Source organism: Theropithecus gelada, chromosome 18 (genome assembly GCF_003255815.1).
Source record: "Theropithecus gelada isolate Dixy chromosome 18, Tgel_1.0, whole genome shotgun sequence".
In the NCBI taxonomy this organism is placed as follows: domain Eukaryota; kingdom Metazoa; phylum Chordata; class Mammalia; order Primates; family Cercopithecidae; genus Theropithecus; species Theropithecus gelada.
In genome coordinates, this window is record NC_037686.1 from 38,057,067 (window position 1) to 38,279,207 (window position 222,141).

General features: G+C 43.3%; 4 protein-coding genes, 1 non-coding gene and 1 pseudogene across 8 annotated transcripts in view; 2 read left to right on the plus strand and 4 right to left on the minus strand.

Moving 5' to 3' along the window:
- The window catches only part of EPG5 (ectopic P-granules autophagy protein 5 homolog), a 131,137-nt gene extending 112,995 nt beyond the window's left edge, over nt 1–18,142 (minus strand). The window contains exons 1-5 of the mRNA XM_025365545.1: nt 17,978–18,142; nt 5,552–6,496; nt 3,540–3,783; nt 2,221–2,357; nt 627–734 (exon numbers count right to left, since the gene is read on the minus strand). Coding sequence (XP_025221330.1) covers nt 627–734; nt 2,221–2,357; nt 3,540–3,783; nt 5,552–6,496; nt 17,978–18,040 — 1,497 coding nt within the window. The 5' untranslated portion in view covers nt 18,041–18,142. The remainder of the gene's footprint in view (nt 1–626; nt 735–2,220; nt 2,358–3,539; nt 3,784–5,551; nt 6,497–17,977) is intronic.
- A 14,843-nt stretch (nt 18,143–32,985) lies between these two features.
- Nucleotides 32,986–128,057, minus strand: PSTPIP2 (proline-serine-threonine phosphatase interacting protein 2). Its single transcript, XM_025365116.1, has 15 exons — nt 127,935–128,057; nt 87,396–87,496; nt 74,477–74,554; nt 65,008–65,042; nt 60,302–60,408; nt 54,943–55,005; nt 48,569–48,667; nt 47,930–47,975; nt 46,901–46,980; nt 42,769–42,867; nt 40,577–40,673; nt 40,373–40,454; nt 39,153–39,187; nt 37,086–37,143; nt 32,986–33,839 (listed from the first exon to the last, which is right to left on the minus strand). The coding sequence occupies exons 1-14, from the start codon at nt 127,965–127,967 to the stop codon at nt 37,094–37,096; spliced, it is 1,005 nt and encodes a 334-aa protein (XP_025220901.1). The 5' UTR covers nt 127,968–128,057; the 3' UTR covers nt 32,986–33,839; nt 37,086–37,093.
- LOC112611387 lies at nt 75,892–78,052 on the plus strand (annotated as a pseudogene).
- Nucleotides 128,058–145,569: 17,512 nt separating the features above from the next.
- Nucleotides 145,570–162,830, minus strand: ATP5F1A (ATP synthase F1 subunit alpha). 4 transcript variants are annotated; one of them, XM_025364977.1, is made up of 13 exons: nt 162,733–162,830; nt 157,985–158,092; nt 154,718–154,796; nt 152,688–152,857; nt 150,531–150,704; nt 150,273–150,439; nt 149,945–150,093; nt 149,162–149,313; nt 148,829–149,053; nt 148,210–148,317; nt 147,937–148,081; nt 145,930–146,080; nt 145,573–145,789 (listed from the first exon to the last, which is right to left on the minus strand). In XM_025364977.1, exons 2-13 carry the CDS (start codon nt 158,042–158,044, stop codon nt 145,708–145,710), a joined length of 1,662 nt encoding a protein of 553 aa, XP_025220762.1. In that variant the 5' UTR covers nt 158,045–158,092; nt 162,733–162,830; the 3' UTR covers nt 145,573–145,707. The 4 variants fall into 4 exon arrangements, with proteins under 4 accessions (XP_025220760.1, XP_025220762.1, XP_025220763.1 ...); XM_025364978.1 differs by lacking the exon at nt 162,733–162,830 and having other exon boundaries at nt 150,597–150,704; nt 157,985–158,160; XM_025364976.1 differs by lacking the exon at nt 162,733–162,830 and having other exon boundaries at nt 157,985–158,160.
- Nucleotides 162,831–162,933: 103 nt separating this feature from the next.
- HAUS1 (HAUS augmin like complex subunit 1) lies at nt 162,934–187,535 on the plus strand. Its single transcript, XM_025364979.1, has 9 exons — nt 162,934–163,015; nt 163,763–163,937; nt 177,552–177,687; nt 179,300–179,434; nt 181,869–181,992; nt 182,388–182,453; nt 184,334–184,405; nt 184,970–185,017; nt 187,277–187,535. The coding sequence occupies exons 1-9, from the start codon at nt 162,986–162,988 to the stop codon at nt 187,325–187,327; spliced, it is 837 nt and encodes a 278-aa protein (XP_025220764.1). The 5' UTR covers nt 162,934–162,985; the 3' UTR covers nt 187,328–187,535.
- Nucleotides 181,017–181,123, minus strand: LOC112611808. The gene has a single exon (XR_003116769.1). It is a non-coding gene; the product is annotated as a U6 spliceosomal RNA (small nuclear RNA).
- Nucleotides 187,536–222,141: the final 34,606 nt, after the last annotated feature.

Sequence of the window (222,141 nt, forward strand, 5' to 3'; positions counted from 1 at the left end):
CAAAAACAAAAAAATCCTCCTTCTACCTAATAAGATTCAGACTTCTTGCCACCAGAAATGCTAAAGCAAAGGAGATGTGGAGAAGCTGAACTTGGCAAACATTTTGGCTCCTGCCCATTCTAAGTGGTTGCTATGAGTAACTTAATGACCCAAAGGCAACAGCAGAGAGGAGAATCTAAAAACCACATAGTCAACTCCTAAGTATACAAGAGTTGATCCCACAGACCTAAGATCTTTGCTAGTATTAAAGAACTTTGAGATGTGGTGGCTTCTGTTTGACCTGTACCAACTGTGGTGTGAGACAGATTGACTTAGGAAGCTGTATTGAGTACCACAGGAAAAATGTCCTGGTAAGCCTTCCTGCACAGAAATTGTGTAGAGTTAAATATGACTGAACCTACCCAGCCAGACCACAAGCAAACTTAGTACAGTTCTATCAGTTATGGGTGGCCCAACAAGTTTCAGCCTAAGAACTTTTATAAATGTATACTGGATATATTTTAAGATTTTTATTTTAAATATTACTATTTTTTAAATAGTCTTTTTTTTCCAGCAATTTCTTTAGGAAATATGTCTAATAAAACCTCTCCCCCAACCCCTCAGAATGAGGTAACCATTCATCATACCTGGATGAAAGGAACAGCCCATTTACTAACACCAGCGGGGCATCGAAGAATATGGTTTAGAAGGAAGAGGTGATCTCCAGGACAGCCAACTCTTTGTAGCACGGACACCTAAACAATAAAGGTCATATGATCTCACTATTTTTTTAAAAAAGAATAATTTATCTAGGGGTCTAGTAAAGTCATTTATCCAATGCTTCAATACATACAATCTTTCAAAAGAGTAACCAGACACAAGACATACTATTCACTGGCTTAGTTTCTACCACAGAGGCACACCAGAGGCCTATGAATCTATAGTACTATGATGAAATCACAAGCAGATTCTCTACAAATCTAGTTTTTACTTCTCTGGCAAATTACAAGTCACTGATGTTCCTGGCCACAAGTGAATAAATGTAAGTCAAGTAGTTTAATCTATAAACATAACCAATAAACAAATACCCCTCTTCTTATAACACACCTAACATCTTTCCTAAGTTTTTCAAATCCTTATACCTTTCTTCTTTCTCTTAAAAGAAACTGTTTTAAGCATGACATTAAATATCACAAGACAGAAAGAATGAGATATAGAAAATTTTTTGATCCATACCTTATCTAAAATGCACAAGACCAGAAGCATTTCAGATTTCAGACATTTTTGGATTCTGGAATATTTGCATAAACGTAAGATATCTTGGTGATATGGTTTGGCTGTGTCCCCACCCAAATATCAACTTGAATTCTATCTCCCAGAAGAAGATAGAATATTCTTCTTCTTCTTTGTTGCGGGAGAGACCCAGTGGGAGGTAACTGAATCATGGGGGCCGGTCTTTCCCATGCTATTCTCATGATAGTGAATAAGTCTCACATGATCTGATGGGTTTATCAGGGGTTTCTGCTTTTGCTTCTTCCTCATTCTCTCTTGCCACCACCGTGTACGAAGTGCCTTTTGCCCTCTGCCATGATTCTGAGACCTCCTCAGCCATATGGAACTGTAAGTCAAACTAAACCTCCTTTTCTTCCCAGTCTCAGATATGTCTTTATCAGCAGCGTGAAAAAGGACTAATACATCTAATACATTTGGGGCTGAAACATAAGTCTAAACACAATATTCATTTGTTTCATATACACCTTACATAGAGCCTGAAGTTTGGTCTATACAAAATTTTTTGTAATTCTGTACATGAGACAAAGTTTCTATTAAGTACTTAGGTGTGGAATTTTCCACTTGTGGCATCATATCAGCACTCAAAAAGTTTGGAATTTTGGATCGTTTCAGATTTCTGAATTAGGAACGCTCAACCTGTACCTATATGCTGAATATACATCTAGTCTTCAATTTAGCATACTTCCTGCATTTTCATTTCTTTCAAAGTTGAAGTCCAGAGTTCATTCAGCACAATCTTTATCAGAGAGAAACATACTTTGTGCTTAATAATGCACTAGATAAATAACTTATTACCATGTATCATGATCAAAGAAAAGTCATTAATAAACTCATGAAATAAATTAGCTGAAAAAGTTGTTGAAGACCAAATGTAATGAAATAACAGATAATTCCTAAATTATGAGAGAAATAAAACAAAGACTACAGTGTCTATTTTTGTCCCCTTACCAATTTCTGCAGCCAGAGAAGAATATCATCATGAAACTGAGTATCTTCATTAACCCTCCTGGTGAACATGAATAAGACACTAATGCATTCCTTTAGTTGGCACAGATCGGAGGGAATGCTTTCTGTCTGCTTAGACACTGTAAATGAGAGAGATTAAATGAGTCTCTCATAAATGGTGTTTTGGGGGGAATTTTTAGTGTCTTCACTTAAACCAACAACAATAAAAAATCTTTAAAATATTTAGTGCAGATTAAAAAAAAAGGAGAAAAGTTACATAAAAATATTTAAATTTTTATAAACAGACAAGCCAAAATGTGTTTAACTTTGAAGTATTTCAAAATAATGGAAAAACCAACCTCATCATAATTCCTCTTTTTTTTTTTTTTTTTTTTTGAGACAGTCTCACTCTGTCGCCCAGACTGGAGTGCAGTGGTGCGATCTTGACTCACTGCAACCTCCGCCTCCTGTGTTCATGCCATTCTCCTGCCTCAGCCTCTTGAGTAGCTGAGACTACTGGTGCCCGCCAATACGCCCAGCTAGTTTTTGTATTTTTAGTAAAGAAGGGGTTTCACCATGTTGGCCAGGCTGGTCTTGAACTCCTGACCTCAAGTGATCCGCCCACCTCAGCTTCCCAAATTGCTGGGATTACAGGTGTGAGCCACCGCACCTGGCCATAATCCACTATTTTTTATTTGAAAATCAGTACATCTCTGATCTACCCCCAGTTATTTGATTAGTTAAGAAAATAGGGGAGGGGGACTTTTACTTGAAAGTATCCTAATGTATCCCCCAGAAATAAAAATTGCATAATTCAATAAGCATACTTAATATTCATGTCATAAAGACTAATTTCTTAAAATCCAAAATAAGACGAAAAATTCAGAACATTATTAATCCTCTGTTGGAAAATTAAACAAAACAGTCCTACAAACAAAGCAGCCCAAGCAAACCACAAGAGATAAAGGGTGAAGAAGTATTCCGATGATTACTTTTATAATCAAAAACTATATTTGGACTCAACTTGGTAACAAGCACATTAACTAGGACAGCAAAGGACATTAATGATAGATAGTGAGCTTTCTGGCATCCTACAGAAGCAGAGAAAGACAGCCACAGAGAAAGGAGACCTGGCAATGCTCCCAAGAAATGTCATTAATGCCAACCTCAATCCTACACTTGGGGAGGCCTGGTAAAACTGCAAGCACAAATGGTATCTTGTAAGACCAATTACTATACAGTCAATTCAACCAGACTATAGCCCTCAATTTTTTATTTATTTCAAAATGCAAGAAAGAGTGAGAGCTTCATTACTTACACACCTTGGCCTTGCTGGTGAATTACTAAAGATCTCAGAACAGCTGAACTACTGAGCAATGCATAGATGTAAGACTCCACTTGCAACCTTGAGAGCACAGAAGTATAAGAATGAAGGGCCAGGGTCTGGTGGAGGTGTTCAGCTTTGGCATCGAATAGCTTCTTTAGCTCCATCAGTGCGTTTTCATTCATTTCTACTCTTTGGTAGCGATGATAGCTGGAAACTTTCACTTGATCTGCACAGATACCCTACCAGAGGACAAAAAGGTACAATATGAAACCAGTTACTCTTTCCATTTGAAGTAAGCAGGCAGCAAGTATAAGATACATAGGCTTCAGTACCATCTTCAAAGAGCTTCTAATCATGGTGAGGAGACGTATTACTGTGTAGAGAACATTACCAGCAAATATATGATCAGGTGCAAAGGAACATAAAGCCAATCACAAATACATCGCAAGTTCAGAGAAGGGAAGAGTAACTCTAACAAGCAGTCAGCAGTGGGCCAGGCGCGGTGGCTCACGCTTGTAATCCCAGCACTTTGGGAGGCTGAGGCAGGTGGATCACGAGGTCAGGCGTTCAAGACCAGCCTGGCCAACACAGTGAAACCCCATCTCTACTAAAAATACAAAAATTAGCTGGGCATGGTGGTGGCGCTATAATCCCAGCTACTCAGGAGGCTGAGGCAGGAGAATTGCTTGAACCTGGGAGGCGGAGGTTGCAGTGAGCCAAGATTGCGCCACTGCACTCCAGCCTGGGCAACAGAGCTAGACTCCATCTCAAAAAAAAAAAAAAAAAAAAAAAGGAGTAGTCAGCAGTGAAAGCTGCAAGAAAATAACAGAACTTGTCCCTAAGACTCTCATGATTGATGATCTTACCTTCTATTTTATGAACATGAAGCCAATGTGATATCCCCTAAACTTCAAGGTACCTTAAAACATCTCTGGATCTACCCTCATCATTCTTTGTAGTTCTACTCAAGAGAATACACACTCCACCAGCTGTGTTCTTGATTCTATCCCCCCTTCTTCAATGCAGTATTTCCAAATGTTTCCCTCCTTCCTATCTACAGAGATATACAGGCCTGCCAATGAATGAGGATTAGGGATAAGGGAATCACGTTTCTCTCCGATATCTCCTCCAGCTTCCCTTCACTGCTAAACTAGTCAAGAGTAACCTCTTCCTCCTTGCCGTCTCTCCTAAGCCACTATGAAATGGCTTATGATCACTTTGGCCTCCATAGGGTTGCATCTAATGGTTTTCCCCGTCCCCTCTCAACCTTGAGAGGACGTCTTCCCCTTTCTTTGGGGCCTCTATGTTACACGTCAGGGACGCTCCATTGCTTATAGTTAAGAAGGTGAGTTTCACTCTCATTTTGTCCACTGGCATCATCCTGGAGCTAGGAATCGGTTGCTACCTTCAGATTCCTCATCCACACTCAATGGGGAAGACCATCAGATACAACCCTATGGAGGCCAAAGTGATCATAACACCTTCAGTTTCCTCATGCCTTCTTCTCAACCTTGACACTCTCTACCCATCAGATGTTGGTAGCATTATGCCCAAGGTCACAAACTAATGACCCATGGGCTGAATTTCAGCTGGAGACATGATTTGCTTGGCCTACACTGTGTGTGTATGTGTCTGATTAGTTGCTAACATTTGCAAATTAGGATTCCTCACACAAAAATCTAGATTTCTAGTTTTTCTTGGAAAATCATAAGATGTGGCAATGCTGAACCATCACAATCTCACAACAACCATCGACTAGAACTCAAGAGCGGCTGTCCCCCCTACACCAGGCACAGGCTGACCCAGTGACCGTTGTCCCACTCAGCCTGCTTCACTCCTCCAGGTTATACATCTGGCTCCTGCAGGCATTTGACTTTGTGATCCCTGCACTCTACTACTCTAGGCTGAGGCAGGGGCAGTGTGGGTGTAAGGAACAGATTCCAGACCTGGACGGCATCCCAGGAATGCAGTTCTGCTGCAAATTTCCCAGGCTTCTGATCAAAATACCTGTACAGACATTTGTTCCTCCTTAAACTGCCACAGCCGACTTTTAGCATTCTGGCAATCAGATGTCAGAGTAAGCAGCTCAGCTTTGGCCAGTAGCAGTTGCTTCCTACATCGTGAGTAGTTCAAAAGCAACTCATAAAATTCATGCCTGTCTTGATGAGCCATGCTGTCAAATTCTTCTAAATATGACTCGACATTTTCCAGCCATGAACCAGGCTCCAAGATTTTTAGCTGTTCTTTAGTAAATGGTACTAGTTCTGGTTGAGATGGGAGTTCTGGGTAGAGTCGCTCACTACGAAGCAAGGGTTTCACTGCCACCAAAGCTGGTGCTTCTCTAGCAATTTCAGCTGGCAACTGGGGATACAGTTTCTTCACTCTAGGTGTCTGAAAAACATGTTTGGCTTCGCAAGAACTCTGCAAGCCAACATTCTGTGGCACCTCTGAAGAACAAACCAGGCCTTCTTTGTCTTCTTTACTATTCTGAGTTTCTCTGACTTGTATATTTTCCATTTCTGGCTGAGTATAAGAAAAATTAGATTGGGGTACACTTTCTGAAAGTCCACCTTGTACTGACGTATTTTCCTCTACCTCTGTGAAGTTCTTGGGGGTTTCTACTATAGTTCCAACACTGTCTCCAGGCTGGACCTTTGGCGTGACTGCACTGTCCCCCACACAGGGTCTGGCCTCTCCCGCTTCCTTTGGAGGCTCTGTGTTACACGTCAGGGACTCTTCATTGCTTATAGTTAAGGAGGTGAGTGGTATATCAAACATTTCACTCTCATTTTGTCCACTGGCATCATCCTGGAGCTGGGAATCAGTTACCACCTTCAGATGGTCTCCTTTGAATTCACAGGCTAGAGAAGGGATTTCCTGCTCTCTGGAGGTTTTTGGAAGGGAGACTTCATCGGACTCTTCCCTCTGAAGGGTTTCATATTTCTTCTTTTCCTAAAAACAACAGACATAATGTGAAATAATTTATCACAATAATTGATGGTTTCAGCAGGAGGAATTTTAAAGCTGCCCATAAAATCTAAATTTCATCATTAAACAAATGAAACCTAACTTCGCTTTATCAGCAATGTGTTTCGTATTTTGTATTATCCAATATTGAGTGTGCTAAATTTGGAGATTCACTAGTCTGATCGTAATAGAAAAAGACATCCCAGTAAGCAGCAAATTCTGATTCAAAAAATAGAAGGGGAAAGTTAATTAGATTGTACACCATTTTGCCAGAGGTTAAGTGAAATAGATCAGTCTCTACGTATCTTCAGCCACAACAGGTTTGTCTTCACCTTGACAAACAAATTCACTCAAAACTCAGGGAGGAAAGGACAGAACAACTTGAGCAACAGAACAACTGTAGTACTGGAACAAAATAAACATCCAGGAGCCCATACTGACATAATTACCTGAATGAATAAATACGTAAATAAAATGGGTAAGAAGTGACAATTCTTCCATGCAGGAGAATTCCGATTAATAGAATTAACAGAAGGAATGAGAAAAACAGAAAATTTTCCATAAGAACACCATGGTTAACTGTCACAGGTAAGATCTACCCATGGATGCTAAAGTGAGTGAGTGAAGAGTTTAAGAGAAACAGAGTATCTGCATAGTCTCAAAGTATCTCCTCCCAAATGCTTAATAACAACAAACAGGAAAATAGTAAGTTTCAGTGGAGAATCCTGGAAGATAATGCTTTAACCAAGTGATCAAGGTTACGTCACCAGTAATAGTGACATCGGATACCCCAATAGGATATTCCCAATAATGTGTAACCTGAATCTAATCATGAGAAAACATCAGACAAAAACCCAAACTAAGGCGCAGTCTACAAGATAACTAAAGGAATGTGGTCATGAAAGACAAGACTGAGAAACTGGTAGAGACTGGAGGGAACTACAGAGACCTGACAACTAAAGTGTATTGCGGGACCTGGATTAGAAAAAGGACATTAATGGAAAAACTGGTGAAGTCCAAATAAGTTCTACATCTTAATATTGCACCAACATTAATTCCGTGGGGGGTTTTTTTGTGTGTTTTTTTCTTTTTTGAGACAGAATCTTGCTCTGTCACCCAGGCTGGAGTACAGTGGCGCAATCTCGGCTCACCGCAACCTCCACTTCCCAGGTTCAAGCAATTCTCCTGCCTCGGCCTCCTGAGTAGCTGAGACTACAGGCGCCCGGCTAATTTTCTGTATTTTTTAGTAAAGACAGGGTTTCACCATGTTAGCCAACCTCCTGACCTCGTGATCCGCCCGCCTCGGCCTCCCAAAGTACTGGGATTACAGGCGTGAGCCACCGCACCCGGCCAATTTCTTAGTTTTAATCATTGTTCCATGCCATAGAATGTACAGTTATATAAGATGATGACACAAGAGGATGCTAGGTGAAGGGTACATGGGAAGTCTCTGTATTATATTTGCACCTTTTCACTAAGTACAAAATTATCTCCATCATCATAAAAAAGTTATTCATTAAAAATAAACGTATGGTTTCAAAAAAACCTTCAGGCATTAATACACAAACTAGATAACATAGGAAGTTAGGCTGAAAAAGGAAGAAAAAATTATTTAAATGACATTAAATAAAGTTTCATTCAAACAGACTAAAAACCTCATTGAAATCACTCAAATACTTCCTTTCACAAAGAAATTTTAAGGTAGGCAAACATGAGTTATACGAGCTCTTGGTTATTTTGGATTATTCTGCTCTGAAGGTCCAGCAGACTAACAGCCAAAAAAGTGGGGCCTTTATATATTAAAAAGAAAGAAAAGATGAATGTTTTTGACATGGAATTTGAGGTCAGCTTGTTGAAATGAACCTGACTGCCAAATATTTACAAATGGTAATGATTCAAGAAGCAAAATGCCCCTCCAAATAACTTCGCCCCCACTGTGAACGGTGGACATTAGATCCAGAAGTCAGCCACCCAATGCACATCTCATACAAACTAGTTTATTAAACTGCCTAAAATCATGAATAACAGAAAAACATTATATGAGTGTTAATAAAACAAAAAAGCAAGCCCAAACTATGCTGCAATGATGTTTAGCAAACTTGCTGTAATAAACAGGGTTCTCAGACAGGGAAGTCAGAAAGAAAAAATTAAGAGGGAAAATGGTTACCACAGCAAGAGGAATGTTAGTGGACACATCAGGGACTCCTCATTGCTTACAGTTAAGGAGGTGAGTGGTACATCAAACATTTCACTCTCACTTTGTTCACTGGCATCATCCTTAAACATCATCCTTAAAAACACATATGATTTGCTTGGCCTGTATTGTGTATGTATGTGTGTCTGTATGTGTCTGCTTAGTTGCTAACTTGCAAATTAGGATTTCTCACACAAAAATCCAGATTTCTAGTTTTTTTTTGGAAAATCATAAGATGTGGCAACGCCGAACCATCACAACCTCACAGCAACCATCAACTAGAACTCGAGAGCAGCTGTCCCCTCTAAACCAGGCACAGCCTGACCCAGTGACCACTGTCCCACTCAGCCTGCTTCACTCCTCCAGGTTATATACCTGGCTCCTGCAGGCACTTGACTTTATGATCCCTACACTCTACTAGTCTACGCTGAGGCAAGGTCAGTGTGGCAGAGGCCAAATTTTAGTGAGTTGACAATCAAAAAATGAAATTAGTAAAACAATTTCATTTACAATAGCATAAAAAGAACAAAGTATTTAGGGATAAATTGAGAGAAAAAAGCATAATACTTGTACTCTGAAACTTATAAAACATTATTTAAAGAAATTAAATTGCATTTAATTTCTTTAAATGGAAAGACATTCTATGTCTTTTGCAATATCATTAAGATGAAAATATTCCTCAAATGGACCCACACACTCTACACAATCCCTTGCAAAATCCTAGCTACCTTTTTTTGCAGAAGTTGTCAAACTGATATTTAAATTGCATACAGAAATGCAAGTGACCCACAACAGACAGAAAATCTTGAAAAAGAACAAAGTTGGAGAACTCGCACTTGGCAATTTCAAAACCTACTACAAAGCTATAGTAATAAAGACAGTATTGGCACACGGACAGACAAATAGATGAAAGGAACAGAAGTGAGAATCCAGAAATAAACCCTTACATATATGGCAAATTGATTTTGACAAGAATGTCAAAACAATGGGGAAATTTGAACCAATGGAGCTAGAACAACTGGATATCCTCAAGTGAAAGAATAAACTGGATCCCTACCTTATATCATATACAAAAATTAACGCAAAAAGGATCATATACCTAATGTGAGAGGTAAAACTTTTAAACTGTTAGAAGAAAACAAAAAAATCTTTATAACCTTGGGTAGGCAAAGTCTTCTTAGATATGACACCAAAAGCACAAGTAACAAAAGAAAAAGATCAGTTGGACTTCATCAAAATTACAAACTTTGGTGCTGCAAGTACCATCAAGCTCACGCCTGGTCTGGCACCAGCTGATCAATAAACTGGCTCATCTGATCTTGTGGCCCCAATCCAGGGACTGACTCAGCGCAAGAAGACACCTCCAACTCCCTGTGATTTCATCTCTGACCAATTAGCACTCCTGGCTCACTGGCTTCCCCCCACCCACCAAGTTATCCTTAAAAACTCTCCTCCCCAGATGCTGGGGAGACTGATTTGAGTAATAATAAAATTCCAGTCTCCCACACAGCTGGTTCTGTGTGAATTACTCTTTCTCTATTGCAGTTCCCCTGTCTTGATGAATCGGCTCTGTCTAGGCAGTGGGCAAGGTGAACCCCTTGGGCAGTTACAAAATTAGCCAGGCATGGTGGCTGGCGCATGTAAACCCAGCTACTCAGGAGGCTGAGGCAGGAGAATTGCTTGAACCCGGTAGGTTGAGGTTGCAGTGAGCCAAGATCAGGCCACTGCATTCCAGCCTGGGTGACACAGTGAGACTGTGTCTCAAAAAATACATAAACAGGGGACAGGCATGGACAGCTCACACCTGTAATCTCGGTACTTTGGGAGGCCAAGGCGGGTGGATCACAAGGTCAGGAGATCAAGACCATCCTGGCCAACACAGTGAAACCCCGTCTCTACTAAAAATACAAAAAAATTAGCCAGGCGTGGGTGGCAGGCGCCTGTAGTCCCAGCTACTCAGGAAGCTGAGGCAGGAGAATCACTTGAACCTGGGGGGCAGAGGCTGCAGTGAGCCAAGATCGCACCACTGCACTCCAGTCTGGGCAACACAGTGATACTCTGTCTCTAAATAAATAAATATGGCCAGGTGTGGTGGCTCATGCCTGTAATACCAGCACTTTGGGAGGCCAAGGTGGGTGGATCACCTGAGGTGAGGAGTTTGAGACCAACCTGACTAACATGGTGAAGCCCCATCTTTACTAAATACAAAAAATTAGTTAGGCACGGTGGTGGGTGCCTATAAATCCAGCTACTTGGGGGGCTGCGGCAGGAGAATCACTTGAACCCGGGAGGTGGAGGTTGCAGTGAGCTGAGATCGCGCCACTGCACTCCAGCCTGAGCAACAAGAGCAACTGCCTTCAACTACCTACTTCAGTTAAAAAAAAATAAAGGTCAGGTGCAGTGGCTCACACCTGTAATCCCAGCACTTTGGAGGCCAAAGCAGGAGGATCCCTTGAGCTCAAGAGTTTGAGACCAACCTGGGTAACACAGGGAGATCCCATCTCTACCTTTATAAAAATAAATAAATAAAGACACAGAAGGAAGACATAATGTACATATAATAATCATTATAGATCACAAAATAAAATTCAAACAACTCTGTGTATATCAATTCCATGTGTATCAAGTAACATAATTTAAGCAAAAGGTACTTCCTTTTTTTAAAAAAAAAAAATCAGAGACACCGTCTCACTGTGTTGCCCAAGCTAGAGTGCACTGGCTATTTGCAGGCACAATGATAGCACACTGCAGCCCTGAACTCCTGCGCTCAAACAGTCCTGCCTAGCCTCCCTCCTAATTGAAACTACAGGCTGGTACCATCAAGCCAACAAAAGATATTTCTTACAACTAAAAATGCCACGCACATTAAGAAAAATCTATTTCTTTATATTTAATCTCCACATAAGTTACATACAGGTAAAAAATCAATTTTAAAGTTATTCAAATGGAGAAACAATAACCAACTATAAAGAAAGAGTTGATAAACACAGAAAAACATACTTAACTATACATTACAGTAAATATGCTCTGGAGTGTGGGTATATGGGAAAAAAAACCTAAAGAAAAATACAACAAACCATTATCAACAGTTATTTCCAGAAGATGGAATTCTGGGCATTTCATTTCTGGGTTGTACAGTGTGTGAGAGTGTGTATATGTGTACACTCATACACACTTTAAGCAATGAGGAATCAGAAAGTAAGTAATTGTTTAAAACTGAAGTTTTTTTTTTTTTAAGTTTTAGGAAATAAATGGGAAGTTTCTATTCATCACTTGAAATAAACATGTAGAGATATGGAGTAGGCTTGGAGTCACACGTCCTAGCCTACTCCGCATTGCTACATGTTTATTTCAAAATTAATATACCTAAAACCAAACTCCTGATCTTCCCCCTAAAACCTGTTCCACCCACAGCTTTCTCCTTCTCAGGGTCTTCCTTGACTGTTTTCTCTTACATCCCACATCCCAACCTCAGCAAACCCTCTTGGCTCTCAGACTTCAAACACTCCTCACCACCTTCTCTCTGACGATCCTGGCCCAAGCCACCATTACCTCTTGCCTGGGTGACTGCAATAGTCTCAGATGGTCTCTGCTTCTACCCTTGCCCCCTTACAGTCTATTCTCCAAAAAGCAGGCACAGTGATCCTTTAAAGCACAAGTGGAATCATGTCATTCCTCTCCTCAAAACACTGTGTTGATTCCATGTCACTCAGAGTAAAAGCTCATGCAAGGCCCGACGTGACTGGGCTCTGCTACCTTTCTGACTTCATCTCCTACTGTTTTCCCCTCACTCACTCCGCGCTAACCACACTGCCTCCTTGCAGTTCCTAGGACAGGTCTGGCACGCCACCGCCAGACAGCCTTTTCCTGGCTAGTCCCTCTGCCTGAAACACTTCTCCCCCAATATCCACATAGTGAACTATCTCTTCCCTTTCATGTCTTTACTTAAATGTCACCCTCAATAAGAACGAGCCAGGCCGCGCGTGGTGGCTCATGCCTGTAATCCCAGCACTATGGGAGGCTGAGGTGGGCAGATTACCTGAGGTCAGGAGTTCGAGACCAGCCTGGCCAACATGGCAAAACCTTTACTAAAAGTAAAAAAATTAGCCGGGCGTGGTGGTGGGTGCCTGTAATCCCAGCTACTCAGGAGGCTAAGGCAGGAGAATTGCTTGAACCTGGGAGGCAAAGGTTACAGTCAGCCAAGATCACGCCACTGCACTCCAGCCTGGGTGACGAGAGTAAGACTCTGTCCCCCCCCCAAAAAAAAACAACTATCCAGACCACCCATCCTAACCTCTAACCAGTACTCCCCAACTCTTCAACCTGTTCTTTTTCTTTTTTTCCATAGCACTTATAAAGCATGATATATTTTCTTCTTCATGGATTTTTGTTTGTTTAGCTTGCTTGTTTTTTGTCTTCTCCCTCTAGAATGTTAAGTTCCACTAAAGCCAAGTTCTTTGGGCTTTTTTCTCTTTTACATCCCAAGAGCCTAGAATAGTTTTTGGAACATAACTGGTGATCAATGAGTGTTTGTTTAATAAATGAATGGCTTTTAGGAGACACAAAAGAAGCTAAATAATACTATGCAGCATCCCTCAACTTCACGCCAATAACCACTCCTGGTAGAAAGGGACTAGAGGTGGAAATCAATCATCTAGGCATGGCACAAGGGAGACAGGGATTTAAAGGTTTTTCCTGGGACCTTCTGGGACACATCTGTCTGTCCTTAGCAATTACTGGATGCTCTCACTATTAATAAGTTGTTGGCATTCAGAATTTAATATTAACTGGTAAAAAAAAAAAAAAAACCTATAAAATGCACTACTTCTGCAGAGTAAGTCCAAATCTAAGAATCTACTGTACTTAACTTGTAATTTATCAAGAGTTGGGGGATTTTATAGCAGAGAATGATAATAAAGAAATGAAAACATTATTGGGTCTATCTCTTAGGCATCAGGCAATAAGCACCACATACCTAACCATAACCTATCAGCAGAGGTTAGCTACCAGATGATTAACATTGAGGAATGTAGGTCAGCTGCTGGGTAAAATCCAGAAGCCACTCAAACTGTCTAAAGGCAACAGCACATGACACTATCCACTTCCTGAACTGAGACTTTGAACCAGTTTGTGCTTCCCAAAATAGTTGCCAAATTATACTACAGATGGTAAAGGTTTCATTAATGCAGGACTTTATAACCATAATTGAACTATAACCAGCACTAACAAGTGCATCAATTTACTCCAAAAAAAATAATAACTTTCTAGATTGTTTTATTCTAAAAGAATTAACTTTCTAGATTGGCAAAGATAGGGGCTTTGCTGGTGTCATGGACATTTTTCATCCGTTTTCTCATACTAGTCAGAGGAAATTTATTAAATTCTTCTGAGTGACCATGCTTGGAAATATTCTTCATTACTGGCATTTATTTCATCATTCGATGAACATTATCAAGTGACAAAGAGGCTGTGAAGGGTACTGAGAACAAGACAGGTCCCTCCCTCAGTGAGTTCAAAATCTAAGGGAGAAGAGAAATGTGGACAAAGTAACCACAAATGAGATGAGTGGCACAAAGGGCAGAAGAGTGCTATTGGAGAGGCAGTGACACCAGGGAGATGAGAAAAAGCTTCTCTGCCAAAGTACTGTTTAGCTGACACCTCATAAATGAGTAGTGGGCTAGGTAAAGAGGGACAGGAAGGGGTGTCAGAGGAAACAACACAGGCAAAGGCCCTGAAGCAGGAAAGGACATAAAGGTTAAGAATCAAAAGACAACTTTGGGAGGCCGAGGCGGGTAGATCACCCGAGGCCAGGAGTTTGAGAAGAGTCTGGCCAACGTGGTGAAACCCTGTCTCTACTAAAAACACAAAAATTAGCCCGGCATGGTGGCAGGCACCATAATCCCAGCTACTCAGGAGGCTGAGGCAGGAGAATTGTTTGAACCAAGAAACGGAGGTTGCAGTGAGCCAAGATCACACCACTGCACTCCAGCCTGGGCGACAGAGTGAGACTCGGTCTCAAAAAGGAAAGAAAAGGGAGAATGGTGGGAGTGGTGGTAGAACTGAGGCTGAGGAGGAAGACAGAGGCAAGATCATACAGAGCCCTTAGTCTATGCTTTGGACTCTAGTCTCTGAGTGATGGGAAACCTTTGAAAGATTTTGAGGAGAGTAACATGATCAGTTTTGTTTTGAAAAATATATATCCAGCTCAGTTTAGAGAATGGGCAGCAAGAATGAATGTAAAGAGGCCAGTTTAGAAGCAATCCTCCTTGGAGTAAGGTCATAGTAGTTAGGATGGAGAGGAAATGCACAGAATCAAAAGAATATTTAGAAAATGCAATTGGCAAGGCTTAGTGAATGATTAGATTTAGAGTGTGGGCAAAAGCAGATGTCAAGGATTTTTGGTTTGACAAAATGCCTCTGAACTAAAGGCCTCTTCATAAACTTTAACAACAAAAAAAAATTAACGTACGTTTGTATAGGAAAGTTGCCTAAGATGGATAAAAAAATATAATCAATTGGTTTTTCATGATGGATCTAAAAGCTTAAGATTTTTAACTTTTTAATTTAGAAATTCTGTTTTAAACAAAATAACTTATGAGGGAATCCCCTTAACAGACTCTTTTTAAAGTATTTGCAACATTCTATCTATGGAAAGACAAAAGACATATGAAATATGAAATAACTATTAAGCTCCTGGATTGAGAGTCAGGATTTCTGGCTTTAACCTGAGTTCTCTCACTAACTGCATGACACTGAGCAATAATTTCACCCCTGGAGGCTTTAGTTTCATCAATATATTGGGGAAAAAAACTAGAGATTAAGACTTAAGATTCCGCTCTCATAGATAACTAACATTTCTGTGTTATGCACTACTGCATTCTAGGTTCGGGGATTTTTTTTTTCTTCACTGGATAGGTATAATTTTTTTTTTTTTTTTTTGGTAGTCTCATTGTTAAGCAGGTTTAGGGATCTTATGCATAGCTGGCCAATGGCTTTTTCCTTCCTCCTGGACCTGGATAGTTCTTTACCAACCCAATACAATGCAAAAGCATTTCTCTTAAAAATATTTCTGAGCGGGGTGTGGTGGCTCATGCCTGTAATCCCATCACTGTGGGAGACCGAGGTGGGCAGATCACCTGGGGTCCGGAGTTGGGGACCAGCCTGACCAACATGGAGAAACCCCGTCTCTACTAAAAATACAAAATTAGCCAGGCATGGTGGGGCATGCCTGTAATCCCAGCTACTCAGGAGGCTGAAGCAGGAGAATTGCTTGAACCCAGGAGGCAGAGGTTGTGGTAAGCACAGATCACGCCACTGCACTCCAGACTGGGCAACAAAAGTGAAACTCTGACTCAAAAAAAACAAACAAAATTCCTGAAAGTCAGTACCAAAATGACTTTCTCCCCAGAATAACTCCTCACAGACATGGCTACACCAATGTGTCTAACTCCACTACAGCCTTTTAAAAAGTCATATCAAGAAAATGTGGTAAATACTCAGCATGGAATACTACGCAGACATAAAAAAGAACAAAATTTTGTCCTCAAGAGCAACATGGATGCAGTTAGAGGCAATTATCCTAAGCAAATTAATGCAGAAACAGAAAATCAAATACCACATGTTCTCATTTATAAGTGGGAGCTAAACATTAAGTACACACGGACACAAAGAAGGGAATAATAGATACCAGGGCCTACTTGAGGGTGGAAGGAGGGAAGACGGTAAGGATAAAAAAAAACCACCTGTCAAGCACTATACTCATTACCTGGGTGATAAAATAATCTGCACATTAAACCACCAAGACGTGCAATTTGCCCATGTAGCAAACCTCCACATGTACCCTCTAAACCTAAAATAAAAGTTAGAAAGAAAAAAAAGAGTATCATAATGAAAGAAATCCACATAAGTCATTTACAGTCTATTAGGTATGGTACCTATGAACACTAGCCTCCTGTTAAAACCTTGTTCCCATGAGAAAATCGGATTACAGTATCATGTTTAAATTACACCTGCTTTGGAACACCACCCACTTCTGGGGAAAAAAATGTCCTGCACTTGCAATACCATCCTCCTTATTTCCCAAATGTAAACTCTGTTTCAGGTAAGCCAAAATTATGAGGTCTGGCCATCCGGGAGCACCATTTGATCTGATCATCTTAGAAAATACATATAAACAGGCCGGGCGAGGAGGCGCACGCCTGTAATCCGGGCACTTTGGGAGGCTAAGGGGGCGGATCACCTGAGGTCAGGAGTTTGAGGCCTGACCAACAAGGAGAAACTCCGTCTCTACTAAAAATACAAAATTAGCCGAGTGTGGTCGCGCATGTCTGTAATCCCAGTTACTCCGGAAGCTGAGGCAGGAGAATCGCTTCCCAAGTAACTCCGACCCAGGAGGCGGAGGTTGCGGTGAGCCGAGATTACACTCCAGCCTGGGCGACAGAGCGAGACTCCGCCTAAAAAATATATGTATATAATATATATATATCATATATATAATACATATCATATATATAAAATACATATATATCATATATATATAATACATATATATATCATATATATCTCACACACATATGTATAAACAAAATGAAAATCCAGACTGCACTTACAGACAAATCAACTTAAAATCACTCTAATACCACATGTAGTCTAATACAGGAAACCCAGAAAATCCAAATACTTCCCTATTGTGTGAGTCCCGCCCTGGGTTAATTTCTAGCCATTCGTGCCCCTTATAAACAATCAAGATAATAAGAAATAAACAGAGGCAGCATCAATGTCATCTTGAACTTTCAAAGTGATGAGAAATGGCACATCACTAGTCTACTTATAAAGTTCTGCCAAAGGTACCTTCTCCGCGTGGAGGAGAGGAACCTTCCCTCTTTACGCATGGCAGTGACTGAAAATGTTCTAGGATATAAAGGAGTAAAGAGAGAGTCAACGATGGGGCTGGAAAGAGAAAAATTATTTCACAGCAGGAAACCAGACCCAGGTGAGGAAAGCCAAGAAGAGAGGTGAAAAAGAAGAGGCCAGTGAAGTCACAGGAGGGAGAAGGAAAAATGGGGTCCTGACAGAGTGTGGCACGGGGGTGTGGAGAAGGAATGGAGGAGAAGGGCGGATGTCAACGGGTGGTGGGATCAAATATTGAAAGGTGGAGGCAGAGGATGCAGACGGCTCAGGGAACGGGAGTAGATTTGGCTGGGGAGGCCGAAGAGAGGAGCAGGGAGACACAGCACACTGCCAGAGCCTCGGGAGGGTGGGGAGATCCTCACCTTTGTTTTAGTCCGGCTGGCCTTGGCCTTGGCCCGGCGCTGGGGCTTCACCGCCTCGGCCATAGATAGACCCTGCCGCGGCGCCGTCACCGTTTGTTTTTGTGAAACCCCTGCGCTTCACGCAACCTGCCCGGTTCTGGCCTCCGGACTGTCACATGATCGAATGTCCGCCACTCCCGGAGAAGAGGCGGTGACTCGGAGCCTCTACGGGCCGCAACGTAGGACAAACCACTCCGGGACGCATTTGCACTGGAGGACGGCGGGCCCGCCCCCTCCCCGGAGCCCAGGCCCCACCCCTAACCCTGGCTCCACCCGGCGCACAGGTGTCTTGGGTTACGTTGGACTAGGGGGTCGACCCAGGCTGACCGACCGACCTACCCCGTCTCCCGGCTCTGCAGAATGGCACTCAGTGTGGACCCCGGGCGCGCTCGCACACCTCAGCCGCGTCGGCTTGAAGAAATCCGGGAAGTGGATTTGCCAGTCTTTTTTTCATCTTCAGATAACCAGATCCAGTCGGTTAGCCTAAATCCGCACTGCGCGCAAGGAAGAAACCCTGACGCCCATTGGGGTGTGCACTGCAGTGTCCTCTTTTGTAAAGGGGAATGATCATACCTGCCTTTTCGGATGTCATGAGGCTCTGCAAGAAAACTGCTGGTAGCAGCAGGCATGTCGGTACATGGTAGTTATTATCATTACTGTACAAATTCCTAGACTGGAAAAGAGACATGTGTTCCTAAAAGGACAGGCAAACAGGTAACAAGACAAATAAGACCCGTAAAAGTATTCTTAGTATACGTTTTACACAGTGTGCTTCATCTGAAATTTCCAGATGTGAAAAACTTGTCCACATCTTCCCTTCCGAGCTCTAGGATTTCTGCAATTTGCTTGTATCCTTATTGTTAGTGTCTGTCAGTCCTCCCAGAATGTAAGATTCTCAATGGCAGGATTCTTGATTTTGTTGTCTGATGTATCCAAGGGTCTCTAGAACACTGCACATAGTAGCACATAGTAGATACTAAATAAATATTTCGTGAATCACACAAATGAATATGAGTTTTGTCTGGCGGTGGGGTAAGATAGTTGAAATGGAGTGGGCCAGGCGCAGTGGTTCACGCCTGTAACCCGGCACTCTGGGAGGCTTAGGCGGGTGGATCACCTTAGGTCAGGAGTTCGAGACCAGCCTGGGCAATATGGTGAAACCCCCAACTCTACTAAAAATACAAAAAAAAAAAAAAAATCACCTGGCGTGGTGGTGGATGCCGGTAATTCCAGCTACTCGGGAGGCTGAGGAAGGAGAATCTCTTGAACCCGGGAGGCGGAGGTTGCAGTGAGCCAAGATCACACCATTGCACTCAAGCCTGGGCAACAAGAGCAAAACTCTGTCAAAAATAAATAAATAAATAAATAAAAGAGAAATGGAGTGTATGGGAGGGAGGAAAAAGACCATCCACCCACCTGTAGCATACCCTAGAATGAAAAATCCAGGAATATGGCATGAAAAATGGAAAAGACTTCAGAGATGCAGTTTGCTTGTTTATGATCATATTTTAATTGAGTATATAATACAATTTCATGTATTTTATTCCCAAATCCTCAACAACAAAAATTATTAAGCTACTCAGAATGTACACGTACTTTGTATGTTCTGGTGTGTGTGTGTGTGTGTGTGTACATGTATATAAAGTTATCACCTGCAAAGAGTTGGCAAATATGAACCAAATCTTTTTACCACCATTACTATCCATAACTTTTGCTGATATTTCTCCCAGTATGGAATACCCTTGCTCTCTGACCTCTCCCAGTTTAAGTCATTCATGACATTTAAAGTTCTCTACGTGCCACCCACTACTTGATCAGCAAAACACAACTGACCCTACTCTCAATTTGCATGTTTTACAGTTTGGTTAGCAAGCAGACACAACACATAGATACATTGTGATATGTGTATCATCGCCTAAAGGGGAAAAGAGGCATACATTGGAAAGACTGAATGAAGGGGTGACACCCCTGGTGAGTTCCACACAAAAAGAGGTTAATCAGGGAGGATGGGAGAAAGAGGAGGAGAAGGAAAGAAATGAAGTTTCTTTAAAAAGTAACTCAGCCAGGCACAGTGGCTCACACCTATAATCCTTAGCACTTTGGGAGGCCGAGGCAGGCGGATTGCCTGAGTTCAGGAGTTCAAGACCAGCCTGGGCAACACAGTAAAACCCCATTCTCTACTAAAATACAAAAAGGCCAGGCGTGGCGGCGTGCGCCTGTAGTCCCAGCTACTTGGGAGGCTGAGGCGGAGAATTGCTTGAACCCGGAAGGCAGAGGTTGCAATGAGCCAAGATCGTGCGACTGCACTCCAGCCTGGGCTACAGAGTGAGACTCCGTCTCCAAAACTAAAAAAAAAATTTTTAAAAAACAACTCAAAACCACAAACTCCCAGGACTGCATAAGGTACTTCTGCTGCATTTATGTGGCTTACTGCACTTGTCAAGATGGTGAATGTGAGTATGATGACCGGAGAGGCCAGAGAGAGCCAAATTGCTCTGTATAAAAAGATATTTAGAGAATTAGAGAGGAAGGAGCAACCAGATATAAGGGGAGGCAGAAACCAAGTCACCTGGCAGAGGGCTAACTACTAAGGAGACCTACATTTTCCATCACAAAGTTATCTGTCACTGGATTAATTTCAGAAAGTGGGGTCAGCAGCCAGACAATTCAAGTTCAGTAGAATCCAAACAAATTGTAAAGCAACTATCAGTTAGGTAATGATATAATTTGAACCCAGAAGGTGGTTTTGAAACTACTCCTTTTGAAGGATATAGACTTGAAGTCTCTGTTGCCACAGCAACAATTTTAAAAGGGAGAATGGGAATAGGGACTCAGAAAAGTTCCTGTACATATGCAGTCGAGGATTTCATGTCCCAGTCAGAAAACTGACTCATAAGCAACCTGAGTTCCCAGGGCTGCTAACCCCAACTTGTTGAGACAATAGCTTGAAAAAGTAAACTGGCCGGCAGTGGTGGCTCACACCTGTTATCCCAGCACTTTGGGAGGCAGAGCAGGGCAGATCACTTGAGGTCAGGAGACCAGCCTGGCCAAGATGGTAAAACCCCATCTCCACTAAAAAAAATACCAAAATTAGCCGGGCGTCATGGCACACCCCTGGAATCCCAGCTACTTGGGAGGCTGAGGCAGGAGAATCGCTTGAACTCAGGAGGCAGAGGTTGCAGTGAACCAAAATGGCACCACTGCACTCCAGCCTGGGTGACAGAGCGAGACGCCATCTCAGGAAAAAAAAAAAAAAGAGTAAACCAATTCCTGGAAGTAAGGGATCATCTCAGGAAAGTCAAATACAAAGCAGATAAAGTAATTCAAGCCGACAGCATAATCCTTTTGTGTTAAATTAGGAATAAACGATATCTTTTTGTATTTAAAGTGCTTGTACTGGTTAAGATAATTTGGCAAATTAAAAGTTACAGACCTTGTGATTCCAAATTATGTATTTTACTACCGGATTTTAGATTACATATATTTTAGTTAAAAAATAAGATAATTCTACACTGCTTACATAATCGTGGAACATCTCTGAGAAATTGAGATCTATCATATCTATAAACTGAATTTGTGGCTGGGTGCAGTGGCTCATGCCTGTAATCCCAGGACTTTGGTAGGCTGAGGCGGGCGGATCACAAGGTCAAGAGATCGAGACCATCCTGGCCAACATGGTGAAACCCCATCTCTACTAAAAATGTAAAAATTAGCTGGGTGCACACCTGTAGTCCCAGCTACTCGGGAGGCTGAGGCAGGAGAATCGCTTGAACCCAGGAGGCGGAAGCTGCAGTGAGCCAAGATCATGCCACTGTACTCCAGCCTGGTGACAGAGTGAGACTCCGTCTCAAAAAAAAAAAAGAATTTGTTAGACTTTAGTAGAATGGTTTAAATAATTAGCTTGAACCCAGGAGGTGGAGGTTGCAGTGAGCCAAGATAGCGCCACTGCACTCCAGCCTGGGCAACAGAGACTCCATCTCAAAAAAAAAACAAAAAAAACTAGTGCTTATACATGACCACTGATATATTTTTATGCATGTTTTTTCTATAAAATCAATTTCTAGATGTACAATTGCTGATCAGAGAGGCATTCTCATGTTTAATTTTGATAAATATTTACCAGATTTCCCTTCAGTAGGCTGTATTAATTTTCACTGTGGCTTTAAGAATTTATAATACTTTTTAATCTCATGATTAAAATCCTGATCAATTAAAAACAAGAACAAGGCAGTCGGGGGTGGTGGGTCACCCTTGTAATCCCAGCAGTTTGGGAGGCTGAGGTGGGCAGATCACCTGAGGTCAGGAGTTTGAGACCAGCCTGACCAACATGGAGAAACCCTGTCTCTACTAAAAATACAAAATGAGGCAGACACAGTGGCCCATGCCTGTAATCCCAGCTACTCGGGAGGCTGAGGCAGGAGAATCACTTGAACCCGGGAGGCAGAGGTTGCGGTGACCTGAGATCATGCCATTGAACTCCAGCCTGGGTGACAACAGCGAAACTCTCGATCTCAAAAAAAAGAACAAGGCATTCATAAAAAGACTGTAACTCACATATTATGTTATGGCATTCCATAACAGAGTAAAACCAGGGTTCAGTGAAAGCTGCTGAACTCTAGAAGGTATGCTGGGTGACCTTTCTTAAATTCACGTACAAAATTCCATTCCAGAGTCTCTGTTGCCATCTGGTGGCAATGCCTGCTTGGCGAAACCTCTTACATATGATTTCCGAGAAGTCATTCATGTTGCTTTCTGTACACCCTAACTGCACGAGGCATTATTTCATCATTCTTCATTACTAAATGCATTTTGTAAAATTGCGAAAGAATCAGGTTACTTCTAAATTATTTCAGTTTCTTGAGACAATTAGCTCCCACAGCAAGTAAGTACCAAAAATATACAACCTATGTTTTTCTAACAAACTGTCTTCCCTAGGTGGACCCTTTTCCATTAACAGACTTTTGCTTCCATAGGCAGCAAAGCATATAAAATTTGTCCTTTTTTTCCTCTTATAATCTCTAAACATTAAATGAGTCATACAAGTACAGTTGACCCTTCAACAATGCAGGAGTCAGGGTCACTGATCCTCCACGCAGTAGAAATCTGCATATAACTTTTGACTCCCCCAAAGCTTTATTTTATTTTATTTTATTTTATTGAGATGGAGTTTCCCTCTTGTTGGCCAAACTGGAGTACAATGGCACGATCTCGGCTCACTGTAACCTCCGCTTCCCAGGTTCAAGCGATTCTCCTGCCTCAGCCTCCTAAGTAGCTGGGATTACAGGCATGCGCCACCATACCCGGCTAATTTTGTATTTTTAATGGAGACAGGGTTTCACCATGTTGGTCGGCTGGTCTTGAACTCCTGACCTCAGGTGATCCACCCGCCTTGGCCTCCCAAAGTGCTGGGATTACAGCTGAGAACCAGATATTTAAGGCCATGAAATTTAAATGTATTTGGCACTCAGATGGAAATTTCTGGCAATAGCTGAAACAAATAGCTTCCACCTAAAACAATAGCTTCAACCTAAAACTAAACTAAACTATACTAAAAGACACAAACAAAAATATAAGCCAGGGCTGGGTGCAGTAGCTCATGCCTGTAATCCCTGCACTTTGGGAGGCTGAGGCGGGAGGATCACCTGAGGTCAGGAGTTAGAGACCAGCCTGGCCAATATGGTGAAACCCCCGTCTCTACTAAAAATACAGAAACTAGCCGGGCGTGGTGGCGGGTGTCTGTAATCCCAGCTTCTCCAGACGCTAAGGCAGGAGAATCGCTTGAACCCAGAAGGCAGAGGTTGCGGTGAGCTGAGATCATGCCAAAAAGAATTCCAGCCCCTCTCATCTTGACTTGGTGGCTGGTCCCCTTTTATTTGTTTTACAAAAACAATTTAGCCTTTTGGGAAGGGCTATTAAATAAACTATACACTAAATTCCTTCCCTAAGCTAGTTCAGCGTACGCCCAGGAATCAACAAGGACGGTTTAGAGGTTAGAAGCAAGATGGGGTCAGTTAGGTCTGATATCTTTCACTGTCATAATCTTCTCAGTTAATATTTCTGCAAAGGCGGTCTCAATCAGGATGAAATGAAATGGTGATAACATCTGTGCTGCACCACAAAAAAGAACGAGATCAGGTCCCTTCTGGGAACATGGATGGAGCTGGAGGCCGTTATCCTTAGCAAACTAATGCAGGAACGGAAAACCAAATACCACATGTTCTCACTTGTAAGTGGGAGCTTAATGATGAGAACACATGGACACAAACAGGAGAACAACAGACATTGGGGCCTATTTGAGGGTGGAGGGTGGAGGGTGGAAGAAGTGAGAGGATCAGAAAAGATAACTATTGGGGTCAGGCATGGAGGCTCACACCTGTAATCCCAGCACTTTGGGAGGTTGAGGGCTGGAGGATCGCTTGAGCCCAGGAGTCCAAGACCAGCCTAGGCAACATGACAAAACCCGGTCTCTACAAAAAACACAAAACTTAGCCAGGAGTAGTGGCACATGCCTATAGTCCCAGCTGCTCAGGATGCTGAGGTGGGAGGATCACTTGAGCCTGGGAGGTGGAGGTTCGGTGAACCGAGATCATGCCACTGCGCAACAGCCTGGGCAACAGAGCAAGACTCTGTCTCAAAAAATAACGATTGGGTACTAAGCTTAGTATCTGGGTGACGAAATAATCTGTACAGCAAACCCCTGTGATACCAGTTATCAATATTGAAATGCTTCATTCTCTTTGACCCATTCATGAGAAATAATTATTTCTCCCTTGAACCTTACAGGTCTTTGTAAATGCCTCTATTACCACATTGCATTTCAGTTATGTTCATATATAATGCAAGTCGTTGGAATGCCAAACCCGTGTGGTTCAGTCTTGATGTGATGTAATGATTAAAGAGGCACAGGCAGACAAAAACAAACAAACAAACAAACAAAAAAAACACTATGCTGCAGAATCACAGTTACTGAGGCCTCACCTGTGGTGAATTTGGGTGAAACCGGTGGAGGAGCTCATGCAACATTACTAACATTTGAAAGATGTGGGGCAAAGGTAGTTCTAAGGACTATCAAGTAGGTTGGTTTTTATCAACTGCTGTTGATACACTGCGGAAATCATAAGCTCAGGTCATTCAGGGAATAGTAGGAAAGCCAGAAAGCCCTTGTGGCGTCATTTAAAGAGATGCGTTTTACAAAATTATAAAGGTAATGTGAATATAAAAAGAAATGATGTTACTTCCAAATTACTTTATCTTTCTTCAGATCCCGAGTCACAGATCAGGAGGGCACATCAGTAATCCTTCCTGCAGTGGAAATGGTACATTCTGGTTTCTTTGTTGTTGTTGTTCATAGAGATGGCATCTCCCTATGTTGCCCAGGCTGGTCTCAAACTCCTGGGCTCAAGGGATCCTCCCACCTCAGCCTCACAAGTAGCTGGGACTGCAGGTGTGTATGACTGCACAGGGTAGGAATGGTACATTCTGGATCAGGCCTAAGCAAATCCAGGGAGCACAAGTACATTGCCCCAAAAGGTGATGCAGACTTATCAATTACCTTTCTCTGTTGTACCTGTGCCTCTCCCTGACCTCATACCTATGGCCTCAGAGAAGGCATCCTTCAACCCAGTTGATGGAGAAAAACTCAGGCCCGGTCAAGAATAGGGCAGGTCTGTATGTTAATTGTTGCTCTGAACCTATATGGACTGCTGCCACATGACAGTCCCATGCAGGAGGACTGTGGAAAACAGCAGCAAAGAGGAATACTCCCAAAGCGCAGGAGTCAAGCAGTCCAGCTGCTCATCAGCTTGCTGTGAAGGGAGACGTTGCCCACGGTAAATATATATATAGATTCCTGGACTGTGGCACGCGACCTGACTGATTGGCAAGGGAGGCATTAGAAGACTGAAGACAGGCTGGGCATGGTAGTTCATGCCTGTAATCCCAGCACTTTGGAGGCTGAGGCGGGCAGATCAGTTGAGGTCAGGAGTTCGAGACCACCCTGGCCAACATGATAAAACCCTGTCTCTACTAAAAATACAAAAATTAGCCAGGCGTGGTGGTGTGTGCCTGTAATCCCAGCTACTAAGGAGGTTGAGGCAGGAGAATTGCTTGAACCCAGGGGACAGAGGCTGCAGTGAGCCGAGATCACACCACTGCACTCCAGCCTGGGCGACACGGTAAGACTGTCTTAAAAACAAATAAAAATAAAAAATAAATAGAAGACTGAAGACAAAGAGTCCTAGGGAAGAAGCAGGCGAGTGGCCTCTGGGATTAGGCAACAAAACGTGCAATTCTTTGTGTCTCATATCAAGGCCTGTGAGAGAATATCCATCACAGAGCAGGTGCAGAGCAACCAGGTGGTGGGGGTGACGCATCCAGTGCGGTAAGCAGGCCTCTGTCCTTGGCCACTCTGGTGCTTGCTCAATGGGCCCATTAACAGAGTAGCCATGGTGGCAGGAATGGAGCTATGGGGACTTCCCTGATCACCAACCCTGATGTAGCAACTACCACTGAATGCCTGACCCATTAGCCTAAAGACTGAGGCTGAGCTCTAAAAATGTTACCAGTCCTCAAGGAGACCAACCAGCCATTTGGTGGCAAATTGATTCTATCAAACCCGTTCTACCCTGGAAGCTTTTCTCTCTACTAGCATTGCCTCCGCCAGCACCACAATCCAGGAGCTTATAGAGTGTCTAATGTAACATTATGGTTTCCAATAACATCATCTTAAACCAGTGTTTCTCAATTTTTTCTTTCTATTATTATTATTATTATTATATTATTATTATTATTATTTTGAAACGGAGTCTTGCTCTCTCTCCCAGACTGGGGTGCAGTGGCGCAATCACAGCTCACTACAACCTCTGCCTCTCAGGTTCAAGCGATTCTCCTGCCTCCCTGAGTAGTTGGTATTACAGGCACGTGCCACTGGGCCTGGCTAATTTTTGTATTTTTAGTAGAGACAGGGTTTCACCATGTTGGCCGGGCTGGTCTTGAACTCCTGATCTCAAGTGATCTGCCTGCCTCGGCCTCCCAAAGTGCTGGGATTACAGGCATAAGCCACCGCACCCGGTCTTCAATTTTTTTTTCATTATCACTCCCTTAAGAGACTTTTTAGACATTTTTTTCCTAATTGTCACCCTATGAAACTTCTTTTTTTTATTCTTTTCTTTTTTTTTTTTTTTAACATGCCTTCTGAATTCAAAAACTCCCATGAAATTTTAATACCACAGATATACTGTATTTCTTCTTCTCCTTTTTTTTTTTTTTTTTTTTTTTTTTTTGAGACAGAGTCTCACTCTATTGCCAGGGTTGGAGTGCAGCGGCACAATCTCGGCTCACTGCAACCTCCACCTCCTGGGTTCAAGCGATTCTCCTGCCTCAGCCGTCTGAGCAGCTGGGATTACAGGCACCTGCCACTACGCACAGCTAATTGGTTGTATTTTAATAGAGACGGGGTTTCACCCTGTTGGCCAGGCTGGTCTTGAACCCCTGACCTCGTGATCTGCCCGCCTTGGCCTCCCAAATTGCTGGAATTACAGGCGTGAGCCAGCGTGCACAGCTGTATTTCTTTTTATGCAATGTGTGTTTATCTATGCTTTATACATAAAAATTGTAAGGTTTGTTTTGTCTATCAATAACCAATTTTCACCCCCCTGGTGGCAATACTGCCCCCGTTGAGAAAGCAAATCTTTTTTTTTTTTTTTCTTTTTTTTTTTGAGACAGAGTCTCGCTCTGTCGCCCAGGCTGGAGTGCAGTGGTGTGATCTCGACTCACTGCAACCTCTGCCTCCTGGGTTCAAGCGATTCTCCTGCCTCAGCCTCCTGAGTAGCTGGGATTACAGATGCATGCCACCACGCCCAGCTAATTTTTTGTATTTTTAGTAGAGATAGGGTTTCACCATGTTGATCAGGCTGGTCTCAAACTCCTGATCTTGTGATCCACCTGCCTTGGCCTCCCAAAGTGCTGGGATTACAGGCATGAGCCACCACAGCTGGCTGAGAACGCAAATCTTACACTAAGAGATATTCGCTTTACGGCAAAGGTGGTACAACAATGGACAAATGCCCATCAATTCCCCTTTGTCTACTGTGTACCGCATCACCTAGAAGCTGCTGTCCTGACAGAATCACTGGAATGTCCTCTTAAAGGTGCAACAGCTTGAGAATAATACCTTGCAAAGTAGGGGTGCTGGCCCTGATGATGAGGTATTGGTGTTTATATGGCCACAAACTGGTACTGCATGTTATGACTCCAATAGGTGGAAAACAGTCTGGGAACTGAAGAAAATTATGTATACAGTGGTCCATTTCCAAGACAAAGGGCCTTGAACTGGCTTAGATCAACAAACTACAAAAGAAACAGGATATGTGAGGCCTCTGCTTGGATAGCCAACGCCTGCTTGTTGGCCTCTGCCTTCCCCATAACTTAGTTGCCCTCAGCTGAACCAAAGCAGTTTAATCTAGGATGAAAGTTTACCAACCTGCACAATAGTTCATTTTGTCTGTTCTTGTCAGCCTGCCCGGCTATTTAGGTTATAAGTCCAATACTTGAACAGCGCCTGAGCTAGGACTGCAATGCATTGTGGGCTGCAACAAGATGCAGCAAGACAACCCTAAAAAAAATACCTAAAACCTTTACCCAACAATCAACTGGCGATGTCCAGGAAGATTGTGACCCCATAATACTCAGCCTGTGAGGAACCAGGGGACGGACCTGTGCACTAGGGGATAAATTGCCTGTTGAAACTGTGCTGGGTGTGCCTGCCCATCAGACACCTGATCTTGCAAGACCGTCATTAAAAGTCTCACTTGTGATGTTCTCCAGGTCTCTGAGACCATTCTTTGGGTTTGGATGGGTGAATTTGTTTCTCACAGACACCAAGAGGTAAGAGTGGTGTCTGTCACTATAGCTCCCACTGACCCACAGGGGCAATTTGTGCTTCCCATCCCTTCAACTTTAGGCTCTGCCAGACAAAAACTCCTGACTTTAGGAGGTTGGCAGGGGATACCTATACCAGGGTATATAGAAAGGGTTCCATAAAACTATAGCCAATGCCTGGGCTATTGGGATTCCTCATACCAACACACCAGCAGATAAAGAGAGGCATACCAATCCCAACAGGAGTTAGTGAGTATCATGAGAAAAAGGGGGCAAGGATGAATATATCTGGAATGCAGGAGTTTCCCTGGGGTGCTTCCTTGTGTTCCCATGCCTGGTAATTAACATAAACTGGCAATTTCAGCAAACAGGACAAAAGCCTGATAACCAGGGCTAAGACCACCTCCCCCACCACTGCCGCCAGGGAGGAAGATGCAGGTTATCCCACCAGTCAAGCAACCTAGGCAAGCAGACGAACTAGCCAAGTTTAAGAGGATTCTAGAATGTCTGTGCATTAGTTCACTAAGGGTGCCATAAAACACACACACACACACACACACACACACACACAGATTGGGTGGTTTAGACAACCAAAATTTATTTTCTCTCTGTTCCAGAGGCTGGAAGTCCAAGAGCAAGGAGAGCAAGGTGCAGAGTTGGTTTCCTCTGAGGCCCCTTTCCTGGGCTTGTCACTGGCAGATGGCCACCCTCTTGCTGCCTCTTCACACGCTCATTCCTTTGTAAACATGTGCTCCTGTTGTCTCTTCCTCTTCTTTTTTTTGGTTTTGTTTTGTTTTTTTTTTTTTTTGAGACAGAGTCTCCCTCTGTCACCTAGGCTGGAGTGTAGTAGCATGATCTTGGCTCACTGCTGCAACCTCCGCTACTGGGGTTCAAGTGATTCTCCTGCCTTAGCCTCTTAGGTAGCTGGGATTACAGGTGCCTGCCACCACACCCGGCTAATTTTTGTATTTTAGTAGAGATGGGGCTTCACCATGTTGGCCGGGCTGGTCTCAAACTCCTGACCTCAAGTGATCTGCCAGCCATGGCCTCCCAAAGTGCTGAGATTACAGGCGTGAGCCACCGCACCTGGCCTCTTCTTCGTCTTAGAAGAACACCAGTCACTAGGATTAGGGCCCCACCTCAATGGCCTCCCTTCAACTTAATCACCTCTTTAAAGGCTCTATCTCCAAACATGGTCAAATTCTGAAGTACTGGCTAGCAGTTGGGACTTCAACATATGAATTGTGTGTGACGGTGGGGTGCACGATTCATCCATAACAGGGGGTGGAGGAAGGAGATGATGAATATCAATTATGGATTTAGGATTATCTCTAAGACCAGGAAATATAGCTGGTCCTGCTAACTGTTTCATTTATATGTATGTGTGTTGGCTTTTGGAAGTTGGGACTTGAAGAAGTAGTGCTAGGATGGAGTAAAATGTGGGGTATAGATGCGTCTGAACCATGTGGGGGTCAGATGCTGTCAACGTTCCATCCACATCCTCTCAGTACCTCTCAATTCCTTAAACACACAGTTCCAACTGTCAGGAACTGTGTCCCTGCCTAAGGACCCTCTCAGACCATTCTCCAGCATTGGAGACAGTCCAGAAGTGCCAGGAAATTAATGCCTCCTGGGAGTATTCGCAACCAGTGACTGACAAGAGTTGGTGAATAAATACTCCAGCTCCCTTGCGGCTTAGGTCAATATCTCCTAAGTGTGTGTGTGTTCTTTTGGGGTTTTTTGTTTTTGTTTTAGCTTTTCTGTTGCCCGTGCTGGAGTGCAGTGGTGTGATCTTGGCTTACTGCAACCTCCACCTCCCGGGTTCAAGCGATTCTTCTGCCTCAGTCTCTTGAGTAGCCAGGATTACAGGCACGTGCCACCATGCCCGGCTAATTTTTTATTTTTAGTAGAGACAGGATTTCACCATGTTGGCCATGCCGGTCTGGAACTCTTGACCTCGGGTGATCAGCCCACTCGGCCCCCCAAAGTGCTGGGATTACAGGCATGAGCCACCGTGCCTGGCCCCAATTTTGTGTTCTGCACTGTTTCCCGGGAGTCTTCAACAAGAGTAAGCTCCAGCTGCCTGCCATGTAGCTTACTTCATAATGCATGCTTTCTTTGCCTTTCTTCTTTTCCCTATCTCATGTCCTCACTTCCATACTGGTACTTTTTGGAAAAAGTACTTGCACACAAATCCTTATCTCAGGGTCTGCTTCTCATGGAACCCAAATTAATATACCAACAGTCTATAGAATAGCTCACATTTACTAAATTTAACACATGTACTCATTTGACTGGCTTCACTCACTTTGTACTTCTTATTTCTCTTTCAAGTGGTTGTTTCTCTAGCTATGTTTTCTTATAGGCCACTAATTCTTTCATTGTCACTACTACGTGCCAGGTGCTGGAGATACAGCAGGAAAAAGAATAGACAACGGCCCTGCTACCATTGGGGTTCCAGTCTAAAAAGGCAGACAGACTTTGAACAATTAATTTCAAAGGTGAATCATATCATAACAAGGAAAATGGAGGGGCAGGAGAGATACAGTAGTTGGATCCAACCTAGTCTGAAGGCAGAAGCGGTGTCTCCCAGAGGAAGTAACACTGCAACTGACCTCTGAAGGATTAGTGCAAAGTAGTTCGGTACCATCTCCATTTGGCTTCCCTGACCAGGAGTTTGTCTTTTTGAAGCCTAACAATCACAAATGTGGCAAGGGGTCAAATAAAGCTTGGAAGAGCAATATGGTCAACACAAAAATACGAAACAAATCCCAAATTACCAAGAACCTTTATTTAACCTACCAAACTAAAAGAGCAATAAAATAAAAATATTTTCCATCCACAAAACAGTTTTACATCAACTACACTGACCAATACAGAGAAAAGGGAAATCCCTGAGGAACTGCCAATAATAAATAATGTACTTAAAAATAGAATGTTCTGAGTGTGAAGGAACATTTCCTGAGCCCGTTCAGTTTGGAGAAGTTTGGCCCTTTGCAAAATTCAGTTTCTCAAAAGGATATCCAACTGATGCAAGTTTCCTGCCATGAGAAGAAGCTGTCATGTTCAGTGGCACCTTACATGAAAGGTGGGGAAATAGGCCGGGCGCAGTGGCTCATGCCTGTAATCCCAGTACTTTGGGAGGCTGAGGCAGGTGGATCACCTGAGGTCAGGAGTTCGAGACCAATCTGGCCAATATGGTGAAATCCCATCTCTACTAAAAATACAAAAAAATTAGCCAGGTGTGGTGGCAGGTGCCTGTAATCCCACCTACTCAGGAGGCTGAGGCAGTAGAATCACTTGAACCCGGGAGGCAGAGGTTGCAGTGAGCGAAGATTGCGCCACTGCACTCCAGCCTGGGGGACAGAGCGAGACTCTGACTCAAAGAAAGAAGGAAAGAAGGAAAGAAAGAAAGAAAGAGAGAGAGAAAGAGAGAAAGAAAGAAAGAAAGAAAGAAAGAAAGAAAGAAAGAAAGAAAGAAAGAAAGAAAGAAAGAAAGAAAGAAAGAAAGAAAAAGGGGGGAGAGAGAGAGAGAGAAAGAAAGAGAAAGAAAGAAAGAAGGGAGGGAGGGAGGGAAGGAAGGAAGGAAAGAAGGAAGGAAGGAAGGAAGGAAGGAAGGAAGGAAGGAAGGAAAGAAAGAAAGGAAAGAAAAGAAAAGATGGGGAAATAATCAGTCTTCTTTCAATCAATTTGTCCATAGTTCTGGAAAAGCTACTGCACAGAGCTGGAGAGGAAACTATTTGCTCTCTGTAATACTGAAAAACTGAGAGAGCTATTTTAACTTGTCAATAACCAAAGAGTACCATTTTCTCACAGTGCACAGATGTTGTACAAAAAGTACATGACTTCCCTGCTGTTTGTGAGTGAAAAAGGAAAACCCAAATATTTGTGAAAGTGTAAGACGGATGCATTTAAAATTCTGGGGTCTAGCAAGGGAAAGATTCTCTGTGAAGACCCAAAACTGAGGACTGGTTTTGTAACTCTAAAATGATCTTGAGGAATGGAATCAAAATATGGTACTTCATTGATTCCAGGATGTATTTTTTTTCATACTTTAGCATCTTAAATTCAAATGGGCTTGGCCACCAATGGTCTGTCACAAGTTTATTGGCAACTCCTCGACCCCACCTTCTTAGTGCAACATAAAATAATGGCATGTTTTACAATCAGTGGCTCCTTAGATTAGATTAAATATCATGCTGTGTAGTTCAGTACACACAGTGATCCACATAAAAATAAATCTGACATTTAAACCCTGGTGATTTTCCCAATTGAAAAAGTGCTGGCAAAAATATTTGGCATCTTAAGTTTCAGCATAAGCATCACAACTTCAGGAAGGGTTAGAGGAATAGTGATGTGGGTTGGACTTGGGCTCTAGTTCTGGTTCTGTCCCTAATCAGCTAGGAAAACTGTAAGGAAATTAATTTCACACTTGTAGGCTTTGTTTCCTCATCTGTAAAATGAGAAAGTGTGATCAGGTGGCTTCTAAGTCTTCCAGCCAAAAAGGAAGGTAATTTTAAACCTTGCACCACTGAGGCTGTGTGTCGCCGTGGAAACTCCACAGCCAGGCTGCCCAAAGCCAAAGGAGCTACTACTGCAGCTGGTGGCTCGGAATCCTCTGCTGCCACCTCTGCTCCTCAAGTGGACACTCCAAATCCAGAAGTGGATTTCATGCTTCCCATGTTGAAAACCTAATTCATTCACAACCTGAGTAACTGGGAAAGAATAATTCTTCAGAATGGGGCAATATGTAAACTTCAAAAAACTGCAGAACTCTACTTGCTTATGTTGTCCTAAATGTCTACCATAAATTTTAAATCTCTAAAAAATTATAGCAAGGGTTCACTTCAAAGTCGTCATGACTGACATAACGTGGCTATAGGTCCTGCTGCTCTGGGTGCCCTTTCCATGTCATAGAAGCACTTGCCGGAAAAAGCTCTGGTTTCTGAAAGAAAATAACAAAGAAATTTCATATGAATGAACAGTGCTTGTCAACACTCTCTCCTACCTCGAGAGTATATTCAACAAGAATAAGGGTGCAGGCCAAAGAAAACAAATAGTGAGGAATGGGTATTCCAAGCAATGAGAAATGGAATGTGATGATACCAGCATTGCTTTGTGGTAAATAATGCATACATTTACATTTTTATACATATTTTAAATTTGAAATTTTCAATCTATCTTTACCTACACATGTTAGAATTAACAACAGGAATAGCAGCTAAAATCAGCAACTACAAAACAAATCACAAATTCCTAACTTTTCCTGTTTAAATTATTTTTTTCTTTTTTTGAGAGAGAGTCTTGCTGTGTTACCCAGGCTGGAGTACAGTGGCGCAACCTCAGCTCACTGCAACCTCCACCTCCCGACTTCAAGTGATTCTCCTGCCTCAGCCTCCCAATTGGCTGAGATTATAGGCACCCGCCACTGCGCCTGGCTAGTTTTTGTATTTTTAGTAGAGATAGGGTTTCACCGTGTTGACCAGGCTGGTCTCAAACTCCTGACCTCAGGTGATCCACCCATCTTGGCCTCCCAAAGTGCTAGAATTACAGGCATGAGCCACCGTGCTGGGACCCTGTTTAAACTTATTTTCCAAAAGTTCACTCAAACTATTTTAATTGTTGTGATAAGTTGCTTAGTAAGTTACTCACCAAATTAGACTCCCTTCTTTAAAATTTTCTGAAATTCAGTATATGTTGTATATTGAATATGAATGTGTTATATACTCCCTTTTCTAAAATTTTCTGAAATTGATGTATATGTTGAACCCCAACTCATTGAATGGGCACAGATTCCAGTGAACTCCAGTGAAATGATATAACTCAAGTAAATGTGTTGGCACTAGCATCTTGCATTCAAACATCACACTCTTCGACTCTGAGGAACTATAGTTGTTGGGTCAAGTGGTACTATTAAGCTACCAGAATATATTCTTTACCCAAACAAGTAAGGACAGAAAAGAAAGAGGTAAAAAATAAAAAGAAACACTTAGGACTGCCAATGGCCTGCCCATTATCTACACAGTGCTCCAGAGAGCAGGCGCCACCTCTGAATTCCAAGTCGTTGATTTACCAGGTTTCCACTCTACCTTCACTAGGGCCTTGCCCCTTTCCATGAGAAAGAGGGAGGCTTATGAAACGAAGAAGAAATGATGACTGTAAAGACTAGAATTTATTTGTAGATTTGTAGGTCCGAAGTTATATACAGTTAGAGAACAGGGTACTTTATGTCTTCAAGTTCCATATATTTTATAGCAAAGTTGCTTAAATATTAAATATATTAAGCAATTATGTTAAGCAATTTAAGGACTTATGTTTAAATATAATAGAAACTAGTTGGGTTTTTTTCTTTTTTTTTTTGACTGAGTCTTGCTCTGTTGCCCAGGCTGGAGTGCAGTGGCGCGATCTCAGCTTACTACAACCTCCACCTCCCGGGTTCAAGTGATTCTCCTGCCTCAGGGTCCTGAGTAGCTGGGGCTACAGGTGCCCACCACCATGCCTGGCTAATTTTTTGTAGTTTTTTGTTTTAGTAGAGATGGGGTTTCACCATGTTGACTAGGCTGGTCTCAAGTGATCCACCTGCCTCGGCCTCCCAAAGTGCTGGGATTACAGGTGTGAGCCACTGTGCCCGGTCATTAGCTGATTATTTTTATGTAATTAGGACAAGTTGGCATCTGTCCTAGATAGCCAGTTGGCTATAAGTCACAAAGTAGGTGTTTTTAGAGGACTGGAGACAAACAATGTTTGATGTGCTCACTTTGGTGGTACAGAACACTATAGAAAATCACCCTGGAGCACTGTTAAAATCTGTTTAGGTTCATAAAGGACAGTATATGTAACCAACACCAAATCAGGAAGCGTGAGAGAGGGGCTGCTGCCTTTCTCAGTTGACTTCTGGCATCCCACCCACCCACTGCCTGCCACTTTGTCTTCTGACACTGTTATCCAGGGCATAAAGTAACAAGAAATGCAAAGACATGTAGTTCAAACGTGTAGCTCAGTCCACACTGAGATCAGGAATATGTAAGTGGACCAACTCTTTAAAACAGTTTTTAGTCAAAGTAGTAACACATTTCCATTGCAGACAAATTCAAAAACAGAAAGGAAAAACATTACCTGTTTAGGAATATATCTCTTCAGACCTTTTCTTTGCTCGTGTGTACCTACATAATTCTTTTACCCCAAGATAAGCCCATTGGGGTAAAAGAATGATACTTTATGAAGAGTTTCTTTTAGTATCGCTACTTTGGCTTCTGAGGCATTTCTTCACATCTGTGAAGAATGATTTTGACTTGGAGAACGTTCCAAGCACCTCAGTGCCTAAGAAAAAGAGTCACCATGCAGTATATCTTTGCAGGTGCAGTTGGCTTAGCAGTGTTCAGTCCTTTTCTAAGAAAAGCTCGTTCAGAGCATTAATACTCTGCAGGATGACCTCTGTGATGACCTTGTGTGTACAGTGAGTGTGATATCATTTGCACTTCTTTTTATTTGACTTTTCCTCTTTTAGATGGTGGACAAGTAAACTAAAATCTAAATTACTTTAACAGTGAGGATGATGTGTGTTTTGTTGATGAGCACTGCCTTAAATCCAGGTATGTAATAACTATAAAAGAGCTTAATAAGAGCAGATAAAGAGGGCCGGCGATGGTGGCTCATGCCTGTAATCCCAGCACTTTGGGAGGCTGAGGCGGGTAGATCACTTGAGGTCAGGAGTTCAAGACCAGCCTGGCCAACATGGTGAAGCCCTGTCTCTACTAAAAATACAAAAAAAATATTAGCTGGGTGTGGTGGTGTGCACCTGTAATCCTAGCTACTCAAGAGGCTGAGGTGGGAGGATCACTTGAACCCAGGACGTGGAGATTGCAGTGAGCTGAGATTGCACCACTGCACTCCAGCCTGGTGACAGAGCGAGACTCTGTCTTGAAACAAACAAACAAAAAAAGCAGATAAAGAGTTACTACGGAATAATCAACGAAGGAAAAATAGCCTCATTTAAATAGGTATGGAGGGGTCTCCAGTCTGCTTCCAACTGTGGGATCCAGAGAGGCATCCTGAAGGGACAGCATGCTGGCCAGTGTGCCTGCCTGATGCAAGGCCTTGCTAGTTTGTGGTGGTGTTATAAAGAAACTTCAAAGGCCTCAATAGCACAATTACCAGTCTACACGCGACTCAATTCAATAAAGGTTCTTACCATTGATGTTACTGATAGAGCAAACTGTAGTCATCAACCAAAGAGTAATCAGGATCATCTGCAAAAGGCAGAATACAGAAAACAACAGTAACATCAATTTTTCGTAAGAAGATCTCAGCCCTTCTCAAGCCAGGGCATCTCCCTTAGAGATTCTGGTGACTACCATTTTGTATGGAGAAAATAGATCTGCCAACAAAAACTATAAATGGTAGTCACTACTCCAAACCAGAGGACATTCTGGAAATCACTATGCTGACTTCTTTGCCCTCTTTCATCCATGCTCAGGTACAGTACCCACAGTAAAATCATATTTAAAAATGGACAGAAATAGCATCCTACATTACCAAAGGGTAATTCTAAAGCAATAAGAAATAAAAATCTTAAATCTTCATATTGTTCAAAGATAGAATTTCAGCCACTACTTAAGAAATAAAAATCTTAAATCTTCATATTGTTCAAAGATAGAATTTCAGCCACTACATTTTTTTTCCATCACTAAATTTTTAGTGAACTGTTAAGTACAGCATAAGCTGAACTCCTCCCTTATTGATAGGTTTTGGCTCTGTGTCCCCACCCAAATCTCATCTTGAATTGTATCTCCCATAATTTCCACCTGTTGTGGGAAGGACCCAGTGAGAGATAATTTGAATCATGGGGGCAGTTTCCCCCACAATGTTGTCGTGGTAGTGAATAAGTCTCACAAGATCTGACGGTTTTATCAATGGTTTCTGCTTTTGCATCTTCTTCATTTTCTCTTGCCACCACTATGTAAGAAGTGCCTTTCACCTCCCATGATTCTGAGGCTTCCCCAGCCATGTGGAGCTGTGAGTCCAATTAAGCCTCTTTTTCTTCCCAGTCTCAGGTACGTCTTTATCAGCAGCATGTAAACAGATTAATACACTCATTCTCTTGAATATGGATAGGTATATCTTTTCTTTACTCAAATAATACATATATGTTGAACACCTACTATGTACTCAGAACCGTGTCAAGTGTTGTGAGTAATACAGAAGACAAAGTTGTACCTGACCTCGGGATCTTATTAATATTCAAGGCATACAACTAACGAGAGCTTGTTTGGAGTAGCTGCAGGGGAATGCAGCTATTTGTATACTCTTGACCAAAGACTGACCCTCCTCTATCAGGAATGGTCATGCTCTTTGAGCACGTAGCTTCGGCAGGGACGCACATGGACTGGTGAGGGAGGAAGTGGACACCCGCCTAGCCAGCCAGATGTGCCAAATCAACCCTAGCAAATAGGCTGACAGATGTTGCAGCCAGACTGCCCTCACATCCCATAAAACTAATAAGAAGTGCTAAGATGTGTACTTCTATCCCAGAGGTATCATAGGAGTTCAAAGAAAGAAAGAGACTACTGTGATTAGTGAAAGTTCTCATTAAAGATAACATTAAGTGACATGTTTCCTGACGTCCATGCCTTCTATAAATTGTATTTCTATGTAACCCAAGGGGAACTACATCTCAGTTCTGCTGTTCTCACAGTCCAAGTTGAAATAATCTTTTAGGTAAAATTTGCTTGCAATAAGTTTATTTTGGTATTTCAGTAACACAATTATCTTGGATAAGCTATAAAATAGACCACCAGTTATCATATTCCACTCTGTGACAAGTAGTATTATAGTAAGATTCTAATAGAGGCTCATTCCCTTGGGAATTTGATTCTATTTAATCCTTTCATTCCCTTTATTTCAAAGTTCTAGCTATTTAATTTTAAAGAAAACCCAATATAAGAATTTTATTGTTGTTTTTTGTTTGTTTTGTTTTGTTTTGTTTTTGACACAGTTTGACTGTGTCACCCAGGCTGGAGCGCAGTGGTGCAATCTCGGCTCACTGCATCCTCCACCTCCCAGGTTCAAACAATTCTCATGCCTCAGTCTCCTGAGTAGCTGAGATTACAGGCACGCGCCACCACACCCAGCTAATTTTTGTATTTTTAGGGAGATAAGGTTTCACCATGTTGTCCAGGCTGGTCTCGAACTCCTGACCTCAAGTGATCCGCCTGCCTTGCAATATAAGAATTTCAAAAGACCTTTTTTAGTGGCATACCTGGTGAGGTTTTAGGAATTGGGAGGGGTCCTCTCCTGTAAGAAATGAAAACCAAAGTATTTTAGATAAGTTCTTGTTATTTTTATAATTTTTTTACTTCTTGCTACAAGCCTATTGTACTCTAATCAGATCTGGTTTCTGCACTGGAGGGTCAAGAAAGCTCACCTAAAGCAAATGATCTGTAGCACTGACCTACGGAAATCTACGTTGCAGACGTTCTATTATGGCAAGAGGCAGCATGCACAGTGATTAGTAGCACAGAGCCTTATCCCCACAGCCTAGACTGGCAGGATTAAAATCTTAGCTGTGTGGGAAAGACTCCCTGAGTGCCTTGAACATCCACATCCTCATACGTAAAATAGGACGTATAAACAGCTCCTACCTCACTGTGGGGATTAAATCAGCTAATTCACACTAACGGTTTTAAACAGTGCCTGACATGCTTAAATACTGATAATGATCATGCAATCCTTCCCAGGCACTCCTCATCTTTAATAAAACTGGAGTGAAAATTCAAAAGCTTAGACTGCAAGCTGACTATGTCAAACAGAAGTTTCTCTTCCCGCAGGATCCTTTACGTGAACGGCAGCGAACTTTTTGAGTAAAGGGCCAAGTAGTAAATGATTTAGACTTTGCTAGCCACATACCGTCTCTCTTGCAACTCTACTCATCTCTAGGAAGGCAGCTATGCTAACCACTATACCACCAACGCCACGGTTCTACTCATCTCTAGTGGCAAAGCAGCCATAGACAAAACCTCAGTGAGTGAGGGTGCTTGTGTGCCCATAAAACTTGATAGAGCAACACTGAAATTTGAAATTCAAATAATTCTCACATGTCACAAAATAGGATCGTCTTGACTTCTTTCCAGCCATTTAAAAATGTAAAGACTATTCTTAACTCACAGGCCCTACAAAAATGAATTTAACTCTCAGGGGCCATAGTTTGCTGACCCCTGCTTTCTACAGGCTGTAAGAGAAGTATAGGATTCATACATGAACAGTAATGATCAAGTTCAAGCATGATATACTCCTCCCTAAACTATGACTATTAAAATCCACTTAATATTTGTCCTAAAAATACTATTTCCAAAAAGCAAGCAGCCTTATTAAGCAGATGCAGTAGTAGATATATTCCAATTCTAGCAAGTCTTAGAACATTCATGATAACAATGTCTGCTAAAAGTAATTTTCTTCATGTGAAAAGCAGCTGGTTATTACCTTGCCAAATTAGGCGCTGTAGCCTTTCCTGGTGGGACTGCATTCTTCTGGGGGGAGTAGAAATTCTCATACATGATGGGTGCTAGGAGAGTCACCAAGAAACAGGACATGAAGAGGCAGGCGTCTTTCATCCTTAATGACATCTAACAAGAAAGGCTAATAGAATTGTGTAAATAACACTCCCCACCCCACCACCCCATTCACCTGGTGGAATCTGTCCAGTTTTGCGTTGATTCACAAAGTATTCAATGTCCTTCTGAATGCTGCACATTTCTAAACTCTTTCGGACTTGTTCGTACATCTAATAAAAAGGAAGGTCAATTAATAGGTAGAAGTATGTTGAGATAATTGTGACACAGCTCCTTAAAGACATGGGTTTGAGGCAGGGCGTGGTGGCTCATGTCTGTAATCCCAGCATTTTGGGAGGCTGAGGTGGGCGGATCACAAGGTCAGGAGTTCGAGACCAGCCTGGCCAACATAGTGAAACCCCATCTCTGTTTAAAATACAAAAAATTAGCCAGGTGTGGTGGCGGGCGCCTGTGATCCTAGTTACTTGGGAGGCTAAGGCAGGAGAATTGCTTGAACCCAGGAGGCAGAGGTTGCAGTGATTCAAGATCGTGCCACTGCACTCCAACCCCAGGCAACAGTGCGAGACTCCATCTCAAAAAAAAAAAAAGAACAACAACAACAACAACAAAAACATGGGTTTGATAGAGAGCTGACTCTTCCAAATTTTCTTGTTTTGAAAAAAGAACACATTCCAAAGTCCCAGATTCATATTAGAGCTTTTCTCTGATGCACATCTGCTATTAATTTATTTTATTTTATTATTTCTTTTTTTTTAAGACAGAGTCTCGCTCTGTCACCCAGGCTGGAGTGCAGTGACACAATCTCGGCTCACTGCAACCCCCACCTCCCTGGTTGAAGCAATTCCCCTACCTCAGCCTCCCAAGTAGCTGGGATTACAGACGCATGCCACCACGTCCGGCTAATTTTTTTTGTATTTTTACTAGAAATGGGTTTCACCATGTTGGTCAGACTGGTCTCGAGCTCCTGACCACAGGCAATCTGCCTGCCTTGGCCTCCCAAAGTGCTGGGATTACAGGTGTGAGCCACCGTGCCTCACCTACATCTGCTATTAATATTTTAAAGATGACAGAAAATGTATCTTTGTGGCAGGACAGAAGCCTTGGCTGAATTATTATTATTATTACTATTTTTGAGACGGAGTCTCGCTGTGTCACCCAGGCTGGAGTGCAGTGGCACAATCTTGGCTCACTGCAACCTCTGCCTCCTGGGTTCAAGCAATTCTCCTGTCTCAGCCCCCCAAGTAGCTGGCACTATGCACCACCATGCCTGCTAATTTTTGTATTTTTAGTAGAGACGGGGTTTCACCATGTTGGCTAGGCTGGCTCAAACTCCCAACCTCAGGTGATCCGCCCACCTTGGCCTCCTAAAGTGCTGGGATTACAAGCGTGAGCCACCGCACCCAGCCTTGGATAAAATGTAAAAATACTGATGGAACCAAAAAGTAGATATCAAATCCTATGGCACAAAACCAATGCCACACACAAATGCAAAGACAATTACTTAAAGAAGAGTTTTCCATTCAATCCTATCGGTTTTCTGGGTGTTTAGTTGTTCTTCTAAGGTGAATGTCTCATCTAAGTGAGAGTGGCTACTCCTTAGCAAAGAAGGTTGTGATAACTTGATTTGACGCCTCTGAGATGTGGGGAGCCCATTACTATTGCTGTGTACAGGTTAAGCCTGGACAATGGACCAGCGAATACTGTTGAGGTAAGTCTGAGCCCTGGAGCAACCATTAGCCTGGGAAAGGGTCAGTGTCCTAGTACTCGGTGCTGTCCTGGAGCGACCCCATTCCAGAATGGAGCCGTGTCTGGGATGCACATACATGCTGTGACATCTGTCTTCCGTACATGAAACTATATTCGGATTCTATCTGTTCTCCTGCCCTAACTCTGAATTTACTTTGTGCCCTAACTATGAATTTCTTTTATATATATATATATATAAAGCCACCATGCCCAGCTAATTTTTGCATTTTTAGTAGAGACAGGGTTTCACCACGTTGGCCAAGCTGGTCTCAAACTCCTGACCTTGGGTGATCCACCCGCCTCAGCCTCCCAAAGTTCTGGGATCACAGGTGTGAACCACCGTTCCCAGTGGTGAATCTCTTAATGAGAAAATCATGGTGGCAAAAGAGCCAGGAGTCAGGTTACATGTTATCTGGATCCTTCTATGAACTCACTGTATGGCCTTAGGCAAGTCACCTTACCTCACCAGGGGCGAAGTGAACCAATCAGTATCTATAGTTCCTTCTACTCTAATGTATCCAACATGCACAGGACAATCCTCAGTGGATGCCTCTGACTTACTTCATCACTGGTGACACATTGTTGTGACAGCTGATTCACATGTAACCACAATGCATTCCGGAAGAAGTTTATTCGTTCACATTCTTGAGCCTCAAATGCCTACAGAAAAATAGCTACATGTACATAAATATGCAAGGAAAAGGGCCGTTCATTTTGGCTGACTGTGACTTAAGAAACAGTGTCAACCTTTAGTTATCTGTAAACTTATTGTCCAATTTAGAATACTTCTCCACCACCACTCAGGATGCTCATAAACTCATACCACAAAGAATGCAAACAAATCCTAATATAATAACACAAACAGGCTTGGAAATAGTTCTGAGGATAAAAAGTAATGATGATCCCAGACACCAATGTTCTAACTGAGTTCCTACTGACATTTCCAAATATCTAACATCATCTCCACCTGGGCAGCCTGCCAGAGCCTCAGATTCAACATGCTGCCCCTCCCACCCTGGAATGAATGAGTTTAACTGGCAAGATGGTCATAACTGTTGATGCTGGTTGATGAATACATGGGAGGCCATGTACTTGTCTTCTACCTTTGTGTATGTTTAATTGTTTTTCCTTAATAAAAGGGTTAAAATAAAAGTCATTGCCTGAGATAGTTTTTTGGATATAAACAAATACCACCTTTTAGAAAAATCAAGCTATTCTACAAAGCAGATGGCATTCTATTCAACAGTGGATGTGATATATCAGTGTATTTTAAAAATATTGAATACCATAGCTATTTTTAACATGAATGAATTTTATATTCCATAGCTTTTATATACCACAGCCCCTTTGCCACTCTATGAGGAGAAAAGGATGGGGACAGGCGTGGCTATAAGTGGTTCTCATACTTGAATTCACATCAGAATCACTTGCAAGGTTTATTAGCATAGAGATTGCTGGGCTCTACCTCCATAGTTTCTGATTCAATTTCATATCTCATACTATAGGTTTTATTCAAAACCATAAAATTTTGAATGCCTTTTAAATTTTGCTACATTTTGAAACTTATTATAAAATAAAACAAAACTTCAAACATATACAAGCGTAGAGAGGTACAGATAGTATGATGAATCCCTACGTACTCATCACCAGCTTAAACATTTATCAACTCACAACCAATTCTGTTTTATCTATATCTCTACCAATTACCCTACTGTCTGGAGTATTTTGAAACAAATGCATTATTTCACCTCTAAATATTTTTATGTCTATATAACATAGTATAATAATTTATTAATATTACATTAGTTTTGTTATGGGATATTTCACATAGAATCAGATAGCAGTATCATAAATACCTATATACCAACTACCCAGCTTTGTCAAAAACTTCAGCCATATTTGTTTCAGATTCTGTAAAAGCCCCTGTGTGATTTACCCAGTTTCTATCGCCTTCTTCCTTCCCCAGATAGCCATTATCCTGAATTGTATCATTCTTATGCAAGTGTTTTGTTTTGTTTTGTTTTATGGGGAAGGGGTTGTTTTGTTGTTTGGTTTTGGGGGGTTTTATTTTGTTTTGTTTTGAGACAGGGTCTCACTTCGTCACCCAGGCTGGAGAGCAGTGGTATGCTCATGGCTCACTGCACCTTCAAACTCACGGGCTCAAGCAATTCTCCCGCCCAGGTTCCCAAGTAGCCTCTGCCACCATGCCTGACTAATTTTTATATGTCTTTGTAGAGACAAAATTTCACTGTGTTGCCCAGGCTGGTCTTGAACTCCTGGGCTCAAACAATCCACCCGTGTCATCCTCTGAAAGTGCTGGGATTACAGGCGTGAGCCACTGTGCCTGGCCTTTATGCAGGTTTTTACATTATATATGTATCCATAAAATGTATATGATACTGCTTTACATGTTTTTAAACCTTATTTTAAAATGGCCTCATTCTAGGCTTTTCCTTAAGAGTGTGGAGTTACTAAAGTAAAGCAGAAAACAGTGTTTTAGGAGAAGCATAATGACCCACAGTATCAGATGGCAAAGAGAGGTCAAATAAGATTAGAAACTGCAAAGGCCCACTGGCCCTCATGCCAAGGGATTGCTGGTGCCCTCCAAGACAGCAGCTGCAAGGAAGCAAATCCCAGATGCTGTAGGCTGGGACAGACAGGACAACAAGGACTTGGAGACAGCTCCTTCAAAAAGCGTGGCTGTGAAGAAGGGTGGGGGTAGTAGCGGTCGTAGATAGGAAAGCAAGAACTACTGGGGTTTTTTTTTTTTAATTTTGGGGTTTTTTTTTGAGATGGAATCTAACTCTGTTGCCCAGGCTAGAGTGTAGTGGCATGATCTCGGCTCACTGCAACCTCCACCTCCCGGGCTCAAGTGATTTTCCCACCTCAGCCTCCCAAGTAGCTAGGATTACAGGTGCTTGCCACCACACCCAGTTAATTTTTGTATTTTCAGTAGAGACTGGTTTCACTATGTTGGCCAGGCTGGTCTTGAACTCTTGACCTCAGGTGATCTGCCTGCCTTGGCCTCCCAAAGTGCTGGGATTATAGGCATGAGCCACCATGCCTGGCCGAACTGGTGGGTCTTAAAGCTAGGAAAGAGCTGAGTCTGTGTGTAAGATAACAGAAGTTGACAAATTCTCTATGTCCAAGAAGGTGGGGAAAGGCAAGATGGATGAAAAAAGATCTTGAACGAGGAAGGAATAGCCCCTTTTCCATGCTAAGAAGAAAAAAGGAGTGGGGCAGGCATGTCTGCCAACGATTCTCATACTTGAATTCACATCAGAATCACTTGGAAGGCTTATTAGCACAGACATTGCTGTGCTCTACCCCCAGAGTTTCTGATTCTGTAGGTCTGAGGTGGGTCTGAGAACCTGCATTTCTAACAAGTTCCCAGGTGATGCTGATGCTACCGGTCCTAGGACCTCACGTTGAGAACCACTGGAAGAAAATGTGCAGGCAGGGTGACAGAAAATTAAGGAAGCTTCCAAGTTACGCTTTTTATTTTCTCTTGGAAATTGTGAGGTCATTTGCAGCAAAAGAAGGGGAGCAGCGATGAAACTGAAGGTATGAGGAGAGTAAAAAAATGAAAAAAACAAAACCCTCCAGCCTTGCGTGGTGGCTCACGCCTGTAACCCCGACAACTCAGGAGGCCAAGGTGGAAGGATTGCTTGAGACTCAGGAGCGCAAGACCAGCCTGGGCAACATAGCAAGACCCTGTCTCTTTAAAAATAAAATAAATAATAAATAATTAACAAGGCATGGTGGTGCATGCCTGTAGTCCCACCTACTTCACTTGAGCTCAGGAGTTTGAGACTGCAGTGAGCTCTGATCGTGCCACTGCACTCCAGCCTGGGTGACAGAGTGAGACCCCGACTCAAAACAAACAAAAAGCAAACAAACCAACCTCCAAAGCCTGCTCACTTGCTGTCGGTGTTCCCTTTAGAGCGTATTGAGTACAGGCCAGGCTCTCTGAAGGTAATTATGTAATCGACCATTAACTGATGCAGCTATTCTATGCCTGTGCTAACCCAACATGAGACTAAAGCTTTGAATAGTTGGACAGCAGGGTCAGGATGGGAATGAGGCAGACAAGGTTTGGGGAAAACTATTCCAGTTCCTTCCATTCTTCACTTAAATTTCTGATTTCTTTTGTTGTTTGTTTGTTTTTTTGGAGAGAAGTCTTGTTCTGTCGCCCAGGCTGGAGTGCAATGGCGCGATCTTGGCTCACTGCAACCTCCACCTCCCAAGTTCAAGTTATTCTCCTGCCTCAGCCTCTAGAGTAGCTGGGACTACAGGCGTGTGCCACCACACCCGGCTAATTTTTGTATTTTTAGTAGAGATGGGGTTTCACCGTGTTGACCAGTGGTCTTGAACTCCTGACCTCAGGTGATTCACCTGCCTCAGCCTCCCAAAGTGCTGGGATTACAGGCATGGGCCACCGTGCCCCACCAAATGTCTGATTTCTAATTTGCCCTCAAGCTCTGTAACTCTATGAGAATCAGGGCAGATCATTTCTACAAAAGTAGACTCTCCAGGTTCTGGGCAGAAGACGGGCCCCTGCCCCCCCATCTCCCCCTCCCCGCTCCCCCCCTCCATTCCCCGCCCAGTTCCCCCCACCCCATCCTGAGCAGCTTCCTGTTATACCCCCCGCACCCCCGCACCCCAGTCCTGAGCAGCTTCCCGTTACGGGTACCTCACAGGCCTTGATGTGCTCACTCTGCCACTCTTCTCGGACCTTATCCAGGGTGCTGATGTGCAGCATGTATGCTTTGTCTGCAACAGAAGGGAGAGACCTGGATCAGAAACTAGACAGGAAGATGGCTCGCAGATACCCCCACAGGCTCATCTCAGATGGCAAAAGAAACTCATCCGAGTTGTGCTCAGCTCACAAGGCCCCCAGGACTCTGAGCACTGGGAGTTATTCCATCTCTCACCCTCATCATATTTGGTGAAGCAGGTGAAGCAGAGTATCACTGTCTTTTTAAACATTGGACCAAACATTGAGAAAGAAATGTTCTAAGGAAGGAGAAGTGAAAGCTGATAAGAAACCTCAGCCAAGTTTTCTTTGTCTAATTCCACCTCAATACTTCCCATCACTTTTCATTTTCAGAATTGTCTGATGAAGGGTGCAGAGAAGAGAACTACCTTGAGCCCTAAAGGGGCACCAAGTTACTTTCGTTTCAAATGTAAAGATTAAGATCTTACATGACCACAGTTATGAGGGATATTTCCGGCAGGATATTCTGGGAATTAGGAGCTTTTGCAAACGCCTGGTTTGGGTCTTAGATTTCAGTGATAACAAGGCCTTGCAGCTTGGCTGTTTCACAGCAGATAAGGGCTACCAATACATCAGAGGAAGCACCTTATTGCAAAGCCGCTACCACATGACTGCACCATCACCACTCACTCCCATGTAAGGCAGCAAGATCTAAGCAGACAGCGGCCAGAAACGGCTGCCTCATAGCCTCCTCCCACCTTCCGGGATTCTAATACACCCTCCCTTCCTCTCTCCTCTTCTTTCCTTTCCTCCCTTCTTTCCTCCCTGCCTTCCTTACTCTCTCCCTTCCTTCCTCCCTTTTTCCCTTCTGATATCTCACTAATCCTGCTGAATATCCTTATATTCTCTCTTTAAGGTATATAAAACTCCCTTTCTCAGGGACACATTTAGGATAACATAGACCCCACTAGCAACCCTCCCCCATTCATAGGAACTGCCCCTCACCGGAGTCCTCTACTGCAGTCTTTGAAGTTGCCAGTTTCACAAAGAGCTGTGAAAACAAACAGAAAAAAAAACATAGCAAGCATTGGGAATGCTGGACAAGGCTTCCATAGGCAAAACAGATTGAAAAGCAGTAACTATGAAGAGACCAGGTCTAGTGCAAGTCCTATGTACATCTCCCTCATGAGCAAATAATTCAACGTGCCCTGCAATCTTATCAGTCTTGAAAAATATCCATAAAGCATCTTACCCAGTGTCTTTCTAAAGACACATCCAGTCCTCTCATTGCAGAAATCTTGTATCTAGATTTTACAAAGTTAAATTTGTAGTCCACCCAAGCAAAAAGCAACCTGACTACAAAGAATACATAAGCTGAGTATTTAAGAAAAATGAAAACAACTGGGAAACCCCTCCAACCTCTTATCACCCCAACTCCCTCCCTCATAGCCGTGCTTCTATCACTCTTCCCCCAACCCCCAAAAATGTGGCAGTGGTTTTTCAGGTTCAGAAGACCCCAATACGTGAAGGAAGATATTGCCAGGAGTTTAGGGTACAGGTTCATTTCTTATGAATATTCATAACTGGCTTTAGCCTGATATTGGTCAATCTCAGATTTTTTGGGTTGTCAGCCCTCCTGGGTACCTTTTCTTGTTGCTTCGGGTTCACCAGGTTGGCACTCCGGCTGACAGCCTGTTCTGCCTCATCTTTGTCCCGGCATTTCTGCTCATAGTTCTTCTTTGCCTTTGTCATTATGAACAGAGAGAAGCAAAACAAATGAACAGAGTGTAACCCTGAAATGCAGCCCCCTTGGCCCAGGAAGTCCAGCATGGACAGGGCCCTCTGATTGTCTCTAAGCCTTGGGCTCCCAGAGGGCAGATGCTTTTTTTTCTAAGTCTTTGAAAGCTCACTCTCTCTCTCTAGCCCTTTTTCAAATTATGTAATAGCGGCAACCTGATCAAGGAAGTAATAACTCCTATTTGGCAACATAAAGTACATGAGCTTAAAAAATGGACTGAAATGAGGTCGGGCACGGTGGCTCATGTCTGTAATCCCAGCACTTTGGGAGGCCAAGGCGGGTGGATCACAAGGTCAGGAGATCAAGACCATCCTGGCTAACACGGTGAAACCCTGTCTCTACTAAAAATACAAAAAAAATTAGCCGGGCTTGGTGGCGGGCGCCTGTAGTCCCAGCTACTCAGGAGGCTGAGGCGAGACAATGGCGTGAATCCGGGAGGCGGAGCTTGCAGTGAGCTGAGATCCAGCCACTGCACTCCAGCCTGGGCAACAGAGTGAGACTCTGTCTCAAAAAAAAAAAAAAAAAAAAAAGGACTGAAACAAAAGATGGAATTTGAAATAGACAAAATTAAGGCCAGGCACCACGGCTCAGGCCTGTAATCCCAACACTTTGACAGGCTTAAGTGGGGTGGATTGCTTGAGCACAGAAGTTCAAGACAAACCTGGGCAAAGTGGGTGAAACCCCATCTCTACAAAAAACACAAAACTTAGCTAGGCATGGTGGCACACACCTGGGGTCCCAGCTACTTGGGAGGCTGAGCTGGGAGGGTCGCTTGTGCCCAGGAGTTCAAGGCTGCAGTGAGTTATGATCATGCCACTGCACTTCAGCCTGGGCAAAAGGGTGAGACTCTATCTCAAAATAACAATAATAACAACAACAATTAAAATATTTATGTAACTCTAAAACGTGTGGTCTAAAATTTATAAAACATTCATAATCCTCAGAACGCATGTACAATCCCTTGGTTATTTGGTACCAACTCACTCTAATTCTAATGAAGCCTCTATATTCACCACAGCATGTGAACAGTGGGCAGGGTACCAATGCCATCATTTATTTTGCTTAAAGATAGTCGTTTTCCTTATTTATTTACTTATTTATTTAGACAGAGTCTAGCTTTGTCACACAAGCGGGAGTGCAGTGGTGCGATCTCGGCTCACTATACCCTCTGACTCCCAGGTTCAAGTGATTCTCCTGCCTCAGTCTCCCTAGTAGCCAGGACTACAGGCAAGCACCATCATGCCCCTCTAATTTTTGTGTTTTTAGTAGAGACAGGATTTCACTATTTTGGCCAGGCTGGTCTCAAACTCCTGACCTCAGGTGATCCACCCGCCTCGGCCTCCCAAAGTGCTGGATTACAGGTGTGAGCCACTGCGCCCAGCCAGTGTTCCTTTTTTATTTAAAGAATTCTGTTTTATGTAGTTTAAACGTAGCCCATGGTCTATCATGTGCTACCATTACCACCAGTATTATGGAAACAGTTCACAAACTATATTCATTAGTGGATCATAAAAATAATTTTCTGTTTCAACTATGAAAGCAAAGACTTTTTTAAACACCAAAGCTGCTTTATCTTAATTCCAGGAAGTAGGAAGAAAACCAACAAAGCTGTGAATCAAACAGTTAGCTAATAAATAAAAATGATGAGAAAGAATGGTTGACTAAGATAAATAAAGAAAATATGGCACATACACACAATGGAACACTATTCCACTATAAAAAGAATGAAATCCTGTCATCAGTGGCCACACGGATAAGCCTGGAGGACATTATGTTAAGCAAAATAAACCCTTTGATATACCGATTTCCTTTCCTTTGGATAAATACCTGATAGTGGGACTGCTAGATCATATAGTAATTCTATTTGTAGTTTTTTCGAGAAATCTCCATACTGCTCTCCCTAGTGGCTATGCTAGTTTACATTCCCACCAACAGTGTGTAAGAGTTCCTTTTTCTCTAAATCCTTGTCAGCATTTGTTATTTTTTGTCTTTTTGATAACAGCCATCCTAACTGGGGTGAGATGGTACCTCATTGTGGTTTTGAGTTATAGTTTTCTGATGATTAGTGATGTTGAGCATTACAAAATATATTTGCTTGCCATTTGTATGTCTTCTTTTGAGAAATGTCTACTCAGATCCGTTGCCCATTTTTTAATCCAATTGTTTGTTTTTTTCTTTGCTGCTGAGTTGTTTGAGTTCTTTGCATATATTCTGGATATTAGTCTCTTGTCAGATGAATAATTTGCATATTTTCTCCCATTGTAACCACTGTAAGTGTTCAATTCAGTGGTATTAGATACATTTATAAAGTTATGTAACCATCACCACAATCCATCTTCAAAATTATCTTTACCTTATAAAACTGAAATTCTATGCCCATTAAACAATAACATCTCAACTTCTTCTTTCCCCAGCCCTTAGCAGCCCTTTCCCTATTCTATTTTCTGTCTCCCTTTCATTATTTTTTTAATTTAAAAACATTTTTGCGGGTACATAGCAGGTTTATATACTTATGGGGTATATGAAATATTTTGATACAGGCATGCAATGTGAAATAAGCACATCATGGAGAATGGGGCATCTATCCCCTCAAGCATTTATCCTTTTAGTTACAAACAATCCAATTACATTCTTTATTTAAAAATATGCAATTAAGTGATTATTGACTATAGTCACCATATCATGCTATCATCCCCTTCATTTTAGAAGATATTTTCACTGGATATAGGGTTATGTCTTAACAGTTCTTTTCTTTCAGCATATGCGATATGTTGGGCCACTTCTTCATGGTCTCCATGGTTTCTAATAGGAAATCTGCTGTCATTGGTTTTCCCTTTTAGGTTTTCCCTTTTAGTTAAGGTGTCATTTCTCTCTCATTTAGTTTTCAGAAGTTCGACTATATGTCTTGGTATGGATTTCTTTGGGTTTATCTTGTTTACAGTTTAATCAGCCTCTTGGATATGTAGGTTTATGTCTTTTGCTAAATTTGGAAATTTTTCAGCCATTATTTCTTCAAATAATGACTTAAAGCTGGGCTTTTTCAGCCCACCTTCCTTCTCCTCGCCTTCTAGCATCACAGACACATTAGTGTTAGATCTTTTCTTATAGTGCAAAAAGTCCCTGAGGCTCTGTTAATTTTTTCAGCTTATTTTCTCTCTTTTGTTCATGTCGGGTAATTTCTATTATTCTGTCTTCCAGTTAACCAACTCTTTCTTCTGTCTCTTCCATTCTCTTCTTAAGCCCATATAATGAGTTTTCTAAAATTTTGATTATTTTATTTTTCAGTTCTAAAATTTCCATTTGGTTCTTCTTTATATCTTCTATTTCTTTGCTGCGCTTTTCTATTTCTTTGCCAGTCCTTTCTTTGTTTCTTTCATTTGTTTCAAGTGTGAATCAGGTGTAGTGGCACATGCCTGTAATTCCAGCTACTCAGAAGGCTGAGGTGGGAGAATCACTTGAGTCCAGAAATTGAAGGCCAGCCTGGGCAACACTGTGAGACTCCCCATCTCAAAAAAAGTGTCTTTGTAATTGCTTGCTGAATATTTTTATAATGAATGCTGTAAAATCTTCGTCGCATAATTCCAACATCTCTGTTATCTAGATCTTGGCATCTATTGATTGTCTTTTTTTTTTCAGCAGTTTCGTATCTTTCTGGTATGAAGAGTGATATTCGATTGATTTGGGGGAATTTTTGGTATTACGTTACAACACTGTGGGTTTTATTTAAGGCTTCTGTTTTAGCTAGCTTCCTCTGCACACCACTCCAGCAGGGGAAGGTGAGACATCATCTCATTACTGCCATGTGAGTGTGAAAGTCCAGGTTTCCCCTCCTTGGTCTCCACTGACACCACAGAGTGTGTGTGACCTAGTTACTGCTGGAAAGTGGTTAAAGTTCTCACTCTCCATTAGACCTCCTTGGACAACATCCCAGCAGGGAGAGGGTGTACGTCATTATTTCCTGGTGCAGGTGGAATCAGGGTTCCCCACATGGTTCCCACTGACACTGTGTAGAGGAGGCTCTGTTACCTCCTGGTGGGAGTGAAAGTCCTGGTTCCCTATTTGTTCTCTGATGCCACCTTGGCAGGGGAGTTGGGTGCTCTCTACAGCCTGGTGTGGTGGAAGTTTAGACTCTCCACTTGGCCTTTGCTGATGTGTGGAGGTGGGGCCCCCGTTTTTTTTATGTGGTGTTTGGCTGCAGTACAATGGTTATTTTCTAAAGTTTCTGTCCTGCTAGGCTGCCCCTTTTCTGGTCTTTTGGCTGGAGAGAACAGGCTTTTCTTGGAGCTTTTAAAAAATAATAATAATAATTATTATTATTATTATTATTATTATTTTGTGTATGATCGTTGGCATTTCTGGGATGCCTGCTTCTTTGGCACTCAGCCTGCGACAAATGAGGCAAAAAGAAAGCCCAGGGAACTCTTTGTCAGGTTGCTATTTGAGTCCAAGGTCACTAGCCAGTGTGCCTTCTTCTCTCCACCTTTCAGAGCTGTTTTTGTTTTGTTTTGTTTTGTTTTTTGAAACAGAGTTTCACTCTTATTGCCCAGGCTGGAGTGTGCAATGGTGTGATCTTGGCTCACCACAACCTCCGCCTCCTGGGTTCAAGCAATTCTCCTGCCTCAACCTCCCAAGTAGCTGGGATTACAGGCACACACCACCACGCCTGGTTAATTTTTTTTTTTTTTTTTTTTTTTGGTATTTTTAGTAGAGTTGGGGTTTTGCCATGTTGGCCAGGCTGGTCTTGAACTCCTGACCTCAGGTGATCCACCTACCTCGGCCTCCCAAAGTGCTGGGATTACAGGCGTGAGCCACTGTACCTAACCAGAAAGTTATATTTGGATAAGCCTTTCTTTTTAATTATAAAAAAGCTTGCCCCAGATTGCTTAAAATATAAAGGTCTGGGAAAAATCATCTATCAACCAACACTATTTCTGTATTACACTGACATCATTCCCTATTTATCAATTGTTTTTGAGGGATTTCTGCATCAAAGAGAAAAAGAATGCAGCAAAACAGATTGCATATGTTATCAACCTGGTAACACTTCCCTGTTATGTCCTACTCATAGAGTATCATGATGATACTTCTGTATCAAGATGGAGTCATACATGTTCTAATAACAGAGTTTGTTGTATCCAGAGTCAATAGATTCATAAAAGCTAGAGACAGATTTCTAGCAACTTGTCCAATCTCTATCTTACAAGCAGTTTTTAAACAAATTACTTCAAGGAAAGGTTTTTATAATTTTCAGATACCTTAAAACAGAAAGGGATCACTCAATAAAATAGGTAACCAATCAAGATTCAAAATAGTAACAGGGTAAAATTGCAAATTCAACAAGATAAAGGTATTGTACACTATATATGTTTTTATATATTTGCCTAAAATATTTGAACTGACTTGCTATATTTTCTCGGGTTACCAGAAAGATAACCCCGTTGCATTTCCACTATCAGTGTCACTTTCAATCTTTCCAAGGCCTTAAAAAAACAAAAACATATACACTGTTGGTGGGAGTATAAATTAGTTCAACCATTGTGGAAAGCAGTATGGAGATTCCTCAAAGAACTAAAAGCAGAACTACCATTTGACCCAGCAATCCCATTACTCGGTATATACCCAGAGGAATAGAAAGCATTCTACCCTAAAGACACACGCACGTGAATGTTCACTGCAGCAAGACTCATAATAGCAAAGACACGGAATCAACCTAAATGCCCATCAATGACAGACTGGATAAAGAATATGTGGTACATACACACCATGTAATACTATGCAACCATAAAAAAGAATGAAATCATGTCTTTTGAGGAAACATGGATAGAACCAGATGCTATCGTCCTTAGCAAACTAATGCAGGAACAGAAAACCAAATACCACATGTTCTCACTTATAAGTGGGAGCTAAATGATAAGAACTTTGAATATAAAGAAGGAAATAACAGACACTGGGGTCTATTTGAGAGGGAGGGTGAGAGGAGGGAGAGGAGCAGAAAAGATAACTATTGGGTACTGAGCTTAATCTATGGGTAACGTAATAATATGTACAACAACAACAAAAAAGAAAACCCAAAGCATTTAAGGTTGTTTTCCCTAAAACACTGCGCTAATAAATAATAACATTTTTGAAACATTATTTGAGTAGGAATATGTTCATACACAGCACAGGATTTCAGAAAATGTCACCATTATCCCAAAAAAGACAATAAAATGTGACTCACATCCATGGTTTTCTTGAATTGTAAGCTCTTTTGTTTATGGATGGCATCCATTACAAGCTCTGTCTGTAAAGAGATCATAAGCACTATTAATAAAAACAGAAATCATTAATAAAAACAGAAATCATTATCAATAGCAGTTTATCTGGAGGGTTAAGTGTTCAAAATGATTACCCACATTTCACAATCTTCAGAAAAGAGAGACCAAACATTTTGCCCAAGGTCTTATTCCTAGCTAATAATGGGGCCCATCTTTGAACTTGTACAGGCAAACACCAAAGCCTGAACTCTCAGACACCGTGGAGAGTCACTGATCAATTCAGAGCAGTCTCTTGGGTAAAATCTGGAATCAAGGAACTTTGGTTTCAAAAAGGAATTTTAAAACTTTTCTTAAAGTGCCATTTATGTTTTAAAGGAGGTCTTTATTCTTTAAGTATACATCAGCACAGTTAAATTCGGTACTTGTATCACTTCTGCAGCCCATCAGTGACACATCCATGACCATCAGGGCGCCTGGTCAGTATGAAGGAAAAAAGAGTTTGTCAGACAACTAAAAGAAACTGTTCTGTTACTCTTTTATTTTTTTATTTTTTAAGACAGAGTCTTGCTCTGTCACCCAGGCTGGAGTGCAGTGGCATGATTTCATCTGACTGCAACCTCTGCCTCCTGGGTTCAAGCAATTCTCCTGCCTCAGCCTCCAGAGTAGCTCAGATTACAGGCCTGCACCACCACACCCGGCTAATTTTTGTACTTTTAGTAGAGATGGGATTTCACCATGTTGGCCAGGCTGGTCTCGAATTCCTGACCTCAAGTGATCCACCCGGCTCGGCCTCCCGAAGTGCTGGGATTACAGGCGTGAGCCACCGCACCCACCCCTGCTACTTTTTATACCCCATCCAAGTGAGGTAAATGCCTTGCTGGGAGTAAATCTTTTATTGTGGCTGTGCTGTTAATACTTGTTATCAAAAATAATGGTGTTAATAATAAAGATGTACCTCCCAGACATAATCGTAGTAGCTTCCATTTATCAAGCACTTACATGCTAAGCAGTTTTCATGCATCACAGCTATGTGAGTACTCTCTCTCCCATTTTCCTGATGGTACTGAAGTTAATTAACATACCCCAAAGTAACACAGTCAGCAAGTAACAGAATTGAAATTTGAACCCAGGAGCCCTGACCCCAGTACCCTTGTTTCTCACTGTTACCCTAGACTATCATTATCCTTATGATAGCTCTGTAAAACCAAGCTGTAAACAACGAAAAGACACAATAATTCAAAATGAGCAATGACACTAACACTGTGCCAAAATAATATTGAAAATACAATCCAAATGTAGTTCCTTTCAGACACACAAAACTTAAGTTTTTGTCTGCTACTATAACACAGAAACATCGTTTAAGAATTTTGAAGATATCTGAATGGAATATTGGGAATGGTCTCACTTCAAATATGAGCTTTGTGGAGTACATGAAATTCCCTTGGAGGAGCTTCAGATGAGCCCTCAGAGAATCCAGCAGTCATCTTCCAGCCCACGTGAAAGTCAGCTGCCAGGTGCTGGCCATTCGCCTGCGAATGGCGAAGACAGCAGAGACAGAGAGAATAGACAAGGTTCCAAGAGGAGCCCGGCATGAAAAGTCACATGGCAGATCCCTGCCACTGCGGTCAGGAACCTGCAGTCCACATGCATGACTGTGTCCCTCTGCCAGGAGGAGAAGCTGGGTTTATTTATTTCATAATCTTTACCGATTTTCCCAGGCTACACAGAGCAGATCAGTTAGTAACGCTGGTCTGTTCCAAGGTCTTTTCTAGTCTAAATACACATATGGCCACTGTTACAGTTGGGAGCTGCTACTGTATTATATTTTGTGGCCCCACCTAGGCCACCTTACCTGTAAGTTCTACATAACACTTGCTTCAAACACCTCTCAGGTGGCTGCAACATTCCACCAGCAGCCAAGTCTGTTCACCTCCTATCACTCCTCTCTCTGCCGTCATGGATTCCTGGCCTCTGAAACTTGGCAGGAATCTAGAAAGCATGCCTCCACCTCCCTAACCTAACAGGCGTGGGCCCTGGAGCCCAAGAGGTGAGATGCTTTGCTCAAGGTCACTCGTGAGTTAGTGTCAGAGACATCAGGTCCAGCTCTGTCTGCTACACTACCTGGATTTACGTGTCCTTACGTCCATATTCACTTATAGGGTGACTTATTTGTGGTGACCCCAGTAAGACAAAGGTGCCCTTTCAGAGCTCCTCAGTGTCTCTTCTGAGACTCAGACTTTCTGCTCAGACCAAATCCAGTGGAAATATGATTGGGTTTTATTACTGACAACACAAAGGAATGCAAAAACACAACAAACTCTGTCATAGGATGGGGAAAAGCAAGAGCGGGGAAAGGAAGAAGAGATTTGCAAGTGGCCCTATAACCCTGAGAGCAACTATTGGAATAGCTGCTTCATGGCCCATTTTTCTCTCTACTCACACTCAAGCTGTATTCTATTTTTCATTTTTATTTTTTGTTTTTTTGAGACAGAGTGTCACTCTGTTGCCCAGGCTGGAGTGCAGTGGCATGATCTCTGCTCACCCCCCACCCCAGTTTCAAGCGATTCTCCTGCCTCAGCTTCCCGAGTAGCTGGGATTACAGGCATGAGCCACCACACCTGGCTAATTTTCGTATTTTTAGTAGACACGGGGTTTTGCCATGTTGGCCAGGCTGGTTTCAAACTTCTGACCTCAAGTGATCCGCCCACCTTGGCAAAGTGCTGGGATTACAGTCATGAGCCACCGTGCTCAGCCTTAAGCTGTATTCTAGAAACTGGAAGCATCGTCTCTGTAACCACAGAGGTTCCTTTCTTTGGAGATGGCTCTCCACACAGGCAGCACGAAACTCTCCCATGACCATCCCAATTTCAACTGAGGGGATAAAACCATGTGGGCACCAGAGGACAGAGTGTCTGATCATGTGTTGTCATTGTCATGCTACAGACAGTTATGGACTGGGGGAGAAACCTCATGACCCTCAAGTGTCAAGACCGCTGAGAATGGCTCCTACCCTGCCAACCCCCTGGGGTGAGTGTCTCACTCCTCTGTACAGCCTTTCACCCCAGTGGTTTTAGCATCAATGTCCTTCTTCCAGGAGGCCTTCCCAAGCCTCCAGATGACATTACGTGTTCCCACTGTGTGTTCAGATGGCGTCTTCCTCCTTCCCTGCATCATGTAAGGCATATCAGGCTTTACCATGATTCCTGGGTCACATCCACCTGTCTGGCCCTGCTCTCATGCTTAGTGAGAGAAGGATGACCGTGTACGTCTTGGTCACCACCTTCATAAAACATTAGCTGCGAGGGAGCACACCACGAACTTCTGGCCAGCCCTTCCAGGACCTGCACCTCCTGTGCCCTCATTTACTGAAAGAAACCAACTGATGGCTTTCCTTAAGTGGAAATGGCTTAATTTCCAAGAAGTGAAAGACCAAAGCGTGCGTCCGACCAGTGAAAAATGAGAAGTTAGCGTTGGCACATTTTCTCCCAAAGTTTTATGTTAAAAAAAAAAAAAAAAAAAAAAAAACTAGCTAAATACGGAAGTGGTAAAACCCAGAGTTCATTTTGACAGAAGTAATTACAATTTTATTAATAAAATTTGGACTTCTCAAAGAAAGCTAGCTTTGAAGGCATTTTCCCACTGTAGAGAGCACACAGAATAAAGGGAACTTAGAGGGTGGCAGGGGACTGAGCACAGGTGACTTACACAATTGCTTAACATAGTTCACAGCAGAGTTCATGTCTAGCTTAAAATAATTTGGTCTGTGTAGCTTATTAGGATGAGGAAGTTTCAGAAACCTTGCAAAATTAACAAAACTCTCCCTGAAAGGACTAGGGCTACCAAGGGCACTGAAAACATGCAAGGAAATGATTCTCCTCTCCTCTGAGGGCAAATCAAGCGTGCACAGATTCTGGTTGTCTAAGGCATTTTTGATTCTGAAAAATTGTAATTCCCCTAGAGGGGTGAGCAGTCCTGGCTATGTCAGCCAAAAGGGTCTGACCATCCAATGGGTTTAATACACATGCTAGTTCTGCTCTGAAAAAGGCTTCAGAGCCTTTTTTTCAGAGGCACTCCTCAAACCTGATACATCAAGCTTGAGAGAATATGTCAAAGCACCTGACAGAGTGTTCCCATGTTCATTTCTACCCTCCCTTCCTGGTAAAAGGCACAGCACAAGTACAGGTGTGAGATGGAAGAGGCAGTAGTGTGCTAAAGGCAGTTGGTGAAACAGCAATAGGGGTAAGGCAGGCAGGTTCTCAGAATGCTGCCTCGCATAATAGAGGCCAGTGGCCGCCAGGGAAGCTAGACCTAGACTCCAACTTAGAGCCGCAGGCAAAGTTGCTGAGACTGAGGTCAGGGTAGAATCAGCCTTAACAGCTGGCTATTTATCGGATATGCTCATTGTAGACAGCAAGCTTAGGCCCAGGATAAGAAAAGGTTTTCAAAGGGACTCCCAGAAAGGGTGAAAGAGGTCACCAAAAGTCACGCAGAGCTGTGCCGGGAGACCTGGGTAGACATTTTTGGGTGCCAGATAGAGGAGAGCTTGTCTCCCATGTGAGGCCCAGGTTCCAGTCTTGAAAACTAGACACAGAAAAAAATTCTATAAGGACCCTACATGGCTGCAGGATCAGCCTGAATATCCAGTTTTTCAGGAACAAAATAGAAAAGAATAGAGTTGTGGCTGGTCTAGTCTAACTAACACTTTGATATAAACCTGGACTTCTTTTCTTGATCCCAAACATTTGTCAGTTTTGTTAACTCTTGTTCACCCTTGTCTTCTTCCATGTAGTTGGTTAGAGTAAATCTCATGAATGAAAAAGAGCCTATGTAAAGCTGCTTTGAAGACAAAAGGACTTGGAGTTCCCAGGCCTTCCGTTTTCCCATTTGTACAGTAGAGTAGTTGGACTACATTATGGTCTTCAGGGGGAGCGGGACTCTTCCACTACTTCTCCCTTCCCCTATTGCCTTGTCCAGGATGAGGAGTGTGGTTTGGGAGCCCTCCAGCTGGGATGTGCTAGATTCTACTGAAGTCAGAGGGTTTCCCCTTTCCATTCATAGTCTGAATAGTGGCAGTAGACCTGAAAAGAAGAGGAATGCAAGCTGGACCCCTGAATCCTACATGAACTTTAAAAAAGGACAACTGGCCTGGGGTATAGAAATGCATATACCCATCTGGATTGAGTCCCCACGTGGGGACTCCAATAAGTAACGTCTCAGGTCATGATTGCATGATGGTAGGAGCTGAGCTGAGGAGTATAACGAACAAGCCTGTAGTTTTCTACAGGAGCAAAGGAAACACCTTAACACATATGCAAATCCAACCTTTTTCCGTTGTAGTTTTTGCTTTTCCCTGAATTCTTCCATCTTCCTGGCCTCTTCTCTTAAACTCTGTGCAAGCTGAATGTGACATTGTGCCACACTGTCTACTTCTGCAAAAAAGAATTTTAAAAAGTCAAGGTCTACATATGTCTGAATTAAAATACATAAAATCATACAAAATAAATATGTATATACAAAATACTGGAGTAAGTGGTAAAATCAACATCACTTCATTTGGTCACCAACATTTATTGAACCTCTCCATACGTCCAGCATTGCCCTGGCCACCAAGGTCAGAGCTAGAAAATCTTTGGCTTTGCCTCCTACCGCTAACTGTTACTAACCTAGGGTGCCCAGGACTAGGGAGAAAAGCAGCCAAAATCCCATTTCATGAAGGTTACATCCTAGGAGACATTACCAACGCCACCACAATTTCAAACCTGATTCTTCATTCTCTGTAGATGACCTCTAAGGTTCCTTCTATCTCTAATGTCTCATAAGCCTGAACATTTATAAGAAAGGTCATATGCCAAAATGTTGGTTACCAATAGTTATCTCTGGGTAGAAAGATTATTTGTGATTTTTCCCCTTATTTTTTAAGATCTTTTCAAGGAGCATGGCCTGCCTTTGTAATAGAAAAGAATAAATTCTTGTTCTAAGAAAACAAATCAAAGCATGGCATTAAAGCTAAAAAGACTGACGATAAAGCTAGAAAGACTGAAAGATGGTCAGATTGATCGAAGAAAAAAATTTAAACTTGTGGGTATCAAAACAACCTTGAAGAAGGTTAAAAGATATATGACAAACTGGAAACATATTTGCAATTTTCATAACAAAGAGCAAATAGTTATATCCAAAGAGCTTCCACAAATCAAAAGAAAAATACATATTCCAGTATTTAAAAACCAGTTAAAGAACATGAAATTCAAAAAAGAGTGGCTAAATGGCCAATAAACATTTGGAAATATACCCAACCTTAAAACTATTGAAAAAAAAAAATGCAGAACTTTAAAATGCAAACCTTTCAATTGGGCAACATTTTTAAAGCACAAAAATTCTTGATATTGGCAAGCATGGAACAAAACATCATTGTTGGAAAAAAAAAAAAAACAGCGCAACCTTTCTGGAGGAAATTTGGCATTTTTTAGAAACAAAATTTTTTAAATGTAAAAGAATGAGGCAGATCTATATGAATTGAAATGAAAAGTTGTCTACGATATATTGTTAAGTAAAAAAGCAAACTATAGAGAGATATGTATAGTATAACAGCATAAAAACTCATTCATGTCTATATATATATGTGCATCTACAATTAAAGGAGAGAGAGTTGGCCGGGCACGGTGGCTCACACCTGTAATCCCAGCACTTTTGGGAGGCCAATGTGGGCAGATCACGAGGTCAAATGATTGAGACCATCCTGGCCAACATGGTGAAACCCCGTCTCTACTAAAAATACAAAAAATCAGCCAGGCATGGTGATGGGCGCCTGTAGTCCCAGGTACTCAGGAGGCTGATGCAGGAGAATGGCATGAACCCGGAAGGCAGAGGTTGCAGTGAGATGAGATCGCGCCACTGCACTCCAGCCTGGTGACAGAGCGAGACTCCATCCCAAAAAAAAAAAGAGAGAGAGTTGTAAATGCACAGAGAAAGGTCTGGAAAGATATACACCAAACTACTAGCATGATTTTAAAATGATCGTTTTCATTTTAAAAACAATATAAAAACATATCTGGCCCCATCCCAGAAATTGCGGATCACTGCCATGGTATAATACTATTTATGTATATGAATAAATACATATATACTATACATATATGTATTTAATTGCATTAAACTGTCTGGAGACAATCACTGAGAAGTGAAAATTCCAGTGCTTACTATCTTCTTTGCAGCTAGTTGTCTCGTTTGAATTTTTAAGATAAATATATATATTATTTTAATAAGAAAATAAAACTTATTTTTTTCAGAAAAAGAAAACAAGTAAAGGAAAGGCAAAAAAAAATTTTAGGAGACCCAGCCTAGGCTGAGGTTTGACCTTGGGCCACACCATACTTGGCCTTACAGTGCATATAAGGGACATGAAAAGATACTGTCTCTACCTTGAGAAATGTATTCACTGACAAGTTACAGAGGGAAGAAGACACCTTCTATGAAAACGTTAAAATGAATATTGAGCTAACATTTGCAAACGTCTAGAACTACTCAGTGAGCTACAGAAACACTTTAGGCACGCGTTAAACATACTATGCTGTGTTAAAATCCTTAGCTTGGAAGGGCCAGGTATTCTGGAAAACAGAAAGCTTTAGAGGCAGGTTCTGAGTAACAGGCCTGAAGAATATTAGAACTGGATAGGACCCCTTGAAAACCACAGTGCCGGCCGGGCACGGTGGCTCAAGCCTGTAATCCCAGCACTTTGGGAGGCCGAGACGGGCGGATCACGAGGTCGGGAGATCGAGACCATCCTGGCTAACAGGGTGAAACCCCATCTCTACTAAAAAAATACAAAAAACTAGCCGGGCGAGGTGGCGGGCGCCTGTAGTCCCAGCTACTTGGGAGGCTGAGACAGGAGAATGGCGTGAACCCAGAAGGCGGAGCTTGCAGTGAGCTGAGATCCGGCCACTGCACTCCAGCCTGGGCGACAGAGCGAGACTCCGTCTCAAAAAAAAAAAAAAAAAAAAACCACAGTGCCAGGGTCTCACCCTGGATCGCCCAACTTCTGCTTGTCATCACATTAGAATAATAGGAACTAAATAAAAATCTGTTGACTGAATTCCAAGTTGCAGTTATAACCAAAGGCCACCAAGTGCAAATGAGAACTGAGAAATTAAGAAAGGATGCTGAGGACACTATGACTTACGTCTTCCATTTCCCCTCCAGACTCATACCAATAAATAAAAATTTCTCATACCAAGAAAAGCAAAGACGACCAACACAGGAAGTAAATGACTCCTTAGCCTCAAAAAGATGAAGGGAAATAGAACTTCACCCCAACAGAGATGAACTCTGACAATTGTGACATTGGTGTTTCCAAAGACTTTCTATTTCCTTTCTAAATTAGCCTTTACCACTCTCAAGAAGTATGATAAAATTAGAATGCCCCATTCCAAACAAGAAAATAAATCCAAACATGAGGGAACTTCCCACTGGGTTCTCCTCTTAAGACGCTGAAGGAGAGGCTGAAGAAGGGATTTTTTTTTTTTAAACAGTCTCACTCTGTCGCCCATGCTGGGGTGCAGTGGCAAGATCTCTGCTCACTACAACCTCTGCCTCCCAGGTTCAAGTGATTCTCGTGCCTCAGCCTCTGGAGTAGCTGGGACTACAGGCACATGCCAACATGCCTGGCTAACTTTTGTATTTTTAGTAGAGATGGGGTTTTGCCATGTTGGCCAGGCTAGTCTTGAACTCCTGACCTCAGGTGATCTGCCGGCCTTGGCCTCCCAAAGCGCTAAGATTACAGGTGTGAGCCACCGCACTGGGCCAAAAGAGATCATTTTTAGGACATAGCATCCTGACCCTGGGAAGAAAACAATAAATAAATAAGAATTCTTAAGGAAACAACAGGATGTGGTTCTAAAAACACAGATCTCAATGGCTGAGTACAGTGTCTGGTCCTGAGTAAGTTCTGGTCCTTAGAGAGTTCAGGACTGAAAATATAGAACTGTACATTCTTTATGAAAAGATGATAGCTGGTGTCAGGGATGAGGATGTTTATCTAGGCAGACTGAGAAGAGAAGGGCTAGGACCAAGTTCTGAGGACCTGCAATATAGAAAGGGATAGAGAAGTAGCCAGAGAAGCAGGAAAAATCCAAGGGGGTCAGAGGGATGCTGGTTTCCAGAAGCAAGAAATGCACAACAGTGCTGAATGCTGTTGAAGAGTCAAGCTAGAAGAGGCCCAAAATTGTCCCCTAAACTTAGTGACCCAAAGGTTGCTGGTGTCCTTGGAGAGGGCAGTGCCAGGTGAGTGGTGGGGTCACAGGCAGATTAGAGTAAGAGGTGAGGGAATAGTGACAATACTTCCTTCGATGCTTACTGTAGTTCACTTTATTCCGGATACAAATGTCTGGTGATCTGGGAGAAATGGCAAGACACGCACAACACAGTCCCAAAGTCTGAAGCCCTGCAGAGATGGCTCTGGGAGAAGGAAGCCAGACTGAGCATAAGAACATACCAGGGGTTAGGTTGCTAGACAGTCTGGCAGGTGTGGGTGTGGAGGAGCACTTGGATGACAGTGTCTCCGTCTTAGAACCAAGAAGTATAGACAATTCTCTGAGGCAACCATTCTCCCAGCATGGTCCCTGGACCAGTGGCCTCAGCAACACTTGGGAACACGAGAGACACGCAGACTCCCAGGCCCCACTCCAGACTTCCTGAATCAGAAACCCTGGGGATGGGTCTCAGCAATCCGTGTCAATAACAAGCCCTCCAGGTGATTCTGATGCTAATGCAAGTGTGAGAAGCACGGCTCTGAGTAAGGCAAACACACATCAAGATGTGCAGGTGTGCAGGTTCTCCAGTTCATTTCAAGCCTGCAGCGCTTTGTCTCACTTTAGGAGTTGCTCTAATTTTTTTTGAGCCACTATGAAACTGCTGTTCAAATTAGAACACACCTTTGACAACAGACATAGGGTTTGTCAAGGGCGGTGAATATATATTTTTTAAAAAGGGGTTGTCAAGGGCAGTGAATATATATATTTTTTTAAATCACTTACGCTGTTTGAAGACTTCAAGGGCCCGCTTCAGGGTGCTAAAAAGACAAGTACATATATAATTTCAGTTCTGGAAATTCTCTGCACAATCTTTTTTTTTTTTTTTTTTTTTTTTTTTGAGACGGAGTCTCGCGCTGTGTCACCCAGGCTGGAGTGCAGTGGCGCGATCTCGGCTCACTGCAAGCTCCGCCTCCCAGGTTCACGCCATTCTCCTGCCTCAGCCTCCGAGTAGCTGGGACTACAGGCGCCCGCCACCACGCCCGGCTAGTTTTTTGTATTTTTAGTAGAGACGGGGTTTCACCATGTTAGCCAGGATGGTCTCGATCTCCTGACCTCGTGATCCACCCGCCTCGGCCTCCCAAAGTGCTGGGATTACAGGCTTGAGCCACCGCGCCCGGCCTGCACAATCTTATTATAATGCCTTTGCATGCTTCTCTCTGCCTATATCTTAACTTAGGACCTACAGACCAATTTTTGCCCATGAGCTAGAGCGACAGCAAAAGACCGAGACTTCTTAAGTCCAGTTTCCTCAATCCCAGGCACAAGAAATTCTTCAGCTGTTCACTTGGGGAGAGCAATATGCCAAAACTCTTTGTGTTTCATTGTCTCCGATGATAGTATAGGAGTTATGACCCTTTCTCATAAGAATACCAGTGATTCTTTAAAGTATGACAAGGAGGCTGAGGCAGGAAAATCACTTGAACCCGTGAGGTGGAGGCTGCAGTGAGCCAAGATCGCACCACTGCACTCCAGCCTGGGCAACACAGCAACACTCCATCTCAAAATCAATCAATCAATAAATAAATAAATAGTACAGCAATTCAAAATATGAATACAAGGCAACAAAGGAAGGGTTCAAACCTAGTCCTGATTGCCTCCTTTTTCATTAATTTACATTCATTTAATCAATCATCATATATTTATTGACCATAAACCAGGGGCCAGGCATTGTGTCAGATGTTAGTAAATCAATTGTACAAGACAGACCTCATCCCAGACCTCAGAGTCTAATGGAGGAGACAGACATTAAACAAATTGTATCCATTTTTTTATTGCTGCATGACAAACTTAGCAGCATAAAACAACACATATTTATTATCTCACAGTTCTGTGGATTGCCAGTCTGAATATGGTTTAGCTGGATCCTGTGCTTAGAGTATCACAGGCAGCAATCAAGGTATTGGCCAGGCTGCATTCTCATCTGGTGGCTTGACAGGGGAAGAATCTGCTTACTCAAGGTTAATATTTTACTTACCCTCAGCAATAAAATACCTAAGAATGTTTTAACTCTGATTATCCTTCCTAACAAGTTATAAGCTTTTAATGTCCAATATTTTGGCTCCATCTTGTTTTTTAAATCACCCAAGTTGACATTAATACCATTTACTTATAAACTGTTTAGATTTATCCATATGTGCCATATTCTTTGCTCACTATTCCTTCTTGCACTCCAGACCTTTTGTCCCAGATTCTTTTCCTTCTTCCTGAAGTATATTTTTTAGAAATTCCTTTATTGAAGATCTGCTCATAGTTAACTCTAATTTTTTGTTGGATAACATCTTTATTTTTCCTTCCTTCTTGAAAAATAATTTATCCAAGAAAAATAATTTTTCCAGGTTGATAGTTATTTCCTCTCAGTACTTTAAAGACATAATTCTGCAGTCTCTCGCTTCATCATTGCTGTTGAAAAATCAGCTGTTGCTCTAATAAATGTTCCTTAGTAGGTAATCATTCTTTCTGAATGCCTTTAGGACTTTTTCATTAACTTGGATCTTACTCAGTTTGACTGTTCTTGTGTACTTGTGAATTTCCTTTTAATTTATCATTCTTGGGATTTATTTTGCTTCCTGAATCTGAAGATTCATGGTTCCTATCAATTATAGAAAATTGTTAAGCTCTGTTGCTTTAGAAGTTTTTTCTCATTGTTTCTGTTCTCTCTTCTGGAACTCTAGTTAGGTTTGCATTGAACTTCTCATCCTATTCTCCACGTCTCTTAATTTTTCTTTACTTTTAACTTCTGATTTTTTTCTGTGATTAATTCCAGATAATTTCTTTTCTTTTTTGAAATGTATTTACTTACTTGACAAATAAAAATTGTATGTGTTTATCATGTACAAAATGATGTTTTAAAATATGTACATTGTAGAATGGTTCAATAGAGCTAAGTTACATATGTATTACCTCATGTACTTACACTTTTTGTGGTGAGAACACTTAAAATCTACTCTCTTAGTGGTTTTCAAGAATATAATATATTGTTATTATTATAGTCATTGTGTTGTACAATAGATCTCCTGAACTTATTCCTCCTAATTGAAATTTTGTATCCTTTGATCAACATTTCCCCAAACCTTGTCCTCAGTCTCTCCTGAGTTTTTCATTTCTAATTTTTGAATTCCCTCTTCAATTATAGTTAATGTGTTACTTAATGCATCTCATATACTGAATTTTTATTTTAAGTATTTTCTATTTTATTTATATAAGTTCTATCTGAATCCCTTTCAAAATTTCTTGGATACCTCTGAAAGTCACCCTACTCATGCTCTTAATTCACTCTTTTATTTTCTTTAAACATACTATATATACTTGTTTTTTAGATCTGTTAGTTCTAGTATCTATAATCTTTGCATGTCTAATTCTGCTATTTGTTGCTTCTGTTGACACCCAGGACCACTGTAAACTAAATTTTTAGCTTAGGATTCTTCAGACCACTCTGATGAAATTTGGTAATTTGGAGCTCCAAATCTGCAAGATAACTGGCTTGTAATTACAGATTCTCAGGAGATACAACCTCTTCCATCATTCATAATCAAGGCTTAGAGAGGTATCTTTCCTTGTTATCTTTTTTTTTTTCTGCAACAGAGTCTCACTCGGTCACACAGGCACCCAGCCTCTGCCTCCTGGGTTCGAGCAATTCTCCTGCCTCAGTCTCCTAAGTAGCTGGGATTACAGATGCCCACCAGAACACCCAGCTAATTTTTGTATTTTTAGGAGAGACAGGGTTTTACCATGTTGACCAGGCTGGTATCAAACTTCTGACCTCAAGTGATCTGCCCTCCTGGGCCTCCCAAAGTGCTGGGATTACAGGCATGACTTGATATCTTTTATTGAGATTTTTTTCTCTAGTTTAGCCTTTCATTAAGACATTATTTCTCTTCCGGTTTCTAGGCTTTCTCTGGGATTTAGGAGATGAAGAAAAGCTTGAATCCAGAGAGCTAAGTGAGCACTGAAAGACATCTCTGATTCATCTTTGGCCTGGAAGGATTTTCCTTACTTTCTTGACAGCATAGTCATATATTTATCTTAAGTCATTAAAATATATTTTAAACTAGCATTTTAAGTGTTTTATGATGGGAGGGCTTTCCCAATATCTAGTCTACCATGTTGTGGATATGGAAGACCGTGATTCATTTTTCATACCTTCTCTCAATCTCCCCCATCCTCTCCCTTATAATCAACTTCCTTTTGCCCATTATTGCAGTTCTCCCCCAACCTACACTTCCTTAAGTGAACCCCCTCAGAGGTGCCTTGGCCCAGATAATTTTCTTGCTCACTGCTACTCTCACGGAGGCTGATCTCATGGAACTGTGGACTGTGCTCGCTCAACCCACCCAAACAGGGTTGGGATTTTGTTAACTCATAGTCCCCTACCATAGCAGCATAAGATCATGCATCATTTTAGATATGTGTGTGTGTGTGTGTGTATATATATACACATACATATGGCAAATTCTATTATTTTAGAAATTAAAGGCCCTGCATTTTCCAACTGGCCCCTTCTTTCAACTACCTCACTTTCCCCCTTCTATCTCAAAACAAAAGTTCTTCTTTCTCTCTGCCTTTTCTCACATGAACACTTGCACCAGCTATTACAAATACACTAAGCAGGACAGTCTAAGTGCACATTCTCCATTCACTTTACCCATCTTATGATACAATTTTTCAAGGTGTACAATGCATTATAATAGTGTCCATATTGAGGCCGGGTGCAGTGGCTCACCCCTGTAATCCCAGCACGCTGGAAGGCCAAGGCGGGAGGATCACTTGAGGTCAGGAGTTCAAGACCAGCCAGGCCAACATGGTTTAACCCCTTCTCCACTAAAAATACAAAAATTACCCAGGTGTGGTGGCACATGCCTGTAATCCCAGCTACTTGGGAAGCTGAAGCACAAGAATCATTTGAACCCTGGAAGCAAAGGTTGCCCTGAGCCAAGATTATACCACTGCACTCCAGCCTAGGCGACAGAGTGAGACTCCAGTTCAAAAACAAAAATAAAAATAAAAGTGTCCATATCCAAACAAATGCACCAATGGTCAACTGGAACTAATAAACCCACTCTTCAGTGATGCTCATTTGTCTTCAAAGTATGGAAAAAAAAAGACGGATATTATAGGAGATACAACTGGAATTATTTCCCTATAGTGAGTCACAGGGTTGAAAGGCCAGCCTTCCAGCAAAATTGTCTGTCCCAAGTTTAAAACTTTTCTCCCACCACAGTGACTGACTGAAGGGCTCCTAAAGAGCAGCCCCATTTTCATTTCCTTTGTCATCGCTTTGTTGTCTCCCATCATCACTTCATTGTCATTCCTCATATTCAGGACAAAATGACATTCCAGGAATGGAATCTGAACCATGGGAATGGTGGCCTAGCAACATTCACCCTCTCTTCTCCACGGTGTTCTCCCTGACTGTGGAAAAGGAAACTATTCTACAACTCTTTTAAAAAGGACGTTGGCCTTAAGCCCTAACAGGTCCCGTCACAGGCTTGAGTCTCTCAGGGTAGCCAATGAGGTGGAAGATCCTAGCTAGTCCCTGGATAAGCAAAATCATCCAGCTGGGCGTGATGACTCACGCCTGTAATCCCAGCACTTTGGGAGACTGAGGCGGGTGGATCATGAGGTCAGGAGTTCAAGATCAGCCTGGCTAAGATGGTGAAAGCCCGTCTCTACTAAAAATACAAAAATTAGCTGGGCGTGGTGGTGAGCGCCTGTAATCCCAGCTACTCAGGAGACTGAGGCAGAGAACTGCTTGAACCCCAGAGGCAGAGGTTGCAGTGAGCTAAGATCATGCCACTGCACTCCAGCCTGGGTGACAGAGTGAGACTCCAGCTCAGAAAAAAAAAAAAAAAAAAAAAATCATCTGCTGTCATCTAGAACATCTTCCTAAAGATCATGTCATGAGGTGACAAAAACAAGTCACCTAAACAGCGTTTCACTTCAGCCTTGGAAACTATCCCAGTTCTCCTATCTTATTACTACTTCCTCTCTGAGGTATACTCTTAGAAGGAAAACTGACTGGCTTTTATCAAGCAACAGAAAAGAACTGTGTTACAGTCTCTCTGAATTTACCAAATAACAAGGCAAATGTCAAATATGTAAGGATATAAGAAATATCATTTCGGGTCAGATTCATTCCGCTAAGTATATTCTGCAGGAAGTAGTAGAGAGAATATGCCCATTTTCCATCACATCACCTCAAAAGTTTCTGGGTATATTGCCAACAGCTTATGCTTTCATTAGAAACAAAAAAGTTTTTTTGGTCAACTGACCCACTTATCTTCCATGAAATGTTCTAAACCATTCTTTAATTACAGTGAAACTTGTCTAAGTTGACGTAGTTTGGACCCTTGGACATGCAAATGTTTTACATATTCAAAAAATAAAACTAAATCAAACAGGAAAAAGAAAACAATCCCTATAATTTAAAATAAACTGAAACAAATAAACTTAACTATAAGTAAAATTGGTTACATAATCACACAGAGAAAGTAAATGTTTAAGTGACCTACATGGTCTAAGATCAAAAAGAACTGCAAAGAAATGTTAAGCTTTATTCAGGAGTTTTATTGTTAGTAGCAATATTGTATTATCTTAAAATAATTTTTATATATATAAAAAAATAAAGCAAATAATTATACTAATATTGTCAGGTCTTCAATATAAGATGAAAGAAATACAAACATAAAATTTTAAACATTACGTAAAGCCCTATAAAGTTAAATTAGAATTGGAAATATCAGTATGAACTCATACTTTTAAAATCCGTTCCCTGCCAGGGCCTACATACAATGATGCCTCTGTGACAATGATCAACATTAAAACTGAAAATTTGGGCCAGGCACGGTGGCTCATGCCTGTAATCACAGCACTTTGGGAGGCCAAGGCAGGCAGATCACTTGAGGTCAGGAGTTCGAGACCAACCTGACCAACGTGGTAAAATCCTGCCTCTACTAAAAATACAAAAAATTAGCTGGGCGTGGTGGCAGGTGCTTGTAATCCCAGCTATTCGGGAGACTGGGGCAGCAGAATTGCTTAAACCCGGGAGGTGGAGGTTGCAGTGAGCCAAGACAGCACCATTGCACTCCAGCCTGGGTGACAGAGCGAGACTCTGACTCAAAAAAAAAAAAAAAGAACTGAAAATTTGATCTCTAAATATAATTAATCACTAAAAGGAATGGAACCAAGTATTCTTGGAGAAAGAGCTGATTCCAGATTTAAATTTAAAGCATTTACATTGTTAATAATTGTAAAATCTTGGTGACAAATATGAGTAACTGCAAAATCTAGGTGATAGGTATATAGCTATATAGCTACTTACTATGCTCATTTTTTAACTTTTCTGTGATTTTTAAATTTTCTTTTCTCTCTCTCTCTTTTTTTTTTCTTTTGAGATGGAGTCTTGCTTTGTCGCCCAGGCTGGAGTGCAGTGGCGTGATCTCGGCTCACTGCAAGCTCCGCCTCCGGGACTCACGCCATTCTCCTGCCTCAGCCTCCTGAGTAGCTGGGACTACAGGCACCCACCACCACGCCCGGCTAATTTTGTTTTGTATTTTTTAGTAGAGACGGGGTTTCACCATGTTAACCAGGATGGTCTCGTCTCCCGATCTCACGATCCACCCACCTCGACCTCCCAAAGTGCTGGGATTACAGGTGTAAGCCACCGTGCCCGGCTGATTCTTAAATTTTCATTTAAAACATCAAAAATATATAATTAACCAATGAAAAAATAAACCTTCCTTGTGCTAATTTCCTATGTCTGAGGGTATCAAGATTTTTAGGTTTATGTAACTATTAATATTTTCAATATCTCCCAATGTTTTCCTCCTCAGTAGTTCAATACCTTTCTTTGTGGTCTAGGATGAGTGTGTGTGTGTGTGTGTGTGTGTGTGTGTGTGTGTATGTATCTGTGTTGTATGTGTGTTTGTTTTAGAAGCAAGAGAAGACAAGAGCAAGGGCAATGTCCTATTTGTCCCTATTAGGGCCTCTGAGGGGACACAGATCTCTGGGCATCTGTGTTGATAGCACAGCCAGAGCAGGATATAGGAAAGTATGTTATGTGGTTAGGTCTGCAGAGAGAAAGCCTGACTTCCTTCTCCAAATCCTCCCTCAACATATTGGGGAAGGAATCTAGAACTTTTCAAATGAGTCGGACTGGCTACATAATTTGTGAGTCCTACTGCAAAATGAAAATGTGAGACCCCTTGTTTATAAATTATTAAACATTTCAGAATGGTGATAGCAGGGCATTAAACCAATTATGAAACCCTTCTAAGTGTGAGTTGCCATAGGATACCAAGGAAACCAGCCTTGTATAAGAGGGAGTGTATTCCTAACGTAGGCACCGTGTCCTGGTCATTTCTGTATCCTCAAAGTATTAAATGAATGACTGAAAAATAAAAATTATGGTACAGAAATCTCACATGGGTGGTGACAACTATAAAATGATGCAAGGAAGACATGAAATTGACCTAAATGCCCACCAATGATAGACTGAATAAAGAAAATGTGGTACATATACACCACGGAATACTAGGAAGCCATAAAAAAGAATGAGATCACGTCCTTTGCAGGGACATGGATGGAGCTGGAGACCATTATCCTCAGCAAACTAAAATAGAACAGAAAACCAAATACCACATGTTCTCACTTATAAGTGGGAGCTAAATGATGAGACCACATGGACACGTGGAAGGGAACGACACACACTGGTGCCTATCAGACGGTGGAGGGTGGGAAGAGGAAGAGGATCAGGAAAAATAACTAATGCGTACTGGGCTTAATACCTGGGAGATGAAATAATATGTACAACAAACCCCCATAACACGTTTACCTATGTAACAAACCTGCACATGTGCCCCTAAACTTAAAAGTATTTTTGCCAGGCGCGGTGGCTCACGCCTGCAATCCCAGCACTTTGGGAGGCCAAGGCAGGCGGATCACCTGAGGTTGGGAGTTCGAGACCAGCCTGACCAACATGGAGAAACCCCATCTCTACTAAAAACACAAAACTAGTCAGGCATGGAGGCGCATGCCTATAATCCCAACTACTCGGGAGTCTGAGGCAGGAGAATTGCTTGAACCCAGGAGGCGGAGGTTGTGGTGAGCCAAGATCGCACCACTGCACTCCAGCCTAGGCAACAAGAGCAAAACTCCACCTCAAAAAAAAAAAAAAAGTTTTTTTTAAATGGTGCAAAATCTCCTATAGTTATCACAAACCAAAAAATACATGTGCAATTTTATATTTTATATATAATTTTACAGGTATTTTACTTAGGATAGACATTATAAAATAATATCAACACAGCCCTCTGGGCACCTCTGCTATCAACACTTGCACAGACGCCCAGAAGTCTGTGTCCCCTCAGAGGTCCTAATGGGGACAAATAGGACATTGCCCTTCCTCTTTTCTTCTTTTGCTTCTAAAACACACACACATACAGTACACACACATACATACACACACACAAGAAGCCCTTCTATTAAATTTCTAGTATAAATATATATAATATAACTCTATCATTGAAAAAGTATACATATAAAAAGACTTCAAGAAAAACTTAGACGGTATTAATAACAGGTTGTGGCTTCATAGTCCACTTTAGCCATTTTTCTGCTTGTCTTGATTTTTCACAATTGAACATAAGAAAAAAAAATTGCAATTTTTTTAGGCCAAGTACAGAGACACGTGCCTGTAGTCCCAAGGACTTGGACAGCTGGCGGGTAAGGATCGTTTTTTTAAAAATCTTTTGAGACAGAGTCTTGCTCTGACACCCAGGCTGTAATGCAGTGGCGCGATCTCAGCTCACTGCAACCTCTACCTTCTGAGCTCAAACCATCCTCCCACCTCAGTCTCCCAAGTAGCTAGGATGACAGGCATGGGCCACCACGCCCGGCTAATTTTTCTATTTTTAGTAGGGATGGGGTTTTGCGAAGTTGCCTAGGCTGTTCTTGAATTCCTGGGCCCAAGCGATCCACCCGCCTCGGCCTCCCAGAGTGCTGGGGCTACAGGCATAAGCAACTGTGCCTGACTGAGGATCTTGAGTTTGAGTCCAGCCTGGACAAAATAGTGAGACCCCATCTCCAAAAAAACAAAATTTTTTTTTCAACCTCCTGGTAACTCTGTCTGCTGAAGCGAAGGGGCTCCCGGGCATTATTAACCAACCTGGAAACCAGAAAAAAACTTGGTACATACTTGGTTTCAGACTGTCCACATGGCTTCTTCCTAGAGAGGCTGAGCAGATCTTTGCCATATCTCTCTTCAACTGCTGCCCTACGGGAACAGAAGAGAAGGTTATGGGTCCTTCTCAGAGTTGACTCTTTGTTAAGACACAATGACCCTCCCCTGGAAAGCAAAACTGCACTTGTGACCGCAGAAGCTCAGATACAACACCATTCTCTAAAATGCAAGACTCCCTCTATATGATGGGGAACAACTGTGAAAAGATCAATGGCCCTCATCTCTCTGGTGGTCTTCTCCAGTTAGAAGTCCCTAACATGAACATTATGTGAACATTACAGTAAAACTGAACATTTGTTTAAGTGGAATAAGAAATGCTCAACCCTCCTCCATCTTTTCTGAGAGTGCCCTTTACCACGCTATAGAGCCCTTCATTCACAAGCAATTCAAATACGTCACTAAACTGTACCAAAGGAAGGGGAATTTCAGGAAAGAAACTCTGTAGTCAGCGTACCCTATAAAAACACTGATTGTTACTCGGCATTGCAGGGTCAGTCCCAGTACTAAACATCCTCCTTCCTCTTCCCCTCTCCCGGATGCTTTTTGTCACCATCTCCATTTCTTGTCCCAGCCCAGCCTTATCTAAACCATACGGTTAGGACAGAGTGATTTAGGCTCATCTACCCTACTTTTTTCTTCAGATTTAAAAAAAAATATGTAAGCAATAAACGAACATATCCTCACGGTAAAAGACTGCAACATCACAAAGGTAGACAGTCTAAAACATGCCAGCACCTTCCCACTCTCTTCCAGCTCCACTGCTCTCCCCAGGGGCAGCCACTGCCAAGGTTGGTAGTTAGCTTTCTAGTCCCTTTTCTCTGCATTGACATGCCCGTATCTCACATATACACATATATGTAACTTTCATATTTACATAATTGAGATCATTCTATTACTAAAACTAATTGGTAATAATATTTGATGATGATTGTAACGGTGATTTCTTTCTGCAGGTATACAAATAGGAAGGATGAACAGATGCATGCAACAAATAATTTTTAAAGAATAAGACCATATGACCGGGTGCAATGGCTAACACCTGTAATCCCAATACTTTGGGAGGCCAAGGCGGGTGGATCACCTGAGATCAGGAGTTCGAGACCAGCCTGGCCAACATGGTGAAACCCCGCCTCTACCAAAAATACAAAACATTAGCCAGGCATGGTGGCCCATGCCTGTAATCCCAGCTACTTGGGAGGCTGTGGCAGGAGAATCGCTTGAACCCGGGAGGCGGAGGTTGCAGTGAGCCGAGATTGCGCCATTGCACTCCAGCCTGGGCCACGCAGCGAGACACTGCCTTAAAAAGAAAAGAGGCGCCCAGGCGCAGCGAGGTTCCACGTGAGCACTTGCGTCTCTCCTCAAACCTAACGATGCCGCAGGAACCGAGGAGCCAAATGAAACTGGACGGGAGAACCGAAGCGAAGCCGAAGCGTTAGCCCAGAGCGAGGGCGGACTGGAAAGCCGGAGCGGGGCCGGGCGCGCCGCCCGAAAAGGCTGCCCCTTCATCCCAGCGGTAACCGCCGCGGAAGAGGAGAGATGGCTCCGGCTCCGCCAGCGGCACCGCCTCACGCTGGAGGAGGGCAAACTGGGCGTGGAGCGGTGCCTGGAGGCGCTGGTCTCCGGCGACATCGAAGACGACGAGATCGGGCGGCTGCGGCCTCTGCGGGGCCCGCGGGTTCAAGGATATGAAGACTTGGGTGACTCAGAAGCGGAGAATGAAGCAAAAGGTAATTTTGCACCTCAAAAGAAGCCAGTTTGGGTGGATGAAGAAGATGAAGATGAGGAAATGGTTGACATGATGAACAATCGGTTTCGGAAAGATAATGATGAAAAATGCTAGTGAAAGTAAACTTTAGAAAGACAACCTTAAGAAGAGACTTTAAGAATTCCAGCATGCCGTGGGAGGAGTACCTGCCTGGGCAGAGACTAATAGGCGGAAAACATCTTCAGATGATGAAAGTGAAGAGCATGAAGATGCTTTGTTGCAAAGGACAGGGAATTTCATAACCACAATAACTTCTCTGCCAAGAGGAATCCTGAAGATGAGGAACTGCCAGCGTTCCTCATCTGAACGTCCTACTGCGAGGAATCCTGAAGATGAGGAACTGCCAGCGTTCCTCATCTGAACGTCCTACTGCTGCTCAGATCTCATCTGTGCAGTTCCATCCGTGTGCACAGATTGTGATTGTCGCTGGATTAGATAACCTGTATCACTATTTCAGGTTGATGGAAGAACAAATCCTAAAATCCAAAGCACCTATTTGGAAAGGTTTCCAATCCTTAAGGCTTGTCTTAGTGCTAATGGGGAAGAAGTTTTAGCCACGAGTACCCACAGCAAGGTTTTTTATGTCTATGACATGCTAGCTGGAAAATTAATTCCTGTGCATCCAGTGAGAGGTTTGAAAGAAGATGGTGAGGAGCTCTGAAGTCTCCCCAGATGGGTCCTTCTTGCTCATAAATGGCACTGCCAGGTATTTGCATTTGCTGTCAATGAAGACCAAAGAACTGATTGGAAGCATGAAAATTAATGGAAGGGTTGCAGCATCCACGTTCTCTTCAGATAGTAAGAAAGTATATGCCTCTTCGGAGGATGGAGAAGTTTATGTTTGGGATGTGAACTCAAGGAGGTGCCTTAACAGATTTGTTGATTAAGGCAGTTTATATAGATGAAGCATTGCCACATCTAGGAATGGATAGTATGTTGCTTGTGGTTCTAATTGTGGAGTAGTAAATATAAACAGTCAAGATTCTTGTCGCCGAGAAACAAACCCAAAGCCAATAAAAGCTATAATGAACTTGGTTACAGGTGTTACTTCTCTGACATTCAATCCTACTACAGAAATATTGGCAGTTGCTTCAGAAAAAATGAAAGAAGCAGTCAGATTGGTTCATCTTCCTTCCTGTACAGTATTTCAAACTTCCCAGTCATTAAAAAGAAGAATATTTCTCATGTTTATACCATGGAATTTTCTCTCAGAGGTGGATACTTTGCCTTGGGGAATGAAAAGGGCAAGGCCGACCGGGCGTGGTGGCTCACATCTGTAATCCCAGCACTTTGGGAGACCAAGGCGGGTGGATCACCTGAGTTCAAGACCAGCCTGACCAACATGGAGAAACCCCGTCTCTACTAAAAATACAAAATTAGCCGGGTGTGGCGGCAGGTGCCTGTAATCCCAGCTACTTGGGAGGCTGAGACAGGAGAATCACCTGAACCCAGGAGGCGGAGGGTATGGTGAGCTGAGATCGCGCCATTGCACTCCAGCCTCGGCGACAAGAGCAAGACTCCGACTCAAAAAAAAAAAAAAAAAGAAAGAAAGAAAGAAAGAAAAGGGCAAGGCCCTGATGTATAGGTTGCATCATTACTCAGACTTCTAAACAGACTATTTGAAGTCCAGTTGAGTCACAAGAGAAGCCTGTCTTGATATATCATCTCAGAAAATTTCCCAAATGTGTGATAATATGTGGAAAATGGTTTATAAAGCCAGCTATGCTTAAGAGCCAGTAATGTCTTAATAAACATGTGGCAGCTTTTGTTTGAAAAAAAAAAAGTAAGAGGATGGAGATATTCAAACATTTTAACAATTTATTTCTATTTTTGACCATTGTAGATGTTTGACAGCATGCTGGAAGTGTTAGATAATAAGCACTGTTGTACTTCCACCTCCTCAATACTGTTTACATTTTGTTTCATTTGTGTATAACATATTCTGTTCTCCAATCATATTTCCCCCAGTTGTTTAGTCTGAACTATTTATTGAAATGAATTTGAAGCTCAATAATTGTCCTGTTATCATAATTATTCATCTCAAAGATTTTAATTTGGATTCATTTCTTGCTTGACTAAATTTTATCACTACATAATCTTTTGTCAAAATAGCTCAAGGTAGGAAAGGGGTCAGTATTCCCTGAGTTCTTTCATATTTGAGACTATTTACCTGTGGCCTTTATATTGGACTGACAACCTCACTGGTGTAATGACTGTTCTTAAGTGTTCCCTCAGAACTTGGCTGAACTTGTTCCACTGGCTTCTGTCATTGTATAGAAGCCTGGGGCCGTCCCAAATTTCCCCTGATTATTTCTGTATAGACAACTTGTTTTTTCCTTCCTGCATACTTGAAGAATTCTTTATTTAGTTCAATAACTTAGCCAGGATGTGTGTTAACATTGGTCCTTATGTAATCATAATCAGTATTGATTACTGTGTATCAGAGTTTCCTGGTTCATAGTGTGCCCTTCAGATCTATTTAGTCCTTCCTTTCATGACATTTTTCCTGTATTATATCTCGGAATACTTCCACTATTCTTTTGGGTAAATTTTCTACTTGGGTCAGTTATCCAGATGTTGGATTGGCTTTGTCTGTTCTTGAGTTATGGGCTCTGGTTCTTTGGTTGCTTTTGCCTTGATATCTTTCTTCCTTCCTTCCCTCCTTCTTTGGTGGAGGTGCATTTACATGGCTGTTTTGGGATTTGGCTTCATCTTGCTCCTGGTACTGTGGGCAGCCCTATCTACTTGTCTGAGACTATGCAAGTGATTTCTCCTTCTGGTCTTAGACAGTACTCAGTACTACAGTTTTAGCAATAACCCTGTTTCTTCTCAGGACTCCATTCTTCAACTTTACTTCTAAAGTTTTTCTAGCTCCTGACAATGTAAAGTACACCTGAAGCTGACTCTAGTTACAGAAAAAGATGCATCTTAACTCCCTAGTAACCATTTCTAACTTTCTGAATCTCTGTTCACTATATCTATATAAAAATTTATTAACATGCTACAATGACATTTAATATTTTTACAGGTAAAAAGACATTCAGGCCATTTTCATTTTTTAAAATATATAATATACAGGCATTTTATCCTCAGAATCATATCCATTAAGATTTCTTTAGAATCTTTTGTTGTTTCCAGGACAAGAAACCACTCACTCAGTCTCCTTCTTGTAAGAGGAAGGCATCATGAATCTAAACATACCATAGGCAACATCTTGTTCCCCATGAAACAAGATGTTCTCCTAGAACCTGGGAAGTAATGAGTTCCAGCAAGCATCATGGTGTGCTTTTTGGAGAAAAGAAGGAGCTTTAATAGAAGTGAAACTAGAATCTCAGCCTCATAAAACCAGGGAACAACCACTGAGGTTGAGAGGGTATTTCCCTAGTAAATGGGAAGCAATGGGTCCAGGCAGGCAATGAAGGAATTACTAGAACATCACAGAAATCATGCTTGAATAAGTAGGCCTTTATCTAGATCACCCTCCTACCACCTATCCGATTTTTTCTGTCTCATCTGATCATCAATTTGTCATTTATTGAACATCCACAATGTGCCAGGCATCACACCAGGTGCTAAGAACACAGAGATGGCTGAAATATGAGACCTGCCTAGTGGAGCTCATAATCTAGCAGAAGAGAGAGATGTAAACCAATATTTTAGTTTACTATCATGTAACAAGGGCCAGATGAAAATGTACAAAATAGTACAGGAAACAGAAGAGGCAATACCATACCTCTGAGCACTTAGCTGGCTACACTTCACAAAGCTCTCCTTAAAAACCCCAACTCTCTTTGACCTCGCTTCTCTCCAAATTCCCAGACCAGGAATAATCCATGTGCCATTTTCCCTTCAGCAACCCATGACAGGCTGGGTGCTGTGCCTCACACCTGTAATCCCAGCACTTTGGGAGGCTGAGGCGGGCAGATCACCTGAGGTCAGGAGTTCGAGACTACCCTGGCTAACATGGTGAAACCCTGTTTCTTCTAAAAATACAAAAAAATTAGCTAGGTGTGGTGGTGTGCACCTGTAATCCCAGCTACTCAGGAGGCTGAAGCAGGAGAATCGCTTGAACCCAGGAGGCAGAGGTTGCAGTGAGCCGAGATCATGCCATTGCACTCTAGCTTAGGCAGTAAGAGCGAAACTCCGTCTCAAAAAAAAAAAGAAAAAGAAAAAGAAAACAGGAAAGAAAGAAAGGAAAAACAACCCAAGACAAACATCATCAGATACTGCCTTTTCCATCAGGTCTGAAAGCAGCCTCAGAATGATTCTCAATCTAGTGCTCCAGGTTGCCCCAAAATCAGAGTGAACAGATAAGATGAAATCCTTTTGCCATAAAACCTGACACTTAAATATTTTTCTCAATTTTACTGTATATGCTATTCACAGCACCTCAACTGAATAAGTTCCTTGGGAAGAATTAGATCCAAGGGGCTCTCACAGAACATCTCGTACAATCCAAATTTTACAGCTAAGGAAACTGGAACCTAGAAAAGTCTAGGGCCTTGAATCATATCAGCGCTGGCTAGTGAGGAAGCCAGGATTAGAAGGCCGCCCAGGTGTCTAAACTCCCATCCCAATACTCTATTTCCCATGTTGCTCTCAGCTTCCAGTACATTCTTTTGGGCACAGGTGTTCCTCCCACAAAATAGGTTGCAGTCTCAACCCCCAGCATCTTAGACTATGACCTTATTTGGAAATAGGGTCCTTGCAGACGTAATCATTGAGATAAGGTCATACTGGAGTAGGGTGGCCTCTTAATCCAGTATGACTAGTGTCCTCACAAGAAGACAATGGGCTGGGTGTGGTGGCTCACACCTATAATCCCAGCACTTTGGGAAGCCAAGGCAGGTGGATCACCTGAGGTCAGGAGTTCAAGAACAGCCTGGCCAACATGGTGAAACCCCATCTCTACTAAACACAAAAATTAGCAGGGTGTAGTTTTGCACATCTGTAGTCGCAGCTACTCAGGAGGCGAAGGCAGGAGAATCGCTTGAACCTGGGAAGCGGAGGTTGCAGTCCGCTAAGATCATGCCGCTGAACTCTAGCCTGGGGGACAGAGTGAGACGCCATCTCAAAAAAAAAAAAAAAGACATTGTGAAGACACAGGGGAAGAACACCACAGGATGATAGAGGAAGAGATGGGAGTTATGCAGCTGCAAGCCAGGATATGCCAAGGATTACTGATGACACCAAAAACCAAGAGAAAGGAATGGGACACCTTCTCCAATAAAGCCTTCAAGACAGCAAGATTCTGCCAACATCTTGATTTTGGACTACTGGCCTATGGACTTGTGAGAGAATAAATTCTGTTATTTAAAGCCATTCAGTTAGAGGCAATTTGTCCCAACAGCCCTAAAAAACTAATATGGTACATAATGGCTTCACAACTTTACCAGCTAATGCATGAAGGAATCTGTCATTCCCATCCTGGCAATCTGTCCTCCTTAAGGCTGTCCTGAGACATAGCCGACACAGTGAGGGTCCCGGAAACAGAGCTGTAGCCAGGGCAGGTTGACCATGGGACGTACAGGAGCTTATGGGGAAGAGTACAGAGTCCCAAGGCACCGGGGCTGTGGATCCCCAAGAGCATAGGTATAGCTGCTAATCTACAAATGGTAAAGAATTCTGGACATAAAGGCGTTCCACAAGCATGCTTCCCTCCTCCCTACTCAGGATCCTATCGCAGCACACAATTAAGAGAACTGACTTGGCTGCCAAGTTCCTGTTCTCCTTCAGAGAATACACCCAACTTTCTCAAGAGACCATTAAGTAAAGTGGAAAAACCACCAGACATGAAGTCAATAGGAATCCCAGCTTTACTACTTACTGATATTATAATCTTGGGCAAGTCATTTAAATCCACTAAACTTCAGTGTTCTTGTCTGTAAAAGGAAGCTAATGATATATTCCCTACTTGGCTTCTACACTTAATATAACAATATTAGTAAAGGTTATGGAACTTGCCTAAGATCAGTGGGTACCATTTACTCACTATGTATTGTGTACCAGCTACTCTACTGGGCACAGTGTACTGGTTAATAGCAGATTCCAGGGCCCAAATTTTCTAGGTTTGAAACCGTATCTACAGCTAATTAGCTGTCTGACCTAAGGCAAGTTCCGTAGCCTCTCTGAACCTCAATTTCTTCAATTATAACATAAGGATGAGAAAACTTACCATACAGAGTTTTTATGAGAATTAAATAATACATACAAAACACATTGTAGCTTCCATAGAGTAAGCTTTCAATAAACAGAAGCTATTAATATAATCTCATTTAATCATCCCTAGCTACCCTCTAAGGTATGATTAACCTTATTTTTATAGTTCTCATTTTCTGCTCATATCAGGAGCTCATTATATAATATTTCGCCACATCTGGGCATCTGAGAGTGGGAGAGTCCATGGGCTTGGGCTACCAGTGACAGGATGGCTTCATTTTAATTGTTAACCAGCTGAAAGAGTTCAGACTAAAGTCCTATGTAGAATGTTTCCTTTAAAGAGAAATAAGGTCGGGTTGCTCACGCCTATAATCCCAGCACTTTGGGAGGCTGAGGCAGGCCAGATCACTTGAGACCAAAAGTTCAAGATCAGCCTGGCCAATAGGGAGAAACCCCATCTCTACTAAAAATACAAAAATTAGCTGGGTGTGGCGGTGCACACCTGTAATCCCAGCTACTCGGGAGGCTGAGGTGCAAGAATTGTCTGAACCCGAGAGGCGGAGGTTGAAGTGAGCCGAGATTGCACCACTGTACCCTAGCCTGGATGACAGAGCGAGACTCTGTCTTTAAAAAAAAAAAAAAGGGAGAGAAATGAAAGAAGAGGAAAATTTGACCTGGACTTGGAAGGATGGGGAGAATTTACTTAGGCATCAAGGAAAAAGGAGGACTTTCCAGGTGGGGAAATACTGAAGTAAAGAGGTACAGGCAGAGACATCCAAAGCATGCTCACCAATAAACCCATCTGGCTGAAATAGACAGAATGGGTATAATGAGTGAGACTGTATAAACAGAAAAGAGAGGGAGAGTGTGTCTGTGCTGGGAACTAGCCCATCTCCTCAGATCGCCACCAGCCCTTTTGCCGGTGTTGATGAATCATAAACACAGGGGTTGTATGAGACCCCCGTCCTCACTGCCCCTCCGGACCATTCTGGGTTCTGTCACTTTCTAGATTCCCCTGGTAAATTACTTAAACCTCATCTACAAAGCTACACTTCTGTTCCAAGAAACCTTATGCAGCCAATATAAGTACCAAAGGGATGTGTAAGCCTCAATGTTATGGTTATATTACGTAACTATTCAGATGTTGGCTGTGGTTGCCAGCATCACCTCTATTATTGTTGTGCTTTTCCAGCTGAGAGAAGGGTAAACCAGATAAATTTACAATTCACTGATGGAGTGTTTGTTACTGTGTTTTGTTACTTATAGTATTATTTAATTATATATTAATTTAATTAATATCAATTTTGATTTAATATGATTACAATATTGTTAATATGTTACAATATTAATTGTATGAATTTTAGTAGTTATTAACAATTATTATAACAATGTAGTAGTTATAAACAATTATTGTAACAATTGTTAACAATTATTAATTATTAACAATTATTGTAACAGTTGTTACAATAACCCTGTATGTTAACTGTTCTCATCCTTATGTTACAATTGAAGGAACTGAGGTTCAGAGAGATTATGGCATTTGCCTAAGGTCAGACAGCTAATAAGGGGTAATATGGTTTCAAACCTAGGAAAGTTGGGCTTTGGAATCTGCCCTATGCATCTAGCAAGCCTTCAATAAACAGCAGTTATTATATAATCTCATTTAATCACCTGTATCTACCCTCTGAGCTAACTTTATTTTTATATGTCTACCCTGGATGCAAGAATCTGCCCTATGGGTGGCAAGAAAGGCAGCCTCCCTGTCCCTCCAGAGCAGCACATGAGCGGCTCCTTGCACTGGGGTGATTGTTCTGTCCAACCTCACGGAGTGCAGATGAATTTACTGCAATCTGTCTGGGTACAACGAACGAAAAGGGTATTTCCTAGTTCCCGTAATGGAGGTAAAATGTGGCACGGAGGGGTGCAGTGCTGGGTTCCATCCAGGGAAGAGAAGGGCGTGGGAGCTCACAGGGAAGTATAGTATCTCCCCCTTCCCCTTGCCACTAAACTGCCAGAAATTCGAGAGGCCCATGGTAGGACTTTGACACTTTTGGAAAGTCTTAAAAGTACCCCATTAGATATAGGGCATGTTTAGCCATGTACCATATAAAAGTGTTATAAATGTATGTGTATTAAATTTGATGAACTCAAAATAATAAATAACGTATGACATTGGACAAGAGGTGGTTGTTCAAAAATAACTATTACATATAACAGTCTGTTATCTTTGCCCCTGTATTGGTGTGTGTTTGCCTCTTGTCTCTAAGAACCACAAATATCCCAGGGTTCTACATGTAATTTTTGTTTGTTTGTTTTTTGTTTTTGTTTTGAGATGGAGTTTCACTCCTGTTACCCAGGCTGGAGTGCAATGGCGAGATCTCAGCTCACTGCAACCTCCACCTCCTAGGTTCAAGTAATTCTCCTGCCTCAGCCTCCCAAGTAGCTGGGATTACAGGCATGCGCCAGCACGCCCAGCTAATTTTGTATTTTTAGTAGAGATGGGGTTTCTCCATGTTGGTCAGGCTGGTCTCGAACTCTCAACCTCAGGTGATCCACCTGCCTCGGCCTCCCAAAGTGCTGGGATTACAGGTGTGAGCTACCACGCCCGGCCTCTACATGTAATTTATGACAGCTCAGTCATATAATGTTTAAGACTCAAGGAGGATGTTTCAGTCATATTAGATTATGGCACAAATGCAGCCGACTGAGTCTCAGTTCCCACAAGCATCCTGCACCCACCTGAACAAGAGGAAAGCTGGACCCCCACGCCTGGAGGACTGTCCTTCTGCACATGAATTACCCTTGAACAGGACACAGTGGAGGAACAAACACACAGCCTCAATGACAGCAGCTTCCTTCCTGCAAGCGTGCCACAGGAACAGAGGCCCAAAGCCAAGCAGACCACACACTCAGGGGCTGCATCTCCACGCCCAGGGCATGCCTATCTGACACACTGATCTAATGCCTGCAGATTCTTCCCCAGAATTGGAAAGCACAAGACTGACTTCTTTTTGCTATAAAACCCATGGGGGGAGAGAGAACATATACTAGAAATACAATATAAATAATAATTTTTATTCTCCATATATTTCCTACTCTTACGTATTTTTGTGAATCGTTTTTAAAAGTGAGACCTTAGCTTTGGGGTCCTATTTGGACTAGTGTTTTTCAACTGTGGGTCACGACCCATTTGTGAGTCATAAATCAATTCAATGGATTATGACCAGCAATTTTTTTTTGAAAGACAGGATCTCACTCTGTCACCCAGGCTAGAGTGCAGTGATGCAATCAGAGCTCACTGCAACCTTGAACTCCTGGGCTAAGTGATCCCCCGACCTCAGCCTCCTGAATAGCTGGAAGACTAGCATTTCAAAATTAAATACAACCGGATAAATTGACAGGGTAGTCCTGTTTCATTGTTTTGTTTATGCATGTGTGTACTGGGTGGCTGTGTAAAATATATTTTTTTGAGGGTCACGTTCAAAAAAGTATGGAAGTCACTGATTTAGACAAACCTCTCTGTATCAGGGGACCCTTGGATGGTCTTGCCAGGCAGTCAGTGCCTGGGGTCCTGAGCCAACAGATACTTCCTTCCTCTGCAGATGTATTCCAAGGCCATTTCATTCCCAGGAGGACATTTATAGAAGTCATAAATGGAGGAGGAACAGAAAAAAGCAGAGTCCTCTGCAATCTCTAGATCCTTCATGCTCATGAAACTCTGTCCTAGCACTGTTGAAGGAAGGAGGAAGCCCACCGCCAGTGTTTGTAAAAAGAAAGAAACACTTTTTAACTGGGTGTCAACACTGTCAACCATCTTGGGTAGAAAAGAAGGGAACTGCTCCCTTAAAGGGGGAGGAGCAGCGGCCAGCTCCACAGCGCTGACAGTAGCCGAGCCTCTCTTGGTTCACCCCTCCTCAGGCCTCCAGGTCCTCCAGACCTTTGGGATGGCTCAAGGAGACAGGCCTCACCACCCAAGGGCTGGGCAACCAGTGTGAGTAAGTTTGATCGTTACCAAATTTTCTCTTGAGTAGAAAGTGAGAGAGTTGACCAAAAACACTTTGATGTCTGTATCTCTGGGTTCTGAGCCTTTCACTTACTGCCTTACAAATAGAACTTGTTCATTGATTTGAATCTTGGCAAGGATCCTGATCTTTGGCCCCAAATCCTCTTAACATATTCTTTCATCCAGAACCTCTGTAAAATGGAATATTCTAGATGAGTAAGTTTCCACAAAACTAAGTTTTGTGTTTTTTTTTATCTTATCCATTTTTAAAAAGAAGAAGATAAGAAAATCCTCTAAACCATGGCAGTTCCCCATGGACCACCATGCCCTGCCACCCCCAGGAGCGTCGTGATCGGCTTCACCGCTTTCCCACATCTCTTCATCCTGCTGGTCTCTGAGCTGCGCTCTGCCTCCCACTAACCACGTGGGCCATCTCATTCCCACCTCGAGCGTGCTGTTCTCCCAGATATTCAGGTACTTCTTCACCTGTCAAATCCACCTCACCCTCTGAGGGCCACCAGAAGGACCTACTCCTCCGTGAAGCCACCCCGTCCTCTATTTTATTTCCTCCTTTCTTTACCTCCCTCCCTCCCTCTCTCCTTCCTTTTTCCTTTCCTCTCCTTTCCTACTTTGCCAATCTTCAGCGGTCTCCTCCTCAGTAGTCTAAAAGCTACATCATGGGGTCTTTCAGTGTTATTTGTAACACAGTATTAAGTATGTTTTGTTTCTTATTATAATTCGTTCACAGTTTCATCATAAATCTTATGTGTCAAACTTGTTTCTAAGAACTTTAGGACAGAAGTATCATGTACTTCTCAGGTATCATCCCATAACCTAGAGCAGAGGGTCTTCAGAACCATTAAACACAAATGAAAAATAGGAAATTGTTCCTTGTCGGTGTGGAGACATCTTGGCCCACCCTCTTCAGAGAGGACAGGGCATCGTACCTTTCTTTTAGAAACTCTTCAAACTCTTTGCAGTTCTTGCGGCCGTTGTTCAGATGCTGGATAATGCTGTCGTAGCCGACGGTGCTGAGGATGTCTGCACTCTGGGGGAAAGACAACATAGCATCAGACCAGGAATGGAAGGCAGCCCCGAGGCCGGAGAGAAGATGGGGCAAAAGAGGTGAGAAGCTGGCCATAGAACGTTGCTGACTCACTTTGAGATGGTGCAGGGACCCCCTTAGGAGCCTGTCAGGCTTCTCCACCCTCACCCTGGAGATGAAGGAACATGTTTCAGTTCCTTCAAGGAAAATTCCAGGTATCTAGCTAGCCCTGCAACCAGAAATTAGGGAAGTGAATGAATAATCCACCAAACAAGCCACCCAAGTAAGTCAGGATCACAAGATATTTGGTTGCCTATAGAAACAAAGATAACATCTTTACATACATCCTTGAGTTGTTTTTCAGAAACCAGGACTCTCACCCGATGACAAATGCTGATCACAGTCATGTTGACCTTCGACAGACTGGAACCAGGAAACGGATAAAGAAGTTGCAGAAATTCCTCAGCCCCTAACTTACTTTGGAAACCCCCTCACTCCTGCCTTTAAAAACCCTTGCTTATAAGCCATCATGCCCCTTTTCCTTGCTTGGTGCCCTGCAATAAATGCCTTTCTTCCTGTAACTGCAAACCTTTGTGTCAGTGTTGGGCTTTGCTGTGCCCAGTGAGCAGATTCAAGTTTAGTTCAGTAACGCTTTACCTCCAAGACACCTCCAAGCCGAGAAGAACAATGCAAGAAGTAAGAACACATGTTGTGTGAAACAGTTTTTTAACTGATGAGACTGAAGGGCCACAAAACAGGAAGTGACAGACGAATCACAGGCACATGGGTGAGGGAGCTGGCTAGGCTGAGGTCCCTCTGTGGATCCTCTACTCAAGCCCAAAGTCAGGCAAGGAGAGGGAGAAGGAGCTGGGCACCCACGCCAGCCTTCTGTCATGTGCTTCCTTATACTGCCGGATGGAAACTGACCTACGCTACAGGACCATGTAACCTGGTGCTATACAATTTTTCTCTGTCCTTAAACTTGCCACTGAACTTCACCCTGATAGCTCTTCCTACCACCAGTTAGCACTACTGAGGGTCAAGGGTATCTCTGCAAAAGACAAGCAGCTCTAAGCCAGGAGCCAGGAACCAGGACTCAGGAGTGGGAGAATAGGGCTGTCTGTCCACTGGGAAGCATGAAGCATGCTCTCCGTGGTCATTGGCCCCAATTAGGGGAGAAGGACTATATATGTGTGTATAAATATATATATATATATTTTTGTTTTGTTTTGTTTTGTTTTTGTTTTTGTTTTAAATACAGAGTCTCACTCTGTTGCCCAGGCTGGAGTGCAGTGGCACGATCTTGGCTCACTGCAACCCTCGCTTCCTGGGCTCAAGTAATCCTCCTGCCTCAGCCTCCTGAATAGCGGGGACTACAGGATGTGCCACCATATCCAGCTATTTTTTGTAGTTTTAGTAAAGTCAAGGGTCTCGCCATGTTGCCCAGACCGGTCTCAAACTCTTGACCTCAAGCAATCTGCCCGTCTTGGCCTCCCAAAGTGCTAAGCATGAGCCACCATGCCTGGCCAAATTTTTAAATTAGCAACTTATTTATATTTTATTCTACTGTGCTCTCCAAGGTTGAAGGGACCAGGCTAAGTCCCCCAACCAGCAGCCTCAGATGCAGCACATTTTAAAAATCAAGCCAAGTCCCCAAACCAACAAATCAGTACATTAAATAACACTCCAAAGTGTTCCCTAAGGAGGCTGGTTCCCTAGTTTCCACCCCCAAATGCATACAATGGGTTGTCTGATTCAGACCATAGACCCTAAGAGGTTGGTTAGCTGGCCTCTGAATGTGCCCTGGGGAGTTTTGAACTCATCCACCCCATCCCAGCCAAGGCAAACCAATCCTTCCCAGTCCCAGTTTGCAGAAGGAAGTGTGGTTCCGTATGGGATAAGGGTCTATATATATATATATATATATATATATATATATATATATACACACACACACTTTAAGTTCTAGGGTACATGTGCACAACTTGCAGGTTTGTTACATATGTATACATGTGCCATGTTGGTGTACTGCACCATTAACTCATCATTTACATTAGGTATATCTCCTAATGCTATCCCTCCCCGCTCACCCCACCCCATGACAGGTCCTGGTGTGTGATGTTCCCCACCCTGTGTCCAAGTGTTCTCATTGTTCAATTCCCACCTATGAGTGAGAACATGTGGTGTTTGGTTTTCTTTCCTTGCGATAGTTTGCTCAGAATGATGGTTTCCAGCTTCATCCATGTTCTTACAAAGGTCATGAACTCATCCTTTTTTATGGCTGCATAGTATTCCATGGTGTATATGTGCCACATTTTCTTAATCCAATCTATCATTGATAAACATTTGGGTTGGTTCCAAGTCTTTGCTATTGTGAATAGTGCTGCAATAAACATACGTGTGCATGTGTCTTTATAGCAGCATGATTTATAATCCTTTGGGTATATACCCACAGACACTTCTCAAAAGAAGACATTTATGCAGCCAACAGACACATGAAAAAATGCTCATCATCACTGGCCATCAGAGAAATGCAAATCAAAACCACAATGAGATACCACCTCACACCAGTTAGAATGGCGATCATTAAAAAGTCAGGAAACAATAGGTGCTGGAGAGGATGTGGAGAAATAGGAACACTTTTACACTGTTGGTGGGACTGTAAACTAGTTCAACCATTGTGGAAGACTGTGTGGCGATTCCTCAAGGACCTAGAACTAAGGATAAGGGGTTTCTAAAGATACCTCCCTACCCAGCCCTGGACACTAGAGAAGCAGAATTTCTCTCTTCCATTTGCTGCCACTTATGATGGCCTCGTTGAGCAGACAGCAGTCCCAGAAAGACCCAGTGGGACCCAGGCCTGGGGCTGATTTCAACTTGGCACCCTAACAAGCCATTTTGCCTTGCACTTTTTAAATGGATGTATAAAATCATCAAAACTTTTATAGATTATGAATCTAAGTTAGAAATGTTTAATTCTATGCTTTGTAACTGCTGTTTGAGCACAAATTTAGACCTTAGAAAGCCCAAAAAACAGCTTCCACCAAAGCCTCATTTGTCCACTGGCCTCCTCCATACATGCCCCTCTGTCTTAGCCAGGAAGGCATCTAACTGCCCCTGAAATACAGCACTCAGCAGCGGCTCTAAGATGATGCTAACATTATCCTCTCCTGAATTCAGATATAGCCCCTCAATTCCCAGGTTTTCCCGAAGACTTCTCTGAGTAGCCCCATTACTCCCTTCTCTAGGTTCTCAGAGTCCCCAGCATCTGAATTTGTTGTTTGCTATCATGCCTGTGAATACCTTTCTGTCCCAACTCTACTGCAAGTGCTTGCAGCTTCTTTCAAGTTTTGAACTACCCCTGCACCCCCTCCCAAAAAATCTGTCTTAATATTATTCACATCAAAGGCCTACAGTAAAATTCTGGAGAATGAAAAGGCCTATTGTGCTTGCTGCCAGATGCATTAGAAGAGAACAATGAAAACAGATTCCTGAGTGATGAATGAATGGGTACCAAATGGTCAGTGTCAAAACCGGTTTGTAGACAGGAGTCTTTGCTCTTCCCAGAGAAAGACACTAGCTTCCTCTTTTCTTTTCTTTTTTTTTTCATTTTGAGACTGGGTCTCACTCTCTCACCCAGGCTGGAGTGCACTGGCTTGAACATGACTCACTGCAGCCTCGATCTCCCAGGCTCAAGCAATCCTTCCACTTTAGCCTCCCAAGTAGCTGGGACTACAGGCACACTACCATACTTGGCTAATTTTTTTTTCTTTAGTAGAGGTGAGGTCTCACTATGTTACCCAGGCTGATCTTGAACTTCTGAGCTCAAGCGATCCTCCCGCCTTGGCCTCCCAAAGTGCTGGAATTGCAGGCATGAGCCACCAAACCTGGCCCCTTTTTCTTAATTAAGGATGTGGAAACTCTTTGAGTGGGATTGCGCGAGTGGAACTAGGCCAGAGTTTCCTGGAAACACAAACCAAAACCACAGACCTCCCAGCTGCCAGCCTTTAAAAAAATCAGAATTGCTGCTTCAGAGGAGTGGCTGGACTACAGAGGAAGGAAATCCCCAGGAGAAAAGAAAGAGTGCTGAAGGCCAAGTTAAAGTGGTGGAGGACTTGGTCTGGAAACTCCTGCCTATGTTACTCAGAGAACACAGGTGGTAAGTTGATTGACAAAAATAAGCATAGAAGGGCCAAGAAAAAGGGCAAGACATCCTCTAGCATATACTATTTGGTATCATGAGTTAACATCTTTTTAAAAAATCATTTAACTCCTTGAAGGGCATCTGGATTATGCCGAAACTATCATCCACAGTAGTTTCCATATTAATACTGTTTGAGAAATGTCTGTTAATTACATATCAACTAATATGAAGTACTAAAAAGTTTACAAAGCCAGCATAAGATAGAGTTCCTGCAATCAGTTCCTACCATTCATTTAGAGAGTTAGTAAAAGACATGTACATAAAATAAACATGTGTGCACAAGGAAAATTAGAGACTAGTATATAAGACTATACAAAGAAAATATATAATGGATGCAGTAGACAGGAAAGGACAGGATAGGGTCATCAGAGAAGAGAATAAATAAAATTTAAATTGAGCCTTTTAAAACTGCTAGCACTGGCCAGGCACAGTGGCTTATGCCTATAATCTCAGTACTTTAGGAGGCCAAGGCAGGCGGACCACTTGAGGCCAGGAATTCAAGACCAGCCAGGTCAATATGGTGAAACCCCATCTCTGCTAAAATACAAAAATTAGCTGGGCGTGGTGGCGCATGCCTGTAGTCCCAGCTACTCAGGAGGCTGAGGCAGGAAAATCTCTTGAACCCGGGAGGCAAAGGTTGTGGTGAGCCGAGATTGTGCCACTGCACTCCAGCCTGGGCGACAGACAGAGACTCCATCTCCAAAAAAAAAAAAGAAAATAAAATAAACAGATATCTGAAAAGCTCTATATGTTTAAGGAAATCGAATACGTAATTTGACACTTTCCCACAAAGAAAACATTAGACCCAGATGAATTCACTGTTGAATTCTATCAAACATTTAAGGAAAAAAGTAACACTAATTACATTCAAACTCTTTCAGCAAATAGAAAAATACTTCTCAACTTGTTTTATGAGACTTGCAAAACCCCGTTACCAAAAAAAGACAAGCGCATTATTTTTTAAAATAATAGAGAATATTACAGAAAAATATCTCTCATAAACAGAGACGTAAAAACCTTTGCCAAAAAGTATAACACATTATGATCAAGTGGTAGCTCAATAACACAAGTTAAACTTTTTTTTTTTTTTTGAGACAGAGTCTCCGTCTGTCGCCCAGGCTGGAATGCAGTGGCACGATCTCGCTCACTACAACTTCTCCCTCCTGGGTTCAAGCCATTCTCCATCCTCAGCCTCCCAAGTAGCTGGGGTTACAGGCACGTGCCACCACACCCAGCTAATTTTTGTATTTTTTTTAGTAGAGACAAGGTTTCACCACGTTGGCCAGGCTGGTCTCAAACTCCTGACCTCAAGTGATCCACCTACCTCGGCCTCCCAAAGTTCTGGGATTACAGGCTTGAGCCACCATGCCTGGCGTAGTTTAACTTTTGAACGTCAATTAATATAACTCACTATATTAACAGAAAAATATAAGAAAAGTCATATAATCATTTTACAAGATGCAGAAAAAGGATTTGAAAAACTTCAACACCACCTCACAATAGAAAATCAACAAATCATTAAGAGAATGGAATGTCCTCAATCTGACAAATAGTATCTACAAAAAGCCTATAGCTAACAGCCTACTTAAGGTGAAAGACGGAATACTTTCTTCCTAAGATTAGGAAGGATGTCTGCTCTCACTACTTCTATTCAACACACTGAATGTCCTAGCCAGTGCTAGGCAAGTAAAATAAATAAAGAACATACATATTGGAAAGGAAAAAGTAAAACTTCCTTATTTGTAGACAACATGACTATGGACAGAAAATTCTAAGAAGTTTACAAAAAAGTTACTAAACCTAGTAAGTTTAACAAGGTTGCAGGACACAAGGTCAATACACAAAAATCTCTTGTGTTTCTATATACCAGTGGCAAAAAAGGAAAGAAAAAAAATGTAAACATTTATTTATAATGGCATAATAAAGATAAAGTATACAGGGATAACACAAGAAGTTTTACAAGATTTCTTCACTGAAAATTACAAAAGGTACAGCTAAAAGAAATGGAAGAAGACCTAAATAAAGGTAGATGTATACCATGTTTGTGGATTGAAAGAGTGAATATTGTTAAAATACCAATTTCCCCAAATTGATCTATAGATCCAACACAATCCCAACAAAATCCCGAAAGTCTTCTCTGTAGAAATTTGCAAGTCAAGACTAAAATTTATAAAGAATTACCAAGGACTAGAATAGGCAAAAGAAGAAAACAATTTTTAAGAAGAACAAAGTTGGAGGACTGATACCACCTGACTTTGAAACTTTTTTTGACCCGGGTGTGGTGGTGCACACCCCCACCTGTAGTCCCAGCTCCTCAGGAGGCTGAAGGAGGAGACTCGCTTGAGCCCAGGAGGTTGAGTCTGCAGTGAGCTTTGCACCACTGAACTCCAACGTGGACGACAGAGCAAGAGCCTGCCTCAACAACAACCGAAAACCAACTTTTTTTGAAGCTATGGTAATCGAAACAGTATGTACCTTTCAGAGGACAGACAAAGAGACCAATGGAACAGAATAGAATGCAGAAATAGTTTTTTTTTTAAAAAGTTTAACCTGTGTATTTCCTTTATATATGGTCAACTGGCTTTCAACAAAGTTGCCAAAGCTATTCAATGGGAAAATGGTAGTCTTTTCAACAAAGGCTCTGGAATATGCAGGCTCTGGAGTAGCAGGCTCTGGAATAACTGCATAAACTTGCTGGGGGGAAAAGCCTCTACTCATTCCATGCTACAGGGCCTCTGATAACTTATTTCTATGCTCCTTTTCACCTCTTCTATCCTCCCATGGCCTCCGGGCAGAAGGGTAAGGAGTAGAGGGGAAGCAAACAGCACCTGCAGTCTCCAAAGCCACCGTCAGGGTTACAGGTCTTGCTGCTGAGCATCCGCACATCTAGTTCTGTGCTGCTTCCCCAGCCCACTCCTCTTATGATGTCTGCTATACAACCTCTATAGACATGGGCTCCAGGGATTAGCAGGCTAGAATCACTCAGGCAGCTTGTTAAACATGCAGACGCCTCAGTCCCACCCCAGCCCTGCTAATTCTGAACCTGGGGCGGGGCACGGCAGTCTCTACCTTTCTATACACCTTCCAAGTGACTTGGAATGCAGTTTGACAACTGTGGCCATTCAAAATACAAAAGACTAAAAGAACCATCATGGTTCCTGCCGAGAGGAGCTGATAAGAAGAAGAAAGCAGGATGCAAGCCTGTGAAAATAAAGAAGACTACAGAATGGGGAGGTGACAGAATGACTGTCAGAAATACAAAGAAGAGGCCAGAGAAGACCCTCCGTGGTTTGCATTTCATTTTTTAAAAAACCTCCAATCTTGAGTAAAACATGCAAGTTGGCAATGATGGCTTTTGGAAGCCCAGAGAGCCCCACTAGAACAGGGAGGAGGCCAGTTACTTTGCATCTCATACAAAGGCTGCAGTTTATTTGGTGCCTGGGCATAGGGTGCATAAGTGCGCTGCACTTTGCATTAAAGAACCACATGTTCCACAAGCACAGTGAGACAGGAGCTCTTTCTATGTTTTACAGATGGAGGAAACAAAGCACTAGGAAGCTTTCCTTATTCGCTTTCCTTATCACTGCTTCCAGCCACTATGAAAAATTTTAATTCTTAACTAACAATATTATCCAAATCTCTCAGTTATTTATTAAGAGCTATAAAACAGTAGACTTGGGATAAAGACCACAAAGTTCATTTTACCTCCCTATGCTGTCAACCTTGATCTTTCTTTCCTGTTTATTTACCACTCTATGAGGTAAAACCAAATGGATCAAATTCTGCATATATGGATTATCATTAATTAATATTAATAATTATGTCTAGGGCCAGGCACTGTGGCTCATGCCTATAATCTCAGCACTTTGGGAGGCCAAGGTGGGCAGATCATGAGGTCAGGAGTTCGAGACCAGCCTGGCCAACATAGTGAAACCTTGTCTTTACTACAATACAAAAATTAGCCAGGCATGGTGGCGCGCACCTGTAGTCCCACATACTCAGGAGGCTGAGGCAGGAGAATCGCTTAAACTCGGGAGGTGGAGGTTGTGGTGAGCCAAGATCATGCCACTGCACTCCAGCCTGGACGACAGAGTGAGACTCTGCCTTAAAATAAAAAACAAAAATATGTCTAATATACATTGAGTACTTGCTGTGTGCCAAATAGCATATCAAGTATTTTGCATGGAATATCTTGTTGAATCCTTACCACAATGCTATTACATAGGTATCGTTATTAAATATCTTGCTATAAAGGACAGGCCATTGAGGCTCAAAATCTATATTTTGAAACAGACTATAGTCTGAATTTTTAAACCACTCAACTACATAGCTTCCCTTATTTGAGGAACAAGGACCATATCTAACTCTTTGTTCATTAGTCCATTTCCTTGCAATTCTAGATGCAACACACCCAGGCTTTCGTGCTACACTTCGGTTTGCGTGGCAATTCTACCATTCACACACTATGTGACGTTGAGCTAAAGACTCAATCTCTCTCACTGCTAATTTACTAGACTGTAAAATGGGGAATATTGGAAGGATTAAAGGAGGTCACATGCTTTGAGTTTGTCAACTGCTTCAAGAATTAAAAGAATGAAGAAGATAAATTTGGATTTTTCAAGACCAGGCAGGTTAGCAAAAAAGAATGTGTTTGGATCCTGTGAATTTTTTCACTGAAAGCAAACAATGGTGAAATAAACGTAGTCTGTTAGATATTCAAAAATGTGTGTATTGTCATCTGGGAAGGAGTTGGAGACGTGTCAGATATACTTTAGCAAAGGATATGAAGATGACTGTTAGCACCTCAGTATGTTCAGCCATGTTCTCCCAAGCCTAAGGTCAAAGTCACTATAATGGTTGTGTCCCTCAACCTTCTTAAATAATGGTAGTGGACAGTGCAGATGAGCATGAAATTCCGCCCCAGTTCCTGCTTTAGTGTTATTCCACAAACCCACAATCTGCCCACCTCGCCTCCTACAACCCTCAAAAATCCTTGGCGTCATCTAGGCTAGATCCACACTTGACATTTTCACATGTCTAAATGTCCCTACCCTCAAGTCAGCAGGTCATTTAAAAAGGCAACTTCACTCGATTCAAAATAAGTTAAGTGAAAGTAGAACCTCAGAAAACATGCAACCCAAGAACACATTAGAAAAAAAAAAAAAAATAGAAGAATATGTACAACCCAAACACTGAAAGTAATTTTCTTCTTAGCACTTTTCTACATTTTCTAAACTTTCTACAATATACTTACACTGTGTTTATAATCTGAAGTCTTTCTCCCTACCTCCATCCCTTAATGGCAAATCGAACTTTTTTGTTTATCGCACATCTGTTCCCAAGCCACACTGAAATAACACATGATCCACAGCAACAACAGAAAACAGGGAGGGGCCCAATGAGGAAACTGGAGATTTGTAAGAATTTCTGTACCAGAAAAAGTAAATGGGACTAGATAGACAGAGGTCGGAAGACAGTATTCCAACCCAGACAAGACAGAGAAGGAAGTACACAAACTTTTCCAACACAATCCTAGAACTGAAGCCCCACGCTCTCCATCAGCAGGGGCTGAAATTGGAGCTGCCTCAGAGAAATCGGCAGGGTGTTTGGAGGTCACTGGGAACCCAGCCAGTGACCTGCCCCACTCCAGGAGGAAGCAGAGCAGCTGGTTCTGACATTTGTGCCAAGGTTGCAGTTGGTCCGAGGACTCCACCCCGCAACAGGCGCCTAACGTGGGCATGAAAACCAGAACAGCAAAGGTGCTGTCCCCAGCAGTCTTCAAAACTTCCCCAGTAAAAAGTTACAGAAAAAAAGGATAAGCACAGCTCTGAGGCCCTCTCAATGCCCTCCACTTCCTGGGCAATGCCTTTCCCAACTTCTCACTACAGACAGACATAAAAATATCAGAAATTGTTAATACAAGTATCTACTTAGAAAACCAGAGATTAAAGTGAAAAACTGGGAACAAAATATAAATATACAAAAAAGCAACAGCCTTCTTATATGTCAACAATAACCTTTTAAAATGTAATTTAAGGGAGGCCAAGATGAGTGGATCACAAGGTCAGGAGATCGAGACCATCCTGGCTAACATGGTGAAACCCTGTCGCTACTAAAAATACAAAAAATTAGCTGGGCGTGGTGGCAGGTGCCTGTAGTCCCAGCTACTCAGGAGGCTGAGGCAGGAGAATGGTGTGAACCCGGGAGGCGGAGCTTGCAGTGAGCCGAGATCGCACCACTGCACTCCAGCTTGGGCAACAGAGCCAGACTCCGTCTCAAAAAATAAAAAATAAAAAAAAAAAGGGTAATTTAAAATACAAAGATCCTATTCAAAATGCCAACAAAATCTTTAAAATGCCTAGAAATAAGTCTTTTTTTTTAAGTGAAAACAAGTTCATTAGAAAAGTAAAGGAATAAAAGAATGGCTACTCCATAGGCAGAGCAGCCTAGAAATAAGTCTTTTTGAAGCAATACTACCAAACATTGCCAAAGAACACACAGAAAGACCTCAATACAGCCTAGAAATAAGTCCTAGATGAAGATGGGAAAATCCAATATCGGAAAGAGTCAATTCTACCCAAATAAATCTAGAAAGTTAAAACAATTCCAATTAAAATCAAAATTCTGGGATTTCTTTTTAAATTTAAATGATCAGCCACCACACCAAGCCAACTTAAGTGATTTTGGACACGATATTTTGACTACGTACTCCTAGCCAAAGATTTTTTTAAAAAAGTACAAATATGAAACTCTAGCTTGTTTTCACAACGGTATGGTTAGCAATTCTGAAACTGCTTATTGTGGATAACAGGAGCCAGGTTTCTCATAGAAAAAGGAACAGTGGCATGCTGGAGCTGGCTTACTTAGTAAGAATCAATTGTACACATCTCTTTCTAATTCTCCATTCAGTGATGTCATGTTGCGAGCTTGAAACTGGCCATGGAAGGGAGCTTTTATACCACGAATGCTGGCAAACATTGCCTATCAGGCTTTTTATCCACTAGAGAACCAGTTGTTAAACATCTGCCAGCACACCACTAGAAGGAAATGGAAACTACAAGTGAAGGAAGGCTAGAGTAAACCCTGTGATGTTGAAATGGAATTGGAGGTGTCATCATACATAAATGTATTTCCTAGCTCTGTCTGTTGGGAAATCCTGGAAACATACAAATTGCAATGAGCTTCCCTAGAGCACAAATCTTAGTTTCTTTTCTTTTTTTTTGAGACGGAGTCTCACTCTGTCGCCCAGGCTGGAGTGCAGTGGCTGAATCTCAGCTCACTGCAAGCTCCACCTCCCAGGTTTACCCCATTCTCCTGCCTCAGCCTCCCGAGTAGCTGGGACTACAGGCGCCCACCACCTCGCCTGGCTAGTTTGTATTTTTGTTTTTTGTTTTGTTTTGTTTTTTGTATTTTTTAGTAGAGATGGGGTTTTACCGTGTTACCCAGGATGGTCTCGATCTCCTGACCTCGTGATCCGCCCGTCTCGGCCTCCCAAAGTGCTGGGATTACGGGCTTGAGCCACCACGCCCAGCCACAAATCTTAGTTTCTAAATATTATTCTCTGCTTAATGGAACCAGGACTCTTTGGAGAAACGGCAGATTCCAGAACTGGGGCAGGGAAATTACCTATTAAGCCTGTAACATTTTGTTCCAGTTAACATGGAAGAATAATGAGGATATATCAAAGGGAAATAGGATCCAGTTTAAAGGAGCTTCCCACTGTCCAAATCTAGGACAATTTGGACATCAAGATTAATAATGATGGTAATGGTTGAGCATGGTGGCTCATGCCTGTAATCCCAGCACTTTGAGAGGCCGAGGCAGGCAGATCACTTGAGGTCAGGAGTTTGAGACCAGCCTGATCAACATGGCAAAACCTCTTCTCTATTAAAAATACAAAAATTAGCTGGGCATGGTGGCGCATGCCTGTAATCCCAGCTACTCAGTAGGCTGAGGCAGAAGAATCACTTGAACCTGGGAGGCGGAAGTTGCAGTGAGCCGAGATCATGCCATTGCACTCCAGCCTGGGCGACAGAGTGAGACTACATCTCCAAAAAAAAAGAAAAATAAAAGATGGTAACATATTATAATGCATTAAATAAAATAAGAATCCATGAATCCACACTAACATGGTGGGGAGGGGAGACTTCCTTACAGTAGAATGCCAGTTTTATTATGTAGATAGAATTAGAAAACCACCATACAAAGATTTATACATGAATGTTCACAGCAGCTCGATTTGTAATAGCCAAATACTTGAAACAACCCAAATGTTCATTAATAAGTCCAGGCTGAGTGCGGTGGCTCACGCCTGTAATCCCAGCACTTTGGGAGGCTGGGGTAGGTGGATCTCTTGAGTCCAGGAGTTCAAGACCAGCCTGGGCAACATGGCTAAACCCCGTCTCTACAAAAAATATAAAAATTAGTAGGCCGGGCACAGTGGCTCACGCCTGTAATCCCAGCACTTTGGGAGGCCAAGACGGGCGGATCACGAGGTCAGGAGATCAAAACCATCCTGGCTAACACGGTGAAACCCTGTCTGTACTAAAAATACAAAAAATTAGCTGGGTGTGGTGGTGGGCGCCTGTAGTCCCAGCTACTCAGGAGGCTGAGGCAGGAGAATGGCGTGAACCCGGGAGGCGGAGCTTGCAGTGAGCCAAGATTGCCCCACTGCACTCAGCCTGGGCAACAGAGCAAGACTCTGTCTCAAAAAAAAAAAAAAATTAGCCAGGCATGATGGCACAGGCTTATAGTCCCAGCTACTCAGGAGGCTGAGATAGGAGGATGGCTTGAGCCAGGAGGTGGAGGTTGCAATGAGCCGTGACTGCGCCACTGCACTCAAGCCTAGGGGACAGAGTGATACCCTGTCTCATAAAAAACAAGTCTACGAATAAACAGTGATATGTCCATAAAAATAGAATACTATTCACTAATAGAAAAGAATAAACTATTAATACATACAACAACATGGATAAATCTCAAAATAAGTATAAGTGAAAGAAGCCAAGCGAACAAAAGTACTTACTTTGCTCCAATTTTACAAATTCTAGAAAATGCAACTAATCTATCATGACAGCAGATCAGTGGCTGCCTGGGAAGAGTATAATGTGGAGGGAGAGATGTCAAAGGGCCATGAGGAAACTAGCAGGGGGTAATGAACACGTTCACTATCTTCATTGTGGCGATTTCATGAAGGTAATACACATGTCAAAACCTATCAAACTGGCCGGGCACAGTGGCTCACACCTGTAATTCCAGCACTTTGGGAGGCCGAGGCAGGCTGATCACCTGAGGTTGGGAGTTCAAGACCAGCCTGACCAACATGGAGAAACCCCATCTCTACTAAAAATACAAAATTAGCCAGGTATGGGGGCACACACCTGTAATCCCAGCTACTCAGGAGGCTGAGGCAGGAGAATCGCTTGAACCTAGGAAGCAGAGGTTGCGGTGAGCCGAGATCACGCCATTGTGCTCTAGCCTGGGCAACAAGAGCGAAATTCCGCCTCAAACAATAACAACAACAACAAAACAACAAAAAAAAACCTATCAAATTATACACTTAAAACATGGGTATGTAACTATATGTCAACTGTTCTTCAACAAAGTTGGGAAAGAATTTTAATCACCACTTGGCAACTGTCTTAGCAATAATTGATTAAGGCAAGAATTTTTCATGGATGTTAAGACTAATGGATTTAGTATGCATTTGAGAAGAAACTGGATATTTATGTGGTTTCAAAATATTTCCCCTGAAGATACTTATTAATTATAAAGGGGGAATCAGTAATTTCACAATTGAGAAACCTAGAAAGTAACACTATGCTAGGCTAAATAAGAGCCCCTAAAGATGTCTATATCCTGGTCCCTAGGACCTGTGAATATGCTTCCACACATAGCAAAAAGGACATTGCAGATGTCATTAATGTCTTGGGATGGGAAAATTTCCCTGGATTATTCAAGTGGATCCAACCTATTTACAAGGGTCCTAAGAAAGAGCCAGGAGGGTCATAGAGTCAGGGTAGGAGATGTCAATGACAATATGGAGGCCAGAGAAAGAGATTTGAAGATGCTACACAGCTGGCTTGAAGATGGAGGAAGGGGCCATAAGGCAGTGAATACGGGCAATCTCTAGAATCTAGAAAAGTCAAGAAAAGAGATTCTGCTCTACAACCTCCAGAAGGAGCCAGCCTTGCTGACAACTCGATTCTAGCCAAGTGAAACTCATTTTGGACTTATGACCTCCAGGACCATGAGTAATAAATTTATCTTGTTTTAAGCATAAGTTTGTGGTAATTTGTTATAGCAGTAACAGAAAGCTAACACTACCACCTTAACCAAAGGATCAAAGTTACCACCACCAAGTAACAGGGCAAATAAACATCACGTGTCTCCTGTTACTGAGATTAACACAGCATCACTCCTGCTAAGGTCCTCCCAAAACACATGGCCTGAATCTAATCATCAGGAAATGGACAAACTCAAATCAGAGCACATCCTACAAAATAACTCTCCTGTACCCTTCAAAAATGCTAAATTCATAAAGACACATAGAGACTGAGGAACTATTCCAGGTTAAAGCAGACGGAGGAGACCTGGCAGCTAAATGCCACATGGAATCCTGAATGGGAAATGTTTTCTTCTTTGGTTAGAAAGGACATTATTTGAACAACTGGGGAAATTCGAGTCAGGTCTATATATTAGCTAATAGTCTTATATTGATGTTATTTCCTGATTTGTCATTGTATTGTGATTGTGTAATAAGAAAATATCCTTATATTTAGAAAATACACATTGAAATGTTTGTGGATAAAGGGAAATCATGCCCATGTCTTTACTTTCAAATGGTTCAGAAAAAAGCGTGTGTGTGTGTGTGTCTGTGTGTGTGTTTAGAGAGAGATAGAGAGGGAGAGAGACAGAGGGACAGAACTTTTGAGGAATCCAAGTGAAGAGCACAGGAATTCTTTCTACTATATTTACAAGAGTAAATACAAGAACAGAAAACCAAATACCACAAGTTCTCATTTACAAGTGGGAGTGAAATGATGAGAACACATGGACACAGACAGGGGAGCAACACACACTGGGGCCTTTTGGAGAGTGGAGAGTGGGAGGAGGGAGATGGTCAGAAAAAATGACTAGTGGGTACTAGACTTAATACTTGGGTGATGAAATAAGCTGTACAACAAACCCCCATGACACAGGTTTGTTACCTATGTAACAAATCTGCACTTGTACCCCTGAACTTAAAATAAAAGTTAAAAAAAAAAGATATTCAAACAATGTAAAAAGACATGACAAATAGGGAGGAAAAAAGAGCAAGAATATTTAATCAAAGACTAATGTGCGTAATGAGCCCTAAAAATCAATCCCATAAAAATGAACAACCGGCCAGGTGAGGTGACTCACGCCTGTAATCTTAGCACTTTGGAAGGCAGAGGCAGGTGAATCAAGAGGTCAGGAGATTGAGACCATCCTGGCCAACATGGCGAAACCCTGTCTCTGCTAAGAATACAAAAATTAGCTGGGCGTGGTGGCATGTGCCTGTAATCCCAGCTACTTGGGAGGCTGAGGCATGAGAATCGCTTGAACCTGGGAGACGGAGGTTGCAGTGAGCTGAGATCACGCCACGGTACTCCAGCCTGGTGACAGAGCAAAACTCCGTCTCAAAAAACAAAACAAAAAAAAATGAACAACCAATTTTCTCAAGTGGGTAAGAGATATAAACAGGCAACACTCTAAAAAGAAAAAGGGTTGATAAGCAATTTTTAAATAAGAGAATCAATATTAATAATCAAATAAAGGCAAACGAGAAGATATAATTTTTCACCCATCAAATTAGGAAAAGTTGAAAATTTCTAACATTGGCAAGGAACTATAGGGAAATACTGTCAAATTCTACTGGTAGAACTGCACATTGGCATAACTTTTTGAGGAGGAAATTAGCAATATCCATTAAAATTTTAAATATGTATAGCCTTTGACGATGAGGAGTTTATCCTACAGAAATAACTACACAAACATGAAAAGATTCATACACGAGGATGTTCAGTGCAGCATCATAATGACAAAAAATTGGCCAAGTGCAGTGGTTCACAGCCATAATCCCAACACTATGGGAGGCCAAGGTAGGCAGGTCACTTGAACCCAGGAGTTTGCGACAAGCCTAGGAAACATGGCAAAACCCAATCTCTACAAAAAAATTTAAAAATTAGCCAGGCAGAGTGGTACACACCTGTGGTCGCAGCTACCTGGGATGCTAGAGATCGAGGCTGCAGTGAGCTATGACTGCACAACCACACTCCAACCTAGGCAATGCAGTGAGACCCTTTCTCAAAAAATAAAATAAAATAAAAATGATAACAAAGAATTGGAAGCAACCTAAATATTCAGCAATAAGGATTATTTAAATAAATTATGTATGATCACTTGATGAAAAACTGAACAGATATTAGAATAAAGCAGAATTGTATATATTAACATAACAAGATACAACATACTAGGAGAAAAATGAAAGTTACATATATGAGCCCATTATAAATGAGCCCATACTTGTTAATGTACAGGTCCATTATATGTAACTGCAAAGAAAAGAAAGGGACACACCATACATGTACTAGTGACAACCTCTGTCTTCAAACAGTTCAGATTCTGTTTTTGTTTTTGTTTTTGTTTTTTTTGAGACAGAGTCTCACTCTGTCACTCAGGCTGGAGTGCAGTGGTGCAATCTCGGCTCACTGCAACCTCCACCTGCTAGATTGAAGTGATTCTCCTGCCTCAGCCTCCCAAGTAGCTGGGACTACAGGTATCCACCACCACGCCCAGCTAACATTTTGTGTTTTTGGTAGAGACAGGTTTTCACTATGTTGCACAGGCTGGTCTTGTACTCCTGACCTCAGGTGATGCACCTGCCTCAGCCCAAAGAGCTAGAATTACAGGCGCGAGCCACCGCACCTGGCCTGTTTGGATTCTTATAACAAAAATTGAACATAAGGCCGGGTGCAGTGGCTCACACCTGTAATCCCAGCACTTTGGGAGGCCAAGGCAGGAGGATCACTTGAGGACAGGAGTTCAAGACCAGCCTGGGCAACATGGTGAAACACTGTTTCTACCAAAAATACAAAAATTAGCTGGGTGCAGTGGTGGGCACCTGTAATCGCAGCTACACGGGAGGCTGAGGTGGGAGAATCGCTTGAGCCCTGGAGGTGAAAGTTGCAGTGAGCCAAGATCGTGCCACTGCACTCCAGCCTGGGCGACAGAGCAAGACCCTGTCTAGAGAAAAAAAAAAAAACAATTGAACATAAAACTGAAAACAACACAGATTATTTTCTACTATGTATGTTGAGGTCATGGCTTTTTAAAAGACCATTATCCCTGGAAACTTAACATAGAAGGCATAAGAGGCAGTAGATTTCAATGTTCAGAAAGTTGGTTAATGTTTGACGTTACCCATCTAAACATCAACATGATCCAAATCCCAGAAAAACCCCAAATCCCCGGGGACATGAGAAATGCAATTCACAATTCCATTGAAAGAGAAAACCTGAGAATTGAAGTAGGTGTTTTAATTCACAAACATTCAACCACCTCTGAGTGTATTACCAAAGTTAACGTTCAGACTTTTCCAGTTAATAAAAAACAAGTTGAAGTTCTGTTGGATATCCCTGAGAGGTAAACAACCACATACATCACAGGGTCAAATTAGTGATGCATCATATTACTGGGTAAAATCAGTGATGTGTCCAAGATGTGTGAAAGGCAGACCCCACGGGTCTCCTCCTGATCCATGGCATTCCCTGAGAACCCCCGGGCATGCCCAAGACAGGAACGGGGAGGCAGGCAAGTGCCAGGAAGTGGCTATACCCAAAACTGGAACTAGGTCCACAAATATGGGACCAGAGGAACAGAGTGAGACACCAAACCTCAGCAGCCCAAGAAAGCAACCCAGATCAAACAACAAATGTGCTGCCACTACTGTCAAAAGCAAATAAAGAACTAGGAGTTAGGAACTTGAACTAGGTCAAACCCAGGGGAATGTCCAACATTGCTTCACCAGCTGACTTGTGTTCCTTCTCACTACAAGTACAATATTCGGGGCCAATCCACAGAAATTCCAAACAGCTTCTGACTACTATGTCACACCCCTACCACAACACAATTTTGAAGGTCTTTGATCTCTATTAGCCAGCCTCTAGTCAAGCCAGATAAGCAAAGTGTAACAAATCTTGAAGGCTTATGACACCATATAACTGTGAAGACCTAACCACATCCCTGCAGAAGTAAATGCTAGGATGCATTTCACAGCTGCTAACTGGGGAACCTTGGCTTATCTCTTTATCCCAAGAAATTGCAAGTTAATAGAAAATGTTTAATGATAATTTAAAAAAACTTTCTCTTTTTTTTTTTTTTTTTTTTTTGAGACGGAGTCTCGCTCTGCCGCCCAGGCTGGAGTGCAGTGGCCGAATCTCAGCTCACTGCAAGCTCCGCCTCCCGGGTTCATGCCATTCTCCTGCCTCAGTCTCCCGAGTAGCTGGGACTACAGGCGCCCGCCACCGCGCCCGGCTAGTTTTTTGTATTTTTTAGTAGAGACGGGGTTTCAACGTGTTAGCCAGGATGGTCTCGATCTCCTGACCTCGTGATCCGCCCGTCTCGGCCTCCCAAAGTGCTGGGATTACAGGCTTGAGCCACCGCACCCGGCCTAAAAAAACTTTTTCTAAGGTAAAACCTAACCTCAGTGCATTCATTCCCATTCAGTTTCTTCCATCTTATCTATCTTCAAACCCCAAAGCATAATTGGAAGAATCCTCTAAAACAAATTCCCTTCCATTCTCCGCACTTGGATTTTCCCAGACAAAAGTAGATTTTTAGTTTGTAACACTTTTTGAACCATAAATGAATCAGTGTTCATTATCGATTAATCAGAAGGTACAATTACTAAGATTATCCCATCTCCTAAATGTTCTAGGTAATCAAAGAGTCTATTTACTTTTCTACAGTGCTCTAGTTGTAGAGTGCTAGGATATCAGAGGTAGAGTACATCTTGGAGATCAATCATATCATTAATTTCCATTTTTTTACAAATGAAGAAAGAAACAAGCATGGATTACAAGTTGACCAAAATCTTTAGACTCTTAATATGAACAAAAATACATAAATACAAAAAAGTAATCTCCAAGTTTACACATCAGACAGATTAACTTTGCCTCCGACAAGTAACGCCAAGTGTCCGTTGTTTATTCCAAGAACTTTTCACTCTCCGTGTCTCAGTGGGTCAGCCTTCTCCAATCCTTGAAATATGTGACTCTTGGCCGGGCGCGGTGGCTCAAGCCTGTAATCCCAGCACTTTGGGAGGCCGAGACGGGCGGATCACGAGGTCAGGAGATCCAGACCATCCTGGCTAACACGGTGAAACCCCGTCTCTATTAAGAAATACAAAAAACTAGCCGGGCGAGGTGGCGGGCGCCTGTAGTCCCAGCTACTCGGGAGGCTGAGGCCGGAGAATGGCGTGAACCCGGGAGGCGGAGCTTGCAGTGAGCTGAGATCCGGCCACTGCACTCCAGCCTGGGTGACAGAGCGAGACTCCGTCTCAAAAAAAAAAAAAAAGAAATATGTGACTCCTGTTTCTACTTACTCTTTATAAAATTGACATTTTGTGTTGTCCTTGAGGTTTTTCCCCAAAGTTTTCACTTAAATTAAGTTTTAGATTAAGCTTATTTTTAACTTCACTTCTGCCATTTCACTGAGGCAAGCCCAAGTTCAGTTTACTTCAGGTCCATAATTCATGGGAATGAGAATGTTTTATATATTCAAATTTCAGAATTAAGCAAGTCTTAAATGTCAGGATTTTAGAAGCGACTTACAGGAAGCGTTTCTTTCAGTACATGTTCATCGAAGTCCAATGCCTTTTCTACTTCTCTAACTTGCTGATTTTTTACCCAGCTTGATCTAATGAACATCTTGCATGAGTTTTGAGTACAGCAGAGTATGCAGACATCTTGATGTGAAACACATGTGAAAATGACATTCAACTCAGCCAGACCATTAAGTCTCATTCATTGAAACTAAACCTCAACCAAACTGAGTTGAAAACTTATGCCTACACAAACTTGCACACAAATGTTTACAGAGGCTCTATTCCTAATTACCAAAAATTGGAAGCGACCAAGAGCCTTCAATAGGTGAGTGGATAAACTGCTACATCCATACAATGGAACATTAATCAATGACAAGAAGAAATGAGCTATCAAGCTACAAAAAGACATGAGGGAATCTTAAATTCATAGCGCTAAGTAAAAGAAGCCAGTCTGAAAAGGCTACACACTGCCTGACTCCAACTACAGTCATATGTCACTTAACAATGGCAATATGTTGTAAGAAATGTGTCATTAGGTCATTTTGTCATTTTTTGAACATCACAGAGTGTAGTTACACAAATCTAGATGGTGTAGCCTACTACACAGTGAGGCTATATGGGATGGCCTATTGCTCCTAGGCTATAAACCTGTACAGCATGTCACATTGTTGAATATTGTAGGCAATTGTAACACAATGGTGAGTGTTATGTATCTAAACATATCTAAACAGAAATGTTACAGTAAAAATACTTGTATAGAGGATTTTTTAAAATGGTACATCTGTATAAAGCAGCTCCATTATTATTTTATGGGACCACCATCATATATGCAGTCTCTTGTTGACCAAAACGTCATTATGTGGCCCGTGTCTACATACGACAATCTAGAAAAGGCAAAACTATAGAGACTGTAAAAAGATCATTGGTTGCCAGGGGTTTAAGAGAAGAGAGTGATGGATGAGTAAGTGGAGCACAGGGGATTTTTAGGGCAGTGAAATTACTCTGTATGATACGATAATGGTGGATATATGACATCATTCATTTGTCAAAACCTATGGGACACAAAGAGCTACCCCTAATATAAACCATGAACTTCAGTGAATAATAATGTATCCATATTAGTGCATAATTGTAACAAATATACCTCATTAATGCAAGATGTTAATAATAGGAAAAATAGGGAGAATAGATGGGAAATCTGGGCTTGAGTTCAAGTTTTCTGTAAACCTAAAATTGCTCTAAATAATAAAACCTACTGAATTTTTTTTTTTTTTTTTGAGACAGAGTCTTGCTCTATCTTGGCTCACTGCAACCTCCACCTCCTGGGTTCAAATGCTTCTCCTGCCTCAACCTCCTGAGCAGCTGGGATCACAGGCACGTGCCACCACACCCAGCTAATTTTTGTATTTTTAGTAGAGACGGGGCTTCATCATGTTGGTCAAGCTGGTCTCGAACTCCTGACCTCGTGATCTGCCCGCCTCAGCCTCCCAAAAACCTACTAATTTTTAAAAATTGTTGAAAATGAGGCGACAGCATATTTTAGCTTTGTCGGTAATTAACAGAAACAAGTTTTTAGTGACTTGATCGTTTCAGCAAATTGGCTCTTGTCAACTGATTTTCAGCAATTTGGCCCATTCCTGCTTCCTACTGAAGTCACACTGGTCTTCTGTTCCTCCAACTGATCCTTTCCAGCCTTACCGTTCTCTCGCCCCTTTCCCCAGTCACCCACAAGGCTGGCTTGACCTTACCACACCTCAATTCAAACGTCATCTCCATAGAGAAGTCCTCTATGGTCCCTCTGTCCCTCATACACATCCAGTGCCTCTCCCTCCCATCACTTAATGTGGTAGGCAGATAACGACACCCTTCCCCAAAGATGTCCAAATCCTAATCCCTGGAATTATTAATAATTTGTTACTTTGTATGGCCTCACTCTGCAACCCAGGCTGGAGGGCAGTGATGTCATCACAGCTCACTGCAACCCTGACCTTCTTGGGCTCAAGTGATCCTCCCACCTCAGCCACCCAAGTAGCTGGGACTGCAGGTACATGCCACCATGCCCAGCTAATATTTTGTAATTTTTTGGTCGAGGTTTCACGATGTTGCCCAGGTTAGTCTCAAACTCCTAGGCTCAAGCGATCTGCCTGCCTCGGCCTCCCAAAGTGCTAGGATTACAGGCATGAGCCACTGTGCCCAGCCAGTGCCAACACTTGTGATTGTTAAGGCTAATAATGCCCATAGACAAATCCTCTCCAAAATAACTCTAACAGTTTACCCTGCCACTCATAATGACTAAATGTTCATTTCCTGCACCTTCCCCCAGTGAAACATACTGACACTTGATATACTTTTTAAAACTTGCTAAATTTAATAAGCAAAACTGTATAATGTGGATTTTGTTATTAGTAGTAAAGTCTAAAAGTTCTCCATATTTTTACAATTTACTTTTAGACTCTCATTTGTGTACTGGAAAAATCACTTTTAAAAAAGGATAAGGAAAATAAAGGTAGAGAAAGCAGACAAACAAGCTTCTACTCCACGGGAAAACCGAGTATTTTTAGACTGTATCTTTCTTGTTTAGTAAGCGCCTAACTGAACTGCAGGTGCATTTTCTCACCAGCACAGCTTCTATAGGAGCCTCAAGCACAAACCTGCCCTCTCCCTTCTCTCTCTACAGCAGAGGTGGGCTCCCCACAGCTCCCGCAGCCCTGGAGGGGCTGGGATGATGGGGAATCCATGCTGGGTCCGCTTCTTATCTGCACGTGCTCCCTCGGCAACGTAGATCCCTTAGCCGTTCTGGGAGTCTGTAGGAATTCCCTTTGCAAAATGGATCATCACTTATGTTCTCCCAACTCCCCTCTCCAGGCTCTCCCTGCCCACCCCAAATCCATGCTTCCCTCTGTTGTGCCCTGTGCTTCCTTAAAGGGCTTATTGGTCCAAAACGTCACCCTCCTCCAGGGCCCCTACTAGGGTGAGGCACGGTCGTGCAAATGCAGCGTTCAAGTCTGTCTTTCTTTACAATTTTGAGGGGCCAGGCGTGGTGGCTCATGCCTGTAATCCCAGCGCTTTGGGAGGCCAAGGTGGGAGGATCGCTTGTGGCCAGGAGTTTGAGACCAGGAGTTTGAGACTAGTCTGGGCAACATAGCAAGACTCTGTCTCTATAAGATATTTTTTAAAATAGCAGAGCAAGGTGGTGCACACCTGGTCCCAGCTACTCCGGAGGCTGAGGCAAGAGGCTCACTTGAGCCAAAGAGTTCAAAGCTGCAGTGAGGTATGGTTGCACCACTGCACTCCAGCCTGGGCAAAAGAGTGAGACCCTGTCTCTAAAGAAATAAAATTTTGATATTTTGTTCCTTGCAGGGTTTTTCTCATTAACTTTGATTTTTTTAATATTACATTAAAGAATAATTTATCTTGGCCAGATGTGGTAGCTCACACCTGTAATCCCAGCACTTTGGGAGGCCGAGGTGGGCAGATCACTTGAGGTCAGGAGTTCGAGACCAGCCTGGCCAACATGGCGAAACCCCGTCTCTACTAAAAATACAAAAAAAATTAGCTGGGTGCAGTGGTGGGTACCTGTAATCCTAGCTACTTGGGAGACTGAGGCAGGAGAACTGCTTGAACCCAGGAGGTGGAGGTTGCAGTGAGCTGAGATCAGGGCACTGCACTCCAGCCTGGGCAACAGAACAAGACTCCATCTCAAAGGAAAAAAAGAATAATGTATCTTGACTACGGATGGTTTTTTTGGCACCCCCTTAAATTTTACATGCAAGGCAAGTGCCTCAGCCTAGCCCTGGCTCTGCCTCCCTCCCACTCAGCAGAGACCCCTCCCTGCCTCCACAGGGACTTCCCTCACAGCAAAGATTGCTTGGTCACATGAAGGTGCACGTGACTTCACCACCCCCTTTCTTGGGAGACATTTAAAATATTTTTTCTTTTTCTTTTTCTTTTTTTTTTTTTTTTTGAGACAGAGTTTCGCTCTTGTCACCCAGGCTGGAGTGCGATGGCACAGTCTCAGCTCACTGTAACCTCCACCTCCCAGATTCAAGCGATTCTCCTGCCTCAGCCTCCCGAGTAGCTAGGATTACAGGCGAGCGCCACCACGCCTGTCTAATTGTTTTGTATTTTTAGTAGACATGGAATTTCGCCACGTTGGCCAGGCTGGTCTCAAACTCCTGACCTCTGGTGATCCACCTGCCTCCATCTCCCAAAGCACTGGGATTAAAGGCGTGACCCACTGTGCCCGGCCAAAACTAGTTTTTCTTAATTTACAGAATATCTCAGTGTTCTACAATGAACACATTAGCAAAAAAGAAAAATCAAAAATCACCCATAATTTTTAAAGCCAGGTAAAATTTCTATTTTTATGCTTTTAAAAAAAATACAAAACTCTGGGTCAGAGGAAAGGATGGCCTGCTAACCTGTCATTCCTTAGCATGATAATAAGCACACTTCTTCAACACCTCATGTAGACAATTACACTAGTCTACCTGTATAGGATGGGGGACCCCTGGAAAAGACTCTGCAAAGATCCTCTATGAGTAATTTACCCCTGGAGGTTGGGATTTGAAGGCTAAGGGAGGGAGTTTTATGTTTTTTTACTCTATATACATCTGTATTGTTTTGATATTTTACAATAAGCAGGTTACATTCCTAGCTTTTGTTTTGTTTTGTTTTTTGTTTTTTTGAGATGGAGTATTACTCTGTTGCCCAGGCTGGAGTATAGTGGCACGATCTTGGCTCAGTGCAACCTCCACCTCCCGGGTTCAAGCAACTCTCCTGCCTCGGCCTCCCAAGTAGCTGGGACTACAGGTGTGCTCCACCCCATTCAGCTAATTTTTTTTGTATTTGTAGTAGAGACGGGGTTTCACCATGTTGGCCAGGCTGGTCTCGAACTCCTGACCTCGTGATCCACCCGCCTTGGCCTCCCAAAATACTGGGATTACATGCATGAGCCACCGCACCCTCCTACATTCCTAGTTGTTTAAGGTACCAATAAAAATGAAAAATAAATGGCTCATGGAATCCATAGGCGGTTCTCTCTGCTTAAAGGCAGGGGTGCTGAGGAGAGGTCTCGCTGCAAGATAATTGTCATTAGGCAGGTCCTGTCACCAGCGGGGTGGGACCCTCTGTGTCCTCAAGGGAATGGTTGTGGCCTTGCCACAGGCAGGTGGCCAGGACCCAGGACCCAGGACCCTGGACACTGCCTAGGAGGCTGGTCCACTTCCATCTGGGTCTGGGTACAAGTTGCAGGTTTGGTAATTTTATTCTATTCTATGGTCTGAACAAGCATACTTGCTCTTCTTTTAATACATTAGAGGAAAATCCTCTTAATTTTTTTTTTTTTTTTTTTTTTTTTTTTGAGATAGGGTCTTCCTCTGTCGCCCAGGCTGGAGTGCAGTCAGGTGATCTCAGCCCACTGCAACCTCCACCTCCCGGGTTCAAGTGATTCTCCTGCCTCAGCCTCCTGAGTAGCTGGGATTACAGGCACACACCACCATGCCCAGCTAATTTTTGTATTTTTAATGGAGACAGGGTTTCAACATGATGGCCAGGCTGGTCTTTTTTTTAAAATTTAAGACAGAGCCTCACTTTGTCACCCAGGCTGGATGGAGTGGCACAATCTCGGCTCACTGCAACCTCTGCCTTCCAGGGTCAAGCAATTCTCCTGCCTCAGCCTACCAAGTAGCTGGGATTACAGGTGCCCACCACCATGCCCAACTAATTTTTGTATTTTTAGTAAACACATGGTTTCGCCTTGTTGGCTAGGCTGGTCTGGAACTCCTGACCTCAAGTGAGCCGCCTGCCTCAGCTTCCCAAAGTGCTGGGATTACAGGCATGAACCACTGCTTCTTTATTTTAAAAGTTATGCTTATTTTGTTATTGAAAAAATTTAAGTATAGATAAGCAAAAAGAAAATAATTTTCAAATTGCCTAAAATTCCACAGAAAACAATAGTTAATATTTGCTATGTAATCCTCATATATTTTCCTAGTGACATATGACTGTCTTCATATTTTTTTTAATAAAAATGAGGTCTAGGCTGGGCATGGTGGCTCACACCTGCAATACCAGCACTTTGGGAGGCCAAGGCGGGTGGATCACCTGAGGTCAGGAGTTTGAGACCAGCCTGACCAACATGGTGAAACCCCGTCTCTACTAAAAATACAAAAATTAGCTGGATGTGGTGACTGTTCTCTCAGAATCGATCACAATGCCCTCTAAATGGATGCGGTCTTGTACACTCAGACTTTACGTGGCGGGGGAGGGTGCTGGTCTTTCCAGGCGTCCAGCTTCCCCATGCGAGGCTCCGCCCAGAGGACTAGTTTCTTTGCCCTCTGAGAGCAGACAGGCTTCTATAATAACTTGCTGAGCCCTCTGACCTTGGGCCTTTCTGCTTAGTTTCTGCAGGGAAGGGCCATGTGCTCACAGGCAGGTGCCTTGTAGTCTATAGTACTCTATCCTTGATATCAATATTACGTTACTAATTGACAATGACATGTATAAAACAGCAGAGATGAAATGGTCAGTGGTTGGCAGATAAGAGGGAATGCACCAATAGATGCACATTAATAAAAATCACACATGAGGCTGGGCACGGTAGCTCACACCTATAATCCTGGCACTTTGGGAGGCCAAGGCGGGCAGATCGCTTGAGGTCAGGAGTTCAAGACCAAACTGGTCAACATGGTGAAATCCCATCTCTACTAAAAATACAAAAATGGCCGGGCGCAGTGGCTCACGTCTGTAATCCCAGCACTTTGGGAGGCCGAGGCAGGCGGATCACGAGGTCAGGAGATTGAGACCATCCTGGCTAACACGGTGAAACCCTGTCTCTACTAAAAATACAAAAAATCAGCCGGGCGTGGTGGTGGGTGCCTGTAGTCCCAGATACTCAGGAGGCTGAGGCAGGAGAATGGCGTGAACCTGGGAGGCGGAGCTTGCAGTGAGCTGAGATCGCACCACTGTACTCCAGCCTGGGTGACAGAGTGAGACTCCGTCTCAAAAAAAAAACAAAAAAACAAAAATTAGACAGGCATGGTGGTGTGTACCTGTAATCCCAGCTACTCAGGAGGCTGAGGCAGGAGAATCGTTTGAACCTGGGAGGTGGAAGTTACACTGAGCCAAGATCACACCACTGCACTCCAGCCTGGTCAACGGAGCGAGACACATTTCACAAAACAACAACAACAACAAAAATATATGAAGTTCATGAGCAAAATTAGGCTGCTTTGCACCGAGAAACAATAGCTCTAAGACAAAGGAAGCAGATGAGATGGAGATTCAGAGGACCTGGCAGGAGCATCAAGGTCCCTTATCCACAAACTTCCTGCCCTTGCTGCCCAGGAAAAGGCAATACCAGTCTGCGTCAGCCAGGGAGAGGCCTGCCAGCCAAGACAGTGGCCCTGGGCTGTGGCTGGTCACAGTCAAGATCAACCACTCTTATGGGCAGGAATTAGACAAGAACACTGATTAAACAGTTAGGCCCTAACACAGGACAGGTAGATGAGGAAACCTGAGCTTGGGACAGACAGTCCACAGGACAAATCAACAGTGCCCAGACCTGGCCATCTGCGGAAGCACTGACAAAGGCCTGAGTCAATACTTTTTATTCCTGAGAGCTTAGGTCTTTTTAAACCCCTAGTTCAGGCCTTGTAGGGCAGGATCTGGATCTCCTGGGACAGAGAAAACAATCTCTGTATTTGATAATAAGGGCTCAGAGCAGATTCCAAGAGGTGGGGCCACCAAAGTTGGGAGCACTAAAGGGACTTAGATGCCCATATTTCTAGGGTTTTCAAATATTTGTGGCCACTTATGAAATTATCACTTCCAACAGCTATTCTTTCAATAGTAATGTTCAAATAGAAGCAGAGACCAAGCACTACAGGGCAAGTGTAAAGAGGACACACCACGGAGACTGCTTTCTCTGGCAGTTCAGCTCGCATGCCTCACTCAGTAAAACTAAGCTCAGAAGTGAGTTAGGCTCCCGCCCCTTAGAGAGCATGCGCTTCAGGTAGGGATGGGGTCTCAGTCTCCCTACCCTGAGCAGCTTATTCAAGTCTTCCTTCCAGCCTTCCAGCCCTGTGCCACACCATCCCCTCCCTGAGAGGTATTCTGAAAACCAAGATTTCTCCATCTTGTTGCATGCCCAGTGCCACTTTAGCACTCTTCAATGACTGGTACCCTATCGCACCCATCCAGCCAGACTTGTCCCAGAATCTTGCCATGGTATGCCGGGCACGGTGGCTCACGCCTGTAATCCCAGCCCTTTGGAAGGCCGAGGTGGGCCAATCATGTGAGGTCAGGAGTTCAAGACCAGCCTGGCCAACATGGTGAAACCCCATCTCTACTAAAAATTTAAAAAACTAATAAGAAGAAAAAAATAAAAATAATCTTGCCCTGGTAAACCACTCTTTTTTTTATTTTTGGACAGATTCTCGCTCTGTCACCCAGGCTGGAGTGCAGTGGCGCAGTCTTGGCTCACTGCAACCTCTGCCTCCCAGGTTCAAGCAATTCTCCTTCCGAGTAGCTGGGACTACAGGCACATGCCAACACGCCCGGCTAATTTTTTGTACTTTTAATAGAGATGGGGTTTCACCGTGTTAGCCAGGATGGTCTCAATTTCCTGACCCTGTGATCCACCTGCCTCAGACTCCCAAAGTGCTGGGATTATAGGCAGGAGCCATTGTGCCAGGTGGGTAAACCACTCTTTTTAGCTTGAAGGAGAGTAGGTCAGTCTGTTTCCCATTAGTATCCTACATCTTTGTTTGCTTCCTTAAGAAGAATATAGGACCCTGAGGGCAGGAATCCACCTTCTCCTCATTTTGCAGGTCCACACACATTTCTGACTTATGCAAATGTCAGAATACATAAGCCCTCGTACTCAAAAGACAATATTTTTAGTGAGACAGAGTCGTGCTCTGTCATCGAGGTTGCAGTGCAGTGGTGCAATAACGGCTCACTGCAGCTTCAACCGCATGGACTCAAGTGATCCTTCTGCCTCAGCCTCCTGAGTATCTGGGACTGCAAGTACTGGCCATCATGCCTGGCTAATTTTAAAAAGTGTTTTGTAGGGACAGGTCTCACTATGTCGCCCAGGCTGGTCTTGAACTCCTGGACTCAAGCAATTCTCCCACCTTGGCCTCCCAAAGTGCTGGGATTACAGGCATGAGTCATGGCACCCAATCAAAAGACACATATTGAGTAAAACTTGGACCATAGAAAACCTTGATGTGTAATAGAAGACATCACAAAACATTAGATCAATCAACTTGACTGTATAAAGTGTTTTCAAAATCCATATACATATATCATTTTACAGATGAGGATGCAAAGCTGAGGAAAGCTGAATGATTTGAACAGGGGCACACACATGTTTCTGCTTGAAAGGAGCCAAACTGGGAATCAAACCCAGGAATGTCCAGTGCAAAAGCTTGAGGGCTGAGGACTGCCTCTCACTGTGTCATACCTATACTGAATGTTAGAACATGTGAACTACACACACACACACAGGCACGCATATATATACAAGAATATATATTTTAAAGTATGCATATAAATTTGCAAGCAAAGCATGAGGACGAAAACAAAACTGTTTGTAAAAGAGGAATTACAAGATAATAACCAAACATGCGCTCTCCCTGGTGATAAAAACGCAAATGAAAGTTGAGTAAGGCACCAATTTCTGCTTATTAAATGAGCAGAAAAAAAGACAACAGCTATGATTGACAGAGTGAAACTAGAATCCTCAGATATTATTGGGAACACTGAGAATATGCCCACTCTTTAGGAAATCATCCTGGTTCTACACATCAAAAGTTTTTCAATGTCCTCCTGTTAGTTAATGGTTTTTTCACTCATTCAGCAGGTATTACTGAGAATCTGTCATGTGCCAGGCATTGAACCAGGTACCACTGGAGTAAGCAGACAGGAGTGCGGGTCCTCACTCCAAGCGCAGCCATGCCAGCCCTGGAATGACCAATTAGGGGCTTGTAGACGGGAGAGTAATAAACCTCTTCCTTGTCTAGGCCACTGTTGTTTTGGGGTTTTCTATTACTTGCAGCCAAACTGAATCCTATTTACATAGAAGGCAAGTGAGCTTTCACCGGCTGCTCTGGTTTCTTTTTTCTTTTCTTTTCTTTTTTTTTTTTTCTTTTTTGAGACAGAGTCTCACACTGTTGACTAGGCTAGAGTGCAGTGGAGCGACCTCGGCTCACTGCAACCGCCCCCTCCCAAGTTCAAGCGATTCTCCTGCCTCAGCCTCCTGAGTAGCTGGGACTACAGGCACCCACCACAACACCCAGCTAATTTTTGTATTTTTGTTTTTTTTAGTAAAGACAGGGTTTCACCATGTTGGCCAGGCTGGTCTCCAACTCCTGACCTCAGGCGATTCACCCGCCTTGGCCTCCCAAAGTGCTGGGATTACAGGTGTGAGCCACCCCACCCAGCCCTACTGTCTGGTTTCTTAATGGAGTAGAGGCAAATTACCAAAACACAGTAAGAATGTGGGAGAGATGTGGAGGTTTGAGTGGAAAAGGCATGAAATTATCACTACAGACAGGGAAAGAGTGATCTTATTAGAGAAACATGGTAAAATGGCTGGGCAATTATGAGTTCTGTCTTGAGTTTCCAGAAATAAATACTTAAAGAATCCAAATTTTAAATACCTTACATGAATGACATGCATCACATTCTTCATTATAGAAAACACTGGGCCAGGTGCGATGGCTCACGCCCATAATCCCAGCACTTTGGGAGGCTGAGGCAGGCAGATCACCTGAGGTTGGGAGTTGAGACCAGCCTAACCAACATGGAGAAACCCCATCTCTACTAAAAATCAAAAATTAGCCAGGCATGGTGGCACATGCCTGTAATCCCACGTACTTGCGAAGCTGAGGCAGGAGAATTGCTTGAACCCAGGAGGTGGAGGTTGCAGTGAGCCGAGATCGTGCTATTGCACTTCAGCCTGGGAAACAAGAGCAAAACTCTGTCTCAAAAAAAAAGAAAGAAAAGAAACCTCTGGAAATTACATAAATGCCAAACAGTGACAGAATAGTTGTATCACTTACAAAACTTTTCTAAATAATTGTTAGGAAAAGTAGATAGCAATATATAAAATAAAGTTACAATTTTTTTTTTTTTTTTTTTTTTGAGATATAGTCTGGTTCTGTCGCTCAGGCTGGAGTGCAATGATGTGATCTTGGCTCACTGCAACCTTCGCCTCCTTGGTTCAAACGATTCTCCAGTCTCAGCCTCCCAAGTAGCTGGGTACAGGTGCCTACCACCATGCCCAGCTAATTTTTGTGTTTGTTTGTTTTGAGACAGCGTCTCACTCTGTCGCCCAGGCTAGAGTACAGTGGTGGGATCTCGGCTCACTGCAACCTCCGCCTCCCAGGTTCAAGTGATTCTCCTGCCTCAGCTTCCCGAGTAGCTGGGACTGCAGGCACCCGCCACCATGCCCAGCTAATTTTTGTATTTTTAGTAGAGACGGGGTTTCACCATATTGGCCAGGCTGGTCTTGCACTCCAGACCTTGTGATCCGCCTGCCTCAGCCTCCCAAAATGCTGGGATTACAGGCGTGAGCCACTGCACTTGGCCAATTTTTGTATTTTTTTAGTAGAGACGAGATTTCACCATGTTGGCCAGGCTGGTCTCAAACTCCTGACCTCAAGTGACCCACCCGACTCGGCCTCCCAAAGTGCTGGGATTACAGGCATGAGCCACCGTGCCCAGCCGAAGTTACGATATTTTAATTAAAGCAGTAGAATACAAGATAGTACAGATACTATAGGATTATAATTATGCATGGAGGAAAAAAGTTGGGAAAGTACCAAATCACTAATAATATATATTTTAATAACCTTAATTTTATGTTAATATTTAAAACTATTGGCCAAGCACAGTAGCTCATGCCTGTAATCCCAGCACTTTGGGAGGCCAAGGCAGGCAGATTGCTTGAGCTCAGGAGTTTGAGACCAGCCTGGGCAACATGGTGAAACAGCGTTTCTACAAAAAATACAAAAAGTAACCAAGCATGGTGGCATGTGCCTGTGGTCCCAGCTACTTGGGAGGATTGCTTGAGCCCAGGAATTTAAGGCTGCAATGAGCTGTGATCGCACCACTGCACTCTAGCCTAAGTGACAGAGCAAGACTCTGTCTCAAAAATAAATATTTAAATTAAATAAAAACTATTGTTTTAAAATTTCATGTTGAGACTCATCTTCTTGAGTAGCTAATAATCTCTTAGAGGTGAGATGTTGTGTGTCTGTCTCTCTGTGAGCCCACAGCAGCTACCACAAAGCTGGCACTCAGACTTCGCATAGACATTTGCTGAGTTGAACTGCCTGAGATTACATGGGAAATGGAGAAGAAGTTCCTGTCTTCAACAAGTTGCTGTGTTTTCTCTGTTGGTCACAAAGTCTCTCACCAGAAGGTGAGCCCCACATGTGTGGGCTTTGTGCTGCACCCCTTCTTGAGTATAGGGCTTCTAAAGAAGCCAGAGCCCATCCTTGATGATATTATTCTCCTCATGCAAGACCACCAGCCACTTATAGCAGAACAGGTTCTCTGAAAGGGTGGAACAGGCCAGGCGCGGTGCCTCACACCTGTAATCCCAGCACTTTGGGAGGCCGAGACGGGCGGATCACCTGAGGTCAGGAGTTCCAAACCAGCCTGCCCAACATGGCAAAATCCCCGTGTCTACTAAAAAATTAGCCGGGCGTGGTGGCGCATGCCTGTAATCCCAGCTACTCGGGATGCTGAGGCAGGAGAATCGCTTGAACCTGGGAGGTGGAGGTTGCAGTGAGCCAAGATCTCGCAACTGCACTCCAGTGTGGGCAACAACAGTGAAACTCCATCTCAAAAACAAAAGGAGGGGGTGGTGGAATGACACTTCCCACAAAAGGCAGTGTAAAGACAGAGATTTTACCCCATTTGCTGCCACATGTCTTTCTCACTGTTGCTTCATTTATTCACTCATTCCTTCTGATACCTGCTGAGTCTGTGACTTTGCCCAGATACCTGGCTGGGTGCCGGGGCTACAGCGCTGAACAACTCAAGCACACCTCATGGAGCTTACAGTCTGATGGGAAGCAGATGAGAGAGGTAATGATAATATCACGAATGTGCCTTATGCTGGGGGCACAGGATGCCTTGAGAACAGGTAGCAGCAACAAGTTAATTGGTTAGTTGGAATGAGAGTTCATTATTTGGTAATTGACCTATAGCTGCTGTGGTAGAGTAAGTGATGGGGAGATAGCAGGTGCGGTTACATCAGGCAGGTTGTAGGCCATGGTCAGACTTTTGGACTCCGAATGCAATGGGAAGTCACTGGAGGAATTTAAGCAGAGGAATGACATGACCTGATTTGTTTTTAAGATCGCTTTAGGGGCCAGACATGGTGGCTCACGCCTAGAATCCTAGCACCACTTTGGGAGGCTGAGGCAGATAGATCACTTGAGGTCAGGAGTCCAAGACCAGCCTGGCCAACATGGTGAAACCTCGTCTCTACTAAAAATACAAAATTTAGCTGGGCATGATGGTGGCCGCCTGTAACCCCAGCTGTTCGGGAGGCTGAGGCAGGAAAATCGCTTGAACCCAGGAGGCAGATGTTGCAGTGAGCTGAGATCGTGCCATGCACTCTAAGTCTGGGCAACAGAGCAAGATTCCATCTTAAAAAAAAAAAAAAAAAAAAAAAAAGGAAGGAAGGAAAGAAGAGAGACAGAAGGAAGGAAGGGAAGGAAGGCAGGCTTTAGGGGACATGAGATCTAGATAACAGTGGCTCCAACTTAAGAGAGCACTAAAGGGAAGCTCAGGATGACAGCTGTGCAGCACACCCAGAAAATAACCAGTCCAGATTGGAACAGGGGATGGAGGGCTCCAGGAAGGGGATCGCCATAGGAGGATGCAGGTGGAAATGATTTTTATAAATACTTGATATGCTGGTGCATGAAAAAAATGAGAGAGATAAAGAAGAAGGCTACAATCAAGATAGCCTACAATAAAGGTAGTAAATGCCACCAAGAAAAAAAAAAGGCAGATAGAAAGTTCAGGAAAAGCAAGAATAGAGATGTGATTATAGTGTACTTAGCTTTGAATAAAACAATCTATACGCTGTGACAATGTAAACTGATTATTTGGTTCAAAACAGTGCTATTTATTTTTAATTATTCAGGGAAAATATACACATCCACTTATCTATTGAGAGACTTACAACAAATGGGGTTTAACACTGGGGAATTCAAGTGAAAGTTGTATGTGAATTCTTTATACCCTTGAGATTTCTGTAACTTTTATATTCTAAATAAAAAACTAAAACTAGTAATATAATTATATAGGGAAGCGGAAGTGGTGATATAAAAGAGCTAAATCCTCCACTGTAGTAGTAAATCAGTGTATAATATTCAAAATTGCTCTATCAAGAAAGAGAAGTATAATCACATTATTTTATATCATTTTATGAAGTGGTGGTAACCACTAGAAGAAAGAGCTAAGAGTTTCTACATAAAGATGTTGAGAAAAGCTGGAGGCAAATGGGGTAGGTAAAGAAAAAATACTGTTTTTTACCACAAGGCTTTTAGAAATATTGGGATTTTTTTCTTTTTTCTTTTTTTTTTTTTTTTTTTGAGACAGTCTCACTCTATCGCCCAGGCTGAAATGCAATGGCACAATCTCAGCTCACTGCAACATCCACCACCTGGGCTCAAACCATCCTCCCATCTCAGCTCCCGAGTAGCTGGGACTACAGGTGCGTCCCACCCATGCCTGGCTAATTTTTGTATTTTTGGTAGAGACAGGGTTTCGCCATGTTACCCAGGCTGGTCTCGAACTCCTGGGCTCAAGCAATCTGCCCACCTCAGCCTCCCAAAGTTCTGGGATTACAGGTACCACCATGCCCAGCCAATATTTGGATTTTTAAAGTATATGCTTTAGTTACTTTGATTTTAAAACAAAAACAAAAACAAACTTTTATGTTAACTTTTCTCATCCAAAAAGGCTCTATGTCCAGATTTTGTTTTAAGTACTTTTTTCATGCTTTTTTTTTCTTTTTTTTTTTGAAATGAAGTCTCACTTTGTCCCCCAGGTTGGGGTGCAGTGGCACCATCTCAGCTCACTGCAACCTCTGCCTCCCAGGTTCAAGTGATTCTCCTGCCTCAGCCTCCAGAGCAGCTGGGATTACAGGTACCCACCACCATGCCCAGCTAATTTTGTATTTTTAGTAGAGACAGGGTTTCACTATGTTGGCCAGGCTGCTCTCAAAGTCCTGAGCTCAGGTGATCTGCTCACCTCGGCTTCCCAAAGTGCTGGGATTACAGGCATGAGCCACCATGCCAGGCCATTTCATGCATCTTGTATATATTTCTTTTTTAAAATCTGACCAATGGATTCATGTCACATGTTAATCTATTACAATAAGAATTTTTTTATTTTCTTTAAAAAATAGGTCCTATGCCTCTCTTATTAAATGTTTAAGATAAACAAGAGAAAAGGTTTTTGACGGCCGGGCGCAGTGGCTCACGCCTGTAATTCCAGCACTTTAGGAGGCTGAGGTGGGTGGATCACTTGAGGTCAGGAGTTTGAGACCACCTTAGCCAACATAGTGAAACCCCGTCTCTACTAAAAATACAAAAACTAGCCGGGTGTGGTGGCACATGCCTGTAATCCCAGCTACTTGGGAGGCTGAGGCAGGAGAGTCGCTTGAACCCGGGAGGCGGAAGTTGCAGTGAGCGGAGATTGTGCCATTGCACTCTAGCCTGGGCGACAGAGTGAGACTCCATCTCAAAAAAAAAAAAAAAAAAAAAAAAAGGATTTTTGACAATTATTTTAAAGCTAGCTCCCTCCTGCTGCTCTATGAAGAATGTATGGGAGAGTGGGTAATTGTTCATGACTCTATCTTTCTATCTTGCCTTTTGCCACTAGGCAAGACAATAGGAAATAGCCCTTCTGGTATGTTTCTAGGGACCAGATTGTCAAATTAAATTTGGCCTAAAGCTGCCTCCATAAATAGCAAGCCACAACCTAACTTAGTGTGTAAACAAACCGTAACCTAACTAAGAGTATATTCTTGTAACAAGTAGCTGGGTCTCTGCCAATCATAACAGGGGAGCTTTCAGCCAATCCCAGGCTGCAGACTGCCCAGTCAAGTCCAAATAAGGCAACCACCCAGCTGTAACCAATCAGGCTATTTCTGCATCACCTCCTTTTTCTGTCTGTAAGTATTGCCTGCCCACTTTTGCCTTGTGGAGGTCTCTGAACCTTTACTGGTTCAGGGTGCTGCCTGACTCATGAATACTTTCTTTGCTCAGATAAACTCTGCTAAATTTAACTAGCGTGAAGTTTTTCTTTTCATAAAATCCAAGAGAGTATTTAAAAATAACAGCAACAACCTAAACATTGTACAAAATACACTATGGGGTTAGCATGGAGAGCCTGTGGTGTTAACCTGTATTCTTTATTTATTTATTCTTTAAAGCAGCCTCCTATATTTATCTAGAGCACTGTACAGTCAGCTCTCCATATCTGCATCCATAGATTCAATCAACCACAGATGAAAAATAATCCAAAAATTAAAAAATATAAATATAACAATTAAAAAATACGAATAAAAAAATACAGTGTAAACAACTATTTACATATCATTAACATTGTATTAGGTATTATAAGCAATTTGGAGAATATTTAAAGTATACAGGAAGATGTGTGTAGGTTATATGTGTGTAGGCCAGGCATAGTGGCTTACACCTCTTTTTTTTTGAGATAGAGTCTCGCTGTGTCACCCAGGCTGGAGTGCAGTGGCATGATCTTGGCTCACCACAAGCTCTGCCTCCCAAGTTCATACCATTCTCCTGCCTCAGCCTCCTGAGTAGCTGGGACTACAGGCGCCCGCCACCACGCCTGGCTAATTTTTTTGTATTTTTAATAGAGACAGGGTTTCACCGTGTTAGCCAGTATGGTCTCGATCTCCTGACCTCGTGATCTGCCTGCCTCGGCCTCCCAAAGTGTTGGGATTACAGGCATGAGCCACCGCGCCCGGCCAGCTTACACCTCTTATCTCAGCACTTTGGGAGGCCAAGGCAAGAGGACAGCTTGAGGCCAGGAGTTTGAAACCAGCCTGGCCAATGTAGCAAGACCTAATCTCTATTTTGAAAAAGATAAAAGAAAAGAAAGGACTTGAATATCCATGAATTTTGGTACCTGCAAGGGAGTCCTAGAACCAATCCCCTGCAGATACCAAGAGATGACTGTATAGAGAAAAGCCATTGAGCAAAGCCAGATGCAACATCAGTTCAAACTCTGCTAAGGCTCCAGAATGACAAGATTCCAATCTGGTCAAAGGTTTGGATGAGAGAGACAGCCCCATGTTGACAGCAGGGCAATGAGCCAGTTCAGACAGCCCCAAGACTCGCCCTAGTCAATCCCAGGGAGAGATAAGCCCTGCCCACTACAGGAACAGGGTTGCTGAAACAGCAACTAGGAAGCTGGTCTACACCAAGAACCTTGGGAATCAGGAAGGTCCAGGAAAAATAAGTATCTACAGGAGGTTCAGGGACGATTTGGACCTCACACCCAAGTGAAGAGGCTGGAAATCGCCAGGGGTGAAAGAACACTGCTTTCATCTACCCCTTCCGGAACAGGTCCCACTGTCACCCGTGCACACCCATATCTGAAGGACACTGGTGTCTGATCATCCCAAAACTGGAATTTCTCTCATTGTGGCCTAGCTGTTTCCCTGGATCTTTGGAAATCATGGTCACTGTCTTACTCTGACAAGGTACAATCAAAGTTAACCAAGAGAAAGTATACAGCACCGCTTAACCAAAGTGCCACAAAGAAGGTATACACAGGGAAGGGTGGGAGAGAAACAACACACAGGTGTGCACCAATAGCAGGCAAATTCACCTGGGGCCAATCCTAGTTTTACTCATTTATTTTAAAATGATTTTTAGAGACCCTGTCTCCTTAGTAGCTGGGACTACAGGTGCATGCCAGCTCCAATCCCAGTTTTAAACACTGATTATTCTCTTTCGAAGCAGATTCATCGAAGGTTTCCTTAAATAAACATTTTCATGAAGCATTTAAATACATTCATTTATGAAGTGTGTGTTGACTCATACCTTTTCAGGAACACGTACAAACATGTTTGACCACAGTCCTCTCACCTTCCTTGGAATGTCCCTCTCTTGGGCCTGTGATAGCTCTTTCCTGGTTGTATCCCTTCATCCCTTTTTCTATTTCTCTGTCCCCTTTCTCCTCCTTCATCAATAGAGGCATTCACTAAGAGAGCTTCTTTGTGGACTTCCGATCTCTTCATTCTTTCTCCTTGAATAACCATCACTCACTTCTTTCACTTGTCACCTCTGCTGCTGATAATAATAGCTGGCAACTATAGGTGCTCTCTGTGTGTCAAGTACGGTACTAAACTCTCAAGTTTAATCCTCCCAACAGTCCTATGGAGTAGACACTGTTATTATACGCATTTTTATGTACGGAAAAACTGAGGCTTGGGGGTGGAAGCAGGCTGCCCAGGGTCACCTAGCTAGTAAGGGGCAGAACTGGATTCAAACCCGGGCAGCCCACCTCAGAGGCTTCACACTGTTAGGTGAGCTCTCAAAACTGGACATCCTTCCCAAGGTGCGGGGCCATCTCCACCAGCCCCTCAAACCCGGCGTGTCACCCACCAGACATCAGAGAGTCCTCACTGACATGTTTTACTGGCTGTGAAGATATTAAAATACTACAAACTCTGCAGCCTGGAACCCTGTCTTCACCCTGTCACCCTCTCCACTAAGACCTCCCCATATCCAGCATCCCTGGCATGGGGCTGAGAGGTGGAGGCTGGTGGGAAGGGGCTTAGCACCCTCCTGGCCTTGGTCTTGCCAGTGCTACAACTATGGCTAAATACTGAGGATTGTGTTGTTTGGTTCGGTTTGTTTGTTTGTTTGTTTGTTTTTGAGACAAGGTTTCACTCTGTCATCCAGGCTGGGGTGCAGTGATGTGATCATAGCTCACTGGAACCTCAAACTCCTGGCCTCAAGCAATCCTCTTGCCTCAGCCTCCCAAGTAGCTGTATCTACAGGCATGCACCACCATGCACAGCTAATTTTTAAGATATTTTTGGAAAGACAGAGTCTGGTTATGTTGTCCAGGGTGGTCTCAAACTCCTGGCCTCAAGCAATCCTCCTACCTCGGCCTCCCAAACTGCTGGGATTACGGGCAAGAGCCACTGTGCCTGAACTACATACTATTAGTATCACATCTGCCTCCTTCTCCTTCTGTCTCCACAAACCAGTTCCTCTGCTGACTTCCTTATTTCTGGGGCCCACATCTCATTCCCCAGATTGCATTATACAGAGCCTTTTTCCCACAGTGCCTGCCATGGGACTCCACCGTCCTCCATTCTACCTGAAAAACTCGCAGGCCTCTTGTGAGAGCCAGCTGTGGTGCCCTTGGTTCCTCTGTGAGGCTGCCACCACCCTGCACCCTAGGGTGAGCAGTGCCCCAGGAGGACCTCACAAACTCCAGTGAACGGACTCACAGGCAGAGTCTAAACTGTGTCCCTGAGGTCCCCAGGCAGGTTTCTCTACCCTGCAGCCCATGTAGGGTAGAGGGACCATCTAGGCAGCTGTGAAGCTACCTGGGTGGGAGGCAAGCAGGAGCCTAGGTAAGGAGTCAGGGCCCCTTGGCAGCTGTGGGCAATTTTGAGGTGTGCGGCCTCCTGCTCTTGTCTTAAAGGGATGAGGACAGCTCCTCTGAATGAGGGGGCATGGACCTTGAGGGGCACCTGGGGAGTGAGAGGACAGAGGGAAGAGGACTGGACAGAGGAGGGGGACAGGCAGACCTGCTTCCTCCAGGCTGGGCTGGCCCTACCGGGCTGGGGTACCCCCTGCAGCTCATGGGGTCTCCCACACCATCAGCCCACTGTGGGACCTGGAACGGATGGGCTGGGGCAATGGCTTGGGGAGGGAACTCAGGAAACAGGGCTGTCGGACAGGGCAAGCTCCAGCAAAGGGAAGCCCTCTACGCTGTACGTTTCCTGAAAAAGAAGATCCCGGGGGGCAGCTGCTGCTGTCAACCCGGCAAAGCTCACAAGCCCCCACACCAGATTCCCAAATCCTCTCATGGCTCAGCTCCAGGGGCGGGCAGAGACTGTCCCTGGACGGGTCTCGCCTCCCTAAGGGTCTCTGCTTCTCTTGTGAGAGGAGGGGTTGATATCCTGACTCTAAGGTGTCTCGGCTCTCTGCGTCCTCAGGAGCACGTGCCGCTGGGGGCGCGGGCGGCAGAGGGTGGGCCCTGGAGTCCGAGCCCCCGGGACTCGCGGGCACGCGCGCTGGCCTCCCGCCCGGGCCGGGCCCCGAGCCCCGCGATCCGCTGTCGGCCCCGCAACTTACCCAAAAGTTTCCCTTGAACAGCGAGCGCGTCATCGCGGCGAGAGTGGGGGCGCAGAGGAGAGCCGGGCCGCAGGTGGCACCGCGTGGGGAGGCCTGACTGCCACTGCCCGCTGCCCCGCAGGCTCAACTTCGGCGTTCCACACTTGCGCAGGGAAGCCGCCCCCGGGTCCTAAACCACTCCCGATTGCGATAGCCGCCGTCTGCGCTCTGCGCTCCCCGCGCGGGACCTGGGCGGGACCCGTGGCGCTCACCCGGCCAGGGGCTGCAGCCAGCGCCGGGACCCAGGCCCATTTAAAGCCCCACAGCGTCAGGCGACGATCAATATATCAGCCCGAAGCTAGCTGCCTCCTCCTGGAAGCCTTTGAGGATTGGAAATAACTGGTCCTGGCTTGGGCTCCTGCGCACAAGACCCCCTGGACCGAATGAAATCCAGGCTCTGCGGGGTGATAGAAGGGATCTGATCAGATAGTGGTCGCGAGGACCCGGTGTAAGCTCCACAAGGCCTGGGAGCCCATAACGCCCGCAGTTGCTAAAGGTGTAGACGCCTTGGCGTCACGGCGGGTCACGGAGGGCCCCACAGGCACCTGCTGCAGATCTTCCCCTGGGGCACGTTTCATTTTTTATTTTACTTTTTGATGTTGCAGGTGTTTTTAATGAATGGGGTCACGTTTTAGTCTAAAATGTCATGGAGAGGTCATCGCTGCTGTTTCCCCTTGGCTCTGGTTACTTTGTGGTGTCCTTACAGGACCTCCAGGAGCTTAGCTGCTCTCTGACTCCCTTTCCATTATCAGGAGGCAAGACCCTTCCCTGCCCATTCCACCCCAGCAAGAGGGGCCCAAGATTCCTTCTTCTTCTCCCTCCAGTCTTCTACCCTCACAAATAAAACCCCTCTCTGCATTGTATTAGATTGGTACAAAAGTAATTGCGGTTTTTGCCATTACTCTTAATAGTAATGCAGGGCTTATGACAAAGTACTCCCTGGTATGACAGGCCCCAAGCCCAACCTGAGGCCCAGAGGGGTTGAATGACTTGCCCAAGATCACAGTTTATTTAAGGGATGAAGAGCTCAAGGTTAGAGCTCTGCCCTTCTAAACAGAGGCAAAGACAGACATCCTTCCTGGGGCAGATCCATCCCGGACAGAGGAATAAGTGCTCAAGGAGGGGAGGATAAAGGTCAAGGTTGCCAAGACTGGCACCAGCCCAGCCTGGAGAAGCAAGCGTTCACCCCTGGAGCAGGTTCTAGTTACGCCCAGACACAGTGAAAGGGCAATTGCTAGAGTGATGTGAAGCACCTCGAACAAGTTCTGCTCCATAATACTGCCGCCAGCGCCACTCAGATGAACTCCCAATAAAGTCATCCACAACTGCAAAGACGGAGAGGTGGCTTCCAGCCACCAAGCATCTCCAAGGGATGCATTCATTTACCTACTTGCTCATATCCTTTGAAAGCAGTGAGATTAGAAGGAAGGCAGAGAAGCCTGGCAGAACCATCAAGGGGCAGCAGAGGACATGGTAGGCAGTAGGAATCTTGGCTTAACTGCAGAGGTAAGAAATGGCACTAACTGGGGGCACAGAAGCGGGACAGTTGGAGACACCACTAAGGTTTTTCCTAGAAGTTTTAAATATTCTGGAAAATAGTTTAGATGCAATTCTAATTGTCACATTTTCATGTTTAATACATGTATAATTGTTAAGTTATTAGAACGTTTCACAAGCTCTCACAGTACATTGTGCTTGATTTTCGCGACTCAGACCCTAAGCTCCCTGAATTTTAACTCGCTTCCGCCATCTGGTGACAAAGTTTGTAATTGTAAATGGTCATCCTCGCTGCTGGAAAATACTCTTCATTCCTCATTTAAGTTCATCTCTGGGGCAGGTATTGTGAGTAAAAAGACAAAGTGTGTGCTATATCCAAGGGGTATATTTAGGATATTTTACTAACTTCTATGGTTTGAATGTTGCCCCCTCCAAGAATTCTTGTTGAAACTTAATCTGAAATGAGACAGTTTTGAGAGAGATAGGGTCTTTAAGAGGCGATTGGGTCACGAGGGCCACTAGTCCCATTCATGGATTAATGGGTTAGTAGATTAATGGATTATCAGGGGATGAAACCAGTGGCTTTATACTTTACAAGAAGAGGAATAGATGGTTGGGTGCAGTGGCTCATGCCTGTAATCCCCGCACTTTGGGAGGCTGAGGCAGGTGGATCACCTGAGGTCAGGAGTTCAAGACCAGGCAGGCCAACATGATGTAACCCCATCTCTACTAAAAATACAAAATTAGCCAGGCGTGGTGGCACATGCCTGTAGTCCCAGCTACTTGGGAGGCTGAGACAGGAGAATCACTTGAACCCAGGAGGCATAGGCTACAGTGAGCCAAGACCGCGCTACTGCACTCCAGCCTGGGCGAGACAGAGTGAGACATCATCCAAAAAAAAAAAAAGAAGAAGAAGAAGAAAAAGAAGAGGAAGAGAGGCCTGAGCTAGCATGATCAACCCCCTTGCCATGTTATGCCCTGTGCCACAGAGTCCCCACCAGCAAGAAGGCCCGCACAAATGCAGCTCCTCAACCTTGAACTTTTCAGCCTTCATAACTGTAAGAAACAAATTCTTTTCCTTTATAAACTACCCAATGTCAGATACTCTGTTATAAGCAACAGAAAATGGCCGGGCGCGGTGGCTCAAGCCTGTAATCCCAGCACTTTGGGAGGCCGAGACGGGCGGATCACGAGGTCAGGAGATCGAGACCATCCTGGCTGACACGGTGAAACCCCGTCTCTACTTTAAAAATACAAAAAACTAGCCGGGCAAGGTGGCGGGCGCCTGTAGTCCCAGCTACTCGGGAGGCTGAGGCAAGAGAATGGCGTGAACCCGGCAGGCGGAGCTTGCAGTGAGCTGAGATCCGGCCACTGCACTCCAGCCTGGGCGGCAGAGCGAGACTCCGTCTCAAAAAAAAAAAATAATAAGCAACAGAAAACATATTAAGACATTAACAAAGTTAATATTATTATAGCAATTATGAAATTATTTAATACATTTAAGACAAATCATACATTTAAGATAATCACTGTGAGTATTTTGGCATAATCTCTTTCAACATATATTTGCATGAGTAAGTTCTTATTGTATATAAAATGTTGAGTCTAGCTTTTTTAACTTAATATTTCATAAGTATTTTCTAAAATCACTAAATATATTTTTTCTAACAAAAAGTTTGATAGAACATAGGGCTGGCCACTTTATAAGCAGACAATCTTGCATGTAAAAATTGAAAATCTCTGTGAAGGGCTGGGTGGGGTGGCTCACACCTGTAATCCCAGCACTTTGGGAGGCCGAGGTGGGCAGATCATTTGAGGTCAGGAGTTCAAGACCAGCCTGGCCAACATGGTGAAACCCCGTCTCTACAAAAAAATACAAAACTTAGCCGGGCAGACGTGGCACAGCGCCTGTAATCCCCCCTACTCGGGAGGCTGAGCCAGGAGAATCACTTGAGCCTGGGAGGTAGAGGTTGCAGTGAGCCAAGTTTGCACCACTGCACTCCAGCCCGGGTGACAGAGCCAGACTCCATCTCAGAATAAAATAAAATAAAAATCTCGGTGAAGAGAAATTTGGCCATGTGATCAAAATGTAAAATGCCCCTACCTTTTGACCCAATAAGTCCATGTCAAAAAACCTACCGTTCAAGTATATTCTTACATATGCAAAGTAAAATATAATACAGTTATTCATAGCAGTGTGGTTATTTTGGAAAAATATACTTGAAATAATTAATGTCCATCCATGGATTACTAGCTCAATATATTGTCATATATTGATCCAACGAAGTCATATTTAGGCATAAAAATGGAGGAAGCTCTTTGCGTATTGGTATGGAACAATCATCAGATATATTAATAAGTAAAAAACAAAAGGCAAAACAAGCTATCACTAGAGTGAGAAGAAAAAAGAACACACACACACTTTCAATGGTCCCCTCTGAAGTGGGGGTCTGGGGCCTGAGAGATAGGAGAAAGAGAGCAGAAGAGAGCCCTACTTTTCATCCCGTGCCCTTCTGGACCTTAGAATTTATACTCTGTGAGTTTATTATAAACCCAAAGAAAACTCATCAATATCATTTTTAATTTTTGCATAACTTCCCATCAAGTGGCTATACCAATATGTACTTAGCATTTCCCTAATGCTTTTGGAAATATTACTGTGATAAATATCTTTTATACAAATCATTGTTAAAACTACTCACAGTGGAGGCCAGGTGCAGTGGCTCATGCCTATAATCCCAGCATTTTGGGAGGCTGAGGTGGGTGGATCATTTGAGGTCAGGAGTTCGAGACCAGCCTGGCCAACATGGTGAAACCCTGCCTCTCCTAAAAATACAAAAATTAGCTAGGTGTGGTGGTGGGCACCTGTGATCCCAGCTACTTGGGAGTCTGAGGCAGGAGAATCGCTTGAACCTGGGAGGCGGAGGTTGCAGCGAGCTGAGATCACACCACTGCACTGCAGCCTGGGTGACAGAGTGAGACTACATCTCAAAAAAAAAAAGAAAAAAAGAAAAAAAGAAAATTACTCATAGTGGAATTACAGGTTAAAGAATATAAATATTTTTAAGGTTCTTGAAATATATTACCAAATAGTTTTCCACAAAAGTTGTTTCAGTCTGTACTCTCAGTAGTGTACAATGGTGTCCCTGCCTTTCCAGAAACATTGGATAACATCATTCATAATCCTTGGTATATGATCATGGAAACGTTCTAGTGCTGTAAATTTGCATGGTTTTTATCACTACTTGATCAGGTTTTTCATACGCATGTTTTTTCAGGCTATGCCATCTTTTGGGAATTGTCCTTGTCCTTTGTCCATTTATCTCTAGAAGTTTTGTTAGTTTTCTTTTTTTTTTTTTTCTTTTTTAAAGCCAATCAAATTTAGTAGTGGGGGACTGTACATCAACTTTAGTGACAATAATATTAATAAGTTCTGATAATCCACTACCATTGGACCAGTCAAAAGTTGTGTTGCTTTTTTTTTTTAACCAATTTGCCTTTTTTGTTGCAAACATGTCTTGCTCTGTATTTCACGGCCTAGCACGCTATCTAGCACATCATAGGTGCTCAATAAACATTGATTTAACTGAATTAAATTAATTTGTATTTAATTAGATTTTGCGGGGCCCAGTTTTCATGTTTATACAACCCTATGTATTGACGTCCTCTGTCATTTTTTCCATTGCTTCTTTTGTTTAAAATCCCTTCCCCATCCAGGATCAGTGCAACACAGATGTGACTTGGAAGAACCTTGGAGCAGTCCAACCTATCTCGTAGTTACAAGGACTTGCTGACTTCAAAAAGTAAGAAATCATCCCACCCAACCTGTACTCATTACCTACCGCTGCAAAATACATTACTTCAGAAATTGCAGCTTAAAACAAGAAACATTTATTATTGCCCACAGTTTCTCAGGGCTAGGGATTTTACAACTGTGTGAGTCTGGCTCAGGGTAACTCATGAAGTGGTAGGCAGGCTGTCAGTGGGGCTGCAGTAGGCCTGAGCCCCACCAGGAACTGGAGAATCCGCTTGGAGCTAATTCCTGTGGTTGTCTGCAGCTGCTTGCTGGCTGTTTGCCTAAGGTAAACGTCATAGTGGCATGGGCTTTGTCATAAAGCTGCTCACAACATGGCAACCTGCCTTCCCCAGAGCAAGGGATCTGAGAGAGAAGGAAACTCAGGCAGAGGCCATGTTATTTTTATAACCTAATCTCAGAGCCCTATTTCAGGCCATGTCACCAACAAGCGGCAGGAGTTCCTACCTAACCCAGACCCCAATCCTGGGTCTGAATGGAGATTCCCATGCAACTCAGATCTGTGAGGCACTGCTGTGTCTCCTCTCTGCCCATCAGTGGTCACCCACGCACAGCATTAACACTGCTAGCTGAAGTCCAGGTTTTGCTTTGGGGAGGAACCCATACTCTTGTCAGAATGCCCTGGTACAGTGAACTAGCCATGCCACTTAGAAATTCCATGGCAGGAATGCAGTGGAGTGCCATGGAGTGCAGTGGCAATGATCTCGGCTCACTGTAATCTCCACCTCCCAGGTTCAAGCAATTCTCCTGCCTCAGCCTGGGACTACAGGTGCATGCCACTACGCCCAGCTAATTTTTGTATTTTTAGTAGAGACAGGGTTTCACCATGTTGGTCAGGCTGGTCTCCTTGAGTTACGTTTTTATGGATATGTTGTTATACATATTCCAAAATTATTTTGGATCCCTAAAATTCTCATATGCCTTGGTATGTTATCATGTAATTATGGTACTTGTTTTAAATTATTATAGGCACAAAAATAACCAAATTTATTTGTCAACTGTGTGTTTAACTGTGACCATTTCAAGTCATTTCCACAGTTAAGTGCTTAGATCCAATGCATTTTCTAAAAGCTCTTTGCAAGCAAGTAAAATCCTAAAGTGTGTCTTCAAAGAGATTCATGGAAAGGATGGAATTGACCTTGACAAGCACTCTTGAATACAGGTTTCCGGTAACTTAGGATCATATTATTTGGACTGGATAAGAAGTCTCAGAACTCTAATGAAGAGACTGCCTGGTTTATGAAACTGGTAATACAAGCAGGATAAAAACTAATTGAATATCAAGAAAATAATTTGCCATATTTTCATGCCAAATTAGTCAGAACTGAAATTGTTTATATATGCAATTTGAATGAACACTTATGGTCCAAATCATATTACCTATGATAGCCCATTTAATAAATAGTGCTATGCAACTGAATTAGAGAAACAAAATTGGTATTTAGGAGGATACAGGCCAGGTATGATGGCTCATGCCTGTAATCCTACTGCTTTGGGAGGTCAAGGTGGGAGGATCACTGAAGGCCAGGCAGAGCAACATAGTGAGACCTCAGCTATACAAAATATTTTTAAATTTTTAAAAAAGGGATATAAATTCAGTGTTAAGCATGGACTCATGGAGAGCCTAGATGGCCACCTGGTCTTCCCTGAGTCCTTAAAGCTTCCATTATTAAAAGCTCTGCAATCTACGGATCATTATGGAAGGGCTAAAATAATCCAAATAACGAGTATGCGTGTGTGTGTGTGGTGACTGTCCTAAATCACTAAAATGGTTTATGACCAATATTTGGTTTGTTACATCCATCCCATAATCCTGGGAAGACAATCAAAACTTCAGGTACATTTCTGCTACCTGAGGGGCTAAACATTTACAGAGGGATTTCATTGAATTGCCATTTTCAGAGCACATTTTCTGGTTCTTTTCTGCTTTCCCATGCAAGAAGGCTGATGCTATAAGAGTAGCTAAAGGGTTATTAGGAAATATCTCTCCCTCATGGGGCATGTCCAGAGAAATCACCAGTGACAAAGGTACTTGTTTCACTGGACAAGCTGCAAAACAGCTAGATGAAGTATTACAGATATCAAAGCACTATACAGGCCAGGCATGGTGGCTCACGCCTGTAAATCCTAGCACTTTGGGAGGCCAAGGCGGGTGGATCACTTGAGGTCAGGTGTTCGAGACCAGCCTGGCCAACATGGTGAAACTCCCTCTCTACTAAAATACAAAAATTAGCTGGGCATGGTGGTGTGCACCTGTAATCCCAGCTACTTGGGAGGCCGAGGCAGGAGAATTGCTTGAACCTGGGAGGTGGAGGTTGTAGTGAGCTGAGATTACACCACTGCACTCCAGCCTGGGCAAGAGAGCGAGACTCCATCTCCAAAAAAAGGAAACAGGCCAGGCGCTGTAATTTATGCCTATAATCCCAGCACTTTGGGAGGCCAAGGCAGGCGGATCACCTGAGGTCAGGAGTTCCAGACCAGCCTGGCCTACATGGCAAAACCTGGTCTCTACTAAAAATACATAAACTAGTCAGGCACAGTGGTAGGCACCTGTAATCCCAGCTCCTCAGGAAGCTGAGGCAGGAGAATTGCTTGAGCCCAGGAGGTGGCGGTTGCAGTGAGCCAAGATTGTACCACCACACTCCAACCTGGGTGACAGAGAGATTCTATCTCCAAAAAATAAACAAATGAATAAAATAAAAGCAGTATACAAAGCTGACTGAATCAACTGGTCAAAGATATTGCAGATTGATTACAGTCAGATCCATTTCCAGTGGAAAACAGAAGTTGACCCTTTATGAAATAATCACTGGAAGGCCTATGCTCCTAATAATAGAAACTTGTGTATCTTCAGCTCCTAAACTCTGATAAAACTAGATGCTGCGAGGCTTTAATGCATTTTGCCAAAATGTATTTTTACTATGTAAAGGAAGCTTTTCATGTAAAGGAAGCTTTTCATGATCCGTCAGCTGAGGACAATCAAACCCTTTATGAGCTAGAACCTGGACACTGGGTCTTCTGGAAACCATCAGAGAAAGACTTCCCTTTCCAAACACACTGCAGCCAAACTTCAGGACCTCAAACCTTAGATCTGTAATCTCACAACTTAGAAGGGACTTCAGACTCTTACAACTGTACACACGCAATGCAAATCTTAAGGTAAAGCTAACTAGGTAAATTTCTCCCCAGAGACAGATGGCATCCTAGATGTGGATAGCCTTCCCAAGATCACAGATCAAGATTTCTCTGCCATCATATGACTCTTAGCTATTAACTTTTTTCTTGCTTATGCCACTATGATGGAAAAATGGTCTTGTGCACCCCATGGGGTATACTTTTGTGGAAGAATTTGCAGCCGACTTTATACATGGGCAACTTTATGCCTTGATGGATAGAAGACAAAGGGCCAATGTGAACTAAGAATGTTAATGGTATATTTGTTGTCCCATCATCAGTCAGAAATACAACATTGGTCCACTCTCTTAACTTACATCATAGGTTAAAGAGGACATTGTCAGGAGGCCTTCACCATTCTGTATGGGCATTATTCACTAGGTCCCTTTTTCCATGGCTTGGAGTAAATGTAAATGAGGCCATGATTTAAAATGTATCATTTATAATAGGCTCTATAGCAAATGCTACTGCAAAGGGTATGTTTAGACGAAAGACTTCTTTCAATTATCTTTCTAAAGTTGTACTAGGCCAGAAGCAGTGGCTCACGCCTGTAATCCAAACACTTTGGGAAGCTGAGGTGGGAAGATCACTTGAACCCAGGAGTACCAGACCAGCCCGGACAACATAGCAAGACCTCATCTCTACTAAAAATAATAATAAAAAAATTAGCCTGACATGGGGGCACGTGCCTGTATTCCCAACACTTTGGTAGGCTGAGGCAGGAGGATCGCTTGAGCCCAGGAGATTGAGGCTGCAATAAACTATGACTGTGCCACTACCCTCCAGCTTGGGCTACAGAGCAAGATCCTGTCTCAAAAATAAAATAAATTGTACTAGATCTCTAGTAGTCTAGTGGTTAGGAAAAAAATTAAGTTGTACTAGATAACACAATTGCTCTAGACTACCTACCGGCTGAACAGGGAAGAATCTGTGCAGTTGATAACACTTCTTGTTGCACATGGATGAATACATCAGGCATTATAGAGACTCAGTTGCAGAGGATTAACAAACAGGTTGCTTGGTTAAAATGAGTGGACTCTTCATTTGGCTCATTCTTTGATCTATTTGATTTTACTTAGTTTGGTTCATGGCGCCCCTGGGTAAGGAGCTTACCCCAAATTATTGGTATTATTCTCCTGATAGTCGTAATAGTAGTCTCCCTGCTCTGCTGTATTCTCTCAAAAGTTTTCAACGTTTGCATGTAGCCATTCACAGAATGTCAAATGGCCTTTGACTGGAATGAGAAAATATTCAAAAAAATAAATGTGACCATCAGAACACTGTAACCTATAAATGATGTGCTGAGATTGGAAACCCAAAACGTAACTGGGAGTGGCACTAAACGCCCTATGTTTTAGTCACACTGTCACCTAAGTGAGAACCTGACCAAGAGGGGGGAATTGTAAACAAAATTATAGGAGGCCATTGTTTTGGACTGAGCTCGTGCACTACGTGCTAAGAGACCAGACCAAACCAAAATGAAGTAACTCATGCTAAATGCGACATAATACAACTGAAACTTTACAGGAGGCGGATATATCCCACAACAGATCGGGGGTTTTGTTGTTGTCGTTGTTTCGGCTTCTGAAAACACGAGATTCCAACATAAGAAGTCTCATCTGCTCTCTAACCTTTACAAAACAGTAAACCACCTTTGTAAGGTGGGAACAGTAATCCTTGTACCCACCTTACAAAGCCCACTGTTTTCATTCTTTCCCAGTGGGATTTGAGACCAAATAAATACATTTACGATGGTGACAGAGTGACACCAATGCCTAAAGTTTTGGTCAACATCTCAATTTTGAGAAATGTCAGTTTTAAGAGGTTAACCACAAGAGGGTAATTGGAAATTGTGTAGGCTAACGCTGCCTCCATACTTAAGTTTGACCTAAGTTTCTCCATACATAATGAGTTGTAACCTAACTGGATGTGTACACAGACTATAACCTACTCTTGCAACAAGTACTTGAGTTTCAATCACAGCAGCCATGCATCAAGCAGTTACAGGCAGCCAACTGTTCAAATCGTTTCAAATAGGCAAATGTCAGCTGCAACCAATCTAGCTGTTTCTGTACCTCACTTCCATTTTGTTACATCCTTTTCCTTTTTCTGCCCATAAATTGTCTCTGACCATGCAGCAGCACTGGAGTTGCTCTGAACCTATTCTGGACCTGGTGGGACTGCCCACTTCAAGAATTGTTCTTTGCTCAATTAAACTCTGTTAAGTTTGTCTAAAAAGTTTTTCTTTTAACACATATAATCCATATACTGCAAGCAGGTTAAGTCACTGTTCCCAAAATAAACTATGTTCCTACTTTCATTCCTTTGTGTATGCAGCTAGGTCTACCTAGGTCAAGAATGCTCTTGACTTTCATTCTCTGCTGTCAAAATCTAACTGATGTTATAATACATTGAATTTTTTTTTTTTTTTTTTTTTTTTTTTGAGATGGAGTCTCTGTCATCCAGGCTGGAGTGCAGTGGTGCGATCTCAGCTCACTGCAACCTCTGTCTCCTGGGATCGAGTGATTCTCCTGCCTCAGCCTCCCAAATAGTTGGGATTACAGGCGCCCGCCACCACGCCCAGCTAATTTTTGTATTTTTAGTAGAGACGGGGTTTCACCAGTTGGCCAGGCTGGTCTCAAACTCCTGACCTCAGGTGATCCATCCGCCTTGGCCTCCCAAAGTGCTCGGATTATAGGCGTAAGCCACCGCGCCCAGCAATACACTGAATTTTTTAAAAACCTGTGAGTCTACACTGATACAAGAAAGCTTTCCTTTGAGAAGAATGCAGCCATTAAATGGAGAAAATAAGTATAAAATCACCATTTTATAACACCCAATGTTAAAACTACTTCAGGAAAGGATCGAATATATCCTATATCATTCAGTGAAATGTGTTTGGGGAACAAGATATTCACAAATCCCAAAGCATTACCCCAAAGAATACTTATTACAAAAGAAAAAAATGTATCTTGTCACATGTGTCCCTACCAAAAATGTTTATCTTGAATCTGAATCTCTAATCAAATTCAAAATGTGATATTGTGTAGGACAACTAGTTGACTCCTCAAAAAATTCAGTCATGGAAAACAAAAGACAACGAATGGGGTATTCAAAGATTTGTACTTAAAGAGACTAAAACACACAAAGTAAATGTCATAGGTAAATGTGGCTTTAACTCTGGTTTTAAAAAGATAACCATTATAAGATTCTAGGAAGCCGGGTGCAGTGGTGCCAGGGGCAGTAGCACATGCCTGTAGTCCCAAGTACTCAGAGGGAGGTGGATGAATTGCTTTATCCAGGAGTTTGAGACAGCAAGACACGATCTCAAAAAAAAAAAAAAAAAAAAAAAAAAGCTTGGGATACAATTAGGGAAATGTTAATATGAAGTGCATATTGCTGAATTAATTTTCTTAGGTATAATAATGGTATTGTGGTTATTTAGAAGAATGTTCTTATTCTTGGGAAACAAAGACTGAATTTTTTTTTTTTTTTTTTTTTTTGAGACGGAGTCTCGCTCTGTCGCCCAGGCTGGAGTGCAGTGGCGGGATCTCAGCTCACTGCAAGCTCCGCCTCCCGGGTTCACGCCATTCTCCTGCCTCAGCCTCCCGAGTAGCTGGGACTATAGGCGCCGCCAACTCACCCGGCTAGTTTTTTGTATTTCTTAATAGAGACGGGGTTTCACCGTGTTAGCCAGGATGGTCTCGATCTCCTGACCTCGTGATCCGCCCGTCTCGGCCTCCCAAAGTGCTGGGATTACAGGCTTGAGCCACCGCGCCCGGCCGACTGAATTTTTTTTTTTAAGATGGGGGGTTTCGGCCAGGCACAGTGGCTCATGCCTGTAATCCCAGCCCCTTGGGAGGCCGAGGCAGGCGGATCTCACGAGGTCAGGAAATCGAGACCATCCTGGCTAACACAGTGAAACCCTGTCTCTAATAAAAATACAAAAAAATTAGCCGGGCGAGGTGGCGGGTGCCTGTAGTCCCAACTACTCAGGAGGCTGAGGCAGAACTTGCAGTGAGCAGAGATCGTGCCACTGCACTCCAGCCTGGGCGACAGAGTGAGACTCCGTCTTTTTTTTTTTTTTTTTTAAGATAGTATAGTAAAAAAAAAAAAAAAAGATAAAAAGAAAGAAAAAAAAAGATTGGGGAGGGGTTCTCATTTTGTCACCCAGGCTAGAGTACAAGAGAATGAATTTTTTTTTTTTTAAGACGGAGTTTCGCTCTTTCCCTCAGGCAGTGGTATGCTCACTGCAACCTATACTTGCTGGGTTCAAGCAATTCTCCTGCCTCAGCCTCCCAAGTAGCTGGGATTATAGGCACCCGCCATCACACCCGGCTAATTTTTGTATTTTTAGTAGACATGGGGTTTTGCCATGTTGGTCAGGCTGGTCTCAAATTCCTGACCTGATGTGATCCACATGCCTCGATCTCCCAAAGTGCTAAGATTATAGGCATGAGCCACCACACCCAGCCAAGACTGAAATTTTTGAGATGAAGTGTCAAGATGTCTGGAACTTACTCTCCAATGATTCACCGGAAAAATAATAAAAGAAAATGCACCAAAATATTAACAAGTGGTGTATACTGAAGAAGGGTAAATGGATATTAATTGTACTATTCTTTCAATTTTTCTTTAGGTCTGAGTATTTTCATAAAGTCAGTCAAGTCCGGCAGCCTTGTAACTCTTGCCAAAAGTCAACTCCTCCATAAATCCCTTCCTAGTTCTACCATTAAACATAGATCTTTTAATCCAAATGGCACTTTGTAGTGGTTACTCCATCTTATTTGTATTTCTATGTAGCAATTATACAGTATTTACAAGTCATGATGAATTGGTCTTTCGTTCTCCCTCCTCCTCCTTACTCCTAGGTTAGGTAAGTTGCTGATGGACTCCTTTTGTCTCTTACTCATCTTTGAATCCTTTTTAAGTGTTCATCTCATAGGTAATGCTCAATTAATAGCTGAACTAAGCACTACCTTAGATATGCTTACCTTAATATTTATTGCAATCATACATTATAGAGCTGAGACGCTAAGAGACTTTCAGGAGAGCAAAAAAGACAAGACCTTATAGTTAACAGTTTTTAAAAAACAAGTCTGAAAGCCATAAAACTTCATATTTCAAAGGTCAAGAGCCTTCTCAACGTTCACCACCCCCAGTGATAAGATAAATGCACACAGACACAATTTTATAACAGTCACTTGGTTGCCACATAGAAGGACCATTTGGCAGTGTATTTAGGCCTGGTAAAAACAGCCAGGTGCCTATGAGGTCTTCTATATCAAGAGTCTCTAAGTACTTAGTAAAAAGCAGTATTTCAATCTCATGGTTCATTGCTGTAACAGAAAGGGCTGGATTCTATAGCTCAGCAAAGGCACCGGGCAAAGGACTATGCAGTTTTAGGAGAGATCTTGAAGTCTTCTAGCACAACTTTTTTTAAGAGTCAGGGTCTCACTCTGTCACCTAGGCTGGAATGCAGTGGTGTGATCATAGCTCACTGCAACCTGTTTCAAACTCCTGGGCTCAAGTGATCCTCCCAAAGTGCTGAGATTACAGGCGTAAACCACTGCACCTGGGCTATCATATTTTTAAAAAATATCAGGCCGGGCGTGGTGGCTCAAGCCTGTAATCCCAGCACTTTGGGAGGCCGAGACGGGCGGATCACGAGGTCAGGAGATCGAGACCATCCTGGCTAATACAGTGAAACCCCGTCTCTACTAAAAAAATACAAAAAACTAGCCGGGCGAGTTGGCGGGCGCCTGTAGTCCCAGCTACTCGGGAGGCTGAGGCAGGAGAATGGCGGGAACCCGGGAGGCAGAGCTTGCAGTGAGCTGAGATCCGGCCACTGCACTCCAGCCTGGGTGACAGAGCGAGACTCCGTCTCAAAAAAAAAAAAAAAAAAATCACATCGAGGCCAGGCGCAGTGGCTCACATCTGTAATCCCAGCACTTTGGGAGGCCGAGGCGGGTGGTTCATCTGAGGTCAGGAGTTTGAAACCAGCCTGACCAACATGGTGAAACCCTGTCTCTACTAAAAATGCAAAACTTAGCCAGGTATGGTGGTGCACACCTATAATCACAGCTACTCAGGAGGCTGAGGTAGGAGAATCGCTTGAACCCAGGAGGCGGAGAAGGCTGCAGTGAGCCAAGATCACGCCATTGCACTCCAGCCTGGGTGACAAAAAGCGAAACTCTGTCTCAAAAAAAAAAAAAAAATCACATCAGACCGGACCAGTAGTTAACATTTGGAATTTGATTTATAATAGACAAACATGGTTATCTTCATTTGAGAAGTTTATTGAGCATTTACGTGCCAGGAGTGGGCTAGGAGAGACAGTCAACAAACAATACATATTCCCAGTAATAAATTAATTCCAATCCATTAGCCACTCAAAAGTATTTTTCTCCATAGTAATCACCACTGACACTAGGTATAAAATGCTCTAACAGGCCGGGCACGCTGGCTCACCCTTGTAATCCCAGCACTTTGGGAGGCCAGTGGATCACCTGAGGTCGGTAGTTTGAGACCAGCCTGACCAACATGGAGAAACCCCATCTCTACTAAAAATACAAAACTAGCCAGGCGTGGTGGCGCATGCCTGTAATCCCAGCTACTCGGGAGCCTGAGGCAGGAGAATCGCTTGAACCCAGGAGGCGGTGGTTGTGGTGGTTCGAGATCGTGCCGCTGCACTCCAGCCTGGGCAACAAAACTCTCCAAAACAAACAGAAAAACAAAACAAAACAAAAAACACCTCGAAATGTGCAGAACCTTCTAACTAAAAGTAACTTCCTTATTCCAGAAAAGGCAAATCAGATCCAGAAGTTATTTCTTGAGTAGACAGCTAGAAAGCAAGAGTCAAGATCAGAAATGACCAATTGCTATCGAGTTCAGTGTTCCTCTAAGTACTGAAAAGGACTTATGAGTACTTTAAGGGCTCTCCCTTTCCTACCAAAGATATTGGAACCCATATATGTAAATATATTTTGACTTACTGGAGACAAAGTGATGGATAAAAATGAAGTTTCGGTATAGCAAATCTCCATCAACAAAATTAAATGGCAAGGGAGGGGGAACCCTAGGAAAAATATTTTAGAACATGACCATGCATGATCCCTACAGACAAAAGCCTTTATAAATCCATCTGGCCAATATGGTGAAACCCTGTCTCTACTAAAAATACAAAAATTAGCAGTGCATGGTGGTGGGTGCCTGTAGTTTCAGCTTCTCGGGAGGCTGAGGCAGGAGAATCGCTTGAACCTGGGAGGCAGAGGTTGCAGTGAGCCGAGATCAGGCCACTGCACTCCAGCCTGGGTGACAGAGAGAGACTCCATCTCAAAATAAATTAAAAAAAAAAAAAGGTTAACACAGTAAGAATGAGCAAAGGCTATGAAAAATTAAAAGTAAATAAATAAATAAATAAATCAGTAGGCCAGGCATGATGGCTCACACCTGTAATCCCAGTACTTTGGAAGGCCAAGGCGGGCAGATCACAAAGTCAGGAGCTCAAGAGCAGCCTGGCCAACATGGTGAAACTGTCTCTACTAAAAATACAAAAAATTGCCGGGCGCAGTGGCTCAAGCCTGTAATCCCAGCACTTTGGGAGGCATAGACAGGCGGATCACAAGGTCAGGAGATCAAGACCATCCTAACATGGGCTAACATGGTGAAACCCCGTCTCCACTAAAAAATACAAAAAACTAGCCGGGCGAGGTGGCGGGCGCCTGTAGTCCCAGCTACTCGGGAGGCTGAGGCAGGAGAATGGCATAAACCCAGGAGGCGGAGCTTGCAGTGAGCTGAGATCCAGCCACTGCACTCCAGCCTGGGCGACAGAGCGAGACTCCGTCTCAAAAAAAAAAAAAAAAAAAAAAAAAATTAGCTGGGTGTATTGGCATGCGCCTGTAATCCCAGAGACTCCAGAGGCTGAGGCAGGAGAATCACTTGAACCCAGGAGGTGGAAGTTGCAGTGAGCTGAGATCATGCCGCTGAGATCGCACCACTGCTCTCCAGCCTAGGCAACAGAGCGAGACTCTCTCAAAAAAATAAATATATAAATCAATTTTAAAAAAAAAAACCGCAGTAAGGATGAGCAAAGGTTATGAAAAGTTAGTAATAGAATAAATAAAGTAGCTGTTAAAATATTAAAAGATGGTCGGGCGTGGTAGTTCACACCTGTAAATCCCAGCACTTTGGGAGACCAAGGCAGGAGGATCACTTGAGCCCAGGAGTTCATCATCAGCCAACATGGCAAGACCCTCTCTCTAGAAAAAATAGAAAAATTGGCTGGGTATGGTGGTATGTGCCTGTAACCCCAGCTACTCAGGAGGCTGAGGTAGAAGAATCGATTGAACCTAGGTGGCAGAAGCTGCAGTGAGCTGAGATCACACCACTGTACAGCCTGGGTGAGGGATGGAGACCCTGTCTCAAAACAAACAAGAGATACTGCCAAGTTTTCATAATCCTATGCATTCTATTTTCTCAGCTTTTGTTCCCAGCAGATTTTTTCATTTCCCTGGGAATTTTAACTGTCCTATTATTTTCCTGCCTACAGTGCCTCTTTATGCAGGTACATCCTCTGGGCAGAGAAGCCAGCTATGCTCTTCGGTATTGTCAGCCAGCCACATACATCAAGTTTAGGAATTTTTCTTAAACACAAAGCATTCTAGAAACTTACAAAGAGCAGCTAGGTGTGGTGGCTCACACTTGTAATCCCAGCACTGTGGGAGGGCAAGGCAGGTGGATCACCTGAGGTCAGGAGTCCGAGACTGGCCTGGCCAACATGGTGAAACCCTGTCTCTACTACAAATATTTAAAAACTAGCCAGGCATGGTGGCGGGCACCTGTAATCCCAGCTACTTGGGAGGCTGAGGCAGGAGAACTGCTTGAACCCAGGAGATGGAAGTTGCAGTGGGCCGACAGGGTGCCAACTGTACTCCAGCCTTGGTGACAGAGACTCTGTTTCAAAAAAAAGAAAAAAGAAACTTAAAGACCTCAGCCTTGAATTATCTAGCCCAGTTGACTGTACCAATATTCAAGTAAAATATATCAAGAAGCATGTTTACCAATTTCTCAATTTGATCTTGGTTTTAAAGAATAACAAATGACAGAAACAACTACACATTATGGAACCTTTATTTTTCACGTGATTTCTGTACATAAGGAGTATGAGAGTAACCCTTTTACAAATGGAACTAATTTACTAGAACAATGGCAAAACTGAACTGGTATTTGATGTGAATCCACAGGAGTTTAAGCTTCAAATCCAGCCAAGAACTTTGTTACAATCTCTTTCAGCTTTGCGTCTGATTCTTCTGAGATCTTTCCATCAGCCCTATTTGGAAATAAAAGCAGGTCATAAGTTCTGACCTGGACAAAATTTTAATGACTAGCCTAACTACAGATTTGAAAATAATTTTCACTTTGTATCTTAAACATAACTTTACAAAAACAGGCCAACAATTGCATTCATACCTGATAGTACCCAACAGGGCTTGGTGCTGGCTGATAACATGAGACAAGAAAGCATTCTCAAACTTTGTAATCTTGCTGGGCTCCAGTTTATCAAGATAGCCCCTTACACCCGCATAGATAACAGCCACTTGTTCTTCAATAGCCATGGGAGCTGGAAAGATACAAAAAGAATGCCAAGTGAGTTGCTCAAAGAAATGAATGCCATGTTACCAAAGTTAGGAAAACTTTTTCTCCAATTCCTAACATGTCCCTGGAAATTATCTATTCTTCACAATCTCAGTGACCGAGAGCTCCACTTAATAATCCTTCCTCCCTCCCCCAACAGAAAACAGTTATTTCTTATATTTTCAAGGCTTGAAGTATAATCTTTCAGTATAGTCCATAAGCACTGTTTATAATCTGACAGTATTAATACTGTTTTGGGTATAAATATTTTGCTGAAATCACTTGACAAAATAAAAACATATTAACTTTCTTTTAAATCTGCCAAATTACACATTCATATAGCCAAGTGGGGGAGGGGAATCTAACAGGCCTTAATTCCTGAAAGGCAGACATTATACTTCAGTTTTCCTGGTTGTGAAGCCCCTATCATTTACATTCAAATGACAATAAGAAATGTAGTTTGGGCCCGGTGCGGTAACTCACACCTGTAATCACAGCACTTTGGGAATCTGAGGTGGGTGGATCACTTAAGGTCAGGGGTTCGAGATCAGCCTGGCCAAAACAGTAGAGGTTTTACCATTTCTACTAAAAACATACTCCAGCCTGGGTGACAAAGGGAGACTCTGTATAAAAGGGAAGGAAGGAAGGAAGGAAGGAAGGAAGGAAGGAAGGAAGGAAGGAAGGAAGGAAGGAAGGAAGGAAGGAAGGGAGGGAGGGAGGGAGGGAGGGAGGGAGGGAGGGAGGGAGTTAGTTTGGGGCTGGGAATGGTGGCTCACACCTGTAATACCAGTACTTTGGGAGGTGGGAAGATGGCATGAGGTCAGGAGTTCAAGACCAGCCTAGGCAACATAGTGAGACCTTGTCTCTAACAAAATATAAAAAAAATTAGCCAGACATGGTAGTGCATGCCTGTAGTCCTAGCTACTCAGGAAGCTAAGGCTGCAGGACTGCATGAGCCCAGGAGTTCAAGGCTGCAGTAAGCTATGATGGCACCAATGCACTCAACCCTGGGTGACACAGCAAGACACTGTCTCTGTTTAAAAAACAAGGCTGGGCGCGGTGGCTCACGCCTGTAATCCCAGCACTTTGGGAGGCCGAGGCGGACGGATCACGAGGTCAGGAGATTGAGACCATCCTGGCTAACACGGTGAAACCCCATCTCTACTAAAAATACAAAAAATTAGCTGGGCATGGTGGTGGACACCTGTAGTCCCAGCTACTCGGGAGGCTGAGGCAGGAGAATGGCATGAACCCGGGAGGCGGAGTTTGCAGTGAGCAGAGACCGTGCCACTGTACTCCAGCTTGGGCGACACAGCAAGACTCTGTCTCAAAAAAAAAAAAAAAAAAAAAAAATACAGGGCCGCGCACGGTGGCTCACGCCTGTAATCCCAGCACTTTGGGAGGCTGAGACAGGGTAGATTGCCTGAGGTCAGGAATTCAAGACCAGCCTGGCCAACATGGTAAAACCCCGTCTCTACTAAAAATGCAAAAATTAGCCAGGCGTGGTGGCTCATGCCTGTAATCCGAGCTACTTGGGAGGCTGAGGCAGGAGAATCACGTGAATCCGGGAGGTGGAGGTAGCAGTGAGCCAAGGTCGCACCATTGCATTCCAGCCTGGGCCACAAGAATGAAACTTCGCCTCAAAGAATAAATAAAAAAAAAAAAAAAAAAAAAAAAATCAAAAATCAAAAAACAAATGTAGTTTAAGTAAAAGTGCCTTTGATGAAAGATAACAGATAACACCACATAGTACAGGCTGTGATATGTGATGTAGCTCTGTGGGCCTGGGAAGACCTTGATACACAATAGGAACCTGACCAAACGAAGAAAAGAACAACTCACAATACTGTCCTTGCTTCAGCAACTCAGTTAGACGCACACCACGACTCAAAAGTTGTTGAGTGGCAGCATCGAGGTCAGAACCAAACTGGGCAAAAGCAGCAACCTCACGATACTGAGCCAATTCCAGCTTCATGGTACCTGCCACCTGAAATACAGAAATTACTGTACTGTAACTCAGTGACACAGAGCACTATACAAATATAGTTAATATATGAATACTTTAAGATGCTAATCTAATGATAGCCCCCTTCCTGCCAAGTGAGGCAAAATTACCTGCTTCATAGCCCTGGTTTGGGCAGCAGATCCGACACGAGACACAGACAGACCAACGTTAATGGCAGGGCGGATACCTTTGTAGAACAATTCTGTTTCCAAGAAGATCTATAAGGTAAAGAAATACGCATGCTAGCAAGCTTAAAGAAATCAGCTATCTTCAAATCTGTCATTATGCCAAAAAGCTGAAACTCAAAACCTAACAATGCAAAGCGTCAGTCCCCCAAATCTTTCATGACCTGAACAGACCTGCATGTTTTATTGCTGCAATTAGGAGATGTGCATGAGATGAGAAAAAAACATAATAGTCAACATCTTTATACTGAAATATATACAAATGAAGAGATATAATTTCTATTTGATTCAAAATTATCTAAAAGGGAGAACAGTAGTGGTTAAAAATGAAACAAGAATGAAACACACTACTCTCTGAAATAACTAGGTGACAGATACGTTGGGTTTCACCATGCCATTCTGCTAACTTTTCTATGTATTTGAAATGTTCCACAATAAAAAGTAAAATGCATTTAGCAAATCAGTTAATATACCATTAGTCTAAACCAATGCCTTAGAATTATCCAAATCTTTTTTTACATTTATTTTAATCATAATATAATACCTGTCCGTCAGTGATGGAAATGACATTCGTTGGAATGTAAGCAGACACATCACCAGCCTGTGTTTCTATGACTGGCAAAGCAGTCAAGGAGCCACCACCAAAAGCATCGTTCATTTTGGCTGCTCTCTCCAGCAACCGGGAGTGTAGGTAGAACACATCACCAGGATAGGCCTCACGACCAGGAGGACGGCGCAGCAACAGAGACATCTGACGGTAAGCAACAGCCTATGGTACAGAATAGGTTTGTGAAGTTGACCTATTAAATAGAAGCTGCATATGTGAACTTTCACTGCAGTACAAATAAGTAGATTCTAAAAATATATTTCCTTTGACCTGTTTGGATAAGTCGTCATAGATGATCAAAGCATGTTTGCCATTGTCTCTAAAATACTCTCCCATGGAACAGCCAGAGTAAGGAGCCAGGTACTGAAGTGGGGCAGCATCCGAGGCTGTAGCTGACACCACAATGGTGTACTTCATGGCATCTGCGGAGAAAATACATTTTATGTTTTACAATGTTATCAATATTGTGATTTTAAATTGGAGGCTACTATAAAAATTACCCAAGTGCCAGAAGTATTTACTATTAAGAGTTAATCAGGCTGGGCGCGGTGGCTCACGCCTGTAATCCCAGCACTTTGGGAGGCCAAGGTGGGTGATCATCTGAGGTCAAGAGTTCGAGACCAGCCTGACCAATATGAGGAAACTCCGTCTCCACTAAAATTACAAAAGTTAGCCGGGCGTGGTGGCATGCGCCTGTAATCCCAGCTACTCGGGAGTCTGAGACAGGAGAATCACTTGAACCCAGGAGGCAGAGGTTGCAGTGACCTGAGATCGTGCCATCGCACTCCAGTCTGGGCAACAAGAGTGAAACTCTGTCTCAAACAAACAAACAAAAAAGAGTTAATTAGAATCAAACAGCTTCCACTTTAAAGAAACCAACAAAACCTTTAAATGTATTAGTGTTTTATATTATTTTACTTACTGATTTGTATTTAAAAGTTCAGCTCATTAGGGAATAATTAAAATATGTCTTCATTAAGGAGAAGCTATTCTACAATTAGCAGTAATAGGACTTGAGATAATAGCAACGGGACTAAATTTCTTTTTTACTACCTGCATCTGTAAGTCTCTTCACCAACTGGGCAACAGTGGATCTCTTTTGACCAATAGCAACATAGATACAGTACAGCTTCTTCTTTTCATCAGATCCATCATTGAAACGTTTCTGGTTAATGATTGTGTCAATAGCAATTGAGGTTTTCCTTTAAAAAGATAAAGTAAACATAAATCTTCCTAAACTTAAAAGGTAAAATTTTACTACTATTAATCCTCATATTACATTCTAATGTCCCCATTACCATTTACCATTCCAAGACTAAAATGTAATCCTTCCATTGAGCAAATTTTAGTTAGCACTTTTAATATGCTTTTGAGTCTTTACCCAGTCTGTCGGTCACCAATAATCAGCTCACGCTGACCACGACCAATTGGCACCAAGCTATCCACAGCCTTAATGCCAGTCTGCATTGGTTCCCGCACTGAAATTCGAGGAATGATACCGGGGGCTTTCAGACCAACTCGCCTACGGGTCTTGGAACCAATTGGACCCTGTTAAAAAAATGAAAAGAAAAACCCTAAGCATAATCAGTTCTGATGTTTGTTAAAAGCTGCAACTATATCTAATCAACATTAAACCTACCTTTCCATCAATAGCATTACCAAGAGCATCAACTACACGACCCAACAGCTCCTCACCAACTGGAACGTCCACAATGGCTCCTGTCCTCTTCACTATATCTCCTTCCTTAATCAGTTTATCATTTCCAAACACGACAACACCAACATTGTCAGGTTCCAAGTTCAAGGACATACCCTGCACAAAAGACACAACTGAACATCAACGAAGCTGAATGGGCACTCCTCCCCATACACCAATACTACCTAAGAAAATAGCCGGGGCGGGGAAAGCAGTATTGTCCTTTTCACCTGGTTTATTCTTTAGTACTTTTCCAACTAAATAACCCTCTCTGATTAAGACTTTTAAAATAGCAACATATTCCCTTGAATAATCTTAGGACAGCACATTGATAAGCCTAATATGCTATCATATCCTCAAATAACTGTTACAGAAGCAAAGAAATTGGACAGGTTAATAAGCTTTTTCCACTGCATTTTCTCTGGCAATGACTCTTGGGCTGGGTGATCAGTATGAAATAAAGTGATGGAAATCTTAAGACAAATGTGATTATCATCTTTTTTATGTGTGAGAAGCTCCATAAACAGTTTCAAAAATTAACTAATCAAAACCTGTACTCTTTGGGTTAGTAGAAAGTGAAATTAAAAGCTACCTAACTGAAACCAATCAAATACAAATTTTTCATAACCTAACAGCACCAAATCACCTCTCATCATTATAACTATATTTTAGATCCTTAAATCATGTCTGAAGCAAAAAGGCTATTCCAGGAATAGTCTGGTCAGTAATGAAAACTCTGGAGAAGTACTTGGAGTATCATGGAATATCATTACAGGTCCAAAAACTGTAATCTACATCTCTGATGTTCAATACAGCATCCACTAACCACATGTGGCTATTTAAATTTGTCAAATTTAAAAGATGAAAAATTCAATTCCTGTCACACTAGACATATTTTACATGATTAATAGTGACAGTAGGTACCATATTAAACAGATGTATTCTCATCACTGCAGAATACTATGTATGTCCAATACTATTGGACAGTATTGTTCTAAACACTTGGATTTTTGTTTTTTTTTTTTTTTTTTTTTGAGACGGAGTCTCGCTCTGTCGCCCAGGCTGGAGTGCAGTGGCCGGATCTCAGCTCACTACAAGCTCCGCCTCCCGGGTTCCCACCATTCTCCTGCCTCAGCCTCCCGAGTAGCTGGGACTACAGGCACCCGCCACCTCGCCCGGCTAGTTTTTTGTATTTTTTAGTAGAGACGGGGTTTCACCGTGTTAGCCAGTACGGTCTTGATCTCCTGACCTCGTGATCTGCCCGTCTCGGCCTCCCAAAGTGCTGGGATTACAGGCTTGAGCCACCGCGCCCGGCCGACACTTGGATTTTAAAAGCTAAAAGGGGAACTCGGAATTAATTTGTTTCGACCTCACCTTTCAAAGATAAATACTGTATACTGAAGATGTTAAACTGGCCAATGTCTTACAGCTCATGATAACTTTGGGCTCTGTAATTAAGTCTTCCACATCAAGTGGCTCTTTTTCCATAGTAGACATTAGCAAGAGTATCAAGACTATCTTTTCCCATATCTGTGTGTCTACTAGACAGTTCTACTCTCTAGTTTATCCAGATGTCATCCTCTGCTTTCCCTAACTCCTACAACTTATGTCTCATACCACTGACAGATGAGACTCAACCCAACAGAAAGCAGACTTACATCATTAGAGAGCTTCTGATAGCTACACCAAAACTTGCCTTTGAACAATAGGTCTACTCACTAGAAATACAAAGTCACGGACTTCCAACTTTCCACCAGAAAAATTCTGTTGAAATTATCAAATGCTTTGCTTTTGTATAAAATAATCTTAACAGCAAGAAAGAACAGACTTGAACTTCTTGGATTTGCAGTTAAAGTTTACTCAATTTTATATTTTGGAGCCAGTGGCTATAAGTTATGTATAAATCAGTCCCTAGAGTAAAAAAAAAACCTGGCAAATTCAAACCCTTAAGTTTATTCTCTTTACGATATACGATAATAACAAGAAAAAAAAATCTGAGGCAAATTGAGACAAAGTTTTTAAAAAATCTGACACAATCTCTGATTCACTAAATGAATAACTGAGGAGACTTAGATACCAAAATCTTATTTTATAATTTACCTTTAAGCCTGAAGAAAACTCTACCATTTCTTCTGCCTGAACATTCCTCAGCCCATGTACGCGGGCAATACCATCACCAATACTTAAGACACGCCCAGTTTCTTCAAGGTCAACAGAGATATCAGCTCCAAGAATACGCTCTTCAAGAATAGAGGACATCTCAGCAGTCCCTATGGAAGACAATTCAATTCAATTCAATTACAAAAATTATCTGGGCCAGGCGCGGTGGCTCACACCTGTAATCCCAGCACTTTGGGAGGCCGAGGTGGGCGGATCACCTGGTCAATCTCAAAAAAACAAAAATAAAAAATAAAAACCAACTGTGTGTCTTTAACACTTTAACAAAGTGTGTCTTTCTCTTTCAAGGCACACAGGGTAGTATAGGTGGTATTCTTCATCTTAGCATATAGGGGTCAGGTGCAGTTGCTCACGCCAGTAATACCAGCGCTTTGGGAGGCAGGCGGACCACTTGAGGCCAAGAGTTCCAGACCAGCCTGGCCAACATACCGAAATCCCATCTCTACTTAAAAAAAAAAAAAAAATTAGCCAGCTGTGGTGGTGCATGCTTGTTAATACCAGCTACTCGCGAGGCTGAGGCAGGAGAGAATCACTTGAACTCAGGAGGCAGCGGTTCCAGTGAACCAAGACTACGCCACTGCACTCCAGTCTGGGTAACAGAGCAAAACTCTGTCTCAAAACAAAACAAAACAAACAAACAAAAATATCCCAGTACTTTGGGAGGCCAAGGTGGGCAGATCACCTGAGGTCAGGGCTTTGAGACCAGCCAGGCCAACATGGTGAAACTCTCTACTAAAAATACAAAAATTAGCCGGGTGTGCTAGTGCGCGCCTGTAATCCCCGCCACTAGGGAGGCTGAAGCAGGAGAATCACTTGAACCAGGGAGGTGGAGGTTGCAGTGAGCCAAGATCCCACAACTGCACTCCAGCCTGGGCAACAGAGTCTCAGGAAAAAAAAAAAAAAAAAAAAAGGCCAGGCACGGTGCCTCACACCTGTAATCACACCACTTTGGAAGGCCAAGGCAGGTGGATCACCTGAAGTCAGGAGTTCGAGACCAGCCTGGCCACCATGGTGAAACTCCGTCTCTACCAAAAATACAAAAATTAGCGGAGTGTGGTGGCGGGCACCTATAATCCCAGCTACTCAGGAGGCTGAGGCAGGAGAATCACTCCAACCTGGGAGGCAGAGGTTACAGTGAGCCCAGATAGTGCCAATGCACTCCAGCCTGGACAACAAGAGCAAAACTCCATCTCAAAAAAAAAAAAAAAAAAAAAAAAAGAAAAACATATATATGCTGAGTGTGTGGGTGTGTGTGTACACATACACGTATACATACACACTCACACACACACATACATATTTAACCTTTATTTTGAAAGTCCATATACTCATCTCCAAAGAAATTCCCCAACCTATAATGTCTTCCTATGCTCACCTCCCCATTTCCCTAACACATCTGTAATGTGCAAGTTCACAGATTGCCAAATATCTAGCAGCTACTGCCTTTGAAAACTAAAACCTATCATTAAGAACTTACATGTTTTCTGGCACAAGTATACATATGTAATAAACCTGCACATTATGCACATGTACCCTAGAACTTAAAGTATAATTAAAAAAAAAATAACAACAAAAAAAGAACTTACATGTTTTCTAACGCTTTTTCAAAGAGGAAAAAGGAAGTCTTTCACAGGTCAGAAAGATTCCATTACCTAGTATATGGTCCTTCCATTTCTACCCAAGGGCCATTATCAGAACAAAGAAGCTGTACTAACATCAAAAGAAAAACATGTAACTGTAGTTCATTTGATTATAACAAGAGAACCACGACAGGGCTAAATGGCACATAATGGTTTAAGAACCTGAGAGTGTATACAAACTAAAGAAAAAACCAACAAATGAAAAACAACCCACAACAGTTACATGATGTATGTAATTTTGATCTTCATCTAGTGTGATAATTTGTATCTTCATCTAGTAAGTGCAGTGTAGACTGAGAAATAGTGACTTACCAGTCTTCTGAAGATGAGTGCTAGAGGCATGGAGGTTCCTTGCAGCAATGAAAGATGAACCCAAAGCATTTCTGGAGACCTAGTGCAAAAGTATTCTTAAAAATTTGAATTTTAACAGAGCCTTTATAAAACTGACAAGCTTAAACAAATGCCAGCTTAGTATGATCAAAGTACTGGTGAAAATACTTATTATATATAAAGCATTTTGTTTAAAATGTTAAATGAAATAAAGTACCTTTTGATATATGTAAAAACCTTTTATACAGCTCCTAGTACACAGTAAACACTCACATATTTTTAAAATGCAGTCTGTATTTTATTACTACTTTTTTGAGACGGCTCACTGCATCCTCCACCTCCTGGGCTCAAGCAATTCTCCTGCCTCAGCCTCCCGAGCATCTGGGATTACAGGGGTGCGCCACCACCACCCGTTCAACTTTTTATATTTTTGGTAGAGATGGGGTTTCACCATGCTGGCCAGGCTGGTCTCCAACTCCTGACCTCCAGTGATCTACCCGCCTCAGCCTCCCAAAGTGCTGGGATTACAGGCGTGAGCCACCCCCGACTTATTTTTATTTTTTGGGACAGGGTCTCACTCTGTCACCCAGGCTGGAGTGCAATGGTGCAATCACGGCTCACTACAGCCTTGACTTCCTGGGCTCAAGTGATCCCACCTCAGCCTTCCCAGTAGGTGGGACCACAGGAGTACACCACCTGGCCAGGCTAATTTTTCTATTTATTTTTTTTTGTAGAGACAGGATTTCACTGTGTTGCCCAGACTGTACAATAAATATATATATATAAAATATATAAATATATATAATATATAGATTTAAAATACATAAATATATATACAGAGTATAAATATATATAAAAATGCATAAATATATAAAATATATAGATATAAAATACATAAATATACATACATAGTATACATAAATATATAAAAATACATATATATATACACAAATATATATATTATATATAAAAATACACACACACGCACACACATATATACACATACACATAATCTTTTCCCCCCCCCAGACGGAGTCTCACTCTGTCACTCAAGCTGGAGTGCAGTGGCAAGATCTCTGCTCACTGCAACCTCCACCTCCCAGGTTCAAGCGATTCTCGTGCCTCAAGCCTCCTGAGTAGCTGGGACTACCAGTGACCACCACCACGCCCCGTTAATTTTTGTATTTTTAGTAGAGACAGGGTTTCGCCAGGTTGGCCAGGCTGATCTCAAACTCCTGACCTCAGGTGATCCACCCACCTTGGCCTACCAAAGTGCTGGAATTACAGGCCTGAGCCACCGCGCCTGGCCTTGCAGTATTTTAAAAAGCAACTGTTGGCAGGGCGCGGTGGCTCACGCCTGTAATCCCAGCACTTTGGGAGGTCACCAAGGCGAGTGGGTCACCTAAGGTTGGGAGTTCGAGACCAGCCTGACCAACATGGAGAAATTCCGTCTCTACTAGAAATACAAAATTAGGTGGGCGTGGTGACACATGCCTGCAATCCCAGCCACTCGGGAGGCTGAGGCAGGAGAATCGCTTGAACCTAGGAGGCGGAGGTTGCAGTGAGCCGAGATCGGGAGATGTCCCAGCCTGGGCCACAAGAGAAAAACTCCGTCTCAAAGAAAAACAAAAAAAAAGCAACTGTTAACAAAACGTAAGTGTCTTTCCCTTTAAAGGTACCCAATTTTTATTATTTTGACTTTAGATGTCAATGTATTTCCAATTTTACTTAAAAACAACAACAACAACAACAAGCGACCAGGCACGATGGCTCACGCCTGTAATCCCAGCACTTTAGAAGGCCGAGGCAGGCGGATCACCTGAGGTAAGAAGTTCAAGACCAGCCTGGCCAACATGGTGAAACCCCGTCTCTACGAAAAAATACAAAAAGTAGCAGGGCATGAAGGCGGGTGCCTGCAATTGCAGCTACTCGGGAGGCTGAGGCGGGAGAATCGCCTGAACCCGGGAGGCGCGGGTTGCAGTGAGCCAAGATCACGCCATTGCACTGCAGCCTGGGTGACTGAGCGACACTCCGTCTCAAAAAAAAAAAAAAAAAAAGCAAATAAAAACCTAATAAATGCTAGACTTAGATTAGAAACTAAGAGTTATGGGATGTGGACTTATTTTACTCTCTCAACAAATCCTGCAGCCACCTGGAACTTCCTTTTGTTTCTTTCCTTCAAGTTTTAAGGCTGCGACTGGTTACTGTCAATTCTGAAGCTACCACCTTCCATAGGAGCCAGATGAAAACCGTTAAAAATGCTTTTTTGTTAACAGAAAACCATGATGCTACCAGCAGTTGTTAAGGCAGCAAAACAGCCAACATGTTTATTTCAACTTTCAAATTCAGATTACTTTAAAAAAAAAAAAAAACCTGCGTTTTTGCGTTTACACTGCGTCAATGCGTTTACACTGCGTCAATGCGTTTACACTGAAATGTTAATTTCAAGGGAAACAACCAAGGGCATTAACTCTTACAGCCATTTTCCAACCTTGTTCTCTTTTACTTGAATTCTCAATCACTAAAAATTACTCAAAACCAGGTGGAAAACTCTAGGACAAATTATTTAAACACGTTCAAGTGCCACAAAGCACACTCTCTTGCCGGAGAGACAATTTAGAAACCAGCTTCACTGCTGCCACAGTGCTGGCCACATGAAATGGTTCTCTGCACCTGCACGATGTTTTCACGGTCGTTTCGTATTCAGCACTAAGAGAAAGCCTACTTAAGTATTCCAAACACCACCTCCATTTATTCCTTTCCTTTAAACTGAGCTCCAGGCAGAGGTGAAATGCTGCTGACCTTCACACAATGTCAGACTTCCATGACTAGCTTCAGCAAGAGCTGACAGCAGTTTCCTGACCTTCAGCAGGACGCGACCCTAAGAATCCGCCGAGAGTAACCTCACCGATTCGGAAAAGGCCTCGGAGAGCTAGCGCCCAAGCCCTGACCTTCACCCAAGACCCCACTTCTCGGGCCGCTCTCAGTCGAAGACAGGAATCTTGAGGCCTTCTATCTGGACACCGTCGAGTTCACTGTCTGCCCTGTACCATTCTGCCTCACTTTGCGCAGGCAGCGAGGAAAAGGGGACCTCTGTCGCCCGCTCTGCACAGCCCCAAAGCCACGGGTGCAAGATGGCGGCATCCGCCACAGCCCCTCGCCCTCCTGCAGAAAGAGCGCCCGAGCCGGCGCACAACCACCCTGCAGCCCCGCCCGGCCACCTCCACCATGCCGGCCCTCGGTGCTCACCAGTCCGGCCCGCCGAGGGAGGGCGCGGACCACGGCCGCAGCAACGCGTACGGACAGCATCTTTGCAGTTTCTCCGCAGGCGTTACCTCTGCAGCCGCAGCCTCCGGACTGACTGGGACAAAATGGCCGAGCCGCAAAGAAGGTCAACACAGCCGGCCCACCTGACCCGGAAGTACTGCCCCTCGCGTTCACCACCGCTCTCCCCCGCCCCCGGGGCACTGTACATTTTTTGGCAGGTTACTTATTTTTTAAGTAACATTTTTAAGTTTAAACCTCAAAATGAATGATTAGATATATTCCAGGCTTTGTCCTGGCATTCGTTATACATTTATTTTTGTCTTTTGGGTCGACCTTGTGGTTGCCCCGGGTGACCACGTGGGTAGCGGAACCTGCTAAGCAGCAGTTCCCAGGCCCCGTCCGGTGTTAGATGATGAGGGCCTCACCCCGTCTGGGGCCCGGTAGTCTTGAGGACCAGGGTCATTAATAGTGTCAGTAGTGTTAGACCGCGGTTTAGCACGAGTAGCAACAGTGAACAGCTAAACCCCGGGACTGGCCACCAGCAGGGCGTCTCCCACAGAGCCCTTTAATCTGCAGGTCGCTAGCCCCACCTCAGACCCTCTGAGTAGAAAATTTGGGGCAATCTTTATTTTTAACAAACACCTGCACTGTTCCAGGTGATCCGATCTGCACTCAGGTTAAAGATTCCCAGCTTTTTTAGATTCATTCTAAAAGAATCCTGTCAGTGAATTAGAGCAAACTGTTTAAAAATCCTGATAACTGGGGGAGGGAGAGCATCAAGATAAATAGCTAATACATGCGGAGCTTAATACCTAGGTGATGGGATGATAGGTGCAGCAAACCACCATGGCACACGTTTACCTATGTAACAAATCTGCACGTCCTGCACACGTATCCCAGAACTTAAAAAAAAAAAAAATCACAAGGAGGCCTAGTACAGCGATTGCCAGTCCTACTGAGAATTGTCCAGAATCAGAAGTCTTACACCAGGACAGGACAAGGACTCACTTTTTCCTCTGCCAACATCTAGTTTCATGCCATTGGGAACTCTACTTCTTCATTTGGACTAAAAGGGAGATGATGAAAAAATGCTTTCTATGCTTACCCCGATGGGCTTTTTTTTTTTCCTCCACATAATTACTATACTGAGATTGTTGTGATATATGCAGGATTTGTGTGTATGTGTGATGCTGGTTATGTCATAGTGGAGACTTATTAACGTTGCCTTCACTTTTCTATTTTTTCATTTATTTTATTTTATTTAAGACGGGCTCTCACTCTGTTGCCCAGGATAGAGTGCAGTGGGTTTATCACCATTCATTGCAGCCTTGAACTCCTGGGCTCAAGCAGTCCTCCGACCTCAGCCTTCCAAGTAGCTGGGACCACAGCGGTGCACCACCACACCTGGCTAATTTTTTTGTAAAGCCAGCAGGGGGTGGGGGTGTCTCACTATGTTGCCCAGGCTGGTCTCAAACTCCTGGCTTCAAGTGATCCTCCCTCCTTAGCTTCCCAAAGTGCTGGGATTACAGGCGTGAGCCACCACGCCTGGTCCACTTTTCACTGTTTGGAGAAGCATTTTCAGCTCCATCCCCCAAATCCTGGCTTACACCTAAAACCTGAATTTGGGTGAGGCAAATGAATATCCAGGCTACAAGGGTCATCTCCTGAAACATGGCTTGTAAGCATGTAATTGGCCATCCTTTTCTCTAGTATTCTACTAACTTTTCAAGGTGAGCCATGGGGAAATAGAGCAACAATTCTCCTGGGAATCAGGGGTAGAAAAAGGCTGTCCAAGTTGGGTGCAGTGGCTCACACCTGTAATTCCAGCACTTTGGGAGGCCAAGGTGGGTGGATCACCTGAGGTCAGGGCTTTGAGACCAGCCTGGCCAACATGGTGAAACCCCATCTCTACTGAAAATAGAAAAATTAGTCAGGTGTGGAGGTGGGCACACTGTAATCCCAGCTACTGGGGAGGCTGAGGCAGGAGAATTACTTGAACCCAGGAGGCAGAGGTTGCAGTGAGCCAAGATCGCACCACTGTCCTCCAGCCTGGGCAATAAGAGTGAGACTCCATCTTAAAAAAAAAAAGAAAGAAAGAAAGAAAAAGGCTATCCACGTAAAATAAAATACAGAGACGAATGCTCCAAATTTAAAATATTTAGGAAGCAATAATTGCCATTCAGGGCATACACACAAACAGGGTGGTCTTTGGTATGTCAGAAGAACAAAGAGATGGTTAGAGGTTTTATTTTGCAAAAGAGAAAAAAAAAAAAAAAAACAGGGATATTTTGTAAAATTTGTAGTGATAAAAGTGGACACAAGACATAAAGATAACTTTTTTTGCCCCATACTGAAGGGCTGCACCAGTTTATCTGAAATTTGGTTACAGAGCAGAGATATATTTAGTTTTTGTTTTGTTTTGTTTTTTGTTTTGAGGCAGGTTCTCACTTTGTTGCCCAGGCTGGAGTGCAGTGTCTCAATCTCTACTCACTGCAAACTCTACCTCCAGGGTTCAAGTGATTCTCTTGCCTCAGCCTCCTGAGTAGCTGGGATTACAGGCATGTGCCAACGTGCCTGGCTAATTTTTGTATTTTTAGTAGAGATGGGGTTTTGCCATATTGGCCAGGCTGGTCTTGAACTCCTGACCTCAGGTGATCACCCGCTTCAGCCTCCCAAAATGCTGAGAATATAGGCATGAGGCACTGCGCCCAGCCAGAGCAGAGATATATTTGAAGCAAAAAGAATAAGCAACACAGGTTGGCTGTGGCGCCTCATGCCTGTCATCCCAGCACTTTGAGAGGCCCAAATGGGAGCATCACTTGAGGCCAGGAGTTCAAAAACAGCCTGGGCAACATAGTGAGACCCTCTTTCTACAAAAAAATACAAAAAGTTAGCTGGGTGTAGTGGTGCACACATGTAGTCCCAGCTACCCAGGAGGCTGACGTGGGAGGATTGCTTGAGCCCAGGAGTTCAAGGTTGCAGTGAACTATGATCACCACTGTACTCCAGCCTGGGCGAAAGAGCAAGACCCTGTCTCTAAAAATAAAATAAAATAAATAATAAGTAAGCTTGGCTTGCTAGTAAGTTTCCTTTGAAAAGAAAATCATTTTAGGCTAAGCGCGTTGGCTCACACCTGTAATCCCAGCACTTTGAGAGGCTGAGGCAGGCATATCACTTGAGGTCAGGAGTTTGAGACCAGCCTGGTCAACATGGTGAAACCCCCCACTCTACTAAAAATAAAAAAATTGGCCATGCATGCTAGCACAAGCCTGTAATCCCAACTACTAGAGGGGCTGAGACAGGAGAATTGCTTGAACTCGGGGGGCGGAGGTCGCAGTGAGCCAAGATCATGCCACTGTGCTCCAGCCTGGGCGACGGAGAAAGACGCCATCTCAAAAAGAAAAGAAAATGCCATGCGCGGTGGCTTACGCCTGTAATCCCAGCACTTTTTTGGGAGGCCGAGGAGGGCGGATCACGAGGTTGGGAGTTCAAGACCAGCCTGGCCAATGTGGTGAAACCCCATCTCTACTAAAAATACAAAAATTAGCCAGGCGTAGTAGCACTTGCCTGTAGTCCCAGCTACTTCGGAGGCTGAGACAGAAGAATCGCTTGAACCCAGAAGGCAGAGGTTGCAGTGAGCCGAGATCGTGCCACTGCACTCCAGCCTGGGCGACACAGCGAGACTCCATCTCCAAAATAAAAAAAAAAAGAAAAAAAGAAAATCATTTTAAATATGCAAATGACTTAGGAGGAAGATATTTGGTGCTAAACCTGATCCACAATTTGATATTAAACCACACTTGACAGAAAGTTGAGTATATGATCCTTCCTTTAGCTATCCTCTTTTCCTAGTAACACAGTACCCAATAGGAGGTTGCTGATGGCAGTGTGGAGACCAAAACACTCAAATGGAGACAGAACGTTTCGGTCACCTTCCAACTCTACTACCTAATCTTGATCAAGTCATTTAATCCTTGTGTATATGTTTTATGTAAAAATGGGTAAAATAATACGTGTCCATTTATTTTACAGAGACCCTGTAAGAATGAAACAAAAATATAAAAACATATTAAAAAGTTACCTTGCTATATAAATATATATGAAGAACCTCTCATGCTGTTTAAATACAGGGTGATGGAGGGAGGAGAGAGACTTAGGGAAGGCAAGAAATGAACTGAACAATGGCTGAGCAGCAGTGACAGTACCAGCAGATCGACGCCGCTAAAAAACATTTTCCTGGCCGGGCGCGGTGGCTTACGCCTGTAATCCCAGCACTTTGGGAGGCTGAGGCGGGCGGATAGCCTGAGGTCGGGGGTTCGAGACCAGCTTGGCCAGCATGGCCCGTCGCTACTAAAAATACAAAAATTAGCCGGGCGTGGTGGCACATGCCTGTAATCCCAGCAGCTACTCGGGAAGCTGAGGCAGGAGAATCGCTTGAACCTGGGAGGCAGCGGAGATCGCGCCATTGCACTCCAGCCTGGGTAACACAGCGAGACGCCATCTCAAAAAAAAAAAAAAAATTTCCGTAGTTCTTAGGTAGGGGGAACTAACGGACCAGGTTAAGATTGCCGCAGCTCATATTGCCAAGGTAGAATATAAATTCTAAATGGATGCAATCAATGTGGAAGAAACACAGACATCTTGCTAACCAAGAACCAAACGTTTCAAGTACTTTTTTAAACGACAAGTGATTCAAGCGAGAAATAAAAATAAAAGAAAGAAAAAACAACCTGGTTCTAGGCTGCTCTATTTCTCGTAGTGGAGATTATACCGCGGAAGGCGGGAAGAGCTGGGAAGTCGCAAGGAAGCCAGGCTTGCGATGCCAGAGCCTTGGACCAGCCTTGCACAGGCGCACAGCGGCCGGCAGCCCCAGGAAAAACCACAACTCCCAGAAATCCCGGACCCGGCGAGGGGCGGGTGCCAACGGCGTGTGGGCGGAGCCTAGGGAGTGAGCGGGGCGCATCTCCAGCGGGAGCGGCAGCTATGGAGCCACTGGAGGAGAGAGAAACGCAGGTGCTGTGGCGGGAATGGGGATCGGTGGCCTCCTGGAAAACGCGTTTTTGACACCCCCGCGCCGCCAGCGGGTCTCCTGCGCGCGCCACGTCTACTTTTCTCTCCCGTATTCCACATATCCGTCTTTGAGTGCTGCAGTTACTATCTGCAAGCCCCCTTGTGCTTAGACCCTCCTGAAAAATGTCTTTCTCTTCCTGCCCGGGCCTCCCCTTGTTTGGATCTGGCCTGGGAGAGGCGTTGAGCAGCCCCTGGCGACAGACTCTGGAGTGGGACTTAAGAAGCCAAACCCGCCTTCCGGTTCGCTGCTCACCCCGATGCTTCCACATCTAAACGGCTTCCGCGCCCTGCATCCCAACACTGGGAGCCTCCCAGCGCGGCGGGGCGTCTGGGGATCGAGGGACAATTGCTTTTTTCAGGCCATGCACGGTCTAATAATGCTTTCTCACTGTTCTATTAAGCTTTAAGGTTTTTCAAGGGGGGCAAATTGTTAGCCTGTACTGCTTTTGTAGATTTGGGAAAGAACGGATAGTTCTCTGGTAATTTTTAGTCTTGTTCATTGGTGTACTTGCTCACTTTTTATTTTGCTGATATCTAGTATCTCCCTAAAGACAAGTGAGGTTGTGAAGTAGGCCTCCAAAATAGTCACAGAAAGCATTTAGTTTGCTTTTGATCACTTCTTTGTCATAATCTCATCGAGCCATTACAGTAAACAAGGCTTATAATATTTGTCTTTCTTTTAATGGTTAGGTTGCTGCGTGGTTAAAAAAAATATTTGGAGATCATCCCATTCCACAGTATGAGGTGAACCCACGGACCACAGAGATTTTACATCACCTTTCAGAACGCAACAGGGTCCGGGACAGGGATGTCTACCTGGTAGTAGAGGACTTGAAGCAGAAAGCAAGTGAATACGAATCAGAAGGTGAGATTAAGTCCAGAGTTTTGAACGAGAATAAATAGAGGTAACCAAATTTTATAACTCTAAAGTATACAGGATTAATTTACTGTAGACTACTTGTTTTGCTCCTTTATTTTTCCCGGATTTTTCATCCACTGTGTTATAGTAGTAACTTTCTTTTTTATTATTGTTTTATGTTATATATATATATTTTTTTTTTTTGAGGGGGGACAATCTTGCTCTGTCACCCAGGCTGGAGTAGAGTGGTGTGATCTCAGCTTAATGCAGCCTCCACCTCCTGGGTTCAAGTGATTCTTGTGCCTCAGCCTCCCAAGTAGTTGGGACTACAGGCCTGCACCATCACGCCCAGCTAATTTTTGTATTTTAGTAGAGACAGGGTTTTACCATATTGGCCAGGCTGTTCTCGAACTCCTGACCTCAGGTAATCTGCCTGCCTCAGCCTCCCAAAGTGGTGGGATTACAGGCATAAGCCACCCTGCCTGGCCAGTAGTAATTCTCTAAATAATAAATGTTATTATACTTAATACCTTATTGGTACTCCGATAGAAAAATAGTAAGCCTTAAAAGAGTCTAAACTTGTTAGCCTGACACACAAGATGCCTTGTGGTGTTTTACTTACCTATCTGTTTGGTCCATTTCCGGTCTCCGTGATTTAATCATATGAACCTATCAGGACACCTGAGGTGGTGGCCATGAAATATGAGACTTGGACAAAATTACCCTATGACTACGTATCAGGAGATTGCATTCGAATTTTCTGCTGGGCATATATAGTTTGAAAAAGTGCATTCACGACGCCTATTGTTTTTATAATACAAACCACAAAAGTAAAGATTGACAAAAATCTTTTTAGATACGAGAATATACCAAAGAGAGAGGAAGTGAGGCCTGCATCTCCCCTATGTTTAACCAGATGTATGGTATTTGTTACATATGACATTTTGAATATAGTGCAGTTTATATTTGATTCTATTGCATATGTGCATTTTTCCAGTTTTCTTTTAAAAATCAATATACAGCAGGACCAGGTACAGTGGCTCACACCTGTAATCCCAGCACTTTGGGAGGCCAGGGTGGGCGGATCACTTGAGGCCAGGAGTTTGAGAGCAGCCTGCCAAGATGGTAAAACCCCGTCTCTACTAAAAATACAAAAATTATCCAGGTGTGTGGATAATTTTTGTGTGCTTGTAATCCCAGCTACTTGGGATGCTGAGGTGGGAGAAATGCTTGAACCCGGGAGGTGGAGGCTGAAGTGAGCAGATATCACACCACTGCACTCCAGTCTGGGCAACAGAGTGAGACTCTGTCTCATAACAAGCAAACAAACAAACAATTAATTAAAAATTAACATATGGTAAAATTGACTTTTTGTTTTTGTGTACCATGTTAATACACTTAGAGTGTAGAACCACTCCCACAATCTGAAATCACACACACAATCAGGATGCAGAACAGTTCCATCACCCCAAAAACCTCCCCTGTACCACGCCTTTATAGCTATATTCTCCCATATATGTGCTTTTAAAATTGTCTTATTTTTAAATGATTTTATTTTTATAATTATTAAAATACAGTACAGAGAAAGGGACTTGGAGCCCAGAAAAATCTCATTTTATAAGAGCTTTCTTTTTTGTCTATCATATACTGTAACCAAAAATCTAAGCATTTCAAAGTAAAATTATTTATGTCTGTCCTTAAATACCTTTCAGGGTGATACATATTAAATAACAAATGTTCTAACTAATGTAAGCAAAATTTTAACACAGTTTTTTCTGTTTAGGTATCTAGAAAAGCATTGCCACCATTGATATCTGATAACTCTGCATCATTACTTCTCTTTTCTAAGTTTTTCCTTCTTTTATACAGTGAAAGTGTTGAGCAGAAAATGAAATATGTGGAACTTTATAACAAGTGTACATTCATGTGTATTGGTAAAGAGTTTCAGTTTCTTCTGTTTGCAATTCTAAAAACTGAATAGTAACGCCACATATAACTCTCTGAACTTGAATGACCTTTGAGTTAAAAATAATCCAAATCATTTTTTAGGTGCAGTTTTTATTTCTGCAAAGCACAGTTCTTTACAGCACATGAGATTGGAACATTTTGGAAATATCTGCAGGAATTGGGAAAGGACATAAAACTTTTAGACGAAGTTTTTTTCTTGTTGTTTTTGTTTTTTATAGTGGAGAGATAGAGTCTTCCTATTTTGCTCAGGTTGGTCTTGAACTACTGGGTTTAAGTGATCCTCCCACCTCAGCCTACCAAGTAGCTGGGATTATAGGTACACACCACGTGCCTGGCTGTACGAAGATATTTAGTCATGAGGAATAAAGATGAAACTATTGCAACTATTATTCTTCATGCCACCGATTTGTCAGTTGAGGAGGCAAATGAGAAGAAATTGCCCTGGCTAAAACCTCCAATACAGTGTTGGACAGAATTGGCAAGTGCTCTGTTGCTCTGTCACCCGGGCTGGAGTGCAGTGGCGCGATCTCCGCTCACTGCAACCTGCACCGCCTGGGTTCGTTTGATTCTCCTGCCTCAGCCTCCCGAGTAGCTGGGATTACAGGCAGGCGCCCACCACACCTGGCTAATTTTTTAATTTTTGATAGAGGCGGGGTATCACCATATTGGCCAGGCTGGTCTCAAACTCCTGACCTCAAATGATCCACCCACCTTGGCCTCCCAAAGTGCGGGGATTACAAGCGAGGAAATTTACTTATATTCCTAGTTTGTTGAGTACGTTTATCAAGAAAGGGTATTGGATTTTGTCATTTGCTTTTTTTGTGTCTTTTAACATGATCGTGTGATTTTTGTTTTTTATTCTGTTGATGTGATGTATTACATTAATTAACTTTCAGACATTGAACCAACATTTATCCCTAGCAAAAATCTCAGTTGCTCCTGGTATAATATTTTTTTTAAAAAAAATTTCTTTTTTTTTTTTCTGATGGAATCTTGCTCTGTCACACCCAGGCTGGAGTGCAGTGGCACGATCTCAGTTCACTGCAACCTCTGCCTCCTGGGTTCAAGCAATTCTCCTGCCTCAGCTTCCCAGAGTAGCTGGGATTACAGGCACCCACTACCACACCCGGCTAATTTTTGTATTTTTAGTAGAGATGGCGTTTTGCCTTGTTGGTCAAGCTGGTCTTGAACTCCTGACCTCAGGTGATCCACCCTTCTTGGCCTCCCAAAGTGTTAAGATTACAGGCGTGAGCCACCATGCCCAGCCAGTTTTCTTTTCTTATAATGTCTTTATCTGGTTTTGGTATCAGGATAATACCAGTCTGATGGAAAGAGTTGGGAATTACTTTTTTTTTTCTGTTTTTTGGAAGAGTTGGTGAAAAATTGGTATTAATTTTTCTTTAAATTATTTGGTAGAATTCAGTGGTAAAGTCATCTGGACCTGGACTTTTCTTTGTGAGAAGGTTTTTTTATTGCTAGTTCAATCTGTTCACTTGTTGTAGGCCTATTCAAATGATCTGTTCTTGAGTCAGTTTTCGTAGTTGGTTCATTTCATCTAAGTTTCCTAAATTGTTGATACACAATTGTTTTTAGTATTTCTTTATAATTCTTTTTATAAAATAGGTTGGTAGGTCTGTCCTCGCTCTCATTTCTAATTTGTCTTCTCACTTTTCTTCTTAGACAATTTATTTATTTATTTATTTATTTATTGAGACAGAGTCTTGCTGTGTCACCCAGCTGGAGTGCAGTGGTGCAATCTCAGCTCACTGCAACCTTTGCCTCCTGGGTTCAAGTGATTCTTCTGCCTCAGCCTCCCAAGTAGGTGGGATTACAGGTGTGTGCCACCATGCCCGGCTAAGTTTTCTATTTTTTTTCAGTAGTGTTGGGGTTTATCCATGTTGTTTAGGCTGGTCTCCAACTCGACCTTCTGATCCGCCCGCCTCAGCCTCCCAAAGTGCTGGGATTAAAGGCATGAGCCACCACTCCTGGCCTTATTTATTTATTTATTTTTGAGACAGGGTCTCACTCTGTCTCCCAGTCTGGAGTGCAGTGGCGCCATCACGTGAGCCTTAACTTCTGGGACTCAAGGGTTTTCCTGCCTCAGCCACATCCCACACTCCTCATGCCCGGACCTGCTTCCCACCCCAACTCCTGAGCTTAAGCAGTCCACTCATTTCTGCCCCACAGAGTGCTGGGATTACAGACTTGAGCCACTGCCAGGCCTCTGCCTCTCCATTTTGTTGATCTTTCTAAAGAGCCAACTTTTGCTTTCACTTTTTTTTCCCTATTGTTTTTCTATTCTCTATACTATTAATTTCCACTCTATTTTTTTTTCTTTCCTTTTTTTTTTTTTTTCGAGACAGAGTCTCACTCTGTCACCCAGGCTGGAATGCATTGGCATGATCTCATCTCACTGCAACCTCCGCCTCCCGGGTTCAAGCGATTTTCCTGCCTCAGCCCCATGAGTAGCTGGGATTCAGGCACAGGCCACCATAGCCAGCGAATTTTTGTATATCTACTAGAGACAGTGTTTCACCGTGTTGCTCAGGCTGGTCTTAAACTTCTGACCCTGCCTCAGCCTCCCAAAGTGCTATGATTTATAGGTGTGAGCAACCACTCCTGGCCCACTCTAATTTTTAGTATTTCATTACTTCGGCTTGCTTTAGGTTTAGTCTGCTCTTCTTTTTTCAGTGTCTTAAAATGGAAAGTTAGGCTATTGATTTGAGATCTTTCTTCTTTGTTAAAATAGGAATTTACAAGTATAAATTTCCCTCCACATGCCGTTTGCAATGTATTTCATAAGTTTTGTTGCATTGTATCTTTATTTTCATTCTTCTCAAAGTATTTTCTAATGTGTTTGATTTAATTTTTACCTGTTGGTTATTAGGAGTGTATTGTTTAATTCGACTTTGTATTAGTCTGTTCTCACACTGCTATAACGAACTACCTGAGACTAGGTATAAAGAAAAGAGGTTTAATTGACTCACAGTTCCACGTGGCTGAGGAGGCCTCAGGAAAGTTACAATCATGGTTGAAGGCGAAGGGGAAGCAAGGCATGTCTTACTCACTATGCCAGAGCAGGAGAGAGAGAGCGCACAAAGCTGGAAGTGCCACACTTTTAAACCATCAGATCCGGTGAGAACTCACTATCACGAGAACAGTAAGGGGGACGTCCGCCCCCATGATCCAGTCACCTCCCACCAGTCTCCTCCCCGACATGCGGGGAGTACAATTCAACATGAGATTTAGGTGGGGACACGGAGCCAAACTATATCACACAGATTTGTGAGTTTCCTAAATTTCTTTCTGTTATTGATTTCTAATTTCATTTCATTTTGACCAAAGAATACCTTGCATTATTTTGATCCTTTTAAATGTATTGACATTTGTTTTATGGCCCAGCATAAAGCTATTCTTTCCTGAAGAATGTTCCATATGCCCTTGAGAAGTATGTATATTCTCTCATTGGGTGGAGTATTCTTTTTCTTTTCTTTCTTTTTTTTTTTTCCTGAGACAGAGTCATGCTCTGTTGCCCAGGCTGGAGTGCAGTGGCGTGATCTCGGCTCACTGTAACCTCGCCTCTCGGGTTCAAGCAGTTCTCCTGAGTCAGCCTCCCGAATAGCTAGGATTACAGGCACATGCCACCACGCTCAGGTAATTTGTGTATTCCTAGTACAGACAGGGTTTCAGCATGTTGGCCAGGCTGGTCTCAAACTCCTGACCTCATGATCCGCCCACCTCGGCCTCCCAAAGTGCGGGGATCACGGGAGTGAGCCACCATGCCCTGCCTCAGTTGCTTTTTTGAACAGTTAAGAGAAGAAAGTAGAAAAAATATGCATGTATGTTCTCTTTATAATTCCATAGTTACCATTACTTACAGTCTTTGTTTTTTCATATGCATTCAGATTACTATTTGAGGCTACTTGATTTCAGCCTACAAAACTTCCCTTAGTTCTTGTAAGTTGAGTCTGCTAGCAACAGATTCTCTCAGTTTTTTTCTATCTAGCAGACTTTATTTTGTCCTTTTTTTTTTTTGACACAGAGCCTTGCTCTGTCACCCAGGCTGGTGTGCAGTGGCATGATCATAGCTCACTGCAGCCTCAAACTCCTGGGCTCAAGTGATCCCCCTGCCTTAGCCTCCCAAGTAGATAGGACTACAGATGTGAATCACCATGCCCAGCTTAATTTTTTAATTTTTTTTTTTTTTAGATGGAGTTTTGCTCTTGTTGCCCAGACTGGAGTGCAGTGGTGCAATCTCAGCTCACTGCAATCTCTGCCTCCTGGGTTCAAGTGATTCTTTTGCCTCAGCTTCCCAGTAGCTGGGATTACAGGCATGAGCCACCACACCTGGCTAATTTTGTATTTTTAGTAGAGGCAGGGTTTCATCATGTTGGCCAAGCTGGTCTTGAACTCCTAACCTCATGTGATCCACCTATCTGACCTCTCAAAGTGTGCGATTACAGGCATTAGTCACTGACCTGGCCTTTAAAATTTTTTTGTAGTGGTGGAATCTTGCTATTTTGCCTAGGCTGTGCCTTCATTTTTTAAAGGTAGTTTTGCTAGGTATAGGATTCTTGGTTGAAGATTTTTTTCTGTTTGAGCACTTTGAATGTGTTATTTCACTGTCTTCTGGCCTACATTATTTCACCAAGAAGTCAGCTATTAATCTTGCTGGGGCTTCTTTGTAAGTAACAGGTAGTTTTTCTATTGCTGCTTTCAACATTTTCTTTTTTTTTTTTTTTTTTGAGACGGAGTTGCCCAGGCTGGAGTGCAGTGGTGCATTCTCGGCACACTGCAACCTCCACCTTCTGGGTTCAAGCGATTCTCCTGCCTCAGCCTCCTGGGTAGCTGGGACTACAGGCGCGTTCCACCGTGCCTGGCTAATTTTTTATATTTTTAGTAGAGACGGGGTTTCACCGTGTTAGCCAGGATGGTCTTGATCTCCTGATCTATACAGCTCGGCCTCCCAAAATGGGATTACACGCATGAACCAATGCACTCGGCCTCAAGATTTTCTTTTACTTCAGCATTTTTTACTTTAATATGTCTGTTTGTAGTTCTCTTTACATTTATTTTACTTGCATTTGTTGAGCTTCCTGAATGTGTATATGATTGCAGAGCATGGTAAATTTTCAGCATTGTTTCTTGTTATATTATTAATGTTATTATTATTATTATTTTTTTTTTTTGAGACGGAGTCTCGCGCTGTGTCACCCAGGCTGGAGTGCAGTGGCGCGATCTCGGCTCACTGCAAGCTCCACCTCCCAGGTTCAGGCCATTCTCCTGCCTCAGCCTCCGAGTAGCTGGGACTACAGGCGCCCGCCACCACGCCCGGCTAGTTTTTTGTATTTTTAGTAGAGACGGGGTTTCACCATGTTAGCCAGGATGGTCTCGATCTCCTGACCTCGTGATCCGCTCGCCTCGGCCTCCCAAAGTGCTGGGATTACAGGCTTGAGCCACCGCGCCCGGCCTATTAATGTTATTATTTTTGAGACAGAGTCTCACTCTGTCACTCAGGCTGGAGTGCAGGAGCGTGATCTCGGCTCACTGCCACCTCTGCCTCCCCAGCTCAAGCAGTTCTGTCTCAGCCTTCTGAGTAGCTGGGATTATAGGCATCTGTCACCACACCTGGCTAATTTTTGTATTTTTATTAGAGACGGGTTTTCGCCATGTTGGACAGGCTGGTTTTGAACTCCTGGCCTCAAGGGATCCTCCCACCTCAGCCTCCCAAAGTGCTAGGATTACAGGTGTGAGCCACAGGGCCCAGCCCAATTTTTGTATTTTTAATAGAGATAGGGTTTCATCATGTTGGCCAGGCTGGTCTTGAACCCCTGACCTCAAGTGATCTGCCTGCCTCGGCCTCCCAAAGTGCTGGGATTACAGGCATGAACCACTGCACCCAGCTAATTTCTTGTTATATTATTTTCACTTCTTTCTCTTTTCTCTCCTTCTGGGACTCGCATTATGTGTGTGTTGATATGCTTAATGGTGTTCCACATTTCTTTGTGGCTCTCTTCATTTTCTTTCTTTTTTTTTTTTTTTTGAGATGGACTCTTGCCCTGTTGCCCAGGCTGGAGTGCAATGGCGCGATCTCAGCTCACTGCAACCTCCGCCTCCCAGGTTCAAGCTATTCTCCTGCCTCAGCCTCCTGAGTAGCTGGGATTATAGATGCGCGCCACCACACCCGGCTAATTTTTTGTATCTTTAGTAGAAATGGGGTTTCACCATGTTGGCCAGGCTAGTCTCGATCTCCTGACCTCATGATCCACCAGCCTCGGCCTCCCAAAGTGCTGGGATTACAGGCATGAACCACTGCGCTTTGCCTTTCATTTTCCTTTATTCTTTTTTCTCTGTTCTTTGGCTTTTATATATTTACTTATTTATTTATATTTGTTTATTTATTATTTATTTTCCATATTTTGTTTTATTAATTTAATTTAATTAATTTATTTATTTATTATTTATTGTCTCACTCTTGTTGCCCAGGCTAAAGCAGTGGCACAATCTCAGCTCACTGCAGCCTTCACCTTCTGGATTCAAGCGATTCTCGTGCCGCAGTCTCCCAAGTAGCTGGGACTACAGGCGTGCACCACTATGCCTGGCTAAGTTTTGTATTTTTAGTAAAGATGGGGTTTCACCGTGTTGCCCAGGCTGGTCGAAAACTCCTGACCTTGAGTGATCTGCCTGCCTCAGCCTCCCAAAGTGCTGGGATTAGAGGCGTGAGCCACCATGCCCAGCCCACAATATCTTTTGATCTATTTTCAAGTTCACTTATTCTTTCTTCTGCCACTGCAAATCTAGTGTTAATTCTCTCTAATGAATTTTTCAGTTCAGTTACTTCACTCTACAATTCTCATTTAGTTCTTTTCTTACAATTTCTTTCTCTTCATTGATATTCTTTATTTGATGCAACATTTTCATCTTACCTCATGTTCCTTCTTTAATTGGTTTCCTTTAATTCTGTGAACACGCTTATTATGGATATTTGAAGTTTTTCCTGATAAAGCCAACATCTGGTCATTCTCACAGGCAGCTTCTGTTGCTTGCTTTTTTCCATTACAGTTCCTTTCTTGTTCTTTGCATTCCTTGTTTGTTTGTTTGTTTTTTGAGACGGAGTCTCGCTCTGTTGCCCAGGCTGGAGTGCAGTGGCGCGATCTGGGCTCACTGCAAGCTCCGCCTCCCGGGTTCACACCATTCTCCTGCCGCAGCCTCTCGAGTAGCTGGGACTACAGGCGCCCGCCACCATGCCCAGCTAATTTTTTGTATTTTTAGTAGAGATAGGGTTTCACTGTGTTAGCCAGGATGGTCTTGATCTCCTGACCTTGTGATCCACCTGCCTCGGCCTCCCAAAGTGCTGGGATTACAGGCGTGAGCCACTGCGCCCCGGCCACATTCCTCTTTTTTGTTGTTGTTGTTGTTCTTGGAAACTGGACATTTCAGACAACATATTGTATCCTTGCTGGGTACTCATCTTACTTCCTCCTGTTATTGTTATTTGCTTACCTGTCTGCTGGCTGGACTATTTTAGTGAAGTCTGTTTATCCCCTACAGTGTTAAACTCCTGATGTTGCTCCTCAGGGAGACACATACTTGAGTATCCCCAAGCTCACTCTGAGTTGACAGTGTTTGGGTCACGCTGACTTCCTCTCTTTCACTGAGCACACCTAACTGTAAAATTCCACTAATTGACAGCTGTTGTTTTCAACAAGGCCCTGGGCATAAACTGCTCTACAAGCAATTCCAATCAAATTCTAGCTCCCTTAGAGGAATGGTTTCTGAGGTCAGTTAGATATTTGTTTTATCTTCCAGATGGCTCCTCCTAGATGTCGTACTCACTGGTTCTCCCCTGCAAACTAACTGCCCTGCAGTTTCGCCTGTGTCTTGAGTCTGCTCCCAATTCCTTTGACCACAACTTCTACTCTTTTTGAGATTGCCGTTAGGCTTGAACCTCTCCAAGCTCTGTTGCAAATGTAGTCAGTTCCTTTGGGAAGAGATGGGGAGCCATCTGTTTTGTGACTTGCTTTTCCCCCGAGGCAAAATCTCTGAGCCCAGCCTCTAGAGTTGGAGTTGGGGCTGGGTAGGGAAAATGTCAAGTTTCTCACTGAGTGATATGCCAGCTATAGGAACTGCTTGGTAGAGAGGGAGTGCGGCAGCCTTAGGTCTTCTTGGCTTGCCTCTCCTGGTGTGGAACCACCACCTCACTAGCCGGAGCAAGGGCTACTGGGACTCCAGTATTCTCAGCTTGCCTTACTCCAGGAGCTTCCATTCCAAGAGCAGTGGCTGGGCAGACACCTCTCGACCACATCCCCCTGAGACTTGGATGCAGTAGCAGATAGCTAGTGGCAGGATAAAAAACACTAAAATCTTGCTTCTCCCAGGAAGAAAGCCTTCTAGCTGGGAGCTGGGAGCAAAGAAAACCCTGTGTTGACTGTAGCAGTCTGGAGTGGAGTCTCCGCCTCAGTGAGCTGAAAGGGAGGAGGGAGGAGTCTTGGTTCAAATACCACAAATTCTCAGTGTCCTTACTGAGTTTTTTATAGATTTTATTGAATAGTTGTTTCTTCATTTGCTGTTTACCCTTAGGACCATTTTTAGAGGCTTTAAATGGTTGGGTTTGTTTTCTTTCATATAATTTTCACCAGTTTCACTGAAGAGCAGGTCAGCCCAACTCCTGCCCTACTATGCTGTAAGTTGATCTCCTGATCAACTGATTTTTGACAAGGGTGTAACAAGACAATTCAACCGAGGAAACAATAGCGTTTTCAACAAAAGGGACAACTGGATATCCACATGAAGTTGGACTCAAACTCACACGAAATAGAAGAATTATCTCAAAATGAATAAAAAGCCTAAAAAGGCCAGGTGCGGTGTAATCCCAGCACTTTGGGAGGCCGAGGTGGGTGGATCACCTGAGGTTAGGAGTTTGAGACCAGCTTGGCCAACGGAGCGAAACCCCGTCTCTACTAAAAATGCAAAAATTAGCCAGGCATGGTGGCATGTGCCTGTAGTCCCAGCTACTTGGGAGGCTAAGGTGGGAGGATTGCTTGAGCCCAGGAAGCAGAGGTTGCAATAAGCCAATATCGTGCCACTGCACTCCAGCTTGGGGGATAGAGTCCCACCCTGCCAAAAAAAAAAAAAAAAAAAATGCCTAAAAAAATATAAGAACTAAACCTAAAATGCATAGAAGGCAACAAAGGTATATACCCTTGTAACCTTGGATTTGGCATTGGTTTCTTGGATATGATACCAAAAGCACAAGCAACAAAAGAAAAATTACTTAAATTAGACATCGTCAAAATGTAAAACTTTTATTCTCAAAGGACGCCATCAAGAATATGAAGACAGGCCGGGCGTCATGGCTCACACCTATAATCTCAGCACTTTGGGAGGCTGAGGCAGGTGGATCACCTGAGTCTCGAGTTCAAGACCAGCCTGGCCAACATGGTGAAACTCTGTCTCTACTAAAAATACAAAAATTAGCTGGGTGTGGTGGCATGCACCTGTAATCTCATCTATTTGGGAGGCTGAGGCATGAGAATCACTTGAACCTGGGAGGCAGAGGTTGCAGTGAGCCAAGGTCATGCCACTGCACTCCAGCCTGAGCAACAGAGCAAGACTGTCTCAAAAAAAAAAAAAAAAAAAATGAAAAGAGACAGTCCTCAGAATGGGAGAAAATATTTATAAATATATCTGATATGGGACTTGTATCTACAACATGTAAAGAACTCTTACAACTCAATAATAAAGGCTGGGCACAGTGGCTCACACATGTAATCCCACCACTTTGGGAGGCTGAGGCGGACAGACTGCTTAAGCCCAGGAGTTTGAGGTCAGCCTAGGCAACGTGGCGAAACCACATCTCTAAAAAAATCACCAAAATTAACCAGGCATGGTGGTGGACACCTATAGTCTCAGCTACTTGGGAGGCTGAGGTGGGAGGATCACTTGAGCCCAGGAGGTGGAGGTTGCAGTGAGCCGAGATTGTGCCACTGTACTCCAGCCTGGGTGACAGAGCGAGACCCTGTCTCAAAAACAACAACAAAGAAAACCTCAATAATAAAAAGACAACCCAATTTTAAAATGGGCAAGGGGTATACATAGACATTTCTCCTACGAGGATACACAAATGGTCACAAAGCCCAGCATCATTAGTCATCAGAGAAATTCAAATCAAAACCACAGTGCTAGGCTGGGCACAGTGGCTCACGCCTGCAATCCCAGCACTTTGGGAGGCCAAAGCAGGCAGATTGCTTGAGTCCAGGAGTTCAAGACCAGCCTGGGCAACATGGCAAAACACCATCTCTACAAAAAAATACAAAAATTAGCCAGGTATAGTGGTCCACAGCTACCTGGGAGGCCGAGGTGGGAGGATCATCTGAGATCGTGCCACTGTTCTCCATCCTGGATGACAGAGGGAGACCCTGTCTCAAGAAAGTAAGCAAATACCACAGTGCTACTTCACACTCACTAGGATGGCTATAATCAAAAAGACAGATATTACAACTTTTGGAGAAGATGTGGAAAATTGGAGCCTTCATCACTTCTAGTGGGAATATAAAATCATCCAACCACTTTGGAAAACAATCTGACTGTTCCTAAAATGTTTAAACATAGAGTAAACATATGACCAGCAATTCCATTTATACCCAAGAGAAATGAAAACATGTGTTCATATCAAAACCTGACACGTACTGAATGAGTGTTTTTAGCAGCATTTATAATAGCCAAAATGTGGAAACAACCCAAATGTCCATCAGTGGTTAAGTGGATAAATAAAATGTGATATGTCCGTATAATGGAATATTATTCAGCCATAAAAAGGAATGAAGTACTGGTACATGCTGTGGCATGAATGAACCTTGAAACTATTGTGAGAGAAACTAGTCACAGAGGACCACACATCTTATGATGCCATTCATATGAAATGTCCCAAATAGGCAAATGAGTAAAGACAGGAAGTGGTTGCTAGGGTTTCATGGGTTGGGAGATTAGAAAGTGATGACTAAACGGAGCTGGGCATGGTGGCTCACACCTGTAATCCTAGCACTTTGGGAGGCTAAGGCTGGTGGATCACCTGAGGTCAGCCTGGGCAACCTAGCAAGATCTGGTCTCTATAAGAAAAAATAAACCAGGGGCGGTGGCTCACGCTTGTAATCCAAGCACTTTGGGAGGCTGAGGTGGGCAGATCACAAGGTCAGGAGTTCAAGACCAGCCTGGCCAACACAGTGAAACCCTGTCTCTACTAAAAATACAAAAAACATTAGCTGGGCGTGGTGGTGGGCACCTGTAATCCCAGCTACTCAGGAGGCTGAGGCAGGAGAATTACTTGAACCCAGGAGACGGAGATGGCAGTGAGCTGAGATTGCACCACTGCACTCCAGCCTGGGTGACAGTGAGACTCCATTTCAAAAAGAAAAAAAAAAGAAAAAAGAAATAAAGTGATGACTAAGGGTTGTAGAATTTCTTTTTGGAGTGATGAAAATGTTTTTAAGAATAGGTTGTACCGATGGGGATACAACTCTGAATACACTAAAAGCCACTGAATTACATACCTTAGGTGGGTGGCTTATATGGTATGTGAAGTATGTCTTGATAAAGCTGTTAAAAATGTTTTAAAAAGCAAACAGTCACCATGGAACTCTTTCATGTTTTTAGCCAAGTATCTTCAAGACCTTCTCATGGAGAGTGTGAATTTTTCCCCTGCCAACCTCTCTAGCACTGGTTCCAGGTATCTGAATGCTTTGGTTGACAGTTCAGTGGCCCTTGAAACAAAGGATACCTCACTAGCTAGGTAATTCTTGCTTCAGTTTTAATTTCCGCAATCATATCTGCTATAAGGTCTTAAAGACTTTTTGTTCTCAGCATAATTCTATATGAAAAATTGGCAGTAAATACAAAGTGCTGAATTTAGTTACTTCATGTCTTTGCCAGTAAGTATAATTAATTTGGATAAACTTGGTATTGGTTAATTTTTAGTGTTTTCTTCTTCCAGGATTAGGTTTATGAAGGGTGGTTCTCATGTATATTTGGAAAGGAGTTACTATCACATTGTTTCCTGTGTATAATAAGAAAGATAGTATGCTAAATGATTTGGTTGAGCATAGTAAATTTTGGTTACGTCTACCTTTTTGTTGAGTAGGTAAGGAATTTTCATTCTTTTTAACAGGCGTTTTACTTATATAATAACATGATTCTTCCAACAACCTTTAGAGGAAACTGAGGGTCAGGAGGTGTGGGTTAAATCATTTCTCCAAGCTACTAAATGGCAGAGCTGAGATTCAAAACCAGTCTTATAAAGTTCATATGACTATCACTTTTGGCCATATCTTAGCTAGGACTACTAATATTTTGTTTTTGTTTTTGAGACAGAGTCTCGTTCTGTTGCCCAGGCTGGAGTGCAGTGGCGTGATCTGGGCTCACTACAACCTCCGCCTCCCGGGGTAAAGCGATTCTCCTACCTCAGCCTCCTGAATACCTGGGATTACAGGCGCTTGCCACCATGCCCGGCTAATTTTTTTGTATTTTTAGTAGAGACAGGGTTTCACCATGCTGGCCAGGCTGGTCTCAAACTCCTGACCTTGTGATCTACCCACCTCTGCCTCCCAAAGTGCTGGGATTACAGGCGTGAGCCACTGCCCTTTAGGACTACGAATATTAATATAACCTATAATCAAAGAACAATGCAGCAGAACGGCTTACCTGTCAACTTAAAGGCAATTTGTATATAAACTCAAAGAGTAGTGTTTTAGGTGTAAGAACATGCCTACTGTATGGCAGCAGAAATCTAGACTTGAATTAAGTAAGTTCAGCAGATAACAAATACCAGTTGTATGTTAATTGCATAAGCATTGGGGAAGCAAGGATGAATCATATAATTTCTTGCCTTTTTTTTTTTTTTTTTTTTTACAAATACAGTGTGTTTTAGAATTTTTTAAACTTTTTCTGATACATACTATCATACAACTTAAAGTCACATTATGTTTTGTGCCTTCTTACTATAGCTCTGGTATAACACTGGGGAAGCAAGATGAATACGATAGTAACTGCCTTCAAGAACAGTCTCTGCTTACAGTCAAATAAGGGAGATGGAAATGTAACTATAACATAGTGTGACAGCTGTAACAGTAAAAGTATGTATAAGGTACAGCTGGGTAGCACAGAGAAGGAGGTAGTAATGCCAGGATGACAGTGATGCTCATCTGAGTTTTGAAGGAACAAATGGAACTTTGCCAAATGAAGAAGGGCATTCCAGGCAATGGGAACAGTGTGTAAAAAAACACATAAAGGTATGAACAGCATGGTTATATAAAAATCTACATAGCAGCAAAGTCATTTTTAGCAATAAGGAGTAATTATAATTATTGCCCATTAAGCCCATGTATATGACCAGATTCTTCTTTTAGTTTTATCCCTGCAGTGAATGATTTGACCTCTAATCTCTTTCGTACCAAATCAAAAAGTGAAGAAATCAAGATTGAACTGGAAAAACTTGAAAAAAATCTAACTGCAACATTAGTATTAGAAAAATGTCTACAAGAGTAAGTAATTGAGTTCTAAATGGTGACAATTTATAAATAAGGGAGTAATAGGACATTGTCAAATTTAGTTTTGGCAGTAGGTGTGATTTTAAAAACATTAGGAAATAGGGTCCAGAAAACACTTTTTTAAATAGAATGATTAGTGAAGCTGGAGATCGTTGGATATGACTTTTTCAGCTTTTTTTTTTTTTTTTGAGACGGAGTCTTGCTCTGTCACCCAGGCTGGAGTACAATGGCGCAATCTCAGCTCACCGTGACCTCCACCTCCCGGGTTCAAGCGATTCTCCTGCCTCAGCCTCCTAAATAGCTGGGATTACAGGCATGAGCCATCACGCCCAGCTAATTTTGTATTTTTAGTAGAGACGGGGTTTCTCCATGTGGGTCAGGCTGGTCTCGAACTCTCGACCTCAGGTGATCCACCCACCTCGGCCTCCCAAAGTGCTGGGATTATAGGCGTGAGCCACTGCGCCCAGCCTGACTTTTTCAGCTTTTATTCATACAATTTCTTACCTTGCTTTTTTTCTTTTCTTTTTTCTTTCTTTTTTTTTTTTTTTTTGAGGTGGAGTCTCGCTGCAACATCCAAGCTGGAGTGGTGCAATGTTGCAGTCTCGGCTCACTGCAACCTCCACTTCCGAGGTTCAAGCGATTCTTCTGCCTCAGCCTCCCCAGTAGCTGGGAGCACAGGTGCGCACCACCACACCCAGCTGATTTTTGTGTTTTTAGTAGAGACAGGGTTCACCATATTGGCCAGGCTGGTCTTGAACTGCTGACCTCAAGTGGTCCACCTGCCTTGGTTTCCCAAAATGCTGGGATTATATGCATGAGCCACCACGCCCAGCCTCTTGCCTTTTTTTAAAAAACAAATAATGTGGGTTTTAGAATTTTCAAACTCTATGTGATTTTTTTTATACTTATAAACTACCATACAACTTAAAGTCACATTATGTTTTGTTGTGCATTCTTGCTATAGCTGTGGTATCCCTCTTATGATGCTTTAGGCCTTTTTCAGGTCCTTTTTGCCCCAGAGATTAGGGCCTATAGATCAGGGGTATGTGTACATATGCACAAGTAATTTGGCGGTATGTAAATTTATTCAACAAATATTGACTACATATGTGCAAGGCACTGTGTTGTCACATTTATCTTTATTTATTTATTTGTTTAATTTGTGTTTTTGAGACAGAGTTTCTCTCTTGTCACCCAGGCTAGAGTGCAGTGGCGTGATCTCAGCTCACTGCAACCTCTGCTTTCCAGGTTCAAGTGTTTCTCCTGCCTCAGCCTTTCAAGTAGCTGGGATTACAGGCACCTGCCACCACACCCAGCTAATTTTTTTGTATCTTTAGCAGAGATGGGGTTTCACCATGTTGGCCAGGCTGGTCTCGAACTTCATGTCACATTTAGTAAAGAGGTTTTTAGGACCTCCTATTTCAAATTGACTTCAGGATATGTTAAATTATTATTATTATTATTATTTAAACAAAATTCACAGTTTATTTAGGTTGAAATAAACTATACAAAATTGACTTTCTTTGCCAAAAATAACAGCAATATTTTCCATATTATTTCTAGATAAGCCACAAAACAAAATATGGAACGCTTCACAAATTTGCACATCTTCCTTGTGCACAGGCCATTCTAATTTTCTCTGTATCGTTCTAATTTTAATATATGAGCTGCCGAAGTGAGCACCAATTTTTTTTTTTGAATGGCTGATTTACTTTCTTCAAGAATAATTGGCTTACATTAATTGTAAAATTGTTGTAAACCTGGGCAGCATAGTGAGACTGTCTCTACAAAAAAATTATTTATTTTATTATTTTTTAAAATTTGAGATGGAGCATTACTCTACCGTCCAAGCTGGAGTGCAGTGGTACAATCTCAGCTCATTGCAACCTCCATCTCCCAGGTTCAAGTGATTTTCCTGCCTCAGCCTCCCCAGTAGCCAGGATTATAGGTGCATGCCACCATGTCTGGCTAATTTTTGTATTTTTAGTAAAAACAGGGTTTCACCATGTTGGCCAGGCTGGTCTCGAACTCCTGACCCCAGGTGATCTGCCCACCTTGGTCTCCCAAAGTGCTGGGATTATAAATGTAAGCCACTGTGACTGGCCATCTACAAAAATTTTAAAAATTAGCCAGGTGTAGTGGCATGTGTCTGTAGCCCTAGCTATATGGGAGACTGAGGTGGGAGGATCACTTGAGCCAAGGAGCTTGAGGCTGCAGTGATCACACCACTGCATTCAAGCATGGGTGACAGACCAAGACCTCATCTCTTAAAAAAAAAAAAAAGCCCAGAGTGCAACATGGAGGGAAAGATGACCTGGTTACCAACTCTTGGCCAAGCCAGCATTGAATCCAAAAGTAATAGAGTTTCTATTGTACAATACTTTTACTGAGGAGAAGAAGAAAATGTTTTTAATTTTGCTTTTTAAAGGGATGTCAAGAAAGCAGAGTTGCATCTGTCTATAGAAAGGGCCAAAGTTGATAATCGTCGTCAGAACATGGACTTTCTAAAAGCAAAGTCAGAGGAATTCAGATTTGGAATCAAGGCTGCAGAGGTTTGTATGAAGGACTGAATATAGTTAGCTCTCTTCATCCTTATTTTTTACCATCACCCTCACAGCTAGGCATTATTATTCCCTTTTTACAGATGAGAGGACTACGGAGAAGTTGGTAACTTGCCTAAGATTACGTAGCCAGCATAGTAAGCAGATCTAGATTCATACTCAGGCATCCAGGCTCTGAAACTCAGGCCTTACACACTGTACCCATCTTGTCACAAATACATGAGTGTGGAAAGGATTCACATGTAAGGTGCAAATGCTTAGATACATGTACAGTTTTTCATTTATACTTTGTAGCTCCTCTTTACTGTGTTATATGTTAAAAATATTTGATGGTGGTCACTTTTGAAATAATTTTTTAACTGAACTCCTTTTTTTGGTAATTGTAGGAGCAACTTTCAGCCAGAGGCATGGATGCTTCTCTGTCTCATCAGTCCCTAGTAGCACTATCGGAGGTGAGCTTATTTTAACTTAATTTAACTTTCTTTAAAATTTTACTCCACGATCTGCTTTTTCATTTGTTTATTTTTATTTGGCTTTTATTCACTGTGGACCTGATTTCTTTTCCTTTACCTTTGTACTCTATATTCACTGGTATTTATATCTTTTATTCCATGTTTAGCTGTATATGCCCTCACATTTCCGTGGTTTCATTTTTATTATAAGTTAGAAACTCTGCTGGAGTCACTTATGTATTATGGATGTATTTATTAGACAGATTTATTAAAGGACCGTAAGCTAATCATCTAGGTGCTCCCCTTTCTTCTCTTTCAGTAGACAGTAAAATGCAGGTCTCCAAACTCCTGTAGTTACCAAATGCAATTCTGGGATTTTAGGTTATATAAAGGTTTTGCCTGTTTTGGTGGGAAGAGAGAGAAATAGCAGGTTTTGTTTTGTTTTATTATTCTTAACATTTTTCATACTTCGTTCTTGGAATCTAATGTTGACAATTCATAAATATGTATTTGGGACTCTAGTTCTTCCTTTACATTTTTTTCCCTTGTTTTAATAAATAGAGATGGGGGTCTTGCTATGTTGCCCAAACTGGTCTCAAATTCCTTGGCTCAAGTGATCCTCCCACCTTGGCCTCCCAAAGTGCTGGGGTTAGAAGTGTGAGCCACCACACCCAGCCTCCTTTAGGTTTTGATTCCTCTTAATCACATTCTTTTGTATTCTTAGACAGCATACTTCAATCCTATTGTTAATAAATGGGAGTAAAGACCATGCATGGTGGCTCACACCTGTAATCCCAGTACTTTGGGAGGCAGAGGCAGGAAGATTACTTAAGCCCAAGAGTTTGATACCAGCCTGGGCAACAAATCAAGACTCTAGCTCTACAAAAAGTTAAAAAAAACTAGGCCAGGCGCGGTGGCTCATTCCTGTAATCCCAGCACTTTGGGAGGCCAAGGCAGGCGAATAACATAAGGTTGGGAGTTTGAGACCAGCCTGGCCAAAATGGCAAAACCTTGTCTCTACTAAAAATACTAAAATTAGCTGTGTGTGGTGGGACATGCCTGTAATCCCAGGTACTCAGGAGGCTGAGACAAGAGAAAGGAGAATCGCTTGAACCCGGGAGGCAGAGGTTGCCGTGACCTGAGATTGTGCCACTGCACTCCAGCCTGGGTGACAGAGCAAGACTCCATCTCAAAAAAAAAAAAAAAGAGCTGGGCACGGTGGCTCACGCCTATAATCTTAGCATTTTGGGAGGCCGAGGTGTGTGGATCATAAGGTCAGGAGAACGAGACCATCCTGGCTAACACGGTGAAACCCCATCTCTACTAAAGATACAAAAAATTAGCTGGGGTGGTGGCACGTGCCTGTAGTCCTAGCTACTTGGGAGGCTGAGGCAGGAGAATTGCTTGAACCCAGGAGGCAGAGATTGCAGTGAGCCGAGATTGCGCCACCTCACTCCAGCCTGGGCGATAGCGAGACTCCATCTCAAAAAAAAAAAAATTAGCCAGGCATGGTGGTGCATGCCTGTGTTCCCAGCTACCTGGGAGGCTGAGGCGGGAAGGTTGCTTGAGCCCAGGAGTTTGAGGCTACCGTAAGCCGTGGTTGTACCACTGCACTCCAGCCTGGGCAACACAGAGAGATTCCGTCTCAAAAAAATAATAATTAAATAAGAATATCACTTTCCTATTTTAAGCATCTAACAGGTGCTGTTTCCATTTGGAGTGAGTTTGTCTATCTATTTATCTTAGAAGCTCTTTATTTGATAACATTATTTAAAACATACTAATGTAAATGCTTTGTTGTGTTTTATTTCAGAAATGGGCAGTATTAGTTGCATTGTGAATGTTTCTGTTACTCTGTGACTGTGTTCTTTTACCCCCAGAAACTGGCAAGATTAAAGCAACAGATTATACCTTTGAAGAAAAAATTGGAGTCCTATTTAGACTTAATGCCGGTAATAATTTTCGTGTATTAAAAAAAAATTGTTTCCTCCAACCTTCCCTAAGGGTACTATATGACCATGAAAATAGTGTGTTTAAGCCAGGCGTGCTGGCTCACGCCTGTAATCCCAGCACTTTTGGAGGCTGAGGCAGGCTGATCACCTGAGGTCAGGAGTTCGAGACCAGCCTGACCAGCACGGTGAAACCCCGTCTCTACTAAAAATACAAAAATTAGCTGGGCATGGTGGTGGGAATCTATAATCCCAGCTACTGAGGAGGCTGAGGCAGGAAAATTTCTTGAACCCGGGAGGCAGAGGCTGCAGTGAGCCGAGATTGCGCCATTGCACTCCAGCCTGGGCAACAGAGTGAGACTCCCTCTCAAAAAAAAAAAGAAAGAAAGAAAATAATGTATCGGTTTTTAAGGGTTTAAAGTCAGTGGTCAATTTCGGTGTTATATGTACATTGGGTCTTCCCTCTGGGAGGCTTTTTGCCTTTTGAAAAGGATTGTGGCATTATTTTTCTCCTTGAGTCTGAATTGAGCCAATATGACCTTTCCTTGTTTTATTTTTCTTTTAAAGAATCCATCTCTTGCTCGAGTGAAAATTGAAGAAGCAAAGCGTGAATTAGTAAGTAGTTCCTGTAATTTTTTCAGATTTTTTTAAAAAGAAAATAAATGCTAATATAGCTCAAGTCCTCTTCATCCTTCTTTCCTTTCTCCTCAGCAGTAAACTGCAGTCCTAAAGTTACTGTGTATCATTCTCCTGCAGCTTTTAATGCTTTTTTGGTTGTGTACGTGTGTATATATTTTTTCCATTAAAAAACATATAGTAACTGGGCATGGTGGCTCACACCTGTAATCTCAGCACTTTGGGAGGCTGAGGCGGGCGGATCACCAGAGGTCAGGAGTTCAAGACCAGCCTGGCCAACATGGGGAAACCCTGTCTCTACTAAAAATACAGAAATAAGCTGGGTGTGGTGATGTGTGCCTGTAATCCCAGCTACTCGGGAGGCTGAGGCAGGAGAATCGCTCGAACCTGGGAGGTGGAGGTTGCAGTGAACCGAGATCACGCCACTGCACTCAGCCTGGGGGACAGAGCAAGACTTCATCTCAAAAACAAAAAAAAAAACCACATAGTAGTATTTTAACCTTTAAAATTTTGTGTAGATTTCCCTAGTGGAAAAAGGGGGATATATTGGGACATACAGAATATTCTAGGCAAAAAGAATTTGCAAAGTCATATAAGCTGAAAAATGGAGGACTTATTCAAGCTGTAGCAAGTGATAAGTTCCAGCTGCTTAGAAGCATGAAATGTAAGATAGAGTTAGAAAAAGTTCATTGGTTTATGATGTAGAGGGCCTTAATATATAAAGAGTGTTGAACTTAGAGGATGTAGAGACCATGGAAAGCTGCTGTGTGTTTCCTTGTTTTTTAAACTCAAGAGAAATATCATCAAAGCTATGCTTTTTATTTTTTTTTGAGAAAGAGTCTTGATCTGTCTTCTAGACTAGAGTGCAGTGGTGTTAGCTCACTGCAACCTCCGTCTCACAGATTCAAGCAATTCTCATGCCTCAGCCTCCCAAGTAGCTGGGATTACAGGTGCATACCACCATGCCCAGCTAATTTTTATATTTTTATTTATTTATTTATTTTTTTAATGGAGTCTTGCTCTGTTGCCCAGGCTGGAGTGCAATGGCATGATCTCAGATCACTGCAACCTCCACCTCCCAGGTTCAAACGATTCTCTTGTCTCAGCCTCCTGAATAGCTGGAACTACAGGCACCTGCCACCACGCCCGGCTAATTTTTATATTTTTAGTAGAGATGGGGTTTCGCCACATCAGCTAGGCTGGTCTCGAACTCTTGACCTCAGGTGATCCACCCACCTTGGCCTCCCAAAGTGGTGGGATTACAGGCGTGAGCCACCGCACTCGGCCAAATTTCTGTATTTTTAGTAGAGACGGGGTTTCACCATGTTGGCCAGGCTGGTCTCCAACTCCTGGCCTCAAGTGATCCACCGGCTTTGGCCTTCCAAAGTGCTAGCATTATAGGCATGAGCCACCAAGCCTGGCCAAAGCTATGCTTTTTGATCAGGTTAGTGCATTAGGAAGATTATTCTGTAGCCAGTGTTTAGGGTTGATTGGGGGAGGGAGAAAGAAAATTGCAGAAACCAATTTGCCTATTTAGGCCAGGGAAGAAGTAAAGAGGACAGTGGCAATGAAAATGGAAAAGAGGCCGGGCGCAGTGGCTCACACCTGTAATCCCAGCACTTTGGGAGGCCAAGGTGGGTGGATCACAAGGTCAAGAGTTGAAGACCAACCAGGCCAAGATGGTGAAACCCCATCTCTACTAAAAATACAAAAAAAATTAGCCAGGCGTAGTGTTGGGCGCCTGTAATCTCAGCTACTCAGGAGGCTGAGGCAGAGAATTGCGTGAACCCAGGAGGCAGCGGTTGCAGAGTGAGCCAAGATCGTCCCACTGCACTCCAGCCTGGGTAACAGTGACACTGCGTCTCAAAAAAAAAAAAAAAAAAAAAAGCGGAAAAGAGGTGATGTGAGTGACATTGTGGAAGCATATTGTTTTAGTAGCAAAGGCCAGAAAAATTTATTCATGTGTCATTACAGATTTCTCTCTCTAAAGGTTTTTTTTTCTCTTCCCTTCACATGTTTCTTAGAATCACTTAGGAGTCTGAGTGCTTTTGCAGGGGAAGAGAAGGGAGATGTAAAAGCAAGGGAATGTCTAAAAGCGTATTCGATATTCATAATGGTATTTTTAAAATTTTTTGTTTTAATGTTTCCTTTTTTGCTTCCCTTATTTTAAATAACATTAAATAAAAGTTAGAACATCTGTTTTATGTCGTTATTTATGGTATGTCTTTCTTCCTGTAGGATAGCATTGAAGCTGAACTTACAAGAAGAGTAGACATGATGGAACTGTGACATGAGCCAAATAAACATCCTTTTCCCTAGCAAAGTAAATCGAATAGGACTTTACAGAGTTCTTTTTCCTCTTGGCATTTCTTAATAACAAAATTCTGTGTGTTCTTAGATTACAGAATGTCATATTTGATAGAATATGGTTTCTTACTGTATATTGCATTTTTGTGCCCAAATACATAGTTTTCATATTAAAAAGCCTTTTCTCTTACTTCGTTTCTATGTGGTTGGTGGTTAAGAATCCTTCAGTAGCTCTACAAGGCAAACGTTACAACAGTTGTGCATGTATTCATTAGGTCAGCTAAAGTGAAAAGGAAAGGTTCCACAGCTCCCCCGTATGTTTCTCCCACTCTCTTCTTTCTCCAGGGGTTTGCTTTCATTCTTTTTGATCAGCTCACTGCCTGCCTCCAAATGTTAATATATGCAGGAATTTAGTTTATGAAAAAGATGACCTTTTAAATCAGTAGTAGAAAGATGGATAATTCAACACTTGGCATTAGGTCCATACTTCACACCTTATGTCAGGATAATCCAAAGAATCAAATACTTAAATATAAAAAATTTAAAAATAAAGGTACTAGAAGAAATCGAAGGGAAGTTTTAATGTTTTGACCTCTTTTTAAGAGACAGGCTCTTGCTATATTGCCCAGGCTGGCCTCAAAATCCTGGACTCAAGCAATCCTCCCACCTCAGCCTGTTGAGTACCTGACACCACAGGTATGTGCCCCTGCACCCAGGCTAATGTTTGATTTTTAAATAATTGTGAGTCAGACATGTATGACCAGAACTCAAGTGCCATCAATAAGTGCTTAAAATATTTAAATGTTTTGTTTTAAGCCAGAGTCTTGTTCTGTCTCCCAGGCTGGAGTGCAATGGTATGATCTTGGCTCACTGCAGCCTCCACCTCCCAAATTCAAGGAATTTTCATGCCTCAGCTTCCCAAGTAGCTGGGACTACAGGCGTGCACCACCACGTCGGCTAATTTTTGTGTTTTTATTAGAGACGGGGTTTCACCATGTTGACCAGGCTGGTCTCGAACTCCTGACCTTAAGTGATCTGCTTGCCTTGGCCTCCCAGAGTGCTGGGATTACATGCATGAGCCGCCGCACCTGGCCTATTTGAATATTTTGAAATAATAAAAATACCTGCATGGCAAGATCTATTGTAAGTAAAATCAAAGGACATGATAAATGTAGTACAGGAGGAGATTTTTCACTGTACCTTTTTGTGCCTTTTAAAGTTTTATACCATACAATTAAAAAAAATCAGCTTTAAAAAAATTATTTCAATGTCTTTAAAGCTTTTTTCTTCTTTCCTTTCCCTTGCTGCCAGCCAGAAAAAGACATTTGTATTTTCTTTTGGAAACTGTCCATATCCTTTTGCCATTTGTGTATTAGCTGTTGGTCTTTTTGTTAACAATTTATGTATTAGCTAAGTTAATCTTTTGTGATTTGACTTGCAAATATTGCAAGTTTGTCATTTGACTTAATTGCAGGGCTTTTTATAAGGCAATTTGATAGACTGATTTTGGAAATGACCACAATAATTCTTATTATCTCTATGCACTCACCCCTTTGTAACATGACTTGGCTATTTCTCCCATCAAAGGAGAGTCTATACTCCACCTGCTGTATCTGGCTTGGCCCTATGACTTGTTTTGGCCAATGAGACAACAGCAGATGTGACAAAAGCAAAGGAATATAAACTATGCACTGGGGCTTGCTCTCTCTTACTTCTCTTTGGAATTCCAAAACCACCATTTAAAGAAGCCTGGACAGGCCTGTTGGAGGAGAATAAACTATATGAACAGCCTGGCATGGTGGCTCATGCCTGTAATCCCAGCACTTTGGGAGGCCAAGGTGGCCTATTATTTGAGGTCAGGAGTTCGAGACCAGCCTGGGCAACATGGTGAAACCCTGTCTCTACTACAAATGCAAAAAGTAGCTGGGCGTGGTGGTGCACACATGTAGTCCAAGCTACTTGAAAGGGTGAGGCAGGAGAATCACCTGAACTCTGGAGATGGAGGTTGCAGTGAGCTGAGATTGCACCACTTGAGCGATAGAGCAAGACTCTGTCTCACAAAAAAGAAACTACATGAAGCACAGACAGTAATTCCAACTGAACCTTGCCCCCAACCCTTAAGACCAAACTGGCTGCCAATTGCTAGATATGTGAATGAGGTCTTCTTAGACTGTCTAGTTCCAATTAAGCCACCAACAAACTGCAGAGATCAACCAAGCAAGCCCAAGCCAGAAGCTCAACTGATTTGAAACATTCATTATATTTTAGAATTCCTCTGCCAGGCACGATGGCTCAAGCCTCGTAATCCCAGCACTTTGGGAGGCTGAGGCAGGTGGATTACAAGCTCAGGAGTTCGAGACCAGCCTGGCCAACATAGTGAAACCCCATCTCTACTAAAAATACAAAAAAATTTAGCCGGGCGTGGTGGCAGGCGCCTGTAATCCCAGCTACTCTGGAGGCTGAGGCTGTAGAATCGCTTGAACCCGGGAGGCAGAGGTTGCAGTGAGCCAAGATCCTGCCACTGCACTCCAGCCTGGGAGACGAACAAGATTCTGTTTCGAAAAAAAGAATGCAAGTAAAATGACATCAAACAAGCAGACAGTTTATTAACAGCAGATCTAAATTAGCTGGGCATGCTGGTACATTCCTATAGTCCTAGCTACTTGATTGCTTGAGCCCAGGAGGTTGAGGCTGCAACTCCAGCCTGGGCAACAGAGCAAGACCTTGTCTCTGAAACAAACAAAAAGGCCAGGCTTGGTGGATCACTGCTGAACCCCAACACTTCAGGAGGCCAAGACGGGTGGATCACCTGAGGTCAGGAGTTCCAGATCAATCTGGCCAACATGGTGATACCCTGTCTCTACTAAAAATAGAAAAATTAGTTGGGGATTGTGGCACGTGCCCGTAGTCCTAGCTACTTGGGATGCTGAGGCAAGAGAATTGCTTGAACCTGGGAGGACAAGGTTGCAGTGAGCCGGGATTGCACCACTGCACTCTAGCTTGGGTGACAGAGTGAGACTGTCTTAAAAAAAAAAAACCTAACTAAATAAATAAATTTTAAAAATTAAAAAACACCCAGCAGACCTACATTAATGGAAATTCTAAAAAAAAAAAAAAAAAACTATAGATATATATATATATATATATATATATATATATCAGAAGGAAAATGATTCCAGATTGAAGGCCTGGAACACAATGGAGAATTAACTGCAAAGAATGTGGCAAATACGTGTATGTGGGTAAATATAAAAAACGTTGACCAGGCCAGGCCCAGTGGCTCACACCTGTGAGCCCAGCACTTTGGGAGACCAAGACGGGCAGATCACCTGAGGTCAGGAGTTTGAGACCAGCCTGACCAACATGATGAAACCCTGTCTCTACTAAAAATACAAAAATTAGCCAGGTGTGGTGGCATGAGTCTGTAATCCCAGCTACTCAGGAGGCTGAGACAGGAGAATCGCTTAAACCCAGGAGGCAGAGGTTGCAGTGAGCTGAGATTGCGCCATTGCACTCCAGCCTGGGCAACAGAAGTGAAACTCTGTCTCAAAAAAAATAAATAAACAAAATACAAAAAACAAACAAAAAACATTGATCAAGAAACAGTAACAAAATGATTAATAGGGGCTGGGTGCAGTGGCTCACACCTGTAATCCCAGCACTCTGGGAGGCTGAGGCAGGAGGATCACTTGAGCTTAGGAATTCGAGACCAGCCTGAACTACATGAGGAAACCCTGCCTCTACCAAAATACCAAAAATTAGCTGTGTGTGGTAGCTGGTGCCTTTAGTCTCAGCTACTCAGGAGGCTGAGGTGGGAGGATCATGAGCCCAGAAGGAGGAGGTGCTTGCAGTGAGCAGAGACTGTGCCATTGCACTTCAGCCTGGGTGACAGAGTGAGACCCTGACTCAAAAAATAATAATAATGACATGGAAAATAAATACAAAGGAGAGGATAAACAAACCAAAAGTTGATTCTTTGAAAAGACTAGGAAATTTGCCATGTTATGTAAATTTTTAAATGAATAGAGATAGCATTATTCATAATTTTTTCCTGCCTCCAGCATCTAAAGTGAATCTCCTTTGCTTCTTTGTTCCAATAACATTGGAGTTACAAAAAAAAAGGTGGTGCGATAGGGAGTACAGCTGGTCAGGAAGCCAGGAGAGCTGGGTCCAGAGAGCACAGAGAGGTGGAGTAGATCCTGGAGGAGTCGGGGCAGCTGTTCCGAAGACCTTCTGTCTCTTTGCCTTGATGTGCCAGGAGGGATGTGGGGTGTGGACAAGCAAACGTTTAAGGCAGTCCAAAATTAAAACTTTTGCTATAATTCCATTTCTAGGTATCTAACCTGCACATATCTTGCAAACATCAAATACACACACATTTATGGGGAGATGGTGGCGTAAGAGGGAGGAGCCTCCATATTTTTGTCTCCACTTCTGGTCCCTGCACTGCATGTCTGACTGTAGTGAACCACCATGTTACTCCTAAATACTTCTCCACTTGTCTCCTAAGAACAGAGACATTCTGAGATAACCACTGTGAAGTGATCAAAAACAGGGAATTTAACATTGATACAATATTATTAAATGTTATCAAGTTGGGGGCTGGGCATGGCAGCTCACACCTGTATTTCCAGCACTTTGGGAGGCCGAGGAGGGCGGATCACCTGAGGTCAGGAGCTCGAGACCAGCCTGGCCAACATGGTGAAACCCTGTCTCTGCTACAAACACAAAAGCTAGCCGGGCGTGGTGGCAAGCGCCTGTAGTCCTAGCTACTCGGGAGGTTGAGGCAGGAGAATTGCTTGAACCTGGGAGGCAGAGGTTGCAGTGAGCTGAGATCACCGCATTGCACTCTAGCCTGGGCAACAAGAGTGAGACTTTGTCTCAAAAAAAAAAAAGGTATCAAGTTAACATTGATAAAATATATAATCCATACTCAAATTTCTCCATTGTCTCTGTAATGCACTTTATTATTATTATTATTATTTTGGGACAGAGTTTTGCTCTTATCATCCAGGCTGGAGTGCAGTGGCACAATCTTGGCTCGCTGCAACCTCTGCCTCCAAGGTTCAAGCAATTCTCCTGCCTCAGCCTCCCAAGTAGCTGGGATTACAGGTGCCCGCCACCATGCCTGGCTAAATTTTTTTTGTATTTGTAATAGACATAGGGATTCATCATATTGACCAGGCTGGTCTCGAACTCCTAACCTCAGGTGATCTCTCTGCCTCAGCCTCCCAAAGTGCTGGGATTACAGGTGTCAGCCACCGTGCCTGGCCTGTAATGCACTTTATAATAGTTGTTTGTTTTCGCAGTCCAGGATTGTATATTGTGTGTAGTTATGTCTGTCTTAAGCCAGCTTTAAAGACCTCGTTTTGACCATTCTGCTTCATTAGGCCCCTATGTCTAAGTCTATGAAACTTTCCTTCCCAAATTCGGTTGTCTGAGCAGGTCAGACAGGATGGTACAAATCTAGGAACCATTGCATATTGAAGCACAAGACTTTCCTTTGCCCCAGTGTTCTGCCAGTGGGAGGGGCAATACAATCAAGAGATTTGTGTTTGCTGCTACTCAATTAAGAACTCGTGACCTAGGCAAGGGGTAAAGTTACCATCAGAATAGAATACATTGAGACAGCCTGTGTTCCCTGGGAAGCATGCGAAGCTCAATATTGGATAAGAAGTGCATCATGAATGAAAAGATGTTCCTTGTGAAAATGTGTCTGCAGCTATTTTTAGAGTGGACTGAGGATTGTGTGTGAATGTCCTTGGAACTTGTTTGATTGCCAGGAGAACTTTTTCTTGTGGATTGTCACAGGAGCACGTGACAGATGGCTCACTGCAAGGCTGGCTATGACCCTATGCCTGGATTGCTGATGTGGGTTAGGTGAGATGCCACCTAAAGAGGGCAGCCTGTCAGCTTTATTTAGTACCATGATGCATGGACGTCCTTCTGATCCTAGCGCAGTTTCCTCTCACGTTGTGCAGGTGTATATTTTTAGGCTTATTTTGCAGTACGCTGCTCTCACATTTTTGGTTTTCTTTAAATTCTGCAGCAGCAGTTGTGGGCTGACAGGCTGCCTCCACAGTGTTGGGAGAGAGAATTGTTCTCTCTACTTTTTCAGGATCCAGATTTTCTGCAGCATATTCAGACTCTGAACAGGAAACCTAGCTCTTATGCTACTTAGCGATATGATCTTTAAAGACTTCACGTAAATTCTGTGATGTCAAAACGGATATCACAGCTGCCCTACCATCCTCCCACCTCACTCACTCACTCACTTATTTCTTAACAAGTATTAATAAGCACTATGTGTTAGAAGAGGAGTTACAAAGATAAATAAGAATTCCCCCTCAATCTCAGAGAGGCAATTTATAAATTTACAGAATGTCAGGCTGGAAGGGACTGTCCAGCGCAAATTTTAGTCTTATAGACAAGGAAACTAAGGCCCAAAGAAGTAAAGTGACAGCCCAGATGTCACCCCCAGTCAAGAGCAAAACCCAAATTGCTTACTTCCCATCCCAAAGATTTTTCCTCCGCATCACTTACCTTTGGCTAAACTCTAATTAAAATCTCAATCCCTATAGCTAGCTTTTAGCTACTTTAGAAATCTAGATGGGAGATACCCAAGCTCCTCAAATGTAAAACAATAAATTTCTTAAAAAAAAAAAAAAAAAAAGCTCTAAACAACTTTTAACCACAAAAATACCTGCTTATTGTAAACATTTCCAATAATTCTAAAACATATAAAACTTAAAAGTCTAAGATCAGGCCGGGTGCAGTGGCTTATGCCTGTAATCTCAGCACTTTGGGAGGCCGAGGCAGGTGGATCATGAGGTCAGGAGTTCAAGACCAACCTGTCCAAGATGGTGAAACTCTGTCTCTACTAAAAATACAAAAAGTTAGCTGGGCATGGTCATGGGCACCTATAATCCCAGCTACTTGGGAGGCTGAGGCAGGAGAATCGCTTGAACCCAGGAGGTGGAGGTTGCAGTGAGCCAAGATCACACCACTGTATTCCAGCCTGGGCGACAGAGTGAGACTCTGCTTCCAAAAAAAAAAAAAAAAGTCGATTTCTACTCCTATCTCAAATTCTACTCCCTAAGGGTAACTACTCTCATTGGAGTGTATCCCTCTAGACTTTTATCTATGCAAATCCAAAATGTACACTTTTTTTTTTTTTTTTGAGATGGTGTTTCGGTCTTGTTGCTTAGGCTGGTGTACAATGGCACAGTCTCGGCTCACTGCAACCTCTGCCTCCCTGGTTCAAGCGATTCTCCTGTCTCAGCCTCCTAGTAACTGAGATTACAGGTGCCCACCACCACACCGGGCTAATTTTTGTATTTTTAGTAGAGACGGGGTTTCACCATATTGGCCAGGCTGGTCTGGAACTCCTGACCTCAGGCAATCCGCCCACCTCGGCCTCCTAAAGTGCTGGGATTACAGGCGTGAGCCACTGTGCCCGCTTAATGCATTTTTAATACATGGTACACATTCAGTCTCCATGTTTTCCTCCTATGTGTATAAAGATTCCAGATTCTTCTTGATACTTTGTTGTCTCTGTCCCATCCCTGTGCTGTGCTGTGTTGGGAACTATGGTTCTATTGCTGCCAAGGATCATCAGCTCAGGTTTATAATTCCCAATGCTCTCTCTTGGCCACACTTCTACAGGCAACATTATAGACAAATGTTTTTGTGTTTTTGAAACATTTCCTGTCATCTGCAGCTAAATGCAATTACATAAAAGAGAAATACACCTCTCTTTTGTTTAAACCTTGTTTTTGTGTTTTCTGTCACATGCAGCTCTGGGTCACTGTGTCAGTTTTGAATGGCATTTAGCTGCATATGACAGAAAACACAAAAACATGGTTTAAGCAAAAGAGAGGTTTATTTCTCTTTTATGTAAAATATCAGAAACAGGCAGTCGAGGGTGGAGGTGGTAGCCTCTATAGGCATCAGGGATTCAAAGTTCCTTCTTTGTGCTCCACTACATTTCCATCCTCAAGGTCACCTTATGGTTATCCGATGGCTGCCGCAGCATCTGCATTCACGTCCACATCACTTTGAACAAGGTTACTTGCAAGAAGAGCTGGAAAATGCAGTGCGTTAGTGGTCAAATTGTTGCACAGAATAAATTTGCGGTTCTGTTAGTTAAGGAAGAACGAGAGGAAGGATTAACATGAGTAACTAGCAGTTTCTACCAGAGTAGAAATCCTTTTTTACCTTCTAGTCCTGGGTTGAATTTTCTGCTTTAGCTCACTTTCTATTCTTTAGAGAAATAAGATTTCTTTTCTTCCTTTCTTTTTTTTTTTTTTGAGACAGAGTCGCGCTGTCTCCCAGGCTGGAGTGCAGTGACGTGATCCTGGCTCACTGCAATCTCCGCCTTCCGGGTTCATGCCATTCTCCTGCCTTAGCCGCCCAAGTAGCTGGGACTATAGGCACCCTCCACTATGCCCGGCTAATTTTTTTTTTTTTTTTTTTTGTATTTTTAGTAGAGACGGGGTTTCACCGTGTTAGCCAGGATGGTCTCGATCTCCTGACCTCGTGATCCACCTGCCTCGGCCTCCCAAAGTGCTGGGATTGCAGGCATGAGCCACCACACCCGGCCTTTTCTTTCTTTTCATTCAGCTTTGCCACTTCTTTTCCTGCCACCTGTTGTTCTAACAAAGCTCAGTTTTTCTTTCTCTTCCAAATTGAGATGTCAGATTCCCTTCTGTTTGTATTTTTTAAAGTAACATTTTAACATTTGCTTCATATTCTAGAATTATGTCTCTCCTCATCTCCAGATTCACAGACATATATTCTTGAGTAACCTTTCTTTAAAGCAGAGTATATATAGCAAAACCAGAAGGATATGGCTTGATAAACTTTCATAAAGGAACACACCCCTGGAAATATTACCCAGATTAGGGTCCATATAGAGTATCATCAGGAAACCGCCTTTCTTTCTTTTACTTTTTCTTTTTTTTTTGAGACAGAGTCTTATTCTGTTGGCCAGACTGGAGTGCAGCAGTGCCAGGATCTCGGCTCACTGTAACCTCTGTCTCCTGGGCTCAAGCAATTCTCCTGTCTCAGCCCAAGTAGATGGGATTACAGGCGTGTGCCACCACACCCAGCTAATTTTTGTATTTTTAGTAGAGACAGGGTTTCACCATGTTGGCCAGACTGGTCTCGAACTCCTGACCTCAGGTAATCCACCCACTTTGGCCTCCCAAAGTGCTGGGATTACAGGCGTGAGCCACCGCGTCCGACTGGAGACCACCTTTCTTATGTCCCTTCCCAGTCAGTATCTTCCCCCAAAGTCATGAAGATCCCAAGTTGTATTACATTGATTAATATTTCCAGTTTTAGAACTTTATTTAAATGAAATCAGACATCATGTACTTTTGTGCCTAGCCACTTTCACATGTTACATATTTGACGTTTGTCTATAATGTTGCAGGTAGCAGAAGTTTTTTATTTCTGTTGACTTTAGAGCAGTGATTCTTGGGGACGGGAATTGGTGGTGATTTAATCTCCCTAGGGGACATTCGACAATCTCTGGAGACATTTTTTGGTTGTCACAACAAGGGTAATGCTAGTTGTACTGCAATCTAGTGGGTAGAGGCCAGTGGTGCTGCTAAATCGTATATGGTATACACAGGTTAGCCCCTCACAGCAAAAAGTTATCTCGCCCAAAATGGCAATAGTGCCCTACTTTAGAATACTTCATTGTTTTATTTACCCATTCTACTGTTGATGGACATTTGTGTTGCTTCTACTTGGGGTTCTTATGAATAAAACTGCTATGTACATTCTCATACATGTTATTTGGTATGCATATGTGTGCATTTATGTAAAGTGGATACCTAAGACTAAAATTGCTAGTATGTTCAACTTTAGAAAAATCTACAATACATTTTCCAAAATGAATGTTTTAATTTACACTCTCACTAGCTATGTGTGTGAGAGTTCCAGTTGCTCCACATTCTCATAAATCCTTGGTATTGCTATTAAAAATTTTTCTAGGCTGGGCACAGTGGCTCATGCCTGTAATCCTGACACTTTGGGAGGCTGAGGCGAATGGATCACTTGAAGTCAAGAGTTTAAGAACAGCCTTGCCAGCATGGTAAAACCCTGTCTCTACTAAAAATAAAAAAATTAGCCAGGCATGGTGGCAGGTGCCTGTAATCCCAGATGAGGAAAGAATCGCTTGAACACGAGAGGTGGAGGTTGCGGTGAGCTGAGATCACACCACTGCACTCCAGCCTGGGCGAAAGAACAAGACTCTGTCTCAAAAAAAAAAAAAAAACTAAACTATTTTTTGAGTGTTAGTAGTATACAATTCTAGTTTTAGTTTGACATTTCTATATGATTAACAAGGTTAAGAACATTTTCACATACTTGTTGGCTATTTAGATACTCTGTTTTGTGAATTGCCCATTTAGTCTTTTGCCCATTTTTCTATTAGACTGTGCCTTTTTCTTATTGATTTGTGGCAGTTCTTTATATAGTCTGGATATTAACTCTTTACCTGCTAAAGTATTGCAAATGTCTTATCTTATTTTTGGCTTGCCTTTTTGCTCTTTTAATAGCATCTTTCGATGAACAGATTTTTTTTTTTTTTTTTTGAAACGGAGTCTCTTTCTGTCGCCCAGGCTGGAGTGCAATGGCGCAATCTCGGCTCACTGCAAACTCTGCCTCCTCGGTTCAAACGATTCTCCTGCCTCAGCCTCCTGAGTAGCTGGGATTACAGGCATGCACCACCATGCTCAGCTAATTTTCATATTTTTAGTAGAGACGGAGTTTCACCATGTTGGCCAGGTTGGTCTCAAACTCCTGACCTCAAGTGATCCACCCATCAAAGTGCTAGGATCACAGATACTGAGCCACCACAACTGGCCTGCCTTATTCTATCGGTTAGAAGCAGGCCACAGGCCCTGTCTCCACACAAGATGGAAAAATCACACAAAGGCATGAACACCAGGAGGCAAGGCTTGTGGGGACCACTCTGATTCTGTCCACTACACAACATTTCTGCTGAGAAATCATCTGTCCACCAAACTAACATTGTTTATCTTTAAGTAAGTGTATTTTTTTCTGCGTTTTTTTTTTTTTTTTTGGTTTGTTTTTTTTGTTTTCTTTGAGACAGAGTCCCACTTTATTGCCCAGGCTGGGGTACAGTGGCGTGATCTCGGCTTACTGCAACTTCTGCCACCTGGTTCAAGCGATTCTCCTGGCTCAGCCTCCCAAGTGAGTAGCTGGGATTATAGGTGCCTGCCACCGCACCTGACTAATTTTTGTATGTTTAGTAGAGACGGGATTTCACCATCTTGGCTAGGCTGGTCTGGAACTCCTGACCTCAGGTGATCCACCTGCCTCAGCCTCCCAAAGTGCTGGGATTACAGGTGTGAGCCACTGTGCCTGGCCATTCTGTGGTCATTTTTGTCTCTCTGTCTTTGGTTTTCAGCAATCCTATGATGTGCTAGCTGAGTTTTTCTTTTTTTAACTTATCCTAATTAGGGTTCATAGAACTCCTTGTATTAGTAGCTTGACTTATTTTATCTCTTTGGAAAAAAATCAGCATTATCTCTTTTAAGTATTGCCTCTGCTCCATTTTCTCCCTCCTTGTTTCTCATACCACCAATGACCTAGATGTTAGACTTTCTCACTGTCTCCAGTAGACATTTTGCACTCTTTTCTGTATTTTCCACCCTCTTTTTCTCTCCTCTTTTTTCCCATCATCTTTTCCTCCTTCAGTCTGGATGTTTCTTTTTATTATTATTTTATTTTTTTATAGAGATTGGGGTCCTACTATGTTGGCCAAACTGGTCTCGAATTCCTGGGTTCAAGTGATCCTCCTGCCTTAGCCTCCCAAAGTGCTGGGATTACAGGTGTGAGCCACCGTGCCCAGCTTGGCAACCAGTTTTTGTTCAGCTTTTCAGCATGCCTATCCTACACCATTTATGAATCAGCACATTCCTCAAGGGTAAAGAGAGGCTTCATTCCAGGAGTTTCTCTTCCCTCTGAACCTTAGCCCCTCAAGTACTGACTACTTGGGCAGCTCTCTCATACCTTCAAACAATTTTTTTTTGAGATGGAGTCTTGCTCTGTCACCAGGCTGGAGTGCAGTGGCATGATCTTGGCTCACTGCAACCTCTGCCTCCCAGCTTCAAGTGATCCTCCTGCCTCAGCCTCCCACATAACTGTGACTACAGGCACGCACCACCACACCCAGCTAATTTTTGTATTTTTAGTAGAGACAGAGTTTCACCATGTTGGCCAGGATGGTCTTGATCTCCTGATCTTGTGATCTGCCCGCCTTGGCCTCCCAAAGTGCTGGGATTACAGGCGTAAGCCACCACACTGGGCCCAAACAATGTTTTACTTTGCATTTTTTCAGCTTTCCTAGTTGTTCTCTGCAAAAGGATTCATCTACCCACATAGGCCTACATTTATACTTACTATAGATTTCACCATACTTTCCCACCAGGTCTGAAGTTAACTACTACAGTTCATATTTTTCTGTTTGTTTGTTTATTTTGTTTTGTTTTTAGAGACAAGATTTTTATCTGTTGCAGAGGCTGGAGTGCAGTGTCACCATCATAGCTCAAGCAATCCTCCTCCCTCAGCCTCTAGAGGATGACAGACGTGCACCACCATGCCTGGTTAATTTTTTTTGTGGAGATGGGGTCTTTCTATGTTGTCTGGGCTTGTCTCAAACTCCTGGCTTCCAGCAGTCTTCCCACCCCGGCCTCCCAAAGTATTGGGATAACAGGCATGAGCCATTGTGCCTGGCCACATTCCTTTTATAGGAAGCTAATGTTATATCACACCCCTTTGTTATAGAGAATGGTCCAAGAAAAAAAAACTCTATCTATCTGTCTGTCTATCTATCTATCTATCATCTATCTATCTCATGACCCTGATATTGTAACTGGCAAAAGGGTCTGGCTGCTCGCTGTTTGTAAAAAGAAGCCAAAATAATAACAAGGTGTGATAAAAAAGAGAGTGAGACTTTATTATCCATGCCAGCAAGGGAAAGAATGAAAAAAATTCTACTTTTGAATTTGTAGAGGGAGTGCAGGGGTTTTTAAAGAGAGGATTTGGGCCAGGCATGGTTGCTCATGCCTATAATCCCAACAATATGGGAGGCGTAGGCAGGCAGATCACTAGAGCTCAGGAGTTCAAGACCAGCCTGGGCAACATGGCGAAACTCCATCTCTACAAAAAATACAAAAATTAGCCAGGTGTGGTGGCACACACCTGTATTCCCAGCTACTTGGGAGGCTGAGGTGGGAGGATCACTTGAGCCCAGGAGGTGCAGGCTGAAGTGAGTGGTGATGGTGCCACTGCACTCCAGCCTGGGTGACAGAGTGAGACCCCGTCTCACACACACACACACACACACACACACATACACACACACACACACACACACACAGAGAGAGAGAGAGAGAGAGGGTTTGGAATGCAGAAGAGGAAGGGGAGCTAGCAGGTGTTGGGCAGTATGATTGTCTCCAATAGCTTATCTTGAATTATTGTTCCATCCGGTGAAGGGGTTGGCGCCATCGTGGCTCAAGGTGTCTGGTCTGTATCAGGATCCAGCCCCTGAAGCTTCTAAGGAAATATATGACCAGATAACTGAGTATGGTATGTGCTTAACATGCATCTAAGTGAATACGTGTACATAAAGCATGGGAACATAGAATAGGAAAAGAAAAGGATTGGAGGTTCACAGCACATTCCGAAGCTATATTTGAAGATGAAAGGAAAGATATATGCAGTTTGTCTCAAAGTTATATCTTGAGATTGGGGAGAAAGGAGGAAAGAAAACAAAATTTTAAAACACAGTTTGGGCTGGGCGCAGTGGCTCATATCTGTAATCCCAGCATTTTGGGAGGCAGAGGTGGGCAGATTGCTTGAGCCCCGGAGTTTGAGACCAGCCGGTGCAACATGGCAAAAGCCCACCTCTACCAAAACAAAACTAAACAAAATTAGCCGAGTGTGGTGGTGCGTACCTGTGATCTCAGTTACTCAGGAGGCTAAAGTGGGAGGATTACTTGAGCCTGGAGGCAGAGGTTGCAGTGAGCCAAGATTGCGCCACTGCACTCCAGTGTAGGCAACAGAGCCAGAGCCCTGTCTAAAATAAAATAACTAAAAGCGGCCAGGCATGGTGGCTCACTCCTATAATCCCAGCACTTTTGGAGGCCAAGGCGGGCAAATCACAAGGTCAGGAGTTCAAGACCAACCTGGCCAATATGGTGAAACCCTGTCTCTACTAAAAATACAAAAATTAGCTGGGGGTGGTGGTGTGCGCCTGTAGTCCCAGCTACTCAGGAGGCTGAGGCAGAAGAATCGCTTGAACCCGGGAGGCGGAGGTTGCAGTGAGCTGAGATCGCACCACTGCACTCTAGCCTGGGTGACAGAGTGAGACTCCATCTCATATAAATAAATAAATAATAAAATAACTAGCCGGGAGCAGTGGCTCATGCCTGTAATCACCGCGCTTTGGGAGGCTGAGGCGGGCGGATCACCTGAGGTCAGGAGTTCAAGACCAGCCTGACCAACATGGAGAAAACCTGTCTCTACTAAAAAATACAAAATTAGCCATGTGTGGTGTTGCAAGCCTGTAATCCCAGCTACTTGGGAGACTGAGGCAGGAGAATCACTTTAACCCAGGAGGCGATGGTTTCAATGAGCCGAGATTGCACCATTTTACTCCAGCCTGGGCAAGAAGAACAAAACTCCATCTAAAATACTAATAATAATAATGATAATAACTAAAAGTATAATTGGATTGTTCGTAACGCAAAGGATAAATGCTTGAGGTGATGGAGACCCCATTTACCCGGATGTGATTATTACACATTGTATGCCTGTATCAAATTATCTTATATACTCCATACATATATACACTTACAAAATACATATACTCACAAAAAGTGAACATAAAAAACAAAAGAAATCAAGCTCGATGCTGCCAGGAGAATTTACTGTTTGTTTTAGCAAACTTCTAATGATAGACCCCCTGTTTCTCAGAACATTAATAAGAAGGGCTTAAAATTAAGAATACTTCATTTCTCCCTTTAAGGCATATATGTAATTCCTCAATTCAGAAGTGTCTTTCTCAAGGACCAGAGAGCCATTCCTTTGAAATGTAATCATCAGAAAGGATAGGCCCTCTGTCTCCCAGTCGCTGTGGAAGGGCAGAATCCCTAACTCACGTAATTGCCAGCTAGCAGACACAGCTGGCCTAATTGCATTTATACTGACCAACCCTTTGCAGTTTTTCCCCTCGCTGACTTTACTGGGACCTCACTTGTCTCCTCTGTCATTCTGTCTTTCGAAGACCCAGTCACCTCAGCACAAATCAGAAAGGAGCTTGGGCTTCTCGGCCTTTGAGATCAAGTGCAGAATGCAGTTTGGCTCTTTCTTCTGTCAGCAGTTGCCGAATAAAATCCGAGTTTTGTGTTTTTGTTTTTCTTATAGAGACAGGGGTCTCGCTGTGTTGCCCAGGTTGGTCTCAAACTCCTGGCCTCAAGCACTCCTCCTGTCTCAGCCTCCCAAGGTGCCAGGATTACAGGCATGAGCCAAGGCCCTTGGCCAATAAAATCTGTTTTCACCACTTTCACTACTGTGCAGCTGTGTTTGTCTTTAACAGGTAATACCCGTGTGGTGATGGTGGTGATAAGTGTTTTAGTCATTACTGCTGTATAACAAGCTACTCGAAAACTGGAATAAAACAATCACACCTTCTGGGGTGAGAAATTTTGACAGAGTATAGTGGACATGGCTTATCTTTGCTCCTTACTATCTGGGGCCTCAAGTTAGCAATATTTAAAGAATCATCCAGTTCCACAGCTGAGGAGTAGAATCACCTGGAGATGTCTTCACTCATGTCTGTATGCTGGCCGAGATCTCAGCCTCTGGCTAAAACGCTTATACATGACCTCTCTGAGTGATGTATGTGATGGCTAGTTTGAGTTTCTTTTTGACATTATGGCTGGTTTTTAAGGGTAGATGTCTCAACAAAGTATATGGCATTTTTATGACCTAACCTTGGGAGTCACAAAGGATTACTTCCACCATGCAATATCAATCAAGGCAGTCACAGTAGTCCACCCAGAGTCAAAGGATTACTTCCGCCATACATATCAATCAAGGCAGTCATAGTAGTCCACCCAGAGTCTAAGGATGATTTCCACCATATATATCAATCAAGGCAGTCATCATAGTCCACCCAGAGTCAAGGGAAGGGGACATAGACTCCCCACAATGGGTGGAGTATTAGGATTACATCATGAGAAAAGCACAAAACCACCTTCGGAAAACGGTCTGCCAGAAAGAACAGCCTTGTTGTGCTCCTGAGTTGAATGGAAATTCTTCTACTAAAGGGGTTTTGCCTTTAAGCTTGGGTTCAGATTTATTTATTTATCACGTCAAGGAAATTCTTTTAGTCCAATTTTATTTGGTTTTTATTATTATTTTTAATCTATATATTTTTATTTTAAACTGCACCGCCAGGACCCAGGGAGGCTGGTTTTTTTTTTTTTTTTGAGACAGGGTCTCACTCTGTTATCCAGGCTGGAGTGCAGTGGCGTCATCTCTGCTCATTGCAGCCTTGACCCCCAAGGGTCAAGGGATCAGACTCCTGAGTAGCCTCAGACTCCTGAGTAGCTGGGACCACAGGCGTGCACCATCATGCCCAGCTAATTTTGTTTTTACTTTTTGTAGAGACGAAATCTCATTATGTTGCCCAGGCAGGTCTCGAACTCCTGGGCTCAAGTGATCTGTCTACCTTGGCTTCCCAAAGTGCTAGGATCACAGGTGTGAACCACTGCACCTGGCCTTGTTGGTTTTTTTTTTTTTTTTTTTTAAACAGGTAGTGAATTTTTTCAAATGCCTTTGTATCATCGATGAAAAGGCAGCAAAGTGAGGTAATAATGAATGAGGTTGTGGTTGCTCCCTTTGAGGGAGCAGTTTCTTCATTCAATAAGCATTTTTGAGCAGGTATGGTGTGCCCAGCGCTCTGCTAGGCACTAGATAAAACATTGAACCAAACTGAAGTAGTTCCCTGCCCTCAAGAACTTTACACCCAAAATGACCCAGATCCTGTAAACTACCAGAAGTCTGGCATTTATGCCAGTAAACACAGAGAGAAGCGTTATGGCCTGCTCTCTCACCTCTGATACCAAACAAAACCAATAACCTAACCCTGCAGCTCTCTCCTTCCTAGGACACGGAATCACTTGTTTGAAGGGCAAGGGGGGGGCCGTTGACATATATAATTTTAGCCACCAGAGGGCAGTCACATCTTTAAGATACTTTCAAAGTTAAGGAAAAAAGGACAAACCCAGTCCTTGAAAGGCTATTGGGTGGTCCTGGGGCGAAAGTCAAATCACATGGTAAGATTCGCTCCCAAAAGGACAAGCCCAGCGCTCAAACCACTCTCCTACTTCGGGCCTGGGGATCGCACCCATTTAGCATGAGGCTCTGGTTCCTTGAGGGGAGGATGATGCATGAAATCTGACAGAGGGTCGCCGGGTGCAGTGGCTCACACCTGTAATCCCAGCACTTTGGGAGGCCAAGGTGGGCGGATCACCTGAGGTCAGGAGTTCGAGACCAGCCAGCCGTCTCTACTAAAAATACAAAATTAGCTAGGCGTGGTGGTGGATGCCTGTAATCCCAGCTATTTGGGAGGCTGAGGCAGGGAGAATTGCTTGAACCTGGGAGGCAGAGCTTGCAGTGAGCCGAGATAGCGCCTTTGCACTCCACCCTGGGTGACAGAGCGAGACTCCATCTCAAGAAAACAAACAAACAAAAACAAAACAAAAAACACACAAACAGAGGGTCTCCTAACCAAAGCAAATACTTCAGAGGATGTTAACTACATAGGAAGTCCTAGATGGAGGGGCCTAGGGACCCACAGTACTCACTGAAGAGAGTCCCTCAATGAGCATATTTTATTTTATTTTATTTTATTTTATGAGACAAGGTCTCACTCTTTTGTCCAGGCTAGAATGTGTGAGTGTGTGACCATGGCTCACTGCAGCCCAGGCTCAAGCGATCCTCCCACCTCAGCCTCCTGAGTAGCTGGGATTATAGGTTATTGCCACCGTGCCCCGCTACTTCTTGTACTTTTTGCAGAAATGGGGTTTCGCGTGTTCCCCAGGCTGATCTCAAATTCCTGGGCTCAAGTGATCCACCCACCTCGGCCTCCCACGGCACCCAGCCCTAAAGGAGCATTTATTGAGCAATATCTGTTCAACAATAAGTTCTGTACTTGGGCTAGAGAGAAATAGACTTGCTCTGGCGCAAAGAGAAGACTCACTTACACAACATTATGAGAAAGAAAATCAAAGACAATCCTGAGCCAAGCAGTGTCTAGCCAGGATGTCCCTTCCCTCCATTCCTGGGGAAGCACACTGAGAAGCACCCGGGATGCCAGTTGTTTAGACACAGCATGCAGCCTTCACCCTGGGAGCACTGCCAGCTTGGGAATGCTGCCAGAAGGCCCCAGCCCATCCCCTTCCTCTACCTAGCCTGGTGTGAGGGATCTATTTCCAGTCTTTGGTGTTTGTTTTGTGTTTCTTACTTATTTATATATTTATTTTCTTGTCGGAAGTGTTTTATCAAAGGCCCACATTTCCTCCCCAATCTGAGGCTTGAGCAGCTTTGTCAAAATATAAGCAAGACAGACTTTCAGGCTCTACCCAGCCTCCTCCCACCTCCACATCAACGAATGCAGAGCCCACTTGAAAGAGAAGAAGGGAAGGGAAGGAGATCTAGGAAGGAAAATGGTTTAAAAATCACAAAAATGGCCAGGCACGGTGGCTCATGCCTGTAATCCCAGCACTTTGGGAGGCCAAGGCAGGCAGATCACGAGGTCAAGAGTTCAAGACAGCCTGACCCATATGGTGAAACCCTGTCTCTACTAAAAATACAAAAATTAGCCAAGCGTGGTGGTACAAGCCTGTAGTCCCAGCTACTCGGGAGGTTGAGGCAAGAGAATTGCTTGAACCCAGGAGGCAGAGGTTGCAGTGAGCTGAGATCACACCATTGCACTCCAGCCTGGATTACAGAGCAAGACTCCATCTCAAAAATAAAATAAAATAAAAAAATCTCGAAAACCTGCTTCTCCCACAGGGCTGTGAGAATGCATATCCTTAGCCCAAATCTGGCAAATGGTCAGAACTCAATGAGTGTCAATTACAGGCTCACAATCCCTTACTGGAATTTCCAAAGCCCCCAAAGCTCTAAAACCCAAAGGTTTTTCATAATTCATTTGGCAAAACCTGATCTGACCTGAATTCATTTGGCAGCAGAACCTCGCCTGAACCCCCATTTTGGTCAACTGCAGAAGTCTAAGGCCTGTGACTCCTGGGTGTTCCTTCAGGCGCTACTGGGGGTATTACGTTTATGGTATAAGCATCTGATTACCTATCTGAAATCTAGAACATTCTGAATTCTGAAATGTAACTGGCCCCAGGGGCCTGTTTCTATAGGAAACCTAGGTTCTAGATCTTGTTTCTGGTGTTACCTAGCTGTGTGACATTAGATGTGGTAGACAGACAGACCTTAGAGTGGCCCTAAAATTTCCCATCTGCTGCTGTTCACTTTATTTATTTATTTATTTATTTATTATTGAGATGGAGTCTAGCTCTGTCGCCCAGGCTGGAGTGCAGTAGCGTGATTTCGGCTCACTGCCACCTCTGCCTCCCGAGTTCAAGCAGTTCTCCTGCCTCAGCCTCCCAAGTAGCTGGGATTACAGGCATGTGCCGCCACACTCAGCTAATTTTTGTATTTTTAGTAGAAATGGGGTTTCACTGTGTTGGCCAGGCTGGTCTTGAACTGCCGACCTCGTGATCCACCCACCTCAGCTTCCCAAAGTGCATGAGCCACCACGCCTGGCCTATTTATTTATTTTTCAAGACAGAGCCTTGCTCTGTCGCCCAGGCTGGAGTGCAGTGGCGCGATCTCAGCTCACTGCAACCTCCGCCTCCTGGGTTCAAGAATCTTCCTGCCTCAGTCTCCCAAGTAGCTGGGATGTAATCCCTTCCCTTTGAATGTGGGTGGGACACATTCGAACTTTGTGTGACTTGATTCTCACAAACAGAATATGGCAAAGGTAAAGAAATCTGGAAGATGTAATTAGGGTCTCAAATCTGTTGATTTTATTTCATCAAAAGGGAGATCATCTGGGTGGGCCTGACTTAATCAGTTAAAAGCCTTAAAAGGCTTTTAAGGACTGGCCCCTCTCTGAGGTTGGAGACTCTCTCTCGGTTATTGGCTTTGAAGAAATTGACCTGCTATGAGAAGGCCTGTGGAGAGAGCCACTTGGCAAGGAAGAGTGGGCAGCATTTAGTTGCGAGAGCATTCGGCTGACCACCAGCAAGAAAATGGGTACTTTGGTCCTACAGCTGCAAGAAGATGAATTCTGCTAACAGCCTGAGGGAGCTGGAAACAGGTCTTTCCCTACTTGAGCCTCTGATGAGACTCCAGCCCCAGCTGACACCTTGATTTCAGCCTGGGGAAACGCTGGAGCAGAGGAGGCAGCTAAGCTGAGCTCAGGCTCCTGACCCATGGAAATGATGCTAAGTATGTGTTATTTTAATCTGCTATATGACAATCATTTTTAGGTGATTTGTGGGCAACACAGAAAGCCAGTACATTAGGGAAGTCTCTTAACCTCCCTGGGTCCCAGTTGCGCATCTGTGAATTAGGGAAATGGTTGAAGCAGGTCACACCTAGGAGTCTCTCAGGCTCTAGCTTTTGGAGACTCTGTATGGGCAGATGCTGAGTGCTGCACCGTTGTGAGAAGGAAGAATTGTTCTCTAATGGGTGAGCAGGCTAGTGCTCTAATGTGGGGGGCTGTGGGTGCCAAGGAGGTGTGTTGTTGAGGTGGCTGCTGCAAAATGCAGACAGCTGAGGACTCACCCTGAGTCCTCAATGACCCATCTGCCAGGCTGGACACTGACCACAGCTGGCACCACGCCTGGCTGCAGAGGCGATCAGCTTTCAAGAGCAGGTAAAACAAACATCCTCTTTCCCCTGCTCTGTAAGGGAAGCACAACCATGCTGGGCATCCATCCCCACCTCTGTTAATTTAGTAGCGGGGCAAAGGGTCCACTCTGCAGTCTTCCTCCCATGACACCTAAAACTCTTGGGCTGTGACCTCTAGGACTGCCCTGGGGAGCTCTTGGGAAGCTGAATCAGGAAGGGCATCAGGTTTCCTGCTAGCTCTTGGCACACTTCTGAAGTAGGTGAGCTTGTGCTTCTGTGCTGTCCCACCCAGCCGGTCTGCCAGGTCTCTCTGCTTCCCACACCCACTGCCGCCTGTCCCAGGGCCCAGACCACCAACACACGCCAGAGGTGGGGCACCCACTGTCTGCCTTCCCTCCCCCAATACTCCCTCACACACAGCTGACATGCTCATCTGACTGGCTAAAGGGATTGTCCCTTATTAAATTCCTTGGGGGATGATCTCATTAAGCCTTGTTATGGGTCACTGCTATTTCAGGGAGAATAAATTTGCTGCAATCTATGGGCAGCTAGCTAATTGAAACCTGAGGAAGGGGCTGGGGGAGGGGAGGGTACGTGTGAGGGGGTGGAGGGAGCCTGAAAGTGTGGGGAGTCCCTGGCCTGGTGAGAACTGGGAGCTGGCTGGGAGGAGGCTGAAGGTGCACATGAGAGTAGCCGATAAGGAGGAAACCACAGGCTGTGGAGGGGGAGGGGAGACAAAAGCAGGTGTCAGCTGCCTCCTGATGCAGGGAGATAGCCTCCTAACTGCCTCCCAGGCCTCTGTGCTCAGCCCGGCCCCAACACATGAGTCCAGGCCAGCACAAAGTGATAAGCACCTAGGCCAGGATGTGGCAACAGAGATGGAAAAGAAGGAGATATGAGAGAACTTGGAAACAAATTCGATACAGGGATGAAGGAGAGGAAAAAACCCAAGATGACCTTTAAAGATGCCTGGAGAATGGGGAGAGGCGCCAGCCGGAGCACAAGCCCAGCAGAGGCCCCCCAGCAACGCCAAGTTCACTGCTCTGCTGTTTCAAGAATTCTTCTTCACCCATTTCCGAAAAAACGTTTCCTAGCTCCAGTTTTCTGCCCCTTCAGCCATTCATTTATTCATGCAAGCATTCATTCGGTTCGTCGGAATGGAGACCTTACACAGCACTCTATCAGTCCCTCTGCTGAATACCGGCAATGCAAATATAAACAAATACATTTTATAGGCCAAGCGTCTTGGGTCCACCCAGATTAGTTAGCTGCTCCCAGGAGCTCTTTTCCTTCCATTCCCTCTTTTCCAACAGTTGTGTTGATTTTCAGGATAGCTGCTGCAGAGAAGAGAATGCAAAGATGGAGGAAGGTTTTGTGTTGGGGATCTAAAGACAAAGGAACTTGTGACTTTTGGTCATGCTGGGAAACAGGTGACCACTAATTTTGTGGCCCTTGGCTGGTCTCTGTTTTTTTGAGACTGAGTTTTGCTCTTGTTGCCCAGGCTGCAGTGTAGTGGCACGATCTCAGCTGCAAGCTCTGCCTCCCAGTTTCAAGCGATTCTCCTGCCTCAGCCTCCCGAGTAGCTGGGATTACAGGCATCCATCGCCATATTGACCAGGCTGGTCTCGAGTTCCTGACCTCAGGTGATCCACTTTGGCTGGTCTCTTAATGCTCACAGCCTGAATTTTATCACCTGTAAAAGGAGAAATAGGCTTAGGTGATTTTAGAAACCTCTTCTACTTTCTTTCTATGCTCTTGTTTTACGGATGTGAAAGTACTCTGAAAAGTTTGATTTCTACACAGATGTAAGGTAGTTCTTTATTTCAGAAAGCGATAATAATGCAAGTGCCCACAGGGTGGATGTGGGTTGTGAAATGGAAACTCCATCCCCTACTTCTTGCTTCCCTGTGGAGGGGTCTCCGTTGGAGCCACATTCCTGGAGTCTCTCTGGCCTGACTCTCCCGGCAAGAAGAATGGTTCCCATCCAGTAATATTTTCTCCATCCAATATTTTGTCTGAAATGTCATCAGGAAACATTAATCCCCATGGATCCCATGTCAGCTGCACTCCTTTATATTTCAAGACCATTGTGGGAGGTAGAGCATGAAACCAATTCACCCCTGGTGTGAAGATTTCAAGGGAGAAGTTGAGCCTGCGAAGCCTCACCAGGTGCTCTCTTTAGGACCTGCCTGAGGGTAGATTCTGGGCTGCTCAGACAGGGCTGAGCTTATCCAGCACTCCTGTGACTGGTTGAACAGTCTGTCTACATTCGCTGTGACAGGAATGTGATAGGAAGTCCATGGGGGCTGCTCATTTGCACTATGTCCTCCAATCCAGCTTTGATCTGCCACAAAGTTGACATTTAAGTGTTCACGTGTTTCCTGCATCTTATTTTTTAGTTGGTTCCAAACTTGAGGAGACAAAGAGAGAGCGTTGTTTATTACACAGGCCCCAACCCTAGCAAGAGAAAACAAAACAAAAAACCATCACAGTACACATTATAAGTCTTCCTTGGGGATTTTGTTCTTTTTTTCTTTTTTTGAGACAGGGTCTTACTCTGTCATCCACACTGGAGTGCAGCTACATGATCTGGGCTCACTGCAGCCTCCACCTCCCAGGTTCAAGCAATTCTCCTGCCTCAGCCTCCCGAGTATCTGGGATTACAGGTGCCTACCACCATGCCCAGCTAATTTTCGTATTTTTAGTACAGATGGGGTTTTGCAGTGTTGACCAGGTTGGTCTCAAACTCCTGACCTCAAGTGATCCACCTGCCTTGATCTCCCAAAATGCTGGGATTACAGGAGTGCGCCACCACACCCGGCTAATTTTTGTATCTTTAGTAGAGACAGGGTTTCACCATGTTGGCCAGGCTGGTCTCAAAGGAGATTTTGTTCTTTTTTCTAAACTTCTCTCTTACCCTTGCCTTCCCCACACCCAAATGAGTATCAGCCTCCGGGCACTCATTCCCAGAATGACCTGGTCCTTTCATTCCACTGTGACATCTTTCCAGAATGCTTTTCTTCTCTACGAGGCAAAATTCTTGTCGTTCTTAGAGTCATGGCTCAGAGTTCTCCTCCTCGGTGAGTCAATCCTTCTCAAGGAGCTCAGGCTGAGTCTGCAGCTTCCTTGTCTCAGTTCCTAGGACTCTATTCTATTATGCTATCACTAGTCCTAATGGGAGGAGACCTCATGTCTGTCTTGCCCAATAGAGCAGACTAGGTTGAGTGCTACACCTGGAAGGACTTCCTCTGGCCACATCTGTGTCTTCTTAGAACTATTGTGTCTGGAGTTTCCTGGGTGGGGAAGGGAAATGAAACCTCAGCAATGACTGGCATGAATTCTCCTGCCAGGTGGGGGCCTTAAAGTAGAAATCGAATTGATTTCTAGGAAATGAAGAAAGTGATGTTTCTTGCATACTTCAGTTGGAGGGCTAGAGTATTATTTACTATAAATAAATTCTGACCTTGTTTATTCCTGAAATGTTGCTCTCCTCATTCTTCCATCCTAGAAATTTTGTCAAGGCTTGAATCAGTCCAGAATTTACTCTCTTGTTCCCTTACCTGTTGCTTGGAATGTGACCGTTTGGGGAGTGTGTTTTGTTTTGTTTTGCTTTGTTTTGTTTTGCGACAGAGTCTTTCTCTGTTGCTCAGGCTGCAGTGCAGTGGTGCGATCTTGGCTCACTGCAACTCTGCTTCCTGGGTTCAAGTGATTTCCTGCTTATTTTGGTTTTTTGTATTTTTAGTAGAAATAGCATTTCACCATATTGGCCAGGCTGGTCCCAAACTCCTGACCTCAAGTGATCTGGCTGGCCTTGGCCTCCCAAAGTGCTAGGATTACAGGCATGAGCCACCACACCTGGCATGGGGAGTGTTTTACCATTCCTGAGACTAGATGGTGACAGGTCCTTCCAACAGCCTGAGCCAAGCCTGACACAGATGGGAACCCCTTCAGTGGATGAGTCCTTCCTGCCACAGACTAGATGTAAATAAAGTCCTTCTACTGTGTCTTCAGTGAGGACGGAGAACAGAGGGCTGCTCAAGGTCAAGTTGTACACTCGGAGGCTGGAGAAGAAGCCCCACCCAGAGAAAGCCCAGGTGAGCTGTTCAGGACAGGAAGGATCCTCCGAGACCTGCAGATCATGCCACCAACCAGCATCAGGCCTACCTCCAAGGAGCACAGGGTATCCAGGAAGAACATCAGGCCGCACTCACTTTCGAGCTAGACCAGTCCCCTCTATTCCAAAGAAGACTTTTTAGGACTGGAAGCATCCCTCTCGCCTCTTTAGCCCCTCTCTTGTCCTTGCTGCCCTCCTTGACCTTGGTTCGCTTTGTTTCCAGTGAGCCAAGTGGAGGTATACGCTCCCACCTCGTCACGTGCAGCCTGCCTGGGAACACAGTGTCTCCGAGGCTGACTGAGGAGAACAGACCTTGAGGAGAAAAACAGCAGCACAGAGAAGGAAAAACAGAGGGAGGCCTGGGGAGAAAGGAGAGCTGTCAGCTGGGGTTTCCCACAGAAGCAGAGTCTGAGACAAGAGCTGGCACACAGGTCATTTATTTTGGGAATTACCCCAGAACAGGAGTGAGGAACTGGGGAGAGTGACCTGAGGAAGGAGGGAGAGCCATTCCAGTGTGTGCTGCCTTATCAAGCTCGTCTCCGAGGAGGCCGCCTGGGCTTGGTCCACCTGTTTGCCCCTAAAGGGAACCAAAGAACGAGCTTCAAAATTGTTCATCTGAGGGAAATAATAGAGAACGTTTATCCACCTGTTCTGGCTCCCTCGGGACAAGGTTGCCCCATAGGATGTTAACTCCTTCTCTCTTCTAGGTTTGTCCATGTGCAATCCAGAGTGTCCCAGGAGGGAAACCCTGGGGCAGGTGACACCCACAGGCAACTGTAACAGTGACTGGAGGGTAAATGTGAACCAAGGTGTGAGCTGGGGCACCATACAAAAGAGAAGAGTGAGGACGAAGCTGCAGCACAAAATGGAGATTAGAAGGAAAAGCGAGGGCAGTGGAGCCATCGTTGTCTGCTTGCCTGATGCACACAGCAAGTCAATATGCCGAGACACCGGGTTGCCCAGTGAAAGAGGTTTAACTGTAGGGTCACTGAATGAGGAGATGGGAGAAAACCTCATCTCTATCTCTCCAAGGAATTTGGGGTTAGGGTTCTCAAGGGTTTTGGAGTGGGCAGAAGTGCGGAGATCGTTGATTGCTGGAAGAGTGCAGGCTGAAGTCCTGGGTCAGGGAGAGGAAAAAGCTGTATTCTCACATGGATCCTGTTCCTCTGTGGGGGTCTTCAGACTGGGTGCTGGAATTGGGGGGTCTGAAAAACCTTTTAGGTCGGGCGCAGTGGTGCACACCTGTAATCCCAGCACTTTGAGGGCCGAGGCACGTGGATCACTTGAGGTCAGGAGTTGGAAACCAGCTTAGCCATCATGGTGAAAACCTGTCTCTACTAAAAATACAAAAAATTAGCCGGGTGTGGTGGCGCATGCCTGTAATGCCAGCTACTCAGGAGGCTGAGGCAGGAGAATCGCTTGAACCCAGGAGGCGGAGGTTGCAGTGAGCTGAGATAGGGTAGTGCCACTGCGCTCCAGCCAGGAACCATGGGGATGCAAATCAATTATTAGTCTTACGACCCTAATGTCAGAGATCCTACCTGTAGGCAAAAAGGCAATGCAAATGGTCAGGAACTAGTGACTTTTAGCAGCAAGAAAGTGGGCAGAGTGCAGCCTTATTATTTAGTGTTTAATTACAACTCTATTTCTGTCCAGAACCCAGCATACAATTCTTGTCAGCCCTCTGGGGGAGTCCCAGGAGGACAACTGAGGAGAAGACAAAGCAACAACAAACAGTCCTTGTTTCAGGGAGAGATGTGAGCAGGGCAGAGGCAGCCTTTCAGCAGCCGGGGCCTCTGCCGAGCTCCTAGAACTGGCTGGGGTGAGCCCTGAGTGGTACAGAGTTCTTGCTGCTACAAAACTCTGGCAGGCCCACTGGCAGGGATGAGTGGCCTTGGCAGTGACTGTACATTCCCACCCCCTTGTAGCCAGGGGCAATCTCTTTTGGGCCTTGCATGATAATAAGCTGTCTCTTGAGCGTTCCTGACTCTTCCAGTTCAACAATACCAATTTAGAGTTTTTAGCTGAGAACACACCTCTCTCAAAGGACAGTCTGAAGGAACAGGATTATAAAAGGATCATGACCTGCTAGAATGGAAACAAGTTTCCTACAGTTCTTGTGGCAGTGGCCCCCCCCCCACCCCCAGTTAGGGTTACGGTCGCTCCCTGCCATCAGTATAACCCCAAAGGTTGGATGGATTTGAGGAGATAGATTCTAGAAGCTTCTGAAATTAAGTGGAAATCTTTGGAAAAGTAAGAAAAGAGTTCCAGGGGAACCTTTTCACTACCCTTTGGAAAGGCCTGGAACATTCCATACTTGTATTCTATCTACACTTTAGACTCAGTCTATCCCACAATAGTGTGGGACTCTTTCCATACTATGAGTCCATTGTGGACTCATTTCCACAATGACATTTTCCCTCTGTGAATTAATATAGCTCTAACAATATCAATAGCACAGATTTAGCTTTAGCTCTCAACGGTCCTTTTTTTTTTTAATTTTAATTTTTTTTTTAATGTTTATGTTTTCGAGATGATGTCTTGCTCTGTCATCCAGAACTAGAGTGCAGTGGAGCAATCATAGCTCACTGTAGCCTCAAACTCCTGGCCTCACATGATCCTCCTGCCTCAGCCTCTAGAGTAGCTAAGATAATAGGTGTGGACCACTGCACCTAGCTCAATTGTCTTCTTATTGTTCTTTTCCTTTGAGTTATTCTTGTCTTTTTGTATTATAAATTCTAGAGTTAAATTAGCTGGGTGTGGGGGTGCATGTCTATAGTTCCAGCTCCTCATGAGGCTGAGGTAGGAGAATCACTTGTATCCAGGAAGCGGAGGTTGCAGTGAGCTGAGATTGCGCCACTGCATTCCAGCCTGGGTGACAGAGTAAGACTCAAACATTTTTTAAAAATTAAAAAATAATAATAATAAATAAATAAATTATAGAGCTTTGTATTTTCCTGGTTCCTGGTACACCAGGACTAGAAAATAGTTGGATTCGTGAATCAGTAAGAATCCACAAGCGTGTGTGTGTTAGACTGGCCTTCTTAGGCCACCAGAATGTTATGATTTGAGGATTCTATAAAACCTGGCTTGGATGCCTGGTGCGGTGACTGACGCCTGTAATCCCAGCACTTTGGGAGGCCAAGGTGGGTGGGTCATCAGAGGTCAGGAGTTTGAGACCAGCCTGACCAATATGGTGAAACCCTGTCTTTACTAAAAATACAAAAGTTAGTCGGACATGATGGTGTGTGCCTGTAGTCCCAGCTACTAGGGAGGCTGAGACAGGAGAATTCCTTGAGCCTGGGAGGCAGAGGTTGCAGTGAGGAAAAAACAAAACAAAAAACCTGGTTTGGGAAGTCGAGACTGAGGTGAGCTGTGATCGCCACTGCACTCCAGCCTGGGCAACAGAGTGACACCGTCTTCAAAAATAAAACCCAAACCAAACCAAAACAAAACAAAACAAAAAACGTGACTCAACAAAAAGATCTCCCTCTCCCGAGCTGACCTGCCTTACTCTTTGAAATTCCTACCCTGTATGTCACTCCTTGACTGCTTCTAGAGAAGTGTTTGTTTTAGATGGACAGAAGTGTTTTGTCACCTGGGAAGGGCAATATTAGTCAGCTACCACTCTAGTAAGAATTAGTTTCTGTAATTAATTGTTGTTAAGACATGGGGTATGGAAGCCTTAGAGATTGAATCCTAGGCCAGGAAGGTGTGGTTATTGGAAGTCAGGAGGGGCAAAGAGGGCTGAGGTCCTGGGGCCTTGAATGATGAGAGAAGGCACTGGCTGGGTTTAAGAGGTCATGAGCATAGGAGGGAAGGACACACCGAAGTAAACTTTGGGTTCGTATTTTTGCCTTAGGTAAGGCTTCCTGTAGTGAAGGCAACTCATTCAGGAACTGCTCTGTTTGCTTCTTTTCTCGTTTTTTTGAAACAGGGTCTTACTGTGTTACTCAGGCTTAGTGCAACGGTGAGATCATGGCTCACTACAGCCACGACCTTCCAGGCCCAAGTGATCCTCACATCTCAGCCTCCAGAGTAGCTGGGACTACAGGCACACGTCACCACACCCAGCTGATTTTTTTTTGTAGAGACGACAGTGTCTCCCTATGTTGCCCAGACTGGTCTTGAGCTCCTGGGCTCAAGCAATCCTTCCACCTCAGCCTCCCAAAGTGCTAGGATTACAGGTGTGAGCCACCTTGCTTGGCCTCTGATTATTTCACTAACAGGTCTTGTTACCGGAAAGGGGTCCCAATCCAGACCCAAAGAGAGGGTTCTTGGATCTTGCGCAAGAAAGAACTCCAGGTGAATCCATACAGTAAAGTGAAAGCAAGTTTATTAAGAAAGTAAAGGAACAGGCCGGGCGCAGTGGCTCACGCCTGTAATCTCAGCACTTAGGGAGGCGGAGGTTGGTGGATCACCCGAGGCTAGGAGTTCAAGACCAGCCTGGCCAACATGGTGAAACCCTGTCTCTACTAAAAATACAAAAAACTAGCCAGGTGTGGTGGTGGGCACCTGTAGTCCCAGCTACTTGGGAGGCTGAGGCAGGAGAATCACTTGAACCCGGGAGGTGGAGGTTGCAGGGAGCTGAGATTGTACCATTGCACTCCAGCCTGGGCAACAAGAGTGAAGCTTTATCTCAAAGAAAAAGAAAAAAAGGAAAGAAAAGAAAGGAATAAAACAATGGCTGCTCTATAGGCAGAGCAGCCCTGAGGGCTGCTGGTTGGCTATTTTATGGTTATTTCTTGATGGTATGCTAAACAAGGGATGGATTATTCATGAGTTTTCCTAGAAAAGGATGGGTAATTACCCTGGAACTGAGGGTTCCTCCCCTTTTAGACCATATAGAGTAACTTCCTGATGTTGCCATGGCATTCGTAAACTGTCATGGCCCTGCTGGGAGTGTCTCTTAGCATGCTAATGTATTATAATTAGCTTATAATGAGCAGTGAGGACAACCAGAGGTCAATTCCGTCACCATCTTGGTTTTGGTAGGATTTGGTCAGCTTCTTTACTGCATGCTGTTTTATCAGTAAGATCTTTGTGACCTGTGTCTGTGGCGACCTCCTATCTTATCCTGTGACTTAGAATGCCTAACTTCCTGGGAATGTAGCCAGTAGCTCTCACCCTTATTCTACTCTGCCCTTATTCAAGATGGAGTCATTCTGGTTCAAACACCTCTGACAGTCTTAGTTGTCTGCAGGCAGAGACTGGCCGTATGTACCTTATATACCCCCCAGTCTGACCCAAAGTGCATGCGTGTGTGCTCTCTCAAATTAAAGGGATGGGGCCAGATTTGCAGCTCACCCTCCAGCTTTGCAGGCATCCTGGACTTGTGGTGGGCCTGGCTTCACTCAGTCAGGCCTCCCTGATATCCCAGGGACAGATTTAGGTATGCCTCCCTGCAGAGCTGGCCTTCTGCCCTTCTGATGACTCGAAGAACTAATGAAAGAAATCAGCAGCAGAATTAAAAAGCTAGAACAGTTGTACTATGCACTTTAAGGACACATTTCTTCAAAAAGTGAAGTTAGTACAGAGATGCCATTATGTTGGGACTCTTTATTTTTTTTACTTTATTGATTTATTTTGAGACGGAGTCTTGGTCTGTCGCCCAGGCTGGAGTGCAGTGGTACGATCTCGGCTCACTACAAGCTCCCCCTCCCGGGTTCACGCCATTCTCCTGCCTCAGCCTCCGGCGTAGCTGGGATTACAGGCGACTGCCACCACGCCCAGCTAATTTTTTGTATTTTTAGTAGAGACGGCATTTCACTGGGTTAGCCAGGATGGTCTTGATCTCCTGACCTTGTGATCCGCCCGCCTCAGCCTCCCGAAGTGCTAGGATTACAGGCGTGAGGCACTGCGCCCAGCCCGGACTGTTTAAAATACGGTAGTGATCTCTGAGGTCCCTTCTAGGCTGGTGCTTACTCGTGGTTACCAGTAAATTACAGCTACTCATGAATTGTGGAGGCTTTTGAAAGCTACCCAGAGGTCTGTGGTCCTGGGGGTTTGTCGCCTGGCTGGTGGGGGCCCTCCTAGTCTGCTGTCCCCAGCCCCCAACCAGGTTCTGTAAATCTCTGCTTTGTCTTTCTCCTAGGGAGTCCCAGTCTATTTCCCCAAGGCCTGGTGCCTTTGCACCAGACTCCTCAAGAGAAGACTCACATGAGATACTCTGCTTCATTTAATTTTAGGTTATTGTTGCTGCTGTCAGTCTATTGAAGTATTTCAATGAATGCTTGTATTGTTCTCCTGCCCAGAGTTTTTTCAGATGATCAGCACATTATAAAACACAATAATGAGTCTAATTCCCCACCCCCAATATGCACACACAATGGCACTGCTAAGTCCCACAGATATGAACGGTAGTGAAAAGAGTTTGGGATTTGAAGGCAGCAGAATGACGTTTAGTCCCTATTTTCCCATTTAGTGCTGGTGGCCTTGGGCAACTCATTCATTCATTCATTCATTCAATAGGCATTTATTTGAAATCTTTTGGTGTCAGTTGTATAAGCTCTGCAAAATGGTAGCAATATCCACCTACCCTAACTACCTTTCAGGGCTGTTTAGAGGAGCTAATGAAATCCTACTTATAAGAGGGTTCAAGTTAAGCTCTATACAAATGTACATTCTTGGCATGAATAAACAAAAAGACAAAAACGAAATTGGAGGTGAGGGGGATAAGGGCCCAAACCATAACCCTTATATATCATTTGTATGAAAGACACACCTGTTTTGGAGTCTGGCTGTGCCCTGCACTTTCCTGATGCCAGCCTTCCCTTATGCCAGACTTTGCCCGGGATACCTTTCTCTTCATCTCTATCTGTGGAAGCTTTGCTCTTTCTCCAAGGCCCTAGTCAAAAGCTTCCTCTTCCAAGAAGTCCTTGGTGCTCTCGGGAATTAATTTCTCCCTGCGACATGTCCCTATACTGCATCAACCCCCTCTGCTATTGCGATGTGTTTCTAGGTTGAGCCCTGTTCTTAGACAGACAGCAGTCATCTTGAGGGAGGTGACCACGTTCTCTTCCAGGAATCCTGATTCCCTCCCTGCCCTTTAGCCCATGTGACTTGCTTAGGTGAGCTGTCTTCTCTGAGCCTCAGTTTCCTTCTCTGTAAAACCTACCTGTCCTGCTCATTGTCATGAGGATTATATGACAAGAGCCTAACAACGTGCCTTGTGGTTAGTGGGCAGGCTTCCAATGAATACCTTTAGAGTAAAATCGAACAACATGCATCATTTGGCTTAATACTCACCTAGAGAAGACGGGCGTGTAATCACGTGTGCACACAAGGAATGTTGGGATGGTCCCCACCTGGTAATATTTTCCCCACCCACTACTCTACCTGAAATGTCACCAGGAAAGATGAATTCCCATGGATTCCACCTCAGAGGCACTCCTTTATAATTCAAGACCCCTGGGAGAGGCAGAGCATGAAACCAACTCACCTTCTAGTGTCTGGGGGAATGACCGCTTTGACTGCCACCTAAATAAAAGGTAGAGAGGGTCACACGGAAGGAAGGCAAGGAATCCTCTCGAGATTTGGCCTAGGACTGGTCTAGCTTAATATAACATATTTAGTTCAAACCAAATATAACATATTTATTTAAAGTCAGGCCAGCCACAGTGGCTAATGCCTATAATCCCAGCTCTTTGGGAGGCCATGGCAGGAGGATCGTTTGAGGCCAGGAGCTCCAGACCAGCCTGGACAACAGAGTGAGACCCTGTCTCTAAAAAAAAAAAAAGGAAAAATTTAGCTGGCCATGGTGATATGTGCCTCTAGTCCTAGCTACTTAGGAGGCTGAGGTGGGAGGATTGCTTATGCCCAGGAGTCCAAAGTTACAGTGAGCTATGATCATGCCATGGTACTCCAGCCTGGGTAATATAGAGAGACCGTGTCTCTAAAAACAATTTAAAAATAAAAATAAATAGGCCAGGCGCGGTGGCTCACACCTGTAATCCCAACACTTTGGGAGGCCAAGGCAGGCAGACCACCTGAGGTCAGGAGTTCAAGATAAGCCTGGCCAACATGGTGACACCTCATCTGTACTAAAAATACAAAAATTAGTCGGGCATGGGGGCATGTGCCTGTAGTCCCAGCTACTCGGGAGGCTGAGGCAGGAGAATCACTTGAACCCAAGAGGCAGAGGTTGCAGTGAGCCAAGATGGCGCCACTGCACTCCAGCCTGGGTGACACAGTGAGACTCTGTCTCAAAAAAATAAAATAAAGTAAATAAAATAAAATAAATAGGCCAGGCACGGTGGCTCACACCTGTAATCCTAACACTTTGGGAGGCCAAGGCAGGTGGATCACCTGAGGTTGGGAGTTCGAGACCAGCCCGACCAACATGGAGAAACCCCGTCTCTACTAAAAATACAAAAAATTAGCCGGGCATGGTGGTACATGCCTGTAAATTCCAGCTACTCGGGAGGCTGAGGTAGGAGAATCGCTTGAATCCGGGAGGCAGAGGTTGCGGTGAGCCGAGATTGCGCCATTGTATTCCAGCCTGGGCAACAAGAGTGAAACTCTGTCTCAAAAAAAATAAAAATAAAAATAAAAAATAAATAAAAATGAAGTCAAAGTTTTAGAATCCTGTATTTTTTATTTTTATTTTTTTTGTCTGGTACCAGTTTTCTAATTCTCTGACAGCAAGTGAGTATCCAAACAATTCAATGCAATTCTGACACTAACCACCGAGAGTTATTTCAAACCCCACAGGATAAGGGCCCAGTAGCACAAGGGTGCCCCCACTTCAGATGCTAGCCAGAAGTGAGGTGCCTGGGCTACCCACATTTACGTCTAGCAGATTGTGAATTTGGGGGTTCCCATGACCTCTCCCCCCTTAAATTCAATAATTCACTAGCAGGGCTCACAGAACTCTGGAAAGCACTTTCCTTACTAATACCAGCTTATTATAAAGGATTCAACTCAGGAATCTAGATGGGAGGTCCCGAGTTGGATCCTTTATAATATCCTTCCTTACCTTAGGCCAGGAAGAAAGGCGGATTATAGCTTTGAGCTTCCATGCCCTCTCCAGTGGGCCATCCTCCCAGCACCAACTGGAAACTCTCTGATACATGGTTTTGGGGATTTTACTGAAGTTTCCTTAGACTTTGGTGATTGAACTCAATCTCCAACCCCTCTTCCATCCTGGGAGGTTGTGGGTGGGGAGGCGGCTGAATGTTCCAACCCTCTCTCTAATCATATGATTGGTTCCTGTGGTGACCAGCCCTCATCCAGAAGCTATCTAGGGACTCTCCAAGAGCCACACTCAGGTGTGGCTGAAAGGGGCTCATCCTGAATAACAAACGACATTCCTACCATTCAGGAGATCCTGAGGCACTCAAGAGCTTTGTGCCAGGAACTGGGGCAAAGACCAAATGTGTATTTTTTATTCTACCACAGATACCCTGATTTTGTCTTTACTTAAATACTGTAGTTTTTGGGAGCTGGGGAGAGGAAGATGAAGACAGTCTCCATAAAGCTGATGTTACAAGGGCTTTGAAGTTTTACCAAGCCCTTTCTTCCAAAGCAGCGTCTCAGCCAGTCGCGGTGACGCACGCCTGTAATCCCAACACTTTGGGAGGACAACGAGGGCGATCACCTGAAGTCAGGAGTTTAAGACCAGCCTGGCCAACATGGTGAAACCTGTCTCTGCTAAAAATACAAAAATTAGCTGGGCGTGCTGGCGGGCGCCTGTAGTTTCAGC

What these genes read in the sequence shown, in the direction of transcription:
- PSTPIP2 (XM_025365116.1), bottom strand. Translation starts at nt 127,967, where the DNA reads ATGACGCGCTCGCTGTTCAAGGGAAACTTTTGG. An exon ending in GAAGAGTTTCTAAAAGAAAG is followed by an intron (nt 74,555 to 87,395) that starts GTACGATGCCCT and finishes CTGTTCCCGTAG; the next exon opens with GGCAGCAGTTGAAGAGAGAT. An exon ending in GACTGCAGTAGAGGACTCCG is followed by an intron (nt 46,981 to 47,929) that starts GTGAGGGGCAGT and finishes CTTCTGTTGCAG; the next exon opens with ACAAAGCATACATGCTGCAC.
- ATP5F1A (XM_025364975.1), bottom strand. Translation starts at nt 158,044, where the DNA reads ATGCTGTCCGTACGCGTTGCTGCGGCCGTGGTCCGCGCCCTCCCTCGG. An exon ending in AGTTTTCTTCAGGCTTAAAG is followed by an intron (nt 150,705 to 152,687) that starts GTAAATTATAAA and finishes TCTTTTGTGCAG; the next exon opens with GGTATGTCCTTGAACTTGGA. An exon ending in GCTGAAGCAAGGACAGTATT is followed by an intron (nt 146,081 to 147,936) that starts GTGAGTTGTTCT and finishes GTATCTTTCCAG; the next exon opens with CTCCCATGGCTATTGAAGAA.
- HAUS1 (XM_025364979.1), top strand. Translation starts at nt 162,986, where the DNA reads ATGGAGCCACTGGAGGAGAGAGAAACGCAG. An exon ending in AAGTGAATACGAATCAGAAG is followed by an intron (nt 163,938 to 177,551) that starts GTGAGATTAAGT and finishes TCATGTTTTTAG; the next exon opens with CCAAGTATCTTCAAGACCTT. An exon ending in AAGAAGCAAAGCGTGAATTA is followed by an intron (nt 185,018 to 187,276) that starts GTAAGTAGTTCC and finishes TTCTTCCTGTAG; the next exon opens with GATAGCATTGAAGCTGAACT.